General features: G+C 57.0%; 4 protein-coding genes across 4 annotated transcripts; 2 read left to right on the top strand and 2 right to left on the bottom strand.

Moving 5' to 3' along the window:
• Positions 1-79,002: 79,002 nt before the first annotated feature.
• On the top strand, positions 79,003-138,435 carry ACSF3 (acyl-CoA synthetase family member 3; the record flags this gene model as incomplete). Its single annotated transcript, XM_079723309.1, has 20 exons — positions 79,003-79,154; positions 79,651-79,835; positions 79,967-80,159; positions 80,238-80,311; positions 82,090-82,281; positions 83,052-83,113; positions 83,621-83,747; positions 84,764-84,860; positions 85,075-85,227; positions 85,352-85,385; positions 85,496-85,797; positions 86,226-86,925; positions 88,133-88,288; positions 100,758-100,912; positions 102,486-102,631; positions 109,996-110,108; positions 126,410-126,536; positions 133,964-134,098; positions 134,540-134,651; positions 138,146-138,435. The coding sequence occupies 20 exons, from the start codon at positions 79,003-79,005 to the stop codon at positions 138,291-138,293; spliced, it is 3,363 nt and encodes a 1,120-aa protein (XP_079579435.1). The 3' UTR covers positions 138,294-138,435.
• Positions 138,436-151,545: 13,110 nt separating this feature from the next.
• CDH15 (cadherin 15) lies at positions 151,546-171,668 on the top strand (the record flags this gene model as incomplete). The annotated part of the gene is made up of 14 exons (XM_079723771.1): positions 151,546-151,587; positions 158,354-158,512; positions 158,676-158,831; positions 160,095-160,239; positions 166,005-166,165; positions 166,896-167,024; positions 167,431-167,616; positions 168,543-168,796; positions 169,426-169,568; positions 169,729-169,965; positions 170,191-170,430; positions 170,529-170,665; positions 170,765-170,932; positions 171,089-171,668. 14 exons carry the CDS (start codon positions 151,546-151,548, stop codon positions 171,287-171,289), a joined length of 2,358 nt encoding a protein of 785 aa, XP_079579897.1. The 3' UTR covers positions 171,290-171,668.
• Positions 171,669-171,989: 321 nt separating this feature from the next.
• Positions 171,990-207,773, bottom strand: SLC22A31 (solute carrier family 22 member 31; the record flags this gene model as incomplete). Its single annotated transcript, XM_079723308.1, is given in 14 exon segments — positions 171,990-172,266; positions 172,445-172,572; positions 172,639-172,748; positions 173,090-173,292; positions 173,408-173,761; positions 173,947-174,011; positions 174,013-174,065; positions 174,068-174,115; positions 174,392-174,555; positions 174,644-174,710; positions 174,713-174,746; positions 176,080-176,569; positions 176,686-176,972; positions 207,747-207,773. Coding segments are annotated over 14 exon segments (2,307 nt in total).
• A 2,343-nt stretch (positions 207,774-210,116) lies between these two features.
• Positions 210,117-240,041, bottom strand: ANKRD11 (ankyrin repeat domain containing 11). Its single transcript, XM_079723088.1, has 11 exons — positions 239,911-240,041; positions 233,646-233,784; positions 226,049-226,219; positions 225,733-225,936; positions 224,960-225,102; positions 223,115-223,262; positions 216,398-222,795; positions 214,246-214,344; positions 214,031-214,174; positions 212,586-212,678; positions 210,117-210,616 (listed from the first exon to the last, which is right to left on the bottom strand). The coding sequence occupies exons 1-11, from the start codon at positions 239,995-239,997 to the stop codon at positions 210,431-210,433; spliced, it is 7,812 nt and encodes a 2,603-aa protein (XP_079579214.1). The 5' UTR covers positions 239,998-240,041; the 3' UTR covers positions 210,117-210,430.
• Positions 240,042-251,493: the final 11,452 nt, after the last annotated feature.

Here is a 251,493-nt window from a genome sequence, read left to right as displayed (position 1 = left end):
TCCCAGACTGTTCCCGGAGGAGACGCCGCGGGGGACGCCGGGCACGGCCTGCCTCGGGGTCGGCGGTGCAGCTGTCACCCGCACTGGTGCTGGGGTTCCCGCCTCGCCCCGTTTTCCAGGCTGCAAGCGGTGGGGCCTCTCCGAACTGGGAAGCGAGAGGGTCTTGGGAAGGTACAGGCCCCTCCCCTGTGAAGGCAGCCCCCACCCCGGCTCTGGGCAGTCGTTCGGGGCGCTTGCACCTGCAGGGAGCACCCCAGATGGGACACTTCCACTTTCGTGACGAGGCGTCTCATCCTGCCTGGTTTTCTGACCAGAGGGGCCGACAGAGGTTGGGTTGAAAGAAAAGAAAGTTGCCCACGAGTGGGGAGCGGGGGCTGCCCGGCCCTTGGTGGCCACCTCGAGGGTGCTTGCCTGCTCCCCGCTCCCCCCAGGCCGGGCAGTTGGGGCTTGTGGGGAAGCAGACGTTGGCTGTGGCTTTCGGAGCTGGGCGGCCCGGGAGATAAGGAGCCGAGGAGGAAGTGGCTGCAGCAGGAGTGGATGCAGGAGGGGGTGGGGCTGCTCCCTCCAGAGGCCACCGCGGCCAGCACCCACCATTGGGCGGGGGGCAGGGGGCGAGGGACCTTCTCTCCTATGGGAGGCAGACATTCAACCAAAAAGTCCCCAATAGATGGGGCCATCAGGGGCCATCAGGGGAGGTGATTTGGAAGCTGTGTCTGAGGGACCAATTAAGAGCTGCCCCTGGGGAGGTGAAGGGAGGAGCATTCCAGGTAGAGGGGCCCTGAGGTGGTCACATTTCCAGGCTTTCGGGATTCTGTAGGATGGCCAGAGAGCTGGAGGGAGGCTAGCGGGGGTCAGTGGTGAGATGACACTGGGTGGAGGTGGGCAGGGAAGCCCATCAGGCTGGGTGTCTTATTTCCGCCTCCTCTCCTATCCTGTAGGAGCCCCCATGACTGCTGGGTGGATGGATGGATTGGAGGGTGAGTGGATGGATGGATGGATGGATGGATGGATGGATGGATGGATGGGAGGGTGAGTGGATAGGTGGATGGATGAATTGGAGGGTGGGTGGATAGATGGATGGATGGGAGGGTGGGTGGATGGGTGGATGGATGGATGGGAGGGTGGGTGGATGGGTGGATGGATGGGAGTGTGGAGGGAGGGATGAGTGGATGGATGGATTAGTGGAAACATGATTCTATGCAAATCTCATGCCAGCCACCTTTAGAGAGGAGGTACTGGGACTCACAGGGGCGACAGTCCCAGTCACAAAGCCCCCAAAAGAGGGATATGAGTCACACGGCAGCCCCAGAGGAGGTCAGATGGGGAGATGTGGGCTACACGTGAGCCAAGACAGACCAGCACCCCCGGACCCAGTGCCTGGCAGGTGGCCAACCTCTGCTTCCAGGTCGAGTGAAGTGTGGCCAGATGGTGGTGGTCGACAGGGATGGTGCAGGAAAACACCTGCCCCCACGGGCTCACTTGGGGCAGACAGGAGAAGCCAGCCCAGGGCTGGACACCCTGCCCGCCAAACCCTAGTCAGGGTGTCACTGAGCAAACAGAGCCATGGAGAAGGGACACTTGCATCCTGGGTTGATGCCTGGGAATCCTGCACACGAGCCTGGGCTCTGGGGCAGTCGGCACCTTGCTGGCCGGAGAAGGGGAAGCCCTCAGCACCCTACTCCCCACCCGTGCACCACACACCCTCCAAGGAAGACAGACCAGCTTTCCTCAACCCCTGACCCCAGCTGTCTGGCTGGTTCAGGGGAGGTGGGTCACGGGGTCCAAGACCCTAAGTGGTCTGCCTTTAGAGACCCGGCCCGCTAAGGGCGTGCCCCAGGCCCAGCTTCTGGGAGCCGGGGGCCTGGCGTAGTGCCCTCGGGGGACCGGGGCTCTGTGGCCTGTGCCTGGGCGGCATGGGCCTTCCGAACCTGGAGGTGGGTGTGGAGTGGGCGGGGAGCCACGCCCACTCCTCTTGTCCTGCACTTCACTTGCTTGACGGGCAGGACGGGGGCTCTGGGCTGAGCCCAGTGAGGACAGTCTGAGGACGGAAACAGAGTGCTGGCAGTGACAGTGACGACAGCCAAGTCCCCTCACTCGGCGCTGAGACGTCTCCTCAGTCTGCACCTGAACTGAATACCTGTCACCGTCACCAAGAAGCTCCGAGAGGCTCAGCAGGCTGCCCACGTCACCAGCCGGCGCGCGGGGCCGGGGTGTGGGGCTGCGCTGGGTCCAGTCAGACCCGGAGTGGGGCTGGGGGAGCCGGGCGGGGTGGGTGAGGGTCCTGCTGCACCAAGGACCCAGCCCCTCACCGCCCACCCTTAGTCTCTTTGCTTCTTACCAGCCACCCCCTCCAGCGGCACCGGGCAAGGCTGTCCATTCCGAGGGATGGGAAACCCAGGCTCAGAAGGGAAGGGTGTCACCTCTGCGTGACCCCAACACTCCTGGGGACCTGCCCGCCTGCCGGCAGAGCGTGTCCTCTGGGTTGTGGGGAGCTGCCCACCCCGCTCCCTTGAGCAGCCAAGCTGCAAAGGGGAAGGCCCCTCCCCGAGGCCACTTTCCCTTTGAGGAGCCCCAGGTGGAGGGTGGGGTAGGCCCCGTCAGGTCCTGGTTTCTCTCTGACTCTGGGCTGAGGTTTCCCGCGTCCTGGGCACCCCCCCACCGCGCCCCTCGAGCTGCCCACCTGCAGAGGAGCCACTGTCTACCCCGCATCTCAGCAATCAGCTCTAAATGCATTTCCTGTGAGCCCATGAGGCACGAGCCCAGTGGACCTAGGGCTGTGTTTGACCCAGAAAGAATAAAAAAGGAAAACCTCTCCACTGGGAACAGATGTCGTTTTTCCCTTTTTGCCCCCTTTTCTCCTCCCCCTCCTGCCCCTTGGGCACTGGCTCAAGGGGGAGAAGCTCTACTCATTCATGTTGTTTATTGCCTGTCCCTCCACTAGAAGGTCAGCTCTGTGGGCCAGGTTTTTTTCTTTTAAATAGACTCTGTTTTTTAGAGCCCCTGCCCCCTCACACTCACAGGCTCCCCGTATCGCACCCCTACCAGGTGGTACCTTGATTACAACGGACGGACCCGCACCACCATCACTGAGTCCGCAGTCTACACCAGGGTCACTCTCGGTGGTGTACATTCCATGGCTGTGGACAAGTGTATAATGACCTGTAGCCACCATCGTGGTCTCATGCAGGGTAGTTTCACTGCCCTGAAAATCCTCTGTGCTCTGCCTGTCCATCCTCCCTCCCCCCAACCCCCGGCCACCACGGATCCTTTCACCGTCTCATAGTTTTGCCTTTCCCAGAATGTTTCAGAGCTGGAATCACACAGTCTGAAGCCTTTTCAGATTGGCTTCTTCACTTAGTAACTTGCATTTAAGGTTTCCCCATGCCTTTTCATGGCTTGACAGATCATTTCTTTTTAGTGCTGAGTAATATTCCACTGTCTATTTATTATGAAGCAGTCTATTTATCCACTCACCTTGAAGGACATCTTGGTTGCTTCCAAGTTTTGGCGACTGGGAATAAAGCTGCTGTAAACATCCACGTACATACAGGTTTGTGTGTCTGCAGTCCCAGCGTCTGTGGATCAGTCTCCTCTTCTTATAAGGACACCGGTCACACTGGCTCCGGGCCACCCCAGCAACCTCATCTTCAAATATAGTCACATTCTGGGATACTGGGGGTCAGGGCTTCAACCTACGAACTTTGTGGGGACACAATGCAGCCCATAATCCGTTCTTCGAGGCTTTAGGTGGAGCGCAGGCTGTGGACGCCTTGATTCTGGCCTCCCTGCCTCCGGAACTCGGAGAGGACACAGTTCTGCTGCTTTCAGTCTGCCGTCCACCGTAGCCTGTTGCACAGCCCGGGCAAGGCGTGGCCGCGTCACTGGTTATTCCCATCTCACAGACGGGAAGCCAGAGGCCAGTGGTCTGCGCGAGCTTCCCACTCACTCAGCGGTCTGTGCTTTGCTCATGCACTTACTGAGCGCCTACTGGAGCTGGACGCTACTCTCTGTGCTGGGGAGCCGGGGCGAGTGAGGCCAGGTGCCGCCTTGCCGGTCTGAGGACACCGCGAGCCGAAGATCAGCAAAACAACCCATGTGTTCCGCTACTTAGGTGCGCGGGAAGGCAGTCTCGCGAGAGGGCAATCTAGCAGGTGGGAAGTCTCGCGGGTGGGAAGTCTCGCTGGAAGGCAGTCTCGCGGGAGGGAAGTGGAGTGCCGCACTGGCTCTCGAGTAGGAGGTGCCTTTCCCGCGTCTCCTGTGGGAAGCGCCCTTGAGCAGAGCCACCTGCTAGTGTAAGGTCCTCGAGGCCGGCCGAGGCCGGAGTGCCCAGCAGGCCGGCCTTTCAGAACCCCGGGGTCCCTTCTGGGCTCCCTCCCAGGCCCGCGCTCCTTCATCCTGGCCTCTGGTAAGACTCGTCACCTCCCATGGAAGGCAAGACCCTCCCTACCCAGGCGACGCCGCCTCCCAGGTGGCGGGGACAGACTCCCAGGCTGGCTTGAGGCAAAAATATGGCGCATTGGGACGTATTTGGATGTAAATATTTTCAGCTGCGAGAGTAGTTGAGAGAGGAGGTCTTGTTCCCGGGCGTCTCTGCGGAAGCCGGGAATCTGGGCCATCTGGCGCCTCTTCAGCTGCCCCCCTTCCTCGCTCGGCGGGAGGGGGTGGGAAGGGGAGGCTCCACCTGGCCCCTGGGGGCGTCTGCGCCTCCCCAGCCTCACTTTCCCCATCCGCCCAGTGGGGGCGTGAGGGTGAGATGGGGGCCGAGGGACGCCCGGCGCCCCGGGAGCAGTCTGGTTACCTTTCCTCCCTCGTGGCTCTGACCCAGGCCACGGGAGGGGCCAGGTGTGGCCCCGCGGGTAAACCCCACGGCCTGTCAGGGGAGCGGGAGGGCTCGGCCGCGAGGACCCCGGGATTCCCGCTCCTCCCCCTACCAGACCAGCCTCCTCCCAGCAGAGCTTGAGGGCAGCCTGGGAGCCCGGGAGCAGTGTCAGGACTCAGCCTGGACCGGGGCTGTGGCTGGGGGCCTCCACCCACCACCTTTCACTGGTTCCTCAGCTCCCATCCAGGCCCCGATCAAGCCACCTCTGTGCTCCTGCGCAGTCTTTATGATGTCCCCTCCCCTAGAATGCCCACCACGTGCCTCCCCGACAGCCAGCTCAGCCCTCCTTTACTAGAGCTGTGGGGTCATGGGTGATGTGAGCTGGCAAAGCCCTCGGAGATGGCTCGGGGCAGTGGTTCCAGACTGGGGTGCACTGGAGGGGGCTCAGGGTCGGGAGGGAGGCTGCTGGGCCCCCTCCCGTTTCAAATGGGGAAGCAGAGGCCCAGTGGGGGTCGTTTCAGTACTGGCCCAAGGTCACCAGGCAGTGAGTGGCGGAGCCATCTTGGCCTCATCTTCAGGTTCTCTCTCTCCTCCACTGGCCTCTAAGCAGGGCTGGCCGTGGACCAGGTCCAGCCTGGGGGTTCACGGGTACTAAGCCTTGCATTTCCTGGGGATGCTTTCAGCTGCAAGTAGCAGGATGTCCAGCCAACAGTGGTTTAACAATCGCATTTTTTCTGGAACTGGAGAAGGTGGTGCTGGATTAGGTGCCGTGAGTCGATGATGTCATCAGGGACTCCGGCTCTTCCCATCCTCATGCTCTGCCGTCCCCTGAGTGCTGGCTTTTTGTTTCTGGCTTGTTGCCGCATGGTTCCAAGATGGTTGCTGTAGCTGCAGCTATCACAGCTTGTGACCACTGCATTCAAAAAAAGGAAGAAAAGGAGCCAGGGAGGAAAATCTTTCCCAGAAATTTTCAGGCAGTCCTCCCCTTCCAGCTTCTTGGCTAAACTGTGGCTGTGCCTAGCTGCAAGGGAGGCTGGGAACATCCTGTGAGGTCCCTGCCTTTGGGAGGGGTTGAGCTGGCCATGTGCACCTGCGGGGGGAGTGGCCAGGGCTCAGAGGAGGCAGGGGTGGCAGGACTGCGGAGGAGAGGCGTGGGTTGAGGAGAGAAGGGAGAAGGGCTGGCCCTGCTGGTGCTCAGCACCCAGACCCATAGGAGGCCAAGGGTGTGTCGGGGGGGTGACCCCAGGCTCCTGCCTCAGTGACAGTGCCCTGGGCCCTTCACAGTGGACCCGGGCGTGGACGACACAGCCTAGAGTGGTGACAGTGGGCTGAGGGGCCTGTCCTGGTGAGGGGCTGAGGGCTGCTCTGCTGGGACACAGACAAAGTATGAGTTGCTTCCCGTTTCCAGGGGCCGAGGCGTGAACTCCCATCTACAGAGTGGAGGTGCTCTTCTCGTCCTGGGTGCACCCCTGCCGGACAGGCGTCTCCCTCTGCCTGGCTGGACACCGCCTGCTGCTGGGCGCCCTCGGGAGCCCCTGTCCCTTCTCAGCGCAAAAGGGACCCTCAGCAATGCCTTCCTCCTGTTGCCGGCCACCTACTAAGAGCCCGAAAGAGGTTAGCTTTTAGTATTTGCCCTGAAAAGTCTCAACTTTTGCTTTTCAAATGAAGAGTCCCCTGATTCCTTTAGCTGTTAATTCACGCACCACATACTGATATTTGTGTTTATGGAGGGCAGGCGTCTGTCTCCTCACCAGTGTCCCCTGCCCCTGGAGCCGTGCCTGGCCTACAGTAGGTGATCAATAAGTACTGCTACTTGCCGAATGAATGAGTGAAGGAGTACGTGAACTGCAGCCTCCCCTGTACCAGGCCCGGGAGGCCAGCGTGCACTCAGTCTGGTTACATGTGTGTGTGTGTTTACCACGTGTGAGTCTTCCTTTCCAGCTGGACTGCAGCCCGTGGGCAGGGACTCCTTCCCGAGGCCTCCCCCGGCCCACCCCGTGAGGACCTCCCACACAGCTGCAGTCGTGGGGGCCCCGGGAGACAGGTAGCTGACGCCTTATGAACAAGAGAATTTGCACAGAGTGAGGTGGGTCTCGTAAGACCATCGGGCCCATGAGGGACGCAACACCGTAGGCTGGTGAAGCAAACGGCTTCGCGCGCAGTGTCTGCAGCCCCGGCCTGCTGGGCTGTGGTTTGGGCAGGCTCCCTGGCTGCCCTGGGCCTCAGTTTCCCCATCGTCAGCTGGAGATAACAGGCGTAGAGGAAGCAAGCTGTTCTCTTCAGGAAGAGCCCGGGCAGGGCGGGCCTGTGACTGCTGCCCTGCTCGGGACCTCGGCCACAGAACGTCTTCCTGCCAGGGTCCCCCAGGCACCTGGTCGGCACCACCTCCCCGTCCCAAACAATCGCCGTGGGGTCACTGTCTGCGGGGTCCTGGTTGGAGCTCCAAGTCCAAGGCCGCATCCGGCAGCCTTATCTCAGTTCCTGGGAACTTCCCCCGGGGCCAGCTGCAAAGGTGGCCCCAGTGATACTAGGAGTGGGGGTGGGTGCTTTCCTGCCCGTGAGATGATTAAGTAACAAAAGCAGTTGCTGGTGGGAACATCGGCGGCCACACCGGCCATCTGGCCCTGCCCAGCCCCACTCTGCCTCCCTCCAAATTTATCTCCCCTGGCCCAGCCCTGCTGGCTGCTGCCGTCACTCCCGGGATGGATGGGGGAATGACCGTGACCTGCGCTTTGCGAGAAGCGTATAACAAAATCCGCAGCCAAACCCAAGGTGCAGAGGGAGGCTGCTTCCCCGGGGGCACCTGGAGCATCTCCAGCCAGGCTCCCGGCTACTTGCCCCGATCGAGTCCCCGTCCCGCCTGCCCCGCCCCGCTGCAGGATGCTGTTTCGCTCACACACCTGCGCTCTGTATGGTTCCTATCGGCCCCCAAGTGTAACCGAATCCAAAAATATTAAACCGGGGCCCATCTGTTGGCCAACTGATGAGCGCAGATGTGCTCTGGATTTCAGAGGCAACTGGCAGCCCGTCAAGGCTGTTAGAAGCGGCACCTGCTGCCTGTTTTCCCCCTTCCGCCGCCCCTCCTGGGCCCAGGAGCCTGTGGCCAAAACACGCCCTCACCCCGGAAGGGGCTGGCTCCCCCCGCCGACCAGGAGGAGCATCCCAGGGCAGGACCCACAGAGAGCCTCACCCACCGGTGGGGAGCGGGGACCCCCGGGTCCAGCTGGGCCCCTTTGCCCTGAGCCCCCTGTGAAACCACCATGGGGTGAAAGCGGGGACAAGGCCAAGTGCTGCTCTGGAAGGAGGTGGGCAGCGGCCGAGCGACAGGCAGGCCACTTGGGGTCGTTTGCACCTGCGGGGCCCCCCCGCCCCTCCCCCACCTCCTGCAGATCTTTGCTCAGACAGGGTCGGGACTAGACAAATATGACTGTTTCTTTCTTGCTTTGAGACTCACATCAAGACCCGTCTACCTCGTGTTATGAACATCTTTACTGGTCCTATTTCAAGAGGGGAAGAGAAAGGAAAACGGCAGCTGTTTCCTCCCCGGGACAGTGGCGGACGTGGGGAGACCAGCACGGAGGCTGTCACTCAGGAGTCCCAGGGTGGGGCTGGACAAGGAGGCAGAGGCGTTGGGGGCTGAGAAGGGGCTGGAGTCTGGACGTAGCCAAAGGAAGAAATAACAGGATGGCCGGGGGAGAAAGCTGAGGCCTGAGAGGTGGTGGCCCTGCCTCTTCCCACCCATCAGGCGCTCCTGTGGTCCCCACCTGCTCAGTGCCAGGGACGGCCAGGTGAGCGGCAGCCCCAGGCCCGGGTCTGGATGGCTGGTCGGAACCAGGGCCTGCCCAGAGGGATACGGGCCGTTGAGGCCAAGTCCCAGGCGTCCGCCCTCCACTGGATAGGCGGCAGACCTGTGTCCAGGTGGAGGAGAGCGTGGCCTTGGCCGGCGCCCTGGCTTTCCATGGGGGCTGTGGGCGGGCAGGAGGGCCGTCGCCTTTCAAGGCACTTTCCTCTGTCCCTGAGGCCGACGGTCTCCCAGGCAGGAGACAGTAGAGCTGGAATTCGAACCCAGCGCCTCCTCCAAGCTCCAGACATCCACGCCCTCTGGTCCCCAGACGACTGAGATGTGGGAGCCCTGCTTTGCTGAGCGGGAGGACCAGGCACCAGAGCTGGAAGCCGGGGGTCCCACCCTTACAGCCAGTCCTGCAGACCCCTCGGAGGGCCTCAGAGCAAGGGCTCCCCACCCAGGGGACCCAGGAGCCCTGTCTCACCCACTCCTTGAGAGCCTAGTTTTCCCTATCTGCCAAATGGGAATCAGAAGAACAAGTATCCTGGTGTCTTACTGAGAATTGTCTAGATCCGTGGCTTTCAAGCCTTTTTGAGTATGAGCTATAGTGGGAAATACATTTTATACCCTGCCCAATATTTACTTGCTCCTGTGTGTTACATGCGTTTGCTGGTGCCTCTGATGTTCTACGGCTTGTGGAAGCCTCACCCCCATCTCTGCCTCTGTCTTCACGTGACGTCTCCCCGTGTGCGTGCCTGTCTCTGTGTCCAAATTTCCCCTTTTTATAAGAACGCCAGTCATACTGGGTGAGAACCCACCCTGATCTCATCTTAACTGATTACATCTGCAGTGACCCTGTTTCCAAATAAGATTCACAGCTACTGGCGTCAAGACGTCAGCATGAATTTGAGGAGGACTCAGTCCAACCCGTAATAGTTAAATGCCCTGAATCTCACCCCAGCGCCAGCCCGGGCTTCCCAGACAGTAAGTGCACGTAGCAGCACAGCACGATTTGGATGTGGGTGAGGGCCTGGATTCTTGGGTGGTGGGGCTGCAGTGCGGGCGCCCTGAGGCCCCTGCCCCCTGGCACTGCTGTCATGGCCGCCTGCTTGCAGCTTTCCTATTAGTCTCACTCAAGTGGCTTGAACAGACCCTGGAGGAGCCGGTCACACTCCATTGGGCCAATAATACGGATTTTGAGACCGAGTCAGAGCAGTGCTGATTGAATACACCCCACTGGTGCCCCTAATAGGCTACTGATCTGGGCTGCAAGGCGCACACAATCCTGAATGACAGCCCCCCAGGCCCAGTGCCCATTCCTGGCCGGTCCCAGCCACAGGCCAACGCAGTTGGATCTCCTGTGTGAGCGTGGGAAGGGCCAGCCGTGCAGCTTCCTGTGGGATCTGCGTGGGGATGCATTTTCTCGCCATTACTGAGGCTGCTTGCCCTCAATTTAGGGACCCACTTCTGGGGTCTGACACAGAGCTGGTGTGGGCCAGGATTTGAGAGGGTGTCAGCCAGGTTCCCCCCTTGACCTGCTGAGGCTGCCCGGGAGGTTCCCACGGTCGGCAGAGCAGTGGACGGGCTGCTGCGGGGTGGACCTCCAGCCTTAGTTTATGCCATTCTGATCGGGAGGTCCAGAGGGCAGGCTGGCCTCCCCACCTCTGAGTCCCTCTGGAGGCCTAGCGGGGGTGTTTAGACCCCTGCCCACGTGTGACGGGGGGCTGACCTCTGCACGAACCAGTGCCCCGCGCCCCTGTCTCCCTCTGTCTCTGTCTCTGTCTCTCCCTCTCCCCACGCCCACTCTCTCCCCCTCCCAGCTTTGCCAACAGCACCCTCGCTGTGTCATTCTTCCTTACCTGGGCAGGCCACCATTCCCCAGCCGGCCTTCTCTCATGGGTATAACAGAAATCTCCCCTCAAAAGCCCCCCAAGTATTGGTGCATCTGCAGGGCCTGTGGGCGGCACTGTCACTGTTGTGCCCACTTTACAGGAGACGGAGGCCTGGACAGTGCAGGCACGTGCCTAAGGCCCACATAGCTTGGTTGCAGAGCTGGGACTGACACCCAGCTCTGTCACCTGCCCTCCCCACACTCCGTGCAGCGAGAGTGTTGACAGGACTACTCCTCCCCCTGATAGGGCGAGTGCGTCAGCCCCGAGGACGGGCTTTGGGGAGCACAGAGTCTCCATCCCATGAGCTGCTGAGTCTGCTTGCTTCTTATAGGAAACTTGCCCCAACTGAGTTGTGGTTGGTCATGTTTTGGGGGGAAAGTTTTAAGAGAAGAAGTGAAGACTGAGTCCATCTCAGCCAAGTTGGACACCACGCACTCTGGACCCTTCACCGTCACGAGCATCTCTGCCATCTGGGCAGCTTGTCCACACCCCCATTCCTGAGGGAGTGAGCCCCGGTCACTAGGCTCTCCCTGGCTGAGGCTGCCGCATCACCTCCATTAAAACCGGGCGGAGGCGCAGCACGGGGTGCACGGCGGCCCCGGGGTCTCACGTGTGCTTCTCTGCCCTTGCTGGGCACATTCTGAAGAGACTAGGCAGGCGTCGAAGCAGACTCAGATGGAAGGCAGAGGCCAGGTCTATGGCATGGGGAGTTTAAAATAACTGTGATTAATACGTTAAGGGATCTAATGGGAAAGACGGACAGTGTGAAGGACAGGTGGGTGATGTGAGCAGAGAGAGACGCAAACTCTAAGAAAGAAGAAAAAGGAAATGTGAGAAATCAACGTGTGACAAAAACGAAAACGCCTTCCACGGGCTTGGTATTTGGCCCAGTAGGGTTGAGGAGAATCAGCGAACTTGAAGGTAGGTCAACAGAAAATTCCTAACCTGAAACAAAAAGAGGGAAAAAAGAACCGTGGGACAATATCAAACAGTGCAGAATACACATAATTGAAACACCAGGAGGGGGACTTCCATGGTGGTCCAGTGGGTAAGACTCTGCGCTCCCAATGCAGGGATCTGGGTTCAATCCCTGGTCGGGGAACCGGATCCCGCACGCATGCCGCACCTAAGAAGCCTGCGTGCTGCAACTAAGACCCAGCATAGCCAAAATAAATAAATAAATATTTTAAAAATTATAAAATAACTTAAAAAATTAAAAAAACACCAGGAGGAAAAGCAAGAGAGAACAGAGCAGAAGAAATATTTGAAATAATCATGGCAAAGAACTTTCAAAAATTAATGACAGACACCAAGCTAGAGATCTTGGAAGCTCAGAGAACACCCAGCGGGATAAAGACTACAACACAGCAAAACCCCACATCTGGGCACATTATCTTGAAACTGCAGAAAACCAAAGACAAAGAGAAAATCTCGAAGTCAACGGGAAACCTTACCTACAGAAGAACAAGGATGAACGTCACAGCGGATTTCTTGTCAAGACACCATGCAAGCAAGAGGAGAGCGGAGTGGAATATTTCAAGAGTTGAAAGAAAAAAACCCCATCTAGAAGTCAGCAAAATTCTCCTCCAAGGTGAAGGGAAAGCGAAGACTTCTTCAGATGAGCAAAAACAGGGAATTTATCACAGCAGACCTGCCTTGTGGGAAATGTTGAAAGAAAGTTACCCTCCTGGTCTGCGTGATGGTGAGTCACTCACCCGACAAAAGTTCACTGAGCATCTACTGTGTGTCAGCGCTGTGCCTCGCCCCAGGGACACCCCTGAAGCGAGACCTACGCTGTGCCAGCTGGCGACAAACTCACGGGGGAAGTTACAGCCAGGAGCGGAGTGGGGGTGCAGGGGGTGCTTGGCAGGGACGCCCCAGGAGTAGCCCTCGGAGCAGACTTGAAGAGGGGGAGCAAGGGGCCCAGGCGGAGGGTGCAGCAGGTGCAGAGGCCTTGGGGTTCAAGGCCAGTGTGACTGGAGCAGAGGACGGGGGGCTGGGAGTCAGGGTCAGAGGTCACCCGGAGCCTCAGGCCTGGCCAGGGTGAAGCCAGTGGTGCCAGGGAGGGGGGTGAGGCTGATTCCAGAGCCCGCAGATGGGAGGGAGCCGGCGGGGAGGTGGTTAGGATGGCGCCGAGGTGTGCGGGAGGGTGGGCTGCCCAGGGGAGCCGGAGCAATGGGGGAGGAACTCCTGGAGTTCACCCTGCAGGTTTGGTGGGAGAGTCGGGCCCAGACCCCTTGGTCGGAGGGGAGATGGTATCGGCGGAGAGAGCGGCCACGGATGAGAGGAAGAGACGCAGAGCTGTGGGGGCAGCAGAGGGGCTGCAGGGAGCGCGGCGTCCCGGAGGCCAGGTGACCAAAGGGTCTCCAGAGGGAAAGGAAGGAGCAAGGGTGGGAGGAAGCACAGAGAGGGGTGCTCGGCGGTAAGAGGGTGCAGCAAGTCCCACAGGTAGCCGGGCACAGACCTGGTGACCCTCCTCCTCCGAGAGCCGGCCCCGGCCCGGAAGCCCATCCTCATCAGCTTGCTGGCTTCTCAGCCAGGCGGACCTGGCGCGGCTCCCCTGTGGCGGCCCCCCCCACTGAACCCGAGCCCGAGCCCAGCCCACCACTCCGAAGCCTCGCTTGCATCCAGGCTGTGAAGCCTTGGCTCTAAAAATAGGTGCCACCTGGGAGCAGAGACAGATGGGAAGCGGTGGCCCCCGGCCGTCAGCATCCTGGCACACAGCTGGCTGGCTTGGCAGCTCACTTGGCTGGCAGAGGGCCGGGCAAACCAGGGTGGCTCCCGCGTGGCCCGGCGCATCCCCGGCAGTGGAGGAGGCTGGCAACATGGCAGGCGGGCCCCCGGAGTGGCCCCAGCCGCACCTCTTACGTCCACGCCCCAAGCCCCTGCCATGGAGCGTGACCTGTGCTGCCAGGCCGCTGGGCCTCACACTGGCCCTTCTGCTCACTGCACACCTCGGGCAGGTCCTGTGACCTGTCTGGTCTGTGCTTCCTGCTCCTCCTCCAGACAGTGCCCACCCCCGGCGCCGGGCAAGGATCTCAGGAGTTAGAGCATGCTGAGTGCCTGGCACAGTAGGTGCTGGGGTGGGAGGAGCCCGGGAGGTGCTGTGACTATCACTGTTTCCAACCCATGGGCCCCCTCATCCCCTCGGCTTTGCTTGGGGGACTCTCCCCTACCCACTGCCTGTGTCCCCTCCTCACCTGGCCACCCAGCCCCAGCCTGGAGCCCTGGGTGGCTTCCCAGGAGCGGGGATGTGGGTGGTGGGTCTCTGACGATTCCCTCCCCGGACAGGATTACACCTGGGCCCTGCCCGGGGCTACAAGGACCCCTGCCCTCTGGGGAGGGTACACATCCTGCCTGGGCAGGAGGAGGGGGACACATCCTGCCTGGGCAGCATCAGGTGCGACCAGTGGAATGAGGGGGACTGACGTTTGCCACGTCCAAGCAGCAGCTTCAGGAGTCGCCCCAGTCTCCCCCCAGCTCCCTCCCACCCCTTTATCTGAGACCAGTGTCGCCTGTGAGACTGATTCTGCACTGCACTGAGACCATCGCGGCCAGCCTGTCACTGCCAGCTTGTAATGGGAGCAAGACGTAAACGTGTGAGACCGAAGCTTGGGGGCAGTTTGTCACAGCAGCAGAGCTGACTAATGCACCAAGCAGTATGAGCTGCCTCCAGGTTGCACTGACACTCGTTGAAATTGACTTCATTTTGGTGAAATCTATATACAGTGAAATGCACACATTTTGAGCATGCAGTTCAGTGAGTGTGAACCAAGAGGTAACCCGTTTCTCCAGTGAAGATACAGGGCATTTCCATCACGTTGCCCCTACCTAAAGTCAACTCCCCCCCACCCCCAATTCAGTCACCAACCTCCTCCTTCTGTCACAAGATTAGTGTGGCTGCTTGTGGAACTTTGTCTAAACAGAGCACCCGCTTCGTGCCTGACTTCGTGGGCTCTTCCCGGTTCAGGGATGCGCTGTGTATGTGTGTCCGGGGCTCCCCTGGTTGCTGAGTAATACCCTCAAGTGTGAATACACCACGTCACGTCTGTCCATCACCTGCGCTCTACATTGTCACTACTCTCGGTGAACGGAGCTGCTGAGAACATTTGCGCGGCAAATGAGGACGTTTTGTGCTTTTTAATCTCTTCCAGCTGCATCCGTCTGAGCAGAATTGCTGGTCTATTCTAATCAACGCTATTTACTCTTACAGGAAATTTCTGTTTTCCCAAGCGGTAGTTCTCATTTATATTCCCAGCAGTGCAGAAGGGCGTTCTGGTTGCTCCACACCCTCACCAACGTCTCATAGTGTTAGCTTTTTTGTGTTCTGGTTTTTTCAAAATTTTAATTTTTCTAGTAGGCATGCAGTGATGGCCTGTGGGGTCCACTGGGCACTTTCTCTGGTGACCAGTGGTGTCGAGAATCTTTTCCTGTGCTTACTGGCTGTTCATGTGTCTTCTTTTACTGACGTGTCTAAGTCTCAGGGCCACGTTTTGTTTGGTTGTTTGTATTTTTATTATGGAGCTGTAAGAGTTCTTTATAAACATCAGTACGAGCTCTTTGTCGTACACGTCTTATTTCTTTTCTCTGTGGCTTCCCTTTTCGTTGTCCTAATGGTGTCCTAATGAGCAGAAGGCTTTAATTTTGATGAAGTACTGATTTTTTTCCCACAGCGAATGCTTTCTGTGTCCTAACTAAGGAAGCTTTGCTGATAGGTTTTCCTCGTTTCCTTCCACAAGCCACACACTGTTGGCTTTTACACCTCGGTGAACGACCCTCTCTGCATGAGGAACCTTCCTCCGGCGTGAGGCTCTGGTAGAGACCACGGCTCCCCACGGGACACCCAGCCGTCTCAGCCCTGGCTGCCTCATCACACCCGGCCTGGCCCAGTGCATGCCCTGTGTGCTAGGAGGGCCGAGAGGCAGATGGGCTGGTTGTCTTGCCGCTAGACGTGTGTCCGGGGGCGGCTGTAACAAAGGACCACAAATCGGGCACTTAAAACGACAGCATGTCCTCTCATACTCTGGAGCCAGGTGAGTAGCCATGGGGCCAGTCTGGGCTCTGACCCAGGAGACGAGGGCGGGACCAAAACAAGGGGTTTGCAGGTGAATCAGTGAGGCCTGGTGGCCGAGAGGGCAGCTGGGGCAGGAGGCTGGCATTTTCTCCCCGGCAGCCCTGGAAGGAAGGCGCTTCCAGGTCTGGAGTGCCGCTTGGTTCCCAGTGTGAGGGGCAGAGGGGGAGAACTGAGGGTGTGAGCCAGGGACCCCTGGGGTCAGACAGGGTGAGGAGGGCAGGTGAGGGCTGGGCCAGAGGGGAGCGGGGTGGCCGGGGGCTCCAAGGAGGACCAGGAGGCTTGAGGTTTAGCTAGAAGAACAGAGAACCCCAGATCCCATTAGACTGATCAGGGCAGGAGTCTGCATCCCTCCAGCTCTGCTTCCGTCCTTGGCGGGGCATCCAAGGGGGAGGGAGTGGGGAGGAGCCGGCCTGAGGCCGAGGCTGGCAGGTGGGAGGGAGGCTGCGGTGGCCCAGCCACCCCTCCTGGGAGCTGTCACTGTGGCCTCTTGCGGTTTGGACAGAGCTGCAGGAAGTCCTGCAGGATGAGGAGTGCACGTGCCTTTGACAAGCCCGTGAGGGCTCTTCACTGGGCACTTCACGGCCTCTGCTTGGAGGGGCCTGGCCTTTCCCCTGGAGCCAGAGGGCTGCCCCCAGTGCCGGCCTCGTCCTGCTGGCTGGGTGCCTTCAGCTCAGTCTCCACTTGTGCTACCCTGCTCCCCACTGCCCGCTCCGGACACAGCCATGAGGCCCCTGGAGAGTGGTCGAGGTGGTCCTCCCTCTGGCCCAGCAGGGCCAGGTCGTGGTGCTCGGCTGCCTGGCAGGGGATGTGCCTGGCGGGGTGACTCAGGGCCGCGGGGCTTCCTTGGTGCTGGCGGGACAAGGCCTTGCCCAGAGCCCCGTGTTCCTGGTGGGGCAGCAGTGCATCACCTGTGACCTTTTGCTTCTTGATGACAGAAGCCACATCACTCCCCGTCCGCTCCCACCTTCTGTTCTTCAGCATGAATTCTGGAAAATTCTCCGATTTCCGCTCTTTGGAACAACCATAGCCATTTCTGTCCCAGTCCCTCCTGGGGTGGCCTCTGCTTCTCACGCTGTGAAGAAGACGGCAGAGTGTCTGGGGCCCGAGCCCATGTCCCACTGCAGACGTGGGTCCTGCTGGGTCCCTGGGTCACTGTGGGGTGGCCGCTGATTCAGACAGGGTGCCCGCCCCACCCCTGGCCGCAGCCCTCCAGGGGGCTCAGGACCGAGCTGCTCGCACCTCCTGAAGCCAAAGCTGCTGCCTCGGTGCCTCCAGGAGGAGTTGGACCCTGAGAGGCGCGTCCCTCCTACCCCGAGGGGCTGGGGGCAACACAGCCGTCCTGCTGCCTCTGGGCTTCCTGAGCCCAGCACCTGTGTGCTTGGGATCCGACAGCACTGTCCTCAGTGCTCAGGCCCAGTTCCCACCCTTGGTGCATCACTCGTTCAACAAAGCTCTCCCCAAAGGAGCAGGCGCCAGCTCCTAAGGATTTGGAGAGAATCAGGCCGCTGCCATCATGCCCTGAGGGGCTCTCAGCCAGGTGGGGACAGTGTGGGCGTCCTGGCACAGACAGGGGCCGGGGGGGGTCAGTGCTTGAGACGACACAATGTATTCCGTCCCATTTCTGAAGGCCCGTGTCTGACACTCAGGTCCACCTCTCTCTGGAGGCTCTGGAGGAGGGTCCCTCCTGCCTCTTCTGGCTCCTGGGGCCTGTGGGCGTCCTTGGCTGGTGGCCGCCTCCCTCCAGTCTCTGTCTGTACTCACGTGGCCTCCACCTGTGTGTCTGAATCTGTCTTATGAAGAGTTCAGTCTTTGTATGTAGAGCCCACCCCAACCCAGGATGATCTCATCCTGAGATCCTTCACTCAATCACGTCTGCAAAGACCCTTCATCCAGACACGTCGCATTTACGGGTTCCGGGGCTTAGGATGTGGGCATGTCTTTTTGGGAGACTCAAAAACCCCAGAAAGGGGCATTGATGAGCCTCAACCAGGGACCGGAGGGGGCTCAGCCCCTCTGCCCTCCCACGGCCAGCCCTTTCCATGAGCTGCTTCACACGCTGTCTTGGTTACTTGTGGTAACAGGGAGGCGAGCAGCACGCACCATGGACGCAGGGAGGCCGCGAGCAGGGGTTCCCGGTGCCGTCGTGTCCCGCGCAGACGCTCTGGCCGAGGCTCTGCACTTCCTCTCCCTGTCACGAGTCGCCAGCACGGAGCCAGGTGACGGCAACTGATAACCTCTAGGAACCTCTGCTTCCTCGTCTGGGAAAGGGAGATAATGTCTTCCCCGGATCAGTGGGGACGGCGGAGGGGAAGGAGGCTTGAACCGCCGGTTCCTGGGCTGTGACGGGCTCCTCTCGGGTGGCGCCCTCACACCAGTGTCCGGGGTCCCCCAGGGGCTGTGGGTGAAGGCTCCTGGTCAGGAATCCCTCATCGGGCTGGGCTGGGTGAGGCGTGAGGACTTGGATCTGGAGGGTGCCAATCACTTGGGAAGGACCCCACGGCAGGAGGAAGGGCAGGGACACTGCGGGCAGGGGGTCAGGAGCCCCTCAGCCCATCCTCAGCCTCCTCCCCACCCGGCCAGGGGCAGCAGAAGGATGTAAGCCGCTGACAGCCCTGCCTTGTTTCGGAGAAAATATTCCCTGAAAGACATTAAAATGAAGTAAATAAAAGAGATAAAAATGGAAATATCAAGGCAGCAACTTCTTCTCTTCTGATTACAAAGCAGGCGGTGGGAGGCGCGGGCCCTTGAAGACACAGCTGCAGCAGCCGGGCCGGCCTGATAAGGGCCCGGCCGCCTGTGCCCACGAGATAAAGCCGGCAGTGCTGCCTGGCCTCGGTCCCGCGGCCATCAGTATTCACACGGCGGCCGCGGGCGCTCAGATAGCGGCAGAGCCCGGGCCGCGGAGCCCCTGTTAATCCGCTCGCAGGCGTTTAAATCCGCCGAGCGTGCAGGGCATCCATCTTGTCCTTCCCCCGCCCCGCCTCTGAGTCGCTAGTTCACTAAGTTTTCAGCTGCGGGTGGAGGGGCCGGGAGGGGAGGGGGCCCACACACCTGCACACCTGCGGGAGACGGGTGAGGGCAGCCCCCCCCCCCCCGGGCTTCAGGGGCTGCAGTGATTCCGGAAGGAGGTGGCTCCCGCTGGCACAGGGGGCTCTGCAGAGCCCCGTGGCCGAGCCGGCCGTGTCCTCCTGGTGCTTTGTGAGCCGCCCTCTCCTCCCTGGCTGTCAGCCCACTGACCGAGGCTGAACACACACCACACAGAAGACAGTGACGGGAGGGGAGTGAGGGGCGTGACAAGGGCCAGGAAGACACCCAGCCGGGCTTCTGCTCACACCCTCCGTGGCTCCCGTCTCCCCAGAGGCCCCCGCTCCTTTCCTGGTCTTTGGCGCTTGTTTGTTTTCATGCCGGGCTCGCTCCACGCAGGACCTTTGCGCGTGCACCTGCCTGCCGGGGGCCCTCCTCCTCCGGATGTCCACCCGGCCCCCTCCTTAGAGAGGCCCTCCTTGACCACCCCGCGTCTCCCCAACCCCCTTAATGGCATCACCCCTCCCCCACCACACTCACAACGCAGGCACCACAGGAACAAGTGTTTGTGCCCGTTTTATCCAGTGCTACAGCCCAGAGCTCAGAACAGCACCTGGCACATAGCAGGTGTGCAGTGACATTTACTGAGTGAAGGAGGGAGGCCGAATGGGGCACCTCGTTTAGACGCTGGGTGTGGGAAGGGGGTGGAGGTGTGGACGGGGAGCAGGGGTTGGACAAATGGAGACTGGAAGGAAAGACCTCCAGGCAGAGGGACTGGCCTGTGCAAAGGCCCCGACGTGGAGTCTGATGCAGTTGGGGCGGGTGGTGGGGAGAGAGAAGAGGCAGCGGATGCAGGTGGGCCAGGCAGATGTGGCCTCAGGCCGGGGAAGACTCTGGGGGATTCTTCCCAAGAGCAACATGAGAGCATGTCCAGCTCCCCTGGGCACCCAGCAGGCAGCACACACCCAGCACCCAGCACACAGCTCGTGCCCAGCTCTCTTGGTGCAGGCCCCCCAGCAGCACGCTCACAGGTGGGCTCCCGCAGCCAGGGAGAGATGCCAGGACTGTCAGGAGGATGCCCAGCTGCTGGGCACGGAAAAGGCAAGGCACTGGGGACATGGCCGGGCACTAATTGGTCTCTACATCAGCAAATGCTGGTGGAATCCCAGTCCTTCTATCTGGCACCTCAGGAAAGGCCCAGCGTCTGTGCTCTGAGCTGCACCTCTCCCCCGAGGTGGCCCCCGTTTGGGGCCACAGCCCCTCCTTGGAGCCACCTTCCCTGCCCATGCTTCTCTGGATGGATTCTTCCATCAAGCCTGGTCATAACCAGGTTTTCTGGGGGGTGGGACAAGGTGGGGAGCACCCCTTCTCCAAGACAAAGCACCACCCTGGAGGGAGGCTCTATCCCCGGGCACTCTTGTTCCAGGAGGGGTCCTTCCCCTGTCAGCGACAGGGCTTCTTAGAGCTGCGGTCTGTGAGGTTAACTCTGGGTGAAGACCACCATTCTAAAAACAATTGGGACGCATTGCACGTGGAAAAAGTAAACACTGTGAAAGTTGGTTCTGGGGACGTGTGCCTGAGTGTGGTGGGGAGGGCCGGCACCGCTCGCGTCCACCCTGGACCCTCCTGCTTTGTGCGCTACTGGCCCAGTGCTCACAGCGCCCTCGTTCGCCCGGTTCCACAGCCGAGGAAACTGAGGTGTGGGGCGGCTAGCCTGTCCAAGGGCAGCTGGGACCTCAGGGTGGACAGACGGGGCACGTACGCTGGCTGCACGCTCCCTGGCGGGATGCCCCCAGATCAGTCCCCTCTCCTCTCTGCGCGTCCGTGCCCTCGTCTGTAAATGAGCATACGTAACACTGGCGACTTCCCGGCAAGGGCGCTGTGAGGTGCAGACGGGACACAGCCCTCCGGAGACGGGCACCGCTGCTGTCACACCTCCCGCAGCTCGTCCCCACCATCCCTGCCCCTTCTGGTCCCAGAGGCAGAGGGAACGAGGCCTCATCTCCTGGCTGAGCCGACAGCAGCACATTCAAAGGAAAAGGTACAGGACACAGAGAGGAAATCAGTATAACCAGACTCCTAATTCCCCTCCTCGTCAAGGCGTGCGTCTTAGTCGTGCAAGCCTCCCAGGCTTGGAAGCGTCAGCCCCGCACACGAGGACAGCTGCCCTCTGGCCCGCAGTGCCGCCTCCCCAGCGTCTGTGCTCAGAGCTGCCCCTCATCTCCTGGATGCCAGCGCCGGCACCTCCCCTCCCTCAAGGCCAGGCTGCTTCCACATCTGGCTTCATTCATAAGCAAATGCCAAGTCACCCAGATCCAGAGCTCATAGTCAGCTGGAAAGCTCTGTGCAAATATCACCATCATTAATAATCATTGATGAGAATTATAAATAAATGAGAATTATAATAGGAAGGTCCCTCTCAAGAGTGGGTACCCAGTGGGGCACAGGGATCCTTGGCTGATCCGCCTGCCTCTCCCCGGCTCCCCATCACAGGCTCTGAGCGTTGCACTCAGGCCAGGCTGTGGGCTGCTTCTGGGTGGTTGGGGCCATCCATGGCGGCTCTGGGACAGACCCACCTCCTCTTTGCAGCTCCTCTTTCTGGCTCTGATGATCAGGTGGCCTCAGTGTTCCCAGGTGTAAGGTGAGGGTGGTGGTGAGCTGGTATCTAGGATCGGTCAGCATCCCACCAGTTCCTCCAGCCTTGCAAGGATAATGCATGAAATGAGAGTTCCGTATGGCCCGGTTTGACACAGCAGTCGGTATGTTGTGGCCACAGCCCCATCGCACCAGGTGAGCCTGCGCCAGTTCTTCTAGAACTGCTGCTCTGTCCGTGGTTCTGAACCACAGCCTTGCAGGAAATGTTGCTTCCTCCACCCTAGGAACCAGGCACGTTGTCCAGCCTCCCCCAAGTAGTATGTGCCAGGTGAGGGGCAAGAAAGTGTCAGGAAAGATGGGAGAGCAGAGGAAAGAGAGAGAAGAGAGCAAGAGAGACACAGCGAGACAGTGGCAGAGAGACAGACAGAGACATGGGCTCTGGGTCAGAGGGAGGCCACCTCCTCTGACGTCACCAGGAGGAGGAGGAACTTTTGTTGGGGCTTCATATTTCAACAATCATGGAATCTAAGGAGGATATTTTTCGTAGGGTTTTCTGCCACTACTCTCCTTCCCACTTGCTCCACCTGTGCGTCCTCAGGGCGTCTGTGCCAGCACTCAGCCTGAGCAGCAGACCCACCGTGCATGTGTGTGTGCATGCAGGATATATGGATACATACGTGTGCACATGTATGTGGATTTGTTACAGCGAGCTGACCACATGCAGTTAAACGGTCTGCAGGCTGTTGTCTGATGCTGGAAGGGGGTTGGTGGCTGTAATGTGGGGGGAAGGAGCACAAGCTGCACCCGCAGCCAAGGTGAGGCTGTGACACAGTGATGGTTACAGGGTCTCGTGTGACACGTTCCATCCCGGGATGCCTAAAGCACGTGGGTGAGGCCGGTGGTCCTGACAGGACGTATCTGCTTTGCTCATGTCAGGAGCAGGTGTGGGTACTGGAATCAGTCCCAGCAAATGTCCTCCCCAGGCCCAGAGACGAAAGCACTTAGAAGTATAAGCAGTTACGCATTCCTTTCTCTCCAGCAGAGAGCTTCCTGGAGCCAAAGAGACAGTCCAGAGCCCAGGTGCCCCCGACGTCGTGAGGAAGACGGACACAGTCAACAGGACAGTACTCTTCACTGTCACGGCCGGACGGTGCCTTAGAAATTCAGGGATGGTTAAGAGGAGTGGCCTCACAGGCCAGTCTATTCACAGTCCCTGCCCAAAATGCTGTGTCCAGAAAGGTTCTGAGGCGGCGCTTGATCATCTACAAAGAGAACTGGGATCAATTAGTGATGTCTGCCGCAGGGACAGCACAGGAAGACGTGTGTGTGAGGGAGGCCCGTGTGCAGAACCTGAGGTCCAGAAAGTTGAGGTGGCTGGTCCGAGGCTCTGCAACAAGGAAGCTGCAGGGGTGAGGCCAGAAACTGCCTTCCTCTCTCCTAATTTGGGTTCTTTCCAAGACATCACAGTGGATTCCAGAGTGAGACAGACACAGGGAGCAAGGGACATCTGGGGTTTGTGTCCTGCGATGGTTCTGTGATCCTCGCGGTAGCCCGGCTGGATGGGAGCCAAGTGCGGACACACAGCCCGACTCCTGGGGTCACCCTGCTTCTCCCCAGGGCCTCGCCTTCAACACTGCCAACCATCGCCCCGAGACTAAGCGGCCGAAGTAGACCCTTTAATAGCCACCATCCCCCCCACCCCCAGGCTTTGCTCCTTGGAGTGGTCCAGCCATTCCCAGATGCACTTAATGGCAGGAATGCCCAGAGAAGGTGCTGGAAGGAATGTACCCAGAGGCTGTCCCTGGGGAGAGGGCTTGGCCCAGAGGAGCCCAGCGTATGTCCTGATGCCCCAGGTAGGACCTCAGAACTGAGTTGTTTTTCCAGCATTAGGAAGAGCGGAACATTTGCTGAACTATGGTTTCACCTCAGCTCCTTTGTCTCTTAGAAGGCACACGTGGCTAAAACCGCCTGTCCAAGGCTGTCCTACCATCTTGTGCTAGGAAGTTAACCCATTTGGGAAGTTAAGCTTCTACTTTGTTCTCATGGACATGCAGCATTCACCCACCCACCCCTCCACCCACCCACTCACTCTCCCACCCACCCACCTACCCACAGACAGTCACCGAGCTGGGCCACGTGCTTATGCACCGTGCCAGCCTTTGGGAAGCACAACAATGACACCACCACATACCAACACTCAAGCTTCCAATCTAAGTTGGGGCTCCAGGCAGGGGTGCACACACCCTGGGGACTGCATGTGTGACCACTGGGGGCTGCAGGGAAGGAGACATTGGCACCTCTGTGTGTGTGTGCATCTGACCCCATCCCATCATTTAAACGAGTGCCTGTGCATCTGTTTACAGGGAGGGTGGTGCTCGGCACATTTTTCCTCTGGGGACTGCAGTCAAGGGAGCGAGCAGCGACTCAGCCAGGTAAGCGAGAACAGCGCAGCAGCTCAGACTGAAAGGGCCTCCAGACGGGGGTGTGAGGCTGCAGGACGAGGGCTGTCTGGAGACCTAGGAGGTCTCCTTGGAGGAGGTGAGGATGATTGGGTCTTGGAGGATGAGCCTGTGAGGTGGAGAAGTTGAAGCACGTTCCACGGGCAGAATCAGCATAGCAGGGGAGGCTGGGCTGCAGAGCGGGCAGCCGCTCAGGCTACTGAGTGTGGGGCTGGGGGCAGGAGGAGGCGTGGGCAGGGGCAGGGTTGGCTCAGCCTTTGACGCCAGTTGGCCAGGTAGCTTGAACTCCACCCTGGTGGGTGACAGGAGCCACTGGAGAGGATGCCGGAATCAGATCTCCCGCATCAGTGTGTGTGCATGAAGCTCTGTGGGGACCAGGAGGATGGAGAGGCGGGCTCTGTTCGGGGAGACGGGGGACCCAGGCCACGTATTCATACTTGGGGCTTGGTCAGGGGCTGCTTGCTGTGGTGTGTATCAGCTGACTCTTGCTGTGTAACAAAGCACCCCACGTCTCGGTGGCTTCAAACAACGGAGGTTCTTTCTTGTGACTGGGGTTTGGTGGCTTCTGCCTGCATTTATGCCTGCAGCCGCTTCAGACAACGGAGCTCTGGGCCGGACAGGCCAAGACGGCCTAGCTCACGTGCCGGCAGGTGGAGCTGGCTGTCTGTGGCCTCAGGGCCCCGTGAGCTGCACCAGTTTCCTCCCACTTGGGGCGGCGTTCCAAGAGGGTGAAGTGGAGGCCACATGGCCTCTTAGGGCCCAGGCTCCAAACTCCCCTGACATTAATTCTGCTACATTCTATTGGCTAAAGCAAGTCAGAGGCCCGCCCAGGCCTGAGGGTGTGGGAGACGCACCTCTTCGTGGGCGTTTCCACAAATTCTTTGCCGGCACGTTTCAGCAACGGTACCCCAGTGCCGAGGACGGTGTCTGCCACGTGCTCACAGGTGTTTGCTGAGTGCCTGGCTGTGGGACGCTTCCGGAAGGGCAAGGGGATGGGCGCACACCTGTGGAGGTGCGGAGGCCAGACAGGGCCGGGACAGGCGGAGGGAGGCCGCGGGGCTCCGTGGGGCGGGGCCGAGGATGCAGGTGGATGCGGGGAGGTGGTCGGCCAGGAGCCGACCAGCGGAGCGATGGGGGGCACAGCGAGGTCGGGGAGAGCCGTGGAGGGAGCGCGAGGGGCCTCCGGGAAGGCCAACACCTGCCCACCTGGCCGACGGAGGGACCCGGGGCAGCCCCTGGCTCCGGTCTCCCACCCCATTTCCAATCCCCACTACCCCCCCGCCCACGGGCCCTTCCCAGGTCCTGAGGCAGCCCCGGCTCCGCCTCTTCACCCCCACCTGAGCCAAGCATCCGGCCTGGAGAGGAGAGGAGAGATCCTCAGATCCACAAACCACCAGGGAGAGCTTTAAAGAATGCAATTAAATGGAAAATAATTAAATCCAATTAAAAATGAACCGTGGGGGGAACTCCTGCCACTGCTCTTGGATGTTTTCCGAGTGAAGGCCCAGGCCGCCTCCACCCTGTCTTGGCAGCCTTCCCGGCGCTCACTGGACTGGGCTTTTAAGGTGGAAGGAAGAAGCCAGGTGCCCCCAGCACCCTCAGGGGGCCAGGGCCTGCCTGGTCCCCCCCGGCCTCGCGGGCTCCCCCACGCCCACCCCCAACTCCCGCCAGGATGCCTGGCGAGCCCTGCTCCGTCCCAGTCAGGCAACCGCCAAGCAAGTGTCAGAAGCGCATTCACTCAGCATCGCGGCCAGGCCCTCTGGGTTTGTGACCCTCAGAGCCTCCGGCTTGTGAAATGCAGATTCACCGGCCCCACCCCGCCTAGGCTGCTGGATCCCGGGGCTCTGAATTTATACCAAGCCCCAGGGAGTGTTCTGGCTCGTGGCCTTACTCTAGGGCCTTCCCTTCAGAGTGGATTAGCCCGTGGCCCGGAGCGGGGGCCTGGCTGAGGCTCCCGGGGAGCGTGGGGGCCTGGGTGGACGCACTGTGGAGAGACCACAGGCACTGGCCGGCTGAGGCGGGTGAGGGGGCAAGGCGCCCTCTGCGTCTGCGCGCCCCACCCAGGAAGCAGCCTGCTGCGCTGGGCTTTCTCAGGAATCCGACGCACCCTCCCCTGCAGCATGCACACCAGGCAGGGCCACAGCTGTTTGCCAGCTGGGGGCTGAATCCACAAGCCCAGAGTCCACGAGGCTGTCTCCCAGGGGCCCAGTGGTCCATGAGACTGAACTGCTCAGGGCCATCAGCAGGACAGGCCGTGGAGGTGACAGCTCCAGCCGGGGTCATTTGCACCCTCTGTCCCCAGAGCACCTGGGGGCCAAGGTGGAAACCCCGCAGAGGGCAGTTGAGGGGGTCTGTCTGCCCCCAAATAACGCTCCAAGGTCATCACTGACCAGAAATCCCAGTCTTGGAGGGAGAACAGAGTCTGGAGAAGGTATCTTTTAATGATAAATGGAGAACAGGTGCCAACAGCAACACAACAAAAACAAATGACCAGCACAGGCAGGCAGCCCCCAAAGCGTCCCCCATCGCCGACCCCCCCAGGGGACTCCCAGAGAAGACAGACCGAGTGGAGAAGGGAGCTCCAGGGCCGAGGGCAGGATGGTCATAACCCTGCGAACGCCTCACTGAAGCTTGGGGTTCACCACCTGTTCCTCCAGCCGAAGGCCTGGCCATGGATGGGAAGCTGACCTCCACGGTACCGCTGCCAGATGTCGGAAGGCTGCCCAGACCCCTGTCCACCATTCTGCAGGCAGCTCACACCCGTGGGTTAAATGGGTGGAGGCCTGGGGACAGGCCTCCAGACGGCCAGGTTATCAGTGCCGAGGGTCCCTCGGTTCCCCGCCCCTCTTCCCGGCCGTATCTCCCCTTCTCTCGCAGCGCGTGGTCCGACTAATTCCTCAGGTGGACCCCAGCGTCCTGCCTTCCCGACCCCGCCAGCAGGCCTTCCTTCCACCACAACGCGGGCGTCCTGCTAGACAAGGCGGGCCCTCCAGAGCCACGTCTGCGTCCACACTATTGCCTGCTCTATAGCTCCCTCCTCCACTGGCGCAGCAATTTCGGGCAGGGTGCGAAGGCGGCTGCTGCTCAGGCGCAGTGCCTCCGCGTGCACGGGGCCTTATCTCATTGGGTCTAGCACCTGTCAGTCATCTCATACGGGGGGAGGAGCTTGCGCCAACCGGAAGTGGGCCGGCGGCCATTGGCTGACAGGTCGGAGCCCACCTCTCCAGGTGTGGCGGCAGGTGAGGCCACAGGCCGGAGCCAGGCTGGGACCCAGAGGGACCGGCCTCCCTGGTCTGGGTCACGTGAGGGGCTGGCAGCTCAGCCGCCCCTCCCCTCACCCTACTCCTTCCCCCACAGGCGGTTAGTGGGGGAGGGGACTCGGATGGACTATGGGGAGGGACCGGAAGTCCAGAACCTGTGCCAGCGCCTGGGCTGCCTGTCTTCACCCACCTGCCAAGGACGTCCAAGGTGCTAAAGGGCGCATCCTGGCGAGGGGGCCACTGAGGAGGGCTCCACTGAGGAGGAGGGTCCACAGCCCCCCACTGGCTCTTCAGTGCAGGGAGGAGTGCCTGAGTCACGGCTGACTCATTCCGCAGGGAGATGGCGGCCCCCAATAAGACGCCTTCTGTCACCAGCAAGCAGAAGATGGCATGAGGGTTCCCGCCCCCGTGCGGCCCCGGCCGGCTTTGTAACCTTCCGGGGGCTGCTTGAGGCTTCGTCTAAAGGGAGCGTCTGGCCTTCCGTGGACACGCATCGTGAGGGTGACGTGGCAGAGCCAGCACTAGGGCTGTCACGAGGACGAGGTGTGAGCTGCTGCCTGGGTCCTGCGTGGCTCGCCCGCCCTCCTGGGTGGATGCTGACGCCTCCCACCCAGCGTCCTTGCCCCACTGACCTTCAACGGATCGGTTCAGAAATAGGCATGAGACCCAATAGAGGGAGACTCCTGGGAAACATTCTTCTGGCACTTCAGAGAGATCCTGGGAGGACGGACCGCCTTCCTCTCTATGTGAGCCCCCCGTGTCAGCGTGTGACGCCCTGATCGCTGAGACTTCTCACCACCAGCCTGTGTTGGGGACTGTGAAGGGTCTGAGGCTAATAAGTTAGTCTGCCCTGGTTTTGAACATGCTGGCAGGACACAAGCGTCCTGGATCAGAGCCAAAGGGCTTTGTCACCCACAGCACAGCCGGAGCTGGAGTTCCCTCGTGGCACTGGTTTCCCTTCCCCGGACGTGGTCCAGGTAGGTGCTGTGCGTGCCGAGGAATGGTGAGCTTAGGGAACCTGAACCTTTCATGTGGGCTGCAGGCAAACTTGCCTGATCATACCCCAGAGAACAAATCACCTTGCCCTCCACTTGGAGGGGCATTCTCTCTGTCAAGGCCACTTGCTAAACAGGCATCCTTGAAAAGACAGTCTGGAGCACAGGCTGTCCGTGGCTGTGCTTGTGACATGTGCAGAAGTGTGCAGGGCTGCGGGAAACTGCAACACGGCCAAGGTGGGAACAGGGACTTTGCTGACACAACAGGGTTGCTGAATCCACCCACGCAGGGCCCAGCCCTTTTGTGGGCTTCCGTTTGGGAGGGGATGTTTACTTATTGTCTCAGCTTGTTACCGCCACCATGAGCACTGGGGGAACCCGCTTCTGTCTCCATCCACTTAGTCTTACCTGCTGTTGACAGTGTGACCTGGGCAGGTAATTAAAATCCTGCTCACCTCGCTAAGGGGTGGTCAGAGCCCAGCTAAGTTTTGTTGGCGAAAACTACAGACTGTGTCAGGACACAGACATGAGTGTCTCCATTTTTTCCTCTTCCTCCTGGTCAGAGATTGGAATCTGGATTCATTTCCTGGGCGCTTTGTTCCAACAGCTGAGATAAGTTCACAGTTAGAGTACACCGGACACCGAGTCTTCCGGCACCTTGATCTTGGACTTCCAGCCTCCAGAGCTGGGGGAGCTCAATGGTAGTTGTTTAAGCCCCCCAGTCTGTGGTATTTTTTTCGTAGCAGCTGAAACGGGGGACGGGGCAGGGGTGCTGGGTAGGAGAGAAGTGAAGACCATCCTGGGCACGTTTGTGTTCCCCACCGACAGGTGATTCCAGGGTTTTGCTGAGGGGCGGCGGGGGCGTGAGCCCCACGGGGTTCGCAGGAGCCAGCTCGGTGGGCGTGGTGGCGGCGTCCCCAAGGCTTCTGTTCACGTGTTGCCCATTTGCAGATCTTCCTTGTGAAGGGTCTGTTTGGTCTATTGTCTCTTTTCCTGCTGACGTGTAGGGGTTCTTCATACATCCAGGAGGACAGCTCGGCTTGTGGCTGTGGGGCAGGAGATGCCGCGGGCCGCTCTGCACGAGCCCCTCCCGCCTGCAGTCCTCCCGGCCCCGCACCTCCCATGTGTGCAGTGCGGAAGGGGCTCACACGGAGCTGGTGGCCGCATGAGGGGCTCCGACGCGTCCTGGGGAAACAGACCGGCTCGGCCGTGCTCCACCGTGCCCCGCACACTCACTGACCAGCTTTAGGGTATCTGTGACCGTCTCGGGGAGGCTGTGAGGCGTGTTCTGAGAAACGAGTGGGAAGTGCTGACCCAGCTGGTCCTACCTGGAGCCGGACGTGTGGACAGGCTCGTGCACACGCCACCCGCCACACACACATGCACACACACGGCACACCACGCCCCCCCTGGCGGCTGCCCTCCAGCGTCTGGGCAGCAGGTCCTGAGCACTGGCCCCTGGTGATCCGCTCCCCAGCACAGGTTCTCCCCTGTCCTGGGGTCTCACTACTTAGGAGCTGGGGTTTCTGCATCAGTGGGGGTTGGGGTGCCAGCCGAGGCCCCCTCTGGCAGCCTGGCTTCCTGCCCCCCAACCCAGACCCCATTCCATTCTGGGGCCCCTTCCCCCAGGGGCTCCGGGGCGCCCCCTCCTAGGCCCTCGCCCTCCCCCGCCACCGCCCGAGGCTGGCCCTGCCATGCATCTTAACCCCTGAGCCCCACGACAGCTGGCTGAGCTTAAGTAAGCCCCACAGCACCGGGGTCCACCTGCACCTGGCCAGGAATTAACAACAATAACAAAATAGCAAACACGCAAGGGGGGTGTGATGAGGCGGGGAGCGGGGCCTCCCAAGTACCCCTGAGGTCCTGGCTGCACTGACCCGCTCAGGTATGACACGGCCGGCCGGGGGCGCTGCGGGCCCCAGTGTCCCTCACTGTGCGGGAGGCCGCGGGCAACCCTACTCCGCAGGTGAGGGGGCCGTGGTGTCCAGGCCCGTGTGCCGCCCAGGGCACAGGCGTGTCCCCAGCTCAGCAGCTAGGGGTGAGAGGACGGAGGCCTGCCACGTGCTTCCAGAGGGGCTGGAAGGGGTGTAGGTTTGCCCTGCGGGTGGGGGGCCTCCCTCCGTGATGTCTTGGCTTTCCATGGGGGGATCAGGCAAAGGTGGTGCCAGCAGAAGAGGCCTAGAGTCAGGGCTGGAGGAGCCAGAGAGCAGCAGGGTCCCCTGGACGGCTCACAGCCTTGGGCGCCCAGGACCCCTTAGCTGACGGAGCCTGGGCTCAGCAGAGGGCCTCTGGGGCTGGGGTGCGGTGGACAGTCCTGAGGGCCAGCCTGCCGGGCTGGGACTGTTCGCTGCCCCAGATACACTCAGCAGCCCCCCATGGTGGGCGGGGCTCCTCCTGGAAGCAGGCGCTGAGCTGACCTGAGAGAGGAGGGCTGCGGGGTGGACACGCCCAGGAGGGTGCTGTGCAGGAGGCTCGGCATTGGGCGGGACTGGTTCGTGGAGCACGGGGCCCACCTGTGCACCTCGGCTGGTCCCTGTAGAAGTGGCATTTGTGACTTGCGCCCCAGGTGCTCCCGAAAGGGTTTTGGGGAAACGTGAGAAAGCAGGAGACTGTGGAGGCAGAAGTGGCAGGTCGACCTGTCACACTCAGATCAGCCTGGGCCTCCTGACACCTAAGGTGCTACAGATTCAAGTTTGTATTTCAGAGTTTCCAGGAAATTGTAGGAGATGAAGGTGCTTTCAAGGGAAAGCTGTGTAAGGCCTAGAGCAGGTCCCCGCTCTCTGACCTCAAGAAAATCAGCCCACCTGCCTGGAGCAGGAATGACAGTGTCCACCTGCTCCCCGGGTGGTGGGCGGGCGTGGGGCCGATGGCCAGGAAGCACGGTGCAAGCAGTGACGTGGCTGCAGAGCTGTCACTGCCGTGGTTCTTGTATCACGTTGGGTCCCTGGACAGTAAAGACCCTGTCACACCTCCCGCTCAGGCTGGTCCTGGTCTGTGCCCGTTGTCCTGAGGTGGCTACCAGTAGTGCCCCTTTCACTCTCCAAGTGTCTTGCCCTGGGGGATAAATGACAGGGTTACCGTATGTGTGTGTATAGGTATTTATGTTTCTGCCTTATTACTAACGTACTAATAAAACGGAGTCCCTCACCTCCGGGGCATGTGCTACCAAAGAGGTGACAAGACATGAGGTCCAGAGAGCAAGAGGGGGTGTCGCTGTTGGGCGGAGCGGCTCTATCCTTGGTCTGGAAGGTTCAGGGGTGAGAAGGAAAGATGTGGGAGCCCAGCTTCAGCAGCTCCAAGTAGTAGCCTCCCTGCCATGGAGAGCTCTGCATCCTGCTGTGTGACTTTGGCCAGAAATTAAATCTCTCTGAGCCTCTTATGTTCTCATCTGTGAACCAAGGTTGCCATGAGGGTGAGAGGTGGTCGGATAATCCCCAGGTGTCGCCCAGGGCAGACACAGGAGGAAGGGTGGAGGCATTAGGCTCACACCACCCTCGCTGTGTGTATCCACACTTCCCACACGCCTTCCTCAGCAAAACCTGTTGACCCGCCTTCCTGGCACCAAGCAGCCTCCAATTTTTGCTCTGTGGAGAGGGGTTCAATTATGAATTCATTTTTAAAAATCAGATATACATCTCTTCTGTTTCTTCTTCTATCAGTTTTAGTAATTCGCGTTTTTCAAGGAGTTTGTCCCTTTTCTCTGTGTGTCAAATTTATTGGCACAAAGTTGTTCATAATATTCCCTTATTTCCTTTTTTTTTTTTTTTTTCCCCTTGCGGTACGCGGGCCTCCCACCATTGTGGCCTCCCCCGCTGCGGAGCACAGGCTCCGGACACGCAGGCTCAGCGGCCATGGCTCACGGGCCCAGCCGCGGATCCTCCCGGACCGGGGCATGAACCCGTGTCCCCTGCATCGGCAGGCAGACTCTCAACCACTGCGCCACCAGGGAAGCCCCCTTATTTCCTTTTAATGTCTATAGGGTCTGTGATGCTGTCCTATCTTTAATTTCTGTTACTCATAATTTGTTTCTCTTCCCTCTGTCTGTCTCTCTCCCCTTGAGTAATATAGCTAGAAGTTTATCAATTTTATTAATCTTTAAAAAAACCTACTTTTGTGGTTTTAAAATTTTTTCTCTATTGTTTGTTCAATTTCTGTTTCATTGATTTCTGTTCTTTTTTTTTTTTTTTTTTTTTTTTTTTTTGCAGTACGCGGGCCTCTCACTGCTGTGGCCTCTCCCGTTGCGGAGCACAGGCTCCGCACGCGCAGGCCCAGCGGCCATGGCTCACGGGCGCAGCCGCTCCGCGGCATATGGGATCCTCGCGGACCGGGGCACGAACCCGTGTCCCCTGCATCGGCAGGTGGACTCTCAACCACTGCGCCACCAGGGAAGCCCTCTGTTCTTTATTAATCCTTCCTTCCACTTTGAGGTTAATTTGCTCTTCTTTTTCTAGATATTCAAGGTGGAAACTTAGATCACGTACTAAAAACCGTTAGTCTTTTCTAACACAAGCATTTAAAGCTATAGTTTTCACTTTAAGCACTGCTTTGGCTATAACCCACAACTTTTGATATGTCACGTTTTTATTATTTAGTTCAACATATTTTCCAATTTCCTTTGTGATTTGTTTTACTCATGGGTTATTTAGAAGTTTTTTGTTTAACTTCCAAACATTCGAGGGAATTTTACAAATATCTTGATGTAATTGATTTCCAGCCGTACTAGGTTAGAGAATATATTTTGTGTGATTTTAGTTTTTTCATATTTATTGAGACATGTTTTATGGTGGATAATCCATGTGCATTTGAAAAACAAAAGTGTGTGTTCTGCTCTTGTTTGGTGGAGTGCCCTATAAATGTCACCTAGGTCATTTGGTTGATGGTGTCGTTTAAGTCTTTAAATCCCTTGCTGATTTTCTGTCTACATGGCCCATCGATTATTGAGAGAGGAATGTTAAAATCTCCAGCTTTAATTGTGGGTCCGTCTCCCTTTAGTCTGTTAGTTTTTGCTACACATGTTTTGAAGCTTGTAAGTGCATACACATTTATGATTATGATGAATTGAAAATCCCTGTATTTCACTTATATTTTTAAGAACTTTTTTTCTTGCAAGATATAGACTTTTAGGTTCACAGTTTTGTTTGACGTCTTTAAAGATGTCATTTTATTGTTTTCTGGATTGCCTCATTTCTGATGGGGAGTCAACTGTATTTCTCATCCATGTCCCCTTGTGATGTGCTGCTTTTTGAGGCGATCTCTGTATCTTTGGTTTTAGTATGTTCCTAAGTATGGGATGTTGGTTTTTGTTTTTGTTTTTTAGTTTCTCCTTCTTGGTTTTATTGCTTTGTGGGTTGATATGTTTCATCAAATTTGGGAAATTTTCACTTATTATTTCTTCAAATATTTTTTTCTGCTCCACTCTCTTTCCTCGCCCTCTGGCACTTACACATTATTTACACATTGGACTGCTTGATATTGCTCCACAGGTCACTGGGGGTCTTTGTTGTTTTTTTAAAAGGCTTTTTTTTTTCTCTCTCTGCTTAAATTTGGATTGTTTTTATAGGACCTGTCTTCACATTTACAAGTCATTTCTCCTGTAGTCCAATCTGCTGTTAGAGTCATCCAGTGAATTTTTCATTTCAGATTTTGCATTTTTCAGTTCTACATTTTCCATTAGATTCCCACTCCCTATAGTTTCCATTCTGTTGAGAGTCTTCATCTCCTCACTCATGTCTTTCTTTTGTAATTCCAACGTCTGTGTCATCTCTGGATCTGTTCTATTGACCGTTTTTTCTTTTTTCTTTTCTGGTTACATTTTTTTGCTTCTTTGCACATCTAATAATTTCTTATTGTGTTCTGGACAGTATGAATCCTATATTGTTGAGGGTCTGGATCACACTGTGGTTTTTTGGGTTTTGTTTGTTTGGGGTTTTTTTGGCTATGTTGGATCTTTGTTGCACGCAGGCTCAGTAGTTGCAGCGCACAGGCCCTAGGGTGCGTGGGCTTCAGTAGTTGTGGCTCGCAGGCTCTAGAGCAGGCTCAGTAGTTGCGGCTCGCGGGCTCTAGAGCAGGCTTAGTTGTGGCGCATGGGCTCAGTTGCTCCGTGCTGTGTGGGACCCTCCCGGACCAGGGTTCGAAGCCCATGTCCCCTGCACTGGCAGGCGGATTCTTTTTTTTTTTTTTTTTTTTTTTTGCAGTACACGGGCCTCTCGGTGTTGTGGCCTCTCCCGTTGCGGAGCACAGGCTCCAGACGCGCAGGCTCAGCGGCCATGGCTCACGGGCCCAGCCGCTCCGCGGCATGTGGGATCCTCCCGGACCGGGGCACGAACCCGCGTCCCCCGCATCGGCAGGCGGACTCCCAACCACTGCGCCACCAGGGAAGCCCCAGGCGGATTCTTAACCACTGCGTCACCAGGGGAGCCCCCACACTGTGTTCTTTAAAGAGTGTTACATTTTGTTCTGGCAGAGTTAGTTTGCTAGCAGCTTGGCTTGATCTGTCAGAGCTTGGTTTGGGGCTTTGTTAGGGTAGGAGCTCAAGCAACCCTCCCCTTCAGACTAGGAGAGCCCTACTCCTGAAACAGGCCGTTCTGCGGTGTTGGTGCAGCCCCTCCACTCAGCCGTCTGGACTGCACTGTGCCTCCCGGCACCACACCCACCCCCCACTCTCCGGTCGGCTCGCGGCGTAGTGCTTCTCTGCTGGCTCTTGTGCATTCCCGCTCTGCGCGTGTGTGGCTCACTGTCTGGAGACTCGGGGAGCCTGTGCAGGTTCCTGGGCCTTCTGTGCACAGCTGCCTCCTCTCTGTGCTGTGCAAGCTGCAACCACCTCAGCAGCCCCAGAGTCACCTTCTTGTTAAGACCGCGGCAGTACATTGGGCTCTGTTTCTCTGTGTTGGTTTGGGAAGTGCTTTCAGACAGGAAGCTGGGGGAATGTGGAGCTGTCTGTTGTGCAACGTCTGAAGACAGTTTTTGCACGTATTTTGTGCAGGTCAACAGTTGTTTATAGCAGGAGGGTAAGCCTATGCCCTTTGTATTTATCACAGCCAGAAGCAGAAGCCCACTTTCTACTTTTTGCAACCTGTTGCCTTCCATTTGTAATGCCCTTGCCAAGGACACACCCAGTCCCTTCCAAGCCCTTCTCTTTCCCCCGACCCCATTCGGGTGCTGTGTCATCAGTAACACTTTCCCTGAGCCATCAGGCGGAGCGGTCCCCACGCTGAGCCTCATCACGTTCTCACGGGCCTCTTGGTTGGCTGTTTGCCCATCTTCTTCTGGACAGTGAGCACCTTGAAGGGAGTCTGAACTGTGCTCTGTAGAAACCATTCACGGATCCTGGCACACTGCAGCTTCAATAAATGTGGGAGGTTTGAATTATTGCTGAAGCAGGGACTCCTCTCCCTCCACAGCTGACCTCTCCGCAGGGCTGGAGTGGACGTGGGAAAGACTGGGGGGCGACGATCCTCAGCTACAAGGGATCAGTGTCTTCATTTTCTATATGAGGACATGGGCCCAGGGAAGATTTGTGATGTGTTTCAATGACGTCATTCATTTATTCATCCTTTAACAAAAAGTCGTCGAACATCGACCACGTGTGAGGCGCTGGAGCCAGAGGTGACACACTGTGCCCTGGAAAAGCTCTGAGGCTGGGGTGAGGTGGGAGAAGTAGAGGGATGGATAAGTGATGTCCACCCATGGAAGGGCTTCGGGAAGAGCAGAGCTCAGCTGTGGAGCTGTCGAGGGGGAGAGGGAGGAGCTTGTGGAGGGGCCGGGGGGCCTGGGGGTGGCGTCCCGGGTGCGCTCGTGGGTGAGGGCCTTGTGTGCCAGAATGAGGAGGGTGGACATGATCTGGACGGCAGTGAGGAGCCGTGCGGGGGAGGCAGGCTCGGAGGGACCAGGAGGTGGACGGGGAGGCACTCACCAAATGCCAGCTGGCTGTCCCCAAGTTGAGACCCCAGCCTGAGGGCCTGGAGGCAAGGAGGGCTTCCTAAGTGCCCATCCACCCCGTGGTGTGGGGCAGCCGCTGTGTGCGGGCACCCCGTGCGGACAGACGGGCTCTCGGACAGGTGGTGTCCGTCCTGTGCCGCGGGGCCGAGCGGAGGTGACTTTGCGGCCAGGGCTGCGCACGCATGCCCACGCACGCGCACACCCACATGAGTGTGCAGGGGGAGGGCGTCGTGGGGGCTGCCTGGCACAGCGCGGGAGGGCAACATGGTGGGTGGAGGCGGGCTCACCCGAAGCACCTGCCCGTCAGGTGCAGCCCCGTGTGCACATGGCTGGCAGGCGAAGGTGCCAGGGCCCCAGGACAGCAGCGCCGAGACCGGGCCCGCCCTGCGTGAAGGCTGGTGAGATGGGGGTCCCACAGCCGCGCCCAGCCCTGTGCTGTGTTACGACTGTGTCTTTGGGGACAGGGGCTGTGTGGCTTGTCCATCAGAGAGGGGCAGGCAGAGCCAACACATCCCCCTCGGCACGTCCCCGGTCCCAGGGTGGATGCGCTCTTGGGGTGCCGGGTGTGCCCCTGACCGCGTACCCCTGCAGACCCCGCCCCTCCCCCCCCAGATCCTTCCCTCCCTTTCCTTCTCTTCCTCCCTAGCCTTTTGTCCTTTCCTGTCTCCCTCCCTCCAGACCCACCCTCTCCCCCTGCAGCAACAAAGAAATGGACTGTCAGCCACCCTCCAGCCCGCCCTCCCGGAGACGCTGATGTGCAGCTCTGCGCGTTAACTTGCGCGTCTTCCTCCCCGCCCGGCTCTTCCTCCTCTCTCCCCTGCTCCCCCTCATTCCCCCCCTTCTCTCTCTCTCTCCCTCCATCTCTCTCTCTCTGTCCCTGTCTCCCCTCATCCCCCTCCCCATCTTCCTCCTCTTGAAAAGCAAGAGCAATGGAAGTCAGGCTCTTCTCTTGGCGATAATTATTGAAAAGTTCAGCGTAGACAGAGCGATGCTGTGAGGGGGAGAGGAGGGAGAGTATTAAAATGCATGTGCACAGCTTGGCTTTGCAGCAGATGTTGGCATAATTAGAGAGGAAAAAATTATGAAATTAATTTGTGGTTCAATGTAAATTTCAGCGATGGGGGAAAGCTGGGCTCCAGTCACCTCATGTGCACGGATAGACACGCGCGCGTGCACGCACACACATGCGCGCGTGCAGTGCACCCCAGCTGCCAGGGAAGTGGTAATTGTCAGAACCCATCTAGGGGGGGAGACGCGGGCATGAGCAACGGGGAGGGGGCTGAGGGTGGGATTTCGTCCTCTTAAAGGCGCAGCGGCTCACCCGCTCGATGGGCACAGGGGGACGCCCCTCCCCCCAGGAGGAGGCGGGAACTTGGTGGGGACCTTCCGGCTGGTCAGGCTCTGAGCTCAGGGCCTCTGACATCACAGCAGCCCAAGGAGGACCCTGCGGCCCGCAGCTGAGGATAGATACACCACAGGGTGCCGGGCCCTAGCCCTGTGGGTGTCCCTGCTCCCATGTGCGGCCCATCCTCCCACCGCGGGAGGCGAGGTTGGGTGACACGGTCACACGGGGCCATCAGGGGATCAGAAGAGAGATGGTCCCTGCTGGGGGGCTGTGTAGCAGTTCAGCTGGTTTTGGGGGTTCAGTCAGGCAGGTGCAGGGACCCCTTGAGCAAAGGCTGGGATGCCAGCTCCAGTGCTGTTGAGGAGGCCCTGGGGAGCCATGGAGAGTTGCTGAGCAGGGGAGGGGCCCCTCCCGCCCAGCCTCCCAGCCTCTCTCTCTCCTTTACTCTCTGCCTGCCGCCTTCCCGGTTCCCTCTCACTTGTCAGCTCATCTCCGAACCTCTGACACTGGGTGGCACCCCCTTGCAAGGAGACTGGGGGAGAGGCATGTCCCTGGGGCAGGTGAAGGTGACAGAGACCCATCTCCCACTGCACCACGGCCAGCACGGGCAGCCTGGCCCTGCAGCCCTCCACCTGCCAGACCAGCTGAGTGAGCCCCTGGCCTCGGTTTCCCAGTGAGGGCTGCCCGGGGCTCTCCACCTGTGCCCTGGGCGACTCTGCCCTCCCTCTGGCTGCCACCATTCCCCCCACACCTCCCGCAGCCTGCCAGTAATGACAAATGATTTGTAACCGCGGCCCCTGCCGCCAGCTCACTGCATCCCGCACGCTGAGGAACCACCCCCAGCCCAACTGGGAGGCTCCAGCCAGAGCCTCAGACCCCCAGCGCCTGCGTCCCTGCCTCCCACGGACCCTGAGCCCTCCCGTCTCCCCACCCGGCTGGGGCACATCCCTTGCAGGTGCTCTGGTGTGTGTCCCAGGGATACCGAGCCCTGTGCCCCTCATGGGCCGTTCCTGCCTGCAGCGTGCCTCCCCATGGGGCCCCCGCCACCCCCTCTGCCACCTCGTACACTGGCCTGGGTCACTGGCCTGGTGTTCCCCAGGCGAGCCCTCTTCGAGGAAGCCCTCCCTGATCACCTCCTGTAGGCGTTGTCAGCGATGTCTGTGCCCCTCCCCTCAGGGCCACAAGCCTACTCAAACACCCCCAGGATGGGCTTCCCTGGTGGCGCAGTGGTTGAGAGTCCGCCTGCCGATGCAGGGGACACGGGTTCGGGCCCCCGGTCCGGGAGGATCCCACGTGCCGCGGAGCGGCTGGGCCCGTGAGCCATGGCCGCTGAGCCTGCGCGTCCGGAGCCTGTGCTCCGCAACAACGGGAGAGGCCACAACAGTGAGAGGCCCGTGTACCACAAAAAACAAACAAACAAAAAACACCTCCAGGTGCACTGCAGACCCAGAGCACCTGCCCACGGGCTCCTAGGCATGCTCCATCCTCCTCGGAGCCGCGTCCACACGTCCTAGATTCATCATCAACGTCACTGACTCTCCTTTGACCCTTCTGGGACCTGAGGAGAAGGTTGGCCTCCCCAAGACTCAAGCATTGGCATCAGTGTGGGCTCTGGCCCACAGGCATCCAAGCTGTGTTTCCACGGGGCATCCGGCAGTGGCTCTCACCCAGTTCCATGGGTGGTCACTGGTAGCAAAGTTGCCCAGTGGCAGCTTTGTCACAGTGCAGGGCAGAGGTCAAATGTGGCCCCAGGGAGCCCCCAGCCCCAGGTGGGTGTAGAGGAGACAGCTGGGTGGCCAGGGGGCCCTGTGGTTTGTCCAGGGCCATCAAGGCTGGAACCGATGTTTGATCCCACATCTGTGTGGACCCAGCGTCCATGTGTCTGCCGCCTCCTCTGGATGGGGACAGACCTTGCACAGGACTCTGGTCAGAGGCCACAGCCTCTCCTGAGATCGCTGCTGACTCCAGCCCTGCCCGGGATCAGGGCTCAGAACCCGGGGGCCAGGCTGGTCTCCAGCCCTCTCCAAAGTGCTGAATGACCGCCTGGCCAGCCGGTCAGCACAAGGCTGATGCCACCCCCACATCCTCAAAGGGCCAGGAGATAAAGGCAGGCAGACCAACCCCCGTGCTGTCCTCGCAGGACTGAGCCGTGTGCCCTGGGCTGACTGTGGCGCCCTTGTCTGCGGCCCCCTGAGATGCCGAGAGGAGGAGGGATGATGATGGGTTTGGACTCCTGGGGCCCAGGCGGAGGGGGTGACTCCCCCTCGCCAGCGCTCCCTGAAGTCACAGGGCAGGGGAGCGGCCCAGCCTCTCTGTTGCTCTGATTCTCTTCCTTTGTTTCAACCTCTAAACTCACATCCTTATTTATAAGGTGAGTAAGAAGCAGCAGCGAGGCTGAGGCTTGGCGAGAAATGTCTGTGTCCATCAAGAGCGGGATAGATCCTGTAACGTGTGGAGGGGGCCCTGCGTGTGGAGGGCACGCGTGCGGCGGCCCCGGTCTGCGCACCCGTCCCGTGTGTCTGTGCAGCATGGGGACGTGCCTGTTCTGGGTTATTCCCACTAGCGCCACCCCCCTCCCCCCCCAGCTCATTAGGGCTCTCCCATTATTCTGACATTTGTGCGCGTCACGTACTGGCAAGAAGTAATTTACTTAGAAGAAATTAAAAGTTCATTTTAATTGAGCGCACACTGCACTATGCAAATGAGCACATTATGCACCCCAAGCAGAAGAAGTAGAATCAGCGCTTAACCCTCTGCGCGCCAGGCTCCTCAGCTCAATGCTGGGGTGGTCCCCGCCTTTCCGAGGTCTCCCCAGCCCCAGGTGGGAGAGGCGTGCATCCCTCCTGAGCCCTCCGTGAACTTTTTCCAGATGTAACAGCCATGTGAGTGCCGGCACCCTGGGGGAGACCCTGGGCTCTCTGGGGGGCCAGCCTCACCCAGGCTCCCAGAGGCCCCCAAACCAGGGTGAGTGCAGCGGCAGAGAATCCCCAAGGCCCGACACCCCATCCCACTGCAGGAGGGCCCCAGGGTGGTGGGAGGTCTCGGACTCCCCAGATCTGTGACCTGGGGCTGGTGTCCAGCATGTGCTCCGACCCTGTGAGCTGAGACCCCAAGAGCTGGTGCTTCGCCGCAGCCCAGGGCGTGGTCAGACAGGCCAAAGGCCAGTCCCCCAAGACGGGCCCTTCCCTGTGCCCAGATGGGATACACCCACCCACCTACTGCCATTTACGGTTGTGGCTTCAGAGGTTCAGAAGGGGCGAGTGGCTCGTCCGAGTGATGAAGAATCTCCAAGAACAGGGCTGAGGTCCATCCATGGTGCCTGCTGAGTGCCCACGGGGCTGTGTCTCCCGGTTGGAGTACTGGGGCCGCCTGTAGTGCCCTGGGAGAGGGGCGTCGGCTCCTTCCCAGGGCCCTGGGGACTGCCAACAGGTGCACGTCTCCCACCCAGAAGGGCAGGGAGGCCTCACGTCTCAAGGACAGTCTCTGGCCAGAGGGCCTCCCCCAGGAGGCCCAGTGGAGGTCAGAGGCGGGTGTCGGGTTCCATCTGTGTGCCTGTGGCATGTGGCACTTCATTTGTAGATGGGGCGGTGTCGGGTCACCGCGGTGTCCGGCGTCCCACAAGGCGTGTACGTGTGGCCCAGGGCCGGTCTCTTTGCCCCCATTGGTGTGCCTTCCTCCTCCATTCCCTCCTTCTGCCTCTCTGTACCCTCTTGTCCTACCCTAACCCACCCCGGAACAGTGGAGGCAGGGCGGACTCCCCACCCCGGTTCCCAGAGGGCCCTGGCCTCTGGCCCGGGAGCTGGGCTTCCGCCGGAGCTGCGGTTGGTCCCTGGGGTGTTTTTACATTGGCTTTTCCCTACCTGTCAGACCTGGGATTTTTAACGACAGTGAGGATGAGGCCGGTTCACAGACGCGTGCCGACAGCAGCTGCGGGAGGCACACAGCACCTCCAGACCCAGCCCGCGACGTCCACAGGTGCAAACAAAGGCGCCGTCGTGGCTCACGTGGACGCGCGGGGACGGCAGGGCCGAGCAGGCTGTTCCCAGCCTCCTAGGGTGTCCGGACGACCGCAGCCTGGCTGCAGCCCCTCCTGCCCTGCCGCTCGGCGTCCGCACACGCGGGTGTCTGTGCTCCCCGGGTGACGGCCCCTCCCCTCTGCCGTGGCTCCTCCTCTCGAGTCCCTTGCTGTTTCACCTCACAGGTTCCGGGAAGGAAGAGAGCAGGAGCGGGAGGCTGTCGCCCCCATGTGAGGCTGGAGGGCACCGGGCTCGTGGACCCTGCGTGGCCAGTGACCCTGGGAGGACCCCAGCAGTCAGGCAGTGGGACCCTGGAGGGTGGGTTGGATTCACTGGGCCAGGGCGAGCCAGGGAGTCTGCATTCTCAGCAGCTGCCCTGGGAGCAGGGGAGGCTCGCTGGGACCACCCTGGGAAGGATGATGGGCCACTGGCCGGGGGTCCCCGGGCGAGCCCTGCCCCAGCTCTCAGCCCCTGGGCCTCGTGGCCACCTTTTGTTGGAGGCCCAGGGAGAGGGGGAGGGGTCTCGGCCTCGGGGCTTCTTCCCCCCTGGCTACCAGACGCAGCCCTGAATCCCATCCTCCCACATTCCCTGGAGCAGCTGTCTCCGGGCCCCACGTTATGGGGGGCAGCTAGTTTCTCTGGAGCCGCAGGGTGACCCAGAGGGGCTGGGGGCAGGCAGCCCGCCGCTCGGTGCTGGCTGTGCTCGGGAGGTTCCTGCACCTGCGGCGCCTGCATCTCCCACGCACAGACGCTGGTCTCGGCAGCTTGTCTGAGCGGAGTAGGCTCCGTGGAGGCCCACGGTGAGGGGCCCGAGGACTTGTCGGGGGGCCCAGATCCCCTGCGCTGGCTCTGGGTGCCTCGTTACTGCGTGTGGCCGCCCCCTCCTCTTAGCCAGCAGCTGCAGGAGCAGGGCGGCCTCTAGCCTGTCGGTGCGCGCCCACCACCCTCCCTCCCTGACCTTGGCCATGTCCTGTGTCCTCGGGCCTCGCGAACTGGGAGGTGCGCAGCCCCGTGTCCATCGTCGTGGCCGATGGCCTGCAGCTCTCGGCACTGTCAGCTTCACGTGTGGGCGTGTGTCGATGCTTTACCGAGCACGTGCAGTGTGCCCCACGGAGGCATATCATCTGTGGCCCCATGGTCTGTGTTCTTGGTCACAGTGCGCAGCTCAGCAGGGACGGAGGCAGCGTTTGGCTGCGGAGATTCCCGGGGTAGAGTGCTGGGCAGGCCTCGCATCCACGCACCATTCACCAGCTGCTGGTGGGTCTGGCGGCTGCGAGGGAGCTTGGTGGGAGCAGGATGTTCACGGGTCTGTGCCAGGTCTCCACTGTGCTGGCTGCCACATGGGGCAGAGATTTACCCTGAATGGTCATCTTGGAGCTCATTCAATCCAGGTGGCAAACAGCTGGTGGACAGCGGCTTCCTGGAATTCCCGTGGGTTGTGGGAGAGGCTCTGTGATTGATTAGTGATGTCTGCCCTGGCTCAGGATGGGACCAGACCTCTCGACACAGACGGAGAAACTGGGTCTCCAGCGGGGGACGTAGCTGCCCTGACCCGAGCTCTCCCTGTGGGCGCCGGTTTGTATCTCTGAGGTCAGCCCTCCACCCGGGTCTCCCAGGTCTTGTGGCTCACAGGGGCCGTGGCAGCTGCCCTCAAGTCCCCTGCCTGCCCACTGCCTGCCTGACATGGGCACCCTGTCCCAGTTCTGCAGATGATGAAATCTTGCATGGCCAGCTGTGGTTTGGGTGGTGCCTACACACTTTACGGGTTGCTTCGTGTCGCCCCACACGCGGCCTGAGCTCCTGATTGCCATCAGGTGCGTGACGGGGTCCGCTCTTGTCCCGCTCCCTGTGCGTGGTGGGCCGACCGGCGTCTGCAGTGCACACTAGGCCCGGGGATGTGTCCTCGGGCCTCTGACGAGGCAAAGAGCAGGCCTTCTGCGAGATGTACGCACCCAGCCCCCCAGTAAACATCGTCTCTGGGGAACTGGAGCTGCCCGCACGGCTCTGAAGCATCACACCCTTCCAAGTGGACGCACTGCTGTCCATCTGAGTGGGAAACGTGACCACAGCTCAGGGCAGCGTCGCCTGAAGACACCAGACGTACCACCTGTGCTGATTGCTCACAGCATCTCATTCTATCCTGCAACAACCCTCGGAATTATTATTATCCCCTACAGACCAGGTCCATCACCGGGGGCCCTGCACAATCCCTTCCAGCTTCTAAGACCTCACAACCCAGCTTCCCAAACGTCTCCCTCCCAGGTGACCCCTGCCCCAAGGCCCTTCCTCTCGCCAGCTCCCTCCTACAGGGCCCAGGGCAAACGCCACCTCCACCTGGAAGCCTGTCCTCCCCTGTGAAGTCGGAGGACTCCCTACAGAGTCCCACCCCTCTGTGGGTACCAGCTTCTGGCTCCAGTGCGGGGCAGGGCCACCGGCCCCAGCACTGGGCGGAGACTGGATGCGGGGTGCCGTGGAGGTTATGGAGTAAATAAATAGGTGAAGGTGGCGGGGTGGCTCCGGGGGCCCGGGATCTGCAGTCCCGGAAAACCACAGGTGAGGGTCAGTGAGGAGGGGAACTCGGGGTCATCAGCAGACTCCCAGAAACACCAGTTTCTGTGTTGTCTGGCCCCCGAGGAGCCCCATGTGGGCCCTGCAAAGAGAGGAAGCTGCAGCCTGGCACGTGCAGGGGCCGCCAGGGTGGGACACAGAGGGAGGTCTGGGGCGGGGGTGGGGGTGGGGGTGGGGGTGGGGGGTTGGGACGCCGGCCTCACCCCAGGCGTGCCCTCTGGGTGAGGCTCCAGACAGCAAGCAGGAAAGAGTTAAGTCCTCTGTGAGCGACTGGGAGAAAGAAGTGGTAAACAATTTTTCTCTCCCTGGGCTAAATTAATATGCAAATTCCTAACCCCCCTCCACTCCCTTCCCCAGCCTTGAAATTACTGAGGTAGGATGCTCAGGCTAATTATGCATTCAAGCAAGCGGGCTGCGCTGGGGCGCTAAGAGGATGCTGAAATGATTGGGAGACGATGGGATGACATTCGAGCCAGCCCCCCTGCTGCATCCGGAGCCGCTCTCCTGTGCCGGCAGATGCGACCCAGCAGTGGCCACGGCCCCCAGGCTCAGGCAGGGCCTCAGGACCAGCGTGGAGGGGCCGAGGGGAGACCCCACGCACTGTCCCTGTCCCCCCTCTGCCGAGCCAAACCCCACCTTCCCACCTGCAGGCAGCAGCCCCCCGAGACCCCTGTGGGGCAGGTGCCCGGGGTCAGGACCGTGGGCTGGGGGGCTGCACTGATGGCTGCCACACGGCGGCTGGAGTGGGCAGGGCAGTCAGTTCCGCTGGTGGACGCGGCCTCCGAGCAGGGCGCGCAGGGGTAGCTGAGCAGCGGGACCCTCCCCTCCAGCCCCCCCCCTACAGAGCTCTCACACGCTGCTGTACATATACTGTGGCTGTAGGTTCAACTTCACCCCCAAAAGGTGTTTCTCTGCAACGTGGGTGTCTGGACAACAGGGGAGAACAGGGGACAGGCACCAGCGGTTCCCTGTCATCTGACAGTGTCAGCAGGAAGCGGGCAGGCCCAGGAGCTGAAGATGGACCAGACCCTGGCCCCTCTCCTGGTCCTTCCTCTACTCTCGAGGCCCGGCGCTCTGCCCGTCAGCCCCACCCCTGCAGCCTCCTCCACACACTGCCCCTCCCTCTCGGGTGCTCACACGAGACCCCTCCTGCCTGCCTCCTCCCGGCCTCCACCTCGGTTGCCCCCCTGGGCCCAGCTCCAGGTCGAGTGCCCGAGCCCCCACTCCCTGGGCCACTTCTCCTGAGAAGCCTCGCAAAGTCTGAGAGGTCCTCCCAGCTCGCCTCCGGGTCCCTGCAGGACAACACCTTGTGCTGGGCTCTGTGGCTCTCCTGGCACCTGGCCCTCGGCGCAGGGCTTGAAGATCTGCCCGGGGGAAGCGGTGAACGGGCTGAGCGGGTGCCCTGCTGCGCCGGACACACGGGAAGCACAGGGCAGGGAGCACCCATGTCGGGGTTTAGCGACTGCAGGAGGTTGGGAGACTAGAGTGGGCAGATGGGTGGGTGGGCACCGGCACCCTTGCCAGGCAGGCAGGGCAGGGATACCCCAGGGCCCGGGGCTGTCCTGGGTTGGAGAGGGGTGCAGACCCCCGCTCTCCCCCACCTGGAAGCAGATGTGTGGGCCGGGCTCTGAAGGGCACAGGAGTGGGCAGTGGACAGAGCCTGTGGGTCGTAGTCCTGGGGCTGTGACGTGGGTCAGGTCACACCCACTGTGCTGGCCTCAGTTTCCCCATATGGACCATTGGCTTAGATGCCCTCCCAACATCCTTCCTCGTGTACAGTTCCGAGTCCAGGACCTTGTCGTCCCACCTGTCCATCTGTCCTTTCATCCATCACCCCTTAAGTACTCACTGAAGCCCTCTGGGTGCCCAGCGCCTACCTCAGCAGCAGACGCACAGTTCCAGGGTGGCCCTCTTCCCCACACAGGAGAGAAAACAAGTCGGGAGGGCAGAGGGGACCAGCAGGCAGGCAGACACCCCCGCCCTCCACACCTGCCCTCTCCCTGCCCAGCCCGGGGGCAGCCCAGGTGTCTGGAGTTAGAGGGTCAAGAAGGCAGGAGCACAGGCGGCAGGGAGGGATGGATGGATGGATGGATGGATGGATGGGTGGGTGGGTGGGTGACGTCAAACACTGATCAGATGCGACCAGGGATGTGGAGTGTGGTCCAGCTTTCCCTGACCCTGGAGGTGGGCACTCGCCAATCAGAGGGCCGTGGCGGCTGAGGAAGACAGATCCCCCGGGGGAGGCAGCGCATCTCGGAGCCTCCAGTGTCGCTATGTCAATAGGAAGCTACAGCTCTGAGCAGCCGCAGCGGTGATAGAGCAAATGGACAGGGGCTAATTAGGCCAGGGTGGAGCGGACCCCCGGTGAGGGAGAGCCAGGAGGTGGGGTGTCCTCGAGGCTGCCAGGGAGAGGGGCCCAAGAGCACAGGATCCAAGGCAGGACTGGCTGCCTGCCCCACCAGGTGTGACCTGGGTTCCTGCAGGAGGGGGTCCAGATGGCCAGCCACACCTGACCACCCCCGGACCCCACTCCTGACCCAGTGGTGGGTGCTGGCCACTCTGGGCCGGGATGTCCAGGACGGGGGAGGGTCTGAAAAGCTGATCCTCTCGCTTCCCAAGCCGGCCTCTCCTGGACGTGAGGGCTGCCCCCGTCAGGGTTGGGGCTTTGTCCCTCTGACGGTGATGCATGGCCCCAGTAATTCACTGTGTGTGCGCGCGGCTGTGCGTTCTGGTGCAGCTGTTGCCCCCCCACCCCCAAGCGATCGGCAGGGCCAGGCTGCGGTGCAAATTAACACCATTTGTTCTGCAGAACATGCTTTATTTCTGTGCTCCACACAGAGCTCATTACCTCGCGGCAGCTCCAGGAGGGGCGCTGGCCCCTCCAGCTCCTCCATCCCCAATCCACTGCCTGCACTGGGGAGGGCGCTGGTGCCAGATCCTTGGACCGTGAACTTGGAAGGCTCCTGGGCTCTGGGAATCGTTTCTGAGGGAGGGTCGGGTGACAACGCTCAGGGCTCTGGGCCTGACACTCCTGGCAACTTCATTCCTGCACCGCCCAGCTGTGTGGCCTCGGGGAGGTGATTTGAACTCTCTGAGTCCCCGTACCGGGCTCCCAGACAATCAGACAAACCAGTTGGTGAAGCTGGAGCTCACCTCTCAGTAAAACGCACCGAGTCTATTTTGTTACTGTAGGTGATGGTTGTCAAGGTCATTTAAGACAAAGACTCCACCCAGAGGCCAGGACAGGCGGGCGAGGCCTCATGCAGATTCAGGGGGAGCTGGGCGGCCCTGGAGCCCCTGGGTGTGGCTCAGGGGTGGGCCGCCTGGCTCTGATCCAGGGCAGAGTCTCCAGGACTGGACGCTGAGAGCACGGGGGAAGGGTGGGGGGGTGAGCGTGTGACACCCAGGGAAGGCCTGGGGGGTAGGACTGAAGCCCTGGGGGGCACAGCCACCCTGTGGCCTGGGGTCTCACAGACCCCTCACAGGGCCACTCTTACCATGACCCCCGCCTCCATGGGGTCTCAGGGGCAGCCACTTGCCCCACCAGCCCTCCCTCCAGACCTGGGAGACCCAGCTAAGCAGAGGAACCCAGCACAGGGAGGGTTTCGTTAAAGACCTGCCACGCGCCGGCTTCCCAGCTTAGACCTGGGGCCACGGGCCCCCCTCCCGTGGGACGCACGTGCTGGCCTCTCCCCTCCCCCCATGAGCTTTCCCAGCCGCCTGCTCTGCCCCTGGGGGGCTGGAGTCCCAGGGAGGTGCGCCTGGGGAGCTCACGCTGCGTGGAGAAGCCGCTGGTCCCCCAGACCAGCCCCGCCCCCCCGATTAGGGGAAACGCCATCGGTGTCTCCTCAGGGAAGGATCGTTGAGTCCAGAGTTCCGGAGGTTCTGAGCCCCTTTGCCTGCCAGTAGCACCTTCCTTCATGGAGGCTGCTGGACCAGAAGGTTCCATAGGGCTCCCCTGGTCCACCATGAGGATGGTCCCTGGGGGAAGAGGTGGCAGAGGGGTTGCGTAGACCCAGGGTGGCCAATGGCAGCGGCTGGCCTTGGCCGACTGGATCCGGGTCACTGCCAGCTGGCTTTTCCTGGGGGCAGTTGGGGCCAAGCACCATCCTTCCGTGAACTCGCATGTGGCTGGGACCGTCATCCCATTTTACAGATGAGGAAGTGGAGGCTCAGAGAGGACAAAGGTCACGCAGCAAGGTCGCAGCTGGGCTCAGCATCTGGCACCGCCACCTGCACCCCCCCCCCACTCCATCCCCCGCTCCTGAGGAGCAGAGCGCCAGGCCACACAGGCACCAGCCACCCACCTCCCCCTCCTCTCCTCTCTGTCCAGCCCCTGCCTCTCGCCCAACGACCCAGCCTCGAGGACCAGCGGAGCCTTGGCTTCGAGCTCAGACCCACGCCCCGTGTATCCGAGGGTCAGGAGGAGCGCTGTACCGCCTGGGAGCGCGAGTCAGACCCGGGAGCAGGGGAGGGACGCCGCGGGGTGGTCGCTGCCCAAGCGGAGCCGCAGAGGCGCAGGCTGAGGGGCCGGGCACAGGCAGCCGACCTCAGAGCTGTGTGCATGCGCCTGGCACCATCGCAGAGCACCTGCCCAGGGCTCAGCCGGCGGGCGGCTTTTGGGGGCCACCCGCTGGCACTGACAGCCGGGCGGTCCGCAGCCATCCCAAGGGGCTTGGCGGGTCGGTCGGTTCTCCCATTTCGTGGAACGCTACAGGGGGCGGGGGGCCAGGATCCATGCGCGTGGAGCGCCTGGCCCACCTGTGTGAGCAGTGGCTGAGGCCACTCAGTGCCAGGCCCCGGGCTGGGACCCCCCCCTGCCGTCCTGTACTTGCTCGCACCAGGCGTGGCTGGGAAGGGGGCACGGCCACCGTGACGTTCTCCATTGCGTCTCAGGCACCTGATGGGGAGACCTGGGGCCCCTTGCAGGCTGCAGACCGTAGTTGGGGTTCTCTACGGACTTTACAAGGGTCTGGGGGTGCCCAGCGTGACCAGCGTGGGTGATGTCAGTGTGTGTGGCCCAGAGCAGGGGGTTGGGTCTGTTTTGCTCCGTTATGAAGCCGCATCTCCACGCATAGAAACCACACATAGGTTTTCAACTGATACAGAATGAGCAAGAGGATAGGGGGATGGCAGATGACCAGAGTGTGGCCACCACACAGCCGGTGAGACTTTGTGGGCTGTGGATTGGTCTTGTTGGCATGGGGTCGGGGGGCCATCAGACACCAGAGCAAGTCTTCAAAGGAAGCTATAGATCCCTTTCCATCTGGGGCTGCAAAACAGCACAGCTTGTCCCCATGGGGCAGCTGGTGCCCACGAAAGGTGGCCAAGGTTTGATGCGGGGGAGGGGGGTACCCTGGCAGTCACCCGCTCATTCCCGGGACTTCTCTGGGAGGCTGGGTGCCGAGGCTCAGTTTCCAAGGTGTGGGCAGCTGCAGAGGCTTTTCTGTCAAGAAGCAGAAAGACTCCGTGAATATTTCATTAGGGGAGCGCCGTGCCGACCGCGAGGAACGTCTTGCAGGGTCTGCAGGGCGCTGGGAGCCGGTGTAGGAAGCAGGACTGTGAAATGTGGGGGGATGGGTTGGGGGGCTCGGAGGCAGTGGGTGGGACGCCAGCCTCTGCCACCAAGGGTGGCTCTCGCGTCCAGCCGCCCGAGGTCCCTCGTGCTCTGTCTGTCACCACGCTGGCTTGGGCCACCACCCCATTTCTGTGGACAAAGACCTGCTGGCATGGGGGGTGGACGTCCTGGGCCAGCTTCCTCGTTTCCCCCCAGCACAGCTCCCATGGCCCATGCTGCTCCACTCGGGCCCGTGGCCAGGTCAGAGCTTCTAAAGGGGCAGGGGACTCCAAAGGGGGGCTAGACCTGGGGTTGGAACCTCTAGATGAAGCCACAGAGCTGGGGCAGCATGGGACCAGGGACGCCCAGGGAGGCAGAGAGTGCCCACCTGGAGCTTGAGGGGGAGGTGAGCTGTGGTGGGGCGGGGGTCCCTGCACCCTTCACTGGGGGCACAGTGGACAGGCACGGTTGCCCAAAGCCCCTGGGGTTCCTAAATCTGCTGAGAGCTGAGACCGGGGCTCACCTGGGCCAGGCCAGCACCTGCCCTGCTGGTGAGAGTGTCAGGGCCAGAGATGGAGAGGCCTGGGGGCTGGGACGGAGTGACACCTCCGGCCTCCAAGACCAGGGCAAACCCACCCCAGGGCTAGGGCCCCGGCCCTGGCAGGGCGGGGAAGGCTCTCCACAGGCCTCCCGACCCCGGTCCCACTGGCCGCACACCGAGGGGCCGCCCACTGAGGCCGGGAGACCTTGCTCTCCCGCTGCTTCCGGGGGCCCCCGGGTGCTGCCCACCCAGTGCTCGAGGCTGCGCACTGCTGGCCCAGTTCCCGGAGATGGGGATTGGGCTGGGTGCCCTCTTCAGAGCCCCCATTACCTGCCTGGTGAGGTGGGTGGCCCGCCGCTGGGACCCCTTCCCCCTGCCCGAGTGACTGCCCAGAGCCCAGACCCCTCTCTGCCTCCCAAGGCCAGGCACCCCCAGCCCAGCCAGACCCTGCACTTGGCTTTTCAGGCTCCTCCCGACTCGGCAACACTGGGACCGGCCACTGCCTGGGGCGCAGGCGCTGCTGGGGAACCGCCACACCCTGTTGGGCCACGCGCCCCATACGCCTTCTTTCTGGGTCTGTACTGGGAGCTCCAACCGTCAAAGTGGACAGTGTCCAGCCTCGGGCCCCTGGGGCGGCAGTGGCATCCCGTCTGCTCCTGTGCCCCCGGCCGAGGTGCTCAGAGGCTTTCCTCCCCCGGAAACATGGTTCTCACCCAGGGAGGGGTGGCTAGGCGCCTGCCGGCTGGCCTGGCCCTTTCTGCCCAGGAGGACTTTGTCCAGTGAGCCCCTGGCACGGGTCCTCCGCAGCCAGGCAGCTTGCGCCCACCCTGTGCCCTTGACAGCTGGCACTGCCGCCTGAGCTCCTCTGACGGGCACGCTTGGCTGTGCTCCCGCGGGTCTGCACACGGCACTGCCGGGCCAGGCAGGCTGTGGGGCTCCGCGCAGACGGGAGGGAGGGAAGATCTTGGGATCTCCCGGCCCCTCCAGGTCTTGCCCTCCAGCCCCGCTTCCCAACCCAGTCCCCAGGTTGGTCTGCGAGAAGAAACAGACATTCAAGGACGGTTTGGGGACACATTCCAAAACGGGGGACAAGAGGACCCAGCCCTGAGAGCCAGCAGGGCTTTGCAGGGTGGAGATGCCACAGCCACAAGACCCTGGAGGGAGGGCTCCAGCACCAGAGCCAGAGGCGCCACCGTGCAGAGCCAGAGGCGCCACCGTGCAGAGCCAGGGACCCTGGGCGTGGCTGCTGGCATCTCTGTTCTCCGGTGCAGGAATGATTCCTGTGTCACCTGGACAGACAGGCCCCAGGGTGGCGGACCGTCGCCCGCACCCAGGGCAGTGCTCGGGGAACCGGGGAATGAGAGGGCCAACTGCGCTGGCCTGGACGTGGGAGGGTCCAGACCCGCACTGGACGCAGCTGTTCCCCTGAAGCTGCGTGCCATGTCGCCCGCGCCCAGGCCAAGACCCAGCCGCCTGCCCGGTGAGCCCCACGCGGCCGTTACCTGTGCCGCGCTGGCTGCCCGCTTCCAGCCGGTCCTCCGTGGCTTCTCTAACGAGCGGCTGGCGCCTTCGGGATGGGCTGCCAGCAATTTGCCGCGGGTTTTGTTTGTGAATTTTGGCCCCGAGCGCCCGCTGGCACCCGGGAGGCGCCAGCCCTACCGCTTGGCCGTGGCAGGCGTCCATCTCCCCTCCGCAGCATCCGCTAGCCTCGCCCTCCTCCTGTCCCCGCGGCGCCAGCTCACACGGAGCTGGCCAGCCTCTCACAGCTGAGTGCAGCCATGCTTCCTTTTTCCACGTTTTGAACGCACACACATGCTCTGGCACACGCGCATGCGCACGCGCCAGGCCCCCTCTCCTGACGACACGCAGCCCGTCTGTCAGGAGCACTTCCAGCCGAGGCAGCCCGGCGGTGGGCGCTGGAGACCCAGCCTCTGCACGGCTGCCTCTGCCATCGCCTCTCTCTTACGTCAACCTCGGGGAAGGAGACGGGCTCAGAGTCACACACGCTTTAGAGCCTCCAGACGGGTCCGCGTCGTCCTCGGCCTGGCCTGTTCACGGCGTCCGTCCCACTGGCGCGGTGACTACAGCCACTCCCCGCCCTTCCCTGAGGGATGCTCCCTCGCGGAGGGCTGACCACGGCCTCGTGCTGGGCAGCCAGCTGGGCGAGCGCGGGGCGGCCTCCTGGAGCCCGCAGCGTAGCAGACGTGAGGTCTCAGGACGCGTGAGGGCAGCCAAGTCCGCCTGAGGGGCCAGAGCGGGGCCCCACGTGGCCGTGAGTGTCCAGGCCGACCTCAGCCCAGGAGCAGGGATGCAGGACGAGGGGCCTCACCCCGGGGAGAGGGCGGCGGGGCGGACGCAGCTCTGAGCCCGCCGGCATCGCTAACGGAACCCGATGTGGTCGGCGCGCAGCTGCTTCTGACCCAGGAGACAGAGGCGGCCGACCCGGGGGTGTGAGCTGTGGACAGGTGCAGCTCCAGCCCCAACGGGGCTGCTCTGGAGGGTGGGGAGCAAGGAGCCGAGCCTCAGTGACGCCCAAGTGGCCCTTCCACCCCCCGGACCTCCCACCTCCCCCTTCCCATCAGCAGGAAAACAACCCCTGCTGGGCCAAGCCCGCGGCCGACGCCTCTGGGAGCCCACAGAGACCGCTGCTCCCCAGATGCAGGTGGGAGGCTGGCAGCTCTCGGGACTCTCCTGCCCCTCTCGGGGACCTGGTCTGGCCGTCTGGCTGGGGGTCCGTTTGGGTCAAAGGTCACCCAAGCCAACCACCTGCCCTCCCCTGAGCGGCTGGCCTCGGCAGGAGCCTCTCTGACCTTCCGTCTCTAGGCCTTGCTTTGCTGTTCTCTGTGTGAATTCTTTTCCTACCAATTATTCTAAGCACTTGACAACCATAATTGGCTTGAAAAACTCCTTGAAGTGCCCCAGGTGGACAAGAAGGAAAAGTCGCCACTGGCCAGTCCTGCTCTGCGGGGCTGAGGCCCAGCGGCCCCTCTCCTCCACCTGGGCCTGGCCCTACGCACCACCCAGGTGGCTCTGAGGTGACCTCCAGGGCAACCTCTGACCTTGAGGCCACTGGGTCTCCCTCTCTGGAGGCTGAGCCAGGACCGCACTCCTCCACATCCTCCTCACTGCTCTGGAACATTCCGGAAGCTCCTGCAGAGGTACTGCTATCCCCTCCCTTCCTGAGAGGCCCATGTGCCCCCTCCTCGGGGTCTTCCCTGACCATGCCTTTTTTTTTTTTTTTTTTTTTTTTTTTTTTTTTTTTTTTTTTTTTTGCGGTACGCGGGCCTCTCACTGCTGTGGCCTCTCCCGCTGCGGAGCACAGGCTCCGGACGCGCAGGCTCAGCGGCCATGGCTCACGGGCCCAGCCGCTCCGCGGCATGTGGGATCTTCCCGGACCGGGGCACGAACCCGTGTCCCCTGCATCGGCAGGCGGACTCTCAACCACTGCGCCACCAGGGAAGCCCACCATGCCTTTTTTTAAAAAAATATTTATTTATTTATTTTGCTGGGCCCGGTCCTCAGTTGAAGCACGTGGGATCTTTGTTGTGGTGTGCGGAATCTTTAGTTGCGTCATGCGGGATCTAGTTCCCCGACCAGGGATCGAACCTGTGCCCCCTGCATTGGCAGGCAGATTCTCAACCACTGCGCCACCAGGGAAGCCCCCGACCATGCCTTTTTAAAGTGTGTTCAAATACACGTAAGGGTCACCATTGGAACCACCTGGGAGGGCAGAGGTCAGTGGCATCCAGCACGTCCAGCACATCCACAGGCTGTGCGGCCACCACCTCTGTCCAGTTCCAGGAGGTTTCTGTCCCCAGCCCGGCCACCACCTCTGCCTTCCGCCCGGGGCCCCTGCTCTGGCTGTCGCATGTGGCTCCGCCCGCACGCGGCTCCTCTCTGTGACGGCGCTTCGAGGCTGCTCCAGGCTGTGGCCCGCGGCAAGGCTGCCCTCCTCTGGGGGCTGATTTGGCTCCTTCTTCAATGGCCCTGCCTCCCCCTACGCGCGGTGGCTCCGTCCATGGTGACCTCAGGGTGCGACCGGGTGGGGCCAGACTCGCTTTGACGAGAATGAAGCTTTTTAGTGACTCAGGATGGTGTGGGACAGGAGGACACACAATTCCCCTAAATACAAGCCGGGTCCCCATCTCGGTCGGGCTGGGGGTCATCCTGCCCTGGCCCCCCGCCCCGTGGACAGGACCACGCCACCACCCACTACGCTCTAAGCCCTGCTGGGCGCACCTGGGGCTGCAGGGCCCAAGGCCCACAGACACCCTAGCAGCCGCCGCAGCACCCAGTAAGGTGACACTTGCCATCCGGGCGTGGTTGTCGGAGCTGGGCCATGCAGAAGTCAGGGAAGGAAGGCTCCAGCCGTCCCGCTAAAACGCAGCAGTCAGCTGGCTGACCTGAGCTGGGGAGGGCAGGTGTGGCCGAGGGACGATGAACGACCAGGTGTCCCCTGTGGGCCTGGACTGGCGTGCTTAGGGCACGGTCAGCGGGAGCGCAGCCCATCAGGAAGGTGGACTCGCGGCCACAGTCTGACTGCCCAGCTGCACCAGGCAGAGTGACTCCAAGCCCTGTCCTCCCGGGGTTGCCCACGTGTACAGCTGCTGGAGGCTCAGCCTCCCCCCACCTGCCCAGCCCCACCTTCCCTGGGGCTCCACCTGTCACGCTGATGGATGGGCCGAGCCAGGGGACCCCCAGCTGGGGTCAGCACCCCACTGCCTGTGGGACTCATGCCTCATCCATCACTGGGGGCTGCCGGCAGGCCAGGCGCGACAGCTGCACGAGTGCCTAGTACGTGCCTTCAGAGGCTGCCGAGTGGACGCTAAGTGCCTCTCGCCCCCGGGCCCTCCCCTGCCAGGGCAGGTGGGTGGGTGGCCATGCCACACCCACCTCCCTCAGCCCCCGGAACCCTGGCCAGGTGCCACCTGGTGCTGCCTGCTGTGGCAGAGGGGCTTCTGGTGGTCCAGCTGCAGGAGGGGCGTTCCTGGGGGCTGTGCAGGGGGCAGAACCAGGCGCAAGGGGGAGGGCCACCTGCAGCTGCGTCTGGTGACCGCACACGCAGAGACACGCTGACCAGCAGCCTCGGTCCAGAGCCAGCTCCCTGGGGTGCGGCCTTGCAGTGCTGTACCTTCTGTGACCTTCCGTGCCTTGGCCTCCTGGCGGATATGGCAGTGCTGCTCACAGGCTCCTGAGGCCTCGGCGGAGCTTGGACATAAAGGGGGGAGCGGGTGTAGGTGCGTGTCTGACCGCCTGCGAGTGCTGTGGACCCACGTGAGCACGTGTGCTGCGGGTGTGTGTGGACCCATGGGGCGCGTCTGGGGGTAGGCGAGTGGGAGAGGGGTCTTGAGTCCTCCTTCCACGGCCCCCTTTCCACCATTGGGGCCCCAGGGGTTGGAAGAGATCTCGGGGTCAGCCCTGCAGCTCATTGTGAGTCCTGCAGCCCCCGCGGCCCCCCCAGCTTTGCAGGGCTGACCAGCAGCATGTGGGTAAGACACTGTCCCAAGCGCCTTGGTGCGTCCCGGTCTCTCCCACCCCAGACAGTTCAAGTCGGCCTGACTGTGTGGTCTTGTGTCCATTCCCGTCCTGATTTGCCCTCGACTTGAGGAAACGTCTAGCACAGTAAGTCCTGGAGATGAATGGCAGGTGTTTCCTCTCCTTTCCTGCCTTCTCCCTCCGGCCCCTCTGGCCTCCATGCTCTTCCTGGAACCCACACTGGCTCCTGCCCCAGGACCTTTGCACTTGCTGCTCCATCAGCTTGGAGGACGCTTCCTGCAGGTCTCTGTTCATACGCCAGCTTCGCAGCAACCGCTTCCCAGGGGGAGCCTTCGAGCACTTCTCACAGGCCCACCCCCACTTTCTTTTTCTCTGAAGTGCTGCAGCGAACGGAGTGCTGTGTTACTGACCCACAGGAGACCAGCAGCTTGGTGAGGGCAGGTCCACGGTCGGAGAAGGAGCCGCAGGTGGTGGTTGAAGGAAGCAGTGGCGGCGAGAGAGCTCCCCGCCCTTCCCTGCCCATCCATCCATCAGCTGCCCTCTGATGGTGGAGGCCTCTGGTGCCCACTGGGGCTGCCCTGACGCTGGCTGGGGTGAGGCCCACAGGTTACCCCTTGGGGCCTGCTCTGAGGCCTGCTTGGCGAGCCCCGGGACTGACCAGAGGCGTAGGGCGGGCCTCCAGCGCCAGCTCCTGGGTGGCAGTTACCACCTGGGGTGCTCTCTGTGCGCCAGGCCCCTCAGGTGGTCGTTGCCTGCGGTCACTTCCCCAACAGCCCAGCGACGCCCACACTGCCGTCTCCACTTAAACAGACGAGGAAACCGAGCTACGGACACAAGGTGCCCGCAACTCAAACCCCGGGGGGCCTGATTACGACACGCCCCACGCCCCCGCCTCCGTGGTGGGTGGGGCCACGCGATCAGGTGCGCTGTGTCGGAGAGCGCGCAGGTTGGCCGGCCTCCGAGGACCACCAGGTGCTGCTTGGCGGTGCCTGCCAGGTTCCGAGGCCTCAGTCCCCCCACCTGGCAGGTGTCCGGCTGCATGTGAGGTCAGTGAACTCGGGGAGGGGAGAATGAACGCCACCCTTTCCGGAGCAGCTCGGAGTGTGATTGTCACCGTGCACACAAAGATGGGATCGCCTCTTCTGGAATCTGGGCGTGAGTCTCTCGACCTTATTTTATGCCCGTCGGGAACGTTTTGTGGCTTTACCCTGGGCTGGTTCTGCACTCATGCCGGTGCTGGGAGTTTAAGTTGTTGATTTTCATTAAGGGGGTGACGTAGAAGTATTTAGGGGTAAGGAGGCATCATGTCTGCAACGTAATGTAGAAGAGAACGATAAGCAAATGTCATCGAATATTAACAATTGAGGGAAGTGGGAAGAAGGTGTGTGCACGTTCTTCCTACGATTCCCCCAAATTTTCTGTCAGTTTTAAATTATTTCAAAATAAAAAGTTACAAAGTAACACACAAACACACTCTGCCCCTAGAAGAAGTAATGGATGATAATGCTGTTGAGTGGGATTTTCTCTTTTGGTGTGTTGATGTGAGGAATTCCAAAAATGGATCTTCTCACATGGAACTATCCTTGGATTCTGAATGAACCATACTTGGTCAGAGTGCAGTGTTCTTTCTTATACTGTGAGATTCAATCTCTAGTATTTGTTTCCAGTCGGTTGCTTTCAAAGCCATAGTAAGAGCCGTCTGTATTTCCTCTTCTTTTTTGTGTTATCTTTGGTTTTGCTATCAGGGTCAAGCTATCCTTGTAAAATAAATTGGGAATCGAGTTTCCTTGACTGTTTGGAAGAACTTGACTATAAAACCTTCTGAGCCTAGGGCCCTCCTTGGAGTAACTTTTAAATTATTTTTGCAGTTCCTTCTTTGGTTTGGTGTTTATTGGTTTGTTTGGATTTTCTACTTGTTTTTTATTTTTATTTATTTACTTATTTTGGCTGCGTTCGGTCTCCATTGCTGCGCAGGGGCTTCTCTCTCGTTGCCGCGAGCGAGGGCTACCCTTCATTGTGGTGCACGGGCTTAGCTGCTCCGCACCATGTGGGATCTTCCCAGATCAGGGCTCAAACCCGTGTCGCCTGCATTGGCAGGCAGATGCTTAACCACTGTGCCAGCAGGGAAGTCCTGGATTTTCTACTTCTTTAGGTCAATTTTGATCACATATATTTCTAGAAAATTATGTATTTCAATAATATTTAGAATATATTAGTATAGGATTATGCCTGTTGTCTTGTAATTTTTAAAGTCTTCTCATTGGTCATTATACCCCCTTTCTTATGCTTCACTCTATGTCCCAGTTTCTTATTTTCTGGATTAGATTAACTAGAAGTTAAGATATTTTATTGTTTGCTTGTTTAATCAAGAAGTATCTCTCAGGACTTCCCTGGTGGTCCAGTGGTTAAGAATCTGCCTGCCAGTGCAGGGGACACAGGTTCAATCCCTGGTCCGGGAAGATCCCACATGCCGCGGAGCAACTAAGCCCGTGCGCCACAACTACTGAGCCTGCACTCTAGAGCCTGTGAGCCACAACTACTGAGCCCACATGCCGCAACTACCGAAGCCTGCGCACCTAGAGCCCACACTCCGCAACAAAAGAAGCCACCGCAAGGAGAAGTCAGCACACCTCAATGAAGAGTAACCCCTGCTCACCGCAACTAGAGAAAACTGCGCGCAGCAATGAAGACCCAATGCAGCCATAAATAAATAAATAAATAAATAAATAAATAAATAAATAAAAATTTAAAAAATAAGATATTTTTTTAAAAACTATCTCTTAGCTGAATCTATCAATATGCATTTTTCTGTCTCCTAATTTATTTTTTTCAGCTTCATCTTTCATTCTTCTACTTTCTTTGGGTTTTTTTTCTCTTTTCCAACTTTTGATTAGAATGCCTTATACCCCACGTTTAATAATGAAAATATTTCAGGCCATGCGTATGCCTTTTAGTTCAGCTTGAACTGTATCCCATAGGTATAAAAATCTAGGAATTTCATTATGTTATTTTCTAGATACCTTGTAATTACAGTTTTGGTTTTCTTTTTGTTAAAGTAGTCAATTAGGTTATGTTTTAAATTCCAATTGGGAATTGTAACACACTTTTAATTATTAATTTTAATGTGTTGTGGTTTCTGGATTCTGCCTGGATAGTGTCTGGGTGTCCAACCGTCCTGGTTTTTCTGGCACTGAGGGGCTTCTCAAGACTCAAGTCCTTTGATGCCAGGCAAACCAGCACAAGTAGGTAACCCCAGTCACCGAGGCTTTCTTTGAAGTGTGACTTGTTTTAGCACTTGCTACAAAGGAACTTGAAAAAGGATATGTTTCCGGGTGCAGAATTTAAATTTAGATTTACTTAATTAACTTAATAATATTTCTCAGTTCCTCAATATCTATCTGTTTGCTAATTTGATTAGTCAAAAATTGAGAGAAGTACGATAAAGTATGTCACCACTGTTTTGTCTGTCAATTTTTTCAAACAGATCTTGCCTTACGTATTTCATTGCTTTTATTTTTCACATAAAAGTTTATCATTGTAAAATTGATAAACCCCTAGCAAGACTGATGAAACTAAAGTGAAAGAAAACTCAAATCACCAATATCAGGAATGAATCAGGTACCACCACATATGCTGTAGCCATTAAAAAGATAATCCAGGGACTTCCTTGGTGGTCCAGTGGTAAAGAATCCACCTTACAATGCAGGGGACGCAGGTTCGATCCCTGCTCAGGGAACTAAGATCCCACATGCCACAACTACTGAGCTCCCGTGCCTCAACTAGACCCTGCGTGCCGCAAACTACAGAGCCCATGCGCCCTGGAGTCTGAGCATCACATCTAGAGAGAAGCCCACGTGCCACAGCGAAGAGCCTGCATGCCTTAACGAAGATCCCACATGCCGCAACTAAGATCCGACGCAGCCAAGGATAAATAAAATAAATAAATCTTAAAAAAAAAATAAAATGCAAAGGCAAATAATAATAATAAATTTAAAATTTTTTAAAAAGGTAATCCAAGAATACTAGCAAGAACTTTACATGCACACGTTTGCCAACTTGGAAGAAATGGACACCACCAGAACTCAGCCAAGGTGAAGCAGATAATCTGAATAGCCCTATAACTATTCAAGAAATCAAAATCACAACCTAAAAACTCCCCAACAATAAATTTCCAAGTCTAGATGTTTCACTGGAGAATTGTATCAAGTATTTAAAGAAGAATTAACATCAATCCTTCTCAAACTCTTTCAGCAAATAGAAGAAGGAATACTCTCCCTCATATATTATAAGGCCAGAATTACCTGGTTACCAAAACCAAAGACAGTACAAAAACAAAAGCAAACAAACAAAAAAACTCTACAGACCAATATATCTCATGAACTTAGATCCAGAAATCCTTAACAAAATATTAGCAAATCAAATCCAACAATGTATAAAAATAATTAAGCATCATAACCAAATAGAACTTATTCCATAAGCAAGGCTGGTTCAACATAAAAAAATCAATCAACAGGCTAAAGAAAAGGTTGTGTGATTATATCAGTAGATGCAGGAAAAGCATTTGACACTATCCAACACTCATTCATGTTAAAAAAAAAAACCTCTCAGCAAAACAGGATTAATGGGGGAACTACCTCAATGGGATAAAGAGCATCTGCAAAAACCCTACAACTAAAGTCATACCTAACGGTGAAGAATGAATCTTTTTCTCTAAGATCAAGGACAAGGCAAGGATTCCACTCTTACCAATCTTGTTCAACATAGTACTGGAAATTCTAGCCAGTGAGATAAGACAAGAAAAAGAAAGAAAGGGCATATCGATTAGAAAGGAAGAATTAGAAGTGTCCATATTTACAAATGACATGATTGTCTGTGTAAAAAATATTCTACAAAATACAATTAAAACTAATAAGTGAGTTCAGCAGGATGCAAGACCAACATACAAAAATTAATTATATATACCATATATATATAAAAGCTTCATACCTTATATAAAAATTAACTCAAAATGTATCCAGAATAGGCAAATCCACAGAGACAGAAGTGGGTTTGTGGCTGCCAGGGACTGGGGGGGGGGGGGGCGGGGGGGTAGGAGGAATGGGGAGTGACTGCTTAATGGGTACGGAGTTCACGTTTGGGATGAGGAAAAAGAATTAGTTGGTGGTGATGGTTGCAGAACATTGTGAATGGATTTAATGCCACTGATTTGTGTGCTTTAATATGGTAAATTTTATATTATGTGCACTTTTCCAGAATAAAAAATATACCCAAAATGGATCAGAGACTTAAGTGTAAAATTATAAAACTTTTAGAAGAAAACATGGGAGAAAATCTCTTAGGGCCTACATGAGTTTTTGCTCTTAGAGTTGCCACCAAAAGCACAATCTATAAATGGAAAAAATTGATAACTTAAACCTCATCAAAATTAAAAGTTTTCCCTCTATGAAATACCTTGTTAAGAGGATGGAAGGACAAGCTTCACACTGGACAAGATATTTGCAAACCACAGCTCTGACAAAGGACTAGTATGTAAGATATACAGACAACGCTCAAAACTCAACACTACAAGCACAATGCAATTAGAAAATGGGAAAAAGACATGAACAGACATTTCGCGGAAGAGGAGATGGCAAATAAGCACATGAGAAGATGTTCAAATCATTAGTCTTAGGGAAATGAAAATTAGAACCACTGTACACGTATATATCATGTATATATCAGAATGGTTAAAATAAATAGCAGCCACACGGAACGCTGGTGAGGATGCAGAAAACCTGCGTCTCTCAGATGTTGCTGCTGGGAGCAGACACAGTGCAGCCTCTCAGGAGGGCAGTTTGGCAGTCCACTGTGAAACAATGAAATGAAACACGTGGCTTCCACACGACCCAGCAACTGCACTCTCCAGCATTTATTCCAGAGAAGTGAAGACTTACATTCACACCAAAACCTGTACGTGAATATTCACAGCAACTTTATTTGCAACAGCCAAAAACAGAACTATCCAGATGTCCATCAGCAGGTGCGTGGTGAAACCAACTGTGGTACGTCCACACCGAGGAACGCCACCTGGCAATGAAAGTCACAAACTGTGGTGCACGCAGCACTGCGGATGGACGGTGAGGGAGTCCCCAAAGGTTACGTACTGCAGGGTCCATTGGTGCCTCATCCCTGAAATGAGAGACAGTGGAGATCAGACTCGCGGTTGCCAGGGGTCATGGAGAAAGTGGGGGCGGGAGGGAGGCTACAAAGGGCAACAGGAGGACCCCCCGCTGGGGTGGGGATGTTCTGGGTCCTGAGTGCATTGATGCCGGCATCCCAGTTGTGACGTTTTACCGTAGTTTTGCACATTGGGATAAAGGCCACACAGGGTCTCTGTGTCATTTCTTACAGCTGCATTTGAACCTACAATGATCTCAAAAACAAAAATGTTCATTTAGGTTAAAAAATGGCCTTAAGGACTAGAGAACCTCGAGAACAGTCCATTTGGGATGGTTTGGGGACTCTGCTGTCAGGACTGTTAGACACAGGTGTGTGGTCCATGCAGCTCGTTTGTCCATTTGATATATATCAGTGAGCACCTTTGAAAGGGTTACTGTTGTAGATTATACGCTTCATCAATAAGAAGCGGTCTTTCTTATCCTGTGCGTGGAATTCCACTCTTAACACCGGAACTTTTATCTCCTGTGCTCTGCACTTCCTGGCCTGTCTTGTCTCACTTAAATTTTAACCTTTCTGATTTCCTTTCTTTTTTTTTTTTCCTCTAAATATTTATTTATTTTGGCTGTGCCAGGTCTTAGTTGCGGCACACAGGATCTTTAGTTGCAGCATGCAGGATCGTTTTGGGTTTTTTTGTTTGTTTGTTTGTTTAGTTGCGGCATGTGGGCTTCTTAGTTGTGGCATGCGGGATCTAGTTGCCGGACCAGGGATCGAACCCAGGCCCCTTGCATCGGGAGCACGGAATCTTACCCACTGGACCACCAGAGAAGTCCTTGATTTCCTTTCTTTTAGGTGTTTTCTTATAGATTTCAGTTAGATATTGATGTGTTTTTTTTTGTTTGTTTTTACCAAATCTAAGAGCCTTTGTCTTTTTAAAAAAGGATCAGATCTATTTCTAGTTATTGATATACAAACCAGTGATATGTTTGTCACTTCTCCTTCATCTCATCTTGGGGTAGTTGTTCTGGTTTTGTTTTCGCCATGTGTGTATGAGTGTGTGTGTTTGCTTATTTTCTTTATTTTCTAACTATTGGTAGGTTGACTATATTTTACTCAATTTCACTAGTTGCTTGAGAGATATTCTTCCTGTTCTTAATGTTCTTGCGGTTACCGTATTTTACACGACGTATCTGACCTCCTGGGTTTCTGATTCGCTGCATCGGTTGTGAATCCTCTCCAGGTGCTTTGAGGAAATTCACCCACGTCGCCACCTGCTCCTGCCGCCTCCCAGCCCCACGCTTCCTTGTCTTTATGGGCACACTAGGCAAAGGAAGGCCCTGTTGGTTGACATTATTTGTTTTAGCATATTAAATTTGCTTTTTAAGTTATTTATGGCAGTTGTATCCTGTTTTCTTAACCCCATCTTAATGGTTGTTTGGATTTGCCTCTAAGTGTAGATTTTGTCTGTCCTCAGCTATCCCGCTTCCTTATTCCTATGGGTACAACCTCTCATTGGACTGTGGTCACCTGGGGCGTAATCTCAGAGCTTTTGCGTAAGTGGGAAAGTCTTCCTGCTGCTGCCACACAGGATAACACCTTGGTTTTACATAAAATCTTGGACCAGAATTATTTTCTCTCAGAGCTCTCAGAGTGTACTGCCTATTCTCAGAATTTATTATTTTAAGGAAGTGATGAATTTAATGTAAATTTTTTCTCTCTGGAAGTTAACAGAATTATTTCTTTGGTCTCCATATTGAAAATATTTTTTTCCTCTGAGGACCATCTAAGGTTTTTTTCCTTTCGTTAATTTCACCAGCTGCAACATGAGGGGTTTCACCTTGATGGGAAGTTTCCCCTGTCACCTGACAGACTCGCTTCTGCCCTTGCTCTTGACCCTTTCCGGGATGGCAGCCCCCCCCCCGGACCTGCCCACCACCCGAGCTCCTCCGTCCCCTCCCTCACCGTTCTCCTGGCATCCCAGTTGCCTCCCCTTTGCTGTCCATTTTTAAAACAGCTTTATTGAGACATAAGTGACACAGGATAGACTTCACATATTTAAAATGTGCGATTTAAGGTTTGACGTTTGCATTCAGTCATGAAACCATCACCACAACCAAGATACCAAACATGCCCGTCACCCACCAAGCTTCCTGTGCACCTTTGGGACCCCTTCCCCCCACCCCCGGGGCGGGGGGAGAGGAGGCTGTGGAGGGGACGAGGAGAGAGTCCCGGGAGTCCAGGGCACAGAGAGTCCAGGGTCCTGGGAGTCCATTCCCAGAGATGGGCACCACGGGGGGGTGCCGTGGACACAGCCAGGTGGGACGAGCAGGACAAAAGTGGCCCCTGTGTATGGGCGTTGGGCCCATAGTGACCGAGTGGCCCCAGGAAGTCCAGGGAAGGAGTGAGCCTGGTGGAAGCTAGAGAGAGGGAGGGTCCAGAGGGCTCTGCAGGAAGGCACGGCCCGTGGGCGACCCAGGGCCCCTTGGTCTTCCCACCAGGCCCCTAAGTGGGCCCTGGGCAGGGTGGGGCTCAGCTGGGCAGGTGATCACTGGAGTCCAAGACCTGCGGCCTGCTGGCTGCCTGTGTTCCTCTCTGAACCTCAGTCTCTTCATCTGCGGGCTGGGAGTGGAGGTCCCTAACACAGCTGGTCCACCCGAGGTGCCCCTGTGCCAGTTCCTGTTCCGTCGCTGCCCCGAACAGGCTTCACTTCAGGGGCACGGGACGCTGTCCCTTCCCTCCCCGCCACAGTGAACAGCCCCTTGGGGGGCCACGTGGTGATTCGAGGAGAAAGCATTTATGAAGCAGGCGTCCCCTCTGGGCCCATTACGTCTGACCCTCTCAGCTTTACAGACCTTCGAGTGTCACTGCCATGCAGTGTCACCAGTGTTATTCCTGAGACACCCACTCAGAGCCCTTTCAGTGGCCCCCTTTGCCAAGATCCCGCTGGCCTCTGCAGGGCTGGGGTCCCAAGGCCTGGGCGAGTTGACCTCTGGGTGGACGCTCAGCTCTGGGCGTCCCTGATCCTGTGGGAACAGCAAAGTCACAGCCTGGCCCAGGGGCCCCACCACTGCCCCCGGTGAGTCCAGGACCAAGGCAGCCAGCCTCCAGGGAGCCAGGCCTCTGCTGCCCCTCCCTGGTGACCGAGAGAGGGTGAGTGCTTGTCCCCGTCCCCAGCAGATCTCTGGCCACACCTGGCTAGGACCCAGCTTCCCTCTCACACAAGGGTTTCCCTCTGGCTGGTGAGGCCCTCCTTCCGGTGGCCAGGAGGGCCTAGAGGATGCAGGAGTTTGCAGGAGTTACCCTGAACAGCCCGGAGGTGGCCAAGGCAGAGACCGGTGAGAGGGCTCACTTCAGGCCACGTTGCTCGGCCACTGCTTCTGGAAATTTCCATGAACTTGACGGCCTGTTCAGATGAGCCATTTGCCTTTCTGATCACACACTGAGCCTGCCCAGTGGTCGGAGGAGGGTGTCCCAGGCCCAGGGCCTGGTTTGGAGGCCCCGGCCGCCCCTCCCCCAGTACGGCCGTTCTGCAGCTCGTCCGGGCCCTGGGGAGTGACCACCTGTGCGGCCGCAGCCCAGGCCTGTAAGAGCGGAGAGCGGCGCCCCGGCCCACGTGCTGGCAGCCGCTCCATCAGGCGCGGTGGGCTCCGAGGCCTGCGGCCCAGCTGCACCTGAGCGGATGCGGACTCTGCGTGGGCGCAGCGATGTTCCGCCCGCCGCGCCCCGCCCACCGGGACTGGGAAGTGAAATTGCCGGGCGGATGGGCGAGGGGCGGGAGGGTCCACGGGCGGGGCTGCGGGGGGCAGCGTGGGGGCTGGTCTTCTGCCCAGGCACCGGGGTGGACGCTGGTGTCCTCGGCACGGCATCTGGAGGCTCGGACCTGCCAAGAGACCCCCATGCCACTGACCGCCTGCTCGCCGGCCAGGAGAAGAGGTGACTCTGCAGCCGGATCAGTGGCGCCCGTGCACGAGCGTCCCCCACCGGTCGGGCCTCTTGCGTGGTGGGTCTAAGGGAGAGGGTCCACCTGGCCAGACGCCTACCTCGGTACGCAGCGCCCAGCACGTGACACTCATCACAGCCCCGCAGCGGCATCATTCCCCCACCTCTTCTGCAGATGAGGAAACAGAGGCTCAGAGCCGGGGCCAGCTACCTCGCTGGGCGGCCCACAGAAAATGAACATTCGGGCACTTACTTAAAAAGTATGAAGCATTTCAGGACGTTGACAGCCGAGCATTAACCAAGGGCGGGCGCCACTGAGCCTTGCGGAGCCCTCAGTGCCCAGGGGCGAGACCCACTGCCAGGGACTCCCAGGCCAAACTGGAAGGGTCTGAAGTGGCCCAGTCCAGACATTCTCAGACTGGGTTCCCTAGAGAAGCAGGTTCCATGGGCCTCGCAGAGGCTGCCCTGGGGGGTGGCCAAGCAAAACCCCCAGGCTTCCCCACCCGACCCCCAGGAACTGCAATTCTAGTTTACATACTCGTGGTCAATATCGTTTGGAAAAAGTGAATATTGAGGTTCCATGCTTAAAAAAATGTTTTTTGGAGGAAAGATGGTTCAAAGAGTTATATGTGTTGAAAATGCAAACCATGGGTTTCATCCAACCCCATATTTCAACATAAGGGAAACAGGCCCCAAGAGCAAGCGGGAGCTCCTGCAGGGCCGACCGGGAGTCCAAGTCCCCCGCCTGTCACTCAGAGCCTGGCTGGACAGGCTTGGAGCTGGTCCCGGAGCTGGGTTTAGGGGGCTCCCTGCAGGCCGGAGGCTCTTCAGGACTCACCCTCCAGCTCACAGCTGTAGCCCGACACCGGTCGGCCTTTGTGGCACTTCTACATCTGCACATGTGACTGCTGACGAAGGTCCCCTCCCGTGGGAGGGGACTGTCACTGCGTCTCGAGGTGCTGCTCACATTTAGGGGAGCAGGACCCGTGTGTGGAATTGCCCAGGTCGGGGAGGGGCAGGTGACAGGAGTCCAGCCCGTCCCGCACACCCGGCCGCTGTCTCCGTACCCGCCAGCCAAGGACCAGGAGCAGTGACCGTGGAGGGGGCATGGCCAGGTGCAGACCAGGAGGTAAGTGGAGGTGGGGGCAACAGGAGGGCACACCCTACCAAAGAGATCAAACTTTACAGATGTCATTGTGTGCTGGCCAAGTAGCGGGTGTGGCCCAATCTGCAGCTCAGGCCTGCCCCTGCCTTGGAGGCCCTCCTTCCACTGCACGGGGACATGGGCATACCCCACCCACCTCTTCGCTGCCGTCAGCAAATATCTGCTGGGCAGCTGTGGGCAGCTGCCTTGAGGGTCTAAGCTTGGATCCCGCTCTGCCATGGGCTTGCTGTGTGCCCCTGGGCAAGCTGCTGGACCCCTCTGAGCCTCTGTGTCCCCACCTGTAAAATGGGGGCAGCATGCTCAGTGAAAGTAAGTGGATCACACGTGTGAAAGGCTGGCCCAGGGGAGGCTCATTCAAGGGGCATTTTGTTTTGTTTTTTGGGAGGAAGTGTCTCTCCATGAGCCTTGTGGCTAAAGCAAGGTGAGGAGGTGGTTAGGGGACAGCCTCTGGGGGAGCCCTGGGGGCTGACCAGGCCATGCTAACGATGCCAAAGCAGTGCCCAGGCCCTGGAACTGCAGCTGCCGTGGAGGCTGTCACCTGGTGTGCATCCCCAGTGCCAGGGGGCCTGGCCATGCTGCTGTGGCGCCATCCAGGCAGACGTGGAAGGCAGCCGCCCAGCACTGACCCACAGCTGTGGCTCTTGTTTGCAGAGTGTGTTGCCCAGAGCAGTTGGGCCTCACTGTGGCAGCCCTGCTCCCGATGGCCCTGGGCTGGAGGCTGAGCTTTATGGGCAGCTCAGCCCTTACCCACTGTGTCCTCTACTAGGGCTGCCAGGCCACGTCCCACACAGGAATTGCCAGCTGCTTACACAGCCCAACGTGCTGGCCAATGAGGGGCGGTCACCGAGTTCCAGGTACGTGGGCGACCCAGGGAGGGGTCCGGGTGGCCCAGTTCCAAAACTGAGCTCGTGCAGGGCTTTCAGCACAGCTGGTGCACTTGAGAAGTCCCGATGCCCAGGCCCAGCCAGAGCAGCCCCATCAGAACCCTTGTCACCAAGCACCCAGGCTCACTGACATGCACTCAGAGCTGAGAATCACCAACAAGAAGAGTCAGGAAGGGGCACAAACAAGTCCAGCTCTGGCCAGTCCCAGGGTGGTCTCCCGGCTCCACCACCCACTAGCTCCAGGGCTTTGGCAGATCTCTGCCTTCCCCAATCCTCAGTTTCCCCATCTGTAAAATAGGGATAGGAGTACTTCCACCCTCCTAGGTCCTTGAGAAGATCAGATGAGAAGACGGCCACCCAATATGTGCTATGGTGTCATCGGCAGAGGTCAGGAGCTTTGATCCTCAGAGGCACCTGGGAATGGAGGTGTTGTTACTGCCACTTATGGGAGAGGGGACAGCACAGAGGTTCAGCAGTTCACCTGAGGCCATGCAGCTAGCAGAAAAGGGAGCTGGAGATTCGACTAGGATGGTGACGGTAGTGGTGACAGTGGTGGTGATAATGGTGATGGTGATAATGGTGGTTATGATGGTGGTGGTGGTGGTGGTGGTGGTGGTGATGTTGGTGGTGGTGGTAATGGTGATGGTGGTGATGATGGTGATGGTGGTGGTGATGATGGTATGTTGATGGTGATGGTGGTGGCGATGGCGGTGGTGATGGTGGTGATGGCGGTGGTGGTGGTGATGTTGGTAGTGGTGATGGTGGGGGTGGTGATGGTCATGGTGGGGGTGGGGGGGGTGGTGACGGTGGTGGGGGTGGTGGTGGTGGTGGTGGGGTGGGGGTGATGATGGTGGTGATGGTGGTGGGGGGGTGGTGATGGTGGTGATAGTGATGGTGGTGGCGGTGGTGATGGTGGTGGTGGTGGTGATGATGGTGATGCTGGTGGGGGTGGTGGTGACGGTGGTGGTGGTGGTGGTGATGATATCTAACACTGAGATAGCACGTACTGCATGCCAGGCACTGTTCTATCAGTTTATACATACTAACTCTTTTAATTCTCACAATTGGCCAATGATCATTTCCAGTTTACAGATGAGGACAGGGAGGCATAAAGAGAGAGAGTAAGTAACTTCCTTAAAGCTACGCAGCCAGGCAGTGGCAGAGCAGGGATTCAGAGTGACAGAGTTGGTTGGAGTCTGTGCCCCTAGCTGCCCCATGAAGCCATCCTGCCTCCCACAAAGGTACCTGGTGAGATGGGCACAGGGCTGAGCCCGGAGGAGACAGTGAGACCCCCGTGGAGGGCCTGCGGTTGCGCAGGAGGTGAGGTTTGAGCTGTGTCTTGAAGGACGCGTATAGGGGCCAGGTGGGAGGGTCTGACTGGTACGGGAGGGGATCTCTGACTGACTGTCATGGAGGGGGTCCTGCTCCAGGGAGCTGCAGCGCCCCCTCCGCGACTTGTCCTGCTGACCCACGAGGTTCCCTCCTGGGCTTGGGCCTTAGGGCCTCTCTGCCTCAACCCTCCCATCTACCAAGAGTCTCGTCTTCAGGACTGAGCAGGGCTACACCTGGTGCCAGATGCACCAGATGCTATAGGACTCGGGGCGGAAAGCTGGGCCTCCTGAGGGGACACGGCCGGCTGTTGGGAGAGGGGCCCTGGGTCGGCAGCGGGGGCGGGGCCTGGAGCCCCTGCCTCGCCAGAGCCCTCGCTTGCCGCCTCCGCCCCGCATCCCCACTGCTCCCCCGGCCGCGCTGCAGGATGTGGCCAGGAAAGTCCAGACTTGGGAACGCCCAGACTCAAGCAAGCTGCACACCAACCCCGCCGTGGTTCCTTTCCTGGATATACCCCTGCATGCGGCAGACACCACTGGCTGTCCCTTTGTCCCTCACCAACGGGACCCAGACCTGCCCCCCTGGAGTGACCTGCCCTGGCTCAGATGGCAGTGTGGCCGCCGGCCCATCTGGCTGCTGTTAGGACTGGGGGGCGGCAAGGCCTAGGGGTGTCCACCGGGGGCTTCTGTCTCTCTGCTTCTGCAGGGAACAGTCCGGGGAGACCAGCTGCCCCGGGTGGAGGGCAGAACAGTCTCCCGGCCCTTGGCTCTTAGACCAGTGAGTCAGGCGTTCAGCTACTTGCACCCATGGTCACTCACGCCATCACTTTCTTGTCCTGAGGACCAGCTGAGACAGGAGTGGGACACCTATGTCATCTGCTCTGGGAGGCTGGGCCCTGCTGGCTTCTTCCTGGAGCTCTTCTTTTCCAGTGTGTCCCTGCTTGAGAGACAGAAGGAAAGACAGAAATGACGTTTGTCGGCCAAGCCTGCCTCTTCAGATGTTCTCATTCGATCCTCCCACCCCCGTGAGGCTGGTGCCATCACCGGACCCATTTCACAGCTGAGCAGACTGAGGCTCGGTAAGGCATCAGCGGTGAGTGATGGAGCCGGGACCCCAGCACTTGTGTTTCTCCGCTGCTGCCCCTCCCAGTTCCTGGGGCTGCTTTCCCTTCTCTGGACCCCAAGGGAGTCTGGGGCCACGGCTGCGGCTACTCCTGTCCGGCAGGGCTCCCTCCCTCCCTTCCCCCACCCACAGGGCCTGTCTGTGCTTGAGTACATTGGTACCCACGTGTCTCCCCATGCTTCCCTTACAAAGAGCGTCCACTGCCCATCACTCACCACGTGTGGCCCCTGCTCCCGCTCCACTTCCTCCACTGTAAAAGCTCCTTCCATGGGCTTGAGAGGTCTGCACTGGGCAGTTTTGTGGCATTGCTTGGCCCTGCTGACCCCGAGACAGAGCTCAGTGACTTACTGTTGTCACCACTGTTTCACCACTGTTACTCCCACATCGTTGTCACCTTGCCTTGCCTTGCTTCTGCAGGCCCCCGAGGGCCCAGTCCATAGTGCCCTGGACCGTCATATGACGGCCTCCTGGGCCAAGAGTCGGCCTGACCCTGTGGCCTCTCCCACGCGCAGGTGCCCGGGGGGCAGCTCCCGTCTGAGGGGACAGGACGGTCCTGGAGAGGAACCTGGGCCCACCTCCTGCTCTGCAGGCCGGGAGACGCAGGCACCGAGGGGCCGGTGGGGCGGCGGGAAGGGGCATGAGGACAGGACGGCTGTGCTGCAGACTGGCTGGCACCGAGGCCGCTCAGGAACGCCCGGGGTGGGGGGCCCAGGCCACTCAGCTGTCATTCTGATTAGACCCCGACACCCCTCCTACCGAGGCAGATGTGCCCTGGGAGCATTTAAATGAAAAGCGCAAGGATGGGAGAAGAGTTCCCGGAAGCCTGCTTCGTGGGGAGAGCGGGCTGTGGAGTCCCCCGCTGCTCGCCCATGGCCAGTGGCCCCGTGCAGCGAGGGCCCTCCAGCCTCTGCCTGCTGGGAATGGGCCCAGGCCACCTTGCCCCGCCCCAGGCTGCCTGGGTGATGCCTGGGTGGAGGCCGACCCCTGTCTTCTGAGGAACTCTGCCCTGGGTCTGGAAGTGGGGCGTTGAGCCCAAAGCGACCTGAATTCGAATTTCATTCCGACAGAGAACAGCAGAGGAGACCAGGAGTGGAGGCCGAGTCCAGGCGCCAGGATGGGGACGGGAGACCAGGCCCCAGCAGGAGCGGCCGAATGGCCGAATGGCCGAATGGACTACGGGGAGAGCTCGCACCTGTTTTTCTCAGAGCCTGCGCTCCCTGAGGGGTGGGGCGGGGCCAGGCCTCGGGGCGGGGCCTGGGTGGGAGGGGACGGGCCTGCCGGGCTGAGGCTGGGCTCAGTGGACCTCCTGCTCCAGGCCAATGCGGACGTGAGCCAAGCAGGACCCCCTCCAGGGCCAGCTGCTGGGTCCAGACTATGGCAGAGCTGGGCCCTGGACAGGTCCAGAACCTTGCCAGGCCTCTGGTTTTCCCGACAGTAAGCTGCTCTGAGGAGCTGGGACGAGTCTGGGGCCCAAGAGACACACCAGCCCCCCAGCCCCATGGCTGTGCCCTGGGCAACCCGAGATCTTGCTGGACCTGGGGGCACCGTGGCCTCGAGGACGAATCCCTCGGCTGCCAGCCTCAGGCACGAGCTCTCAGCTCGCGCTTGACGGCGGAGAAAGGCCCCCGCAGGCGTCCACGTGCGTTGTCTGGCTCACCTGCCTCGCTCCTCCTCCCCGCTCCGTCCTCCACAGGCGCCCGGCACCACTCACCCTGCTGACACCTGCCACCTCCGTCCCTGCAGGTTTCCGGCCTCCACACCCTGCTGGAGAAAGGGCTGGGCGCTGTGCACCCTGACGGCTCGCGTACCCTCTCTGATCTGACCTCAGGGTGATTTTTCCTACAAGATGGGGGAGATAGGACATCTCCTGTTAAAAGACGGGACCTAAGGATGATCCCACCTGTGGGCCTGGCTCGTGGCCTTGGTGCCCTGTCCTCAGGGGCCCAACGCAGCAGGAGGAAAGGCTACAGGACAACTGAGGATGGAGCCGACTGGCTGGAAGCCTACCTCGCAGGCTCCTGCGCACCCACGTCCCGGCCAGCAGAGTCCTTCGGCTTCCCGGGACTCCTGGCTCACGCCTTTCTGTGCTGAGGCCTTCGGGAGACGTCTGATCGATCACAGGTGAGAGAAGGCAGGGGACCAGCGAGGCTGTGCACAGCCTGCCCCTTGCACCTGGGCTTGGGATCAGGGCCTGCACTGAGCTGCTCAAGTCCAGCTGGCTCTTGGGGGGTCTTGGGCTCCTTGACAGCCTTAAAAATCATCAGGGACCCCAAAAAGCTTTAGTTTATGTAGCATTAGCTATCGATATATACATACCATATTAAAAATTTAAATGAAAAAGTTAAATATTTACTTACCAATTTACTACAAATCACCGTAAATAAATGTAATATAAATTACATTTTAATGAAAATAACTATATTTTCAAAAACAATTCTAGACATTTTTACATTTATTTAAAATTATTGTTATATATTTTTATATTTGTATTTATTATTATGTATTTTTCACTATTATACATTGTTGGCATTATTTTACATTTCTGCACATTTCTGTAATGCCTGGCTTAATAGGAGACAGCTGGATTCTCACATCTGCTTCTGCATTCAGTCTCTGTGATACACTGTTCTGGTTGAAATATGTGAAGAAAATTCGGCCTCACACAGGTATGTGGTGTGGAGTATTTTATTAACAGAGAATGTTGGATATTTTATTCTTTGATGCTACACCCAAACTCAACAAGTAGTATTTTCTTAAAGGTTAGCTGTAACGTGGAGTCTGACACCAAATCAGTGACCCTTTTCTACTCTGTTCCATGAAAATCTACGGGTGTGTTTTGCACTCTGAGTGGATCACTCCCCGAGGAATGATTTCATAACATCCCACGTGGGTCATTGGAAAATATTGGTTCATTGAGTTATGCATCCAAATACTGACACTTTTTTATGTAAAAGTTCACATTTATTAATATTATCCCTGCTCTCAGAAATGTCCTTAAGTGTTGGAAAGCTGTTAAGATTAAAGAAGCAGCACAATTTTTCCAAAATTAGAATTTTCTCTTGTGAGTTCAAATGTTACCATTTTTTTTCCTGGTAAATATCTTATTTTTTCCAGTAATAATTCTTTTTTTTAAAATTGGAGTATAGTTGATTTACAGTGTTGTGTTAGTCTCAGGTGTACAGTTAAGTGATTCAGTTCCATACATATATATATATATACCTCTGTCTATTTCTGTATAGATATTTTTTCAAATTCTTTTCCATTATGTTACAAGACAATGAACATAGTGCCCTGTGCTATACAGTAGGTACTTGTTGGTTATCTATTTTACACATAGCGTTGTGTGTGTGTTAAACCGAACCTCCTAATTTATCCCTCCCCCACCTTTTCCCTTTGGTAACCATGTTTGTTTTCTATGTTTATGAGTCTATTTCTGTTTTGTATATAAGTTCATTTGTATCATTTTTTAATATTCTACATATAAGTGATATGATATATTTGTCTTTCTCTTTCTGACTTACTTCACTCAGTATGATAATCTGTAGGTCCATCCATGTTGCTGCAAATAGTATTATTTCATTCTTTTTTACGGCTGAGTAGTGTTCCACGGTATATATACCACACCTTCTTTATCCATTCCTCTGTTAATGGACGCTCAGGTTGTGTCCATGTCTTGTCAACAGTGCTGCAATGAACACTGGGGTGCATGTATCTTCTTGATTTATGGTTTTCTCCAGATATATGCACAGGAGTGGGATTGCAGGACAAATTGCTACCATTTAAACAAATACTGTCAGGTGTTTTTCTTGAACTGGCAGGTTTACTTCATTCATTTTCAGGGAACTGTCTGCCAGGTGCCCGAGTCTGCGTGACGACGGGCCATCTATGTCATTCTTTCCCATTAAAAAGGTGTCCCGGGAGAAGCTTCCCTGAGACCACCCTGTGCTCGGTCAGGGTTCCCCAGAGAGACAGACCAGTAGGGTACATATAGATACACGTGAGAAGAGATTTGTTTTGGGAAGTAACACCGTGGTCACAGAGGCCGAGGGGTCCCACCATGTGCTGTCCGCACGGGTGATTCAGTCCAAAGCAGCACCTGAGAACCAGGAGCCCCAGCGTCCAAGGGCAGCAGAAGATGGATGTCCATCCAGCTGAAGGAGAGAATGTGACCTTCCTCCCTTTTTGTCCATTTGGGCCCTCAGCATGCTGGATGATGGCCGCCCACCTTGGTGACGGTGATCTTCTTCACTCGATTCCAACGCTGATCTCTTCCAGAAACACCTTCACAGACACACCCAGGAATAATGTGCTACCAGCCACCTGGGCCTCTCTGAACCCAGTCACGTTGACACATAAAATCAAACCCCAGAGCAAGGCAAGTGGCTTATGTGGACTTCCCGCTTTGCTCCTGAGTGCGGGGGGGCCACGCCTGGGGTTCTCACCACCTTCCCAGGGCTGACTCAGAACCAGTGGCTTCACTTCCCGCCAGCACCCCGGTCTGACCCCAGCCCCCTTCACGGTCCCACCGCCTTTTGCCCGAGGTTACGCTGAGCGTGAACTGCCCGCGGCGGACCGTCCTCCCTTTCCCGCCATCTCCCCGGGTCCAGATCCTGCTTCTCCTTCGGGGGCCAAGTCAGACATTACTTTCCCACGAAGCCTCCCTTGAACCCACCTGTTTGAAGTGAGGTCTGCCTGAGCCCTTCGCATCTTGTGACATATTTATGTAAATATTTCATAATAATGATGACAGCTAGTTTTTCAGCATTTGCTGTATCCCAGGCCCAATGCCAAGAGCTTATTTAATTTTTATAACATCCATTGCAGGTAGGCATTCTCATTCTCGGGTGAGAAGATGAGACTCAGAGATATTAATTTGCCTGCTGTCACACAACTGTAGCTAGCAGAAGCGGGGTAATAGCTCCCTGTTGCTATGTTCAAATCACCCCAAACTTAGCAGCTACAACAACACATTTATTATCTCACAGTTCCTGTGGGTCCAGAACCCAGAAGTGGCTCGGCCCGGTGGCCCTGGCTCAGACTCGAGTGAGGGTGCAGCTGGAGTGTCGGCAGGGCTCCCGTTTCACCTGGAGGCTCCACCCGCCTCCAAGGAAGCTCCTCCCCCGGCTGTGGGCAGGCGGCCTCAGCTCCTCCCGTGTGGCCTCTCCCCGGGGCTCCCCCCGGGGTGAGCGATCCGAGAGCCAGGAGGAAGCTCAGTGCTGGTCACGACCTTGCCCAGAGTCACTCACATTCCTGCCCAGGTCAGCCCTCTTCAGCTGGGATGGGACTATGTGGGCACGGACACCAGGAGGCGGGCCCAGTAGCGCTGGACCTCTGTCGTGGAGGCTAGTGGCCAAAGGCAGGGCGGAACCCAAGTGCTGCCTGACCCTAACCCCAGCTCTGACTGGCACATCCTCCATAAGTGCATCCAGGGCTGACTCGGTGCCCTCGAGCCCCTTCTTTTTTTTTTTTTTTTTTTTTTTTTTTTGCGGTACGCGGGCTTCTCACTGCTGTGGCCTCTCCCGTTGCGGAGCACAGCCTCCGGAGCGCAGGCTCAGCGGCCATGGCGCACGGACCCAGCCGCTCCGCGGCATGTAGGATCTTCCCAGACCGGGGCACGAACCCGTGTCCCCTGCATCGGCAGGTGGACTCTCAACCACTGCGCCACCAGGGAAGCCCCTCGAGCCCCTTCTTTGTGTAACAGCCGTCCCTGTGAGGCGGGAAGCTCCGTGCTCACAGTCTGCAGAAGTTCCGCTCCTGACGACACTGCTGCCAGCGCATCTGTGTTTTGCTTTAATCAAGTGAAAAGGTGTGACCCAGACGCCCCCAGCACTTTGGGCTCATTAAGCTAGAGGTGTGAACAGAATCGGTGGAGGGAAAGATTCCTACCTGGTCTCCTGCGGCTCCTGGGTGCTCCAGCTGGAAGGGTTTCCCCTGGGAAAGGCTGGGGGTTGGGAGTGGACAGGGGTCCTCGGGGCAAGTTGTCAGGTGGGGAGGCCACTGTGCTCTCATCTGCCTTCTGGAGAAGCCGTCCCATTCATTCCACTTGCACTGACCGAGCACCTGCTCAGGGTCTCTGTTGAGGGACGGGCGATAAAGATGCTGATGATGACGGTAGTGATCACAGCTAATATTTATGAACAGCTTTAAGCGTCCCGGCTCTTTGACCTTCCCAGTGGGATTAAGCTGGGAACCGTGGTGGGAGCTATTGCCCATTTCATAGACAGGAGCACGTGGACCCCAGCGTCCCACAGCCCTGCCGAGGCCACCCCCCCAGACCCCCTCCCGGGGACGGCTCTCCTCCCAGGGTCAGATCCAAGGGCAGCTGAGGTCCGGAATGGCAGGGCTCCCCCGGGTGCCCCAGGAGCAGGGAGGCACTCACCTCCTGTGGCCTCCTGGCTCTAGGGCCTGCCGTGCCAGGCAGCCCCAGCACTTTACATGCAGGACCGCTCCCTCCTGGCCGTACACGTGGCCGTGGGAGACCAAAGCGGCGGTGATCCCAGGAGCCCGTCTCTTCAGAAGACAGGTGCCTCCCTCCTTCAAGCTGTCCCATCCTTCTGAGCTTGTCTGAGTACACGGTGGGAAATCCTAGTGCACGTGGTTTTGTGTTCCAATTTTTCAAAGGTAGGATCTAGGAAATTATTTTATGCTATTTTTATTCAACCGTAGACCGCTACGAGCAATTCTAGTGTGTCTATACAGCTTCACTATTGTACCTCGCGGGGCCCTGTGGTCTCGCTATTTCCTCAGTCCTAACTCAGCCCCCGTGGAGCAGCGCTTAGGTTGTTTCCTGGCTACAACAGCAGCACTGCTGGGAACACCTCTGCAGATGTCGCCGTGGAGACCATTTATTCTTGTCGGAAGGAGCTGTCTGGCTTTGTGTGGGGACGTTTTGGTCTTAAGCACAAGGACACACGTGTCTGCCTGTTCGGTCGAGAATCTCAGAGCCATGGAAAGGTGAGGGGCACGAGGCGGGGAGCGGGGAGAGAGCTCCGGGTGCAAACCCTGGCTCTGTCACTTTGTCAGAGCGACAGGCACTCGGAGCCTCAGGCTCCTCATTTCCTGTGGTCAGAGTCACACGGCCCGCTGCCCAGCCCGCCTCGGACACCGGCTCTGCGCACCCCTCTGAGGGCCCCCATCACCTGGCCTGGCTTGATTTTCCTCCAGACCACTTGTCTGTCTCGGCTTGGACAGCTTGAACGACACATGGCTCTTTCTCACACGCCTGGAGGCTGGATGTGTCTGATGAGAGCCCACTGCCTGGCCTGTAGACAGCCGTCCTCTCACTGTGTCCTCACCGGCCAGAGAGCAGAGAGGGGAGCAGGCTCTCTCGTGACTCTCGTAAGGGCACTAACCCCATCCTGGGGGCTCCACCCTCATCACCTCATATAACCCCGATTGTCTCAGCAGACCCCACTTCTTTACACCATCACATTAAGGGGCAGGGTTTCAACATGTGAATTTGGTGGTGGGGGGGCGGGACAAAAACTTCAGTCTATAATGCCATCAATGGCATATGACTTGTCTAACTATTCCCTTTCCTTCTCCCCTACGAGCACATAAGTGACCAGAGGGCAGGGGCTGTGTTTACATCTCCGGTGCCTGGAACACACCTGGGGACACGTCAGCACCTGCACAAACACCCAGCTGCCTGCCGTGAGCTGCAGGAGGCTGTGGGGTCCTGGGTTATTCAGCAGAGGTGGTGGCACGATGAAAAGGATTTGCCACGGCTGCTGATCAGGCTCCTTTTCCCATTGTGTGCCTGGTGGAAAGCAAACCCGTTGGAGTGTTCGGGACCAGAGGCGAGAGAGCAGCCAAGGAGACTCCGTGATGGGCAGGGGCTCCTGCAGGTGGAGAGGAGCCACGTCCGCGTGGACATCCTCGAGGTGTTTCCTGTCCCCTCCCCCTTTAAAACTTACTTTATAGTCTAGTTTAACTTTTATCTTTATCGCAGGTACACACAGTTATCCAGCCACACAGTTTAAGGAACCCCCCTTCCCTTCCCAATCACCAGAGACACGGCTTTCAATTCCTTTGATATTTACCTCCACGTGTCCACCCTGGCACTCTTTGCTCCTGTGATGGACACCTGGCCTCAGTGTCTCTCTCCACCCCACACCCTTCCTGTGCCCCCATCCCTGCCCCAGAGAGGGAGGGAGGGAGAGTGGGGGAGAGAGAAGGATGGGGAGAGAGAGAAGGATGGGGAGAGAGAGGGAGGTAGAGGGGGAGGGAGAAGGAGAGGGAGCTGCCTAAATTCGTTAGACCAACGTCAATGTCTGCATTACAAGTGTTTACATTATTGCAATTCTGTAAATGCTTGTCTGAGCCAAGCCTCCTAGAGCCACACGATACTTTGCCTTTGCTGCTGTTCTCCCAGTATTTAACTATCGCCTATTTTTCTCTCTTTTTAAAAATATTTACGTATTTATTTAGGCTGCGGAGGGTCTTAGTTGCGGCACGTGGGATCTTTAGTCACGGCATACAAACCCTTAGTTGCAGCATGTGGGATCTAGTTCCCCAACCAAGGATGGAACCTGGGCCCCCTGCGTTGGGAGCGTGGAGTCTTACCCACTGGACCACGAGGGAAGTCCCTCACCTATTTTCCTCTTGATCAGTTTTCTAGGTATTTATCCTTCTTCTAGCCCCAAACTCTCAGTGTTCAAATCTCCTCTCAATAGAGCAAACACACCAGTTACTCCCCCAGTTTCATCTTCCTCGGGATGACTGCCCCTGTCTGCCAGGTGGGGGACCCCAGAGTCCAGGATGCTAGGATGTGACAAGAGTGGTCACTGGGACACCCAGCTGCTGTGCTGGGGACAGACTGACGGAGCAGGGAGGTGCAAGCAGGGAAGCCAGGAGGAGGCTATTTTAGTAATCAGGGTGTGAGACCAGGGTTTCCCAGCACCCTCCCCACCGCCCGCTGGTTGCAGTGGTGATGGTGGGAAGTGGCTGGTTTCTGAAAGATGCTGAAGGAGAAACCAGCAGGACTGGATGTGAGGTAAGGCAGGAAGCAAGGAGGGGAGTCTGCACGACTGAGCCCAGGAATGATGGATGGGATGGGAGCGCTGACGGACGACCTCAGGGGTGAGACGGAGTCCAGCTGGGCTGCTGTAACAGGTGCCACAGACGGAGGAGGGGGGGGCTTGAGTTCTCACAGTTCTGGAGGCTGGAAATCCAAGGTCAACGGAGTCGATGTCTGGTGAGGGCCCCCGTTCTGGTTCATGGACCGCGTCTTCTCGCTGTGTCCTCACCTGGAGGCGGGGGGGAGCCTTGTGGGGTCTCTTTTCTAAGAACACTAATCCCGTTCATGGAAGCTCTGCCCTCGTGACCTCATCACCTCCGAAGGCCCCCCTTCTAACACCATCACATTGGCGGAGTCAGGGCTTCAACAAGGAATTTTTGGAGGACACAGATACTCAGACCATAGCAGAGAAGAGCCCACGTTCAGGTGGATGTCTGGTCAGGTGGGCGATTAGGATCGTCCCCACACCCACGCTCGGGAACAACCCCGCTGCTTGCCAGGTGCTGTGGGCCCCTGCCACTCACTCCAACAGGGAAGTTCTGCTGATTTTCTTGAATTTCTTCGATGATTCTCCCCCTCTGTCTTGTCTGCGGTCCCTTCCTGAAACTATTACACTTTTCTTACTGGACCGAACGGAGGGCCCAGGGATCTTCTCATCTTTTTTCCATCTCAGTCGTTTTGCTGCTCCTCGGATATTCCCGGCCCCTGTTCCCTCGGGCGCCGCGTCCTCAGGCCCCAGGAGGTTCACGGCCGACACCGGGGGGGGGGGGGTGGGGGGGCCGGGGCGGCGGCCCAGCTCGGGTTCGGCCCGGCCCGCGGCGCCCCGGGAGGCGGGCGGGAAACGCGCTGGCCCGACCCGTGTGTCCGTGGTTGATTTGTTACTTCAGAGAAATCTCACGTTTCGGCCGAGTGGACTTGTGCCCGGCTCCGCCCAACAGGGAGTTAGAACACCTGAGGCGCCCGGTTCCCAACCCGCTTCGGGATGGGAGCGGTTAACACGCAGCCGCCCGTGCCCCGGGGCCGCGACGACCGGCCGTGGGGAACGTTCGCGCCCGGAACCCAGGGCGCGGTGTCGCGCCGGGGGACGCGCTTGGGCGCCGGACGCGGGGTGCGCGCGCAGCCGCGGTTCCGGTTCCGGTTCCGACCCGGCAAGGAGGAGGAGCGCGAGCCCGGCCTGCGGAGGTAGAGCCCGCCCCCTCACCCCTCACCCCTCACCCCAGCTCCTCCACCCCGCGTCCCGCCCCGCCCCCTCCCTCGCAGGGGCTGCGTCAAGTGGGGACCCTGCCTGCCCTTCGCGGAGTTGGCGGCGACATCCAGTTCCCCGGGGTGTGGGAGTGAGTCAAGTCCACGTTCAGCCATCGTTGGAGGGAACTTGATCTGTCTTGTCGGAAACAAATCCATTTCCGGCCTCATTGGGCTGCAGGAATCCTCCTTGAAGCACCACCCCCCTCCCCCCAACTTTCTTTGTTTGCTTTGTGCACTAAAGAGGAGGTGATACTCAGCCGGGCTTTGAAGGATGATTAGGAGTTTGCCAAAAGGGGGAAGGATGACAATTAGAAGTGGGAGCAGGAGTCCCGTGTTTGGGGAGTTTGTGGGCTTCCATCCCGAGGAGGGGCATGTTTGTCTGGAGACCTAGGCAGGGACAGTTGGGGGTAGGGGGCACCGGTGCTGGGCCCAGGAGCACAGACATCCCCAGCAGGCTTCAGGGGCCCCCCGGAGGTTCTGATGTGAAACGTGAAAGCCCAGCGAGTCTAGTGAGCTTTCCTCAGTCCCTGCTGTGCCCCCACCCCATGTCCCAGACCCACTCTTCAAGGCAGACGGCCTCTGTGGATTAAGCCACGGCCCGAGATTGTAAGCTTCATCTCTCCAGATGGCATCTTTAAAATAGTATTTTACGTCCTAATATGGATATGGGTTTAAGCGTTTGTTTTTCCCTTTTGGTTTTTTTTATTTGAATGCAGTGTGAATGTCTGTTACTTAGAAATGTAACTTTGAAAACGGCTCCCCAAACCGCAGGCAGCATGCTGAGACAAGTGTCCGGCACAGAGGGAGAGTGTGGTCGCCTTGCCCACTGCGCACCTTCACCAAGCCTGCAGACAGTGGGCAGGGTTGGGGGCAGGTGGCGCTGATCCATCAGGTGCCATTTTATTCATTTCGAAACCAGCCGCCTTCATTTGAATGCAAGTATCATTCTTATCGAGTAATTTTTGTCACATGGCTCCGTGGTGAGCATGGTGCTGAGGATGGCTGGGCCGTTTGCTTCCCACCATGTGTGCTGGGCGGTTCTCACAGGAACCGAAGGCTTAGACGGCTGAGGAAAACTCGGAAAAACCAGTGAATGTTCCAGTCTGGGTCTGTTTTGACTCTAGAATCTGTGCTCTCAACCAGCACCCTGGTTAGGACGTGAGAGATGTCATCTTCCTGGTGTTGGGTGTATGTCCTGAGAGGGCCGTGCACCTAAGGTCTGACCTGGGAACCTGATGGTCAGAGCACTGAGTGGCTTCTGCTGGGTCTCTGCCTGGGCTCTGGCCTCGGAGGGAGCTGAGCGCGGCGTGGCCTTCCCCGGAGAAGGCGTCTGGTTCACTGGAATTCAGGTTTCCGTGCTCTTGGCTGGGATTTTGTCACCTTGCTGCACGGTGATGCTGACCTCATGACATTGGTTAATCGAGACAGGGAAAAATCCGTGGCCAAATTGCATTTATTGGGTGGCAACATCACTCCAGGCTGTGCCACCGGCAGTGATGGGGGGCCCCGTGACCAAGGGGGCCGGTGGTTGGAAGGCGTGGCCTCTTTTCCTGAGGTAGCTGTTGGTCTTTCTGCACCTGGACCTGCTCAGGAAACAGTCATCTGACCTGACCTGATTCTTTCTGCTTGTTCACGGCAGGGCCTTGCTCCCCTTGTTCTGAAGGGGTGGCCCCATGTTCCTACATGTTTGGTGGGAGAAAAAATGAGTGCAGCTTCTCTGGAGGCCACTCTGGCAGTATTTACCCAATAAAAAGTCATTTGGGTTGTGAGGCTCCGTGGTGAGCAGGCAGGGCCCCTTCTCAGCATCTGTTCCACAGACGCCCCCGTGTGAGCACAGCTACGTGTCCCTGAGCCGCCTTCCCTGCAGGTCACCTGGCAGGCTCCCCGTCCCCCGAGCTCCAGCCACCTGCCCCACCCTGCCTCGGGACCGCCGTCCCCACGCGGAGCCAGGCGGTCTCGCCACCTCCCAGCACCGGGACACTGGGGCCAGGTCACTGCTGCGGGACGCCAGCCCTGCGGTGCTCTGAGTGCCAGCGCAGCGGGCGTGCCAGCTGCTTCTGTGAGAACTTCTTCATTGTCCCCATGAGGCTTCCGTGAACCACTAGGTTTAATTGAGAGAAGAAGGCGATCTCATTGTTATTTGCCTCTGTCATTTTGAGAAATTAAAGAGCTATAGAAAATTACAGACACCCTGTAGATCCACCATCCAGAACAAATAATTTTAATATTTTCCTTTTTTTCTATTATTTTTCCTTTTTCTTTTTTGTACCAAAGAAAATGTTAATGCTGAGGTTGAAATATCTCCATTTGTAAATATAAATGTCATTTATTAGACTTTTAAAATCTGATTACAAAAGTCATACGTGCTTATTGCAGAAAATCTGGAGAAAATTGAGAAGCGCTAAGAAGAAAACAAAAGCCACCTGTGGCCCCGCTGCCTTGTGTCCACCTGGAGGTTCACCTTCCTGTCTCTGGAGGGACGTCCCTCCCCTGAGCAGCGCTGCAGGGGCTTGTGCAGTCAGGCTGTGGCCCAGCCCCACACACGTGTGTGTGCCGTGGCCTCCTCAGACCTTTCGGACCACCTGGCTTAGCCCCAGTTTTTCAATATCAGAAATGGCCCTGCAGTGAACACCCCACAGTGAAGCTTTATGTACATCGCTGATTATTTCCTTAGGATACAATTAAAAAACAAAACCGTGGGAACAGAGGGCTTGCATTTCCTATTTTCATGTCGCATCTAGAAGGGACTGCTGAGTGTCCTCTTGGACGGCTGAGCCGTCACTAGGCTGGGGGTGCCGCCCACTTAATGTGTGGTGTCTCTTGGGGCAGCTCCCAGCACGGACTTGGCCTTCACTGTCCAGGGCCTGCCTCACCACCTGTGGTGTCTCAGAGTGGGTCCGTGTGCTGCAGCCAGCCGGGCCTGGGTCTGGATGCTGTTTCTCCAGTTGCTCTGTGGCCTTGGGCAGGTGGCTTCACCTCTCTGTTTTCTTGGAGGTGCTGCTCTGACTGCCTGCCCCCGGCATCCGTCCCCAGCCCACTGTGGATTTGCTGCTATGGAGTCAGAAGTCAGCTAGCCCTCCCACCCCCGGCCAGGGAGGGAGGGAGGGAAAGTGGGGGTCAGCCTGTCCTCCAGTTTTCCGTTTCAAGTTCTCAGACCCCAGCTTCTCGCTGACTGGCCCCCCTCAGTGTGGTACAGTCCCTGGGGCCCCAGGGGGAGCAGGCAGAAAGCTTGCCCTTCCTAGGCCCCTCATGGGGCGTCTGGACAGAGGAAGGCTGAGCCGGTGGGTCTCGCTGGCAGCAGCTGTGACATTGCCTGCGAAGCCCTGTGAGGCCTGCCAGGCAGAGGGGTGGGAGCAGCAGCCACTCCTGGCTGTCCGTCTGTCCTCTGCGGCACCCAGTGCCTGAGTGCTGTGTTCCTCAGCACCCCAGAAAATGCCGTCACTTCAGCGGGCACCCCCGAACAGCTCTCTTGCGTGGTCACCAACAAGAGTCAGCCCTCGGGCCGTAACCCAGAAACGTTGTGCGGTAGGTTTTCTGTTTATAGATTCTCTTTGTTTTAGTCTCTCCTGCCTGTAAAGCAAATAGAGAAAAATTTGCTAGAAGTGAGAAGAGGAAGCACTTAAACCCCCTGGTTTGCTTTTCACTAGCTCATTTTCTTGCTGAAACTGGCCCATCTCACATGTTTATCACATTTCTTATTTTCTCTGGTCAAGCCCAGCTGTTTTCTTACAATTTGTCAGGTTTCTTTATAGTAAGAGAAATCCAGAGGTGTGCAACCAACTGCGAGCCCGCCTCTGAACCTTGCGTAGAGGGCAGAGCCCAGGACGTCACAAGACACCGGCCTCCTTCATCTGGAAGGGGTGTGGGCCACGTGTCCTGGAGAGCCCGCTGGTGGTGGAGGCCCGGAGCTTTTGGGAGCATTTCCACAGGACCTCGGAGCAGCCGCTGGGGAGGAGATGGGGCTGCCGAGGCCCCTGCAGGCAAGAGGGTCGGGCAGGCGGGCATCTCCCTGGTGCCAGGTTTCCGCCTGCTGGGCCGGGAGGCTGGGAGACCTTGTGTCAGAGCCCTTGCCACCCAGGGCAGCTAGCGCGTGGAGGATCTCAGGACAGAGGAGAGCTCGGTCCCGACCGTCACTGCTGTGGGCTGTTTGTTTTGTTGGGTAATTATAGAGTGTTGTGTGTAGTCTGTTTTTTAAATTAACAACAGAGAACAAAACTGTTTGGTACATGTAACAAACATAGCACATTTGTTTTCCCCTGTAGCAAGTTAATGAAGGAGACGGAAAAGTGAGGCTTGTCAGGGAGAGGATGTGCTGAGCCCAGGAGAAGCAGCCTCCTGGCAGCAGGTGTGGGGCTGCCCGCCCACCAGTCCCCACCTTCCCTGCTTTGCTGGGCCCGTTGGAACGGGAACGAGAGTTACAAGGTTTATTTTATGATGTTGTTGGACAGCCTCTTGGAGGCGTCCTCATCAGCCTCTGACACTCAGAAGTGCCCTCTAGGGTCCCTGTGACGTCTGCCCACCGCCCCCGGCCCCCACCCCAGTAACAGGGAGAGACACGCCCCCCCGCCACGGCATAGCCAGCATCAGGCCATTTCCTTGTGCTGTCGTGGGCCAGGGTGGCCGTGGGCGTCTGGCGTGGTGACTCTGGTGGGGAACAATGGCTGGGGCTGGGGGTGGGAAGGCTCCGGCTGGGCTCCTGGCTGTGATTTGGTGGGGGGGGACTTTGAATTTTCTCCTGGGTGAGGTAGGGTTAGCAGTGCTTGCCTTGCTTATTGAACAGGGGGTCGAAGGTGAAAACACACCGTAATATATTAAGTGTGTTATCAAATAATACTCATTAAAAATCCTTCAGGAACAACCGGGAGAGCTGGTCCATCCATCAGCTCGCCATCAGGGACGCTGCTCTGGCTGAGAGCGCCCAGGCAGAGCAGAGGCAGCAGACGCTGCAGTGGGGAGGGCACGGCAGTGGGGACGCCAAGCCAGGGCAGGTGGTGGTCCGTGGACCGTGCTGGCCGCCCTGGCACTGGGAAGGAACCGTCTTCCGTGGTCCTGGGGGTCAGGAGGGCTCCTGACCTCTCGAGTGGAGGGGCGGCAGCGTGGAGAGGGTGCGCCCGGCCACCCTTTCCCAGGCCGCCTCCTCTTGAGCACGCTGGAGAATTCCAGGTGCGTGTCGTGGGTCACGGCCTTTCTGGGGAGTCCTCCTTCTGGCGAACTGTTTTGGCCATTGTTTAGTAGTTAGGCTGTGGGGAAGAGAGGGAAGAGTTCTGTTTTAGCTTAAAAACCAGAGTGACGCTTTGCAGACGTGTGAACCTGCCCTCTTGGAGCGTCTGCTCTATTTTAGACAAGTTCCTAAGAGTCCATGGCTTGGCACGTGTTCCAGAGCAGAAGTGAGCCCAGTGTCTGTGCTCTGCTCGCTGGAATCTCCAGGCCCTGCTGCTGGCGGGGAGGGAACACAGTCGACCCTTGAACCAGGCGGGGGTCGGGTGGGCGTTAGGGGCGACCCCAGAGCTGAAAATCCGAGTGACTTCACAGCCGGCCCTTCCTGCACATCCCCGCCCTCCGTGTTCACACTCGTGTAAGTGCCGCAGTGCAGATCAGTGAAAACAACCCACGCGTAAGTGGACCCGCGTCGTGCAAACGGTGCTGTTCAAGGGCCCTCGGTACTTACTTCTCTCGGCTAGTATTTCTCTGGGTTCAGGTTTTTGAAAACCGTTATTCAGCATTTACCTGAAATGCATTGAGTTCTGTTTGTTTCTCCTTGGCTTCACCTAGTTTAGTTCATTGTTTTAGAATCTTGCATGTTGTTAAAACCTTTAAACCAATGAGATTGCATAAAAAGCTGAAACTTGGGTCATTTAAGTTCCAAAGGTGTGTGTTGTGAGATCGTTAGCGTTTCCGGTCTCGGGATGTCCCCCCATGATTGGAAGTGAGGCCGCCTCTCCTGGCCGCCGTGGGGGTCCAGCAGGACAGGGCAGTGACTGTGGTGCCCTCTCTTCCTACCAGGTACCAGCAGCTGGCGTCTGCTGCTGCGACGCTGCCCTGCGTGGGGATGTCCCTCCGGCGCCTGGCCTGGGCCTGGCCTGGGCCGTGTTGGTGGCCAGCCCCCCGGAGGTGCCGAGGACGCGGCGCCCTGCACACGGCCCCGGCCGCGCGCTCCGACAGCAGCGCGCTGGGCTTCCGCCACGCCCTGGGCTTCGGGGACAGGATCGCCCTCATCGACCAGCACGGCAGCCACACGTACAAGGAACTCTACTCCCGCAGCCTCTGCCTGTCCCGGGAGATCTGCCGGCTCCGTGGGCGTGCCGACGGGGACCTCCGGGAGGAGAGGGTCTCCCTCCTGTGCGGCAATGACGTCTCCTTCGTGGTGGCGCAGTGGGCCACGTGGATGAGCGGCGGCATCGCCGTCCCCCTCTACAGGAAGCACCCCCGGGCCCAGCTGGAGTATTTCATCCAGGACTCGCGCAGCTCCGTGGTCCTCGCCGGCCCGGAGCACGTGGAGCTCCTGAGCCCGGTGGTCCAGAAGCTGGGGGTCCTGCTCCTGCCTCTCCCGCCCGCAGTCTACCACGGGTCAGCTGAGGACCCCGGGGAAGGCCAGGTGCCAGAGTGGGACTGGAGAGACCGGGGCGCCATGATCATCTACACCAGCGGGACCACGGGGAGACCCAAGGGCGTCCTGAGCACCCATCACAACATCAGGGCCGTGGTGAGTGCTCTTGGGGCCGCCACAGTCGGGAGGTGTATGCTGTGTCCCAGCAGGCCAGTCCCAGCAGCAGTCACGGCAGGTATAAGTGCCTTCCCAGGTGGCCTTCTGTTCATTCTGTAGAGCCAGTCACAGCTCTCACCATCCCACCCCCGGGGCCGTGTGAGCAGCAGCCCCACTGGCCGTGTAGGGGGGTGCAGTGCCCAGGTGCCGGGGGGTTTACAGGCCCCCTCGGGCTCCTCCAGAACCGTGGCGTGTGGAACATAGAACGGGCCACTATATGTGACACTGAGGTTTTAAAAGAAACCAGCCACAAAGCGAATATCCAGAATGTGCCCTCAGCAGCTAGAATTGCGGCTTATTTTGGAAACAAGAAAGCAGGAACTCACGTGTGCCACGTCTTAGGTGTTACTTTGTGTTCTGTGGCCTCAGTTACCGTTTTTGTGAAACTCGCCGGCCGCTGTGTTTATCTGCAGTGGATACTTTTCTTGCTTCCCAAAAACATTTGCACGTACAATGAAGACTCTTACGCAGCAGGAGTGGGAAAATAAGAGACAAGTTCAAACCCACAAAGAGGGAGGTCAGAGGTCAACGCCATCGACTCAGGCTAATTCAGTCCATAAATCAGCATGAGCTGAGTTGGGCCGGCTGCAGGCAAGGCATGATTATACATTGTCTCTGTCTCCAAGGAGGAGACGTGCTTTTTGTCTGGAGAGGCCATCTCTGGACCAGTATCTCTGCGGGGTGGGCATCTCACTTGTGTTTGCGCATGGCCGTCACCGCGGCACGCGCCAGGACAAGCTCGGCCATAATGGGGGATTTTTTGGCTAAGCCGGGGGGAGGGTGGTGCCAGAATAGGCGTGGCTCAGACAGACAGCCGGATTCAAGCCTGGACTCTGGTGAGGCCAGAGTCCCAGAGCCTGTCGGAGCCACCTGAGGGGAGAGCCGCCCAGAGGCTGCAGAGGCCTTTGACCCCAAATCAAAGGCCCTTTCAAACTGGCTGAAGCCCCTGACTGCATGCGGCCCTGATCTCTAGCAGGAGGGTAAGTGGTGGACAGACGGCCCCCCGGTCAGACCCCAGGTCATTTCGTTAGCATCTCCTCACCGCGCCGTCAAGGGCGGGGCCATGGCCATCTCCTCCCCCTCTTCTCGGCTGGGGCGCCCGGCTGTGTGCGCCCTGCTGTTCTGAGTCTGTGCTGCTGTCCTACAGGTGACGGGGCTGGTCCGCAAGTGGGCCTGGACGAAGGACGACGTGATCCTCCACATCCTCCCGCTGCACCACGTCCACGGCGTGGTCAACAAGCTGCTGTGTCCGCTCTGGGTGGGCGCCACCTGCGTGATGCTGCCCGAGTTCAGCGCTCAGCTGGTGAGTCGGGGCCGGGCTCTCGGCGTCGCGGGCTCTGGGCCTCCCCGGGCTAGGTCCCTTCTCTGGGGTGCAGAGTCCCAGCGGCGAGTTTCCTGTTACTGCTGGAGCGGAGGGTCCCCGCTGGGACTTCTCACAGCAGGAGTGTGTACTCTCAGTTCCAGAAGCCCAAGTCCAGGATGAGGCTTGCAGGGCTAAGGGCCAGGCGCCACAGGCCTGATTCCATCTGGAGGCTGCGGGGCAGAATCTGCTCCTGCCTCTTCCAGCTGCTGCAGGCGCCTGTGTGCCCTGCCTTGTGGCTGCATCACCCCAACCTCTGCTTCTGTATTCTCGTGACCGCCGCCTCTTCTGTGGCCAGATCTCCCTCTACATAAGGACCCTGTGACCATGTCAGGCCCACCCAGTGTCCAGGGCAACCGCACCATCTCCAGACCCTTGATTTCATTACACCTGCAGAGTCCCCTTTGCCACGTGAGGTGGCACATCCACGGGGATGAGCACGTGGATGTCTTGGGGCTGCTATTCAGCTGACTGCTGGCTTTCAAGGTCCCAAGTGGATGGCCCAGCTGGGGGCTCCGTGTCAGTCTCCCCACCGGTCCCTCTTTTCAGCAGGTGGTTCTTTCCCAGCACTGCCGTCCGGTCAGCGGGGGAGGGAGGCCGAGTGGAGACGAGGTGGGGCGGGGCGGGCACTGCAGAGCAGAAGGAGGGGAGAGGCCTGGCCAGACGCTGCCCCTGCGCCCGGCACGTGGTGAGCTGCTGTGCAGCAGCCCCATCCCAGCCTCCGTGTCCCATGTACTGATGGGGACAGGTGCCCGGGGCACATGAAGGCAGGGCTCTGAGGTGGTGATGGGCTGACTGCACGGAGAGGCTGCCGAAGTGACACATCCCCGTGGGGCCGCCAGGAAGCACAGGGCTTGAACGAGACCCTACACTGTCACTGACTCGTGCTATAACCTATACAGCACGGAAATGCGAAGTGGGAGAGCCCAGGAAGCACCTAGGCTGGGCTCCTGTGGGCGCTGGACTTCAGATGGGGGCTGGGCGCCAGGTGGGGGCGGGGCTCCAGGTGGGGGTGGGGCTCCGGGTGGGGGTGGGCTCCTGTGGGGGCGGGGCTCTGGTGGGGGATGGGCTCCAGGTGGGGCGGGGCTCCTGTGGGGGTGGACTCCTGTGGGGGCGGGGCTCCTGTGCTGGCTGCTGTCCTGCAGGTGTGCAGCCCCAGGAGAGGAGTGGCTTGGAGACCTCTGCGCAGCAGGGCCGCCGAGTGAGGTCTCTGGAGAAGCGCCCAGGCTCGGCCTGCAGCACAGAGCTTGTTGTTTAGTCACTTTATTCCAGGGTGAATTTCCTCACGGGGGGTCCCTGAGGCCTGGGCTCCCTGGTCTGCAGAATCCACCGTTCACTGAAGTCGGCCTCCTCTGTCTCCACCAGAAAGAGGCTGCTCTAGATAGATTGTCTCCGGCCCGTCCTCACGTCACGCCTGGAGCCTTAATCCACATCGGTGCTGGTGCCAGGTCAGAGTGAGAGGACGAGGTGCTACAGACAGGCTGGTCCCGGGCGAGCCCCGCACCTCCCTGACCTTCCGTCTCGTCCTCTAACGGAGGAGTGATGAGCCTGGCGCAGGGTGGGCACTGAGCCCAATCCCAGCAACGCAAAGCAGGGAGAAGCAGGGACCCTTTCTCCTCCTGTTTGCAAGGGTGCTGCGTGCAGACCAGCATCAGGGAAGCTGGGGAGCCTGTGTGCTGACAGGTGATGCTGTTGGGTTTCGAGGAGAACATAGCTTAAAACCCGGCGTGAGCGCTGTGGACAGACCAGCGAGCCGAACAGTAGAGGTGGCAGCCCGAGGGCCAGGGCAGCCCGTTCAGACCCTGCCCAGCCAGCCAGCCCCCTTCTCCGCCCACTACCGCAGCTCCGCCCCAATCCTGCCGTTTGTTTTTCAGCTGCAGGGCCTCAGGATTTAGACAGTGGGGTCTACAGAGGGCTGTCTGCCTCTTAATACAAGTCCCAGTGACTCTCCAAAGGGGTCGGTCCGGCCCGGCACACATGGCTTCCCGAGGGGGCTCTGACTGAACTGACTGGGCAGCGGGGAGGGGGAGGAAGGGGGGCCCTGAGGCTATGGGGAGTGACTGCTAAGGGCAAGTGGGGACAGCCAGCTCCTCCCCTAGTCCCGGGGAGGTTTTGTGACTGGGCTTGTGCAGCGGGAATGCAGGAGTGCCCTGGGGTCTCCAAAGAATGCAAGTTGCCCTCCCCCCCAATTCTTCATTCACTTGAAGGGCCTCCCTGCAGGGCACCGCAAAGACAGGCGGAGGGAGAGGTGCCCCACCCTGAGCTTAGATCAGGGACCCAGACAGGCTGAGCCGCAGTGGCTGACCAGCCGGCTATAGTCCCAGCTTCCTGATTTCCTCGTTCCTGATCCATGTGAGTGCCTGGTGGGCGAGGCAGGGGTGCAGGCAGGCTGCTGGCCTGCAGACTGAGCAGGCCTTTCCTTCCCCAAAGCACAGACCCAGGAAGGTAAAGAAAGAGCAGGAAGTGTGGCTGCCTCGTCCAGGAGGGGAGCCCTGCCCCTGCTGGCCTCTTCCACCGCCACCTTCTCCTCCCCACCTACCTCCATCACCCTGGGCCTGCAGGCTCAGTCTCTGTGCATCTTGGCCCCCGTCCTGGCCTAATCTGCGCTACTGTTCAGTGTAGCACTTACCACCTCCAAGCCATGTAGACTCTGCTGTGGGTCCTCATTCTCTCCCCGTAAAATGTCACCTCCGAGAGCATAGTTTTCCTCCTGTTTAGGGCCTGTCCCCAGGGCCTAGAGCAGGTGGCTCAGAGCTGTTGTAGATGAATGGACGGTTATCACTTACGGGCCCCACGGGCCACGAGGGAACGCTGGCTCCTTGAACCCTCTCCACAGGCTCCCCCTTGGCTTTTGTCATCGTGATCGTCTGGACTTGTGAACAGGCCTCTGGGGGGAGCGTCCCTGAAAGTCACTTAGGGGCGTGGTTATTTGTTTAATGAAAACTTTACTGTATCAGCTCCTCAGGGATCAGAGCATAAGCAGATAAACATAACAACATTCCACTGAAAAACCCACCACAAGGTTCCCTTAAAGGGATAGACTTCTCTGCACACTTTGGGTTTGTAGACATGTATAAAGACCAGGACGGGGACTTCCCCTATGGGGTAGTGGTTAAGAATCCGCCTGCCAATACAGGGGACCACGGGTTCGAGCCCTGATCCAGGAAGATCCCACATGTCGTGGAGCAACTAAGCCAGTACGCCACAACTACTGAGCCTGTGCTCTAGAGCCCGTGAGCCACAACTACTGAGCCCATGCACTGCAACTACTGAACTCCATGCGCCTAGAGCCCGTGCTCCACAACAAGGGAAGCCACTGCAGTGAGAAGCCCACGCACTGCAACAAAGAGTAGCCCCCGTTCGCCGCAACTAGAGAAAGCCCGTGCGCAGCAACAAAGACCCAACGTGGCCAAAAATTAAAAAAAAAAAAGACCAGGACGGCGGATGGGGCCTCTTGTGCTCACAGCTCAGCTCCATCTGCCACTGCCCGTGGCCGCAGGTGGCCGGTTACGTGGGCGGGCTTGTCAGTGTCCCTGAGTCAGGGGTTCCATGTGGAATATCATCCTCGGGTGTGGGCAGCTCCACCTGTCGGCCTTGGTGTTCACCCTCCCGAGAGGTCTTGCTGGTGTAAAGCTTAATGGGATTAGCTCTGTTCAACACATACCTGTGTAGCTTAGATACTGTGAAAACGAGAGCGGATTTTGGACAAGGAAGTGCTCAACAGGGAAACAAACGTCAGGGATTCCCACCTGCTCCCAGGCCACCAGGTCCCGTTTATTTTCTTTGGCCTCCAGCTCTCTCCCGTCACTCCAGTGGCCCCTCGCTGTCACTACTCAGACTGCACCTCTGACAGCGAGACCCTGGGATGCTGCCTCTCTCCTGCCCGGGGGCTGGAAACCAGAGGCTGCAGGGCGGCTTGCCGGGACAGTCAGCTCAGACCTTCCCCATACTAGGCTCTGACTTGGGGTTTCTCAGAACCATGCAGCAGGGCTGAAGAGTCAAACACACTTGCTGTGGTTGATAAAAGACACAGCCCTGAGTTTCAGAGTTTTGTGAATCTACTTATACTATTGATAGGAAAACCCCGCCTTTAGCATTATTAAATATCGGGGCTTGTCTAAGCTTGTTTTTGAGAAATGCGCATAGGGACTTCCCTGGTGGTCCAGCGGCTAAGACTCCTCGCTCCCAATGCAGGGGGCCTGGGTTCGATCCCTGGTCGGGAAACTAGATCCCACATGCCACAAGTCTAAAGATCCCACGTGGGGCAACGAAGATCCCGCCTGCCGCAACTAAGACCCAGTGCAGCCAAATGCGTAAATATATTTAAAAAGAAAAAAAAAAAAGAGTGTTACCATTCATTGAAAACAAAGAAACAAGTGTAAAGAGGTGCGGGGCCCAAAAACCTGCACTGGTGTTGACACGGTCCCAGCTCCTGGCGGCTTCAGGCCCTTCTGTGAACAGTGGGGTGAGGGGCTGTCTGCGTCCCGCGAGGCTGACTGATGAGGGGACGGCAGGAAGACTGAGGGCGGGCTGTCCACCATCAGCCCCGCAGAGTGAAGTCTGCTTGTTGATTAGGCTGCCTGGCCGTGATCGATTCCTTGTCGCAGATAACGTGCTCCGGTGACTTCTCGGGATCACGGTGGCTCTCGGAGAGGCACTGAGTCAGGGTGGGGCCCGGCCGGTGAGGCAGGAGGGCGCAGACCCCGGCACGTGGCGCTGCTTTCGGCTCGGCGGTGCAGGCCGCTGGGGCCACTGCCAGGGCACTCTGTAGAGACCAGCGCCCTGCTCGGGACTCCGGTGCCCATGTGAAGCCTGCTGCCTGGCACACCTGTGGCCACAGAGGTCGCTCATTCTGGGCTTTGAGAAATCTGCGTCTTGTTGAAGTGGGTGGAGGTGTTTGCAGGCGGAGTTGGGGGAGGGAAGCAGAGCTCTTAAGCTCAAGTGCCTCTCAGATCTGACCCACAGCCTGGGGCCACTAGGGCGGGGCCGCGCACACAGGCCCCAGGAACGGGACAAACAGGCATCTGTTCTCCTGTCTCCAGCCTTTCATTGTGGAGTGTCCTCTGTCATTGCCAGATTTTGGCCAGAGCACCTTAAAAACAGAATAAGAGCCCTCCCGTGTGTTGTCAGAATTGCCAGAAACGGGTGATGGCTTAACCCCTGGCCATGGCTTCAAGCTGAGGAGGCGTCCATGGCAGCTGTGCTCCAACCCTGTCCTGGCTTTTGCTGGGCAGGGCAGTCCTGCTGGGGGTCTAGCCCCAGGTTCCAGTCCCGGATGCTCTGTAGGATCACGTCGGGGAGCTGGTGCGTGAAAAGGCCCCGGACCCTCGCTCTGCTGCATCTGGTGTGGGTTCCTGTGTGCAGCCCGGTTGGGAGCTGCTCACATCCGTTCTAGGCTCTGCAGTCTGGCTGCCGCAGGAGTGTTTTCACTGGTAAAATGCAGGCCCTAGAGAGGCTTTTGAGAGGATCTCCCGACCTTCAACTTCTGAAGTGTATGGATGTGTTGAAGCAACGGGGACGCGGCACGGTGGTGGTGCTGCTGTTCCCTTTGCCAGCGTGGGTGAATTCTCACAATGGCCAGGCCTTCCCAGCTGCAGGCAGTTCTCAGGAGGCAGCCCCTGGGGCAGATGTCGTCTGTGTGCCAGGGGTTAAGCGTCTGAGTTGATGACCTCAGGGCCGGTCCTCCCCCTTCGCTCTGCTGAGTGTGAGCGCTGTCCTCCCTTCAGCCTCCGGTGGGAAGCCTGGGCGGGGACCACATGTGCGTCCGCCAGAGGCCTGGCCAGGACCATAGGTTCCCAGAGTGACGGCCACCTCACCCAGCCTGTCCCCACTTCCTCTCGAGCCAGGGCCCTGCACCTCACCTTGGACGTGGTACGGTCTGTGCTGTTTTGTGTCTTCTTGTCCTAGTGCTCGTGGTGACGGGCAAGCCCTGGTGAGCAGGCTGAGGACCGGGCTCCCGTGAGGGTGTTGTCGGGATTCGCCAGGCTGGGTAGTGGCGGGGTCTGCACACCAGTGGAAACACAGGCGCTAACCTGTAGATGCTGCCTCCGTGAGTGAGAAGGAACGGGCTCGAGGCTGTTCCTGGTTAGCCAGAGCGGGATACCCACGCTCCCGGGAGATGCCCGAGTGGTGTCCGGTGTGTCCTCCAAGGACCCATGCCTTCCCTGGTGCCAGGTGGCAGCGAGGGCACTGCCCTCCACCTCGGGGAGTGGCCCGGCCAGGCCAGCGGGGACTTCGTGGACAGAGTTTCTTTAACAAGCCAGTGGGAAGTAGGATGCCCCGCAGGATTTCCAGCCAATCTGCATGTCAGAGCTTGGGAGGGACCTGAGGGGTTCTGTCCAGATTAACACAGTGGTGTGAGAAGACAGCAAGAAAGCTGCAGGGCCTGCTCAAGGTCACAGCCACAGCTGGGCGGGAAGGCCTATCAGTAGGTCTCTGTCCCCCGGGGATTCTCGCACGCACTTTGCTCTCAGCGGCTGGACCACTGCTCGTGCACATGGTTTTACTTCCTCAGTTTCTCCTCTGTCTTTTCCTCGCAGTTTTTGTTTATGAAATTAGGCTGTGTGTCCTGTAGACTTTCCCACAGTCTGATCTTGTGGATTACATCCCTGTGGTGTCGTTTAACATTTTTCGCTGTCCCTTATACTTCTTGGAAATTGGTAGTTAGGTCTAGAGGTGGGATGAGGTTCAGGGTTTTGTTGTGCTGTGGCAGGGAGGGGACTTCACAGGTAGCGTGTGTGTCTGTCCAGCGGGGCACGTAACGCCCAGTTGTCCCTCTCTTTCTGATGTCAGCGTTGCTGATGCTCATAGCCTAGAGCTGTCAACTCACCGGGGTTTGTAAAGTGGGGAATGTTGTCACGCTGCTTCTGTTTAATTGAGGCATAAATTACATACAGTAAAATGTATGTAAACTGAGTATGCATCTATGTGACAGTCACCACGCAGATAAAGACAGAGCACGTTTACATGGCCCACAATGTTCTCTCCTAGTCAGGCTGAGTTTCACATGTTCTTCATATACGTGGACCCGATAGTATGTGTCCCTTTGTGCTTTTTAGTTAATCGTACTATTTTAAGATTTATTCCTGAGTTCCATCAATTGTAATTTGTTCTTTTTGTGTTGCTGTGTTGCATTCCTTTGTATGAAGGTGCCACAATTTATCCATTCTTCTGCTGAAGGAGGTTGGATTGTTTCAAGTTTGGGGATATTTTGAATAAAGCTGCTATAAACATTTGCATAAAGATCTTTCTGTGGACATTCCTCTTGGATCTGTACCTGCTGGTGCTGGACACCCACTGGGCTGGATGTATATTTAATTACGATTGAAACTGCCAAAGAGTTCTGCAGTGTGGGTGCATGTTTTATACTCCCAGCAGCAACGTGTGAGAGTCCTAGTTACTCCAGATCATTACCCACACTTACTGTGGTCAGGCTTGTCAATTCTAGCCATCTCAGTGAGTGTGCTTTTGTTTCCTTTTATTGAGTTTTAGTTTCCATGAAGTGACATGCACAGATCGAAGTGTACAGTTTAGTATGCTTTGATGACCACACTTGTAGTACCCACACCAGGCTGGGAAAGAAAGCATTGCCCTTGCCCAGAGGTTCTTTCATGACAACCCCCAGTCACCCCCCTGCAGGCAACCACCTCTTCTGATCTTTGTTACTATAAGTTAGCTGACCTGTTCTTGAAATTTGCATGTCACGGGATCAGCGTTTGTAGGCTTTGTGTTTCCCTTCTTCCACTGGGCATCCTTTGAGGTTTATCTTTGCTGCGCGTGTAAGCGGCGAGTTCCTTCCATCACCAAGGACCCACAGTTGTCATCCCTCCTCCTGCTGAGGGGCATCTGGCTTTTCCCAGTTTTGGCTTTTATGAATGAAGCTGCTGGGAACATTCTCATATGTCTTTTTGCAGATGTACGTTTTCATTTCTTCTGGGTAAATACCCAGGGTTAGAATTAGTGGGTCACAGGATCACGTATGTGAAATGTTTTAAGAAACTCCCAACCCTTTCCCAAGTGCTTATCCGTTTATGCTCCTGTCTGCAGCGTGCCCCACCCTTTAGCAACTGGGTCGGGCTTTCTAGATTTCAGCCATCCTAGTGGGTGTGTAATGCTGCTACCTCACTGGCCTTATAAGATTTGCATTTCTCTGACGAGTGATCGTGTTGAGCACTTTTCATACGCTTACTGGTCATTCAGGGATTTTCTTTTTATGAAATGCCTCTTCAAGGCTTTTGTCCATTTTTATATTGGGTTGTCTTTTTATAACTAATCAGTAGGTGTTCTGTATATATTATGGATAAAAGGCCTTTGTCAGAAATACGTGTTGTGAATCTTTCCCCCTGTCTCTGGTTTCTCATTTCACTTTTTTAATAGTCTTTTGATAAAGAGAATTTTAAATTTTGATGAGTCTAATTTGGAAGTGGTAATGGTGGACATCATTGACTTATTCTCAATCTTGGAAAAACATTAATATTTCACTATTAAGTATGATGTTACTTATAGTATTTTGCAGATACCGTATATTAGCTTGAGGACATTCCTATCCCTTGTTTTCTGAGAGTTTAATTATATGGTGGGTTGGATATTATCAAATGGGTTTTCTTTACCTCTTGAATTGATTGTATAGAGTTACCCCCTTTATTTGTCTCCCTCTTTATTCTGTTAATGTGGTTAGTTATACTGATTAAAGTTTTTAATATTTCTAATTTCCTAATCTTACAGTCCTTTAGTAAACTTTCTCGGCCATGGTGTATTACCCTTTTCATATACTGCTAGGTTTGGTTTGCTAATACTTTGTTAAGGGTTTTGCTTCTGTGTTTACAAGCAACACAGGTCTGTAGTTTTCTTGTGACATCCTTGTTAGGCTTCCGTATGGGAGTTTTGCTCATTTGTGAAAGGAGTGTGGCAGCCACCCCTCCCCCCATCTGTTCTTTGGAGTTTATGTGTGGCTGAAAGTATTCTTTCCTTCAGCGTTTGATACAATTCCATTGAAGCCATCTGGGCCAACCTTTCTGGAAAGGTTTTTAATTAAGGATTCAGTTTCTTTAATAGATATAGGACTTCGAATATTTTCTATTTTGTTTCTCGTGTCGGTTTTGGTACTTTAAAAAAAATAATTGTGCATTTCATCAGAATTGTCAAATTTATTGGCATAGGGTAGTTTATAATTTCTCTTCATTATCCTTTTAATATCTTTAGGATCCGTAGTGATGTCTCCTTTAAATGCCTGATATTGGTAGTTTATGTTTTCATTCTTTTTTCTTGATCACTCTTGTTTTAGAGGCCTATCAATTTTATTATCTTTTCTAAGAACCAACGGTGTTGATTTTTCTCTAATGCACCTGTGCTTTATATTCCTGTTCCTTCTGTTTTTTATTATTCCCTTCCTTCATCTTCATGATACACTGCTACTATTGTTGCTTTAAACAGTCAGGGGTCCTTAAAATTTTTTTAAATTACCCATATATTTCCTTTTCTGGCACTCTTCATTTCTTCCGTCAGATCTGTGTTTCCCTCTTGGATCGTTTCCCTTAATCCTAAAGAATTCTTTTGATAGTTCTTATAGTGCAGCTTTAAAATTTTTTTATTTATTTTATTTTATTTATTTTTGGCTGCATTGGGCCCTCGTTGCTGCGAGCGGGCTTTCTCTAGTTGTGGCGAGTGGGGGCTACTCTTCGTTGTGGTGCGCGGGCTTCTCATTGCGGTGGCTTCTCTTGTTGAGGAGCACGGGCTGTAGGCACACAGGCTCAGTAGTTGTGGCTCGTGGGCTCAGTAGCTGTGGTGCACGGGCTCAGTTGCTCTGCGGCATGTGGGATCTTCCTGGACCAGGGTTTGAACCTGTGTCCCCTGCATTGGCAGGTGGATTCTTAACCACTGCGTCACCAGGGAAGCCCTGTAGAATGTCTTTGAGTTCTGTCCATGTTGTAGCATGTGTATTAGTAGTTTGTCACTTTGGAACCTGGGTAGTGCTTCATCATGTGGCCGGGCCACGTTTGGTTCACCCATTTATCATTTATTGGGCATTTGGGTCAGTTCCAGTTTTTGCTGTGGACATTTACGTACAAGTCCTGGGGTGGACACTTTTCATTTACCTTGTGTAGATAAGTAGGATTAGAATTGCTAGGGTGTATGATAAGTTTATTGTTAACATTTTAAGAAACTGCCCAACTTTCCCACAGTGGCTGTTCTGTCCCCGTTCTCATCAGCAGTGCATGAGGGCATCCTCACCGACATTTGTTTTGTTGGTTTTTAAAAGCATTATTATGGTCATTGTAGTGGATATGACGTGGTATCTCATTGTGGTTTAAATTTGCATTTCCCTAATCACTGAGGACGATGAGTGTTTTTTCTTGGTCTTATTTGCGTCCATGTATCTTCTTTGGTGAACTATCTATTGGGATGTTTTGCCCATTTTTAAATTGGGTTATTTGTCTTCTTATTATTGAGTCTATATATTCTGGATACTAGTCCTTTATCACATAGATGGTTTGCAGATATTTTCTCCCATTTTGGCTTGTCTTTTCACTTTCTTAATGATATCTTTTGAAGCACGCATGCTTTAAATTTTGATGAAATCCATTTTATCAGTTTTTTAATTTCATAGATCATGTTTTTGCTGTCGTATCTAAGAAATCTTTACCTAACTAAAGGTCATGAAGATTTTCACCTATGTTTTTTCCTGAAAGTTTTATAGTTTTAGCTGATACGTTTAGGTCTCTGATCCACTTTGGATTAATTCTTAGGTATGGTGAGGTAAGGGTCGAAAATTCATCCTTTCGGATGTGGATATTCAGTTGTCCCAGCGCTGTTTGTTGAAAAGATTATCCTATGGAAGTGACTTGGCTCCTCTGTCAAACTCAATTGGCCATCATCATACTGATTTGTTTCTGGGCATCTGCTCCATTCGTCTGTGTGTCTGATCTTACACCAGCCTCACACGGCGTTGAATGCTGGTGTTTTGGAGTAAGTTTTGGGCCAGGAAGTGTGCGTCCTCCACCCTCCTCCCTCCTTCTCACATTTGTTCTGACTCTTCCGAGTCCTCTGCCTTTCCCTGTAAACTGTAGGGTCAGCTTGTCAATTTCCGGAAAACAGAGCTTGCTGGGGTTTGGAGAGAGCTGCCATCTTAGCAACACTGAGTCTTCCCACGTGTGGACGTGGATGTGTCTCCACTGACCGAGCACTTCTGTCTTTCCTGACAGGTCACTGTGTGTCACCTTGTCCCACACGTGGTGACACTCTTCTCTTTTTCCTCTTTCCTGTCTGTACTTTGGTTTAGATCATTTCCATTGACTGCTGTCTTTGCTGCATCTAGTCTGTTCAGTGTATCCAGTGAATTCCTAGTTTCATGTAATGTACTTCCCAGCTTATAATGGTTCTCTTGCAGTTCCACTTCTCTGATGAAATCCCTGATCATCCCCCATTTCATTCATCTTTTCTGAACTTCTTAACCTATTTATTAATTTAAATTCCTTGTATGATAATTCCAACATCCGTATTGAGGGTCTGCTTCTATTGACTTTTTTCTTAGTTATGGTTCACATTTTTCTCTTTTCATACATGCTTTATAATGGGGGCGGGGTTGTCTTTAAAAGAATGATGTAATTTTCTCCCCAGAGAAGAGTGCCTTTGCTCTGTCAAGCAGCTAAGGCGAGGAGCTAATTACAAGTGTGCGATCAGGGACTGGGGCACACTGGGGCTGGCTGCAGCGTTTTGGATGGCTTGAGGGGGAAGGCTGTGTGGGGTGTGCTGAGCACGCAGCACGCCGCGCTCCCCATCCCGCCCTGACCATGGGCTCAGGCGGTGGCTGCACAGAGAGAGCCCCTTCTCCTGAAGATGAGAGCTAACACACGAGCACGTTCTCAGCATGAGCTGAGAAACTTGAAGCATCTTTATATTAAAACGTGAAACATCTGTTACAGAGTAAGATACAAAATTCACATGACTTCTTCGGATAGAACAGCAGGCGCCATCCGTTCCCTGTGTGTGCTTACCTGTCTGCCAGACGCTGTGCTGTGCTCAGGCCTGCCTGGCCCCTCGTGCAGCTTTGTCCACCCTCGTCCACGTGGCTGGAAAAGTCTGAGGTGCCACCTCTCCCGTCACGGCAGATCCGAGGCCGGTCCCCAGGCCCAGGGTCCACTCCTGCCCCTCATCCTCTTTTGCCTCACAGGCCACCCCTGAGGCCAGACGCCAGTGTCCCCTGCACAGTGACTCCACGGAAGATCCAGGAGCTTGTGTCACCCTGTCAAAAGTGAGACCCCCTTTGAGACAGGAGCTGCTCACAGACTCTCTGATGCTTAAGAAAAGGGGGGTCCTCTGCTGAGAGCACTGGTCCTGGAACCGAGGGTCCGTACGCGTCTGTGCACGCGTGTCTTCTAATCTTTTTGCTGTGTGCCTCCTTTTTTCTTTTTAGGTTTGGGAAAAGTTCTTAAGCTCTGAAACTCCACGGATTAATGTATTTATGGCAGTGCCTACCATATACAGCAAGTTGATGGATTATTACGACAAACATTTTACCCACCCTCATGTCCAGGATTTCGTGCGTGCAGTTTGTGAAGAAAAAATCAGGTAAATGAAAATAGTCCACCTTCCATCCAGAAAGTCAAATATAACTTATTTTTAGTGAGTCAGTTCTACTAAGTTTTAGGAAGCAGTATTTTTTCTTTGCTTTAAAATGTGTATCTACGTCTCTCTATGTATCTGTGCTCCCGACGCAGCTGCCTGTATTCTGTATCCGTGTCTCTGTTCTATCTCTGGGTCTCTCTGTCCCTCTGTCTCTGTCTGTCCGCCTGTCTTCCGGTAGAGTCTGAAGGACGAGTATGGGGAAGTCCTTTCTGACCCCACCCCTGCTGGCTCTCAGCCCTGCCCCGTCCCCGACCCCGTGCAGACACCCTCCCTGACAGACGTGTGGCTGTCTGGCCCCTTCGGTGGCATGGGGTTTGCTCTGCGTGTTCCCACGAGCCTGCAAACTGCAGCGCCTCTCTGCTCGTGGTCAAGCGGCTCATCTGCAAAGCACACGGAAGTGAGCAGTTTGGCGGGTCTTCACAGGCATGATGACACGTGCGCCCAAGAGGTGTGACACGTGTGTCTGTGGCAGACACAGCCTTTAACAGGGCAGCGAGTTGGCGCTGGACAGCCACGAGCTTCATGGCCTCTGTGCATCTGATTCCTGGTCCTTAAGAGGAGCTCAGGACAGCCCTTCATTTCCTGCAGGGAACTTCCAGTTGCCCAGGACGAGCATTTCATCGTGTTCTTCTCCCGTTCACCCACTCTTTGCGCCTTTTCTGTAGAGACGTTTTGATGGAACTAGAGCCCTTTTCTGAGGGTGCCACTGCCGGCACCTCCCTGGATCGGCCTCCCACGAGGCGCCATGGTGGGGCTGGGGTCCAAAGCCCAACCACCAGGACAAGAGTGGGACTGGTAGCATGATGTACCCAGATCTCAGGAGCCAAGGGCAAGAATGAGATCAGAGAGGGGAGGTCAGGGTGACTCTGGGTGACAGGCCCTCAGACCTCAGCAGCGGGCTCCTGGTGGGGAGGGTCCTTGTGCCTGCACCTCCGTGGGGGGAGCGCAGGGGTGGTCGTCGCTCCGGCCCCCACTAGAAGCAGAAGCACCTTCCTTCACGCACACAGTGCTTTCGGGACATGGTGCACGCCGAGGCTCTCGGATAGCAGATCAATGTCATTGTCAGTGAGCCGTCAGCACCAGGCAGTGTTTGTGGAGGAGCCCCCGTGCGCCCCTCACTGGAGACTGCCTGCTTCCGTCTCCCCCTCCTCCTCCTCAGACCCGGTGGTGTTTTGTCCCTAAACCAGATAAGTTGTCGTCACCTTACTCTTATCACTGCTCTTTTTGGGGGCTGTTTGTGGACAGCACGTTGATTGTTTGCAGAGCGTGCCACCAGGGACCCTCAAATCACTTTTCCTTTTACTGTGATTACCCCTTCCTTGTGAAGACCTATTTGCATTCTAAAATATACCCAAGATTCTTTCCAAAGAACAGAGTTAAATTTCAGCCCGAACTGCAGTTTTAGCCGTGAGTTAAAGGGTGACGTTGACTGGGGTGCTGGGCGTGTGCGGCTCTCACCGGGCTGAAGAAGCCATGTGCTCCCGAGAGCTCAGGAGCCTGTGGTTGTGCCGGGCAGGTTGATGGTCTCGGGCTCGGCTGCCCTGCCCTTGCCTGTGCTGGAGAAGTGGAAGCGCATCACCGGCCACACTCTGCTGGAGAGGTACGGGATGACGGAGATCGGCATGGCCCTGTCCAACCCCCTGACCGCGGCTCGCCTGCCAGGTACGCGTGGCGCCCGCCAGCTGTGTCCTCCCCCTGCTCTGGGTCCTCGGGTAGGCCCGTCTGTGGAGGATGCTCCCCTGCTGGGCCACGGTCACGCTCTCAGGGTGGCAGTGTCCTTCCCAGATGACCCAGACGCCGTGTGCTTGGCAGGGCGCCCCCCTCCCCACCTCCCGGGCTGGGGGCTGCTTCCGTCCACACCAGGTCGCCCGCGGCCCAGAGTCTCCCATGCAGGTGCCCTGAGCCACACAGGCCGGTGGCAGCGGGAGAGACGGCAGGTGTCGGGGGCAAGGGAGGAGGGACACCCCGCCTGTGCTCGGGGACCTGCACGCGTCTGGACGGCCTGCTGCTCTAGACGGGTTCCTGCCCTTTGGTCTTCCTGTCCCGCCTTCTCTAGGCCATTCCACATAAACAGCCTTCACGTCCCGGGTCCCTGACGGGGAACCTGCAGGCGGAGCCTGAGGCCTGAGACGTGAGCCTGTTATGTCCCGGGCCCTCTTCCAGCCCTCCCGGTCAGTCCCCTCCAGCTTGTCCAAAACACAGTAGGCGTCTGGAAATAAACGTTAAGTCATCGTGTGCCTGTACTTGCCTCGGTGCATCCACTTGTCTCGCACGACAGTAAAAGGTACCCTTCTGGTGGGCGGGTCTGTGAGTTTTCAGCGTGTCTGCCGTCATACTCAGGTAGATGAAGTTGAGTCACCTCCAGACCTTCCCCCTTTCGTGGTCAGCACTTCCTGTCGCAGGCTGGCGAGCACGTCCCTGGTTCCTCTCCCTGTAGCTGTGCGTTTCCTGGAACGACACAGAGGCACAGCCTCCAGGACCTGCCTTTGGGTCTGGCTTCTCTCACTTGGCAGGACAAGTGTGAGACACATCCTGTGCTGAGCAGCATCTTCGGTGTTAACCTGTCCGCCACTGAAGGACGCTGGGTTGTGTCTGGTTTTGGACGGTTCCCAGTCGGGCCGTCGTGAAGGTCTGTGTGCAGGGTTTTGTGTGAATGCGTCTTTACATCTCGTGGGCAGACGCCTCAGAGTACGACTGCTGGGTCAGAAGGGGGTGTGAGCTTGACTTTCTAAGAAGCTGCAAACTGTCCACACGACAGCCCCGATACTGGGCTGATCTTATCCCTCTGATGGCCTTGGAGAAGTCACACAGACGGAGCAGGTGTTCACACTGTCGGACCAGGACACCCTCTGTCGGGCGGGGGCAAAGGCCCCGGGACAGAGGGACCTGCGCCCGTGCCCTAAACCCGAGGCTTCTGGGCACTAATTTTCGAATCTTAATTGGCTGCAGCTCTTCAGGCTCAGGGTCCTGCTGTGGCTGTGCGTGGTCTCTTCTCGACACCGGAACCAAGCGCCCGGGGTCTCTTCTCGCCCGTGAAGCAGGCGGCTCACAGTGGGTGCACGACCGGCTCTTTGGTTTAGAAACAGTGAAGGAACTAGCCCTCAACCTTGAATCCAAGAGTGAGTCCCTGAGCGCCGCTTCCGGAGCAATCAGGCTGTGTCCTCTGTGCCCCTGACTCCCGGGCCGGGCTCCTTCCAGCCGGGACTCTGGGCTGCTCCGGGGACACATCCTGCCAGCCTGGCCCATCACAGGTTCCCTGGCGGCCCGGAGGGACGTGTGGCCTGAAGGAGACTTTTTGCTCGGCTGAGACCCCGGGTGGTGACCTGAACTGATGGGCCTGACATGCGCTGATAGGAGGTTGCTATCCGATGCAGGGCTTGCCGGACAGGCGCTCCAGGACCCAGTGAGGCACAGTCACCACAGTCACCCACCCCAGAGGCCAGACAGAGCCACAGGACAATTAAAGTCACCTGGCCACAGCTGACACCTGTTCTAAAGGGAGGCGGAAGGATAGCCTGCCCTTCTGACTGCAGCCAGCCTGTTGCCCAATGGCCACCAGGAGGACACTCAGTCCCTGCGGGTGTGGGAGGGGCCCCTCCCGTGATGTGGGAGGGCCCGCGTCCACGTGGTCTGGGCGGGGCTGCATCACGCGGTGTGGGCGGGGCCGCGTCACTCAGTGTGGGAGGGGCAGCGTCACGCAGTGTGGGCGGGGCAGCGTGTACGTGGCGTGGGCGGGGCAGCGTCACGCGGTTTGGGAGGGGCTGCGTCACGTGGCGTGGGCGGGGCAGCGTCACGCGGTGTGGGAGGGGCAGCGTGTATGCGGTGTGGGCGGGGCAGCGTGCACGCAGTGTGGGAGGGGCCGCGTCACGCAGTGTGGGAGGGACAGCGTGTACGTGGCGTGGGCGGGGCAGCGTGTACGTGGCGTGGGCGGGGCAGCGTCACGCAGCGTGGGCGAGGCAGCGTGCACGCGGTGTGGGAGGGGCCGCGTAACGCGGTGTCGGGGGGAACGCGTCCAGCGGACTGGGAGGGGCAGTTTCACGAGGCATTGGTGGGGCAGCGTGCACGCAGTGTGGGAGGGACAAAGTCCACGCCGTGTGGGAGGTGCCGCGTCACGCGGTGTGGGAGGGGCAGCGTCACACGTTGTGGGCGGGGCAGCGTCCATGCGGTGTGGGCGGGGCTGCGTCCACGCGGTGTGGGAGGGGCTGCGTCACGCGGTGAGGGCGGGGCAGCGTGCACGTTGTGTGGGCGGGGCAGCGTCACGCGTTGTGGGTGGGGCCGCGTCACGTAGCGTGGGAGGGGCCGCGTCACGCGGTGTGGGCGGGGCAGCGTGCACGCGGTGTGGGAGGAGCAGCGTGTACGTGGGGTGGGCGGGGCAGCGTCACGCGGTGTGGGAGGGGCCGCGTTCACGTAGCGTGGGAGGGGCCGCGTCACGCGGTGTGGGCGGGGCAGCGTCACGCGGTGTCGGGGGGAACGGGGAACACGCCCAGCGGTCTGGGAACCCGCGGCGTGGGCGGGGCAGCCTTACGCGGCCTGGGAGGGGCATGTCCACGCAGTGTGGGCAGGACCCCATCTAGGTGGGTGTAGGAGGCTGGCCCTGCCTGGTTGACCCTGCTCTGTTCCACCCACTGGGGTAGGGGCGGGGGTTTCTGGGGTCTGAGCAGCTGCCCTGCGTTAACACAGCAGTCGCTGCCGTTTGTAGACCTCACTTTAACAAATCATAGGCGTTTCTGTGGAGATTTTTTTTTTTTTTTTTTTTTTGCGGTACGCGGGCCTCTCACTGTTGTGGCCTCTCCCGTTGCGGAGCACAGGCTCCAGACGCGCAGGCTCAGCGGCCATGGCTCACGGGCCCAGCCGCTCCACGGCATGTGGGATCTTCCCGGACCGGGGCCCGAATCCGTGTCCCCTGCATCGGCAGGCGGACTCTCAACCACTGCGCCACCAGGGAAGCCCCCGTGGAGATTTTCATGCCACCGTTGTGGTAGAGGTGGTGTAATTCTGTCAGCGTTTTCTTTTTTTTAAAATAAATTTATTTTTGGCTGTGTTGGGTCTTAGTTGCTGTGCGCAGGCTTTCTTTAGTTGCAGCGAGCAGGGGCTACTCTTCGCTGTGGTGTGCAGGCTTCTCATTGCGGTGGCTTCTCTTGTTGCAGAGCATCGGCTCTAGGCGTGTGGGCTTCAGTAGTTGCGGTGCACGGGCTTAGTTGCTTTGCTGCATGTGGGATCTTCCCGGACCAGGGCTGGAACCTGTGTCCCCTGCATTGGCAGGCAGATTCCCACTGCGCCACCAGGGAAGCCCTGTCAGTGTTTTCTTTATAGACATTCTTAGCAGTTCAGGTTTCATTGAATAGGGTGGACAGTCCTGACTTCCTTAGGATGGGAGAGGGGCTGGAGGTTGAATCAAGCCAATGGCCAATGATTTAATCAATTGTACCTGCATAATAGAACTTTCATAAAAACCCCAAACAAGGCTGGTGAACACGGGTTGGTGTTAGAGTGTGATGTGCCTGGAGAGTGTGCAAGTTTAGAGACTCCCACCCACCCACATACTTGCTAGAGCCGTCTCTTCCATCTGGCTGTTCCCACCTTGTATCCTTTGTAATGAACTGGTATTCTAGGAAGTGACCTGTTTTCTTGGGCTCTGAGAGCCGCTCTAGCAAACCGTTTAATCCCAGGAGGGGCCCAGGGAACCCCCAGTTTGCAGCCGAGTTGTACAGAAGTTGTGGGTAAGTGGGGACATGCCCCTGTGACTGTCAGTCCTGTGGGACTGAGGGCAGCCACTCACCTCCCTGGAGGCCACAGCAGATCCTGTAGGGTTCCCTTCTCTACAGCATCTGCCCGCATCTCCCTGTGTTCCCAGCGCCTGGATGGAGCCGCTGCTTCCTCCTTTCTGTAAGTGTTACTGAACTGAGCCAATTTACTGACACTGGGTTGTGGTGAAGGAAAGTGCAGGATCCAAGCAAGGAGAACAAGCAGCTGGTGCTCAAAGGACCCAGACGCCTTATGGCTTTCAGGGGAGGGCTATTAAAGGCGACATTTGTGGGGAGGGCTGCAGGATGTGTGACATTCTTCTGATTGGTTGGTGGTGAGGTAACAGGGTGGTGTCCCAGGAATATCAGTCATCAGCCTTCTGGTTCCAACTAGTCTGGGGGTCTCAGCATGTAGTCACCATCCTCCACCCGGGTGGGGGCCTTAGTTCACGCAGAACAACTCCAAGATGTGCATCAGATTAGTGTGTACGTCTCTTGACGAGGAGGTACGACTTTGTCTTATTACCGATTTATTGTTTGAGCTCTGAGGTAACTGCTTTCTCTTTGTCTTTGTGTTCCTCTATTTCTCTAATTAGTAACTGCCTCAGTCTGCTCTCTGGATCTCAGGGAAGGTTTAGGAGACTAAAGTGTCTTTTTACAAACATGAAACGAGGGACATGGAGGGGCTTTCGTACTCCGAGGATCCCCAGGGCTCACACTTCAGGAGGCGTCGCTGTCTGGAGGGCTTGGGCCTGAGCAGGCGTCACAACCACTGCGGGGACGAGAGCTCAGAAGAAAAGGGAAGAAGAGCAGATTTCACTCCTGAGCGAGGTGGTTGCTCGTGCTTAAGATTCTGTACTTAGTTTAATGAAGTGCCTTCTGATGAATCATCACATTCTGCCTGATGGCTCAAGGTGTGTTCATGGAACTCTTTGCTTCTGGCACATACTAAAGAAATCATCCTGGGGCCTCCCTGGTGGCGCAGTGGTTGAGAGTCCGCCTGCCGATGCAGGGGATACGGGTTCGTGCCCCGGTCCGGGAGGATCCCATATGCCGCGGAGCGGCTGGGCCCGTGAGCCATGGCTGCTGAGCCTGCGCATCCAGAGCCTGTGCTCCGCAACGGGAGAGGCCACAACAGTGAGAGGCCCGCATACCGAAAAAAAAAAAAAAAAAAAAAAAAAAAAAAAAAAAGAAATCATCCTAACCAGTCTCAGAAAGTGATAAATCAATTCACAGTACATCTCCTTCACACAGCAAGAAATCCACTTACTGCCTGGGAACCCATGAAGGAGGACCATCAGCCCAGTGGGCCCGACCGATGTCCTCTTACACATGGCCTTTCTCTTCTGCACTTTATCAACCCATTTCTTCCCTTAAACCTTTTGTTCTGTGGCTTTTACACACACACTGAGGACTAAAACCTAGGTCAGCCTGCTGACATTTGGCCATAAAATATGAGCAGTTGGGAGTGATCTGAAGACCTTGGAAAAAATCTCCAAGATGCCTGGGCCTGGCCTGTAATGAAGCAGTCAGAGCTGTGGCCCCGCCGGTCCTTACAGACCATGAGGTCCAAGGAGGAGCAATGCAGACGACGGGGCTGAGGCAGACTCTTCACTGGAGACAGATCCAGAGGGAAGCTATGGCACTGAGGTTCGCCGGGAAACATCCCGAGTGTCGGGACTATGGCCGCCTTGGCCCCGGGTCCTGCAGAGCCTGCAGGAGGGCAGGGCTTGGACCCAGCTCATGTTCACAGCCTAGGTCTTGTCTCTGGTCCTCGTGTCTTGTCTGCAGCTGAGGTGGAACACCTCCTTTTCCAGGCTGTCTCCGGTCTTGAGTATCCTGGCACTCGTGCAGCCACTGGCCCCAAGTAGATGACCAGCAGGAAGAGAGAAGGCTACATGCCTGGTGGTTCCTTTCATACACAACATCCAGGGGGCAAGTCCACAGAGCGTGGGTTAGTGGTTGCTGGGGTGGGGGGAAGATACGACAGCTGACGGGGACAGGTTTCCTTCTGGGCTGATGGAAAGTTCTGGAGCTAGATGGAGGTGATACTGCAACAATGTTGTGAATGTGCTGAATGCCCCTGAATCCTAGGCTTTATAATGAATAGCTGCATCATATATGGATTTCACTGTAGTTTTTAAATCTTTGGAAGCAAAAGAGAAGGAGGGGAGGAAGGAGGAGGAAGACGCGGTGGGGGCGGCCCCCAGGACCTCAGACAGAAGACAGGCTGAGGAGGACAGGGCGGCGCCATCTAGCAGACAGAGCCCCGTGTCACAGACTCTTCCAGGCGTGTGGGTCCCAGAGTACTAAGCAGCTCGTGGAGTTTGCCAAGTGGGCTTCCCGAGACTTTTCTCCTGTGACAAGTCCTCATTGATAACAGTTAAAATAAAGGGCCTGAGGGGCTTCCCTGGTGGCGCAGTGGTTGAGAGTCCGCCTGCCAATGCAGGGGACACAGGTTCGTGCCCCGGTCCAGGAAGATTCCCACATGCCGTGGAGCAGCTGGGCCCGTGAGCCATGGCCACTGAGCCTGCGTGTCCGGAGCCTGTGCTCCGCAACGGGAGAGGCCACAGCAGTGAGGGGCCCACGTACCGCAAAAAAAAAAAAAAAAAAAAGGCCTGAGACCTTGAAGTGAAGCGTTTGGCCCTGGAATCTCTGCCCCGCCTCAGCTATTCAGTGGCCACGGGGACTCCACTGCGGCCACCACCTGCCCTAACCTTTGCAGGTTCAAAAGCTGATTATAACCACACAGGGGTGAAGCCACTGAGCCAACCACAGGCACCTAACAAGTGAGCCAGGACGCTGGCTACATCACCCCTGCCGTGAGGACCCGCTCACCCTCTGGCATCTGTCCCACTCCAGTCCCTCACCAGCGACAAACTGTGGTCATCTGTGCCCTGACCGCTCAGCCGGGTGCTCCAGTGAGATAGAAGCGCCCTTGCATCTTGCCCTGGGTGCTGGGCGGCCCTCCCGAAGTGACCTGAAGGCCCTGTAGGGCGTTCAGAGCCCTGGTGGCTGCTCTGCGTGTCCTGCCTAAGGCTGTGCTCTTGGCTGCTGGGGCTTCGCCCCTCTGTGTGCACATGACAACGGGGCAGGACCCCTGTGTGCGCACACCATGTCCATGCGGGATTCCCATGTGTGTGCACGTGACACCCACGCGGGATCCCCCCACCTCCGTGTGTGCACGTGACGTCAGGCAGGTCCGAGCACCGCAGTGTGCAGCTCTCTCCTTCAGAACCCTGCTGACCGCCTCTTTCCCTCGTGCCTCCCCGCCCCTTGCAGGCTCTGTGGGGACCCCGCTGCCCGGCGTCGAGGTGCGCATTGTGTCAGAGAACCTGCAGAAGGACGGCTACCCCTACGTTGTCCACGCGGAGGGAAATGAGGAGGACACCAAGGTGAGCGCCTGTGTTCTCTCCGGCGGCACGTGGGCATCACACGGCCACGACCACCCCGCAGGCCGACGGCAGAGGTTGAGTCCCCACCGCTCGGGGACGGCCCCTGAACTGCGGCGCCGCTGGCTGGCCTTGACTCGGGGCGCTGCTGGTGTTTGGGGCGTTGCCTGCCGTGTGAACGGTGCAGAGCAGAGTGAGGCCCAGCAGGGCTCCCCGCGCTCAGCCAGGCTCCTCCTGGGCTCTGTCCTCTGGGCCACGTTGAGATGGGCCCTGCCTCAGCTAGGAGAGCCCGAGTTAAAGCAGAGAACATTGTCGGCAGGATCTTGTTAAAACTTCTGCGCTGGCGGGACGCCGGCGCCCGCTCGGGGCGGACGCCGCCAGTGTAAGCGGCCCCCAGCCTTGCAGTCGCCCATTCGGACAAATTCACGGAAGCTGTAAATTGAGGTTCCCCACTTGGGAAGTCACTGTTCCCTGCTTTCTGTGTTGTTCTAAGATCCGGAGGGCAAGGGTACGAGAGGACTGTTGTCTTGTTCCAGGGGGACTTCCACGGCCCCAGGTCTGCTGGTCATGAGTGATCAGGGCCATGGACTTCCACAGCCCCGGGTCTGCTGGTCATGAGTGATCAGGGCCATGGACTTCCACAGCCCCGGGTCTGCTGGTCATGAGTGATCAGGGCCATGGACTTCCACAGCCCCGGGTCTGCTGGTCATGAGTGATCAGGGCCATGGACTTCCACAGCCCCGGGTCTGCTGGTCATGAGTGATCAGGGCCATAGCAGAGGCTCGGTTTTGGTAGGAAGTGGAATTTTGATTTAAGAGATTGTTTCCTCCACAGTGGATGTACATACTCTTGACTTCTGTCACCCTGAGAAGTTTTAAAAGCTGGAAGTAGCAGTGATGCTGCCTCTCACTTGTGCGGGGAGGGGCGGCGGACAGGCCCTGCCCTTGTGGGCCTCGGTCTGCAGTGGGAAATGGCAGCGTTCAAGAGATGGTTGTTGAATGTCTTAGCTCAAGACGTAGGTGGAACTTGGGTGGTTTTTACTGTAATTTTATGAAAAATGACATCAAGAAGTATGTGTTGGGCTTCCCTGGTGGCGCAGTGGTTGAGAGTCCGCCTGCCGATGCAGGGGACACGGGTTCGTGCCCCGGTCCGGGAGGATCCCACATGCCGCAGAGCGGCTGGACCCGTGAGCCATGGCCGCTGGGCCTGCGCGTCCGGAGCCTGTGCTCCGCAGCGGGAGAGGCCACAGCAGTGAGAGGCCCGTGTACGGCAAAAAAAGAAAAAGAAAGAAAAAAGAAGTATGTGTTTCGTTTACCCAACAACCTCTCACCCGGATCCTCGTTGCTGGGCTCGTGCCCTCTCGGCCTCTCCTCCCAGATGTGATGGTCCTCACTCCCGTCCATGGTGTGTGGGCAGCTTTCAGGGTGGCCTCAAGGTCCCCAGCCATGGCTCTCGCTCCCTGGCTGCCTGCTGTCTGGGCTCTTGCATCAACCCAGCTGGTCCAGGGCCGTCAGCCACGCCCATGGCTTAGGGCCCTTTTCTGGCTCTTGGCCTGTGCCCTGCAGTCCTCTCTGCTCATGGACTTCTGCTCACACCCGAGTCACCTGTCCCAGCGTCCAGCCCTCCTGGCAGGAATGGGGCTGCTTCCCCCTGCTGGATGCTCAGTCCGCCGGTTCTGGGTGTCGTTCCAGGGACCCCGCTTGGGGGGAGGTTCCCAGCAGAGGAGTGTCGGGGGCATGTGGGTCCATCAGGCAGTAGCAGCACAGATGGCAGGCGGGCCCCTGCACCGCCCTGCCTGAGCACCTGTAATGCTGGGTGTGGCAGGGATGCTGCCAGAGAGGAGGTGCGGGTGGACAGCGTCTCCCTCCTCAGTCACACTGAAGGTTAACGACGTGGGGCAAGCAGCCGCCCCTCACCCGGCTCCTGCGCGGGTCTGCAGGGGCTTCCTCACTGAAACGCGCTCGGAATAGGAGGTGGCAGCCTGGCCCTGAGCATCCTGACAGTCAGAGAAGGAAGCGCGTGGTCCACGGTGTGGGGGCTCGGGGGCAGTGGAGACACAGCAGGGATGACGATCCACTGGCCACAAGCCAGGCCCCATAAACGTGAAGGTAAGGAGACCTGGAGCTCGCGGCGGCGTGTTCTAGAACGTTTCCAACTCAGTTGAGGGGTCAGTGAGACGCACGGTCCAGAATGGAGCCATCTCCATGGCCGATGATGGCCCGGGGCGGAGAGCGCGATCACAGGCCGGTTGCCCCCGGGGGCTGGGGTGGGCCTGGGCCTGGGCTCGCTCCCCGGACTGGTGAGAGGCCACCGCCGTCCTCCCCCTCCCTGCTGCCGGGAGCGCGACAGGGGCACTCCCCCCTTCCCATGCGCTTTCCCCAGGAGCCGCCTCCGGCTGGGGGTATTGCTCACCGCCCCGCCCCCGGGACTCTTAGAGGGGAACAAGGCCAGACTCCACGCTCAGGCGGGCGAGACCTACGTGGAGCCTCCGCCTGGGTCCCCGCGCTGCGCAGGACGGGCCGGGATGGGGTGCGCCCCGAAGGCAGGAGAACCGGGCTCAGGCCTTGCTGAGGAAGCGCCTGCTCCCGGCCTCTGAGACCTCACAGGCACTTCCCATTGCTGAGGGTGGCCGTGAGGAGGACGCCGGCTGCTCGCCTGGCCTGGAAGGTGCTGGCTGTGTCCCTGATGGGACTCGCAGCCAAAACCCGCCCGCTCTCTTCTGATCGCTGCCCACGCTCGGCAGGTCCGGACGCGGGAACGCTTTCATGTTCTGAAACCAGCGGGGCTGCGGGCGATGTGGTTCAAGGTTTTTGTTAACATTTAACTGGAAATCACTTCAGACTTACAGGAAAGTTGCAAAAATACCAGTGCGAAGAAAGCCCGCTCACCCTCTCCCGGTGCACTTGTCCTTCTCCTCTGCCAGGGCACCTCGCGGGCCAGCATGGGCTTCTGCAGCGCCCTCCTCTCACTGCCTGGCGCTCCGCCCTCTGCCGCTATGCCCATCCCCCCCCATGACGCCACGTGGTGACTCCCTCCACTGCAGGCTCTCTGGGGTCAGGGTCCTCTCTGCTTGTCATGAGGGCACATCTTGAACTTGGAAGTACCCCCTAAGCCTGATGGTCACAGGCCCTTTGACCCGAGTGGCAGGCGCAAGGTCAGCGCAGGCGCATTGACCAAGGAGACGTGTGCAGCGTAGCAGGCGTGCGCGCTGAGCCCGCGGCGGGGCGGCAGGACTGGCGGTGGGCCAAGCTGTCTCTGGGCCCGACCTCTCTGTGGGGCCTGTGCCTGGGGCCTCTCCATCCTCCCTTCCTTACTTCTCTCCTCCAGCCAGCACGTGGGGAGCCCCCCTGGGCTGGAGCCTGGGGTAGGAAACGCAGCAGCGGTGATGGCGCCCACCAGGCGGTGCAGTGCTGCGGTCAGGGTCCTCCCGCCTCTGAAGCCTGAGAGCTCTTGCTTCTCTGGCAGGAACCGACCACCGAGCATCAGGAGTCGTGACCAGGGGGCTCTCGGGCCTGTGTCTACCCCGCAAAGCGGAGGCCCAAGGGAGGACGGGAGCCCTGCGAAGGCACAGGGTACCTGGGCCAAGGGGTGCTCCCAGGCAGCAGGGAGAATCCGGTCCACTCCTGCCGGCCCAGAGCAAGGGCAGAGGGAGGCTGTGGAGGCCGATGCCAGACGCTCAGGGGATGCTCCCTCGTCCTGGGTATGGTCAGGGCCCCCTGCCCACCCTGCAGAGCACGGCTGCGCTCCTGCTGTGGAACCCCGTCTGTGTCTCCCAGTGTGCGGGTGCCCTGGCCGCGCTGGGTGGTCCGTGGTCGGCGGCCTGGGGGCTCTCCGGTGCCCCAGCCTCCACGGCTCTGCAGCCATCGCTTCCTGAGTCTTGCGCTTTGTCTGGCAGGACGTCAGGGGCTGGAAGAGCGGGCAGCCTCCCCACAACGTGAGGGTCCCCCGGCCCCGGTGAGGTGGTTCCAGCTTCACGGGGTCCTCTGCCGCCTCCCGTGAGGCCCTGGGGATGGGGTAAGGGCTTTGTTTGCTGCGATGCTTCTTTTTGTGTGTCCCTCTTCCCAGCTGGCAAACTCTGCAAGCACGTGGTGTGGTCTCTCTTTTTTTTAAATTTAGTTATTGAGGTGTAGTTGTCTCTTTATTTATTGTTTCAATTTGGTCACTTACGTAAGAGCCAATGCCAGCCAGCAGAGACGGGTCCATTGACAGATACAGGCCACCCTGCCGTGTAACGCAGAGGTGGCCAGGCCTTACGTGGAATCCTCTTGTCTTGCAGAGGATGCAGACACCCACGTGGGGTGTGGGACAAGCTGGGGCAGGAGGACAGCGGCAGCGAGCGCCGCTTCCCTTTATCCCCTTAAAATCAGTTACTTCGTGTGGCCCACGTGCAAGCTGCCGCCCTGGACAGTGGGCTGATGTGTGGGTGCCTGTGCTCCCCCCACCACCCGCCTCTTCCGTGCTCCCTCTCGCCACTTCCCCGTCGCTGCCATGGACCATGGATTGCTGCACGGACCGTGGAGGTGGGGACGGGGACAGGGGCCCTGTGAGGCCTGGGCACGCTCTGCTCTGCGATGAGTGGTGGGGTGCTGTCCCCACAAAGGCACTCACTTCAGACAAGCAGCTGACCATCGTCAGCCGTGTGCTTCTGCGTCTTAGGGTGAGATGGGTCCACTACCTCTTTTCCAAGGGCCTGCTAGGAGGTGGCAGGACCCTAAATGAGCACTTTCACACGGGAAAGCGGGTCCAGTTGGCCCCCTGACGTGCCAGGTGAGCATCTGGAGCACTTAGCCCCCCTGTGCCGCTTGCCTGCCCCCAAATGTGCTTTTAATGTCCCCCTGGAGCCACCCCGCCTCCTCTGTTGACTTCATCCTCTGTGTTGTGAGGACCAGCTCCTGTCCTGGGGCTGGGCAGTGGGCAGTGAGCTACACAGCCCTCCCATCAGGACACATTGGGAGCGGGGCCCACGGCCCAAGAGGCACCAGGCCTTTGGGGACAGGCTCTGCGGTGTGTCCAGTCCCACCCCTGCCCCGGTCCTGCCCCCTCACCTGGGCTCCCACACCTTCCGCCAGCTCAACTCCTCCTCCTTGGAGCTTGTGTCATGGTTCCACCGGGGACTTTACAGCAACTCCTGCCTCTGAGATGCTTTCAGATGAGGAAGCATGTGTTCTCACGCCGGCAGCTCTCGGGCACGACCCTGGCTGCCCAACGACAGAGTGGCCCTCGAACGAGGAGTACACGTGTCAGGTGCGGGTGCCCTGGGTCAACACGTTCCTATGCGCCCGAACAGGGTCCCCTGTGAGGACAGCCAGACTTTTAGTGAAAAGGGTGGATGGCAGGTGTGGTCTGAAGCCATGCAGTCGCCAGGAGTCCGGGTTCTGGATGCGTGCCTCGCCCCCTGCACCCAAGCTGGGTCCCCAGAGTACGGGGACTGCCCGCCCAGTCCCATGGACGGGTAGTGTAACTCCAAGTGGTTCTGAGGCAGCAGAAACCTGCAGCGCCCTGGCTCTGCCTGTGACCTGGTGATACGCAGGACGGATTTTAGTCGAAGGCAGCGTTTATGGTTACGCACTGTTTAGGTTGTTTGTTATCAGAACTTCGAATCGGTGGACGGATTTTAGTCGAAGGCAGCGTTTATGGTTACGCACTGTTTAGGTTGTTTGTTATCAGAACTTCGAATCGGTGGTTCACGCTCCCCCTCCCCGAAGAAATGGAAAAGTGCCTCGTCTTTCTCTGGCATAAAGAAAATGGTGATGTGTCTTAGTTTCTTTATTTTAAAGATTTTTTTTTGAAGTGGACCATTTTTTTAAGTCTGTATTGCATTTGTTACAATATTGCTTCTGTTTTGGTTTTTTGGCTGTGAGGCATGTGGGATCTTAGCTCCCAGACCAGGGAACCCGCACCCCCTGTATTGCAAGGTGAAGTCCTAACCACTGGGCCGCCAGGGAAGTCCCATGTCTTAGTTTCTTGATACTTGCTTTCTGTAGACCAGAGACTCCCTGGCAGATCTGTACAAAAATTAGAATTGGTGGGTGGGTGTGTCTTTCTGGCATTGAACCCATGATGGGTGTATTAGATGAACCTAAGAACATGCTCAGGTGGAGTGTTGAGTGGGATTGTGCTGAGTAGGTGAGGGGTCTTGAGAGGATTCAGTTCAAAGAGTTGGTTTCGGTTCCAGAAGACCCTGACTCTGCTCCGCGTGTCTGTGGCCACAGAGCCTGCATGCCAGCAGCTCCTGTGCTCGGGGGCTGGTCTGTGTGTCACGGGAAGTGGCAGAGCAGTGTCTGTGGACAGTGGTCATCCTTGTCCACCAAATCCACGTCCCATCCGTGGTGAGGCACAGCCCGATTTCAGAGATGCTAAATGTGAAAAAATGTTCCGTGGAGTTCAAAAGTTCGTATCTTGCATTTCATGCAACTTGCCTGGAAGAAGATTGTGAATATCTTTTCTTACTGTATGAAATCAGAAATCTAGGACTCAGTGCTGGGGGTGGGCAGGAAGTCCTCTCTGACTGGATGAGCTATGGTCCCTGCTTCTTGCCCACCATACAGGCCTGCTCGCATGCGGTCAGCACGCACCTGGCTGTGGGTCCAGCATGATGGAGGAATAAAGGGAGGGTCCACAGACGACAGGAGCTGGAGTGAATGCAGCACGGGGTTGGGTGATGGTGTCTGTAGATTAGCACACAGTAGGTATCGTCAGGACACAAGCACAAAATGATTTGAACAGGTGATGTGCAATACCAAGAATGCCTGCCCTGAGACAGAAGAGTGACTGTGATAAGAGGTCTCTGTAGGGCACCCAGTGCTGGGGAGTGCTGAGGAAGGGGACACAGGGATGTGGATTTCTAAGGTGGAATGGAACTCAGTTAGAACTTCCCATTTCTCCCTTCAGTTCTGTCAGTTTTTTTGCTTCATATAGTTTGATGGTTTGTCCTTAGGTGTGTGAATAAAGTCTATTTTCTCTGATATTAGTACAGCCACCCTGGTCTGTTTGGGTCGGTTGCTATTTGCAGGAATATCTTGATCCATCCTTTTACTTTCCATCCACCTGTGTCTCTGGATCTCAAGTGAGTTTCTTGTAGGCAGGCTATACAACTGACCCTTGAACAACATGGGTTTGCACAGGTTTACTTATATGTGGGGGTTTTTTCCAGTAAACATACACTACCGTATTACACGATCCACAGTTGGTTGGATCCATGAATGTGGAACCACAGATACAGAGGGCTGACTATAAAGTTATATGCAGATTTTCAAGTGTGTGGTGAGTCTCTGCCCATAACCCCCACATTGCTCAAGGGTCTACTGTCGGTGGATCATGGATTTTTATCCATTCCACCAATCTGTCTTTAGACTGGAGAATTTAATCCATTTACGTTTAAAGTAATTACTGATAAGGATGGACTGACTTCTGCTATTTGTGTTCTATGTGCCATGTAGCTTTTTTTGGTCCCTAATTTCCTGCGTTACTGTCTTCTTTTGTGTTTCGTTGATTTTTTGTAGTGAAATGTTTAAATTCCTTTCTCATTTCCTCTTGTGTATTTTCTCCCGCTAATTTCTTTGTGGTTGCCCCAAGGATGACATTTATCATTCTAAACATGTTGACCCTAATTTGGATTTGCACCAGCTTAACTTTAATAACATGCAAAATCTCTGCTCCTTTACAGTCCCGTCTTTACCCCTTTCAGCTGTTGATGTCACAAGATTACCTCTTTATACATTCTGTGCCCTAAAACATAAATTAATTCTTTTCAATGTATTAGTCTCCTAAGTTATGTAGAAAACAAGATTTGGAGTTACAAACCAGAGTTTGTAATACTAGTTTTTACACTGATAATTTTTTTAATGTGTTAGTCTCCTAAATCATGTAGAAAACAATGTGTAATAGTGCACGTATGTACTTCTGTTGAGATCTTTCTTTCTCCATACAGCTTCAGTGTACTGACTAGGTGCTTTCTTTTAACCTGCAGGACTCATTTGAGCATTTCTTGCAGGGCAGGTCTAGTGGTCACAGACTTTCCTCAGCTTTTGTTTATCTGGAAATGTCTTAATTTCTCCCTCACTTTTGAAGAACATTTCTAGTGGATATCAGATTCTTTGCTAACCTTTTTTTTCTTTTAGCACTTTGAATATATGGGTGCACTGCTTCTGGCTTCCAAAGTTCTGATGAGAAATCTGCTGACTTAATCTTATTGAAGATCTGCGTCCGTTTTGCCCACCCTGGCTTCCAAAGTCTGTGTGCAAGCTGCTCTAGGAATACATGCACAGCTGCCTGCGGGGGCAGGGGGAGTGGTAGCTGCTACAGTGCTAAGAGCTGAAAATGACCAAAATTAACCACAGTTTACCCTCCAAGCCTTCCCCTGGAAGTTGCAAGCCTTCAACAGACTCCAGGTTTCAAGAATAGTTACATCAGACAGACACTGCCTGTGCAGTTGCTGTCCAGGTGGGAGCTGGATTCCGGGTGTTTCTTGCTCTCCCCACTTCCCCTCCGGTTCCTTTCTTACTGTTGGGTTTCAAGAGTTCTTTGTCGGATATGTGATTTGCCAATATTTCCTCCCAGTTTGTGGCTTGTCTTTACATTGTCTTGTATTTCATAAAGCAGAAGTTTTTAATTTTCATGAGGTCTAATTTCTCTCTTTCTCTTACTTTTATGGATCATGCTTTTGGTGTTATCTCTAACTCCAGGTTACAAAGGTTTTCTCCCGAAAGTTTTATACTTTTACAGTTTACATTTATATCTATTGTGCATTTTTGGTGAATTTTTGCATTATATATGAAATTTAGTTGGAGCTTATTTTTTTCCATATCCAGTTGTTCAAATACTGTTTGCTGAAAAGACTACCCTTTCTTCTTTGCAATTTTGTCAAAAATCAATTTTACATATTTCAGCAGGTTCATATATAGATTATATATTCTCTTCCACTGATACGTGTGTCTGTTCCTTTGCAATACAGCAGTCTTGACTACTGTGGCTTTATAGTAAGCCTCAGAATTGTAGTGTTTATTCTACGGACTTTATTCTTGTTCAGTTTTTTTTTTTTTTTTTTTGGTTATTCTAGTTCTTTTGCTTGCTCATACCAATTTTAGAAATAGCTTGTCTGTCTCTACAAAAACTCCTTTGGGTTCTTGGTCAAAGTTGCATTAAACCTATAGATCAATTTGGGAAGAATTAACGTCTTTACCTTGATGACTCTTTCCATCCATGAACATGGTGCCCCTCTCCATTTACTTAGGTCTGCTTTGGGGCAGGGTGTGGGGGAGTGTATGTGTGAGATTTTCAGCATGCTGATCCTGAACATGTTCTGCTAGGTTTATACCTAAGTATTTCTTCTTTTCTCTATCTCTTTCTCCTCCTCTTCCTCTTTTTTTTTCAACGATTGTAAATATAGAATTTTTTGGTTTTTTGTTTCTAATTGTTTATCACTAGTGTATAGGAATACAGTTGATTCTAGTGTATTGACTTTGTATCCTGTAGTAATCCTGGTAAATTTGTTTTTCAGTTTTAGGAGGATTTTTTTTAATTCCTTGAGATTTTCTACATACACAATTTTTTTCTGCAAATAGAACAGATTTATTTATTCTTTTCCAATCTGTATGCCTTTTATTTCTTTTTCTTGCCTAATTGTCCTGACTAGGATTGCCAGTATGATTCCAAATAGGAATAGTGACAGTGGATGTCCTTGTCCTATTTCCAATTTATGGGGAAAGTATTTGGTCTTTCACTATTAAGCATGACAGTAGCTATAGGCTTTTTGTAGATTCCATTCTATTTTTGATATGCTGAGAGGTTTTTTTTTTAACATATAAATTTATTTATTTATTTATATTTTATTTTTGGCTGCATTGGGTCTTCGTTGCTGCGTGGGCTTTCTCTAGTTGTGGTGAGCGGGGGCTACTCTTTGTTGCAGTGCATGGGCTTCTCATTGTGGTGGCTTCTCTTTTTGCACAGCACAGGCTCTAGGCATGTGGGCTGCAGTAGTTGTGGCACATGGGCTCAGTAGTTGTGGCTCGCGGGCAAAGAGCACAGGCTCAGTAGTTGTAGCACACTGGCTTAGTTGCTCCATCTGTGGCATGTGGGCTCTTCCCGGACCAGGGCTTGAACCCATGTCCCCTGCATTGGTAGGCGAATTCTTAACCACAGCGCCACAAGGGAAGTCCGAGAGTGTTTTTTATCATGAATGGATTTTGGATATTTTCAGATGTCTTTTTTGCATTAATTAGGTTTTCTTCATTAGGCTGCTGATACGGTGGACTGCACAGATGATTTCCCTAGTGTTTCCAGGACAGACCCCACTTGGCCGTGGTGGGTCATTCTTTTTATTCAGTACTGGATTTGCTTTACTAACATTTTGTTGAGGGTCTTTGCGTCTCTGTTCATGAGAGATTTTGGTCTGTAGTTTTCTTTTCTTGCAAATTCTTTCTGATTTGGGCATCAAGGTAATGTAAGCATCATAAAATTAGTTGGGAGGTGTTCCCTCCTCTTTTACTTTCTGGAAGAGATTGTATATAATTGGTGTTATGTATTTTATAGAATTTCCACTGAAACCGTCTGGGCCTGGAGGTTTCTTCTTTTGGAAGGTTTTAACTATGAATTCAGTTTCTTTAATAGTTAAAGAACTATTCAGGTCATCTATTGCATCTTGGGTGAGTTTTGGTAGATTGTGGTTTTTGAGAAATTGAATACTTTATGCGCATAAAGTTTTTCACAGTATTATTCCCTTATTGACCTTTTAACATCTGCATAGTCTGAAGTGATACGCTTCCCACAACTCATGTTGATAATTTGTGTCTTCTATTTATTTTTTCTTTGTTATTCTTGCTAGAAGATTATCCCTTTTTAAAGTCTTTTTTCAAAGAATTCACTTCAGAATTCATTGAATTTTCTCCATTATTTTTCTCTTTTCAATTTTTTTCCTTTTTTTAATTTTTGGCCGCAACCCGCAGCATGTGGGATCTTAGCTCCCTGGCCAGGGACCGAACCTGCACCGCTGCATTGGAAGGTGGAGTCTTAACCACTGGACTTCCGGGGATGTCCCTCTTTTCAATTTTTATTGGTTTCAGTTTTTATCTTAATTGTTTCTTCTCTTCTGCTTGCTTTTGGCTTATTTTTCTCTTTTTCTAGTTTCTTAAGGTAAAACTTTAGGTTATTGATTTGAGATTTTTTTCTTTTTTTCTAATATACGCATTTAATGATATGAACTTCCCTCTAAACATTGCTTGAGCTTTACCCCTGAAATTTTGATATGTTGTTTTTTAATTTCATTCAGTTCAAAATATTTTCTAATTTTCTGATTTTCCTTAAGACTTCTTCTTGACTCATGGATAATTTAGAAGTGTGTTGTTCAATTTTTCTGTTATTGATTTCCAGTTTAATTCCACTACAGTCAGAAAACATTCTTGATATTATTTCAATTTTTTTATATTTGTTAAGCTGTGTTTTTTTGTATTTTGTTTTTTTTGCATTACGCGGGCCTCGCATTGCTGTGGCCTCTCCCGTCGCGGAGCACAGGCTCCGGACGCGCAGGCCCAGCGGCCACCGCCCACGGGCCCAGCCGCTCCACGGCACGCGGGATCCTCCCAGACCAGGGCACGAACCTGTGTCCCCCGCATCAGCAGGCGGACTCTCAACCACTGCGCCACCAGGGAAGCCCATGTTAAGCTGTGTTTTATGGCCCAGAATGTGATCTTTCCTGGTGACTGTTCTAGTGCACTTGAACAGAGTGTGTATTCTGCTGGTTTTGGTTGGGGTGTAAATGTCAGTTAGATGAAGAAGGTTGATGGTGGTGTTCAGGTCTCTCAAAGCCATGCTGGTTTTCTGACTACTAGTTCAAGCACCAAGTGAGGAGTGTTGAATTCTCCAGTTATAATTATCTATTTCTCCTATCAGTTTGTTTTTTATAAATTTATTTATTTATTTATTTTTGGCTGCGTTGGGCCTTTGTTGTTGCGCGCAGGCTTGTCTCTAGCTGTGGCGAGCGGGGGCTACTCTTCGTTGCGGTGCGTGGGCTTCTCACTGCGGTGACTTCTCTTGTTGTGGAGCACGGGCTCTAGGTGCACGGGCTTCAGTAGTTGTGGCTCACAGGCTCTAGAGCGCAGGCTCAGTAGTTGTGGCGCACGGGCTTAGTTGCTCTGCGGCATGTGGGATCTTCCTGGACCCCGGCTCCAACCCATGTCCCCTGCATTGGCAGGTGGATTCTTAATCACTGCACCACCAGGGAGGCCCCCTCCTATCAGTTTTTTGTTTCATGAAGTTTGAAAGTCTGTTGGTTGGTGAACACACACTTATAATTACTATGCCTTCTTGGTGAATTGACTTTTATCATCATGTAATGCTGCTGCTAACAGTCTGCTGTGAAGTTTATTTAGTTTGGTACTAATGTAGCCACTTCCATTTCTTTTGACTGATGTTTGTGTGGTATATATTGTTCCATCCCTTTGCTTCTAAGCTACCATGTAACTGTATTTGAAATGAGGTTCTTACAGACAGCACATAGTTGGATCATGTATGTTTTTTAATCTGATCTGCAGTTTGTCTTCTAATTGGCAAGTTTAGGCCGTGTGCATTTAATGTGACTATTGATATGTTTGAATTTAAGCCTCTCATTTGTTATTGGCTTACTGTTCAGTCCCTTGGTTTCTCATTGCTTGGCTTCCCTCTAACTGCCCTCTTTGGGGTCCATTTTTTAGTATTCCATTTTAATTTATCTGTTGAGGTTTTGAACACATGTCTTCTAGTTTTTTAGTAGTTGTTCTAGGGACTCCAAAATACATACTTCACTTTTTGAAATCTACTTAGACTCAACATTTTGACACTTGCAGAAGAACACAGAACTCCTACTACATGTACTGTCAAAGAAAAATTAATCAGCACTCATGTTAAAGATGATGAGGCCGACTCAGGACCATCACGATGGGTGTAGGAGCCACTGCAGTGGGATTTGCAGAAGGGGAGAGAGATTGAGCTCAACTTCAGATACAGCGTTGGCAAGTGTGGGTTTACAGCCAAGGAGCAGGTGGAGTCATTGGATGGAAATTTGCTAAGAGGAAACATCAAAGGTCAGGGGGATTCTGGCTAAACCGACCTAACAGGATCTTTGAAAGCCAGGTGGTCAGACATCAACTGCGAGATGGTGGGGGATGAGGAACCCGGCCAGATATGAGGGTGAGCAGATATCAGGGCGGAGGAGCTCTCACTACACTGACTTAGCCGAGTTCTTGCTAAAACTGGAGGTTTTTTTAAAGGTTTTTTTTTTTTTGCTTGTCTTTATGGAAATGAGGTTAGTGTTGTTTTTTTTAATGTTTTATTTATTTTATTTATTTATTTTTGGCTGCGTTTCTGTGCGCGGGCTTTCTTCTAGTTGCCACTAGTGGGGGCTGCTCTTCGTTGCAGTGCGTGGGCTTCTCATTGCTATGTCTTCTCTTGTTGCAGAGCATGGGCTCTAGGTGTGTGGGCTTCAGTAGTTGTGGCACACGGGCTCAGTAGTTGTGACTCGCGGGCTCTAGAGTGCAGGCTCAGTAGTTGTGCGCATGGGCTTAGTTGCTCCGCAGCATGTGGGATCTTCCCGGACCAGGGCTTGAACCCGTGTCCCCTGCATTGGCAGGCGGATTCTCAATCACTGCGCCACCAGGGAAGTCCCCTAAAACTGGATTTTATAGTAAGTGCACACATGGGCCTAGAGGAGGTTCAGGAGCCTCACTACAGTTGGGTGGAGCAAAGGATCTTTGTCACCACTCTGTGGGTCACTTTGCCCTCTCCCGTTTAGGTTGTCGTTGTCACACATAATGACTATGTATACGGTAAGCTCCATTAAACAATGTTATAAGTTTTGCTTTCAATGGTCAAAAATATTTTTAAAGTACTCATTGGGAAAAGAATAGTCAGTTTTATTCAACCAGATATTTACCAGTTCTGTTGCTTTTTCTTTACTTCTGATCTTCCAGGTTCATTCTGGTGTCATTTCTGTTCTGACTGAACATTCTGTAGTAATTGTTTTAGGTCAGATCTGCTGACAACAAATTCTCTTCTTTCTTCATCTAAGGATGTCCTTACTTTATCTTCATTCCTGAAGGTTATTTTCACTGGATTTGGAATTCTGGGTTGACAGGTATTTCAACACTTAAAAAAAAATATTATTCCACTTTTTTCTGGCCTCCATTGTTTCTGCTGAGAAGTCAGTAGTCGTTTGAATGCCTCTAAGTTATGCTCTGCTGTCAAGATTTTTGTCTTTCTTTTTAGTTTTCAGTGATTGGATTATGATGTGTCTGGACTTGTATTTCTTTGGGCTTGTCCTGTTTGGGGTTCATGGAGCTTCTTGAATCTGTACATTAATGTATTTCACCAAACTTGAAGAGTTTTTTTTTGTTTTTTTTTTTTTTTTTGCGGTACGCGGGCCTCTCACTGCTGTGGCCTCTCCCATTGCGGAGCACAGGCTCCGGACGTGCAGGCTCAGCAGCCATGGCTCACGGGCCCAGCCGCTCCGCGGCATGTGGGATCCTCCCAGACCGGGGCACGAACCCGTATCCCCTGCATCGGCAGGCGGACTCTCAACCACTGCGCCACCAGGGAAGCCCTGAAGAGTTTTAAGCCAAATTTTATCAAATATCTTTCTGCCCCTAGCTTCTCTTCTGGGAATCCAATAGCATGACTGTTAGCCCTTGTGGTATTGGTGTAGGCTTCTGAGACTCTGTTTATTTTTTCCAATAGTTTTTTCTCTGTTGTTCAGATTGGGTAATTTCTATTGTTCTGTCTTCAAATTCTCAGATTCTTTCCTTTGTAATCTCCATTTTGCTATTGAGCCCATCCAGCAAATTTTCTTATTTCTGTTGTGTTTTTCAGTTCTAAAATTTCCATTTGGTTCTGCTCTATGTCTTTTATTTCTCTGCTGAGACTTTATATTGCCACTTATTCGCAGTGTTTTTGCCCTTACTTGTTGGAGCACATTGATAATATGTGCTTTAACATCTTTCTTAGGCACTCCCAACATCTGTGCCATCTGATGGTGTCCTGCACTGATGGCCTTTTTCCATAAGAGTTGACGCTTTCTTGGCTTTTCATGTGCTGAGCAATTTCGTATTGTGTCCTAGACATTTTGAATACTGTGTTATGAGACTCTGGATCTTGTTCACATCCAGTGGAGGATGTTGGTATTTTTGTTTTCCTATTATCTAGTTGACTTAAGTCTGCCAGTTCCAACCTGCCATCTCTGGGGCTGGTTTCCATGTCAGATTATTTTCACAGCCTTTGCCTTGCCATGTATACCTGCCCTGCAGGTGTGCCACCCCATGGCCAGGCTGACCTTGGCAGTGGAGGAGATAAAGGATGGCAGTGGAAAAAATGGTGAAATACAAATAAAGCCTGCAATTTAGTTGAAAAAACAAACACCTTCTCTGAGCAGGCTGATGGCAGGAACTCAGCTGGGTCCAGAACCTGCAGCCCGGTCCCCTTGGGTGACATCACTCCTGTGTGAGAACCAGGCTGATGAGTCGACAGCAAGGCTTGGGAACAGAGCTGCTGTGGGGCAGAATCTCCTCACCCTCTGCCTGCAGTGTCGGCCCCGGGGGCGTTCAGCTTGCCGTCCAGGCCTCAGACAAACAACTCAGACGATTTTACAGCACATTTCAAAGGGGCTCTGATTTTTTTAAAAAGAGGGGGATATTCTTTCCCCAGAAAAGTTTCTCCCAGGTGGGTGCTGATGAGCTGAACAGGCCTGTATGGTGCTTGATTTCGTGGGTCACAGTTACTGTCACTGTCAGCCAACCTTGTGAGCACGGAGCCAGCGAGGGTGCACCTGAGGGCCTCGCTGGGCCCTGTGGCGTGTGGTGCTCCCTTGCTGTGCTCCCAGCAGGGGAAACGCTGAGATCCCTGCTTCTTGACCACCTCGCTCTCCTAGGCGCCCGGCTCTCCCTCCTTAACGGGCTGCCCTGTGGGCTCCCTTCCTACCCCGAGCTTCTCCAGCAGCCTCGGCAGGTGTGGGCAGCTTGCCCTCTCCTCCCATGTCCGCAGTCGGTCCAAGAAACACCCTGAAGACAGAGTTTCACGGGAGCGTGGCCCTTAGAGGTGGACAGGCAGGCAAATGGGGCCCAGCAGCGAGCTCTGGGGAAGGGAGGTGGACAGCCCCCCGGGCGGGGCAGGCGCGGAGGTGGCGGCCGGCGTGACCGAGGTGGGCACGGAAAGCTGCGTTTGCCGTCTTTCCCACCCAAGTGTCTAATTTCAGGAGAGCATGTGGGCCTCGGGAGGGGCGGGGGCAGGTGGAGACGCGCCCTGGAGGGGCGAGCTCTGACGCCCTCCTCTCTCTCCCGTTGCAGGTGACCCCAGGGTTTGAGGAGAAGGAGGGGGAACTCCTGGTCAGGGGGCCCTCTGTGTTCCGGGAATACTGGGACAAGCCGGAGGAAACCAAAACCGCCTTCACCTCGGACGGCTGGTTCAAAACAGGTAGGAGGGAGGGTCCAGAGGGGACGGGAGGGTCACCCGCGTGCCACCGCACCGGGACGTCCCCAGAATCCTCCCTGGCGGGCAGAGATGGGGTGGGGTACACTTTGTGCTCCCGTCTTAAAGGCTGCACCTCCCACACTGCACCCCAGCCCCCCTGAGGCCTCTAGAAGGAAGGTCCTGAGGCCATGACCCTCAGGGGGACTAGCAGCCCCCAGCCCTGTGGCCAGGCTCCCGTCCTGTCCCTTGGCCCAGCAGCCCTGCACGAGGTGGTCCCTCTGCCCCTCGTGGGTCAGGACTCCCCTTCCCGAGTGACCACTGCACTCCACCTCCGAGACCCTCCTCGGTGCCCCGCCCTCCCCGCCGCCGCCCCCTGCTTTGTAGCCCCGCCCCCGTTTTCATAGAAGGAGGTTGGTTTGCACTTTGGTTTGGGTCCCTCGTTACTTGCCCTCTCCTCCCGTGTCCGCAGTCAGTCCAAGAAACACCCTGAAGACAGAGTTTCACGGGAGACAGAGTTTCAGGTTACTACCTGCCCTGAAGCCTGCGCTCGGTCACCTGCTGGAGCGGCACGTGGAGCCAGAGCCCAGGGTCTGTGCGTGGGCAGGCAGGCGCCCACCCCCCAACCTCGGAGCCCTCTCACTGGACGCGCTCCCAGGGCCCGCTCTGAGGAGCCCCACCCCTTCTGTCCCCCACGCCCCCCTCCTCCTTGGTCCCAGCGGTCCCATCGATGTGGACGATTCGGCAGGTACTGGGTGTATTCACGGTTGCAGCTGCATTGATTCACTGGTTTGTGTTCACACAGGACACACCGGAACAGCAGCTCGTGACAGCCGGAAGGTGGGGTTCTGGGGTTTCTCTTTTTCTTATTGCCTGTCTGTATTTCTAAAACTTTCGTACTGAAAATGCATTATTTCATAATAATAACCTTAAGGCAATATTTTCCGAAAAGGAAGGCCTGTTCCCCCGTCGTCCTGTGCTGGCCTCATAATTAGAAACGCACCTCTCGCCAGGTCTTCTGTGGACCACAGAGCTGAAGAGAAAGGCAGTGTGAGGGGGGCGGCCGTGACGGGGCGCCGGGCGCACCTGGGAGTGGGAAAGGAGGTGAGCGGTGGGTGTGTCCTCGGCCTGGTATCCCCTTGGGGAGCTGCTCCAGGCCGTTACCACACACGTGTCTTCTCCACGGGCTCAGGCAGCACGGGTTAGTAAGGGCAGAAATCACCTCCAATCTGCTGCCGTCGTGGGCCTGAGGTCACCAGGTGACAGAGCCGGCGGCCACGTACAGACCCCCCAGCAGTCTCGGGGTGCTGGGGCTCCGCTGGGTGGGGCTTGAGGGGGAAGGGGCACATGAGGGGTTCTCCTGGGGGACCTCGGGGCTCCATTTCGGGCCCCCCCAGAGCAGAGGCCTGTGCCAGGAGCCCTGGCCAGCGCCAGCAGTGGGCTCTGTGGTTGAGGCCCAGGAGCCCAGGCCACCTGTCCGTGCGGCATATTCACACGCGCCCCAGCTTCCCTTTGTAAACTTCGCGTTCATAGGGGCCAGCCTGGTGGCAGCCAACCACTATTATTATCCTTCAAATGCAGTATTTAAGAAATACTACTTTTGAGCTAATCTTGCTTTTTTGTGGGTCCGTCCTGTAGCCCTCCGAGTGTCCTGACTTGGAAATCTGACTTCTTTGTGGCCATCCTGTTTCATTTTTAAATTCAGCTAAAGAGCTGCAACTTATTTTTTTGAAGCACAGGAACCAAAGCCCTGTGGATTTTGCAGATAGCAGGGCTCGCGAAGTGCAGGGCAGTCAGCGGTACAACATTTCAGTCCCTGGTCGTGAGGAATATTTCAGTTGAAAGGAAAAGCTGCATTAATTATCGTAAAGAGATGTCTTTAGGAGAAAATGATTTTAAAATTCAGTTTAATTTCATTGTAATGCGCAGCAAACAGGAAGGGAGTCTGTGTGTTTAATTGGCTCTCGGGGGTGAGGCCTGGAAGCCGCGTGCCTTTGTCACAGGCCATTAGCGATACAGGCTGCATAATGAGCGCGGCAATCAGCTCACAGCTGCCGCTCCTGCAGGGCGAGCGTGGTATTAAATAGAAATCAGGATGAATTAAACTTAACCCTTTCCCTGGCCAGGCCTTCCTGCCACACAGACTGTGGCCCGGGCTGGGGAGGGGCCGCACCCCGCTGGCTTCTCCTCAGAGGCCTCCTCTGTGTCTGGACGAGGGGAAAGAGGCCTCCCTCGGCCATGCCAGCCATGGCCGCCCTCCCTGCCCTGCATGAAGCCTGGTTTCCGTCGCCAGGGAGCTCCTTGCCAGCCCCAGGGGTCCTGGCTGCAGCTCAGGCAGGAAACCAAAGCTCTCTATCCAGAAGCACCTCCAGCGGCGACCCTGGCCATGTTCCCCCTGAGCCCGCCAGGCTGGGAAGAATCCTCCACACGCACGTGGGCCAGCGCCGGCCGGGTGGGGAGAGGGCAGTGCCAGGACCCCCCCTGCTCAGGGCTTCACCTTGACCCTGCGCACGGAGCTGAGGACACAGGGAGCTGCGCTACAGCTCCTCCTGCCCTCTGGATATGGTAGAAAGACCGTAACTGAACACGAGGAAACAGAAATGGTATCTCTGCCTTATTCTAAAGAAGATCTCCTTACACCGTTTACTGTTAGAAAGTGACGTAGTAAACTGCACACACCTAAGGACAAATCAACGCACTTGTAGAAGAAATTTAGGAAACTGGGGAGAAGGGCTGTGCGAAAATCCCGCAGAATGTTAATGGGGTATCTTGGTGCTGAGTTTACTCCCTTTTCTTTCTTCTCTAACGAGCACATGACCGTTATCAGGGGAGAACATAAAAGGCTATTTACGTAAGAAAAAAAGACTCACTAGCAGGAAACAGGAGAGCCCTGGGTGCACAGTGGCCGAGGTCTGCAGCCTCGGTGGAACGTGGAGTCCACTGAGAAGTCGGTGAGCGCACGACGTGAGGGCCACCTGGGGCCGAGGGGGGCGGTCCCTGAGCCCAGTCGCCCCAGTAGGAAAAACGAGCCACGGCCACGGGCAGATCGAGAGGAAGTGCAATTGGCCATAAAAATACGGAAAACGTTTTACTTCCTGGTGGTGAAAGAGCAAGTATGGAAACAGTCTCCTTCCACCAAATTGGCAGAGATTCTTCCGAAGTTGACACTTGGTGCTGTGAGGCAGGTGCTTGGCACCCGCGGGCGGGTTGTGTGTCAGGAGGGCTCCTGGGAATCCGTTCAAAGGACACGGGGTGCGGGGGGACGCGTATGATGTTTATAAAGTGGGAAATTGGAGTCCGTTGTTCTGCGCTGGGCTTGTGGCTGCCTCGTGGTGCATCCAGACCACAGAGGATCGTGAGCCTTTTGCAGCCACGACTCGAGTGATCCTGGCCTGAGGGAGCCCCTGCTGGCATGCACCACACATGTGTTTGTGGGGGGGGCCGTCATGCGGGTTTGCACTGCCAAGCACAGACGCTAGCTGCTGTCTCTGTGTGATTGTCACCTGTTCCTTTGTTTTCTCTCTGCCAGTGTTTCCTCAGTAAGCTTCGTTCCCTTACAGACCCAGAGAAGTATACAATCTTTCCAGTTCTCACGTGATGAAGGCACCAGGGTGGACCCAGGCCTGAGCCCTGTCCTCTTGCCCAGCCTCTCACTCGGAGCCGCGCTGAGTTCTGATGTGGTTCTCCCGAAAGCAGTGCTTTTATTTTGACCAACAATAGTTAGGAATCAGGCAGCGTGTTGAAAGGAGGGGGCCCAGTGCTTCGTGTCAGGAGTGTGACAGCACGTGTAGCTGGAGGTGGTCGGCCCCTTCACGTCTGCTGACCGCGTACGACCAGAGCCCGGGGCAGGGCTCCCCAGGCCCCCAGGACGTGTGGTGTGGTCAGGCTGCCAAGTCCGCAGGCCCCTGCCTCCCCGCGGGGCTTGGGCTCTCTGTGGAGACGCCTTGTGAGCAGGAGGCCGGGGCTGCGTCGCGGTCCTGTCTGGTGGTCGTCCCTTTGTGTGTGTTTTACCCTTTGTTCCCCAGCGGTCGTGAAGAGCTGTTCCTCCACGTTCTTCTGAAACACCCGGCTTTGTTGGAGTTAAGTCTCCGAGCCACCTGGAACGGCTTCTGTGCGGACGGCATGTCCCCATCCTGCGCGCTCCTGCTGGGCCTCTGCGCTGCCCTTTGTTTTTTGTTGTTGTTTGTTTTTCTGGGGTTTTTGTATTTTGGTTTTTTTTTTTTTTTTTTTGGCTGCACCAGGTCTTAGTTGTGGCGTGCAGGATCTTTAGTTGCGGCCTGTGGGATCTAGTCCCCAACCAGGGATCGAATCTGGGCCCCCGCATTGGGAGCGCGGAGTCGTAACTACCAGACTGCCAGGGAAGTCCCTACGCTGCCTTTTGGCCGCTGCGTCTGCCCTGGTCGGCCTCAGACCTCCGGGCAGAAGGTCTTTGTTTTTATCAAGGTCCCACGTACGCAGCTGGAAGACTCCAGCGGTCTGTCTGGTTTGGGAAGAAGGACGCGTGGCCCTCTTACCCCAGCCGTGCCCGTCTTGGCCACCTGGAGGCTGCCAGACGCCTGTGGACACACCGTCCAGGGTTGAGCCGCGTGGGAGCCGCAGTGTTTCCCGAGGCAGGAGGGCTCGTCTGTTCTGGCCTCCAGTCCTCCTGGGAGGCCCCCCTGTGCTTGCCACCCATGCCAGCGCACAGCTCCCACCGGCCTCCTTTCTCCTCGTCGTCCGCGTTCCCCAGGAGCCTGCTGTGGCTGGGCGGGTGGGAGGTGAGCTCTGGAGAGCTCGTGTCTGCCAGTGTCTTCGTCCTGGCTGGGCCGGGTACAGGAGCCTGGACTAGAAATTGTCTTTACTGGTGTCAGGCTTCCACGTGTGCTGCCGGCTGCAGCTGCGTTATTCCTGGCGCATCGTGACCTTTCCTCTCTTGAGGTCCTAGAGAATCTTCCCTTTGCCCTGGGAGCCCTGAAGTCGACAGGCCACGCACCCTGGGGGCTCTGGAGACCACGTCTTGTAATTCCGGGGGTTGATGGCTGATTTTCTCCCCTCTGATGCCCAGCAGGGGTCCGGGGGCTGAGAGCAGGAAGTGGGGGTGGGGGGCCCAGCCACCGCTGCTCAGGGCCCGTGGGCTCCCGTGTCGCCGTCCACCCTCCTCTGTCCGCAGAGAAGGACCGGCGGCCGTGCACTGAGGGCCGGTGCCCCTGCTCCGCGCTCGGCCCATCCTCGCCACCTCCTGCGGGGCGCCTGCCACCCTGGCCGCAACCCGCCTCACACAGCCTCCCTCCAGCCCGCGGGGTCTGTCCGCTTGCTTTCCAGCTGCCAGTTTTCTCACCATCATGCCCCCTCCTGTCTCCCTGTGCACGGCTTTGTGCCTTGAAAACGACAGTTGCTGTTGATTTTATTTCTAGAGGGAGAGAACCAAGCTGTGTGCTCCGGCGAGGCTTCCGCTCTGGGAAGTTGTCGTGTCTTCGTCTTCCTTCTAGTGTCTTCCTTGGCCTTCTGCACAGCCATGTGTGAGGGGCACAGACCCGCGGGGGCCTTCTCCCTCCGTCTTCACGGGGCCTCTCCTGGGTCTCCCATGACTCGAACATCCCTCTGCGCCCCTCTTACGAGGGCGTGTGTGATCACACTGAGGCCACTGGGTAGTCCAGGGCGGTGCGGACATCTGTCGGCACGCCCTGCCTGACGGTGGTCCCGGGAAGCAGCAGGGCTCTCCCACGGGGCTTTTCCTCCCTCGGCACACAGACCCCCAGACCTCCCCCGGGACGATGTCCGTGTGTCCTCAGCACCATCCCTACCACTGCGGTGCTGGCTTTTCTCAGAGAAGATCCTAAGTCTCGCTGCTCTTCATCAGGCTGGATGAGGGTCAGTGTAAGAGCTGGTGACAGGAGACAGTGCAAGGAAGCCGCCGTAACTGTGAGCTGGTGCGCGGGGAGGGGGCACCTGGAGATGCCACAGAAGTGATGTCTGAGCAGAGGGACAGCGAAGGGGGAGATGGAGAACCAGATGCCGCAGATGGGGTAGCGGGTGTGAGCACCCTGGGGTGAGGGCCGTGCCTGGGGGGCCTGCCATCGGGCGTGTGGGTGCAGCTGTGGGAAACTCTCACCCTGACTTAAGTTGGTGTCACACAGAGCAAAGAGGGTGCAGGCGACATGGCCAGAGGCCCCGAAGCCATGTCGGCCTTGGTATGGGCAATGGGGGTGTCCCTGGCAGGACCAGGGCACAGGGCAGTGACCCCCACCCCCAACACCGCTGGGTCTCTGGCCGCCAGAGGCCTGGCTGGGCCATGGGTGCATTTACGGGGCTGGTGTCCGGTGGTTGGGAAGCCGTCGGGAGACCCAGTGGCTGTCCACTGTGGAGGGGACATGGCCGGAGCCAGGGCTGCACAGCAGGAATGGGAGAGAGGCCCCGGCGGGCCTCACGGGATGGCGGCAGACTGCGCCCTGTCCCTGCGGCCGGCCACCTGCCCCAACACTCCGTCCGGAGACCACAGAGCCTCTCCTTCCTTCTGCTTCCCATCAGGCAGGAGGCCCCGCACCTGCAGGAGCCCAGCTCCTGCTGCATCACAGCCCACCGCAGCCAGCCAGGCAGTGCCATCCGTCTTGTTTAATAGGCTGGGGCGCCCCGCGTGGCAGGTCGCCAAGAGTGCGAGCTGACGGATGGGCCTCCTGCGTTGGACGGTGTGATGCATCGTGAAGTATTGATGATTTATTCCAGCTAATCACCCGTGTGCAGCGTGGGGTGTGTGAGAGCAGACGGTGAACCATCAGCGCAGCTCTCAGAGTGCGCGGTGGGCGTCCCCGCGTGCACAGGCTCACATGTCCGTGCACACGTGTGTGTGTACGCTCACACTCAACCCCACCCCCCCGACCGCAATGCCCTGTCTGGCATGCGGCCCTGGCCCTCGCTGACCTCGTCGCCCCCCCTCAGGTCTCTAGCGCCTCCTGAGGTGGGACCGCATGGGTCCTTAGCTGGGCAGGGCTCCCACCAGGACCACGTCCAGGAGAAGTGGGTGGGGAAGCCCCGGCGCTGAGCATGGCGGGTCGGGGTGGGGGGTCCCTCCCTCCTGCCAGGCCCCCATGTGACACTGCGTATGGCCCGGAGCCCCGTTGGGAAAGGGTCTGCTGTGGCCCTGCTGTGGCCAGGACCCAAGGGAGGCCCTGATGCTCTTGTTTCCTGCCTCCGTGGTCCTGGGCTGTTTCACGGGGGTCCTGCCCGTCCCTGTGAGACGCCGCCACCTGCCTAGGGGCAGGGCCATGGAGGCGTCTGGCGTTGGCATCACGCGAGGTCCCAGCCGTCCGCCTGGTGCTTGCTGCCTTGTCCCAGAAAGGTGTTGACGCTCCCAGACGCGGGGCCCACACGTGCCGGGGAGGGCGGCACTCACATGCATGTGCAGCGCCGACTGCGGCCGAGCCAGGTGCCTCCCACTGACCGGAGCCTCTCCCCAGGTGACACGGCCGTGTTCAAGGACGGCAGCTACTGGATCCGCGGCCGCACCTCCGTGGACATCATCAAGAGTGGCGGCTACAAGGTCAGCGCCCTGGAGGTGGAGCGGCATCTGCTGGCCCATCCCAGCATCACGGGTGAGCGGCCAGGTGCCCGGACCGTGACCTTTGGCTGACACAGCTGCACTCGGCCACCCGGGCTGTCTCAGGACCGGTCCAGATGTGTCTTCCTGTGTGTGTGTTGTTGACAAAACGGGGACCAGGTACCCAAGGGGGGGCACAGCACCAGGGCCTGCCTCCCATCCCCTCCCCGCCCCTCCCCACAGTCAGCCTGCTCCCCCGCCCCCCGCGTGCGTCCAGGCTGGCCAGGTGCAGGCTGGGACCCCGTGCTCAGGAGTGGTGGTGTCCTGGGCCGTCCTGGCCCCTCAGAGACTCCGTATCCCCTGTCTCTGGCCACTAGGCGGGCTTCTCTGGGGGCGGCGGGTCCCAGGTGTTTCCCGCACGTGCCCGCTGCCCTGCAGCCTGCGGTGCTCGTCCTCCTGTGCTTCTGAGGTCCCCCACCCTCTTCTTTCTCCACAGACGTGGCTGTGATCGGAGTTCCAGACGTGACATGGGGCCAGCGGGTCACCGCAGTGGTGACCCTTCAAGAGGGACACTCGCTGTCCCACAGGGAGCTCAAAGAGTGGGCCAGGTGAGGGCCGGGCAGGTGGGCGGGGTCTCGGGCTGGGGGCTGAGGGCCAGGTGATGTGGTCCTGTAGGAGCTGTGCCCCCCGCACCACACACACATACACGCACACATGCACGCACATTCACAACACACACTCATACGCATGTGCAAAGGGCCCCAGGGAAGCTGTGTCGTGATGATGGGAGCAGATGTAGGACCCTGACCCCTGACTCAGGTGTAAGCTTCCGAGGCCGGGTCAGAGGTGGACGGGGTCCCATGGTGAGTGAGTGCGTCCCCTCCTGGGTGTAGGAGGAACCTTGTCAAGGAAGGTCCGTTCCCAGGAGCTGAGCTCAGAGCCATCCCGACAGGACCCCGGGGCGTGGGCTGAGCAGGCTCGGGGCGCTGCTGGGCCGGAAGCACGTGCTGAGCGCAGGGCATCACACGGGCCCCTGGGTGCTCGCTGCTGGCCCCAGGCCAGAGCTCAGAAAGGAGCTGTTAGTTACATCCCCAAGGCCTTTAGTTTAGATCCAAGAGGTCCCTCCTTCTGGCCCTCTCTCCCCACACCCCCTGCCCGGCTTGCCTCCTTCTCCTCTGCACTGAAGATATTTGTGGCTCATCCACCGTGATTTCACAAACAGGAGGAATCCTTGTTTATCAGGGCAGCACAGCTGGGCGATTAGATTCCCCTGGATTTGCAAAATCACAGTTGGAACTTTGCAGTTTCACAAAGGCGCGAAGAAGATTCTAGTCGGCTTTGCCGCTTTGGTTAAACAGTTGCTTTGTTAAAAGAAAGAACCTGCCATCCTGTGCTGAGAGCAGGTCTCTCGGCCCTCAAACCTGCTCCTTCACGCCCGGGGCTCCCGTTGTCCCCTCACCGCAGGGGCCCGTGCTGCCGGCTGAAGGCCTGAGACCCCGGCTGGGGCGGCGCTGTGCTGTGTGCTGAGGCTTTGGGTCCCTGGGGAGATGCTCCCAGCAGGGCGGGCCTGGGGCGGGTGGTCAGCCTGCAGTCTCCATGCGGCCGGTTCCCCGGGCTTTGTGTCCTCCCATGGGGCGGTCACTGGACAGTGACCCCGCGGCTGCCCACCCCCTGGAGGGAGGGTAGGGACCTTCCTTTCAGAGTGCAGGGCCGACTCCGCCCCCGCAAGGTGGAGAGTGGGGGAGGGGCCTCACTCCGAGCTTTCCAGACATTGGCTCAGTGAAGCTGCTCTTTCTTTCTGTGTCCTGTTCATTGCCATTTGGGGGTCTTTTTTAAAGGTTTTTTTTTTTTTTTTTTTTTTTTTTCGTATGTGGGCTTCTCACTGTTGTGGCCTCTCCCGTTGCGGAGCACAGGCTCCGGACGCCCAGGCCCAACGGCCATGGCTCACGGGCCCAGCCGCTCCGCGGCATGTGGGATCTTCCCAGACCGGGGCACGAACCCGTGTCCCCTGCATCGGCAGGCGGACTCTCAACCACTGCGCCACCAGGGAAGCCCTAAAGGTTTTTTTTTTTAAATAATGTCTTCCCTTTCACTGCCATTTTTTTCATTTCTGAAGATTCTTGAATCTTACAAGACCCCCAAGCAAAAGTCTGTCCTACGTCCTCCCGCAGACCCTGCGCTGTGCTCCTAGCGGAGTTGGGAGAGGCTGGCACCCCCGTCCCAGCTCAGGCACCGCGACACTTGGAGGGGCCGGCGTGGCCTCTGGGCTCGGTGGCAGCACCACGTTCCCGGTCTGGGACGTGGCCTGCCCACCAAACTGTCCAGTTGCAGTGGCCCACGTGGGGCTTACACCCCACGGGGATAATTCAGAAATCCGGTGTCCAGATGGAGCAGGCGCTGCCGTCCGATCAGACCGTGGAGGGGAGACGCTGCTGGGCCCCCGGGCCACCTCCCTTCCCCACGGGGCTGAGCGGTGGAGCTGAGGCCATCGCTGTCCACGGGGCTTTTCCCACAGGGAAGCTGGCTCTGTAACAAACCACTCAGCCCTGCTGTGTTCCTGCTCAGGGCCTCAGTTTGCCTGGGAGCTGCTCTGACAGTTTCCTATGAGACCAGCTGCTAAGCTGACGCCCCTCGTAGGAGAACAGCGTTTGTTCTCAGAATCTGCGGGTCTGCAGGCTTTAGAGCGCGTCCCTGCACGTCTGCAGCTTCTGCTTCTTCGTGGTGGCCGTGAGTTAGGCTTCCGGCTGTGTGTCCTGCCTTTGCTGTGACCCCACCCTCCCTGTGCGCTGTCGTCCTACCTTTTACTTCTATGTCGTTACAAGCCCCACGCTACGTTCTTGAACACTTTTTGTTCAAACGGTTCTCTCTTAAGGAGGCTTCGCTAATAAGGAAGATGACACGTGTCCTGTGTCTGGCACTCGCCCCCCATGGCGGCCCCTCCCACACAGACCCTCAAGTGTGGGGACCCCAAGCTCCTGTGTCTGAAGCCTTTAATTTCATCTTCATCCTTGAAAGAGACCTTCTCGGGGTTTGGGATTCTAGACAGACGGGGCTTCCTTTCCCTTCGTGCTCCGCTCCCGCCTCAGCTGCTCTTCACGCAGGGCCCTGCGTCCTCGCGGCTGCCCCTTGACCTGCTCCACGCTGGCGGGCGGAGAGAGGGTGGGTGCCGCCTGGGAGGTGGGGCTGTGCAGTGGGGGGCGGGGAACGGGTGTCCCTGGTGGAACCTCCGTGACCTTTGGCCCAGAGCAGGCGATTTGCGCCAGAGCTGCCCCGAGGTAACAGCATTTCTCGCCACCCGTGGGCAGATGGACGTAGGCACCAGCTACTGAGGCCGAGGGATGGGGTTTCCCTGCCTGCCCTCGCCGGCCCCCTGCTGCACACGTCCTGAGAGGCCACGGCTGTCCCTACTCCTGCGGGCCCCGGGCAGACGTCGCGGTGCCACTGTCCGGAGCCCCACTGCCCGATGCCCCGCTGTCTGTGTCACTGGCAGCAGCCACAGAGCGTGGAGCCTTTGTGGGCCAGGAGGCCACGATGGGTGGCCCCTCTCCCCACCACCCCAGGCAGCATCCTGTGCACCTGCTGGTTCCTTACTGAAGGGCCCCGTGTGCGGCCCTCGAGCAAGGAGCAGGCAGCTCTGCTCAGGAGAAGCCTGGGCGTGGTGTGCACAGCTGCCTGGGGCTGGGCCCACCACGTGCCCGTTCACGGGGGGAGCGTTGTCTAACGGTGCTCCTCTTGGGGTGCGGCTACAGGCCAGCTGCTGGACCCAGACGGCCACTCCCACTGCTTGGGCACCAGGCTCTGGGGTGGGAGGGGTGGCTCCAGCCGGCGTGTGTGGCCATGGCACCCAAGGGTCTGTGAGGTGTTCACCCACCTCCCCCGGCCGTCCACCCAGGGATGCAGTGGATGGACCGTGAGGTCGGACCAGTTCTTTCCAGCTCAGGGGCTCCGGGGCGGGGTCTCGGGAGGCCTGGCCCTGGGTGAGGCTCCCCCCTCCCCCAGTGGGCAGAGGGGCGTCTCCATGCCCAGGACCGGGCCCCGACCTGCTGCGGAGGCGCCACTCACGCCCGCGGCTCCTGCACTCAGGCCTGGCCTGTCTCTGCAGAGGTGTCCTGGCCCCGTACGCGGTGCCCTCAGAGCTCCTGCTGGTGGAGGAGATCCCGCGGAACCACATGGGGAAGGTGAACAAGCAAGACCTTGTCAGGCAGCTCTACCCGCGCGACTGGGGTGCCCCCGAGGCCGGGCGCCAGTGAGCCGGCTTCCCGCCTGGCCACACCTCACCAGAAGGAAACCGCCTCGTGCCCTCCGCCCCGGCCTCGTGGCCACGGCACGCCACACAGCTCCGTGTGCTCTGCAGTCCCCGCCCCCCCGGTCCCTGCGGGTCTGGAGGTGTCACGGGGGAAGCAGGTTTCCCTGGAAACTCAATAAAGCCTCCACAGAGAAGCAGACACCTGTCCTGCGCTCCTTCCCAGGGCCTGCGTGGTCCCCGCCCACGGCACAGGGAAGGTCCGGTCTGCCCGCGTGTGCATGGTGTGCAGGGCGGGCGTCTCTCTGGTGGACTCGGACGATGGTCCTGGGCGTCCAGGGGAGGGCGTTTCCCACCACACGAGTGCCTTGCTGGGGTGTCCGGCACCCGTGGCCCTGGCAGAGGCTCTCTAGGCCTTCAGGGCCAGGGACACAGCTCATGTGACCAGAGGACCCTCGGCCCCCAGAGGGCACCTCCTGGACCAGGGGTCGGCACACTCTGGGACGGGCCAGGGGGCCAGCACTGGGCTCTGGGGCCAGTGTTTCTTGTCGAGGCCGCAGCCCGGGTCCCACAGACCTCATACAGAGTCCAAGGTGCTCAGTAGCCAGAGGCCGACCACGAATGGCCCCGCAGCTGCCCTCCTTGGCCCCCATCCCCTCCCCCGTGCTGCTCCCTCCACGACACCCCCTACCCCTTTGGTCTTTGGATGTCTCCCTCTCCTTCCCAGACCCCCCACACACATGCCCCTGCTGCCCGGCCCCCAGGTTCCCTGCCCTCCCCAGCCAAGGGCAGAGTTGCCCTTGGAGGCCCAGGTGTCGTGGGGAGGATGGGCAGGAGCCAGGACAGAGCCGAGGACCTGGTGGGCAGCACGTGGGGGCCAGGGCTGCTCCCCCACCCTGTGCACGTGGCCTGTGACTCCGCGAGGCCGGCCCCGGGCACGGCGTTTGCTCGGAGGAACGTCCACCCCAGCGCCCTCCTGCCCGAGCCCTGGACACGCACTGGTCACCCGCCTGTGCAGCGGGCCAGCCTTCCGGGCTCGGCGCTGGCCCGCAGCCCAGAACTCTCAGGGCAGCGCTGGACACTCTGGCTCCTGCTGTCCTCGTGTCCTGGGACCTGGGGACCACGAGCTCCTGGCAAGAATCAGCTCCCACGTCCCCAGATCTTTACTTCATCCCACTGGTTTGACTCTGTGTCTGTCTTAATACTGAAAATTTGATTCCTGAAAACGTTCACGTCATCATCTGCTTTCTGCTAGCGTCTGTACAAAATACTTTCCGAAAAATAATGGTCATCTTTGACCAAGAACAAGACCGGGCTGGGACGCTGACAGGCTCTTAGACCATGTCCCTCAGGACGCAGAACGTGGCCTGGACCCTGCCGGCCCCACCTCCTCGGCACCCTCGGGCCAGGTTCATCCTCCACTGCTCCTCACGTCGGTCCAGCCCAGCCTGGCAGGGGCCCTGGTCTGGCCCTGGAGACAGGCAGAGCCCCACTTGCTAAGCCAGCATGGCTGAAGGTCCCGAGGCTTTGGGAAAGTTCCCATGGCTGGAAATGCCTCAGCCTGGCGGCTCCGTGTTGCCCTGCACTCAACTCCCAAACCAAAGCTCGGGGGCGGGCACCCTGGGCTCTGTCAAACCCGTAGTGCTTGGATCTTGCTTGGAGGGGCTCCTGGGCACAGCGGGAGTGCACTTGTTGAGAGGCAGCGGGAAGATAAGGGCACCTGGCAGCGGCTGCCCCTCGGACGCTGCTCCCTCGGGGGCAGGGGGAGGGCCGGCGGTGGAGGGTCCGCACCTGCCACGTCCCTCCCTCCGGACATAAACCTGCCGAGCGTTCAGGGCTCTGCTGCCGTCTGCCTGCATTTATTCACCAGAGCTCAGCATCCACGTGGGATGCGCAGAGGGCCCGCTGAGGAGAGACCCCGGGGGACGGGCGGGCTTGAAACGGCCACAGAAATGTCAGGGCTGACACCGCGACACCTCAAGGCCCACGCGCCCCCTGCGCCCCCCCCCCCGTGACGTAAGGCTGCTGCCCCCTCAGGGCTCCGACCAAGGACGGAGGCCTGAGCTCCCCGTGGGAGCCAAGGTGAGCAGCTGCCGGCAGGACCCTGTGCTGTGAGGGGGCGGAGCCTAGGGAGGGCGTGGCGCGGAGAAGGGGGCAGCCCAGGCCCCACGGGCAACGACTGCCCATCTCAGGGAGGCCCGGACCAGTGTCCCTGGACAGAGAGCCCACCCCAGGGCTGGTCAGGAGCGTGGACACCGCAACAGCTGGGCTGGCCCAAAGGAGCCGGGCCTGCCTCTGCCAGTGCCTAAGGCCCCCCAGACGTCCTCGGATGCTGGGACCACCCGTGAGGCCCCCAGAGTTGTCCACGTCCTGGCCCCCCACGCAGGCCCTGTGTCACCCCCGTGGAGAGGGGCAGGAGTGCAATAATGCGCAGCCCTTAGCACGCGGCCACTGCTGCGCACCTTTACCGCGCAACCCTAGTTACTAGGCAACGGTTACCGGTTACCGCGAGACCGCTAACGCGGGCTGTTTAGAGCGGCGGTTAGAGGTCCAGCTAGGCCGGCGGGCGGCGGGCGGTGGTCCTCCAGTGGAGAGCGAGGTAAGAGGCGGATGGCGGCCTTCTCCCCGGGGCTCTCCAGGCCCTCCGGCCTCGTGCTGGCGGCTGGCGGGTGAGCTGAGGGCCTGGGAACAGGCTGGGGGTGTGCCCTGCAGGGCTCCAGAGCTCTCGCCAAGGCTGCCCACTGGCGGGGCGGAGGCCTTGAGGCGGCCGTGAACCTCTCCGCCATCCCCGCCTCTGCGACCTAATGGCAGCGGCAGTCTGCATGGGTCTCAGCCCGTGGGACCTGGCACCCTCCCCCCCCTCCCATTTGGGCGGCCTGAGGAGCCTGAGGTCCGGCTGGGTCCTGGGCGCCTGGCTCCCTCAGTGATGACGGCTGGGCAGGGTCTGGGGACCCGGCCCTGAGGGTGCCACCAGCTGAGATCGGCCTCTTCAGCCTGGGCACTGGTGGGAGGACCCAGGCTGGGTGCTGGACGGACGCTCCGGGGCAGGGTAACCGCACCCCTTATGGACCCCCTTCTCTTAGCCCGGACCTGGACCTCGGAGGGTGAAAGTCGAGCCTTGGGACCTTCCCTTTTTCTTGTCAGAACAGGGAGTAGCATTTGTTTGGTGGCGATTTACAGGATCATCGTGACCTGACTGACCTAACCTCAAGAACAAAGGATCTGCAAATCAAAACTACAATGAGGTGTCACCTCACACCAGTCAGAATGGCCATCATCAAAAAATCTAGAAACAATAAATGCTGGAGAGGGTGTGGAGAAAAGGGAACGCTCTCGCACTGTTGGTGGGAATGTAAATTGATACAGCCACTATGGAGAATAGTATGGAGGTTCCTTAAAAAACTACAAATAGAACTACCATACGACCCAGCAGTCCCACTACTGGGCATATACCCTGAGCAAACCATAATTCAAAAAGAGTCATGTACCAATATGTTCATTGCATCTCTATTTACAATAGCCAGGACATGGAAGCAACCTAAGTGTCCATCAACAGATGAATGGATAAAAATGAGGCACATATACAATGGAATATTACTCAGCCATAAAAAGAAACGAAATTGAGTTATTTGTAGTGAGGTGGATGGACCTAGAGTCTGTCATACAGAGTGAAGTAAGTCAGAAAGAGAAAAACAAATACCGTATGCTAACACATATATATGGAATGTAAGAAAAAAAAAAGTCATGAAGAACCTAGGGGTAAGATGGGAATAAAGACACAGACCCACTAGAGAATGGACTTGAGGATATGGGGAGGGGGAAGGGTAAGCTGGGACAAAGTGAGAGAGTGGCATGGACATAGATACACTACCAAACGTAACATAGATAGCTAGTGGGAAGCAGCCGCATAGCACAAGGAGATCAGCTCGGTGGTTTGTGACCACCTAGAGGGGTGGGATAGGGAGGGTGGGAGGGAGGGAGACGCAAGAGGGAAGAGATATGGGGACATATGTATATGTATAACTGCTTCACTTTGTTATAAAGCAGAAACTAACACACCATTGTAAAGCAATTATACTCCAATAAAGATGTTAAAAAAACAAAAACAAAACAAAACAAAAAGAACAAAGGATCTGACACCAAGAAGTCTGCAACAACTACCCACGCCCCTCTCTCACCTTTCCCATAAGAGGGCTTTGCTGAAAGCTTTCCAGGAGTTGGAGGCCTTTTAGGGCTTGAGCCACCCACCGGCCCTGCAGCAAACCTTTCTCTGCTCCAAACTCCGACGGTTTGGTATTGTCACTGTGTGTCAGGCACATGGACTGGCGTTCGGTAACGGGGGTGGAGTCAGAGTGACGGGGTGATGGAGGTTGGCTCTGCCTGCTTCTCCATTGCGAGCAGGCTGGCTGACGCGTCACATGTTCTCTTGCCCGTGTGGTCTCCTGCAGGATTGCTAAGGGGGCTGCTGGGGTAGAGAGCTGGTCATTCTTCAACTGCGTACTTCTTCATTCTTCTTTTCTTTTCATCTAGGAAAGGAATCCGCACGGTGGACAAGGCGAGGTGTGCGCTCAGGAGAGCACAGGTCAGGAGTTAGTTTCAGTTGCCTGGTGATTTCATTCCTATAACTAGATTCTTTTAAGGGTAGAAGTGGGCAAACAGGAAAGGGGGGAAAGGGCTGCTTTCCGTGTGGCAAACATCTGGAACACTCTGAATCCCGACACGCTTCTCGCGGGGGCGTTTGGATGTGGACTGGGCCCATCTTACTTAGGGCTCGGAAGGAGGTGGAGACGGGCCCTGGGACCCTCAGGGCCGGCAGCCTCCTCGGGCCGGGCTGTCTTTGGTGACCAGTTTGGGCTCTTCACTGATTACTGGTTTATATAAACTTGATGACCTGGGATCTTCTGTAAAACCGTGCTCTTCATCCAGGTTTCAGATTTATTTGCACAGTCCCTTATCAATCCTGCCTGTGCGTCTGGTTAAATTACCCTTTTGTTTAGCTTCTCCTTTCCTGGTGGCTGGCTGGACCCGCCCTCACGGGCCTCCACCTAGCTGTTCTCCTAACGCCCACCTGGGCACCCCCGTCCTCACCCGGCTCCAAACTCTGGGTCCTTTGTTGTTTGACTTAATCTCTTAAGCCGGGGGTGATTGGAGCACGTTGTCTGCTCCCTGTTTCCCCACCGGTCTCTGCTACTACCCCGAGAACACGGGCCAAGGGGTTCCAGAGCTTTGAAATTTGGGGCCCTCCTGTGCCCCTACACAGCGGCTTTTCTTTCCTCGGGAGGCAGCTCTTCCTTTGATATTCCAGTGCTAGGTGCCCAGGCCCCGGTTATACCTTATTATTATCTATTCTGATGGATTGTTATTTGCGTTTTCCTGTTAAATCACATGTTCTCTGAGATCAGTACTGCTATCCAGCTTCTGGGGTTAGTATTTATTTATTTATTTATAATTATTTTATTTATTTATCTTTGGCTGCGTTGGGTCTTTGTTGCTGCACCCGGGCTTTCTCTAGTTGCAGCGAGCGGGAGCTACTCTTCGTTGCGGTGCGCGGGCTTCTCATTGCGGTGGCTTCTCGTTGTGGAGCATAGGCTCTAGGTGCATGGGCTTCAGTAGTTACAGCACACAGGCTCAGTGGTTGTGGCTCGTGGGCTCTAGAGCACAGGCTCAGTAGTTGTGGTGCACGGGCTTAGTTGCTCCGCGGCATGTGGGATCTTCCTGGACCAGGGCTCAAACCCATGTCCCCTGCATTGGCAGGCGGATTCTTATCCACTGTGCCACCAGGGAAGTCCCTCTGTCTCTCCTTTAGTGAGCAAATGTAGTCCATTTATTGTGATTATTGATGTCTTTGGACTTATTTCTACAATCCCCATTTGCATTTTCTGCCACCACCTTAGGGATATGGCGTTTGTTGTTTTGCCTTCTCTTCCATTGTATTGATAAACTTCTCGGGACTTTCCTAGCAGCCAGTGGTTAAGACTTCACCATCCAATGCAGGGGGTGCGGGTTCGATCCCTGGTTGGGGAGCTAAGATCCCACATGCCTCATGGCCAAAAACCCAAAACATAAAACAGAAGCAATATTGTAACAAATTCAATAAAGACTTTAAAAAATTTTTTTTAATTCTCTACTCTTTTCTCTTTGCTTATTTGGAAATTATAAACTAAATTTCTGTTCTTTGAGTGCCTTAAAACGTTTAGATATGTGCTATAAAGTCTAAGTTATTCACAGTAATGCAGCACAGGGCTCCCCTACGGCTGGGATGAGGCTCCCAATACCTGCCCCTCAGCCATCTTTTTTTTTTTTTATCTTTAATTATTTATTTTTTGGTCATGCTGTGCAGCATGTCGGATCTTAGTTCCCCGACCAGGTATCGACCCGGCGCCCCCTGCAGTGAGAGCTTGGAGTCTTAACCACTGGACCGCCAGGGAAGTCCGTCCTCCGCCGTCTTGATGTTTCTGTAGCATTTCAGTTTTGTTTTGTTTTGGACACAAAAATTAATAGGCTTTGTTTTCACAGTCAATCATTAAATTTACTGACATGTGATCAACTTCTTGGCTCAACGGATTTCATTTTAATGAATAATTCTCTGCAGTAGTTGTTTCAGTAACCGCCGCTGAGTGTGTATCCGAGTCTCTACTTTTTCTCACTCGAATGACAGGCTTTCTGGGCATAAGATGCGGCGCCGCTCCTCCAGGCCGGAGAGGTTTTCTTTGTCCTCGACACCAGTAAGTGTCTGCCTCACTCCCACGCCCCCAGGACAGAGCCCCTAGGGCCTGGGGCAGGGGCAGGGCCGGAGCACTTCTGGAAAGGTCGCAGGACCAGGGAGAGGACTGGCCGGAGGGGGAGCCAGAGTGCACTCGAGTCTGGAAGGTCGGGGTTCCAGCTCAGCAGCCTGGATGGAGAGCATGGGGGGAGGAGCGGGGGCTCGGGGGCACCTGCCAGGTGCGCACAAGCTCCCAGCGTTCAGGAGAGAGCCGGGCATTAGGACCAAGGAGAGTGGCTGAAACGTGCGATTCTCCCCAAAGAAGCGAGGAGGCCGCAGGCTGGGCGAGGCCCGGCCCTCCAGCCCCCCGGCCTGTGCAGGCCTCTCCCTGGCCGTCCTGCCCAGGTCCTCTGTCTGGAGGAGAAAGGCTGGCAGGGAGGGTCCAGGCTCCTGAGCCCACCCAGCCCGCATCTTCCTCCTCAGCCCGTCCCTGGAGAGGGACGCACAGCGGGCCCAGGAGAGCCTGCGCGTGGGCAGTGCCTGCTGAGTGTGCTTCCCCCGCCCACAGGGGGTGGAGGGGACCGTAGATGCAGCAGCGTGTCTGTTACAGCGCCTGATCTAATTTGAACGGTCATTAATGTGATTTATGCGGCTGTTTCGGATTCTTTGCTCCCAAATTTGTCACCAGCTCCCTTGATGTTGATTGAGAGACAGTGGTGCTGGTGCCTAGTGGGGCGGGCTGGGGAATGCGCGGGGGCTGTGCTGCCTGGGGGGGCTTGGGGACACGTTCCTTCTGGAGCCCCCCTGGGGCCCCACATGTCCCCCTCCCCTGCCAGCACCCCTCCACCCCTCCCAGCTCTCACCCACTCTGATTGGGGAGGTGCCAAGGAGCAGCTGTGCTGGCGGCATCTCTGGGCCGCATGGGAAGAACCATGAGGCAGATGAGGGGGGCGGTTGTCCTGCAGCCCCCAGGAGCCAGCAGTGCCGGGAGCCAGCCCCCCGCCTCCCCTCCCCTCCCCCCAGGCCAGGAAGGACCAGCCGCTGGCCGGCCTCATTTGCCCGGAGCCCATCCCCCCAGCTTCGTCCAGACAAGGACCCTCCCCAGCCCGGGCCGTGCACCAGGGTGCAGTTGTGCCTTAGCACATGAGGGCTGTGACATGACATGTGTGCGGGACACAGGCTCACTGAGGCCTCTTCTACGGCCGCAGGAGCCCCAAATCCAAACCGAGAGCTGCCAGGTCCCAGGCAGCTCCGCGGGTCTCCCCGACAGCATTCCCGCATACCGTGCTCCGCCAGTCACTGCCGGCGCCCACGGGCACAGGCTGCCCGCCAGGCCAGCTGGGAGTGAAGACGCTGGTGACCGCGTGAGGATGGAGGCCCAGGCTGGTGTGCACGCCCTGCGGGTGTCTCACACCCACCAGCTCAGGGGCAGCCGACACAGCCTCCTCTCCTGGTCCTCAGCACCCTGAGACTCTTGAGTGAGCAGGACGGGGACCTACATCCCTGCCCTGGAGTCTTGGGGTGCGTGCGTGCCTGGGCGCCCTGGCCCCGGCCCATGCTGGTGAAGGTTTTTACTGGAGTGGGTTTTCCCACGAAAGCCACCCTCTGGGGGTGACAGTTACGCTTACAAATTGCCTTAAAGCTTGACTATCTGAGCCCGGAGACCTCTGATTTCTGCCCTGCCTGAACCCCCGTCAGTGGGGCCAGGCCTGCGCCCCTGAGCCTCGCGGGTCCTCACCATGGCCCGGGGCCTGGACGGACCTCAGGAACTCGGGATTCCGGCAGGGCAGCCTGGCTCGGCCAATGAAGGTGCCACCTGGCGGAGGCCATGCCCCCAGACCTCAGGGCCAGCACGTGGGAGGACCAGACCACTGTCTCTGCCCGGCCTTCGCTGGAGCCACACTGCCCTCTGCTGGTGCCGCCGGGCGTGACGAGAGCCGCTAGGACCCCTGGTCTCCTGCTGCTCCGGTGCCTGGTGGGACCCTCCATACCCGGTGTCAGGGCTGCTGGGCAGGAAGGGACCCCGCCCCAGCACGTGGGGGCTTGGAGCTCAGGGACAGCCCTGGGGGAGGCTGGGACAGAGTCTGCCGCCCCAGGGCCTCCCAGTTCTCATGGCCGCAGGGCCGGTGGGAGCTGCCGGGAGCCCCAGCTTCTCTTCTGTCTCTGTCCATCTGTCTGTCTGTCCGTCCATATTTTTGAGCACCCAAGACTTTAGAAGCGTAGTTTGAGAATGACTGTTCTGTGTGTGTGGTGGGGGGGGCATCACTGGGCTGCTGAACAGGCAAGGCCCCCAAACCTGACGGCAGCTGCCCAGACCTCCGCTGTCCTTGGAGGCCCCGCCTGGCTATGCCCTGGCCGCTAGGGGACCCAGGCAGTGCCGCTCTGCACTCCCCACGCTCCAGCCCACCCCGCCATCCCCTCTGACCCTGGGACCCATTTAAGGGACAGGAAGCCCTCTGCAGGGCCCCACTGCTCCATCCAAGCCATGGGGGCCAGGCGGGGATTCAGGGCCCCTCCAGATCCGCCCCACGTTTGCCTGCCTCCACGGAGGACCCCCGCTCGTGCCGCTTCATCACGTTAGGGTGTGTTGGTGCCTGACTCCCCTGGGAGGGCAAACTTATGAGGGCTGATGCCCCAGGGCCTGGCAGGGGCCTGGCAGGGGCCTGGCACAGGGGAACTGCGGAAGGGGGAGGGCTGGGAGGGGGGAGGAGGGGAGGGAGAGGTTGCGGGGGAGTGTCTGCCTCCACCCAGCCTCTCTCCTGACCTCCAGACCAGGCTTGAACTTGGAAAGGGCGTGGGCCCTGCAGCCGCTTGCCCAGGCTCCTGGCCAGGCCTCACCTGTATTGGCGGTGTCACCTTGGCCTCTGGGTCCTTGCCTGGTAAAATGAGGCCCCAGAGGGACGGGCCACGTGTCGGGTGAGATCAGTGCCTGGGCCTCCTGGAGCACACTGCTACCCTTGACTGTGGTTACCTGCGGCTGCCCACTAGGCATCTCCACCTGGATGAGCACAGGCACCCAGTTCATATCTACGAGGAACCTGTGCTCCGCCCAGGCCAATGCCTCGTGTCCGGGTCACCTCCTTCCTGTCCAGTCCTCCTGAACCCCCAGGCATTCTGCTCCCTCCCTTCTGTGTCCCATCCTGGACACGGGAGCCTGAACCCCGGGTGGGCAGGCGGACACCCCTTCGTGCAGCCCGAGAAGCTGCGTTCACCTTGCCGTCCCCTGGCCACATGACGCTAGCTGACCCTCGCTTGCACAATGGACATGTGCATGGGAGCCCCGGGCGGGCTGTGCTGGGGTGTGGGGTCATGCAATTATCCCAGTGAGCAAATGCCTGCTGAATACCAGCCGTGCGGCCCCGGTGCACACCCGGCTACACCGCCAGAACAGTTACTGCAGACTTAGCGGCTGAAACACGACTTTATCTCACTGTTTCTTTTTTTTTTTGGCTGCGTTGGGTCTTTATTGCGGTGAGCGGGCTTCTCACTGTGGTGGCTTCTTGTTGCAGAGCACGGGCTCTAGGCGCGTGGGCTTCAGTAGTTGTGGCGCAGGGGCTTAGTTGCTTCCCAGACCAGGGCTCGAACCCGTGTCCCCTGCATTGGCAGGTGGATTCTTAACCACTGTGCCACCAGGGAAGCCCCTCACTGTTTCTTTAGGTCAGTCGTCTGAGTGGGCTCCATCAAGTCTTCTGTTCCCGGTCACATGGGGTGAAGGCTCTGTGTCGGCCGGGCCGGCTCTTACCTGGAGCTCAGGGGACAACTTTCTTCAAACTCATCCAGGTCCTTGGCAGACTCAGGCTCCTCGGGGTTGTAGGACTGAGGGCCCCATTTCAGCTGGCTGTGGGCCTCCCGCCCCTGCACCCACGTGTCTCTCTGCCTGGCACCTGAAATCTCTCTGGTTTCCTCTCTGGCTTTCTCTGGCTCCAGCTGACCATTTAAGGGACAGGACGTTCTCTGCTCTTAAGGGCTCCTGTGAATAGACGAGGCTAGTCCAGACAATCCAGGACCCCGTCCCCACCTCAGGGTCCCTCTGTCAAGGAACGTGACGTTTTCACAGGTTCAGGGAGGCCATCTCTGCCACGCCTGCTAGGCCACAGTGTCCTCACCTGCACGTGGAGAGAGGCCCCTACGTCACAGGACTATGGGGACTAAACACCGGGCCTTATTGGGGGTGTGTTTGTGTGCAATTTTATATAAACCTGCATACTTTTACACATCATTCTTTTTTTAATATTTATCTATTTTGGCTGTGTTAGGTCTTAGTTGTGGCACGCAGGCTTCTCTCTCATTGTGGTGCAGGGGCTCAGTTACCCCGCAGCATGTGGGATCTTAGTTCCCCGACCAGGGATCGAACCCACGTCCCCTGCATTGGAAGGCAGATTCTTAACCACTGGACTGCCAGGGAAGTCCCCATAATGATGCTTATTACACTATAATTATGGTATTGTTCTAATGTAACTGCATTTTTTTTCTAAAGTTATAACAGCTTCACTTCTCTGCTGAAAGCCTCGGTGCCCCCCTTTTATCAAGAGAAAGTTGAAAATCCCTAGATGGGTGGATGAACCTCCAGGGCTGGAATGCCCCTCTCCTCCCCCACCCCTCCCTCCCCCTCCCCCAACACTCCTTCACAACCCTACCCAGGTCCAGGGGAGCCACTGCCCTCCTCCCAGCTCACAGGTGCCCAACCGTGTCCCACCAGAGACAGAGGAGGTCACCCAGGGAGGGGCGGTCATGGCCCCACTGGGCTGGGGGGCGGGACCCGCACCTCAGGCCCCTCCCACTCGCACAGGACCCGAGGGAGGGTCCGCTGGTGGTGAAGGGTTGAACCCTGGGGTTGGTGGCCTGGTAAGGGGAGGGGGCACCTGGAGGGTTGGTCACCCTGAGTCCACCAGGAAAAAGGGCTCTTCTGGAGGAGCCGGTCCAAAGGCAAGGCAGGCCAACTGGCCCTTGCAGCCTGGGGTGGACCAGTGCTGGACGGGACCTCAGGGCTCAGACACAAGAGGTCAGCGGAGACAACTTCCTGCGCAGGGTCCAGAGCCAGACTGGACCCCAGGCTTCTGCGTCCCCAGCCCCAGCTGCCCGGGCACGAGGCCGGGGGGCTGGGCCATGGGGGGGTTCTAACCAGCCTGGGGACCACGCCCCTCCCCCAGGGACCCCTCCTGCTCTCCGGGCTCCCCCATGACCAGACCCAGCTTACCCTCCCCCTTGGAGCACCCCCGCACCCGGGAGGTTGTTGAGGGGGCCACAGATGGCCGAGAGGAGGGATGGCCTAGCGGGAGGAGAGGGTGCCTGAGGTTGGCCAGGGGGACCCGCACGCTGAGCCCCCGCCCCCGTCTACTTCACCCCCTACCCGTTCAGGGGGCAGAAATCCAAAAACATTCAGAGGGCTCCTCCATCCGGGTTTGGGGTCTGACCTCAGAGGCAGGACGGTGGCCTCCAGGAGCTGCTCAGCCCCAGGGCCTCAGAGCCTGCAGCTGGAAGGGTCTCCCGCCCTCCACCCCCACCTTGGAGCGGTGAGTGCCAGGGACACAGTCACTGCCGGAGCCCCTGCCCTCACCCCTACCCCCGGCAGCCTGGCCTCCTTCCAAGCAGGCCTAGGGCACAGATGGCGCCGCACCTGCTCAGCTGCCCTGCGATCTGGAGAGGAGAGCAGAGGCCCCCGTGCCTGCTCCCGCTGCAGAGAAGACCGGCTCTCAGAGGGGACGCTCCCCACTCCTCTGCCCAGAAGACGGCTGAGGTCCGCAGGGCCCCCCCTCCCCGCCCTCCCCTGGTTCTGAGCCACAGGCCGCCCAGGAGCACAGGGGCTCGGAGGGGAGAGATAGCCTCCCCCTTCTACCAGGTAGTTACCAACCAAGTAACTGCCAACCGAGGAGGAAGGAAGGGGCGGGTAGAGCTGGGCACGGGGCCAGGTCTGTGCCTGTCCTTCCTGTGTGCTAGCCCTGGGGGTCAGCAGTGGACAACCTGCCCTGGGGGGCTCCACCCCAGAGCGGGAGACAGTAAAGGAACACAGCAAATGTGATCCAAGCCCTCAAGGCAGCGAGCGGCAGTCCTGGCGAGGGCACGGCCGGCCGGTGCAAAGGCACTGAGGCAGCAGTGAGCCTGGTGCTCGGAATGAATGAGGGAATCCACCCTACTCCCCAGCCCCCACCCACCGCTGCCTTTCTGACAGCTTCCTTCCTGGAGCCCGGCATCCAGCCTGGGACACTGCCCGACCCCTGCTCCGCCCCGGGACACATGCTGTCAGTCAGCCCCAGGCCCCGCCCCTCACATGTGCTGTCACTCAGCCCCCCCCCCCATGCCCCGCCCCGCCCATGTGCTGTAACTCAGCCGCCCCCACGCCCCGCCCCGCACACGTGCTGTCACTCAGCCCCAGGCCCCGTCCCGCCCACGTGCTGTAACTCAGCCCCACGCCCCGCCCAGCCTCGCCCCCGCACACGTTATCACTCCTTCGCCAAGCTCGCCCCGCACACTTGTGCTGTCACTCAGCCGGGTCCTGTCCCAGCAGAAGGCGTCGCTCCCGCCTCCGGACACTCGGCCCGCTGCCCGCCGCCGGGCCATGGACGCCGCGCTCCTCCTCGCCCTCGGGCTGCTGGCCCAGGTAAGGCACGGGCGCGGCGCGGGCGTCTCTGGCCCCTGCACTGAGCGCCGGCGTCTTAGAGTGGGGCGTCCCGGCCTCGGGGACCGCTGGCCCTGGCCGCCTGGTGAGCGTCCCCCCTCACTCCCGCAGCCCCCCAGCTCCGGCTCGCCAGCTCGGGTTTCAGCCCCTGGCCCGAGAGCCGAGGGTTCTGCGTGGGGCAGCCCTGTCCAGGGGGGGAGTGTAACCGCCTCCGCTGGGCCGGACGGGGAGCCAAGTTCGGGGACAGCCGGGAGAGCACCCAGAAGGCGGGCCCTCACTCCGGAGGTGCGCCCCTCAGCCCTGCTGGGGTCTGGGAGTGTTCAGTCTCGCGGAGAGGGGGCGGCAGGAGCACCCCCAGCTGGGAAAGCCTGGAGGCCTGGTCCCTAGGGACCCCCGCGAGCTGGCAGGTGATTCTTCTTAGTCTAGTTGGGTGGAGTCCGAGCCCCCGTGTGTCCGGCCGGCAGGGGCAGCTGTGGGCTCTGCCCTCCAGAAACCGCCTATCCCTGGGGAGCCCTGTGCCCGGCATGCACGGCGGCCGCCCTCCGCACCTCCCCCTGAGCCCTGGTCTCCCTGGTGGGCGCAGGACGGGTGGCAGGAAACACAGGCTGCCCCACTCGCCACACGGGCACCCCTGGGTGGGTGGGACCACATCCTCTCGGCCCTTGGCTGCTGGGCAGGTGCTAGGCTGGGGCCAAGAGTGGAGCGTGTGGCCTCAGTGGTTTCCGGGCTTCGGGGGACCGGGCTGAGCCGTGGTCACTGGTGAGGGCCGGGGTCCAGGAGGACGGCCTCAGGCCTCTTACACCTGACGGGAGATGAGCACAGGGCCTTGCCCTGCGCCCACGAATCACTCACTGTTACACTTCCAGACCCATCACGCAGCGCTGGACGCTGGTGAGCGTCCCCCCTCACTCCCGCAGCGCCCCCAGCTCCGGCTCGCCAGCTCGGGTTTCAGCCCCTGGCAGCTGACTAGGTGCCACCAGCCCCGCCCCCAGCTACCCACACCCCTGCCTCTGGGCCTTCATTCACTGACCCCCATGGAGACAGCGCCGGCCGCTCCCCTCTGCCATGCCCGACTGACCCAGAGTGAGGCCGTGGCCACCCTTGCCCGGCCCAGCTTGGCTGCCCACGGCCTGTGCCCCTCGGCCCGCTGCTGGGAGCCCACCCGGGGCAGCGGGCTCTCTGCCCCCACCCCAGGGCCTGGATGCCCCCATGCGCTCCAGAAGGCTCCAGGAGGCTCCAGGCTGCAGCGCCCCTCCCCACTCTTCCTGCCCCTGCCCCGCATCAGGCGGCATGTCCTCGGAGGCCCACTCCTGGGTCTGGGGGTGTCATCCTCTGACTGGGCCCAAGGGGGACTCTGCTGCGGGGGAGGGGACTAGATCCCTCTCAGATGCCTCTCCCCTCCCCCAGGGTCGTGCCCAACGCACCCGCTCCCAGACAGCTGGGGACTGCGGGAATGCGGGTGGCGCTGGGAGACCAGCCAACGGGCCTGGCCACTCATGTCCCCGCACTCCCCGCGGCTCAAAGTCGCTCCGGTGTTAGGGGAGCGACTTCGGGATTGGCCGACATGCGTCTGCGTCAGGACCTCGCATGGCCCTCCCCCGTCCAGCTCAGCTTTCAGACTTCTGTCCTCTCCTGTCCAGCCACACGGGTCCTGCGGCCGCTTCCTGGACACACCTTCCTCCACCTCCGGGAGCCCCCCAGCAGGGCTGTCTCGGGTGGGCCCCTGGGGTGGGAGCCTGTTGACCAGACTCCGCACAGGCCCGTCATCTACTTGGTGGCTTTGGACGAGGCTCACCCTTCCCTTGTGTTGCGTGAAATCTCAGCCAGGGGGCTTAGCGTGTGTCTTTTCGGAACTGGCCTCTATCGGCCCCTCACCTGTGCCCGTGGTGTCCCCAGTAGCTGGGCCTTCACTGGGACCCCACCCTGCCTGGGGGTGGGGAGCCCAGATGGAAGACCCACGTGCTGCTGGAAGGGGCCCCAAGGCTGAGTCCCGCTCCGCTGAGCCACGTCGCTGCCCGTGCACTCACGTGCAGGGACACCCCTCCAACGTCACTTCCGGGCCTGGGTCCCTCAGATTCCTGGAAGCAGGTGGGAGGCCTGGAGCCTGGGGGAACGTGGGTGGGGTTTGCTTGGGCTGAGGGAGAGGCCCCACAAGCTCCCCAGGCCTGAGCCCCTTCCCCACCCCCCGGCTGGAATCCAGGCCACCCTGTTCCTGGACGGCCTGGCAGGCATCAGGCATGCCAGGAATGGACCCAGCTGTCTGCCTGGCCCAGAGAGGCCCCTGCGGCTCTCCCTTGAGCCCCCCTCCAGCTGTTGTGGGCTTCAGAGGAGGGACGAGGATGTCGAGGCGGAGGGACAGCTGTTTTCTCCAGCCTCCCCACCCCCACCCCCACCCCCACCGACTGGGGCAGGCGCCATGCTCCCGGCCGTCCTGCCCACCTTGAGAGGACAGCGCCCCGATCTGGCTTCCCTCCGCGGCCCTGGTTACTGTCACACCGATGTGGGGCTGACTCCCCTGCCCATCTGGAGAAGACCATGCGTGTCTGCCCTGGGGACTGTCCTGTTCCAGGACTTTCCCGTTGCCTCAGGGGGTCTTCACGGTTTGCAAAGCCCCCAGGAGTGTGGCTGAGGCTTCCTCCCAGAGGCCACGTGGCTCAGCAGAGCCCCAGAGCCCCTTCCCCAGCCGTGGCGGCCTCCGAGTTGTGTAAGGGTTGCCCAACTGCAGGGAGATGGAAGATGCTCAGCCTTCAGTCAACCAAGATGCACCCGGGTCTCCTGCCTGCCACTCACAGGGGTCACTAGAGGCCGTAGTGCCAGGAGCTGAAGCAGGCTCTCCTTGCCGTCCCCCTGGCCGCCCTGGTCACCAGCCTGTGTACCCAGGGCAGATGAGCGATCAGCTTTCTTCCCAGGAGACGGGCCGTGCCTCGGGATTCTTTGTTCCGAACCCACCGAGGGCTGGTGAGAGAAACAGAGAGCTCTGCAGGCTGCCCCCAGGCGCCCAGGCTGGACAGACCCCTGCAGAGGGCAAGGGCGGCAGGCATTCCCTCCAGGGCTCAGGCACTTGATCGCTTCTGAACAGTTGATGGCGGGGTGCATCCACACGCAGAGCCTCCGAGGGGTGGGGCGGGAGCCAGGTCAGGGCTGTGTGACCATCAAGTCCCGCTTCTCAGCCCTGTGCCTGCCTCGATTCCCAGATGCTCCCAAGAATCACCTGGGGGCTCCGGGACCCCCTGGGAGTTCTAACTCAGTAGGCCTGGGGTAAACTGGTGGAATCCATATTTGTTACTGACCTTGGTTGGTTCTGATGATGAGTCAAGTGTGGAAGCCCCAGCCGGGGGTGAAGGAGCCCAGCCCCACTGCGGGGGCCGGAAGGGGAGGAGGCGCCATCACAGATCCCAGGGGACGGGAACCGCCCAGAGGCCAGAGAGGCATCCGGAAGGAGGCATCTCGGGAGGAGGTGGCCAGCTGCTCTCGGGCACAGGGCCTTGCCCACCGTGGCCTGCAGCTAGACAGTATCACCCACCCTGGCCCTTGCCTGGGTCTGGGGTGGGTGAGGCCACTCCTGCCCCTGCAGTGGGTTTGTAGGGTGCTCACCGCGCAGCTGGGCCCCACGAGCTCCGAACCAGACGGGGAGCTCTCTTACTCTGCAGCCGTGGGCCTGGGACCACAGGGAGGGGGCAGTGGCCCGGCATCTCTAGGGCTTCCAGGCTGTTCTCTCAGGCTCTTGGCTAAGGGAGCGGTGGAGGGTGAGCATGGGGGTGCCACCGGGCACCCGCTGGGAGAAGTGGGTCCCTGATGCCTGTTGGTTCTGTGTGGTGCGGGGGCCGTGAGGGTGACAGCCTTTGTGAGCCATGTGCGCTCAACGTCCGCGGCTCTGTGCACATGGCTTCGTCCCGACTCCAGTGTCCTGTGATTCCCAGGCGGCTCCCAGGCCTTCCCCGGCCACCTGCATCTTCTGGGAAGGGGCTGGCGGGAGGACAAAGGACAAACTGAGAAGCGGCCCCAGGGCCGGAAGTCGGCCGCAGCCCAGTCTGGCCACGCCGCCTGCTGCAGCCTCTGATCTGGGCGAGGGGCCTCTGCCACGGCTCTGCGGCCTCTGCTGACCTCATGGCCTTGGGCCGTGGAGAGTCTGGGGCCCAGGACTCGCAGACTCTGCCCTGGCCACATGCCCTGTGCCAGGCCGGTGGGCGTCCTGGAGTGTCAGCAAGGCTGCTGGTAGGGAGGGGGCAGCCGGAGGCTCGGTGGGGGGCTGCAGGGGCGGAGGGGCCGGCCCGGCTATGGACAGGGCAGTGTGTGTCTCCCAGTGCCTCTCCAAGAGCCTGAGGCCCAGGAGCACCTGCAGGCTGTCCCTCACCCCCTGCCCAGCCCCAGGTTCCCCCCCGCTGAGGTCAGGGCGGTGCCTCTGCGTCCCTGGGCATCACAGAAATGCTCCGTGCGATGGAGGTTTGGCGCTGCTGCTCCCTGAGGGCTGAGAGGGGCTGGGGAGGGGCGGGGGGAGGGGGCGGGGAGCGGCGAGGGTGGGGGCAAGGGAGCTGCTGCCCCAAGATGCCCAGGAAACAGCCGCTATCCCACCGAGCCTGTGACAAAGGCCGGCAGGTCTCCGCCTGGCGGGAACACCACGCGGGCCTGTGCTGGGCCGTCTTGGTGAGAAGCCAGCTGCCCGGGAGGCTCGGAGGCAGTGCTGCCATCTGTCGGGCCACGGGGAGCTTGGGGGCCTGGTGAACGGCCCGGCCCTTTCTCCAAGCCGGGTGTGCTGCTACCTGGACCCCAGGCCCCTGGCATTTCAAGTGCGGTGGCAGGACGAGGACTGGGAACCGGGGAGGTGGCCCGGGGACCCCCAGGGAGGCTGACTTTAGTTTGGATGTCAGTGCCGTTCTGTCAGCAAAGTGTACAAGGACCCAGGGGGGCGGAACAGGGAGGCCATGCAGGGGGGCACAGGCCAGAGGTTGCCCAGGAGAGCAGCCTCCTGGCTGAGGGGCATCTCCTCCCTCCCCTGCCTCCCAAGTCCCCCCACTCACCAGTCACCATGCCCCCCCTTCCCTGAGGCCACCAGCCCAGGCCCAGTCCCTCTACCGACTGCAATGGGGAGAGGGATGGAAACCTCAGCAGAAGTCGGGGGACCCGGCGGCCGGGGGCGGGGTCGAGGGGTCGAGGAGGGGAAGGGCCGTGGTGGGGGGGGGAAGCCCCCTCCCAAAGGGCCCAGGGCCAATCCCGCAGCACAGAGAGCTGGGGAAGGGCCTGGCAGGAGCAGCTCCACTGCATCTCCCGCCGCAGCCCTGCCTTGGATTTGGAGGGGGGCTGGGCAGGGGGCAGCTGCAAACGCAGGGGGATTGGGGGGTCATAACAGCCGTGGAAGGTGCGTTGCTCACGTTCTCCTATAGCCAAGCTGAACTGGGTCCCAGTAGCATCCCTGCCCCCGCCCTGGGCCCTGACAGCCCTTACCCAAGTCCAGCCAGGCTCTGTGCCCTCCAAGCGTGCCCCAGCGTCGGCCCCACTCATGGCTCGGGGAGCACAGAAGGCCCCCAGTGCCCGAGCCCACGCTCAGACCAGCCACTGCCCGATCAAGGCGCGGGATACAGAGACCACGTGTTTGAAGCAGGGCTGTCCCAGGAGACTCTGGGTGTTCACCGGGGCTGCCGCCAGCTCTGCCCTCCCCCCGCCAGGTGGCTTTCTTCTCTGGGCCTCAGTTTCCCTGTCTGAGGGGCGGGGGGGACGAGCTGACGGTGGGTCTGGGGAGGGTTTCGGCACCGCGGGCGCCCTGCCCCCTGCCCCCTGCCAGGTTCCTGACTAGCCTCAGTGCTGAGCCCAGAGCTCAGCGGGTGGTGGCAGGGCGGTGGGTGCATATCCCTGGCCCCGCCTGTGGGGTAGCGTCGGGGGACACGGCTGCCCCCCACTCCGTCCTGCCTCTGCAGCCCCACAGGCCCCGAGCGCTGGGTTTCGGGGACATTGCACACTGGGTACCCCTGTCCTCTGGGCATGCGGAGCCGGAGACAGCGTCCCGGGTTCCAGGTACTAAAGTGTTGGTCAGACGGTCACCCCTGGTTCCACGGTTCTGGGAGGAAAACTCAGGCTGGGGATGGGCCTTGGGGGATCGGAGTCCAGAACACTCCGGCTGCCCGTCCTTCCCGCCGGCCCCTCAGCCTCACAGCTGCACACGCCCCACCCCACCGGTCCCTAGAGGCAGAGGCAGCGGGCCGGCCCGTCCCAGGGTGCGGGGAGCTGGGAGCTTAGCTACGTTTCATTTCCACAAAGCAGCCCTGGGACAGACAGCCCCACCGCCTGATTCCCAGAGGCGTGTGGAGCGTCCCCCTCCCCAGCCTGGCAGAGGAGACCTGCCATGTGAACAGCTGCCCTGGGTGCGGGAGGGGTGGGCGCTCTGGCCCCCCAGGTGGCCCCCCTCTCTGGGCCTCTGAGGACAGAAGCGCTGGCCTGGTCAACCTCGACCAGCCCTCAAGAGTTCAGGTCACGAGGAGGCCTGGGATGGCCGCGTGTTCCCCCCACTGCCCCCAGCCCAGCTGTCCTTCCTCTTCAACCCACCTCCCCCCGGGCCTCGCCTCCCATCCCCGGGCTCCCGGGAGCCAGGCTGCCTTCTGTCTCCCTGAGCACCCCATGCCCCCCAAGTCCTGGCGCCCGAACCTCCCCGGGCCACACAACGGAGGGCTTGGCAGTCAGGGAGGGGACGTCCCGGCCCCGGTGGGGGAGCTCTGGGCGCTGCTGTGGTGGTGACGGAGGTTTTTCTTTGTTGCAGAGCCTGTGCCTGTCAGTGGGGGTCCCCGGGCTGAGGAGGCCCCACACCCTGTACCCCTGGCGCCGGGTGCCGGCACCGGGCCGCGTGCGGAGGGCCTGGGTCATCCCGCCCATCAGCGTGTCCGAGAACCACAAGCGCCTGCCATTCCCCCTGGTACAGGTGAGGGGCCGAGCGGGGCCCCACAGCCGTGTGCTTCAGGACGGGGACACCCCTGGGGCCACAGGCTGAGCGACCCCCTCCCAGCTGGGGGAGGGACCGAGGGCTGCAGAGAGGGGAGACCCCTCCCCTGGGGCACCTCCCCAGCCCATTACCTGTCCCACAGATCAAGTCGGACAAGCAGCAGCTGGGCAGCATCATCTACAGCATCCAGGGGCCCGGCGTGGACGAGGAGCCCCGGGGGGTCTTCTCCATAGACAAGTTCACAGGGAAGGTGTCCCTGAATGCCATGCTGGACCGAGAGACGACAGACCGCTTCAGGGTGGGCCCCTCCCCCTCCCCTCCCCTCCCCTCCCCCTCCCCTCCCCTCCCCCTCCCCTCCCCTCCCCTCCCCCTCCCCTCCCCTCCCCTCCCCCTCCCCTCCCCTCCCCTCCCCTCCCCCTCCCCTCCCCCTCCCCTCCCCTCCCCTCCCCTCCCCCTCCCCTCCCCTCCCCTCCCCCTCCCCTCCCCTCCCCTCCCCTCCCCCTCCCCTCCCCTCCCTCCCCTCCCCCTCCCCTCCCCCTCCCCCTCCCCTCCCCTCCCCATGGGGGCCATGGCCACACTTCCACCAGCAAAACCCAGCATCCTTAATTGGGGGGCAGGGGTGGGGTTTGGGACCGGCTGCCCAAGGAAGCAGGTGTTCAGGATTGCAGGCTCCCTCGGCAGGTGCGTGAGCGGACTGAACGCTGGGCCCTGCCCAGGAGGACTGGGCAGCCAGCATCGGGGTGGGCGGCAGCCTTCCCAGGAAGGCAACACCAGACACTGGTGTGGCCGGTTCTCCCCCGAGCCTGCTACATGTGGTGAGGATGGGGTGCCGTGAGGAATCCCACGGAACTGGCCGCCCCCAGCGGCAGCTGCCCCGTGACTGTCAGGGTCGGGGTGTCAGGGGAGGTGGGGTGGGATCTGCCCATCGGAGGCCTTGGGACTGTCGGGTCTGAGAGGCAGGGGAGTGGGGAGGGGGTGAGCCAGGGGCCGAGGAGGGGGGCCTGGAGCTCGCCTGAGTGCCCTGCAGACAGACGATCAGCCGCCAGCCTGGCCTCCCTGAGGTGATGTTCAAACTCGCCCCGGGGGCGGGGGGGCTTCAGCCTTTGCCTTTCCTGTGTCCTGAGCCTCCCTCAGACTTTGAGAACGAGCTCTTGGTTCCCTGACGCAGACAGAGGGTGTTTCCCCTGGAAGTTGTACCAAGTCTGTTCTCCAAAGGGGCAGGAGATGGTTGAAGTTAAAATTTCACGTGTGGAGAGGAAACTGCAAAAGCAGCCAAAACTGTTCACAGAAAAAGGGAGAGAGACCAGGAGCGCTAGGGAGAGCGTCGCTTCAGGCACGCTCGAAACATAGCTGCGGGTTTCCTGGTGGCCCAGGCAAGAGGGGACCGTGGTGGCCACCCTGCCTGCCGGGAGAACCCAGGCTCCCCTTGAGGGAAGCCCCAGCTGCCCTGCACTGCCCCGTCCCGCCTCTCACCTGTTTCCATCAGGACACAGTCCGCACTCACTGCCGCGCTTGCCCTGGTGGGGGCCGCAGTGCCAGCCCCTGCTCTCTGCTTGACTAGCTCAGGGCCTTTGCTCTGGACCTGGGGGGGTCCACCCTGGAGGAGCCCACGGACCTGGAGATCGTGGTTGTGGACCAGAACGACAACCGGCCTGTCTTCAGGCAGGAGGTGTTCACTGGCCAGGTGCTGGAGGGCGCCCTCCCAGGTGAGCCGGGTGGGTTCCCGGTGGGGGAGGGAGCTTCGCGAAGGGCGCTGGGCGGGTCAGAAGTCCAGGATTTCCCTTCAGCAAGGACTTCAGAGGTCCTTGAGAGAGTCTAAAAACACGGAAACAGTCTCCAGGACGGAGGGAGTTTCCACAAGTCGACTCAAGCCTCTTCCCGTTGCAATATAAACGTCAACCCCCAAATCTTGCAGAGTTCAGGGAGGATTCTTGGATGGCGAAGCTCTGGTGGTTTCTGTTGCTCTCCCCTCCCTCCTCCCCCCTCCTCCTTCTAAATAGAGGTGACATTCACATAACATAAAATTAACCGTTTTGAAATGGACTTTTCAGTGGCATTTAGCACATTCACAGTGTCGTGCAGCCAACACCTCTGTCTCCTCCATCCCCCGAGAGGCGACCCCCCTGCCCGTCATCAGCCGCTGCCTCTCACCGCTTGTTAATTCTGCACTGGGTGCACACACCGCTGACCCGCCATCCCTTCTGCGTCCTCACAGGGCAGACCCGCTGGCCCCATTCTGTTCCAGGCAGGACAGACAGTCCACACAGCCATGTGCTTCCTCCCTCCCCACCTGGTCCCTGGGGCTCTGGTCAAATCCCGGGCTGGTTGCACACCCGAGGCCTTCAGAGCACACCCGTGACTCGGTGTAACTTCAGAGTTGGGGGTTAACACTAACACATAGGAACGTCTCACCTGCACACCTGTTCAGCCTCAGCTGCCCAATCAAGCCTTTTAGGGCAAAGGAGGTCCCGCCTCTGTCCACAGTCCCTGCCTCTTGTCTGAGCCTTGTCCGTCCCTGCATGCCGTCCACCTTTTCTTTTAGGGCCTTTTGCACACGAGCGTGGTTGCTTCCGTTCTGTCAGGTAAAAGCCCAAGTGTCTGGTTGGCCGTACATCTGGTTCTGTTGGCTGTTTAATCACTAGGGTGGAATTTTTCCCTCTTTCTCTGTGTGTAAGAGCACAGCAGAGGTGGGGGCCAGCCCGCTGTGGGGACAGGGGACGGGCCTGGCCTCTGCCACCGCTTGAGCTCAGCTCCCGGGGCCTCTGCGTTCTCGCCACGGCAGCGCAGCCCTGCATACAGAGGGGCCCCTAGCAGGGTGACAACCCTTGTGTGCTACCTGGCAGGGCTCCTGGGGTGCTGGGGGGTGGGGGGTCTCAGTCGTAGGTGGTCCCTGAGCCCCAGGGGTGGGGCTCCTTCAGGGTCCCTGCTCGTCCCCCAAAGGCGAAGCACCATCCCTCCAGCCCCGCAGCCCCATCCTCACCCTGTGATCGTGGACCACCAATGGCCTTCCCCATCCCCTGGGCCACCCTGTGGCCTGAGCCGAGGGGCCCTCCCGGGTCTCCTCCCGCCCCGCCTTCCCTGGGGGCACTCAGTGGGCGCGTGGGAAAGGGCGCAGACCCCCGTGTGGGCTCCCAGGGACCGCCAGCAGCTGTGCCAATCTCGGCCCCTCTTCCTGCTGCCATGGGGTCGCTGCACCTGCTGCACCAGGGGAGCCCCAGTGTGTGCACCTCCTGGGGGGTCACAGCCTGGACTCGGGGGTGTCAGGTCGCCTGTGCGTCTCCATCTGACGGGCTCACACAGGTGTGATCTTGATTCCCCTTTTTTCTCGTCGTGGTGGCAGGACTGAAGCCCCCACCCGCTCACGCTCCCTCACTGGGGTTCATGGCACTGACTTCTGTTCTGCCAAATTTCGTTGTGGCAAAATACATATAACAGAATTTAGCATCTTGACCATTTTTAAGTGTACGGGTCGGTGGTTTTAAGCCCATTCACGTCATTGTGCGACCACCAGCAGCATCTGTGGAATTTTCTCATTTCCCCAAACTGAACCTCTGTCCCCATTAAACACTGACTCCCCACTTCCCCCTCCAGTGCCTGGCGCTCACTGTCTACTTTTTGTCTCTCTGATTTGACTGCGTATGAGTGGAATCATGCGATACTCGTCCTCCTGTGTCTGGCTGATTTCCCTGAGCATCCTGTCCTCAGGGCTCGTCAGCGCGGTCGCCCGGGTCAGAATCACCTTCCTTTTCCAGGCTGAATAATACTCTATTGGGTGTTTATACCACATTTTGTTTATCTGTTTATTCTTTAGTGGACCCTTGGATTGCTTTCACTTTTTAGCTGTTGTGAATAGTGCCGCAGCGAACATGGGTCTACAAATATGTCTTTGAGACCCTGCTTTCAATTCCTTTGGGTATGTACCCAGAAGTGGGGCTGCTAGATCAAATGGTAGTTCTATTTTTAATTTTTAAAAATAAATTTATTTATTTATTTATTTATGGCTGTGTTGGGTCTTCGTTGCTGCGCGTGGGCTTTCTCTAGTTGTGGCGAGCGGGGGCTACCCTTTGTTGTAGTGCGCAGGCTTCTCATTGCAGTGGCTTCTCTTGTGGTGGAGCATGGGCTCTAGGTGCGCGGGCTTCAGTAGTTGTGGCGCACGGGCTTAGTTGCTCTGTGGCATGTGGGATCTTCCAGGACCGGGGCTCGAACCCGTGTCCCCTGAATCGGCAGGTGGACTCTTAACCAGTGCGCCACCAGGGAAGTCCCCTTTGCCCATTTTTTAATTGAGTTGCTCGTTGGTTTTATTTCTGGTTGAGTTTTACGGGTTCTCTATATATCCTGGATATTAATCCCTTATCAGATATGTGATTTGCAAATATTTTCTCCCATTTCGTGGGTTGTCTTTTTACTCTGTTGATGGTGTCTTTTGATGCATTTTTAAATGTTCATGAAGTCCGGTTTGTCTATTTTTGTTGTTGTTGCCTGTGCCTTCGGTGTCATATCCAAGAAACCATTTCCTTCGTGACATCAGCAGTGTCGTGAAGCTTTTGCCCTGTGTTTTCTTCTAAGAGTTTTGTAGTTTTACGTTGTACACTTAGGTCTGATCCATTTTGAGTTGACTTTTGTATATGCTGTTAAGTAATTACGGGTCCGGCTCCATCCTTCTGCATGTGGATGTCTTTCCCAGCACCATTCCCTCTCCACGTTGAATGGTCCTGGCATCCTGTGTAAAATCACCTGCCCGTGGATGTGAGGTTTATTCTTGGGCTCTCTGTTCGGCTCCATCGGTCTGTGTGTCTATCTTGAGGGCAGGTGCACACTGATTACTGTACTTTTGCAGAAAGTTTTGAAATCAGGAAGTGTGTCCTCCAGCTTTGTTGTTTTCCAGGATTGTTTTGGCTATTTAGGGTCCCTTGAGATCTTATGGGAATTTTAGAATGATTTTTCTGTTTATGTAAAGAAACTGTCTGTAAGATTTTGACAGGGATTGCACTGAATCTGTAGGTTGCTCTGGGTGGTACTGACATCTTAGCAACAAGTCTTCCAAGCCATGAACATGGTCTGTCTATTTATTTGTGTTTTCTCAGTTTCTTTCACTGATCTTTTGTAGTTTTCGTTGTGAAAGCCTTTCACCTCCTTGGTCACGACGCTGACATCCTGAGGCTTTTAGGCAGTTGTTGTGATGATTGTCCCTGCGTGAGTCTGTGTGGCTGGAGCCCCCCCCAGGAGGCAGGCACATCCCGTTCCTGGGGATGCCGATTTGGGTCTATAGTTCAGGGGTGTCCGCCAAGCTTCTCCACTCTGGTTTTTCTCCTTTCCCCTTTGTATTAATGGGTGTCTTGTGGGAGACCCTTTGAGACCGTGCAGGTACCCTGCTACCCCTCAAGCTGCCACCCAGCAGCGTTAGCATCCCTCCCTGGCGGCTCTTGCCTGCATCAGGTGGTGTTCTAATTCACTGTTTCTTCTTCGTCATCACTTGGCTCTCTATTATATGATAGGGCTTTCAGTACCCCTGTATATGAATATATGTGTGTATGTGTTACCCACCAGGGTTCTTGGCCTCCTTAATCAATAGAAATTGATCAAAGGCCAGACAAGAAATTCAGGCAAGGCTTTGTTGGGGCCCCTGCTGCAGCAGTGGGGAGTGAGAACAAGAAACAGCTTCCCTTGTTAGCTTGCTCCCTGAGGGGGGGCGAGCTTGTTCCTTATATGGGGTGTGTCCAGGGGTCACGGGTGTGTCCAGGGGTCACGGGTGTGTCCAGGGGTCAGGCCGGGGGGGTTGGCTTAGGGGGTTTGCTGTAAACAGAAAACTCATTCTAAAATTCCTATAAAATCTCAAGGAACCCTGAATAGCCAAAACCATCCTGGAAAAGAACAAAGCTGGGGGACACACTTCCTGATTTCAAAACTTTCTCCAAAGGTACAGTAATCAGTGTGCACCTGCCTTCAAGACAGACACATAGACCATAGACCAATGGAACCGAATAGAGAGCCCAAGAACAAGCCTCACATCCATGGGCAGGTGATTTTACACAAGACGCCAGGACCGTTCAATGTGGAGAGGGCAGTCTCCTCAGCAGATGGTGCTGGGAAAGACATCCACATGCACCACCTTAGGTGGTGTGTGCACGGGGCACGCACAAGTGCCCTGCTTTTGCTCCCGGCCGGTTTTTTGCTCTTCAGAAGTGGCAGTTGGGCTTTTATAGTCTCTTTGTATCTCGTCCAGAATTTGCTCTAACTGCCACGTACATAGTTATTTTTAGTCCCTTGTAGTTTCTTTGTATTCTGTAGCTCGAAGAGATGTGTGTCCAGGCGCAAGCCCTGCAGCAAAGGGTCCCAGGTCCCAGCCTGTCTCGTATGTGTTTTGTTCACGTGGATCTGGACTTATGGAGTCTTGCTTCATTCAGTGGGTTATGATTCTTTGCACTGTAGTTTTGAAGCTCAAATCGTCCCAGATATGGCCGATCAGAAGCTCATCAAACCGGCCCAGGCCCTTTCAGCAGCCAGAGCTGGGAAATAAGCTCACACATATACAGACGTGCGTGTGTGCGTGCGTGTGTGTGCATGTGTGTGTGCGCGTGCTCTCCACAGCTGTGTTAACGTGTCTCTGTACCTTCATCACAAGTCACGAGTCCTCTCTGGCACCTCCACTTCTGATCCAGCTCTGCAGGGTTCCTTTTGGGTCCTCTTCTCTGATGGCGAGAAGCCGGGCTCCAGTCACCCCAGGAGTCTGCGCACTTGCTCAGTCATAGAGAGCCTGGCAGGTGCCTTTGGAAGCGCTTGCCTGCACCCCGGTGGCAGGGTGCCTATTCTAAACATTGTTTTTGGCTTTAGCCTGGGGTCCAGCATCATGCCGGGAGTTACCTGCTAAGGTAGCTTCCCACCTTCTAAGGCTGGGTCAGTGGCCGGGTCACTACCGTTCATCAGACACCAGCATGACACTCAGCTGACCCGTCAGGGCCCAGGAGGGGCTGGGATGAGCCCAGTCACAGGTGAGGGGCGGCCAGCTCCTCGGGTGGCCTGAGGCTGGTCCACCTCACCGGGATAACGTTTCGTACACCTCATCTGGGCCGGTGCGGGGAGGGGTGGTCAGACCTGAATTGCTCCAGAAAATAGGTGGGCACAGGTGCTGAGGTGCCTCCAGGACCCCTGCGGAGGTCCTTACTCTCCTGAGATTCAGGGCCTTGTTTGCCCCAGAGCGCAGGTGCAGCCCTGGGCGCTGCTTCGCTCCGCCTGGGGCTGGTTCCCCAGCGGGCTCGCCTGGTCTGTCTCGGGGTTCTGTAGGAGACAGGTGTCAGCTGTGTGCACCGGACACCCAACCTCATCCCCACAAGCAACACAAGCCAGGACGCCGGCACGCTTGCACGTGCAAGGCTGATCGGGGGCCTGGACCTGGTGCGGCGGGCCGCAGTGGAGCGGGCGACACGCCCTGGCGTCCATGGGTGTCACCCCCACATGTCCCCGCCCTTCCCAGGCACCTACGTGACCAGGGCTGAGGCCACGGATGCGGACGACCCAGAGACGGACAACGCGGCCCTGCGATACTCCATTCTGGAGCAGGGTGGCCCCCAGCTCTTCAGCATCGACCCGTACACGGGGGAGATCCGCACGGTGCAAGTGGGCCTGGACCGCGAGGTGAGGCCACGCAGCTGCACCCTGACAGCTGAGGCAGGGCAGCCCTCCAGACGAGACGAGGGGTCCGGGTGCCGCGGACACTGTCCGTGGCCCAGGGCTCCGGCAGACCTGCCCTGCGGGTAGTTGTGCAGTTCGGTCCAGAGACGGTGTGAGGGGCCCTCAGCGTGTTTTCTGCCGGAGACCTCCCCCACCCTGTTGCCTGCAGAGCAGTAGGGCTCCTCGGCCTGGGGTGGGCCCACAGCGACCACGCATGCTGCAGAGAAACAGTCGCCCTCCAGCCGGCCGTGCCCGCTCTTCCCCTGTGGGGCCCCTGCAGCCCCTGGCTGCTGGGCTTCTGTGTGGCATTGGCACCTCACCTCCAGGAAGCCCTCCTTGGTTTCCCCAGGGCACTCACTGTGTTAGTTGATCTGTGTCCCCTCTCTCGGCAGCTGCACCTGGCTCCCCAGGGCAGGGACCCCACACCCCAGTGCAGCAGGTGCCCCGTAAGTGCTTATCCGACTCGGCAACTGACCTCTTGCCCACTCACAGGCTGGGGCAGAGTCTGGGGTCGACAGTGGTGCCATCGGACCTTGAGAGGCTAGGCAGCCTGTTTTGCCCCAGAGCTTGGGGGCAGGGCAGGTGCTGGAGCTACCTGGGATCTGCCTGCCCTGCCCCCAGGCCCTAAGGTGGCTGACCAGCCCCGCCCTGCGCTCCACCTGGGTCCCCTGACCCCATGTCACTGTGCTCCTAGGTGGTCGCCGTGTACAATCTGACCTTGCAGGTGGCGGACATGTCTGGAGACGGCCTCACTGCCACTGCCTCGGCCATCATCACACTGGAGGATGTCAATGACAACGCCCCCGAGTTCACCAGGGCTCAGGTGCTGCAACGTCCTCACCTCCACCGGCCGCTGCTCAGGGCTGACCTCCCCCCCATCCTGGGGCTTCTGGTGGGTGGGAGGCTAGGTGCTCCACGGAGGAGGCATCCTGTGTGGATCGTGCAGGATACCCTGCCAGAGGCCAGCATGGGGGGACTGTGAGCATGTCAGGAGCTGGAGGGCCGTGGGGGGAAGCCACCAAGACCCTGGGGTGTGGCCTGTCCCCAAGCTTCCTGGCTGGGAGGGAGCAGCAGCCCTGCCCTCTGGGGAGGATGTGCCCAGCACGTGGCCGAGCCTGGGAGGGGGCTCCTGGGGTGCCCTGGACTCCTCGTGGGTGGGCAGTGGGAGGGTGACCCTGCAGGGGACCGTCCCCCACCCACCCGTGGGTAACGGGGCCGAGTTCCCACAGTTCTTCCTGGAGGTCACAGAAGCCGTCAGCGGAGTGGACGTGGGGCGGCTTGAGGTAGAGGACCGGGACCTGCCCGGCTCCCCCAACTGGGTGGCCAGGTTCACCATCCTGGAGGGCGACCCTGACGGGCAGTTCGCCATCCGCACCGACCCCAGGACCAACGAGGGCGTGCTGTCTGCGGTGAAGGTGAGCTGAGGAGGGTGCTCCTCCCCACACCCTGGGACCTCGTTTGGATCCTCTGTGCATCCTTAGGAGGGGAGCCAAGGGGACCAAGAACGCTAGGACTGTGGGCTCGGGCCACGCTGACCACAGGGGGACAGGGCTGGAAGGAGGGGGCAAGCCCACGTGTGACTTCCAGTGTCTTTGCCACTTAAAGCATACGATCAACACGCACAAATACAGACCTCACGTGTTGGCCAACCTGAGACCAGAGACAAAACCAGCAGGAGATACGTGTGCACACATACGTGTGCATGCACACAGGTGCACACACACACCTGTGTATACACGTGCAGAGAGATGCAGATGAGCTGTCAACACAGGAAGAGCTTTATTGCCAGAGACTGGCTCACGCCAGCCGTCGTGCAGGCGGCTGGCGAGTCCGGAGGCTGCAGGGCTGCGACAGGCTGCACAGTCAGGAGCCGAGGCTGCACCTGGAGGTGGGACCCCTTCTTTCCCGGGGCAACCTCAGGTTTGCTCTCAGAGACTCTCACCCGCAGATGAGACCCACCCAGGTTCTCCAGGACCATCTTCTTTATTTAACGTCAGCTGATTGTACAGGTCAGTTCAACCACGTCCACCAAATACCTTCTTAGCGAGACCCAGGTGAGTGTCTGCTTGAGGCACTGAGGAGGGTGCCCCGCCAGGGGAAACTGACCTCATGACGCCCGACAAATACGTTTGCGTGATGCGTAGCCGAGATTTCCACGTTATTTTTTGTGCCTTCTTATCCTGCATGATTTTTGTTTTTCTGAGGCTAAAAAGCGGAAGGAAAGAAGGGGCTCTGAGGACAGACCAGAGGAGGCCCCTCCGGCCCGCAGCCGCCTCTGGGTTCCCTGAGTCGGGGGGAGGGTCCGGAGTCCTGACGGGCGGCCGCCCCGCTTCCCCTGCAGCCCCTGGACTATGAGAGTCGGGAGCGCTACGACCTCACGGTGGCGGTGCAGAACGAGGCTCCCCTGCAGGCGGCTGCCCCCAGGGCTGAGCGGGGCCAGGCCAGGGTCAGCGTGCAGGTGCGGGACGTCAACGAGGCGCCCGTGTTCCAGGAGAACCCGCTGCGGACCAGCCTGGCCGAGGGGGCGGCCCCAGGAACCCCCGTGGCCACCTTCTCTGCCCGAGACCCCGACACACAGCAGCCGCAGAGGCTCAGGTGGGGGCCCCGGGGCGAGCAGGGGGAACTCACAGCCCCAGTCCACCTCCCAGCCAGGGTAGAAGCACAGCTGAGGGTGCTGAGCCCTGTGTCCCGAGGTTCCCATCAGGGCCCCGGTCAGAGGGCAGAGAGCTCATCTGTGTGCATCACCGAGAGCCCAGGGGCTCTCAAGTACCGTGCGTGTGCGTGCGTGTGTGTGTGTCCACATGACCTCGTCCTGTAGGCAGGACTGGGCTGCGTCTGGCGCACACTGACGCGGCCCGTCTGTGTTGGCTAGCCTCCGAGCGTCCGGCCCTGTCCGTTCCAGGGAGCCGTTGCTCCCCTAGGACTGGCTGTTACTGTCTTGGATTTCACCCCCTGCCCTGGTCCTATGTACCCTTGTCTGTCACCGTGGTGCCCACGGTTGAATCCCGGCTGTCACTCTGGCCACGGGGCCCTGGGCGGCTCACCTGCCCTCCCCGAGCCTCAGTTTTTTCATCTGTTGATTGGGATGGAAAACACCAGCTTAGGACTATCCTTAAAAGCCTGTGTATGTGTGTGTGTGTGTGTGTGTGCGCGCATCCACACGTGACCACACCTCTGGGGTCCGGCTCAGGCTCAGGGCCACCCTGTGCCCTCCTCGCCAACAGCTACTCCAAGGACTATGACCCTGAAGACTGGCTGCAAGTGGACGGGGCCACCGGCCGGGTCCAGACCCAGCGTGTGCTCAGCCCTGCATCTCCCTTCCTCAAGGACGGCTGGTACAGGGCCATCATCCTGGCCCGAGATGATGGTGAGCGTGGAGCTCGGCCTGGGTTCCAGGGCTCCCTAACCCTGGCTGGGGCCCCTGCTGCCGCCCAAGGGCTGAGAGCGGGCGCTCCACCGAGCAGACTTAAGGGGTGGGCGGGGGCTCTGCAGGGGCAAGGGACCCACCAGGCCTCTCCTGCTTGCAGCCTCCCCACCCAGCACAGCCACAGGGACCCTGTCCGTGGAGATCCTGGAGGTCAATGACCACGCCCCTGAACTGTCCCCACCGTGGGGCAGCCTGTGCAGCACGCCAGAGCAGGGCTCTGGCCTTCTCTTGGGGGCCACGGATGAGGACCTGCCCCCCCACGGGGCCCCCTTCCACTTCCAGCTGAGCCCCAGGCTCCCAGCGCTGGCCCGGAACTGGAGCCTCAGCCAGGTTAACGGTGAGCTTGCCCCACACCCCTGGGGGTCCAGAGCCTGGGGCAGGTCCCCACTGGTTTCCACCTCAGTGCACTGCACCTTCAGGCCCGCAGGGATCGGTTATCATACACAGGGGACAGGTGGGGAACCGAGGCCTAGTCTCTCAGGATGCCCGCCCAGCCAGCTGCCGCCGGAAGCACAGGCGCAGAGGGGCGTGGCCGCCCGCTGACCGCCAGCACCCTCCGCAGTGAGCCACGCGCGCCTGCGGCCCAGGCTCCAGGTCCCGGAGGGGCTGCACCGCCTTAGCCTGCTGCTCCAGGACTCCGGGCAGCCGCCCCAGCAGCGCGAGCAGCCCCTGAACGTGACCGTGTGCCGCTGCGGCCTGGACGGCACCTGCCTGCCGGGGGCCGCTGCGCTGCGGGCGGGTGGCGCGGGCATCAGCCTGGGCGCCCTGGTCATCGTACTGGCCAGTGTCATCCTGCTGCTCTGTGAGTGCCCGCGCCTGCGGATCCCTGCCCCCGCCCCGTGCCACCTGGCAGCCCCGCCCCCGCCCCACACCGACCTCCGCTGCCCCCGCCCCCCCCAGTGCTCGCCCTGCTGGTGGCCCTCCTGGTGCGGTGCCGGCAGCAGTCGTGTGACAAGAGGCTTCTGCACGGGCTGCAGGACGACCTTCGGGACAACATCCTCAACTACGACGAGCAGGGGGGTGGGGAGGAGGACCAGGTGAGGGGGCCGGGGGTGCTGACGAGTGCTGGGGGGACGCCCCAGGGTCCCGCGACGGCTGCGGCTCACCCCCCACATGCTCCGTCCGTCCCGCCTCAGGATGCCTACGACATGGACCAGCTGCGCCACCCGGCAGAGCTGGCGGCCCTGGGCGCCCCCCTGGGACGGCCTTCTCTGCGCAGAGACGCCCCGTTCAGCCGATCGCACCCCCAGGCCCCCCGTGTGCTGCCCACCAGCCCCTCTGACATCGCTGACTTCATCAACGAGGTAGGTGCCCCAGGGGGGCTCCGTTCCCCCACCCCACAAGCCTGAGGCATCGCTCTGGGGCCGGACAGAGGGGCGGTGGTTCTTGCCAAGGAAGGAGAGTCGCCCAGAGAGAACCTTGCCTCCAGCCCGTCTCCTGAGCCCCAGGCCTCTCCACAGGGCTTAGAGGCTGTGGACAGTGACCCCACCGTCCCACCCTACGACACGGCTCTCATCTATGACTACGAGGGGGACGGTTCCGTGGCGGGGACACTGAGCTCCATCCTGTCCAGCCTGGATGATGAGGACCAGGACTACAGCTGCCTCTGGGACTGGGGGCCCCGCTTTGCTCGGCTGGCCGACTTGTACGGGCCCCCGTGAGGGCACCAGGGAAGAGGCTTTCTGATGGGGACCTGCACCCACCCTGCTGAGGGCACGGCCTCCCGGACACAGAGGGCAGACCACGGGGGCCTGAGCGGACACGCCGGACTTGGCTGTGTGTCGAGATGGACAGAGGGCCCTGTGCCCCGCCCTGGGGTCTTGGCCAGCCTGGTCTCCGCCAGGGGAAGTCAGGGCCCAAAGCCTGGAGTGGAGTGGCCAGAAGGAGGCGCTCCTCCTGCCCCGTCAGTCGCCTCCAATGGGGTCAGAGGCCCCATTCCCAGCTCTGCTTCCCACCCACGCTGATCTCATCTCTGTATGAAAGGAAGCAGCTCTCGGGCAAACATGAATTAAAAACGTGCTCATCTCCGATGCACAGTTGGCACGGCGACTTGCAGGGCCTTTCTGCACCTCAGTCACCCCAGAGCCGCAGCAGTGGGCTGGCCCCCGAGGGGGTGGGGGCAGTGGGAGAGGCTGCGGAAGGCTGGTTGTGAGGGGGAGGTAGACACCAGAAGCCCCCTTCAGCCAAGGGTGCAGCCTGAGGGAAGAACCAGCGAGGGTGCCAAGTTCCACGGACACCTTTCTGCTCCCCACGTGGAGGGGGAACCAGGACCCGGCAAAGAGGCCCACTTCCCACTGCCCTCCCGTTCCTTCCCAAGACCCGTCTGCCCGTACTGGAGGGTGGCGTGTCTCTGCAGCCTGGTCACCCCTCCTGCACCAGCTGTGTCCCGGCCCTGGGGAGGGAGGCTGGCAGCAGGGGCAGGTGGTCCTGGCGGGGGCCGTCGGCATCCTGCAGCGACTGGGGCAGCGCGTGGCCACAGCTCTCGGGCAGCAGCAGGACGCAAAGCAGGGCGAGGACGGCAAAGAACGTGAAGACCACGTGTTGCAGGAAGAAGCCGTGCCGGCCACGCGTGTCGGTGAGCGGGGCGGCCGCCTGGCCCAGGAACCCAGCTCCCAGCACCAGGCCCAGCCCGGCACCCCTGCCAGAGGGGGCGGTGGGACACAGCCCAGCGGGGCACCCCACGCTCCTGGGTGGGTGGGTGGCCCTTAGCGGGCCCCAGGAAGACACCTGCCAAGGCTGGGGGGGAAGCTGCCCCGGATCAAGCGCTGTCCTTTTCATTAGAAAACTGAAAGTCGATTTTTGCCCTGGACTCCGACCCTCTCTGGGGGCTCTCACTTCCGGCCTCCCCCCTCCACTCTTGAGCTGATACGCAGACCCTTCTGCGGCCGTTGTCCCCCTGCCACCCAGGAAGAGACACCTGAACTCTGGTCCCGATGGCACGGACCTGGGGGTGTGGGGAGCGCGGGGTGCACGGGCAGGGCCCTGCCCTCCAACCCTGCATCCTGCTCACCGTGAGGAAGACCTCGGCTGAAAAGAGGCTGCTGAGGGCGGACGCTGCCTGGGAGGCCAGGAGCCCCGGGACAGAGGCGGGCAGCACCGTCCGGCCAGGCAGGTCCCACGCTGCCCACGCTTCCTCCCTCCCCTCACCAGGGTCTCAGGGATCCGGGCCTCCCCAGCCTTCCACCTCTGCTCCTGCACTCGGGGTCAGTGGTTGCAGGCTGCCCCCCGTCCAACCCAAGCCCTTATATTAAGCCGCTTCACGTAGAATCTTTTTGGCCTTCACCTCTTTGGGCCTCAGTTTCCCCGGGTGCACACTGGGGACGTGGGTGGGGAGAGAAGAACAGCAACCTCATCCGAATGCCTCATGCCCTGTGCCTGCCTCTCCGGGATCCCCACCACCACTGGGCAAACCCCCAGCCGCACATGACAACTCTGCCAGCCTGCAGGGCCCTGCACTCAACACGGGGCCCCTGCAAGGAGCAGCAGGGGTGCCAGGCCCAGGACCAAGGGGCCCAGCAGCAGGACTGGGCGGCGCCCCCAGAGGTCTGCTGTCAGGAGCTGGAAGACGGCGGCCGCTGCCTCCAGGAAGTGGGGCCAACAGAAGGCGGGGTCACGTGTGGCCAGGTTGCGCAGGAAGCTGGCTCTGATACCCCCGCCGATCAGCCTGGGAGGCACGGCAAAGCTGCAGGCCCAGCCAGAGCTGGGGACTCTCACCCCATGGGAAAGGCCAAGATCCCTCCCTCCCCTTCACCCACCCACACCCTCCCTACCCTCCTCACGAACTGAAGCCCAGGATGAGTCCCTTTCTCCAGGCGACGCGGGTATGCCGGAGTACCAGGACCGAGTGGTGCCGGGGCTGGGGGCTCCCTGCACACAGCACGTCCAGCTCTGTGGCCCCGGGGACATAATGGGGCATGGATGAGGGGATGACACCTCTCCTCCCTCCTCCAGCACCCAGGTCTCCCTTCTCCCTGGCTGGTCCATTATCCGTAGCGAGGGAGCGTTCCTCCTCCGAACTGTCTTTGGGGTCCACACCGCTGGCTTCCGCAAAGCGCCACAAGATCTTCCTGGCTCGGGCCGGCTGCCCTGTGGCCAGCAGCCAGCAGGGAGACTCGGGGAACAGGGCTGGAAACCTGCGGGTTTTGGGTGAGGATGCCAAGGGACCTCCCGGTACAGAAGGACACAGTGGCGAAGCACAGTGCATGGCTCTTTGTGTCCCTGTGTCCCTGTCCCGTGCCCATCTTCCTGGTGCTCCATGGAGGTCAGAGGGAAGCAACACACGTGGCCTCCACAGAGGATGTGAACCCCTCTCACTCACCCCCAAAACTGCAGCAGGAGTCCCGTTGCCAGGGCGCTCAGCCCCTGCAGAAGGCGCCAGTCCTCCTAGGAGCAGGGCCAGGCTGGGCAGCAGCAGCATGCCCGCCACAGAGAAGAGGCCGCCCCCATGGAGAATGCCAGGCGGTGCGGGGCGTCACACAGCTCCAGGCCTGGGCAGACACAGACGGCCTGAGGCCCAGGCCTCTCGGGAGGGCTGCTCTGTCCAGGGCTGTGGTGATCAGTCGCTGGCCTGCCCAGGACCTGGACATCTGAGGCCAACGCGCTGCTCGCTCTGGCACCCGGGCCTGCCCACAAAAAGCAGAGCCCACAGAGCAAACAGTTCCCCGCTCACCATCTGGAGAAGGGCCCTCAACTGGAGTGCCAGAAAGGCACCTTCCGGCGGGTCAGAGGCCTAGCCTGAGTGGGCACCCCCCAGAGCCCCCCACGGTACTCATGAGCCACACAGAGGGCGAGGGAGGCCCCTGCTGAGGCCCCCCCACGCAGCAGCCGCAAAACCAGCAGGGCGGGAAAGCCAGTGGCCAGGGCCTTGCTGGTCCCCAGGCCCGTGGCCAGCACCAGGGAGCCCACAAACACAGCCCGGCAGCCAAACCTAGTGGGCAGCAGGGGACACACGTGGATTTGGGTCAGGAGGGCTCAGGGGCGGGCTGCCAGGGCAGAAGGCAGGAGCAGCACCTCACCGGTCACAGCCTGGGCCCAGGAGGACACAGCCCAGCAACCAGCCCAGGAGGTAGTCCACCTGCTCCGGGGCACCTTCCAGCCGTCCTCACACGCGAGGTTCCACTGTAGGGGACACCAGTCACCTGTCAGCTAGCCAGGACCCCTACCCCGCTGGAGTTCCCAGAACGTCACGCTGGAAGGGACCCTAGGTATCCTGTTCCGATTCCTCCCTGGAGACACGGGGAAAGAGGTAGACAGAGACAAGGGACTTGCTCAGGGTCACACAGCGTGGCCTCCTGACCCTGGTGGTCTTCACGTGGAACTGGACAGTTCCTGGTCTGAGGCCCAGGGGGTAGAGGCCTGGGGTCCCCAGGACACCCGCATGGAGCCCCACATCTGGTTTCTCCTTTGCTCTGGACGGGGTTGCACCTGCCTTTCTCCGGCCATCACGCTGCTGCCAGGCTGGCCCCAGGGCCTCTCCTGCCCTCCCCTCGCCTGTGCACTTCCGGAACAGGCTGCAGGGCCATGCCCACCGGCTTTTCCCGGCCAAGGGCCCTTGACCTCAGCTTTGCACCTCCCGGCCTACTCCGTGTCTTCTCCTCAAGCTTCACACACCCTTTTGGGTCACACTACGTCAGAGTTTTTATTTTAAAATCCGACTGCTTGTGAAAGCTGGTGGGCGAGGATCCATCACTACACCAAACAGGTGGCCAGAAGGAGGAAGCCCAGCCGGTTCAGGGCCCCAGATGGGCCTGGCAGGGATGTGGCAACCCTGTCCAAGTTTCCACCCGGGGCCCTTCCTCCCAGGGGCAGAGGGTGGGGCTGCGGGGCAGAGGCTGCCAAGAGGAAGGCAGGGTGGGCTGGCCTAGCCAGAGGGTGGGGAGGGAGGCCCCGTTACCCTCTCCGCTCCTGGAGCCCTGGGACAAGCCCTTGGCGTCCCTGCCCCTAGGCCAGCCTGCACACACCTTACATACAGGTGGGAGGTCTGCTCTTCAAAAATGGAAGTGACCCAATCACTCTCTTGATTCAAAGTCTTGGGAGCCCAGTCTGAACACCTGCATAGCCCAAAGCCACAGGTTGCTAGAATGTTCATGGCACCGAAGGGAACTCCAGGCCCTGCTGACCGCTGGGCACCTACCTGCTCAAACCTTCAGCTTACCGCTTCCCTCCCGGACTGCCTGCCCACCTTGGCAGCCCCCAGCCTCGGACTCTGCCTTTAGGCCCGGCACCCTGCCTACATGGACACCTGCTGCACCGTCAGACAGGAGGGGGCTGGGCCCCCCACAATCGAAAGCCCCAGTACCACAGCCCTGGTCGATCAAGGGCCGAAGACGGAGGCGGGACTGGAGGAGGGGGAGCAGAGGAAGGGCGCTGAGGGCAGGGGGACGGAGGGAGGGGGAGACAGAGCAGGGAAGCAGAGGACGAGGGAGGGGACGGAGGGGCAGGTGCAGAAGACCTGGGTGACCGGGCTGCGCAGCAGGCCGGCGGCGGGCAGCGCGTAGCGCCAGCCGCGCGTGCAGGACCGCGTGCCGTTGGGGCGGACGCGGGGCGCGGGCTCGTGGTAGCTCAGCGGCAGGCAGGGGCCGGGGGCGAGCGCGAGGTCCGGCCCGCAGGGGTTCGCGGGCAGCGCGGTGAGCAGCAGCTCCGAGCCCAGCGCCAACCCCAGCGCCACGCACGGCAGCCACGAGGCGGCGGCCAGCAGGCACCGGGACCGGCCAAAGCCGCCCGCCGCGCACAGCAACCCCGCCTCCAGCTCCACCCCAAGGCTCTGCACTCCGGATGCCGGCGGGGCGGGGCCTGAGCGGGACGGTACCTGCGGGGCGGGGCCTGAGAGAGCGAGGCCCCATAGGGGCGGTGTCTGCGCCCTGGAGGCCGGCGGAGCGGGGCCCGGCCGGGGCCCGGAGCGAGGCGGGGCCGGAGAGGGGCGGTGTCGGCTGGGCGGAGCCCTGGAAGGCAAAGCAGGCCGATGGGCGGGGCCTGGGCCGATGGGCGGGGCTGGTGTGTGTGGCCTGGAGCGGGCGGGGGCGGGGCCATCGAGGGCCGGGCAGGTGAGGGGCCTTACGTGGACGCGGGGGCGTGGTCAGCGAGACGTTCTAGCACGGAGCGTGGCCTGGGGGCGCGGCCTCCGGGGCGCTTTGGATCGCGCGAGTTCCGAGCGGCGTCGGAGCAGGAAGGAGGTCGGGAGGCAGCGCCTCGGTCGCCCCCGCGGACCCCGGGCTGACGCTCCCTCAGGCGGCTCGGGGCCTGGAGAGGTCGGGGAACGCCGGATACTTGCAGGACCCCGTGCCGGCCTCGGGCCAGGCCTGCGGAGCGCGGGCCACCACTGCTCCCCGGCGGCCGGCCGCGGCGCTGCAGCCAGGGAGGGAGCGCCTCCGGCCGTCCAGCTCGGACCGTCCAGCTCGAACCCTAACCCGTCCAGCTCCCGTCGTCCTCCGGGGACCGTCCTGCGTGGCCACCGGTCTGCAGCCCCGGCGGAGCGTGGTGTCCGGAAAGGAGAGGCCCCGTTCGGTGCTGCGCGTCCTCAGAAGTTTGAGGGTTATCGTAGGGTAATTGGGCAAAACGAGCTTCCAAGTTATTTTATCCCGCGCTGGTCCTCCTGTGAGCTTGGCTCGGAATACGCTGCCCTTCTGCTTGGCCGACACCGTCACGCTGGAGGGTCTTCCATCCCAGGAACAAGGTAAGTCGCGTTTGTTTTTCACTTTTCTTTTTCGCAGGGAGGAAAGTTAAAATAGGTCCTGTAGATTATGCTTAATTTTTTTTTTCTCCAATTCGCGCTGTCTCGGCGCACGTACGTGTCACCGGCTCTTTTTTTTTTTTTAATTTTTTTTTATTTATGGCTGTGTTGGGTCTTCGTTTCTGTGCGAGGGCTTTCTCTAGTTGTGGCGAGTGGGGGCCACTCCTCATCGCGGTGCGCGGGCCTCTCACTATCGCGGCCTCTCTTGTTGCGGAGCACAGGCTCCAGACGCCCAGGCTCAGTAATTGTGGCTCACGGGGCCAGCTGCTCCGTGGCATGTGGGATCTTCCCAGACCAGGGCTCGAACCCGTGTGTCCTACATTGGCAGGCGGACTCTCAACCACTGCGCCACCAGGGAAGCCCCTTAATTTTTTTTTAATTGAAGAAAAATTCACATAACATGAAACTAACCATTTAAGGTACCACCACCACCTGTATCAAGTTCCAGTATTTTATCATCACCACGGAAGAAAACCTGGTACCCATTAAGTAATGATTAAGTGATCACTCCCTAGTCCGCCTCCTTCAGCCACCTGGCAACCGCCAGCCATACAACACGTGGCCTTTGGGATCTGGCTTCTTTCACTTAGAATAATGTTTTCAAGGTTCACCCACATTGTAGCAGGTGTCAGGACTTCATTCTCTTTTATGGCTGAATAATGTTCCATTATATAGGTATGTCACATTTTGCTTATCCATTCTTCTGCTGATGGACATTTGGGTTGCTTCCACTACTTGCCTTTTGTGACTTGTGTACAAGTGTTTGACTCCCTATTTTCAGTTCTTTTGGGTGTATACCTAGCAGTGGAATTGCTGGGTCATGTGGTGAGTCTGTGTTTGATTTTTTGAGGACTCACCAAGCCATTTTCCACAGTGGTTTCCTATTTTGCATTCCCACTAGCAATATATGAGGGTTCCAGTTTCTCCACCTCCTCGCCAACACCTGTTTTCTCTTAAAAAAACAAAAACCAAAAAAAAACCAAAACAGATCTAGCCCCATCCTGGTTGGTGTGAAATATCTCACTGAGGTGTTTGTTTGTTTTTTTGTTTTTTGCCACTCAGAAAGGCTTGTGGGATTACAGTTCCCCTAACAGGGATCGAACCCGGGCCCTAGCAGTGAAAGCTTACTCAGGTTTTGATTTGCATTTTCCTAATGGCTAGTGATGTTGGGCATCTTTTCATGTGCTTGTTGGATGTGTGTTTGTCTTTGGAGAAATCACTGTTCGAATCCTTTGCCCATTTTTTACTTGGGTTGCATGCATTTTTGTTGTTCAGTTGTAAGAATTCTTTAGGTATGCTGGATACTAGACATCATTAGATACATGATGTGCAAATATTTTCTCCCATCCTATAAGTTGTCTTTTCATTTCCTTTTTTTTTTTTTTGCGGTACGCGGGCCTCTCACTGCTGCGGCCTCTCCCGTTGCGGAGCACAGGCTCCGGACGCGCAGGCTCAGCGGCCATGGCTCACGGGCCCAGCCGCTCCACGGCATGTGGGATCTTCCCGGACCGGGGCACGAACCCGTGTCCCCTGCATCGGCAGGCGGACTCTCAACCACTGCGCCACCAGGGAAGCCCACACAAAAGTTTTTAACGCTGATGAGTTTCAATTAATTTTTTCTTTATGCTCATGCTTGTAGTGTCATATGTAAGAAGCCATTACCAAATTCAAGATCATGAAGATTTACACCTATGTTCCTTATAATCGTTTTATAGTTTCAGCTCTTAGATGTAAGGCTTTGATCCAATTTGAGTTAATTTTTATATGGTATGTGATAAGGGTTCAACTTCATTGTTTTGCATGTGGATATCCAGATTTCCCAGCACCGTTTGTTGAAAGGCCTGTTTTTTTCCCCATTGAATTGTGTTGGCACCCTTGATGAAACCAGTTGTATGGTTAATATCTGGACTCCCAATTTTATTCCAATGATCCCTATATCTGACCTCATGCCAGAAGCATAATGTCTTGAAAACTGGAGCTTTGTAGTATGTTTTGAAATTGAGAGGTGTGAGTCCTCCAACTCTGTTCTTTTTAAAGATTGTTTCGACTATTTGACTATTTTTCACTAGCAACTCCATAGGAATTTTAGGATCACTTTTTCTATTTCTGCAAAAAAGAATGTTGGGATTTTAGTAGGGATTGTGTTGAATCTATAGAATGCTTGGGGAATATTGCCGTCTTAACAATATTAAGTTTCACAAGATGTCTTTCCATTTATTTAAGTCATCTTTAATGTCTTTCAGAAGGGTTTTGGGGTTTGGGATATACAGATCTTGGACTTGATTGAATTTATTCCTAAGTATTTTATTATTTTTGATGCTATTGTAAGTGAGGTTAACTTATAAATTTCCTTTTCAGATTGTTCATTGCTAGTGTATAGAAGTACAAGTCATTAAAAAGTACTGATCTGGTATCCGACAATTTTGCTGAATTTCTTTATTAGGACTTTCTACATATGACATCAAGCCATCTGCAAATAGAGATAGTTTTACTTCTTCCTGTCTAATTTGAATGCCTTTTATTTCTTTCTCTGACTAGAACTTTTACTATAATATTGAATAGAAGTGGTGAAAATGGACATCCTTGTCTTGTTCCAGATTTTAGAGGAAGAATTTTCAGCCTTTCATCACTGATTATTATATTAGCTTTGGGTATTTGGGATATTAGCTTGGGGCCTGCTGAGGTATTCTCCTTCTATTCCTTTTTTTAAAAGATTTATTATTTATTTATTAATTTTTGGTTGCGTCTGTTCTTAGTTGCGGCACGTGGGATCTTCGTTGAGGCATGCGGGACCTTTCGTTGTGGCGCATGGGCTCTTCATTGCGGTGCGCGGGCTTCTCTCTAGTTGTGCTGTGCGGATTTTGTCTCCTCTGGTTGTGGCGCCTGGGCACTAGGGTGCATGGGCTCTATAGTTTGTGGCACACAGGCTCTCTAGTTGAGGTGCTTGAGCTCAGTAGTTGTGGCGCACGGGCTTGGTTGACCTGCAGCATGTGGGATATTAGTTCCCTGACTAGGGATCAAACCTGCGTCCCCTGCATTGGAAGGCGGATTCTTTACCACTGGACCACCAGGGAAGTCCCTATTCCTGGTTTTAAAATGTTTTATCATGAAATTATGCTGAATATTATCGAATGCTTTTTCTGCATTAATTGAGATGATCATGTGGTACTTTTTCCCTTCCTTCTATTCATGTGGTGTATTACATTGATTGACTTTTGTGTGTGGAACCACCCTTCTAATTCCTCAGATAAATCCCGCATGATCATGGTGTATAATCATTTTTATGTGCTGCTGGATTCAGCATGCTAGTATTTCCTTTCTTTTTTTTTTTTTTTTTTTTTTTTTTTTTTGCGGTACGCGGGCCTCTCACTGTTGTGGCCTCTCCCGCTGCGGAGCACAGGCTCCGGACGCGCAGGCTCAGCGGCCATGGCTCACGGGCCCAGCCGCTCCGCAGCATGTGGGATCCCCCCGGACCGGGGCACGAACCCGCACCCCTTGCATCGGCAGGCGGACTCTCAACCACTGGGCCACCAGGGAAGTCCCCTTTCTTTTTTAAAAAATGTTTTATTGATTTATAGCTGATTTACAATGTTGTGTTAGTTTCGGGTGTACAGCAAAGTGATTCAGTTATACATATACATATATCCACTCTTTTCCAAATTCTTTTCTCATAGAGATTATCACAGAATACTGAGTAGTGGTCCCTGTGCTATACAGTAGGTTCTTGTTGGTTATTTAATATATAGTAGTGTGTGTATGTTAATCCTAAGCTCCTGATTTATCCCCCCGCCCCGTTTCCCCGTTGGTAACCATAAATTTGTTTCCGATATCTGTAAGTCCATTTCTGTTTTGTAAATAAGTTCATTTGTATCATTTTTAAAAATTAGATTCCACATATGAGTGATATTTGCTAGTATTTTCTTGAGGATATTTGCATCTGTATTCATAAGATACGGGTCTATAGTTTTTTTCTTTGGTGTGTTTGTCTGACTTTGGAATCAGGATTATGCTGTCCTCATAACTTAAGGCATGTCCAATAACTTCAGAGGCGTTCCTTCCTCTTCTGCTTTTTGCAAGAGTTGGGAGTGGATTAGTGTTAATTCCTTAATGTTTGGTGGAATTCACCTGTGAAGCCATCTGTTCCTGGGCTTGCTTTCTTGGGATGTTTTTGATTACTGGCTCAGTCTCTTTATTTCTTACAGATCTATTCTTATTTCTTCTTGGGTCAGTTTGGGTAATTTGTGTGTTTCTAGGTATTTGTCCATTTCATATAGGTTTTCTAATATACTGCCGTTGTTTATTGTATAACCTTTCCTTATTTCTGCAAAACCCATAGTAATGTCCCCTTGTTCACTACTGATTATAGTAATTTGAGTCTTCTGTTTTTCCTTAGCCTCCATAAAGAACTGTCCACTTAATTGATCTTTTCAAAGAACCAGCTTGTTTTGCTGATTCTGTTGATTATTTCATGTATCTCCACCCCAATCTTTATCCTTTAAACTAAACCCAAAGCCTCACTTCTACTGGCTTTGGGTTTAGTTTTCTCTTTTTTCTTGTTCCTCAAGGTGTGAAGTTGGGTTATTGATTTCATTGTTTTTTGTGTAACAGGCATTTACAGCTATAAGATTCCCTTGGGTACTGTATTCACTGCATCCTATAAGTTTTTCATTTTCTATAGTCTCCAAGAATTTCCAAAATTTCCTTTGTGACTTCTTCTTTGACTCATTGATTATTTAAGAGTGTGTTCTTTAATTTCCACGTGTTTGGAATTTTCCACTTTTCTTTCTGTTACTGATTTCTAACTTCATTCCAGTGTGGTCAGAGAAGATCATTTGGTTATTTCAGTCTTTTCAAATTTACTGGGACTTGTTTCATGGCCTAGTGAGTTATCTATTCTTGAGAATGTTCCATGTACACATGAGAAGAATGTTTATTCTGCTGTTGTTGGGTGAAATGTTCTGTGTATGTCTGTGAGATCTAACTATAGTGTTCAAGTCCTCCATTTCCTTACTGAATTTTTGTCCAGTTGTTTCATCCATTATGAAAGTGGGGAATTGATGTTTCCAACTATTGTTGTAGAACTATCTATTTCTCCCGTCAGTTCTGTCAGTTTTTAGATCGTATGTTTTGGGGCTCTGTAATTTGGTGTGTATATGTTTATGATTTTTATATCTCCTTGATGGAGATATATATATATATAATCTTAAAAATCAGTATATAATGTTTTTCATTTATTCTTTTTTTTTTTTGTGGTACGCGGGCCTCTCACTATTGTGGCCTCTCCCGTTGCGGAGCACAGGCTCCGGACACGCAGGCCCAGTGGCCATGGCTCACGGGCCAGCCGCTCCTCGGCATGCGGGATCCTCCCGGACCGGGGCACGAACCCATGTCCCCTGCATCGGCAGGCGGACTCCCAACCACTGCGCCACCAGGGAAGCCCCTCATTTATTCTTATAACAAATCAATATATAATGTCTTTCACTGATTCTTGTAACAATTTTTAAGTCATCAATATATAATGTCTTTTTAAAAATCAATATATAGGGCTTCCCTGGTGGCGCAGTGGTTGAGAGTCCGCCTGCCGGTGCAGGGGACACGGGTTCGTGCCCCGGTCCGGGAAGATCCCACATGCCGTGGAGCGGCTGGGCCCGTGAGCCATGGCTGCTGAGCCTGCACGTCCGGAGCCTGTGCTCCGCAACGGGAGAGGCCGCAACAGTGAGAGGCCCGCGTACCAGAAAAAGAAAAAAAAAAAAAAATCAATATATAATGTCTTTCATTGATTCTTGTAACAATTTTTAAGTTACGTTCTATTTTGTCTGATAATAGTATAGCCGCCCCAGCTCTCTTTTGGATTTACTTCTACGTTCCTTTGTTTTATGTATGTCTTCTGTGTGTGGGATTCCTTGTTGTTGTCGTTCCTTAGTTCTTCCATTACTGTCTGCTTTTGTATTTAGTTAATTTTTTTAAGCATACCATCTTGATTCCATTTTCTTTTTCCATATGCTTTTTAGTTATTTGTTTGTGGTTACTTTGGGGATTACAGTTAACATCTTACGACAACCTAGGTTAAACTTATTTAAATAATACCATTTAAGTGGCATTTAATAATACCATTTTTGTGTTATATAAATAATACCAATTAGTTTCAATAATATACAAATACCCTGCTCCTGTTTATTTCTGTCCCTCCTGTATTTTATTTTTTAAATTATTTTTTTAATTAATTAATTTATTTGTTTCTTTTTGGCTGTGTTGGGTCTTTGTTACTGTGTGCGTGGGCTTTCTCTAGTTGCAGTGAGCGGGGGCTACTCTTCGTTGCGGTGCCTGGGCTTCTCATTGTCGTGGCTTCTCTTGTTGCAGAACACGGACTCTAGGTGCGTGGGCTTCAGTAGTTGTGGCACGGAGGCTTTAGTAGTTGTGGCTCGCGGGCTCTAGAGCGCAGGCTTAGTAGTTGTGGTGCACGGGCTTAGTTGCTCCACGGCATGTGGGATCTTCCTGGGCCAGGGATTGAACCCGTGTCCCCTGCATTGGCAGGCGGATTCTTAACCACTGAGCCACCAGGGAAGCCCCTCTGTCCCTCCTTTAGTTTGTTATTTTCACAGATTACATCTTTATATATTGTGTTCAAAGATTTACAATGATTATTGTGTGCATTTGTCTATTAAATAATATTAGAAACAGTGGAGTTATAAACCAAAGTTCGATAATAGTGGCTTTTATGCTTACCTATGTATTTACCTTTACTATTTGCTATTGGCTGATTTGTGTCCCCCCAGATTCATGTGTTGAAGCCTCAACCCGCAATGGGATGGCATTTGGAGGTAGAGCCTTTGGGGGTGATGAGGTGTTGAGGGTAGAGCTCTCGGGGTGTGACCAGTGGTCTTACTAAGAGGAGACACAAGAGACACGAGAGAGAGCTCTTCCTCTCGCTCCACCATGTGAGCACACAACAAGAAATGGGCCTTTTGCGAGCCTGGAAGAGGACCCCCACCAATCTGCCAGCACTTTGGTCTCAGGCTTCCCAGCCTCCAGAACCGAGAGGAGTAAATGTTGTTTAAGCCCCTCAGCCTGTGATAAAATGTTGTGGCATCCGAGTTGACTAAGACACTGGTGTTCCTTGTTTTACTTATGGCTTTGAATCGCAGTCTAGCATCCTTTCATTTCACCGTGAAGGACTCCTTTAACATTTCTGTAGAGCAGGTCTGGTGGCAGTGAACTATTCCAGCTTTTGTTTATCTGGAAGTGTTTTAATTTCTCTTTCATTCTTTTTTTTTTTGGTTTATCTATCTATCTATCTATATATATATTTTGGTATGTGGGCCTCTCACTGCTGTGGCCTCTCCCGTTGCGGAGCACAGGCTCCGGACGTGCAGGCCCAGCGGCCATGGCTCACGGGCCCAGCCGCTCCGCGGCATGTGGGATCTTCCCGGACCGGGGCACGAAACCGTGTCCCCTGCATCAGCAGGTGGACTCTCAACCACTACGCCACCAGGGAAGCCCTATCAATATATTTTTTGTTGAAGTATAGTTGACTTACAGTGTTGTGTTAATTTCTGCTGTACGGCAAAGTGATTCAGTTATATATATACACACACACACACGTTTTTTTAATATTCTTTTGCACTGTGGTTTATCACAGGATGTTGAGTATAATTCTCTGTGCTCTACAGTAGGAACATGTTGCTTATCCATTCTACATATAGAAGCTGACATCTGCTCACCCCAACCTCCCACTCCATCCCTCCCCTAAACCCCTCCCCTTTAGCAAACACCAGTCTGTTCTCTGTGTCCGTGATTCTGTTTCTGTTTCATAGATAGGTTCATTTGTGTCATATTTTAGATTCCATATATAAGTGATAACATATGGTATATGTCTTTCTCTTTCTGATCTACTTCACTTAGTATGATCATCTTTAGTTGCATCCATGTTGCTGCAAATGGCATTATTTTGTTGTTTTTTTACAGCTGAGTAATACTCCATTGTATATATGTACCACATCTTCTGTTCATCTGTTGGTGGACATTTTGGTTGTTTCTGTGTCTTGGCTATTGTAACTAGTGCTGCAGTGAACGTTGGGGTGCATGTATATTTTCAAATTATAGTTTTCTCTGGATATATGGCCAGGAGTGGGATTGCTGGATCATATGGTAATTCTATTTTTAGTTTTGTGAGGAACCTTCATACTGTTTTCCACAGTGGCTGCACCAACTTACATTCCCACCAACAGTGTAGGAGGGTTCACTTTTCTCCACATGGTCTCCAGCATTTGTTGTTTGTAGACTTTTTAATGGTGGCCATTCTGACTGGTGTGAGGTGGTACCTCGAAGTTTTGATCTGCATTTCTGTAATCATTAGCAATGTTGAGCATCTTTTCACATGCCTGTTGGCCATCTGTATTTCTTCTTTGGAGAAATGTCTATTTAGGTCTCTGCCCGTTTTCCAATTGGGCTGTTTTGTTGTTGTTGTTGAGTTGTATGAGCTGTTTGTATCTTTTGTAAATGAAGGTCTTGGCGGTCACATCATTTGTAAATATTTTCACACATTCTGTAGGGGTTTTTCTTGTTTTATTTATGGTTTCCTTTGCTGTACAAAAGCTTGTAAGTTTGATTGGGTCTCATTTGTTTACTTTTGTTTTTATTTCTATTGCCTCGGGAGACTGACTTAAGAAAACATTGGTACGATTTATGTCAGAGAATGTTTTGCCTGTGATCTCTTCTAGGAGCTTTGTGGTGTTAGGTCTTATGTTGAAGTCTTTAAGCCATTTTGAGTTCATTTTTGTGCATGGTGTGAGGGTGTGTTCTAACTTCATTCTCCAGCTTTCCCAACACCACTTGCCGAAGAGCCTGTCTTTTTCCCATTGTATATTCTTGCCTCTTTTGTCAAAGATTAATTGACTGTAGGTGTGTAGGTTTATTTCTGGGCTCTAATTCTATTCCCTTGACCCATATATCTGCTTTTGTGCCAATGCTGTTTTTTTTTTTTTTTTTTTTTTTTTGCGGTACGCGGGCCTCTCACTGTTGTGGCCTCTCCCGTGGCGGAGCACAGGCTCCGGACGCACAGGCTCAGCGGCCATGGCTCACGGGCCCAGCCGCTCCGCGACACGTGGGATCTTCCCAGACCGGGGCACGAACCCGTCTCCCCTGCACCGGCAGGCGGACTCCCAACCACTGCGCCACCAGGGAAGCCCCAATGCTGTTTTGATTACTGTAGCTTTGTAGTATTGTCTGAAGGCTGGGAGGGTTATACCTCCTGCTTTGTTCTTTTCCTTCAGGATTGCTTTGGCAACTCTGGGACTTTTATAGTTGCATATGAATTTTAGGATTACCTGTTCTAGTTCTGTGAAACATGTCATGAGTAATTTGATAGGGATCACATTAAATCTGTAGATTACTTTGGGTAGTATGGCCATTTTAAGAATATTAATTCTTCCAGTCCAAGAGCATGGGATATCTTTCCATTTCTTTGAATCATCTTCAATTTCTTTTATTAATGTTTCATAGTTCTCAGTATATAAGTTTTTCACCTCCTTGGTCAGGTTTATTCCTAAGTATTTTATTTTTGGAGGTGCTATTTTTAAAATAAATTTATTTTATTTATTTATTTTTGGCTGCATTGGGTCTTTGTTGCTGCGTGCGGGCTTTCTCTAGTTGCGGCGAGCGGGGGCTACTCTTCATTATGTTGCAAGTGCTTCTCATTGCGGTGGTTTCTCTTGTTGCGGAGCATGGGCTCTAGGTGCACGGGCTTCAGTAGTTGTGGCACGAGGGCTCAGTAGTTGTGGCTCATGGGCTTAGTTGCTCTGTGGCATGTGGGATCGTCCCAGGCCAGGAATCAAACCTGTGTACCCTGCATTGGCAGGTGGATTTTTAACCACTGCACCACCGGGGAAGTCCCTGGGGGTGAGATTTTAAATGGTGTATATTTTTTTACATTCCCTTTCTGATATTTTATTGTTGGTGTAAAGAAATGCAACCAATTTCTGTATGTAATCTTGTAGCCTGGTACCTTGCTGAATTCATTTATTAGTTCTGGTAGTTTTTGTGTGGAGTCTTAAGGGTTTTCTATATATAGTATCACATCATCTGCATATAATGACAGTTTTACCTCTTCCTTTCCAATTTGAATATTTTCTGTTTTCTTTTCTTATCTCATAACTGTGGCTAGGATTTCCAATACTATGTTGGATAGAAGAGGTGAGAGTGGGCATCCTTGTCTTGTTCCAGATTTTTGTGGGAAGGCTTTCAGCTTTTCACCATTGAGTATTATATTGACTGTGGGTGAGACTTCCCTGGCGGTTCAGTGGTTAAGACTCTGCGCTTCCAAGGCAGGGGGCATGGGCTCGATCCCTGGCGGGGGAACTAAGATCCCGCATGCTGCCTGGAGCAGCCAAAAAAAAAAGTCATCATATATTGGCTGTGGGTTTGTCATGAAGAGCTTTTATTATGTTATGTTCCTTTTTTACCCACTTTAGTGAGAGTTTTAATCATGAATGGATGTTGAATTTTGTCAAATGCTTTTTTTGCATCTATTGAGATGATCGTGTGGTTTTTGTCTTTTCTTTTATTTATGTGGTGTATCACATTGATTTGCATATGCTGAACCATCCTTGTGAACTTGTGATGAATCTCACTTGTCCTTGGTGTATCTTTTTTTATGTGTTGCTCGATTTGGTTTGCTAATATTTTGTTGAGAATTTTTGCATCTATATTCGTCAGAGATATTGCCCTGTAATTTTCTTTTTTGGTGGTGTCTTTGTCTGGTTTTGGTATCAGGGTGATGGTGGCTTCATAGTATGTCTTTGATAGTGTTCCCTTCTCTTCCATTTTTTTTGGAAGCGCTGGAGAAGGATCGGTAGAAGTTCTTTTTTATATATTTACTAGAATCCCCTGGGAAGCCATCTGGTCCTGGACTTGTGTTTGTAGGGAGTTTTTAATTTTTTTTTTTTTTTTTTTTTTTGTGGTACGCGGGCCTCTCACTGTTGTGGCCTCTCCCGTTGCGGAGCACAGGCTCCGGACGCGCAGGCTCAGCAGCCATGGCTCACGGGCCCAGCCGCTCCGCGGCATATGGGATCCTCCCAGACCGGGGCACGAACCCGTATCCCCTGCATCGGCAGGCGGACTCTCAACCACTGCGCCACCAGGGAGGCCCTAATTTTAATTTTTAATTTTTATTTATTTTGTTTATTCGGTTGCACCGGATCTAAGTTGTGGCACGTGGGCTCCTTGGTTGCGGCACGTGGGGTCCTTAGTTGTGGCAGGCAGGCTCCTTAGTTGTAGCTCAAGGGCTCCTTAGTTGCAGCTCGTCAGCTCCTTAGTTGTGGCACATGGGCTCCCTTAGTTGTGGCATGTGAACTCTTAGTTGCAGCATGCATGTGAGCTCTAGTTCCTGGACCAGGAATTGAACCCAGACCCCCTGCATTGGGAGTGTGGAGTCTTAACCACTGCATCACCAGGGAAGTCCCTGTAGGGAGTTTTTTAAAATTACAGATTCTAGGGAATTCACTAGCGGTCCAGTGGTTAGGATTCCATGCATCCACTGCAGGGGGCACGGGTTCAGTCCCTGGTTGGGGAACTAAGATCCTGCATGCTGCATGGTGAGGCCAATAAAGAAAGAAAGAAAGAAAGGGAAGAAAATTACAGAGTCTGTTTCTCTTTTAGTGATCAGTCTGTTCACATTCTCTGTTTCTTCTTGATGCAATTTTGGTGGGCTGTATGTTTCTAGAAACTTGTCCATTTTTTCTAGATTGTCGAATTTGTTGGCATATAATTGTTCATAGTATTCCCTTATGTTTTTTTTGTATTTCTGCAGTATCAGTTGTTATGTTTCCTTTTTCATTTCTTATTTTGTTTATTTGGGTTCTCTCTCTTTTCTTTTTGGTGAACGTGGCCAGAGGTTTGTCAATCTTGTTTATCCTGCCAAAGAACCAGCTCTTGGTTTTATTGATTTTTTTTTTTTTTTTTTTTGCAGTACGTGGGCCTCTCCCTGTTGTGGCCTCTCCCATTGCGGAGCACAGGCTCCGGACGTGCAGGCTCAGCAGCCATGGCTCGCGCTCAGCCACTGCACGGCATGTGGGATCCTCCCGGACCGGGGCACGAACCCACATCCCCTGCATCAGCAGGTGGACTCCCAACCACTGCGCCACCAGGGAAGCCCTCTATTGTTTTTTAAATCTCTATTTTATTTATTTCCTCTCTGATCTTTATTATTTCCTCTTTTCTGCTGAATTTAGGTATGTTTGTTTTTCTTTTTCTAATTCTTTTAAGTAGTAGATTAGGTTATTTGAGTTTTCTTGCTTTTTGAGGAAGGCCTGTATTGCTCTGAACTTCCCTCTAAGAACTGCTTTTGCTGCATCCCATAGATTTGGTATGGTTGTGTTTTCATTGTCATTTGTCTCAAGGTATTTTAAAATTTCCTATTTGATTTCATCATTGACCCATTGGTTTTTTAGTAACATGTTTTTTAGCCTCCATGTAATCATTATTTTCTCATTTCTTTTTCTGCGGTTAATTTCTAGTTTCATGCTGTTGTGGTCAGAAAAAATAATTGTGATAATTTCCATAGTCTTAAATTTGTTGAGGCTTGATTTGCACCCTAGTGTGTGGTAATGTTCTATATGCCTTTGAAAAAAATGTGTATTCTGGTTTTTTTGGATGTAATGTCAGTTGAGTGTAACTGCTCTCTTGTATCATTTGGGATCTCTGTTGCCTTATTGATTCTCTGTCTAGAGGCCCTGAGTGGGGTGTTAAAGTCTCCTCCTACTACTATTATTGTATTCCTGTCAGTTCCTCTCTTTATGTCTGTTATTTGTTTTATGTATTTGAGTGCTCTTATATAAGGAGTATATATGTTGACGAGTATAATATCCTTTCCTTGTGTTCATCCTTTATTATTATATAGCGTTCTTCTTTACCTTGCTTTATGGGCTTTGTTTTAAAGTCTATTTTGTTTGATAAGAGTATTGTGACCCCTGCTTTCTTGTCGTTTCTGTTTGCGTGAAACATCTTTTTCCATCCCCTCACTTTCACTCTGTGTGTGTCCTTTGCCGTAAAGTGGGTCTCTTGCAGGCAACACATTGTAGGCTCGTTTTTTTTTTTTTTTTTTTTTTTGCGGTACACAGGCCTCTCACTGTTGTGGCCTCTTCCATTGCGGAGCTCAGGCTCCGGACGCGCAGGCTCCAGACACGCAGACTCAGCGGCCATGGCTCATGGGCCTAGCTGCTCCGCGGCATGTGGGATCTTCCTGGGCCGGGGCACGAACCCGTGTCCCCTGCATTGACAGGTGGACTCTCAACCGCTGCACCACCAGGGAAGCCCTCTTCTTTTGTTTTCTTTTGTTTTTATCCAATCTGCCACTCTGTGTCTTTTGATTGGAGCATGTAGTCCATTGACATTTAAGGAAATTATTGACAGATATGTATTTATTGCCATTTAAAAATTTTTTTTCCCATTGATTTTATATTTCGTCTTTGTCTCTTTCTTTTTCTTTTTCCTTTTGTGGTTTGATGATTTTCTTTTGTATTATACTTTCTCTTCTTTTTGGTTTTTCTGAATCTGTTGTATGTTTTTTTTTTGTTTTTTTTTTTTGCGGTACGCGGGCCTCTCACTGTTGTGGCCTCTCCCGTTGCGGAGCACAGGCTCCAGACGCGCAGGCTCAGTGGCCATGGCTCACAGGCCCAGCCGCTCCGCGGCATGTGGGATCTTCCCGGACCGGGGCACGAACCCGTGTCCCCTGCATAGGCAGGCGGACTCTCAACCACTGCGCCACCAGGGAAGCCCTGTTGTATGTTTTTGATTTGTGGTTACCTTGTTTTTCAAGTATGGTACCCTCTTCCTATATCTACTTGCCTTAGACTGGTAGTCATGATACTGACCAGGGTTCTTAGCCTGCTTAATCAATAGAAATTGATGTGAGGCTAGACAAGAAATTCAGCAAGGCTTTTCTGGGGCCCTGCACCGGCTGCAGGGGGGAGTGAGAACAAGAAACAGGTTCCCTTTCTCACTCCTTACGGCGGTGCGAGCTGGTTCCTTATATGGGGTGAGGGCAGGGGTGTGTCCAGGGGTCGGGCTGGAGGGGTGGCTTAGGTGATTTGCCCACTTCTTTGTGGTGCTGAGTGCAGGGGGGCATGCACAGTACTGGGCTTTTGCTCCCAACACCCAGTTTTTGCTCCCGGCTCTTCAGAAATGGCAGTTGGGGTTGGGTTTTTTTTTGTCTTTTATATGTTTTGGGTCCAGAATTTGCCCCAACTGCACATGCACCCACCCAGTTATTTTTAGTCCCATATAGTTTCTTTGTATTCTGTAGCTTGAGGAGAGGTGTGTCTAGGTGCAAGTGCTGCAGCAAAGGGTCCCAGGCCCCAGGCCTGTCTCATTCCTCCCAAGAGACTCTACACCCTTATTCTTAAGGGCCTCAAGGTCTCTTCTTCTAAACTTCTTCCTGCTGGACAGGGGCCACAGAACGTAGCCTACCCTAGAGGTGTAGAAGTCCCTCGCTGACTGTCCCAAGGACCTGTAGGGACCTAGGCCACCCTCCGCTGGAATGGGCTGAATTCCTTGAGCCATCGTGAGCCTCACTTGAAACCGTTGGAGCCTAGAAGACACAAACTTAACCAGAAGGTTAAACAAACAAGGGCTTAAAAGGAGAAGAACAGCAGTAGCCATTAAAGGGCCTAGAAAGGGAAGGAACCAGGTTAGCTTTGGGAGGGCTTCCTTAACTGTTGACCAGACAGGGGGTGATGTTGCCCCGGCCAAGAAGCCATTCTGCTTGGGTGTGTATTTTTGTTAATCTCGGGGTTAAAGTTTAACATGTTTCTCTATTTATAGAATGGAAGGTCTGGACCTGTTGGTCCCAGGTCTCCTTCCTGGGCTGCAAAGTCTTAGTCACAGTTTTAGAACAGTAGGGAAGACAGTAGAGCGCTAGATGAAATATAGCATAAATCAGCATGGCTGCAAAGGGTTATGGGAAAATGAAAACCTCCTGCTGGAAAGTTTTTTACACCTTGTGAGAGCCAAGAGAACAGACTAGAGAACCAGTTTCCAGTTTCTCCGCTCATATTAAATAGCAAGGATTGTTGGTTAACTGTCTGCTGAAGACACGTGGCTTGTTGTCGAATTTTCTCAGCATTGGTTTCTACCTGGGAAGAGGTGTTGACATATGTGCCCCAAGAAGTAGTGGGAATGGGGACCGCCTGGTGGCGCGGTGGTTAAAAATCCGCCTGCCAATGCAGGGGACACGGGTTTGAGGTCTGGTCCGGGAAGATCCCCCTTGCTGTGGAGCAACTAATCCCGTGCGCCACAACTACTGAGCCTGCGCTCTAGAGCCCGCGAGCTGCAACTACTGAAGCCCGCACACCACAGCTGCTGAGCCCGTGCGCCTAGAGCCCGTGCTCCACAGCAGGAGAAGCCACCGCAATAAGAAGCCCGTGCACCTCAACAAAGAGTAGCCTCTGCTTGACACAACTAGAGAAAGCCCACGTGTAACAACAAAGACCCAAAGCAGCCAGAAATTAATTAATTAATTAAAAATAAATAAAAGAAGTGTCAGGGATGGCGCAAACCCCTCCTTGTTCTGCCAATAGATAATCCAGGGCCAGTCGGTTGTCAAGTGCCACCTTGGCCAAGGAACCTAGAGACTCTTGTAAAGTAGTAAGAGATTTAGCAGTCTCATTGGCTAGGATGGTGAGGGTGCGAGACAAGTTTCAAAGGACATGTTGGTGGGCAGCTACCCCCCCACCATGGTAGCAATGTGTACCCGAGGAAATAGATATCTCCATCTGGGATGTTTCCGGGTAAAAATGTCGAGTTAATTGGTTGCACAGTTTTAATGAACTAGCCCAATGCTTGGGCTCCTTTAAGGAAGGAATCAAGAAAGGGAAGGGGTAATTAAAGTTCCCAGCATACATTGCGTGGGTGTGGAATAATTGTGTTAGGCAATTAGTAGCCCACAGTTGTTTATCTCCCTGGCATACAAAAACATGTCCTGGCGGGGCACAGTAGACCAGCGGGCCCAAGGTTTTAAGTCCTAGCCATCTAATCCTGTTGTGGCAATATTCTCCTGCGTGCACCCAACACGTTCCATCCATGTCTGGTCTGTCAGTGTCCCCTCCCTCCGTCAGGGAGTGGGCTGGGGTTTGAGCGCAAATGGGCAGCTGGAGCTCCGGCTTGGGAGGGGCCACTGTAACATGTTGGGGTGCTGTAATGCCAGTTCTTTATCCCCACATTTTGACTTCATACTTTGCTTCTCTTGCTAAGGGAAGAGTTAAGCAAGAGATAGTAGAATTTTCTTCAGCAGGAAAAAACAATTCTGACTATACGTTACCGCACTGACTCTTGGGTTTTCAGTGGAAAACCATTTTCCCTCAGGAACTTGGCTCAAATCTTTTACAGGATGGACAAAGGGGTCTCTGTGGTCAATGACAGACTTAGCTTGAGGCAAGCAAACCCAGCGTTCAGTCGGCCGAGTGGAAGAAGCGTGAGTTTGAGCAGTGCAAACCAGGGACTTATCTGTCCATCCTGCAGATGAGGGAAAGAGGTAGAGAAAGGGGAGAGTAGCTAATAGCTTCGTAGTTGCACCAATCAGAGTTTTGATCTTGAGAGATAACCAGAGAGCAGGTAGCAAAATAGTATTAAGAGAAATGCTAGAGTGACTTAAAACGCAGTGCTAAGTATGGGGTCCTGAGGTTTTAAGGTGACTCACATTAAACCACCCAGCGTGGGCAAAGAAGTTCCCTCTGGGGTATACGTGCCGGACTGTAGTGACACTCGTGGAAAATCCCGAGAGCAAGGAGGACAGTAATTACCCAGATCCGCCAGAGCCTGTTAATTATTTTGCGAGTGGGCTGGAGTATTGGCAGGCGGAAAAGAAAATAGTGGTTATGGGTGCTCAGCCTTGGGTTTGTGAAGTTTCTTGGTCTGTCCCGAACAAGAGCTTCAGGTCTTGAAGAGCTTCACTTGTCCACCTGGGTTTTTCAAGTTGCCCAGGGTCCTCTGTGTCTTGTGAGGACGCAGGGTGGGGCAGGTTCGTAGGGACAGCTGGGACGGGTGCCTCTGGGTTCCTGGGACATACTGGTGGAGACAGGTTTAGGCCTGGACGCGTGTACCCAGCTCGTGAGTCCCTGGTGCTCCGGGGTGCTCAGCAGACTTGGTAAGGGCCCCTCCATTTTGGGAGCAGCTGGTCCCCGGGGGACTCGTCTTTCCAGGTCTTTAAGTGCACCCAGTCCCCAGGTTTACAGTGGAGTGACTGGGGTTGTTACCTGGGGGAGGCCTGGACTCTTGCTGTATTCCTGTATAGCCCTCAGGATTTGGCGTAGGTGCGTGATGTATTCACGATGGGCTTGGGTTTCCAGGTCAGTCAGCACGTCCAGAGTGAGAAATGGCCTTCCGTATGTCATTTCGAAGGGACTCAACTTACTAGTTGTTCCAGGGGCTGCCCTGATGCTTAAGAGAGCTGTTGGCAGCAGCGATACCACTACTCACGTTTCCTGACAGTTTGCTCCAGGTTTTCTTTAGAATATGACTGGCCTGGTCTGTCTTTCCTGAGGACTGAGGTCTCCAGGACGAATGGAAGTGGTGTTGAATTCCTAAAGCCTGCAGAAACTGTTGAGTGACCTTGGCTACAAGTGGAGGTCCATTGTCGCTCTGGAGACGGCGGGGCAACCTGAACCTTTGAATAATTTCTTTTAAAAGCACCTTCACCACTTCAGTTGCCTTCTCTGTCCCAGTGGGAAAGCCCTCTATCCATCCAGTAAAAGTGTTTCTAAAGACTAGTACGTATTTGAAGCCCTGGAAAGAGGGCGTCTCAGTGAAATCTACTTGCCAGCCCTCTCCCGGGTAAGTCCCACGTCACTGGACTGGGCTAGCAGGAAGGCGAGGCTTGAGGTTGCCCCCTGGATTATGGGTGTCGCAAAGGGCACAGGCTTGAGTAACTCTTTTAATTGTCTCTGGGAGCCCTTTTCCTGTAAAAAGCCGGAAAACGATTGTAGACATTGCATCGCTCCCCACATGGAGAGAATCATGTAGCCCTTTAATAATTTTCCATTGGTCAGAGAGACGTATGAGCAGTTTCGGATCTGTGTGCCACCAGCCATCCGTTCCCTGAGTTCCCCCTCTGTTTCGTGCCCAGTTCTCTTTGGAAGTCGAGTACCTGGGTGTAACGTTAGAAGAGGTGGGTATGGGATTAATGCCATTTCTGGGATGGGCGTCAGGGCTGCTTTCTTTGCCTCCCGATCTGCCCTGTTGTTCCCTCAGGTAATTTGAGAAGTTTCCTTTCGGCCCCCACGGCAGTGGATGACTGCTACTAGTTTTGGCTTTCGAGCCACTTCTATGACATGTGACATCTCAGCCCCATGTTTTACAGGGGAGTTTACTGCATTCAGAAGTCCTTTCTTTCCAGATAGCCGCGTGGGCATGTAAAATAAGGAAGGCATATTTCAAGTCTGTATATATTTATAATTTCTCCTTCCCCCAAGGTTAAGGCTCAGGTTAGGGCTATTAGTTGAGCTCTCTGGGCTGAAGTGTTAGGTGGCAAAGGTTTGGCTTCTGTTGGCACCATGAGTGCTCATGATAGCATGCCCTGGCCTCCCGTCTCCATCTTTAACGAAACTACTGCTGTCAGTAAACCATTCTTCCTCAGGGTTTTCTGTAGGTCAGGCCTACAGGCATAAACCCGGTCAAGGGTTTCAAGGCAGGGATGTGTTAGTTCTGGGCCTTCAGCAGGTGTCCGTGTAGCCGGGTTGAGGGTGTAGCAGGTTTTGAGGGTTACCTCTGGGGGGTCAAGGAGTAAAGCCTGGTACTTAGTGAGGCGGCCTCCAGTTAGCCAGTGGTGGCCTTTTATCTCCAGAATCCCTTGCACTTGATAAGGAGCCTGGACTTGCAGTGGCTGTCCAAGGGTGAGCTTGTCAGCTTCTTCCACTAATAAAGCAGTGGCAGCTATCCTTCCCCAGAGGCCGCCAGGCCAGCCTCGGGCCACGGAGTCTAGTTGTTTGGAAAAATAGCCTATAGGTGGAGGAACTTCTCTTAGCTTTGTACAAGGACCCCCAGAGTTGTCCCCTGCTTTTCAGCTACGTACAAGATAAATGGTTTTATTTTCAATTAGGGAGACCAGAGCAGGATCTCTGGTGAGGGCCTGTCTGATATTATTAAAAGCCGTTTCTTGTTCCCCTGTCCAAAGTAATGGTTCTGTATCTGGGCCTTTAGTGGCTTCATATAGGGGCTTAGCCATTAGCCTGAATCCTGGAATCCAAATACTGCAAAATCCGGCCATGACTAAGAAAGTGTGAAGATTTTTTTTTTGTCTTTGGGGTGCTTAGGCCTAAGGTAGCTTGTTTTCTATCTGGAGATAACTGTCTACTTCCAGCGTTTATAATATATCCCAGATATTTAACTTGTCGCTTTGAGATTTGTGCCTTTTTCTGGGAGTCCCTGTAGCCCTGGGCCCCAAGGAAATTAAGGACTTCAATGGTATTTTGATCTGAGGGCTCCATGGTGGGGCTACGTATTAATATATCATCCACATACTGTAGAATGGCCCCCCCTTTTTTTTTTTTTTGGCGGTACGCGGGCCTCTCGCTGTTGTGGCCTCTCCCGTTGCGGAGCACAGGCTCCGGACGCGCAGGCTCAGCGGCCATGGCTCACGGGCCCAGCCGCTCCGTGGCATGTGGGATCTTCCCGGACCGGGGCACGAACCCGCATCCCCTGCATCTGCAGGCGGACTCCCAACCACTGCGCCACCAGGGAAGCCCTGCCCCTTTTTCTTAGGTGTATTTCCCTTAGTTCTTTTCCTAGGGCCTGGGAGAACAAGTGTGGGCTGTCCCGAAACCCCCGAGGCAATACCCTCCAGGTATACTGTTGCATTTGGCCTGAGTGGGAGTTAGTCCACTTGAAGGCAGACAGGGCTGAGAGGAGGGGTGAACTGGGATACAAAAGAAGGCATCCTTGAGGTCAAGCCATCTCCAGGAACCTGGACTAATATAAGGATTGGCCACGAGGCGATGTATAGGGACGGCCTCGGTTACTGATCTGAGGGCTGTACCGTTCGATATTCCCCACTTGGTTTAACGACCGCATGAAGACTGACAGGGCACTAAGAGGCCATGTTTTAAGAATTTATGGGGTTGCGAACGTTTTCTTGCTCCCACCTTTATGGGGTACTGTCTCTTGTTAGGATAAGTGACTTTTGGCTTAAGGCTAATTTTTACAAATTGGGCACTTACAGCCTTCCCAGGGATTCCTTTGTCCCAAACTGCAGGGTTTACTGCGTGTAGAATGTGGTTGGGAATAGGCCCGTGTTCTTCCAGCTGATTTGTCTTAGAGTCAAGAAAAGGGGCTGCTTGGGGCCTCCCAACTGTAATATGGCCCCGAGGAAGCCCAGAAGGTCTCTCCCCAGTAGTGGGGTAAGACAGTCAGGCACAACCAAAAAGCCACGTGAGATCAAACCCTGTTCAACAGTGAAGAAGCGGGTGTGAGGCTTTGCATTGACACCAGTCACTGTGCAGCTTTTGAAGGAAAGAGGTCCAGTGTGAGAGATCAGGACAGAGGAAGTGGCTCCCGTATTAATTAAAAAATGATTTTCTTACCTGCCGCATCAGGGACCACCCGGGGCTCCTTGATGGAGACAGACATCTTGTTGCGGGGAGCCGCCGGAACCCCCAGGCCACCTCAGTCGTCCAGCACGGCCGTCTCGGGGGCGGGAGCCCCCCTTCCCCTTCGGGACTGGGGACAGTCCCACTTCCAATGACCTGTTCGCTTGCAGACCGGGCGTGGACCAGGGGGTTCTTTTTGGCACTTTTGGGCCCAGTGGCTGGTTGGCTTGCATTTGAAGCATTCCCCCTTGCTGGGTTATACCTCTGGGCGGGTGGTGAAGCTTCCTTGGCCCCCTTGGGTTGTCCTAAGGTTGCAAGGCACGGCTGACAGCCACGGCTGTCAGTTTAGCTTGAGCCCTGCCTGCCTGTTTTCACGTTGGGTTCTCACTTCCTCCTCAGCTTGATCTCGATTATTAAATACCCCAAAGGCCACCTCTAGGAGTTAGAACATAGGTGCTTGTGGGCCTAAGTGTAATTTTTGGGGTTTCTGCCTAATATCAGGGGTGGATTCGCTGATAAAATGTTGTCCTAGAAGGGATTTACCCTCGGGAGTGGAGGCATCAGTGTTAGTAAATTTTCTAAAAACCTCCACAAGCCGTCCCTGAAAGAGGGCCGGATGTTCTTTTTCTTCTTGCATCACTCCTTTAACCTCTTAATAGTTAACTGGCTTTTTGATACTCTCTCATCCCTTCCAGTATACGTTGGATCACGTGCTTCCTGGCTTCTGTTCCCTCACGGGAAGTGTAATTTCAGCGGGGCTCCTGACTTGGGACTGCGTCTCCACCCACAACAGAATGTTTGGGTTGGTCCCTGGCAAGCTGGTAGGCGTGCCCCTGCGCTGCTCCCCAGTTCTCTGTTTTTCCTCAGGGGTACAGCAACTAGACAGGACTATCTGGACATCCTTCCAAGTTGAATCAGAGGCCAGAGTTACGGCCTGAAACCCTTCAGTGGACTCACAAGGGTCTTCCGAAAACCGGCCCAGTCTCTGTTTGCATTGGGCTAAGCTGGTTAAAGAGAACGGCACGCGTACTCTGATTGTCCCTTCGCCATTGCCACTTCCCTAAGGGGGCATAATTTCCCTGATCCTGGGTGATGGGAGGTTCTACCGCGAGCTACCCCGGAGGGACTAATGTCTCCCTCCTGGGGTAACGGAGGGTATAAAGGAACATAGGGAGGTGGAGTGTAGATTGCTCAGAGGCATCTGAAGAAGGAGGTGGCTCCGGAGGCCTGGTTTCCCCCCTGAGAATTGGGGAAGGTTAAAAGGGGATCATCTAAAATGTCGGAAGTGTTTTCTGATTCCCCTGGCTTTTGATTACAGGAGCAGCATACAGTGGGGTTTTGGTAAAGGACCATGAAGGCTTGAAGACAGGGAACCTCAATCCATTTTCCCATCTTGCGACAGTGAAGATCCAATTGCAAGATGGTATTGTAATTTAGAGACCCGTTTGCAGGCCATTTTTCTCCATCCCCCAACCTATATAAAGGCCAGGCAGTGTTACAGTAAAGTTTAAGTTTTTCCCTTTTCAGCCCATTTATTTAAAAAAATTTCCAGTTTTTAAGGATACATTCCAGAGGTGTTTCTTCTGGCTTAGAGGATCCTCCCATGTTGAGTAACCTGCAACTTAGAAAGAGTGCTTCTAGAAATAAAGTCCACTGTCTCAGAGACATTTACGAGGAGGCTTTTGTCGGAAGGGGGTCGGAGTGTCCTCCGAATTCCCTCCTGACTTAATGGGATTTTGAGCATCCTGTACCACTGCCTAACCAGGCGTCTCTGGTCAACCCCGTCTCTCGCTCGAGGGGTCCCCAATAGGGGACGTTTGAACCAGTGTCAGGGCGTTGCCAGGACTCTCCCTGAGGGGGATCCGTGGTCTATGAAGTTTCCCTATGCTGGGGTGTATTCCTCGAGATGGAGCATCTGTAAAGCCTGGGATGTGGGCTGCTTGGAAGCGGCCGGTCCAGTAGGTAGTCTGCAACAGTGGATGGGCTGCCAAGGCCCATACCCCCTGTGAAGGGGGTCCTAGAGGTACAAAGAGAAACTCCTGGAGGAATTGGAGTGGGGAGCAGTGGAAGACGCCACAGGGGTCAGGACATAGAGTAAGGTGAGAGACTAGACAGCGGAAGAACCCCAAACCCTTTCCCCTACCTGTTTGGTGTCTGTGATAAAATTGGGGAGAGCCTGATGGTTCCATCTGACACAGGCAACCGCGAGTTTGGACAGTGTTTCCCATGTAATTTAACATACCAACCCAGTTAGTTTAGGATCTTTCTTTGGGATGCTCCAGGGGCTTTTGAAGCACCCCAAAGTTAGCTGGAGATCAAAAGAACTTTAGTTAGAATCTGATATTTGGGAAGTCTGTCAAAAGTTTTAAAACACCTGGTCAGACAGAATCGTAGGTCGCTGTGAAACAATTATGCCTTGAGCTAAGTAAGGTGAAAAAAAGATTCCAGACGTTAATACAGATCACTTAAAGGCACAGAAACTCACACAATCTGTTATCAAAAACGGCATTCCAGGAAAATTTTGTTCTGAGAGAGAGGAACCAAATCCAACCTTGCATCAGCCTACTCATAAAATCCATTTACCTAAAGAAACTTAATCCAGTCTTAGAAAATCCTGACCACATACGAAAGTCTTTTTCCAGTGGTCCTTTTTTGCAAACCTTCTGCAACTTTCTGTAACCATATTTTGTCCCTTATTTTTTTCTATTCAGAAATAACCAGTTTTAGTACAAAAATCATCCTTTTCCTTTCAACAGAATATATTTCCGTTCCTCATACCTCTTCTGGACACACATGTCCTACTTCCCTTATGCAACTGTGGACTGTCTTCTGCACTGGCATTCTGCAGATGGGTAGAGAACATCTCAAGGTGGCTCCAAACATCTTTGGTTTCTCTCTTGCAAGAAGACAAAAGTGGGTAAATTTAGACCCATTTAGCAATTAATGTTCCAATATTTCATCTTATTTGAAATAGCCTGAATAGTCAGGGAATTCCTATCATTTAACTTAATTTAGTTTCAAGTTACCAACATTTGAGGGACTGTTCTATTATTTATTTATTCATTTAGGCTGTGCTGGGTCTTAGCTTCGGCACGCAGGATCTTTTTTTAGTCGTGGCATGCAGACTTCTTAGTTGCGGCATGCACATTCTTAGTTGCGGCATGCATGTGGGATCTAGTGCCCCGACCAGGGATGGAACCCAGGCCACCTGCACTGGGAGCGTGGAGTCTTGCCCAGTGGACCACCAGGGAAGCCCCTGGAGGGACTGTCTAGATGGACACTTCCAAAACATAATTATTCCTATAGCGTTTACCAAAAAGCACTCATCTCAGTTACATTTAGTTAAAAATTTAATTATATCAAGTTATTTTCCTTCTTGACAGATTTTATAACAGAAACAATATGCTCTTGTTGACTTCCAGTAACCGTAGGTACAATAAACGCGTTATACTTAATGTTGATGACTCTAAAAACAGGTCTGTATTGGGAACTCCCAAATGAGGACTCGGCGCTTTCACTGCCAGGGGCCCGGGTTCAATCCCTGGTCGGGGAACTGAGATCCTGCAAGCCACGCGGCACGGCCAAAACAAAAACAAAAACAAAAACAAACAAAAACAGGTCTGTATTAATTAAACCCACAAGCTTAAGCTAGCTCTAATACCAGATATTAATTTAATATTGAATATTTCCCAGATCACATGAACCTGAAATGTATTCTGGTGAGTTTTCTTTTATATTTCTGAGAATGTTTATAAGTGCTCACTTTCCTTTAAGCCAATTAAATACAGCTCATTTATAAGTTAATTTTTACATAAAGACAGAATCGGAGATCTCAGTTTTCCCACTTGGATTTAGAAAGGCCTCTTTTTTTCCCTCAGTCTGGGGGACTACAGATGGATCAGGTAGTTCCTGAGAGTCCAGGCAGGATAGTTACATTGCAGAGGCAGAGGAGAGACATGCAAGCTCCTCTCCCTTTTTTTTTTTTTCTCGTTAAAATCCCACTAAGTAACCCAAGGCTGGAGTCTCAGGCCATGTGGGCTGTGTTTGCGTTTCAAGGCTTAAATGCTCCATCGTGCCCACAACGTCAGCAGAGGCTTGTAGGAGCAGTTGGACAGCCAAAATTACATAAAACAAAAACACCAGTGACAAAAACTTAAAGACACAGACAAGAAGTTATCAGGGTAAAGGGGACAGGAGTGCAGGTATAAGGGTCAAGGGAGAGGTACAGGGAGGAGGGACTGAAAAGACTGGAAAGGAGAGACAGCAGGAAAATAAAGGTGAGAACGCTGGGATGATTGGACTTGCAGCCACTGCACGATATAAGTTGGAGCGTCTGTCACTCTCACGAATCTCCGGTCGGGGGAGCCCACTGGACCAGGGTCTGCACAGGGTAAGGCGAGCCTCTGGCCGCTCTGCTTGTCACCCGTCAAAGTGAGCCGTGGCTGGCCAGAGGGGAGCAGGTCTCACAAGCTGAGAGGAGTGATGCTGTAGCTGCCTGCCGTCCACTGTCTCGGAAGGAGAGGACACAAGTACGAGAGGACAGAGAGACAGCAGGAGAGGGAAGAAGAAAAGCGGGCGGGGCTTCCCTGGTGGCGCAGTGGTTGAGAGTCCGCCTGCCGATGCAGGGGACACGGGTTCGTGTCCCGGTCCGGGAAGACACGCCACGGAGCGGCTGGGCCCGTGAGCCATGGCCGCTGAGCCTGCGCGTCCGGAGCCTGTGCTCCGCAACGGGAGAGGCCGCGGCAGTGAGAGGACCGTGTACCGAAGAAAAAAAAAAAAAAAAAAACGGGGGGGGGGAGGGGAAAGCGTTGCCTGGATGAGGGTCCTGAGGCCCCCAGAGGCCAGGAAGGCAGACTTACCAAACGTGGTGATGCTGAAGCAGGATATTCAGGTGGCCATTTGTCAGCCACAGGGAAGCTGCATTCGGTGGTCCCCGAGGTGCCCAGATCCTCTCCCCAGAAGGGGACAACTGCCCACGATGGGCGCCACTAAGTCTGATACCAACCAGGGTTCTTGGCCTCTTTATCAATAGAAACTGATCAGGGGCCACAGAAAAAATTCAGGCAAGGCTCCAGCGGGATCCCTGCCACAGAAGGGGGTAGGGGAAGCAGCAGTAACAGGTTCCCTTGCTCTCTCCCCGGGGAGGGGCAAGCTGGTTCCTTCTGTGGGGTGAGGGCAGGGGTGTGTCGGGGGGGCCACAGGGGTGCCTTAGGTGGTCTGCCCACCCCTTTGTGGTGCTGAGTGCAGGGGGCACGCGCAGTACCCCGCTTCTGCGCCCGACCTCCTGCTTTTGCTCTGGGATCTGTAGATGTGGCAGTTGGGGGTTTTGGTCTTTTTGTATCTAGTTCATAATTTGCCCCAACTGCGCATGCACGCCGTTATTTTTAGTCCCTTGTAATTTCTTTGTATTTGTTGCTGGAGGAGACGGGTGTCCAGGTGCAGGCCCTGCCACAGAGGCTGCAGGTCCCAGCCTGTCCCAATTCCACCTTTAAGTACCTTACAGTAGCACACTTCCATTTCTCCCACACTTTTCTTGATCTGTTGTTGTTAACATTTTATGTTTCTTGTGCTGTAATCAATAAGTGCATTGTTGTTACTTTTTAAACAGGCAGTTATGTTTTAAAGGAATACATGAGCTATATCTTATCTGTTTAGCCATGTAGTTAACAATTCTAAAGATCTTTGTTTCTTTGCGTAGATGCAGAATTCTCTGATGTTATTTGACTTTTGTCTGTAGGACTCCTTTTAAGACTTCTTGTAGTGTGGGTCTGTTTGAGACTAATTATTTTTACTTTTGTATTACATAAATGTCTTTATTTCACTTGAGGTTTTCTTTTTTTTTCTTATTGTGTTAAAATACACATAACATAAATTTACCGTCTTCACCGTTTTTTAGTGTACAGTTCAGTGCTGTTAAATACTTTCACATCATTGTGCAGCCGTCCATCACCACCATCCACCCACATGACTCTCTTCATCTTGTAAAACTGAAGCTCTATACCTGTTAAATAACTCCGGATTCTCCCCCTGCCCGGGTGACCACTGTTATATTTTCTGTCTCTCTGATTTTGAATACTCAAGAGTACCTCGTATAAGTGGAATCGTACAGTATTTGTCTTGTTTCATTTAGCATAACGTCCTTAAGTTTCATCCATGCTCTAGCGTCTATCAGTATATATCAGGTATATATGCCACCTTTTCTTTATCCATTCATCTGTCAGTGGATAGCTGTTGTGAATAGTGCTGCGATGAACATGGGTGTACGGGTATGTCTTGGAGACCCTGGTTTCAATTCCTTTGGGTATGTACCCAGAAGTGGGATTGCTGGATCATATGGTAAGTATATTTGTAATATTTTGCAGAACCTCCATATTGTTTCCACAGTGGCCGCACCATCTTACATCCCCACCAACAGTGTAGGAGGGTCCCAGTTTCTCCACATCCTCACCAGCACCTGTTGTTTTCTGTTTTGTTTTGTTGTTGTTGTTAGCAGCTATCCTAATGAGTGTCAGGGGGTATCTTGTGGTTCTCATCTGCATTTCCCTAATGATTTGTCATGTTGAGCATTTGTTCATGTGCTTATTGACCATTTGTATATCTTCTTTGGAGAAAGGACTATTCAAGTCCTTTGCCCATTTTTTTTTGTTTCGTTTTGGCCATGCTGCACGGCATGTGGGATCTTAGTTCCCCGACCAGGGGTCAAACCCGTGCCCCCTGCAGTGGAAGCTCAGAGTCCTAACCACTGGACCTCCAGGGAATTCCCTCCTTTGCCAGTCTTTTAAAAAATATTTACTTATTTATTATTTATTTATTTTGGCTGCGCCAGGTCTTAGTTGCAGCACACGAGATCTTCATTGTGACATGGGGGATCTTTAGTTGTGGCATGGGAATTCTTGTGTACTTCTTACTTGTGGCCTGCGGACTCTTAGTTGCGATATGCATGCGGGATCTAGTTCCCAGACCAGGGATCGAACCCTGGGCCCCCTGCATTGGGAGCACGGAGTCTTACCCACTGGACCACCGGGGAAGTCTCCCTTTGCCCTTTTTTTTTTTTTTTTTGGTGGTACGCGGGCCTCGCACTGTTGTGGCCTCTCACTGTTGTGGCCTCTCCCGTTGCAGAGCACAGGCTCCGGACGCGCAGGCTCAGCGGCCATGGCTCACGGGCCCAGCCGCTCCGCGGCATGCGGGATCCTCCCAGACCGGGGCACGAACCTGTGTCCCCTGCATCGGCAGGCGGACTCTCAACCACTGCGCCACCAGGGGAGCCCTGGCTTTTGTTTTGAAGTCTATTTTGTCTGATATGAGTATTGCGACCCCCACTTTCTTGTCATTTGTTTGCATGAAATATCTTTTTCCATCCCCTTACTTTCAATCTGTGTGTGTCCTTTGCCCTAAAGTGGGCCTCCTGTAGGCAGCATATTGTAGGCTCTTTTTTTTTTTTTTTTTTTAATCCAATCTGCCACTCTGTGTCTTTTGACTGGAGCATTTAGTCCATTGACATTTTAAGGTAATTATTGACAACTTTTTGTTTCTCCTTTTGTGGTTTGATGATTTTTTTTTTTGGGCCATGCCACGCGGCTTGAGGGATCTTAGTTCCCCTACCAGGGATTGAACCCGGGCCCTTGGCAGTGAGAGCTCGGAGTCCTAAGCACTGGACCGCCAGGGAATTCCCCGATGATTTTCTCTTGAATTATACTTATGTCCTCTTCTTTTTGGTTTTTGTGAGTCTATTGTATGTTTTTGATTTGTGGTTGCCCTGGTTTTCGAGTATGTTAACCCCTTCCTATATCTGCTTGCCCTAGACTGGGAGTCATATGGGCTCAAACACATCCTAGGAAATGAATGAAAGGTCTACATTCTCTTACTCTCCTCCCCCCACATGTTAGGATGTTGATGTCCCTTCTTACATCTTCATGTTCATCCTTTTGCTCTTCACTCTGGTTATCATTCAGTTTCACAGAAATTTTTTGATGTTTAAAAAATCTGTGTACGGGCTTATTTAAGTGATTTATTTTCCAATTGTGATTTTTCTCTTTCCTATAGATTCTTAGTTCCATTTAGAGAAGTCCTTTCAGTATTTCCTTTAGAATAGGTTACGTATTGCTGTATTCTTTTAGTTTTTGCTTGTCTGAGAAATCCTTTCTCTCTCCTTTATTCTGAGTGACAACCTTGTGGGGTGGAGTGTCCTGGTTGTAGATTTTTCCCTTCCAGGACTTTGACTCTGTCCTGCCACTCCCTCTGGCCCGCAGTGTTTCTGTAGAGAAATCAGCTGATAGCCTAATGCGGGTCCCCTTGTCACTATTTGTTTTTCTCTTGCTGCCTTTAGAATCCTCTCTTAATCTTTAACTTTTGCCATTTTTATTATAATATGTCTTGGTGTAGGTTTGTGTGGTTTGGGACCCCCTGTGCTTCCTCTACCTGGATATGTTTCCTTCTTTAGATTTGGAAAGTTTTCAGCCGTAATTTCTTCGGATACATTTGTGGTGCCCTTTTCCCTTTCTTTCCATTCTGGAATCCCTATAATGTGTAGATTGGCACGCTTTATATTCTCCCATAGGCCTCTTATATTGCTTTTTTTTTTTTTTTATTTGGCTTTCTCTCTGCTTTTCTGATTGGGTCATTTCCTCATTTCCATTGGTCTACCTTCACTTATTCATTCTTCTGCATTATTCATTCTGCTATTCATTGTCTTTAGCTCAGCTTTTGTCTCTGCAAATGAGTTTTCTAATTGTCTTTGGTACCCTTCAGAGTTTGTTTCTTTTTTTATAGTACTCTGCATTTCTGTCGATAGCCTTTCTTTTTTAAAATTAATTAATTAACTAATTAATTAATTAATTTATGGCTGTGTTGGGTCTTTGTTGCTGTGCACGGGCTTTCTCTAGTTGCGGTGAGCGAGGGCTACTCTTCGTTGCGGTGCACAGGCTTCTCATTGCGGTGGCTTCTCTTGTTGCGGAGCATGGACTCTAGGCACACGGGCTTCAGTAGTTGTGGTGCACGGGCTCAGTAGTTGTGGCTCGCAGGCTCTAGAGCGCAGGCTCAGTAGTTGTCGCGCACAGGCTTAGTTGCTCCGTGGCATGTGCGATCTTCCCGGACCAGGGCTCGAACCCGTGTCCACTGCATTGGCAGGAGGATTCTTAACCACTGCACCATCAGGGAAGTCCCCGATAGCCTTTCTTAATTCCTTAATTTCCTTTTTGAACTCAGTGTCTGTTGGAGTGAAGAGGTCTGTGTTATTGTTTCTTTCAGCAGAATTCTCTTGGTCTTTTAACTGGGAGTGGTCCCTCTTCTTATTTCTCTTACTCTGTGTGTTTAGGAGAAGCAATTATCAACTGTGGCTTTGGAGGGCTGTTTACATGTGGGAGCATCCCTGTGTAGCTCTCGTGGGTGTAATATATTTGGTACCAGGGCTGTTTTTCGTGTGGATGCCTGTCAGCTCTTTCCTCAGTGTGTGCTGGTTGCCATCCCCTTGCTCGGGGTGTGCAGATGTGGCAGCTGGTGACCGGTCCTGGGTTTCTCGGCCGTGGTGGCAGCTTAGGCACACCCCTGAAGGATGCGGCGGAGTGGAGGTGGCTCGCGGCCACTCCTGGAGCCCGTGCGGTTGGTGTCCCACTCTCTGCGATCACACACGCCAGGGAAAAGGCTACAATTGCAGGTCCCGCTCCTCCTCTCACGCATCCCCCAAACAATGGTGCCCGGCCTCCAAGGCACCCCAGGCTTCCTCTGCGTACACCCTCAGTTGCAGTTGCACCAGATTCCAGCCCCGCCCCCCAGGCTGTTTTCCGCACAATCAACCCAAGTTTCCTCCCCAGGTCTGACCTCCGAGGCCCGAATTTCAGCACCCATCCCCCCCCCGCCCGGGTGACCACGACCAGTTATATTTTCTGTCTCTCTGACTTTTGACTACTCACAGTACCTCCTATAAGTGGAATCGCGCAGTATTTGTCTTGTTTCATTTAGCATAACGTCCTTAAGGTTCATCCATGCTCTAGCGTCTGACAGTGTTTATCAGGTATATGCGCCACCTTTTCTTTATCCATTCATCCGTCAGTGGATAGCTGGGTGTGTTCCATGTTGTAGCTGTTGTGAATAGTGCTGCGATGAACGTGGGTGTACAGGTATGTCTTGGAGACCCTGGTTTCAGTTCCTTGGGGTATGTACCGAGAAGTGGGATTGCTGGATCACATGGTAAGTATAGTTGATGGACCTCCATACTGTCCTCCACAGTGGCCGCACCGTTTTCCATTCCCACCAGCAGTGCACAAGGGTTCCAGTTTCTCCACGTCCTCACCGAGTGCTTGTTGTTTTCTGTTGTTGTTGCTGTTAGCAGCCATCCTAATGAGTGTCAGGGGGTATCTTATTGTGGTTCTCATCTGCATTTCCCTAGTGATTAGTGATGTTGAGCATTTGTTCATGAGCTTATTGACCGTTTGTATATCTTCTTTGGGGAAAGGACTATTCAAGTTCTTTGCCCATTTTTGAATTTTTTTTTTTTTTTTGCAGTTGAGTTTTACGGGTTCTCTATTTATATCCTGGATACTAATCCCTTTTTGTTCTCTGGGGCCCACCCCTGCACAGCCATGTGACGAGAGCATCTGTGCCGTTGTCTCTCATGGCAGGAAGTCACACGCAGAGCCAGGAAAGGGACATCCTGATGTCACAATGTCATTGTGGTGTAGACGCGCGAGAGCATGGGGTACACCTCCAGACGCGCTTGGTGCTGCGGGACCAGCACCTACAACGGGTGGGACCTCTCTGAGTGCGGGGTCTCTGCCGGGTGGCCTGAAGTTGCTGATGCCAGGATGTGCCAGATGAACAGGTGCGACCTAATTCATGCTGCTTAGAAAGACGCTGGGCAGTGAAGGCTCTGGCCCCGCCCCAGGGTCACTCGAGGTGGGACCGGCTGGGGCTGGGGGGCGGGGATTCGCACAAAGGGTAATGCAGAGTCGGGGCGTCTCTGAGGCAGAAACCGAGAGCCTGGGTCGGGCCAGGCAGCCCAGAAAGAGGAAACCACCTCCAGCTGGTCTGGGGCACCGTCAGGGCTGTTCTGTGGGGCCTGCTGGTGGCACAGGGCTGGGCTCGCACTCCCAGGTGGGGTCACGTCTGCAGCTCCCACCCCCGCCAGGTACAGGAAGCACGGGGGAGGGAGCGAGGTGCCCGAGGACTCGGGCAAGGGCTAGGGCCACCCCAGACCCCCTGCCTGGCCCTGCAGCCTCCACCCCTCGCCGTCCAGCTTGAGCCAGCCGTTGGACGGGAATTGTGGCTGGAGCGGGCAGGACGGATGCCTCTGCTCAGAAGGGGCCCCCGGCCTGGCCCTGTGCGTGCCCTCCTTGGAGAGGAGCACAGACCCCATGTCACGCTGGGCTCAGATCTCCGACTCCTGCCCCGCGAGCTGGTTTTCAGGTGCAACACACGGCCCAGGTGGGGACTCCCACGTGGCAGCCCCACGGGGAGTCGGGAGACAGTGGTCCCTCCATAGCCGTGCCACCCAGGGGACCTGCTGCCCCAGCGCGTGCCCCCCCCGGTCTCCTGCCCACTCTGATGGGCCCTGGGAGAGAGCCTCTGGGTAACCCCTGCCGTCCCGGCCAGCAGCCCCAGTCGTTTGTTGAGTGGAGGGCAGGAAAGGGGGCGGGGCGGGGGGAGTATGTTTGTTTCAAAATTAATTTCCAGCGCGGGAACCCTCCCCTCACAGCCATGTCTACCCTCCTGAGGGGCCTGTGGTGTACAAAGAGCATTTAATTAATTTATTTATTTCTTTACACATAACTGAAGTGATGTTACAGTACATAAGTTATTTACAACTGTGCAGTAATGTGTTGCAAAATAAATTATCTAGAAGGCAGCAAAAGTACATTGTGAACGTGTATAAAACTGTACAGCGTTTACGGGTACACTTTTTATATGATTATTGGCTCTGTAGTGTTTCAAGTTATGTTCTCAGAAAGAGAAACAAAATGCCCAAGATTAAAGGAAAAAATATACAAACCACGTGGATTTGACTCCATTAAAAACACAACCCGGAGTCCTGCCTGCGTGTCCCTGTGAGGCGGGCGGGCGGCGCAGCCAGGCCCTCACCCGGCCCGGCGTCCCAGCCCAGGTCTCGGGCCGGCACCGTCGGCAGCTTCGTGGCGACAGGACGGCAGCCGGCCCGAAGCTCTCCCCACCCTCTGACCCGGAGGCCGCTGTTGCTGAGGGGTGGACGCCTTAACTTTATTCTCTTTAGTCGATCAGAAATGGAACAAGGAATTTAAAAAAAAAAACGCTCTCCATCCTGCAGCTCCTGAGATGCCAGTGCAGCCGCCGGACAAGAGCCTGAGGCTGCCGTGTCCGCGTATCCGGCTCCGCGTCCTCCTGCGGCGGTGGGTGTGAGAGAGCCGCGTGCCAGGGGCCCAGCGCGGGCTTCTCCCTGGGTGTCCCCACCGGGGACGTGGTCTCCTTCCACCGCCCGGACTCGGCGGCGGACTGGGGGGCTCGCCTGTGACCCGGGCAGCTGTGCCACCGCGTCAGGCCGGGAGGAGCACGAAGTCGTCGTTGACGTCGACCATGGGCACGTAGAAGGAGGGCACCTCGTTCACACACAGGGACTTGTGCCCGGCGGGGTCCAGCTCCTGCACCTTCAGCTGCCACTCCATCCTCTGCACGGCGTTGAGGGCCGCGGCCTCGTGCTGCTGCCGCATCAGGAGACACGTCTACGCGGGAAACGCAGCAGGTGAGGGGAGGGCAGGCAAGACCCCGGCCGCCCCCCGCACCCACTCCCCCTGCCGCAGCGCCTCCCGGGACGTCGGGGCGGGGGACCCAGTCGCGCTCTGGCCTCAGGACGACCTCTTGCGTCTGGGTCTCGTCCTGCGCGGTGAGTGGCTTTGCTGACCACACGGGGGTCTGTCCATCATCCCTGCTCTGTGCCCCCACCCTGGGGGTTTCACCACAGCCTCTAGTCGGAATATATAATAGCTTTGCTCTTCTGTTTTCATTTTCCATTTATCTTATTTATGGTTGGTGACATTGGCTCCATTTGCATTCACAGTGGAAATTATGCCTTTTAGAAATTCACGTGTTTACTCTTAAGTGGGTGCTAAGTAAGGTAAACAGTTATACTACTAAAGGTGTACTCTGTATTTCATGTTAAGGGAGAATGTTGAAACTGAAATGATGGTACCTGGGTTACCAACAGCACGTGGCGGGGGGGTGGTGTTTGGGGTACAAGGCGGGCGACACAGAGCACAGTGGGCAGAAGACCAGCCTTCAGGGGAACAGAGTTAGCGGCGTGGCAGTGTGCAGGAAGATCATCTTATTTTCTTCAATGTGCACACAAGCATGTAGGGCCAGGTATCACAATTTCTGATTTGCTTAAAATAGTTCAGTTTAAAAAAGTGTTCTGGAAACAAGCCCCATGTGCTCCATGGCCAGCCGTGTCCTCCTCGGCATGCCTGGGCTGCTCGTCATCCTCAGGGAGACTTCAGCAAAAAGCGTGACAGCTCAGACACCCTCAGGAGTCCGGCTGCTTTCACCTAATTTAAAGTGTTACACAGTGTTTCCATCTCTTGACTAGAACTGTACTTACCCCTGAGTTTTCAGTTACTAAAATGAAATTGTTTGTTAGGCTAAACCCCGTGAAACATGCAGCATGTCCGGAGAGTTGTCCCAGGGCTGCAGGAACTGAGAGAGGGCAGCCTGTCTCCTGAATAGGACCTCGCCCACCCTGTGCTCTGAGACCAGTGGCCACGCGGGTGGCCGTTTCGTGCCCCTGCACTCTCCGTACTTCACCAATTCCTTTTTCTATCCATTTTTCTTATTGGTTTGTAAGTTCTTGGCACATTAAGGAAACGGGACTTACGTTGTCTTTGTAATGTACCAAATCTAACTTTTATTTGGGTCAGAAATTACTTCTCTCTTTATAGGAAAGTTTCCCGTGCAGCTCCCTTCAGGCTGGCTGGTGGTGGGAGGAGTGACCGTGGGACCCCCCGAACGGTCACCCTGGAGCTTGTTAGAAATGCGGCCTGGGCCCGGCCTCAGCTGGGCCTGAACGCCCTGTAGGCTGGTTCCTCTCTGCTCTGGCCTCCTGGCCGCCCCTCTGGGTGCGCTGCCGCAGTGCCGGAGGCAGGGTCACTGAGGCAAGGGGTGAGGCTGGCAGCCCAGTGCGGGAGCCTGGGTCACGGCTCCATCAGCTCCATGCAGCGGGCCCTGCCTCCTGGGGCTTCCCGGTGGTGCCAGCTTCTAGGTGTTAATTCTGTAACGGGCACGTCACTGCCGGTCAGTGTTCACGGGGGACCCCGGGTGCAACCCTCGCACCCCTGCAGACAAGGACTTGCTTCTTACTTGCTAATCTCTCTCTATCTCCCCCCCGTCCTCTGCCCGCTGCACTGGTCAGCACAGCCAGGGCAGGGGTGATGGGTGGATGCTGTGACCTTTGAGGAGGGCTCAAGGTGGGGTCCCACAGAGGTCTGACCGCCAGCTGGTGACAGGAGCTGCTCCCCGCACACCTGGACAGGAGGGAAGACACTCTAAGAGGCAACATGGGGGCGGGGAGGCCTCGGCTCCCTCACTGCCAGCTGGGCTCAGAGCGAGTCTGAAGCTGCCTCCTCCGAACACGGCCCTGCCGCCCCCGCCCAGAAGAGCCCTGGCCCCGCCGCCGCTGCCGGGGCCGGGGCTGGGGCTCACCTTCATGCGGTCGTACTTGTCGTCCACGTCCTGCAGCCAGGAGATGAACTGGCGGGCGTTGAACCGGTCCCGCACCGACTTGTTCTCATCGCCCTGGCGGGAGAGTGAAGCATGTGTGGGCGTCCGGGAGGGGTGGGCCTGCCTGGCATGTCAAGCCCCGTGTCCCCCGGTCAAGGGCCGACCAGCAGGGCCCTCCCTCCCCCACCAGCTCTCCACGCTGTCCGTTGGGGGAGCTGCCCTGTGGTGACTCGGGACCCCGGCAGCGCCTTCAGGCTCCCCTCCGTCTCCTGGGGAGGCCCCAGGGCAAGCCGGCGAGGGTAAAAAGCGACAGTGACTTTTTCTTTGAAAGGACGTCTGCGAGGCCTGGGGTGGCTGCAAGGCTGCCCACGGTGGACTGTGGTTTACAAGCAAGGCAGCCTCGGGAACAGTAGGTCCCCACAGGCTCCTGCCGGCTGGGTTTGCAAGGGCCTCCCGGGTCTCAGGGCAGTAAAGTCTCTCTCTCGCCCACAGGCAACCACCTGCCTGGGGGAAGCCCAGGCCCCACTACAAAGGGGCTTGAGGGGAGGAGGCTGCAGCCCGAGAGTCCTGTCTCCTTGACATTCAGAGGAAACCCAGCTATCCCTTGAAGGTGAGCAGATTCTTTTTTCTTTCAGATGCAAAAAGCAAAACTTCCACCCAATCCCTAAAATACTTTGTGGACAGATGTTTTTGCTTTAGGGAAAACTCGTTGCTATGCATATGCATAGTATGTTAAACGTAGACACTTTTAAAGATGTATCCTTAAAGGTTATTTGTAAGGACTCTTTAACGCACTAAAAAGAAATAAGGTTTAACTGAACCACCGTACGTCACCACGCGGCCAACCTGGGAATGCTGCTCAGACACCCAGGGGTCCATGTGATCCACCTGTGGGCCTGGGGTCACTAGGGGCCTCTGTCAGGAGGGAACTCAGCACCGAGGCCTGGCCCAGAAGGACACGCTCTGGGCTGAGAGTCACAGTGGCTGCGGGGGAGGAGAGAACATCAGGGAGGACGGGAATCGACTTGCTTTCTGCACATTTTAGATTTTCTGCACATTTTAGATCTCCCGTGTGTCAGCGGCGGGTGGGTGGTACCCACAGGTACCACGGGGACAGGGGTCAGCTGGGGAAGGGTGTGACCTCATGGGACAAACACAGCCCTGGGGGTGGAGGGAGGCAGGCTGGACTCTGGAGTGGACAGACGAGGCACACCGTGTGTTCCAGCTGCTGGGTGTGCCCTGGGCCCGCATGCCCGTCAGGGGCAGCAGCACTGTGGTCCCCGGCGTGACAGCCTGTCTGGGGCCTTTGTTGAGGAAGCCCTGCTGCGCGTGCAGGTCGCACGTGAGTTTCAGGGGGAACCCTCAGTAGAGGCCCAGCCCGTGACCCCGGCGCCGCTCCGGTGCCGAGCCGTCCCCCGGACACCCACCTGGCTCTCGAGCGGCATGTTGTACACCTCCGAGTCCAGCAGCATGGTGCAGGCGCTGAACGGCACCGCCTGGTTCGCGATGGTCCTCGCCGCCCGGCAGTGAACCCGCAGGATCTCCTGTTCGCAGGAGACGATCAGCTTTTCCTGGAGGAGAGGGGCTGGTGAGCTGAGCCCCACCCGGGCCGGGCGCCCTGGGCCCGCGGCTGCCCGCTTACCCGCTCGATGCTGTGCTGCAGGCGCAGCTTCCCGCGCACGGCCTCCTGCTGCTTGAATAGCTCCTTCAGGGGCTCCGCCAGGGAGGGAGGGGGCGCGATCTGCAGTCACAGGGGAGACGGGGTCAGCGGGGCCCGTGAAGACGCGGATGCGCTAGGTGATGCCTGTCCCCAAGAGTAGGTGAGTGAGCGCCTGTCCCCCCCCGCGTGGCTGGTCCTCCCAGAACCCCCGTCGGCAGAGATGGGGGAGGCGAGGGAAGCTAAGAACAGAGGGCATCTGCACCGCGGCCCTTGCGCGGCCAAGAGGGAACGGAGGAGGGGCGGGGTGTCCTGTTTACCGCGGGCTTCACGCACCCGGAGTAACCGTGAGGCCACACGAATAGGACAACTGGGCCTGCCCATCTTCCCAGGGTGTCAGCGAGGGAGAGGGCTCGCCCGGGCACTACCATCCTTGAACCCGGGAGAAGCCGCCGGTGCTTCCGACGAAACACACAGGAAACGTGTCACGTGTCACAACAGCACCAGATGGGCTGGAGCCTCTCATGGGGCCAGGAAGCACGGGACTGCCGAGGAGCCCCTCTCATGGGGCCAGGAAGCACGGGACTGCCGAGGAGCCCCTCCCTGGTGGCCGAGGCCAAGTAGGGTGCGGTGGCTCGTGTGGCCACGACCTCGGGCTGGAGGGGAGGAATAAATAGCCCACGGTACAGTGGCCGCTACAGACAAGACCCTCTGAGGGGCTGGACTCGAGGCCCAAGCTCAAGGTACATGCTGTCTTCCAACTTTTCGGTCCAAAACCTCAAAACCTGAGATGAAACCACCCAGCCGGGTCTCTTTGGCCGCACGTCCTGCCCATCACGCCCCCGGGGCCCAGGGCACCTTGCCTCTTGGGCGCCTGCGGTGGTCTCTGTGCAGGGGTCTTGTCTGGGGCTGTTGTGGGTGTGAGGTCACCTCCGTTTTGCCCTCCCCAGCTCCGGAGGGTGTGGGAATGAGGCCTGGGCCTGGCTGCGGGGTGACAGGCTGTGAACCAGAGCCCGCCGCTAGAGAGGGCTGAGCTCCAGGAGACACGCAAGCTGCTGTGGGGTGAACTTGGGTGGCGGGGGTCCAGGGGGAGGCAGGAGCACAGCTTTCTCTCTAGTTTGCTAATGTTCTACGGTGGCCACGGTGCTGTTTGTTTAAATTTCAGTTACTGAAACCAAACAGCAAACAAGTCTCACTGACCAGGGATCCCAGACCAGGTTCACCCTGAATCCAGTGCCTCGGGCTCCCCCCTCAGCTCTACGTCCTGCCTGGGAACAGGCAGCGCAGGCCGAGGTCTGACCGCAGGACCCACGCGTGTCAGTAGCCCCACGGAGGGGGCCCGTCCCATGCAGCACTGACAGCTGTTACGGGGGCTTCTCCCGGGCCCGAGAGACGGAACAAGCAGAAAGCTGGGCTTTTTTCCTCACGGGGGTGGGGTGGGCTGGTTAAAAAATGAGGCAAGTCCACCACACGGGTGTGGACGGGCAGCACCTGGGCGGCCCTGGCCACCACTGAGCACAGGTGGCTGCAGTCAGCTTTACTGGCCGCGAGGCCTGTGCCTGCTGCCGGGGGGCGGGCAGCAGCACGTGGAGGATGCGCTCTCCCCGCGTGGCTCCGCGTGGCAGGACCTGCCAACGGCCCGCATCTGGCCGTGAAAGGGGGGTGGGGTGTGCACGGCGGGGCTCGGACAGGTCACATCTGCACAGACGTGGGGCGAACCACCCAGTGGAGGGGGCACGCGAACAGACGGCCGAAAGGCGGGGCGTGGGCCTGACTGGGCAGGTGGGAAAGCCCGGAAACCCAAGGAAGGACCTGCTCTGAGGAGGCAGGAGAGGTGCCCTCAGGCCTCTGGGGGAAAAGGACTGGGCTCTGGCCTTGGGTTGGCACCGTGGGGCCGCTGGGGGCCAGGGATGGAGTCTGGGGAGCCCTCAGGCTGTTGAAGGGGGTGGAGGGGGCACTGAGCCAGAGAGGGGGCCAGGCGTGCCCCACGTGGGTGGAGCCTGGGTCAGCCGAGGTCCAAGCACACGGACTGGGTGGGAACCGACACGGGGCAGACGGGGAATGACAGGGAGGACAGCGCAGCGGGTCCCAGGTGCTGGGCCTGGGGGGCGCCCCCCCACCCCGGGCAGGCACTCACCACGGGGATGTGCAGCTTGCTGAGCGGCTTGCCGTCCAAGAGGTAGGAGCCGGTGTAAGTGACGTACTCGGCGTAGCACTGGGGCGCCTGCGGGCTGATGTAGCAGAGGATCTTGCGCTTCTCCTCAATCTTCTTCCGGATCTGCAGGTACTCAAAGTACGGGTTGGACCTGTCGCTGTGGTAAGGCTCGATGTCGTCCAGCTTGATGGCGTCCACGATGGCAGCCAGCGTCTGCTGGATCACCTCCCGCGTCTGACGTGTGGACGTGTGCATCTGCTGGGCCAGCTGCTGGCTGGAGCGCTGGAAGCGGCGTTTGCGCGGGTGCTGGGCCTGGGGGTCGTCATCCTCAGAGCCCCGGCCCTTGGCTCTGGGGGTGGGCGCGGCCGCAGGCTCCTTCTCGGTGGGTGGCGAGCTCTGCTTGTGCTGGTTGGCCAGCATTTGGGCCCGGGTCCTGGTCATGCGCTGGGGGATCTCCTCCACCTTGGGCGCCTTTGGGGCTTCGGCTGTCGGTTTGGGTTCCGGTTCTGGGGCGTCAGGCTGGACGCCGTCCGGAGGCCCCTCGAGCCCGGCACTGTCCTGGGGGCCGGCCCCATCTACCGCGCGGGCCTGGGCCGAGCCGTCCCCGGGGGCTTCGGGAGCACTGTGGGGCGTGGCCGAGGGGCCCTCGGCCTGCTCGTCCCCACTCCCCGGTGGATGCTGCTCTGAGGGGGCTGGTGTGGGCCCAGAGCCAGGGTCGGAGTCCTCGGGGGCCCTCCCCTCCGGCCCGGCCTCCACTGTGGCCTCGGGCAGCGCGACCGGCTTCAGCTCCTCTGGGGGCTCAGGCGCAGGCTCGGTTGTGAGCCGGGCGGCCACCTGGTCAGGAGGCAGCACCAGCTGTTCATCAGCAGCTGCCACAGAGACATCCCCGCCGCTCGGGAGCGCGGCGGCGTTGTCCAGAGGAACGAGAGGACTCTCCTCCACAGGCTCTGCTTCGACATCGGAAACATCCTTCGTCTGGAGAGGAAGCTCCGGCAGCGAGAAAGGTCCCAGGTCGAGGTCATCCTCGGTGGCGGGGAAGGCACCGGGCCAGGGCACCGGCTCCACCTGGCCGAGGGCAGACAGGTTGTGACCACTTTCCAGGAAGTTATTCTCCAGGGGACCCAGGGCCTCCACCTGAGCCACGGCCGTCACACACGCAGGCTCAGGGGGCGCGTCGGGGGGTGCCTCCGGAAGGGACTTGCAGTCACTGAAGAAGGACTCCAGCCTGGAGGGAGGGGCGAACGCGGCTGGGTCTTCTGAAGCAGAGACCGCGGCCGGGACCGCTTCCCCAGCCTCGTCCTTGACTTCCAGTCCCGGCTCGGGGACCGACAGAGGGTATGAGACGGGGGACACCGGGTAAGGGGGCTCTGGGTGGAGAGACTCGGCAGGGCAGAAATGTTTCGGGGACTCCGGGAATCTCTGTGGGGACTTCAGCAGGAGGTCCGACCCCACGGGCCAGCTGGCGGGGTTTTCGGGGGCACCCCCGATGAGGCCAGAGGGGAGGCCCTGCTCCACAGTGGCGGGGTGTGCCCAATCGACCGGCTCCTCTGTGATGACGGTGTTGAAAGGGCCCTCGTCCAGGGGCTCCAGGAAGCTGGGCTCCGGGGGGATGATGGCCGCGGTGGCCTGCTGGTCCTCCGTGGCATCCAGGGGAATGCCAAGGTCAGGGGGAAGGGCCCCCTCCATGGACGGGGCCAAGAGCTCGTCTCTGTGTGAAGGGGGGGACTTTGTCGGTAAGCCGGAGAAGGCGCCCTCTGGGGACGGGGTGATGTTGGCTGCGGCCGCAGGCGGGCAGTGCAAGGCGTCCGCTTTGGGGGAGGGGATGCCATAGTCCGGGGAGTAATACCCCGGAGACAGGCAGGCGAACTTCTCGGTGGGTGCTGGGGGCCCTGGGGCCTTGTCCTCCGGGTGCCGCCCCGGCGAGCTGTAGCTGGGCGCCGCAGGGACGCTCTGCTGTCTGAACAGCTTGTCCCCGAGTCCGAACTCTTCCTCAGGGGTCCTCCTGATGTCCACGGACACCGAGCGGTAAAGGTTCGTGCACAGCGGCCTCGTAGGTGTCTGGCCCGGGGTTTCTGAAATCCCGCCGGCGGCCACAGAGAACCTGTCAAAAAAGGAGGGCGAGCAGGCGCTGGCGGACGTGCTGGACACGGGCTGGGGGTCTGTGCAGTCGAACATGAGGTCGGGGTAGTCGTCGGCGCTGCAGGACGGGGTCCGGGGCGTGTGCATGGCCTCCTCGTAGCTGGGGCAGGACACCACCGAGGCAGGGGTGGGGACCCCGGTGGGCCGGCCGTGGTCCGGCCTGGGGGAAGCGGGCAAGACCTCTTTCATGTGGGGGCCTGCCAGCCAGTCTCGGGGGTCCACCGCGGGTCCCGGGTGGGGCTTGTTCTCGGCAGCAGGGGCGGCAGGGGCTGACTCCTTGAGCTTCCTGTCCTTCGGGGCAGGGTCCAGCCCCAGCGGCTTCTTCAGCGGGCCGTCCAGGCCCTTCTTCCTCCCGTCCTCGGCGGGCCTAGCCTTCTCCTTGAGCTTGGGGTCACCGGAGCGGTGGCGCAGCTTCTCCATCTGCTTCATCCTCTCCTTGTGCCGTTTGTGGCGCTCCTCGATCTCCAGGTCTTTCTGGGAGAGCATCCGCTCGAAGCTCGTCATCATCAGGTCCCCGTCGCCCAGGAGCTTCTCCCGGGGCCGGACGTCTTTCTTCCCTGGGTCCCTGACCGGGAGGAGCTTGTCATTCCCGTTGCTGAGCTTCACGGGGTCGCCCTTCTCTTTGTCCAGGTTCTCCTTGAGCTTCTCCTTCAGCTTGGCCTCGCCAAGCTTCCCGCCCTCGTCCTTAGGCCTGTCTCGGAAGCAGCCGGGAGGGTTGTCCTTGTCCCGGGCCGCGGGCTTGAGCTCCTCCCGGTGCTGCCGCGGGGGCCCGTCCCCGTGCCGGTCCCGGTGCCGCTCCTTCTCGTCCCGCCACCGCTCCCGGTGCTTCTCCCGCCGCCTCTTCTCCTTCAGGAGGCTCACGCTGCTAGAGCCATAAGGCCTCAGTTCCTTCTCTACCTTCTTGGGAGGTTCTCTTTCAGGATCATTTTTCTCCTTCTTTTCAGCAGAAAACAACTCGATGGTTTTCTCCAGCTCGTCCTCTGCGTCGGCCTTGAGGCTGTAGGAGAGGCCGTAAGCGTCGGCCTCCAGGACCTCCTTCTCGTACTGGCCGCTGTCCTTCCGGCCGCCCGCGTCCTTGCAGTCGTCGCTCTTCTCCTTCTTCTCGGGCTTGTCCTTCCTGACCCGCTCTCGGTCGTGGCTCTTCTTGGAGGAGGACGAGGCGTGCCGGTGCCGCTCCCTCTCCCGCGCCCGCTCCTCCAGGGGCTCCGGGAAGGGCACGTCCAGGAGGGCGCCGAGGCCCGGGTCGTGGCCGCGGTCGGGGAAGCCGTCCGACGACGCGTCGCTGGCCTTGTCGTTGGAGTCCTCGCGCACGTCCTGCAGCGCTGCCCCCTCCAGCCGCTCCAGCAGGCTCTTGTCCGCGTCGGCGCCCTTGCTCGCCTTCCGCTCGCGGTGCCTGCTCCTGGCCTTGTCCTCCGCGGGGGGCCTCCTCTCGCCCTTCTCGGGCGGCCTCTGCCGGCCCCTCCTGTCCGGGGGGGGGTCCGCCAGCGCGCGGTCCCTCCTGTCCTTCTTGTCCCTGGGCCTCTCCGCGGGCTTCTCTTTCCTGTCCTTCCCCCCGTCCGCGGCGCCCTTCTCCTTCTTCTTCTCTCGCATCTCTCGGTCCTTCTGCTTCTCCGCGTGCTGCCTGTCGGCCGAGTGCTTCCGGTGCCTGTCGGGGGGGTGCGGCTCCCGCCCGTCCTCCCTCTCGGGGGGGCCGTCCCCCCGCCCCTCGCCGGCCTCCCCGACTTTGAAGCCGCTCGCCGTGTAATCATCCTTTTCGTCTTCGCTTTCATCAGTGAATATATCTGCAATGTACCAGCTTTTCTCTTTACCTTTCTTTTCATCTTTTTTTTCAGAGACGTCCTCGGAGAGAATTCCGGGGAAACTCTTCTCCCGTTTGTCTTTGCCTTGGTCGAGAGATGCCTTTCTCTCTCTGTCTTTGCTATGCACGTCTTTATGCTTCTCCTTGGCGTCCTTTTTCTCTTTAAAACACTTATCAAATTCTCTGTCCTTCTGACATTTTTCAAGGATCAGTTTTTCGTTTCTGTCCTTGTCACTGGGCTTGTCTCTGTACTTCTCTAGCTTGAGCCTCTCCTTCTTCTCCTTCTCTCTCGCCGGGTGGTGCCTCTCCCAGGGCTCCAGGCTCTTCCCCAAGTCGCACTCGGGCCTGTCCTTGAAGACGCCCTCGCAGCCGCACTCCTTCAGGTCCTCCCTGTGCGCCTCCTCGGGCTTTGCACGGCCATCTCTCCGCTCCTTGGCGGCCTCAGGGGGCTCCTTCCTGTCCCGGCCGCCTTCCGCGCACTCCCGCCTCCTCTTGTCCTTCTCGCACAGGTAGCCGGGCACGGCCCTGTGCCTGTCGGCGGCGTGCTCCCTCCTCCGCTCTGAGCCCCGCTCCAGGCAGTCCCTGTCCTTCTTCCGAGAGAAGATGTCCTTGTCCGCGCGCTTCTCCCGGGCCTTGTTCTCGCGCCTCTTCTCCTTACTCTCCTCTTTCACCGTCTCCAGGATCAGCCTGGCCACAGACTCGCTCTTCAGGTCCCTATAGTCCGTCACGGGAGAGTCCCAGCTGTCCTCCCCTTTGAAATCGAAGGATGAATCTGACAAGTCAGAGAACCACCGATCCTGATCATCAGAAAGACTGAACTTAGTGTCCTCGCTCTCCAGGAACTGGCCTCTGTTACAACACTCGTCCAGAGCAGAGCCCTCCCTGTGCGCTTTTCTGAGCCTGTCTTTATCCTCTCTGAAGGTTTTCTCTTTAGAAATTTTATCCTCTTTAAAGTCATTCTTTTTCTCTAATTTTGAGGGCCTGTCTTTGGACTTCTTCTTCCTTTCCTCTTTGTAGAGCCTCAGCTTCTCCTCTTTCGGAGACTTTTCCTTCGGCAGTTTCTCCTTGTCGGCTTTGCTGGAACGGTCCTTCTCCTCCCGGAAGGCCCTGCCCCCGTCCTTGTTCAGGTCCCTGATTCTCTTGAGTGACTTGTCCTCTCTGGAGACTTTGATCATCTCGTCCTTAAAGAGCCACTCCTTCTCCTCCGACTTCATTTTGCCAAGTTTCTCCTCTTTCTTACAGTGGTCTCGCTCGTGCTTCAGGCCTTTCAGCTTGCTCTCAGCTGGCACGTCATCCAGGAGGATCGCCTTGTCTGCCCTCTGCTTGGAATCCTCGTACTCGTAGGTGAAGCTCTTCAGCTTCAGCTCCTGGCTGACGGAGCACAGCCCCTTCTCCTTGCTTTTGTGTTTATGTTTCGTCTTGTGTTTCTTGACGACTTTGCCCTCCTTGTCCAGCTTGGGGATGGCGCCGTCCCCGCCAGGATGGAAGGAGTTCTTCCTATCAGGCAGCGTGCCCTGCAGGCTGGCCCTCTTCCTGTGCTCCTGCCTCTTCCTGACCGGCTTCAGCGACTCCACGCTGGAGCCCTCGGAGGAGCCATCAGACTCGCTGCTCAGTCTCGTCCTCGTGGAGTCTGATAAGGAGCTGACCTCGGACCAGGCTGGAGAGGAGATGGTTTTCCAATTGTCTGTCCGCCAGTGCTTGGCGTGCGGGTCCGCGTGGCTGGGGTTATGCTTCTGGGGGGCGGAGCTGCCGTGGGACGAGGTGGAGGAGGCGGACAGGGAGCTGAACAGGGCAGGGTCCTTCAGCACCAGCGGGGACTCCTTGAGGCAGCCGGGGCTCCCCGCCGAGTCCCCGCCATCCTCGCCGCTCTCCGAAGACTCGCTCTCGGACTCGGAGGAGCAGAACTTGTCGCTCCTCTTCCCAAACCGCACTTCTTTGCCCTTGATTTCTTTCTTCCGCTTCTTTTTCACTTTATTTTTCTCCTTCTGCTGCTTGGAGTTGGAAGGCTCCCGTGTCTTGTTACCAGGCAGCAGCGTGTGAGCCGAGAGCCTCAGCTTCTCCCCGGTCCCCACGGCGACACCGACGTCCTCCTCGTCGTCGGACGTGTCCGACAAGATGCGATGCGACGCCTTCTTTGGTGCAATCGTGCTGTTTTTAGTGTAACTTTTCACTTCCATTTTGGGTATAGAAATGAAACTATTGGACTTGGCTTCCTTCCTGTAATCCTTCTTCAGCAAGTGCTTGTCGTCCACGGGAGGGACCCGGTCCTGCTCGTCGTCCTCGTCGAACTCGTACTCGTCCTTGACGGGGGTCACGGTTTTCTGGGGCTCCGCGTTCTTAGCCTTGTGCTTCAGGCCTTTCTCAAACTCGGAGTCCGTGTTATTGCCGTCGACGGAGCTGGAAGGTGCGAATGACGGGGCGTCGTCCTCCTCCTCGGAGCTCTCTGCGGGGACAGGGGGAGGAGGTCAGAGGTGCTTCAGGCAGGGGCTGCGGGTGCCTGGGGAGGGGAGGGCGGCCGCCGAACAAGCGTGTCACCTGGCTTAGTGCAGGTTGAGGCCGGCCCTGGGCAGAGGGGCTACAGAGACGTCTGCACAGACACGGGGCTGGAGGCCCTGCACGGAAGCCCCCCATCCCGGCTCGGCGGGGGGACTCCTCACAGTCCAGAAGCTCCCATCAGCAGCAGGTGTCTAAGCAGGCTGCCAGGAGAGCCCTGCCGACTGCGGTGACGCCACCTGCCCCGCCCGCGCCCCCGCAGCACTGACCGGCCGAGCTCTCCTCGCTGGACGTGTAGGTGCCCTTGCCCAGCAGCAGGTTCACCATGGTCGGGGAGCTGGCCACCTTCAGCGGCGTCTCGCCCTTCCTGTTGCTCTGCTGAGGGTTCCCTCCATACCGGAGCAGCAACTTCACCACCTGCGGAGCAGTGAGAGGCCCGTCAGGGACCCTGAGAAACACTGAGCAGCCACCGCACCGACGCCCAACTGTGGCCCCTTCGCAGGGCCTGAGCACGACCAGGCCAAGGGCTGGAGGCTGTTCGCGCTGCCTGCGAGGCCTCTCCCACCACAGACCCACCACTCCCACAGGCTGCTCCCCTTGCGCCACCAGGTTCCTGCAACTTGGGGGGAAGGCTTTTATGGGGGGTGGGGGAGGCGGGGGCGTGTTACACAGTAGAGAAAACAAAGACCAAGCTTGTGGAAGCAGGTGTATTGCATGTTTTTGTTTATTGCAGGAAAGTAAGATCACCTGTCTCTAATCTGTGCCCAGGACCCAGTGAACAAAAGGACAGCAGACCTCACTTTACTGCACTTCAGATGCCATGTTGTCTACAGACTGAAGGTCTGTGGCGACCCTGCACCCAGCAAGTCTACTGGCGCCATTTCCCCGACAGCATTTGCTCACTTGGTGTCTCTGTGTCACATTTTGGTAGTTCTCGCAGTATTTCAGACCCTCCACCAGCAAAAAGATCATGACTCCTGGAGCTTCAGGTGACAGTTACATTTTTTTAGCAATAATGTATTTCTTTTTTTTTTTTTTTTAAGGCCGCATGGCACGGCATGCAGGATCTTAGTTCTCTAACCCGGGATTGAACCCATGTCCCCTACAGTGGAGGTGTGGAGTCTTAACCACTGGACCGCCAGGGAAGTCCTGCAATAACGTTTTTTTTTTTTTTTTGCGGTACGCGGGCCTCCCACTACCGTGGCCTCTTCCACCGCGGAGCACAGGCTCCAGACGCGCAGGCCCAGCGGCCATGGCTCACGGGCCCAGAAGCACTAACCACCAGGGAAGTCCCTGCCTGCCCCGGTTGTTTTTAGCAAATCCCAGGTATTTCATAAAGTTTTTCAGCTACTTCTCTAAACGGCTCATAAGAAACAGTAACAACAAAAACCCCATAATGCCATCGTCTTCCCTAAAACGTTAACTGATTCCTGACGTCAGCTCTGTAATCAGCGCTCAGGGGTCCCAGGTGTCTCGGCATCCTGAGCTCAGAGCACCTCCCAATCTCTCCCTGCGCCGACGTGTCATTTTCACACTGGCCACACCGCCGGTTCCCTGACACCTGCCTACAGTGACCAGCGGGGCCGCCACGACAGACCACACACACTCAAACAGCTGCCATGTGTCCTCATCACGTGCGCCATCCCATCTCTGGCCAGGGGCCTCTTGGACAGTGTGGTGATGACCGCGGCCAGAGCCTCACCTACACGTGCGGCTCCTGCATTGGACCTATGGGGCCGTGCCCCAGCTGCTCGCGGCTCCTGGGCTGCGCACCCCATGTTGTCTACCCCCGTCCAGGCTGCCGGCTCTGGCAGCAGCACAGGGACGAGGACAGACACAGCTCCCCTTGCTCTGGGTATGACCACTCACCTCCTAAGGGCCGACCACACCTGAGTGGCCAGAGCAGGGCCCTGACACACAAGCCACAGCTGGCACGAGAGGCCATCCAGGTGCTGACCCAGGATGAGAAAGCTGGGCTGGGGGGGAGGCGGGGCCTCTCAAAAGATTCACTTCCTGGTCCCCCCGCAAACAGGAAGGACAGAGAAACAGGTGGCTACGGACCACCGCACAGCCTAATGGCAGGCCTGCCGTGGGGTCTGTGGGGAGGCGCCCACCTTGTAGTGCCCATTGTTGGCGGCGTCGTGCAAGGGCGTGTCGTCATCCAGGCCCTTGGTGTTCACCTCAGCGCCGGCGGCCAGCAGCTGCTTCGCGACATCGTAGTAGCCCCGGTTACAGGCCTCGTGCAGCGCAGTCCAGCCTGGAAACAGCACGTACGTGATTTAACCCTCAGGAAGGTCACTCCCGCCTCTGGGTGGCACTCAGGAAGCGCTAAGGACAGGACAGAGGCCTGGTGGGCACCCAGCCTAGAAATGCCGAGTGGTCTTTACTTGGGCGCCTCTGGGTTGCTTGTGACCTCTAGCGGTTAACCCTACAGACTAAGAATCTGCGAGGGTGACGCGGCCCACCGAGCTGACAAGGATACAGGATCAATGAACACAGGGGGTCACAAGGGGCAGCCTCAGCCCAAGTCACCTGTCAACACACAGGGAGGGTGTGCCCTGTCTGCAGACAGGGAAGCAGGCAGAGCGTGGCCGCGGGTCTGGAAGGGCCTCCGTGAGCGTGCGCTGAGGCCTCTCGGGGAGCAGCTGCACACGTCGGCAGGCACACAGAGCTGCCCCGTGGACAGATCCCAGGGCTTTGGAAAAATGCAACTTAGGAAAATTGCTTTAAAAAAAAAAAAAAAGGTGCTAAACTAGGTTGGGGTCCAACACCCAGGGCCGTGGGAAACCCTAGGACTCCACACGGGAGGGCCTGCCGGTCTCTCAGGGCACAGCTCTGGACACACACATGTAAGAGGCCCGCCCCGCGGCCCGCCCTCCGAGCTCACCTGCGAAGTCCTTGACGTTGACGTCCGCCCCCTCGCTGATGAGCTCCTTGATACGCCGGGCGTCCCCCCGGATGGCCGCCCGGTGTAGGCGGGTCTCTCCACGCTCATTTCTCTTGTTCACTTTATCTTTGGTTTTTGAGGCAGAATTGGGCGTCCCCTTCTGACACACTGTTGACTGGGAGGGGTGCTTTGGTGTCGTGTCCACTGCAGGCCGAGGAGCGGATGGGCAGAGGTTACTGGGAGGGACCCGTGGGGCTGGGCCACCGTCCCAAAGGAGGGCCTCCCAGGCCCCGGGCCCACCCGCGCCAGGGCTCACCCGGGCTGTTGGCGGACTCCTCGGCCGTCATCTGCATGAGGAGAGCCACCTGCTGGCGCTCCGAGAGCGGGTAGCCGGCGCGGATCCCGGGCAGCCCCATGCCGAACAGCAGCCCGGCCTTGCGGGTGACAGGCTCCTTCTTAACCCTCTTCCGCTCAGGACCCTGCTTCTCTGTGAGGCGTGGAGGAGAGAGGGGAGACTTCATGCCACGGAGCCCTCCGACTCCGGAGCCTCACCTGGCAGCACGGGGGCCCCCGCCTCACAGCCTGCGGGGGAGGGGAGGGACAGCTGGCCGCACGCACGCCGCCCGTCGTCACCTCTTCCGGCAGTAGCTGTGCTGGGGACACGATTCCGACACCTTGTCACCAGCCACTGAAGCCAAGCCTGGCCCCCACCGACCATCCACTGCTCCACGTGCCTCCCCAGACCGTGCCCTGCACGCCAGGCGGCGGGACGGACGCCCCCGAGGCCCGGCTCACACAGGACGGGCCTCGGTCTAGCAACTCCGAGTGTCTGTGATCCAGGTCCTCCTCCCCACCCCGCCTCCAAAGAGTTCAGATGTAAAATGCAAACACAGCTTAGAGACCCGCGGAGAGGTCAAGGCTGACTGGGCGGTACTGTACCTTTCTTCTTGCTTCTAGGAGCCTCCATCTCATGCCATGGCGCTTCGAGGAGCGAACCAGCCTTGCAGTACCACGGCGTGGACTGAGCTGGAGGCATCTAAAGGCATCAACACAGAGCACTAACGAGATACGGGGCCGGCCCGGCGCCCCTCAGCCTCCGCACGACCGGCGTACTGTGCTCCTCCGGCCCCTCACCTAACACCCTGCCGGCCTCAGGCAGAAACGCTGCGCCGTTCCTTTCACAGGGGCAGGGGGGACGGAGAGGAAAGACACCCCGACTCCACGATCAGGAGCCAAAAGCTCACTGTGCTCCACACTCACCCTCCTGCTCACAGGAACGGGGGCTCCGTCGAGCCTCAGACCCCTCCCCGGCTGCCCTGTGTGTCCTGGGGAGCCCGGGGATGGGGGGGGCCTAGGTCACGGGTGCGGACCACGGGGAGGGCAGCTGGGTCGCCACGGGGCCCGGGGCTCCGAGGGGCCCTCCGTGTCCCGGCGCTGGGGCGGCCTCTCCACTCCCACAGCTACACCCCTGGGCTGCTCCCACCTCGGGCCCCACAAGTGCGTCACGCTGTCCATTTTCTTACAAAGCGTTTTCTGTAAACTGTTATTTCCTTAAAAAGTACCTTAAACTGCCTTTTTAAAAACTAAAGTTGTGATCTGCTGACAATGGTGACCTGTGCATCTTAGGTGATAACCCCCAAGCACCACAGGCCACCCCGCCAGCAACAACTGGTTTTTAACCTACGCGCAAGGCACAGGCCCAAGCAAGGAGGAAATTCAGGAAGGACGCTCCTCAGGGGTGACGAAGGACCCTGCTCGTCTTCGCCCCCGCCCCCAATTCCCCCACGACCCGGCAAGAGCAGTGAGGAAATGGCGGCACATGGCCCCAGCTCTTCGAGGAGGCCTCTGCACAGGGCACAGCCGGCACCCAGCAGCTTCAAGGAGCCCCGAGAAACGAAGCCACGCTGGGGCAGCGGCCGGACCTGGGCAGGGGCCTGTCTCAGAAGCTCTCCCACAGCTGAGCGCCATGTGGACGGGTCTGGGTGTCGGGGCAGGGGGAGGCCATGTGGCCCTGCCTGCAGGCCCTGCTCTGCCCAACCTCCTGGGAAGTGCAGCCTGGCCTCCGACAATTGGGGTGTCTGGCCTCCCAGGGGCTCCCCACTCACCCCTGCCCAGGGGCGGTGGAGACACAAAGCCCCCAGAAGACGGAAGAAGAACCTCAGCGAAGCGCATGACCCCACGGCCTCCCACCGGGCTGTGGGTGGCATCTGCTGAGTACACTGGGTCACCTCACGGGTGGAAGCAAGCAGACCAGCCCCCCTCTCCGCGGTGCATGGGTCTTCAGGACAGACGCTCCCGTGATTTAAGATGCCGGAGGAACCCGGCAGAGGGCCACAGCCACCTCTGTCTTCAAGTGACCATGCAGGAAGTGGACGCCCAGGGCCAGGGAGGTGCCTCGAGGGTGTTGGCTGCGCTGCTGTTGAGTGGCAGCGAAGAGGCAACTTCTACCCAGAGACTCTGATGCCAGCGGCAGAGCTGGGCCCTGTGGCACTGGCCTGTGGTCTCAGGAAGGGGCTGGGAGAGCTGTAAGGCTCAGGCAACCCCAGCACGAGTCCACACCTGCCCAGGGGCCCTGCTCACACCATACGTGGAGGAGAACAGACTAACCCTCTGGTCTCCCCAGGCTTAACCCAGGAAAAAACCCCAAATGTAATCCCATCTCCTGAGACGCCAACTGCTCGGTGGTGGAGTGTACTTTTCTACAGGTGCCGTGGCTGCCGGGATCTGGAGAGCCCACGTCTGGCCGGGCTGGGAGTCATGGGTGGAGTGGGTGCCCATGAAACCCTGGCCACAGAGGAGCGGAGGCCAGGGTGCTGGTGCTGCAGAAGGGCCCTCCTGCCTAGCCACTGTGTCCTGTCGGCAAAGGCCAACACAGGGGTCAACCCAGGTGAGACCTGCAGAACCTCCTTCTTGCCCTGCCCTGAGGTGGGCAACGGCCCCACCGGCTAGCGCAGGGATGGGGACACGGCAGAGGAGGTGCCCGGGCAACGGCCCAGCTCCCTCCGTGCTCTGCGAAGGTTCTGTTACTCACTTCCAACTGGAAGAACAGAAGTTACACGAAGCCCAGGCGGCATGTGTCAAGTTGTAGACTAGAAAACTGGCAGGTCTGTGTGAGTGGCGAGTGAGGCCAAACGGTGCTGTGGAGGCGCAGGGGCTGGAGCACACCCTGCCCCCTCGTTGCCCGGGGACGCCAGCCATGCCGTCTTCCCAGGGTAATGGGGGGAAGGCAGTCTCATGAGCCTGGACAGTCCCCTCACCATGAGGAAAGCAAAGTACAGCCGTGTGACTCGGCCTGTATGTCCACGGCGCCTTGATTCTCGTGCTTGGTCACCTCGCTGGTCCTCTGTGAAATCGGGGCCACGTTTATCATCTCTTCCTGGGGCACGGTCACCCAGCTAGCAGATGCAAGGGTCCCCAGCCCCCAGGCCATCCCTGGGTTTCCCCCTAAATGCCGTTCCTGTCGCCCCGGGAACACGCCTCTGCTCTCCTCCCACAGCCCCCGTGGCCTCTGCTGGGGCTGGGCCTGCGGTGGGTGCAGCCCTGAGGGCCTCTGTTTCAGGACCCAGCATCCAGAGTCCGCATCCAGTGGAGAACTTCCCCGAGTCATGGAGAATCCTGGCAGCAAAGACACAGAATGAGCTTCTGGGAGAAGGTCTCCTCTGGCTTCCGGGACGTGGTCTGCAGACACCCTCCCGGCCGCCTTCTGTGATCCCTTGGGCGGTCCCGTGGTTCCACACGACGCTCTGCGTGGAGCCTGCACCCTGCACAGACACCGGCGGCCCCGTGTGCTCCTCCTGGACCCCGGTCGGCAACTCTCCTGCTTCCTCCTGTGCCTCAGCCAAGGCGGCGTCTTTAGGTTTAGCAGCTTCCAGCTCGCTCATCCCGCCTGGTGGACCCGGTAAGCGCTAGAACCCGGCCCCTGAATGCTTCGTTTCAGCAGTCATTTCTGCTGCCTTATGCTCTGTTTTACGTTGTGAAAACCCTGCCCAATCTTCTGGACGCTGTTCTGTGTCCGCTCGGATGTCTCCCTCCCGCCGCGGCCATCTCTGGGTCCAATCCTCGTCTCCGCTCTGGGGCCTAGGAAGGCGCACAGAGGCCCAGGGAGGGCCAGCCCCACGGGGGCAGGACGGCGTGAGCCTGGGGAGCCCTCTCGGCCCCGAGGCTGGAGGACGGCATCTTCCAGCCGGAGGTGTCGGCGGGCACGGCTGCCCTCAGCCCGTCCACTGCCACCAGAAGCCCCGTGGCTGACAGCCAGGGCATAATACCACGTTGCCGACAGTGGGAAATGTATGACTCTCCTCAGATGTCAGCATCGTCAGGGCTCCGCCCTGTGGCGGGGACAGGGCGGAGGAGGTCCTTGGTCTCCCATGAAGTTGCAGGGCTCGGCCCACGGCAGGCTGATGGGAGGTGGGTGGTCAGCACTGGGACCTGCTGTCCCAAGCGCGTCCCGTCCCTTGGCCTCAGAGCACACCTTCCACACCACACAGGGCCTGCCCTCCACGATCAGTCACAAACACAGGCTTCTGACCAAGAAGCCGGCCCAGGCACAGTGCACGTGTCACAGATACCCCGTCAGGTGACGGGCTGCACGGGGTCCTCCCCGCATTACACTCCGACCCTCCAAGCACCACTGGACCCACATGGGCACCATCATTCAGGCTGTGGTGACAACCGGCTTCACATCCGGTTTCCTGCTCTGTTTCTCCTCCTTTTCCTTTTTAAAAAAATTTCCAGCGTTGATCATTTAAAGAAAGAGCGGTCTGTGTGGCCTTCAGCAAGTCCCTGGCCTGAGAGGGACAGGCTGGACCCTGCCCCCGCCGTGTCACTCCCCCTGCAGTGGCTGCTCCAGCTCCAGGTAAGGGCGACCACAGAGCCGTCCCACAGGTGACCGTGATCAGGAGGCCAGAATCTACGGAGGTGAGGTTGGCATAAAGGGCCTGGACAACAGGGGTTCCCAACCACTGACCCCAACTTTCACTACAGCAGTAAATCATAATCCAGACCGCCAGCAACGCACGAACAGCACCATTCATCCCGCTGGTCCCAGCCTGCCTGGGGGCCTCCGACCACCCCTCGAGCTCCCCACACCCACACCCGGGAGTTCATCTGGTGGAGCAGCCACCCTGACCCAGACCAGAGAAGTGGGCCCAGCCATGGCCTCCCGACTTGGCCTGGGATGGAGGTGGCCAGCGTCCTACACCGGTCCTGCCCGCTCTGGGGTCCCGAGAGCTCCAGGGTCACAGTGTGGGTGGCATGTGCCCTCCCAACCAGCGACTCACAGTGTGTCACGCCTGGCAGGCGGCCAAGCCCCTGCATAGTCACCCACGTGGCCTCCAGCACTTGGCAGGGGGTGTGCTCAGAGCCCAGCGCCAGTGAATCCCTGCACACAGGGCAGCCTTGAGCAGGAGTCCCGACAGGCCCTGCCCACCAGGGAAGCTGCGTGCCCACCGCCTCCGTCCCCAACTCCCAGCCCTAGACGGGTGAGCTGCTCACATATCCTCACTGCAGAGTCAGCACAAAGCAGAAGCAAAGAAATGTTGGGAGCTGAGAACAGGCCCCTCTCTGAAGGGCCCTGGGGCCCCAGGTGGGAGGCGGGAGGGCTGCTGTCAGACTGAGCAAGAAGCCTGCAGGGCTTCATCCACACGGACCTCGGCAGTAGGTGTGTGTACATTTACGTTGCGGGGAAATTAAGCACATCAGAAGCAGACAGCAGAGTATAATTTGAAGCAGGTCCTGGTCCCACCAAGACTGGCACCGGGCAGGAGGGCCCCCTCTCCCTGCCCACAGGCGCCCGCCCGCTGGTGGCCTGAGCTCCAGGGAGGACGCCCCAGCCCTGACTAAGCGCTGCGGGCCTCCTGGGGACCAGGAAACAGGAGGATGCTCCTAGGGAGCCCAGGGGTCTCTGGGGGATGCTCACCAGCCTCCCCCTCTCAGGGAGCACAGCCGGAGAAACTACTGGCCACTTGCAACCGTCGTGTGAGCGCCAGGCTGCATCTGCCCAGCAGGGGGCGCTGGAGGGACACGGCAGGAGCCAGCAGGCAGGGAGGGAGGGGACGTGGGAACACAGGGACCTTCAGCCTCCCTAGCTCGGCGCTCACCTGAGTTGGCACTTCTGTACAAGAGCCTCCCCATCTGCCCTGGGGCGGGCGGGCAGGCGGCACCTGGTGGAAGCGTGGCCTCTCAGAGGAAGAGCTTCACTCCGCCCAGCCAGGCGGCCGCTCACCAGGAAGGGCAGGGAGGGGTCAGTGACCAGGGCTGCAGGCGAGGTGCCCAGTCCTGGCCCGAAGGATGAGACGCTCCCAGTTACTGGAGACCGGTTCTGCCACATGACCAAAGCAGATGTGCAAGAAGGCTGCACGGTCGGCCCCTGAACCCCGGGGGCGGGGGGGCGTGGGCAGGACACGGTCGCCCCGTCGAAGGCCCCCCTCCTCCCACACTGTGCGCTACTGCAAACACCGGCACATAAACGGAGCCACACAGCTCACACCCGTGCTGTTCAAGGTCAATGGTACAGTAAAACCGGCCCCCGAGGGATAAACAATAAACAGGAAGAGGACAAATGCTGTACTTTCCATGTATTCAGACTCTGTCCCTGCCTGGAAAATCCCACTTGCAAAACATTCTTCAGTTTCCCACCTGCCTGGAGCCTCGTGCTGAGATGCCAACTGTCCCCCAGGCCTGCTGGAGGCCGCCTTCACGGCCAGCACACCGCAGACACGCCCGAAGACGCCCCGCCCGCCTGTGCTCAGGCAGCAGTCCTCCCAGGAGCGGGCAGGAACATCCCAGAGGAGGACACTGACCTGCAGACCCCCAGCATCCAGGAAGCCCGCAACCAAACAGCGATGCCACACCCTCCAGTACCAGAACTGGCTCGGGCACCCAAGCCTGAGCTTGGCCTGTCTCTTCTGCACCCAGAGCCCGAGGCACAGGGTCCCTGGGAGGACTCCCACCTCCTCTGCCCTCCTCCCTGGCCCACCCCCTCCCCTTGCGAAGGACCCTGTGGAGGTTGAGCCGCCTGCCCCGGACCCCAGCCATATCCCAGCCGGCACCACCAACCCCGCCAACCTGCTTCACCAGCCTGCAACTACCCCAGGTCTCTGCTCAGTGGGTGCGGGCCCGGGGCGCACCCGCCTGGGGGGCGCCCCGTGCAGGAGGCGTTGTGAGTGAAGACGTTCATTCCAGGCTGTTCCCCCTGCCATCTCTCCCAATTCTCTCACATTTATCTCATTCCTGTACCTGCCATTTTCCTGAGACCTGACACACACCCTCACGTGCAGCGAAGCCCCCCGCCCTCCGCCCGATCCTAGCAGGACCGCTGCTCCTTCCCCCGTGGCTGCATCCTGGGGGACCCAGGCCCCCTCGCTGCTCTGCGGGTCCACCCCACACCTGCCCCTGGCTTTAGGGGGTCTGCAGTCAGGTGACCGGCAGGCGGGGAAGGCCCAGGACACCAGGACCAAGAGGAGGAGGGTAAGCCGGCTGGCAAAGGGGCCGGGTTCTTGCCTGGACCCAGCATGTGTCCCTGCAGGCAGCTCAGGTGGAACCCACGTGCAAGTGCGCACACCACGCGGTGGTGACCGGCACACCGCAGTGCACGCGCAGGGGGACTGCACGCCTCCTGCTCGTTCTCACAGCTCCCTTTGGCCTCTGTTTCAAACAACCGAGTTTAATTTATGTGCTTCTGTAGCCCTGAGGGGACACTTGTTTATCCTCCATGTAAAGTTCTCCAGAGGCTCTCCGTGAAGGAGAGGAGCCCGTGGTCACACGCACGGGAGGCCCCTGGGCGGCTGGGCTGGGGGAACACGGCTGCTCTGCACACTTGTGGGAATTCTCTGCCCGGGAATCTTCCCTGGCGGCTCTGAGTCACCCGGCCCGGGTCTGCGCGGCAGGCCTGGGGTGCGGGGCGGGGCGGGTACCTGTGTCCGAGTCCTTCTGCTCTCCATTGGCGCCCACGGTGAACGGCAGCTTCCGCTTGGTCGCTCGCTCTCTCACCTCCTTCCCGCCATCGCTGCGCTCCAGCTTTGGGGTCTTGGTTAGAGAAACTTTATCTTTATCCTGGAAAAGAGAGGGACGCTTTCAGACGTTGGCCCCAAGTTAGACTCTCGAAGTCCTCAGGTCTACCAGGACTTCACGTGCCAGGAAAGCAAGTCTCTTATTTGCGCAGTGGACACCCCTCCTGCCCACCAGCTCAGAGGCACCCACGGCCCTGCCACCTCGCTGCCTCCTGCCTCGTGTTCCCAGAGAGGGACTCAGTAACGGGGAAAACGCACCTTCAGAGGGGCCCGCTGACAGACGGAGCCCGCCCTCCACTGGAAACTCTCCCCATGACCGTGAACGAAGGGGCCCGGCCTCGCACCGAACGGGAGAGTATGTCTGCCCTGAGACGCCGGCTCCCCTCCAGCGTGTCGTCCCTCACCTGCCCTGTGCCTGAGCCACCTCTGGCCACCACAGGCCTGTGACACTGCGGGGCCATCTTTGGGACGGATCCTGCAGCCGCAGCAGCCCCGGAGCAGAGCCCAGTGCGGGCAGCCCGGCCCAGAGCAGGAGCTGGCTGGAGGGCGGCCGGGTGTGGCCATCGCTCCCGGCCCTGCTGACCTGTAAGGACCCAGGAGCCTGAACTCCAGCCTCAACCTGGGAGGTCTGGCCGGGCGTCTGCCTCGCCTGCCACCGTCTGCAGAACCGGGGGAAGCGCCACCTTTGGGGGGTGGGGGGCTCGGGATGTGACACGCCCCACCCAGAAAGGGCACCACGCAGAGCCCTGAGGGTGGGGTGGGGGCGCTCAGCGGAGCCTCAGGCTAACCAGCGCCCCGGCTCCTCTGCCCGCAGCGCACCGCACGGGCCAGCTAATTTGCGTTGCTGACATGGAGGACGGCACTGCTACCACCAGGCGGCCCCTTCTCCAGAGGCAGGCTTTCTTTCTGGAATCCACCCCAGGGAGGCGGAGGCAAACACACGGCCCTCACAGCAGCCCTCACGGCACTGGGGCGTCGGGTGCTCCTGGGAGGGGACGCCCAACCCTGAGTGGCGCGAGTCCTGTCTCCCGGGGCCCTGAGAGTCTTCCGCTTGACTGCCACGCTGTGCCCTCCAGTCTCAGCAGGCAACGAGACACCCTTGGGTGACCAGGGGGACCCCGCCACAACACACCGCCAGCTCCGAGGGCACCTGGAGCGCGAAGAGGGACCAGCAGGCAGAGCCCGAGCCTCGGCCGAGCCGGTGCCAGGGGCACCAGGACACAGGCCCGCTTGTCACCACCTGCATGCACCTCCCCCACCCCGCCGCCCCTGCCAGGAGAACAGCACCCACCAGTGAAAGCCCCAATCTGTAAGAAGCAACTTGCCACCAAAAAAACTCCTGGCCCAGTTGGTTAATCTGATTGACAGACACAGAAAAAGATAACACAAATCACAGTAACAACGTATTCAGAAATGCAAAAAATAAAAAATCAACGTAATTCACCACACTAAGGAAATAAAGGACGGGGACTTCCCTGGTGGTCCAGTGGCTAAGACTCCACGCTCCCAATGCAGGGGGCCCAGGTTCGATGCTTGGTCAGGGAACTAGATCCCACGTGCCGCAACTAAGAGTTCGCATGCCGCAACTAAAGATCCTGCATGCTGCAACTAAGAGCCGGCACAGCCAAATAAATAAATACTTTTAAAATGCTTTTTTAAAAAAAAAGGATGGAAAATTATGATCATCTCCACAGCTGCAGGAAAGGCCTGAGGTCCTGAGACCAACTCCCGGCACACTGGGGAGGGACGTCCCCACCGACACAGGTTTGGTGCAGAAGACAGGGTGCTGCCCCTGAGGGGGGTTCAAGGCATGAATGCCTATACTCACCACATCTACTGAAAAACTAAACCTTTTTTTTAACGAGCAGAAGATCTGAACACGCACTTGTCAGAAGAAAATATCCATACAGCCAGTTAACGTTTGGAAAGGTTGGTTCAGCGTTGGGAAAACGCAAACTAAAACCAGGAGGCAGGGCTTCCCTGGTGGCGCAGTGGTTGAGAATCCGCCTGCCGATGCAGGGGACATGGGTTCGGGCCCCAGTCTGGGAAGATCCCACATGCCGTGGAGCGGCTAGGCCCGTGAGCCATGGCCGCTGAGCCTGCGCGTCCGGAGCCTGTGCTCCACAACGGGAGAGGCCACAACAGTGAGAGGCCCGCGTACTGCAAAAAAAAAAAAAAAACCAGGAGGCAACACCAGTACTCCTACAAGAATGGCTGACTGGACCGGCAGAGCCGTGGGCCTCGGATGCTGCTTGGGGCCACTCAGAGCTTCTAACAAAGTCTGGGGAGTGAGTGACGTGCCACACAAACTCACAGTTTTGTTCCTAACAGTAAAAGAAAGAAAGAGCAACCGCCCATCAGAAGGCAAATGGGTGCATCCACTCCAGTGCAGCCGTAGACGGAACATTCCACAGCTGTGGGAAGGTGCCGGTGGGCTGCGCCCCACCGCAACAGCACGCCTCAGGGGGGCGGTCTCCTCCACGGTCAGACCGGGCCAGCCCCGCCCCCCTCTTCTTCCTGAGGGATAACAAGGAGTATTCATCTTACGATGCTGTGATTTTACACAGGAAAAAAAATCCAGAGGAATTTACAATTAAACTCTTCAAATTAGTAAGTGCATGAGAGGCTCAATCACACAGAAAGTGATTGGTTTCTATATACTATAAACCATTAGGAAATCATGCTGAAATATGACATATTAATATCAAAAGACATTAAATACATAGGAATGAATCTTACAAAAGGTGTTCAAGCCCTCTACATGGACAACTACAAACATTACTGAGGAAACAGAAATTAGACTGATAAAGATGGAGGCCCACTTACGGGACACTGTTCAATAGTTAGCACAGCAAATCTCCCCAAACTCATCTTTACGTTCAAAGCAATCCAAGCAAAACCCAGCAGGCCTTTCGTGGAGATCAACCAGCTTTTTCCAAAATGTACATGGAAACGCAAAGGGTCAAAAGTAGCAAGGACAATTCTGAAGAACAATGAAGATGGGCAAATTAAACTGCCAGGTATCAAGATTGTACAATTATAGAGTCACAACAGGTGGTCCTGGACCCAAGGGCCAAAGGTTCAGAGCAAAGAGCGGAAGCTGAGCCCCACCTGACTGGTGACAAGGGCTCCAATACAACCCAGCAGGAAAGGACAGTCTTCCCAGTGACGATGACCATGTGGACATCCACAGGGAAGAATAAACCCTAACCCTCCCTTACAGCACAAAACAAAAAATGAGTCCAGCTGGATCACAGATGGAGAGCTTGTAGAGGACGGTACAGGAGACCAGTAGACGACAGAAAAAAGCAAATTAAACTGACGTCACCAAGTGTGAGCACGGGTGGGTCCACCTGACCCAGGGGTAGGGGTGCAGAACTGTGCAGTCACTTTGACGAACTATTAAACCCTATCTGCTGCCTCCATAGAAAACCCCCAATGTATGTATGTTCACACCACACCTGGACTGGAAAGAACCCAGGTATGTGTCAGCACAGGAATCGGCAGAGAAGCTGCCTGAGCGTCCATCCGATGGACACCACACAGCCACAGAGGAAGAGCCTCCTTCCAACAGCAAGGGCCTGTCCATCGGAAGGAAGCAGAGGTCCCCGCCATGAGTCCGCATCCCCTGTGGGTGGGGGCAGGGTGTTACCGCGGGGGCTGCTTGCGGGGGAGGGGGGTGTCCCGAGAACCTGGTCTGGATCATCGTGATCCCAGGTTCTAGAAAGGAAATGTGCATTTCTACTTCACTAAAAGTGCTCACAGAAAGCTTTTAACCCTCAGCCAGAGAGAGCAGGGCAGACATGGCTGAGCCTCCCTCACTAGTACCCAGGCACCGTCACAGGGACCACCGTACACACTCCACAGTGTGTTTATTTCCTCAATGCTAAAAGGATATCTAGACGTCAAGTTCAACCTCTATCACTTCAACATCCGTGTCAGACCCTGGCACACCCTGACAACTGCCGGGGCGGGGAAACAGGTGCAGCCTGCGGCCCAGCAACCAGTGTCCCCCACGGATGCTCCGTCAGCTCCCACACACACGTACAGAGAGAGGAAGGCTGGCTCTTAACCCGCACCCCACACACCTGCCCAGGACCCACCTCGACTATGATTAACTGAGTCTTATCTGTAAACGACCAAGGACGACAGAAGCCAGGAGGAACGAGGACTCCATCACCACCAAAAACAGCACAGACAGGCTGATCCGACTGTCCCACCTTCGTTTGCTAAAAAGATGATCCTTTCCCAATGGAGCAGCCTCAGCGTCTTGTAGACAAGCAGCTGAGCACACACGTGGGTGCCTGTGGGGACCCTGCTCCCCAGGACAGGTGTGCACCTGTCCCCACCGCCCCGCAGCTTCACAGCCAAGGCTGAGGGCCTCCGACTCCCTCCTGCCTTTTCAAGGTGGCTGTGGTTGTGCCAGGTCCTCTGAATTTCCATACACACTGGAAGCAGCTTATCAGTTCCTCCCCGAAAGCCCTCAGGGCCTGGACCCGCATCTGACGGCTCTGTGAGACTGGCTTGGGGAGCGCTGGTGTCTGAACACTACGGAGCCGCCCACGGCCCGTGAGCCCTGCCCCTCTCCAGCGGCTCGGATCTGCCTGAATTCCCCACAGCAAAGTCCTGCAGGTTTCAGGGTGCACATCTGTCATCAAATTAATCCCTGAAGAGTCTGCAGCTTTGATGCCACTCTACCACACATGTGTTTTTTAAACTTCCACGCCCGACCACTGGCTAACAGCGCTCAGAAAAGGCACTCTGCACGCTGCTCCGGCCACAGCCTCGCTCCGCAGGCCTCGCGCCCCGCGGCTTCCGTGCACACCTCCTGGGCCTCCTGCACAGACGGCCCTGTCGTCTGGGGGAACGCAGCTGCCCTCCCCGCCCCAGTCAGGGCGCTCCTCTCTCTCAAGGCCTGACCTGTCCCTCCCCTGCAAAACCTGCGTGGACACCCGTCGTGTCACACAGCCATGCCCAGGGAGCGCCCAGGGTGGGCAGCACTGCCCTGTGGAGGGGAGGGGGTCGCAGCGGGTGGCGCGTGCTTCAGCCGGCGTCCCACAGAGAGTGGGGCGGGGTGCGGGGCTGGCTCCTCGGCCAGGCACAGCTTGCTCCTTGGGCCTTTTTCTCCATCTCCCTCTCTGCAATCCCCAGCGTCACCGGGACCACAGGAGTCCACCTGGGACGGCAATACCCCAACCCCTTCGCTGCCACCAGAAGGCTTGTCTGGAGCCCCAAGAGGAGCCGGGGCTCCCAGGGGCTTTCGATCCATGGACCCCTGCCACCCTTCCTGTGAATTCAGCATCTGGACACGGCCTCCTGCTCTCTCCTCGGTGGATTCCTCTGGGATTCCGGGAACTAGCGCTCCCAGAGTTTCCCAGCCCTGGGAGGAGCAGGGAGCCCAGGGCCTCTTCCCAGACCTGCTCGTAAAACCACAGCACAAGGCAGCAACGAGCCACATCCAGCTTCCACACTGAGGGCTTCTCTGAACCTCCTCCTCCTGGATCAAGCGGGACCGGGCACGGGCCACAGCACCCCACGCAGAGCACGGGCAAGGCCACCCTTGCAGGTGGGCCCTCCCTCAGGAAGCCTGTGAGTCTGTAACTCCTGCAGACCAGCCTGGGGGTCCCTCTAAGAACAGTCTGGAGGGAACACTGGGTGTCACAGCTTGTGGAGCACGCAGCACACACCCCTGAGCCCAGGGCACCGGCACATTAACAGGACACAATGATGCAGATTTACAACCCATTTTCCTATTCACATTGGCAACAAGCAAACGGGGAGTACAATTACCCAGCAGCGTTTCAAGTCAGGACCACTCGCACGGCTCCCGTCAGATTCGGTCTACCAGCAACCATATGGCAGGAACCCATGGTCCTGAGGGACAGACCGTGGGGCCGAACTGGGGTTCTCTCAGACAGCAATTTCTGTCCACGGACCTAGTGGTTAAAGCTCCACTTTGGCCCCCAAATAACAAACATCCTTAAAAAAAGCCAGACATGTCCTCCACTGGACAGCCACCTAGACCACAGCAGTTCCTCCACTGCCACCCGAAGAGGGTCTCCCGGCACAGACATCGCCCACTGCAGAGGGACAAGCGACAATGACACCCCCAGCCCTCCCCCGGGCCCGGACGAGGCCCACGCGGAGTGGTGGGGGAGGACGAGCTCACCTTTTTCCCGGGCTGCTTCTCCACCATGTCGCTGCTCAGGGAACGCTCTTCCTGCTGTGGGGTTCTAGAACACCCACCCTTGGGCATCGTTTCCTTCTCACCAGGCCTTCATTCACGCCGCCATCGCTTCATCGTCAACCGTCTGCTTCAAAACAGAGGACACGGGGTTAAGGTCTGGTGACCCCACATGAAACCCAGGGGCCACCAGTCGGCGATGCACGATGCATGGACGTAGCAGCCTTCCGAAGGGGCCGCTCCTGATGCGCCGGCCCGGCAGGCAGCCCCGGCAGCGGCCCGTCTACCCTCCACAATGGAGAACAGCGGAACCCTGGGGTGCACGCGGGGCCCTGCTCCGGGGGTCGGGCGCCAAAAAGGCCCGGCGGCAGCCCCCCCCGCCCAGCACAGGGTGGTGGTCACACCTCGAGGGCCAGGGGTCACGCCCACCACCCACTCGGCCACCTGCCGTGACCTGCGCAACGGCCCCCTGGCCCCACCCCCAACAAGAGGTCAGGATGAGGGCTCCTCTGTCACTCAGAAAGCACCCAGCACCCCCAACTCCCCAACTCCCGCAAGTAAAATGTCCAGAAGGTAGGCAAGTGACACCGCTGGGGAACGCCCGGAGGAGGTCAGGCAGCTTTGGCGCCCAGTCCTGCACGTGGCCTGAGGCCTCGGCCCCTGCAGTTCCCAGGACACACGCCGTGGTTATCATGTTTTCTGTATTTTATGATGTTTTGGCATCTTCAGTTTGCTTTCTGGGGACAGACTGCCTTCCCACCAGGGCCAGCCCTTTCTTGGCAATGGCTAAGAGCCCCCCACAAAACCACCCACCACCCCACCTACTTCTCACACACAAGCCGGCGACTCCCCCGAACAGAACGCAACCCAGCTACCACGTAACCAGAGACCACCCCACAGCCCGCAGAACTGTCCACTCCGCCCACCGCCTTCCCCATGGAGACCCCAGCGGAGACTCGGGCCGACTCGCCTCTCAACCCCGTCCGCTGCTCCTGACAAGTCTGGTGCTTCCCTGGCGGCCGTGCCGGCACAGCCAGGCTCTCTGCACCTGTACGTGGAGTCTTTTCTGCCTGTGGCCACACTGACCCGCCCTGACCCGCCCCTGCCTGACGTGGACAGCTCCCCCCACCCCCCGTCCTCCTGTGCTTGCTCCACGCATCACATCCGGGGTGCGTGTGCGCTCAGCAGAGGAACAGGGAAAAGCGTGTCTGCTCCGTCCTCCTGAAAGCCTTCCTCGCAGGCATCCTCCTCAGAGTCAGGGTCAGAGAGCAGTTCACACAGACCGAATCACACCTCTGGCGCCTTGTCGTGTTGGACGAGGTGTTTTGTAAATAGCTCACCCGGAATTAAACAGCCTCTGCTCTGTGTGGTTTTGGAAACACACTGTCCAGAAGCGTTTTGGAGTGGCAGCTCCGACCCGCCCTTCACCAGCCTCCGGAGAACCTGTCTCCTTTTCCACGTTAACGGATAAAAGGTTCCCAGAGTGTCCCCTTGGTTCTTCACTGGCCAACACACATCTAACTGTAGGCAGTGGAGGGACCGCGCCACCTCCTGACACCGCCTCCGTGGCACACCACGCAGGTGGGCCGGGCTCGGCCTCCACACGTCCCCCACGGCTGCGGCCGGAAATGATGGCTCCTATCTGTGCTTGAAACTGTGAACGCCAAGCTCTCTTCCAGCTTTCCACTACCAGACTGGGCTGTCTCAGCCTGAGGAATGGCATGTCAGAGCCTGACTCAGGACAGCTGCTGAATCTCAGGGCTACCTGGGAACTCATCAGCAATGTTTCCACAGAAATTTAAAGATTATCCGGAAGTTAATGTTTTAAAAACCTCCTGACTGCCTGCTCCCCAGATGGAAACTCAAGCCAAGGAGCCATGGGACGCGCGACCCTCCCGCTCACAGACGTGAATGCCCCGAGTCTGTGGAGCCCAGGCAGTGGACACCGAGCTGACCCACGAGTCCCGGACCCTGACGTTGCCGCGTCCAAACCAGGAGGGTGAGTGGAGGGCCGGTCCAAGCCTCAAAAGCTGATGTCACCAAGTGCCCCGCGTCGGCTCTGGCCTTTCCTGGGAAGCCCTGCACGAGCTGCCCGGAGGCTGGGGGCAAGAGGGGGCCGCTCCTCCAGGGCCTCGGTACCCACGGCGGCCCCCCGAGGCCCACCCCCAGCTTCTGGAAACACCGGCAGACCCTGCGGCTCCTCTAGAGCCTCCTGCTCCGCTGCTGTCGTCGGCGTGAAATTTCAACACTACACCCACGTGCACATCTCTGACCCGGGCTCTGGCACATCCCTGCCACCAGGAGACACTCACCACTGCCATCATTTTGGGTGCAATCCACCAGATGACGGAGGAGGCCCACGCCTCAGCAGGACGTCCGTGTTGGCAGCTGGCCCCGAGTGCCAGGTCTCCACTCTCCGTAGGAGGGACGGCTCGACGGGCCCAGGTCCGCCCCAGCTGTGTCCCAGTCTCACGGGCACACTTCTGGCCTCTCCCCTACGTGCCCAGCAGGACCCTCCCTGAGGCTGCCCAGTCCCTCGGGCTCTACACCACCCTGCGCCCCTCCGCTGGGCAGCCTCTCCTTCCTGCCTGCCTGTCCTGGGCCCGGGGAGACGTCCATTCAGAGGGGCTGGCAGGACAGACAATCTTGTCAAGAGGCCTCCTGTCACAGCGAGGCATGTCCCTCCCCAAAGGCGCTCTGAGCGCCGCGGGCACACCCAGCCCCGCGGGCACCGCAACAGGCGACTGCCCCGACCACGGCACCCTCCTCCTTCCCGACACAACACGGCCCTGCGAGTCCCTCTCCGTGGGCAAGAGGCGCATCTCTCGGGGAAGAGGCTCCTTCCAAACTAACCCTGAGGAAGGTGGGTGGCTGCACACCTGCCGTTCAGCAAACTCCTGCCTTTGCGAGTGACAAGCTAAAAGCAAGACATGAGGGGGAACCTGAAGGCAACTTTACTGGCCTCGTGGGGATCAAAGCTGGAACCTGAGTGGAAAAGGCCACGGCACCGTGGGCCCCAAATCCACGGACAGGGAGAGCCCGGCCCAGCAGCTCCAGGAGGGAAGGCGCAATGGGGCGGGACGAGGGCCCACCGCCTGCCGACCTGTGCCAGCCACCCCCACCCTCCACCCCCCACCCCAGCGGCCTCGTGCCCGCAAGCTGCAACCACAGGGGCAAAGGAGGCAGCCGGGAGGGAGGCTGAGAGTGCGACCCACAGCAGGAACCACCACCCCGGCCTGCCCGCTCACAGCGGGACAGAGACCGCACCCAGAGCACTATCCTGGGCTCCACAAGGGACACTGTGGCCTACCGGTGTCACCCGAGGGTCCCAGGACGCCCCAAGCCCTCTCCGGCCGGCGTGGCCCAGCACCCGCTGTCACGTGGCCGCGGTGAGCCAGCCGGCGTCCCTAGCGCTGCCTCAATAAAGCAGCAAACGTCGTCCACTCTGTCGCTCTGCAAACCCTACTCCCGGCCCTCCTGACACTCTGAGCAGACGGACGGTGGGGCTGGCGGGACCACACTAGGCTCTGGAAAAGCCTCTGCGGCAGGGCTGTGGCCACACCGGCTGCGTTTCCATGGGGCACAACTGCTACTTGAAAGACTCTCTCAGACAAGCTATGATTATTAAGGACTGGTAGGTGTTTTCTCAAAAATGAACAAACTGAGGCCATCGCTTCAAGGAAAACTAACAGTAGTTGTGGCCAGCAATAACATTTGAGCTTTCACATGAATTCTAGGAAACTTGTATCCCTTCCATTAGCTTCCTAGCACCCAGCCTGAAGACGGGTCAAACCAGGTTGGTGGTGATCATGGACCGTCCACATTTGGGAAACCCACACACCTCAGGGGACCAATGCTTCACAAGGGAGCCCCCAGGGTCTTCAGATACCCCAAGTCCAGTTGGAGGAGAACCCACCCCTCAAGTGGAGGCTCCCAGGAGACTCCTGTTCCCTATACATGTCTGTGAGAGGCTGGATCGTTTTCACAGACTTTAAGGAAAACTGCAGAATGCAACAGACGGAGTAAAGGTGCCAGGTATTAGAAAGAGCTGCAGCTATATGAGACAATGCCACTCTTCTCACTAAACTTGTTTTCCTTTATGAGATAGTTACTTTTCAGTAAAAGTTCAGTAAAGTTTACTGTGGGGTCCTCACTGCAAACCCCCAGGTATGTAAGGGACTCAGGGCCCAGCAGCTGAGCACCAGTACAGAGGCTCCCGGGCAGAGGGAACCCAGCTGGAAGTACTTGCTGTCAGGAAACAATGAGTGCAAACCAGGAGCAGGGGCTGGGAAACCATAAAATGATTCCTGTACAGAAGCCCAAATTGGCATAAGAAAAAAAAGAAAAGGTCTTTAAAAAAGAAAGAACTTGGAACTTCCCTGGTGGTGCAGTGGTTAGGAATCCGCCTGCCAACGCAGGGGACATGGGTTCGAGCCCTGGTCCGGGAAGATCCCACATGCTTCAGAGCAACTAAGCCCGTGTGCCACAACTGCTGAGCCTGCGCGCTAGAGCCCGCGAGCCACAACCACTGAGCTCGGGAGCCACAACCACTGAGCCCACGTGCCACAACTACTGAGCCTCTGCTCTACAGCCCATGTGCCACAAACTACTGAAGCCCACGCGCCTAGAGCCTGTGATCCACAACAAGAAGCCACCGCGATGAGAAGCCCGCGCACTGCAACAAAGACCCAACGCAGCCAAAAACAAACAAATCAATCAATCTTCCTTCCAAAAAAACAAAGAAAAAAATAACTCATGCTAATAAACTTAAAATGAAAAGGAAAGGACCTCAAATTGCATAAATATTAATTTAAAAAATTAAAGTCAAAGTTAAAAAGCTGAAGAACAGTACTGGCACAGCCTGATGCTGACAAGGGCCGACCGACAGGCCAAGCGCATGTGCACGGTGACCCATGTTCCGACCACGGAGCCCCCAACCTGCGCCCCTGGCAGAGTCCATGCAGAGAAAGGAAGGTGATTCCCACTCACCCCCACACAGAACCCAAGTACAGACACCGCAGACCAGAGGAGAACAGGCTGCTGGACAACAGGGTAGAGAACACCTTCACAGCCTCAAGGTAAAGAAAGAGCCCGCACAACCGGAAACACTAACCATAACGGCGAAGTCTGAAAATTCTGACACTTTATTTTTAAATTTTATTTATTTACTTATTTTTGGCTGCGCTGGGTCTTTGTTGCTGGGCGCGGGCTTTCTCTAGTTGTGGCGAGCGGGGGCTACTCTTCATTGTGATGCGCAGGCTTCTCTTTGCGGTGGCTTCTCTTGTTGCAGAGCACAGGCTCTAGGAGTGCGGGCTTCAGTAGTTGTGGCACGTGGGCTCAGTAGTTGTGGCTCGCGGGCTCTAGAGCACAGGCTCAGTAGTTGTAGCTCACGGGCTTCATTGCTCCGTGGCATGTGGGATCTTCCCGAACCAGGGCTCGAACCCGTGTCCCCTGCGTTGGTAGGTGGATTCTTAACCACTGCGCCACCAGGGAAGCCCAGATTCTAACACTTTAAAAACAACAAGTTTTGTTCATTAAAGGTCACCTTCCCACAAAAGAGAGTATTTTCTACACACGTAACTGACAAAAATCTCTTATCCAGCATCTATAAACAGCTCCCACAAATCAGGAAGGAGAAGAGAAAATGTCCACTACAAAAAATGGAAGTGAGACTCAGGCCTTTCACAAAAGAGGAAATCCAGATGAAAAAATGATCAGCTTCTTTAACCAACAGGAAAATGCAAACAAAAAACAAAATAAGCTGTAGAGCATCAGCGAAGATGCAGAACAGAGGAAACGACGCATCCTGATGGGAGCACGAGCGGAGCCACAGGACCTACCGCGCACGCGCGCCCAACAGCCCACAGCTCCTGGGGCGACACCCAGAGGCCACGCCAGCGCAGGACGCAGGCCGGTACCGCACGCGCCAGCAGCCACTGTGGGAGCCTGCAACAACCCAACCATCTCACAAGTCAAGGCAAAAAAAAGTTACATTGTATGTTTCCCTAAGTTTCTGAAAACAGTGCTGAGGGATGCTCGCTCAGCTGACAAGAGTATTAAAAACATCAAGCAGTGACTATTGTAAAAGTCTGGAGGAGGGTGGGATGGGCAGTCATGCTTGGGAGTGTGACCTGGAGTTTTCTACACCAGGGTCACATGCGTGTGTTCTTTGTGAGAATGAAATTGTACATTTTTATTTTGCAGACTTTTGGATATTATGTTACCTTTCACAATAGTAAAGTTTAAAACGCGGGGTATGGACCTGCTACACCCTGGCAGGCGCTCAGGAAGTGGAGGGCTAGTTACCAGACCCTGTCCCAGGATGGTCTCCCTTCACGGGGCCCCATGCCCTGTGCAGAACTGCAGCTCCCTGGACACAATGGGGCAGCAGCTCAAGGCTCCCAGCCTGTGGCGAGACCCCCCCTCCCTTGCACAGAGCACACAAGCCACTGTAACTGCGCAGTCAGAATGGAAATGAAAACCTGATCAATTAACGGTGAACTAGGAAGGTTGGGGGTGGGGGTTAAAACAGAGGAGGAAAAAGATGTCTTACAGAGAAGGGACCAAGCTGCAGAATAAATGGGAGGAGAAGACAGGGACAGGCTGGCACCCCGAGAGCCCCACAACCTGGTGACCAAGAGCACAGCAGGGGACGAGTCCACACGCCTCCACGGCCGCTCCACGGAGACAAAAGCACAAGCCAGAGAAAGAGCAGACTGAGAACCCAGAGGAGGACAGCCCTGGGGAGGGACAGGATGGGAAAAGTGGCCCTGGGCGGGCACTACACCCACCCACCAGGCGGCTGCAGGACAAAAGGGGGAAAGATCCAGCACCGGGACCAGAGGGGGCCCCACAGGGTCACCACATGGAGAAGGCAACTAGAGAGGCCAGTGCAGCTATGCTTGTGTCAGAAACATGCAAACCTGGCTCTGTGTTTGAAAACCGATCCACGCAACCCACCACATTAACAGGCCAAAGAAGAAGAATCACACAATCCTAACAACTGGTGCAGAAAAAGTATTTAACAAATATCAAGGCTCACGATGGAGACTCTCGGTACAACACGGGTCCAGGGAGCCCCTCAGGGTGAGCAGGAGGGTGGACAGCGTCGTCGGCCAGCACCATCCCTAACAGTGAGGCACGGGACACGGCTGCCCTCCCACCACGGCTTCTGGACACGTTACTGGAAGCACTGGCCAGTGAACGAGGAAGAAAGGAAATAAAAGGCAAACAGACTGGAAGGGAAGAAATAACACTTTCTATGTGATAACAATGTGACTGTCTATCTAAAAAATTGCAAGGAATCTACCAAACTCCTGGAAACAGTGAGCTCAACAAGGTTGCAGAATACCAGATCGACACACGAAAATCCACCACGTGTCTACGAATTAGCAAGAACATGTGGAAATAGAAATAAAACACAATACCATTTACAAGTGCGTCAAATAAAAATGAAGTGCTCAGGTATAAATCTAAAAAAAAAAAAAAAGTATGAAAACCTGTACAAATTGTAGAAGAAAAAAAAGAAGAAAATCTTTAAGACCTCGGGCTAGGCAAACAGTTCTTAGACACGACACCAGAAGTACCGTCCATTCACAAATGGAAAAACTGGTCAACTGTATCTCAGCAAAATTAAAACCTTCTGCTCAGTGAAAGACCTAGTTCACAGGATGAAAAGGTAAACTGCAAATCACAAGTCAAAGGACTCGTATGAATAAAAAATAAACAACAATCAAAACAACTGTAAACACCAAACATCCAATTAGAAAATGGACAAAAGACGTGAAGAGACATTTCATCAAAGGAGAAACATGAGAGTGAGAGCAACTCTGGGAACGTGCCCTGCAGACACAGCTCAGCTCCTGGGGGTTTCCAAAACCACACTCAGTCCCACAATTGTTTTAGCATGTTCAACAGCCACTTGTTGGAAAGTGAAATAACACAGAACAGAAAATATCAGGAGGCATCACACACATCATCTCATGAAGAGTTATTTTGTGAACATGTTTCCAGGGTGTGTTAAGGGCAAAGACAGAAATAGACTGTTTTCCTAAATGATGAGAAGCTGTCAGGACACTTCAGAAACAATGGCCTAAGTAGTTAAGGACACAAATCTGTTGCTTTTCTATATACTAATAATGAACTATCAGAAAGAGAAAACAAAAAAAAAATCCCATTTTGAATTGCATCAAAGAGAATAAAATACTGGGTTGGCCAAGAAGGTCATTCAGGTTTTTCCATAACATCTTACAGAAAAACCCGAACAAACTTTTTTGCCAATCCAATACCTAGGCATAAACTTAACTATGGAGGTGAAAAATCTATACTCTGAAAACTATAGAACACTGATAAAGGAAATTTGAAGATGATGCAAAGAAATGGAAGGCTAGCCCATGCTCTTGGGTTGGAAGAATTAATACTGTTAAAATGGCCATATTACCCAAAGCAATCTACAGATTTAATGCAATCCCTGTCAAAATATGTCTGACATTTTTCACAGAACTAAAACAAATAATCCAATCCTAAAATTTACATGGAACCACAAATCTTGCCTAATTGCCAAAGCAATCTTGAGGGAAAAAAGAACAAAGTGGGAGGTATCATGCTCCCTGACTTGAGACCATACTATAAAGCTCCAATAATCAAAACAGTATGGTACTGACACAAAAACAGACACTTAGGGACTTCCCTGGTGGCGCAGTGGTTAAGGATCTGCCGGCCAATGCAGGGGACACAAGTTTGAATCCTGGTCTGGGAAGACCCCACATACCGCAGAGCAACTAAGCACGTGCACCACAACTACTGAGCCTGTGCTCTAGAGCCCGCATGCCACAACTACTGAAGCCTGCGCACCTAGAGCCAATGCTCCACAACAAGAGAAGCCACTGCGATGAGAAGCCCACGCACAACAATGAAGAGTAGCCCCCGCTCGCCACAACTACAGAAAGCCCGTGCGCAGCAACAAAGACCCAACACAGACAAAAATAAATTAATTAATTGATTTTTAAAAAATAGACACTTAGATCAATGGAACAGGATAGAGACCCATGCACCTGTGGTCAATTAATCTACCACAAAGGGGACAAGAATATAAATGGAGAAAGGACAGCCTCTTCAATAAATGGTGCTAGGGCTTCCCTGGTGGCGCAGTGGTTGGGAGTCCGCCTGCCAACGCAGGGGACGTGGGTTCGTGCCCCGGTCCGGGAGGATCTCACATGCCGCGGGGCGGCTGGGCCCGTGAGCCATGGCCTCTGAGCCTGCGCGTCTGGAGCCTGTGTTCCGCAACGGGAGAGGCCGCAGCAGTGAGAGGCCCGCGTACCGCCAAAAATAAATAAATAAATAAACAGTGCTAGAAAAACTGGACAGCTACATATAAAAGATGAAAGATTAGAACACTGCCCCACACCATATACAAAAATAAACTAAATATGGATTAAAAGATCTAAGCATAAGACCACAAACCATAAAACTCCTGGAAGAAAACATAGACAGAACTTTCTTTCACATAAGTCATAGCAATATTTTTTTGGGGTCTGTCTCTAAAGGCAAACGAAATAAAAGCAAAAATAAACAAAGGGGATCTAATTAAACTTAAAAGCTTTTGCATAACAAAAGAAACCATTAAAAAGACAACCTACAGAGTGGGAGAAAACACTTGCAAATGATACAACTGAAAAGAGGTTAATATCCAAAATACATAAACATGAACTCCCTCGCAGTCCAGTGGTTAGGACTCTGTGCTTTCACTGCTGAGAGCATGGGTTCAATCCGTGGTCGGGAAACTAAGATCCCACAAGCCTCGTGGCGTGGCAAAAAAAAAAACATGTGTCTGTGTGTGTGTGTATATATATGCACACACACACACACACACACACCATGTAGATACAGCTCACACACTTAAATATCAAAAAACAAACCAACCCAATCAAAAAATGAGCAAAAGACCTGAACAGACATTTTTCCAAAGAAGACACATAGATTGCCAACAGGCACATGAAAAGATGTTCAACATCACTAATTATTAGAGAAGTGCAAATCAAAACCACAATGAGGTATCTCCTCATACCGGTCAGAATGGCCGTCACCAAAGCCTACAAATTACAAACGCTGGAGATGGTGTGGAGAAAAGGGAACCTTCTTTACACTGTTGGTGGGAATGTAAATTGGTGCAGCCACTATGGAGGACAGTATGGAGGTTCCTTAAAAAACTAAGAATAGAGCTACCATATGATCCAGCAATTCCACTCCTGGGTATATATCTGGAAAAAATGAAAACTCTAATTTGAAAAGATACATGCACCCCAGTGTTCATAGCAGCACTATTTACAATACCCAAGACATGGAAGCAACCTAAGTGTCCATCAGTAGATGAATGGATAAAGAAGATGTGGTGTTTATACACACAACGGAGTATTACTCAGTCATTAAAAAGAATGCAATTTTGCCATGTGCAGCAACATGGATGGATTTGGAGGGCATTATGCTAAGTGAAATAAGTCAGACAGACAAAAACACACACTGTATGAGATCACTTATATGTGGAATCTAAAAACTACAACAAACTAGTGACTATCACAAACAAGCAGCAGACTCACAGACACAGAGAGCAAACCAGTGATTACCGGTTGTGGGGGGAGGGAGTGGGGGTTAAGGAGCACCAACTCCTATGGACACAATAAAGGAGCTACAGGGATGTACTGTGCGGCACAGGAAAGTATAGCCAACATCGTATAATGAATTTAACTGGAGTGTAATCCGCAAAAATACCGAACCACCTGAAATTTATGCAACATGGCAAGTCAACTATAGTACTTCAATGAAGAAACAAAAGAGCCCTGGGCTTGTGGTTGGATATATGTTTCTCCATCTATAATATATGGAAGTAAACCTTCCTCATGTTAAGAGCTCAGGATGATACCTGACACCTGCCCAGGGCTCTATCAGTGACCGTTGAGTCTCTCAGGCTGGGGAGGTGGGGGCTGAGGATGGAGCCCTTGAAGCCAGTGTTCCTCCAGGGCACTTCCAGATGCTTCTCCTGAAGGAACGCCTGGTTATGGGCTTCTGCCTGAGAGCCAAGGTGTGCCCCCTCTCGTCCTGCCATCACCTCCCTGCCCCCAAAGGGTGAGGTCCTGCCACTTCCGGGAAGAGCCACAGCCGCGGCAGTGACAAGGGGTGGCAGGCACAGGCTCCGCCCACTGTCCTCTCGGTGGTTTATCGCCCACGTCTGCCCCAGGCCTGCACGTGCAGATGGTGGGGAGCAGACACACAGCAGCGGGTGGCTGGACGCTGCCTCTGCCGTGCATCTCTGTGAACGCAACCGTGGACGTGTTTCCCTCTGCCTGATGACACCGTGGGTAGATCTTTTATCAGTTTCTAAATTAAGAAGTGATGGCGACGTCACAGGAAACTCGACACATTTCCTGCCAGTTGGTTCGAAAAAGCCTTAATTGTTACTTCGATAATGGGTTTCTGGCCACGTGACCATGCAGCCAGGAGGCTTGAAGACTCAGAACCACCATCCTCAGGGGTGGTGAAGGCCCAGGCCAAGGACACTGCCTCCACCAGAGC

Source organism: Hyperoodon ampullatus (assembly GCF_949752795.1).
Source record: "Hyperoodon ampullatus genome assembly, chromosome: 18".
NCBI lineage: Eukaryota > Metazoa > Chordata > Mammalia > Artiodactyla > Ziphiidae > Hyperoodon > Hyperoodon ampullatus.
Note: the sequence above shows the minus strand (reverse complement) of the source record. Positions and strands in the feature narration are given on the sequence as shown.

Excerpts from the sequence above, each read along its gene's own strand:
- ANKRD11 (XM_079723088.1), bottom strand. The coding sequence starts at position 239,997 with ATGCCCAAGGGTGGGTGTTCTAGAACCCCACAGCAGGAAGAGCGTTCC. Across the intron at positions 233,785-239,910 it reads AGAAGCAGCCCGGGAAAAAG|GATAAAGATAAAGTTTCTCT; the intron begins GTGAGCTCGTCC and ends TCTCTTTTCCAG. Across the intron at positions 225,103-225,732 it reads CAACGTCAAGGACTTCGCAG|GCTGGACTGCGCTGCACGAG; the intron begins GTGAGCTCGGAG and ends TGCTGTTTCCAG.